Source organism: Megascapheus bottae, chromosome 10 (assembly GCF_031878675.1).
Source record: "Megascapheus bottae isolate mThoBot1 chromosome 10, mThoBot2.hap1, whole genome shotgun sequence".
Lineage (NCBI taxonomy): Eukaryota > Metazoa > Chordata > Mammalia > Rodentia > Geomyidae > Megascapheus > Megascapheus bottae.
The window spans coordinates 44,182,932-44,471,289 of record NC_143518.1 but is presented as its reverse complement, the minus strand read 5'-3'; the positions used below and the strand labels follow the sequence as shown (position 1 = coordinate 44,471,289).

At 38.9% G+C, this 288,358-nt stretch overlaps 2 long non-coding RNA genes and 1 pseudogene across 2 annotated transcripts; 2 read left to right on the top strand and 1 right to left on the bottom strand.

Annotated features, from left to right (window-relative positions):
* Nucleotides 1-92,511: 92,511 nt before the first annotated feature.
* LOC150058370 (uncharacterized) lies at nucleotides 92,512-114,471 on the bottom strand. Its single transcript, XR_016536801.1, has 3 exons — nucleotides 114,030-114,471; nucleotides 108,917-109,080; nucleotides 92,512-93,034 (listed from the first exon to the last, which is right to left on the bottom strand). It is a non-coding gene; the product is annotated as an uncharacterized LOC150058370 (long non-coding RNA).
* Nucleotides 114,472-114,629: 158 nt separating this feature from the next.
* Nucleotides 114,630-274,030, top strand: LOC150058368 (uncharacterized). Its single transcript, XR_016536800.1, has 5 exons — nucleotides 114,630-114,706; nucleotides 116,418-116,562; nucleotides 119,950-120,038; nucleotides 255,537-255,554; nucleotides 273,549-274,030. It is a non-coding gene; the product is annotated as an uncharacterized LOC150058368 (long non-coding RNA).
* On the top strand, nucleotides 207,437-208,629 carry LOC150058369 (embigin pseudogene; annotated as a pseudogene).
* Nucleotides 274,031-288,358: the final 14,328 nt, after the last annotated feature.

Below are 288,358 nucleotides of genomic sequence, written 5' to 3'. Positions count from 1 at the left end.
GAGGGGAAATATCTACTGTGATTGCTGTATTTCCATCTGTCTTCAGACTTGCTTGTGTTTCTCTGAAGTTCTGTAGTAGCTTCCAGCTTGGTTTGTTCAGCATCCTCCTGCCCCTACTTCTGATCCCCACATCCCGGCTTTGTTCTCTGGTCAAATCATTTATTTTATCAGGTGTTTTATTTCCATAGAGATTTTGCCAAATGTCTTATCTCTTGCTTCTGGCTTGGATTCTGAAGAAGCTTTGCACAGTGAAAACTCCTTATGTGGACCTGGTTTCCTCTTTCTTTCTTTCTTTCTTTCTTTCTTTCTTTCTTTCTTTCTATCTATCTATTTTTCTTTTCTCCATTATCTTGTTTCCCCCGCTCCTCTCTGGCTCTGGTCCAAAACTTTCTTTCACCTCTGTCATTTACCTGCAGAATATACTTAGACTTCCTCTTCCTAGAATGTCTTTGCTCTCCTGGGGTATCTATCACCGACAGCCCCTAGTCTCTTCCTCTTCCTATAAACCATCTCTGGCTCACAAATATAACAAGAAGTACCTTTTTAATAAGCTAGATGGGCTTGTATTGTCAGGAAGTAGTATTTAATAGCGACAGATGCCATGGGATGTGTAGGATCGCTCATACCTACGTGTAATACGATATGCAGACATTTCCTTGTGCCTGTCACATCTTAATGTCTAGGTGTTAGTAGTATTGCATACTGGTTTGTGGTGGGATGTGACTTTGGAAGGTTTATACAGAAATTCATTGCAACATTTAGAGACTGTGAGGCTTAAACTCCTTTGGGGTCTAGTCACAGGATATTTTAAGCTCATCTCTAAAAATAAGGAGATGAATATGACTTTAACATTAGAGGCAGGAAAAAAAGGAATGCTTGCTCCACTATGATGACCGAGTAGAGTGAAGAAGGATTATCACCTCATTTTTTGGAATATTTGGCTAAAAGTTTGATGCCTATTTATAAATATTTTTCTTTTCTCATGAAAAAGTACTCTATTTTCATTAAAAAAAAGACTATCAGTCACGCTCTATTTCATTAAAAATGTGTGTGTGTGTGTGTGTGTGTGTGTGTGTGTGTGTGTGTGTGTGTGTATACCTGCCAGGTGCTAGTGGCCCATGCCTGTAATCCTATTGAGGTGAATGAAATCAAAGGAATATAGTTTAAAGTCACCTCAGGTAGAAAAGTCCATGAGACTCTTACCTCCAATAAACTATTAAAAAGAAAAAAATAGCTACAAGTGGAGCTATGGCTCCAATGACAGAATGCTAGTCTTGAGCAAGAAAAGATTAGGGGCAAAACAAAAAATCAGGGACAGCACCCAGGCCCTGAGTTCAAGCCTCAGAACCAGCACACATTAAAAAAAAGTATCAGCTATCTTGAATTCTATATAAAATTATTAGAGAGAGACATTTTCCTCTGTAGTATTTATGTGGTACAACTTACTTTTATGTTTAAGTTTGCTCTTTTATTCAGTGATCAGATTTATGTTTATAGTTTCTTACATCTTTACTACTATTTATTTTGTTATTGCTTTTGAGAAAAGACCTCATTATGTAGCTCAGGCTGGTTTTGAACTCATGATCATCCGGATAGCTTTACTCTCCTGAATGCTGGAATTACAGTATGTACAACATAGTCTGGTTCTCTTGATTGGTTCTTTTGAACCCTTTTCTTGCCATCCGTTTAAGACAACCATGTTGGAATCTTAAAGCCCTGATAAAAAAACAAACAATGCAAACAATGAGCAATAGATATAATTAAATGTACTATTGGATACCATACTATAGATATTGGCTACTGTCATGATTTTCATAAGTAAGCAAATATCCTCTCTCCCTCCCCCCCACTCTCTCTGGACATCATGGGGCTTGAACTCTGAGCTCTCTGAGCTCTTCAGCTCAAGGCTACTACCCTACCCCATGAGCTATGGTGCCACTAAGTAAGCAAATTTCATAAGTATATTCCATGTATTGTTAATGAACTATTTTTGAATAGTGTGAGAGGTAACAGGAAGTAATGATAACATGCTTTAATACCTTCATGAAAAAATGAGTTTAGATCTTCCTCAAAAATAACACCAAAACCAGACCACAGATGAAGCATTCTAGTTTGACAGCTTCTCATGGGCAGTTCCCTCATATTGCAATGCTGATTCGAGATCTGTATTGTGAGCTGTCCACTGGCTCCATGTAGTAAAGCTATTTTCTTTCCCTGACATAGGGAAACCCTGTGTTAACCTTATGATAGTACTGAGGATCACTTTGATATGCATGTATCTGATGTATGTTGGTCTTGTGCTCAAGACATGGGCACAGTCCCTGGGATACCTATGCCTGATTAGCTCTAAACCACTTCAATCACGCCTTCACTTCTAACATTTTTTTTGATAGTTAATAGGAGATAAGAGTTTCTCAAACTTTCCTGCATGTGCTGGCTTTGAACTTCAAGCTGCAGATCTCAGCCTCCTGAATAACCAGGATTACAGGCATGAGCCATCAATGTGCAGCCACTTAAGGGCCACTTTTTAAAAAAGAGAATTGTAAAGAGGATATTTTTAGAAGCTCTTTTTGGATTTATGTGAAGTGTGGTTAGTATATATTGTAGTAAAATATGAAAATTAATAACATTTCTCACTTTTTAGCTACATTCATGATGAAACTAAGAGCAATTTCTCAGTCAATCCTATCTGTAGCAACTTTTCAAATATTATTCTTGTTTTCACCCTTGCTAATCCACTAACAACATTTTCACAGAACAGTTTCTTCTCACATCTTCATATAACAGCGATCTCTAGAAGGAGATATTGGCTCAGTTCACATATATTTGGACAAGATCAAAAAGAATTTTAAGACACTTCTGAAAACAAATCAATGTATTCTTTTCTACCCTTATTGTATAATTCAAGTATAAGCAAATATTGCTTGTCATCATTTTATTTAGAAATAAAAAAAATTAAGATGTACAGATGGAAAAAATTACACAAGGCAGCTTAAAAATATTGCATTATCTGTGAGTATAGTGTTTTTGGCTAAAAGGCATAAGGCATCTTAAAGCTGGTTTATGAGGTACACTAAAGAATTATGAGAAAGCTGGAATTACCAAGCTGATTCCAAAGTTTAAAGCCTCACACAGTGGAATGTAGCTCGCATATCAAACCAGCCCTGACTGCTGAAAAGCATCAGGCACGGACACTCAATCACCTGGCAGAGTGATCTCAGGAGATCTTTTCCGGCTCCCCACAAGTGCTCCTTGCTTTTCAGCAGTGGGCCGTGTGCATGAAATTAACAACATGCTACAATGGCCTCTTATATCATAAATGGAATTGGTTAAAGTGATATTCCTTCCCACACTTTTGCAGCTTTCCGGTGAGAATTACTACTGGACTCTGCTTATTTGCACAGAAGGTGTGAGTGTAAAGGCATGAGCAAACAGGCCAGCAATATATTATCTGCCTTATATATTAGCATGCTTGGCTTACTCATGGGCTATGACTGGTTTTAGAAACCCATTTCACTAAATACTAAATCTTCACCAAAACATCCTTGGGAATGTTAATAGTGTTCTAAGCAACTATCTCTGCTGGATTTTTCAGGCTCTGTTTCTCATTTTTCATCTAGTTGTTTGAGCACAATGTAGGTTCAATGTAATTACCTCCTTCTGTAAGGACTTCTATTTATTTATTTATTTATTTATTTATTTATTCATTTTTTTAATCTCAGAGGTACTGGAGTTTGAACTTGTTAGACATGTACTCTACCACTTGATTCATACCTCTAGCTCCTCTGAGGACTTTTAGTTCTAATTTCTCTGACAGGCCAAATAGATCTGAGGTATTTCTAAGTACTTTATTTGTTTACTTATTAATTAATTAATAATTCATATAAAAGACTTTTTAATACCTTTAGTGGGGTGAAGGAGTTTCAATTCAACATTTTAATTTATGAGGAGAAGCAACTCGGTCAATGCAGCTCCTTCCATTGTTTTTTTTTTTTTGCCAGTCCTGGTGCTTGAACTCAGGGCCTGGGTACTGTCCTTGAGCTTTCTCAAGGCTAGAGCTCTATCACTTGAGCCACAGCTCCCCTTTCAGCTTTTTCAGTGTATGTGATACTGAGGAACCAAATTCAGGGCTTCATGCAGCTAGGCAAACACTCTGCTACTACTGGGCCACACTCCTGGCCCTCCATTGTTTCTTTTTCTTTTTTTTTCTTTTTTTTTTTTTGCCAGTCCTGGGCTTGAGCTCAGGGCCTGAGCACTGTCCTTGGACTTTCTCAAGGCTAGAGCTCTACTACTTGAGCCTCAGCACCACTTCCAGCTTTTTATTCTATGTATGTGGTACTGAGGAATCGAACCCAGGTCTTCATACATGCTAGGCAAGCACTTTAACCACTAGGCCAAACACCCGGCCCCAACCATTGTTTATTTTTGAGATAGAGTTTCACTGTGTGGTCTAGACGTTCTTCCTCCAAGTATCTCAGTCTTCCCTCAAATTCCTCATTCTGCCATAGCTTTCCTATGCTTGAGTTTCTGGTGTATGCTCCCCCGCCTGGTTCTGAATATATGCCTACAATCATAGACACATGAAAAGGAGGAGGCGGACCCAGATCAACTTCTATTTGAAGATCCATTTTTCTGAGACAGTGAGAATAATGATAAACACTGATTACTTCTTAATGGCACTATGGTAACTCAATTAATCCTCAAAAAAACCTTACAAACAAGGTATTACTTTTAATTCCATTTTAACATGAAGAAATTGAGATAAATATGAAAAATACATGTTCAAGAACACACATAGTCGGGCCGGGAGTTTGGCCTAGTGGTTAAAGTGCTTGCCTAGCATGCATGAAGACCCGGGTTCGATTCCTCGGTACCACATACATAGAAAAAAGCCGGAAGTGGTGCTGAGGCTCAAGTGGTAGAGCTCTAGCCTTGAGAAAGTCCAAGGACAGTGCTCAGGCCCTGTGCCCAAGCCCAGGACTGGCAAAAAAAAAAAAAAGAACACACATAGTTAATAACAGATATGTATTGGTTTTCGGTTCAATGTCAGAATTTGTCCCTTGACTTCCAAATATCTCAAATGATCTTCTCTAGGTTATGCCCAAGAATGGCCAATTTATGGATCATTTTTTAAATCATATCTGAACATAGATCTGATGAGAACGTAGCCTGATCTCCTGTATGTTCTAGGTGTTCACATCTGAAGCTATTCTAGAGAGGCAAGGTCATTCATACCAAGAAGATTTGTATTTGTTTTTATTCATTTAAAAAAATATAGCTTGGGTTTCCCACATATACTAGATGAAAAAACAGAAAGCTTGAATGAATTACAGAGAGTTTCTTGACAATATAATTGTAGCACAAGAACCACACAGCAATACATATATGAAAAAATAATTGGATTATTATCTGAAGTCCCAGTTCAACTGGGCATCCTACAATTTTTTTTTCTAGTGACTTTAAGTAAATTGAGCTTCAAGTATGAATTACATCATAAAAATCATTTATCTCTCTCAAAGTTAGTCAGGTAGAGAGAGAAATCCCAAGAAAATGAAGCACAAGGCAACATGCATTAGGTTTGTTGGTTTGGAAATGAAATGATGGTCGAATTTGGGTTAAACAGATCAGACACAGTATCTTCATCGATCACAGCTCTACTCCATGTGGTCTTGAAGGCCCCAGTGAGCACTGGGTGTGTGTATAGTGAACAGGTTATTATCCTAGGATAACTGCACAGCCCTAGAAACCCATCACTTGGGCAAAAATAAAATCCGTAAATGTTATTTTAATGATGTGAGCCCCACATTGCCAATGGTTGTCTTTGCTGGATCCTTTAGAACAAAGTAATCAACCTTGACACTACCCAGCTTGGGACATATAACTCATGTCACGGTCAATTATCTCTTGGTGGATGACAGCACAGAGAGAGCCATTGTTCACATAATGATTGTGGGGCTTTCATGGCCCAAGTAAGAGCCAGGGATTCTTGAAGACCTCAACCTATGATTTAAGAACCAAGAATCATTCTTGTTTGCACATCAGCACTGCACACTGTGTGACATATTTATAGTCACACAGAATGCCGACTACCTACCTGCTCTGTCCTTGATAGGTAACAAACGATGTTCTCATGGAATTTACAATCTAGAGAAGGTTTTCAATTAACAAGAGAGAGAACACTTGCTACTGAAACTGTGGGGCCGTGGAGGCTTGGACGATTTACTGGCTATTTTGTTTCTCAAATGAGAAAACTGAGGCCCGAGGACAGGTTTCATCATGGAAGTCAGAAGCTGGAGGCATAGCAACCCACTTCAACATCTGGTCTTTGAGCAAGTCACAAACCTCATGGTCTCCATTATCTGTAAAGTGGAGATGGTACTGTAGTCTAGATCTCCAGGCAAAAAGGCAATGATGGTTGAGAGACCGAAAAGCATAGTGTAATTGTGAAATATTGAAGAAGCATACTTAAAATTCTATGCAGTCATGAGCAATGTTTGAACCAGGTAGCCTGGTTTACTCAGGCTCTGCTGCTTACCCTGTAACTTATTGACAACTTTCTTTTTTTCAGTTTCCTCATCATAGTCATGTGACCCTTAAATGACTAACACATCTGATTGTAATAAATGCTCAGTGACTGTTACTTAAAATTAATATCTTTTGTGACATCTGGATCTAGGGAAAGGGGAGAGTGCATGTTGATTTTTTTTTTTTAGGCTGTTAACACAAATCACCCACCTAATAGTCGTGCTTGCATCTCATTATGGAGATCTTAAAACTCTAGCAAGAAGAGACATAGATTCCACTTTCAGTTTCTTAAATCAACTTTAGGTCAAGGAAATTTTCTTTCAATAATGGTCTTTTATCAAAAATGATTAAACGGCTCTCCCAGCCCCCAACTATCAGTGAAGGAAAATGGGGGAGAAATGGAAAACTGATTTATTCATTCTTAGTCAATAAAATAAGCATGCAGTAGCTGGATTGTAAATAGCCCTGCAAAGTAAGATTTACAAGACATAATATTGGAAGACAGATTTATCCTAGTTGAAAGTGCATTGCCATCGAAGTTAGTTCCAGTGGAATTTATAAGGCAAAGCCCTTGAGTAAGAAATACTGAGAGGCCTTGGGGAGTCAGACTTGTGATGTTTGCTAAGCAGAACTCAGATTTGCATTTTCCAGGCCACTCAAAAAGTATTTTCTGAAAATATTGCAGGAAAAGGAGAAAAACAACCCAAGACAGGGGCATCAGCTTTGTTTAAAACTTCCTTTTGTTGGGTTTATAAATCAAAATTATATGTCCAGTGAGGAAATGGGAAGTAAAACTGTTTCCAAAAGAAAAAAGAAAAGAAAGCAAGTGATTCATCTTGACCAAAATAATTGGAACAGCAGAAAGCCCGTGTGCTTCTTGTGCTTTTTTTTGTTTTTTTTTTTTTTTTTGCTGTCAGTAGCAGATTCCATGATGGGGATGAGCTATTTGGCTTGATATATCTTTACATTATTTGGTGACATAAGAGCTGAACTCTCCTCTACTTTCAGGATTTGGCTTTCTCTTCAGATGGGGCTTGATTCCAAGCCAAGCAGCAGCAAGGAAGAAAGATGGGAAGAAGGAAGCAAGAGAAGGGGAAGAAAGAGGGGAAGAAGGAAGGAAGGAAAGAAAGGAGAGGAGAAGAAAGAGAGGGAAAGGAATAAGAGGGAAAAGTGACCTTTATCTGGAGACACCAAGCACATTTTTAAGTCCCCCATCACAATGCTGAGAATTTGGTTCACCTGTAGGGAGCCAACCACAACTGGAAACACAGCCGGAAGTGAACAAATCTCAAACAAGTTGTGTAATGTGAGATTGTTGATGGCTCTGAAATGTCCCAACTTTGAATGGTGCCACCTGCCACAGGCTTGTACATTTTCTGGGTGTCTAAGCAGAAAATCAGCAAGAGCCTAGAGAATATGATTTCACAGTTTCTCAGTATTTCCTTCTAGGAGGCCCAAGAACATTTGAAACTACCCACTCTTACTATTATACACTGTAGGAGGAATTAGATGACACAACAGCCGGCAATACAATGAATGAAGATGGAAACTAGGGAGAGTTCCCCCTTCCTCACCCACTCGAGAAATTGAGGAAGGCTTCGTGGGGGAAGTGGCTTTGAAGCTCAGCCCTGGCATATGATAAAGTGTCAGGGGAAAGTGATTAGCAGGAGTATTTGAATAAAGAACATTACAGAGGGAAGACTCTGTAGGTATGTGTGTTTGTAAAAGGGTGGATCTGATAAATGCGATGGGGGTATCAATTTCCTTTTGATTGAAATAAATGAAGATTAAAAGTTCCCAGTCCCTACTGGTCAATAAGAAGAATGGGTACTCACTCATTGTTAAATCCATAGTTGCTTTAAAACATACAAATGTGGTCCTCCTAGGATGGAAAGGAAGTATAGAGATTGTTTAATTTAACTCATTAGTAAAGTGTCACAGGCAGGCAAAGTGGCTGGTGGAAAGCTAGTAAGCAGAAGGCCTGAGACAAGAGCCTCAAACTCCCACTTTCAACGTCATGGCTGAATGACTATATTACAGATAACCTGGTAAATTCAGAAAAGGAACCGTTTGTATTCTTGTGACCGTTAGCAAGAAAACTGCAAAACAACCCTCAGACTAAGATCCAGCCATCCGGGGCTGGGAGTTTGGCCTAGTGGTAGAGTGCTTGCCTAGCATGCACGAAGACCCAGGTTTGATTCCTTGGTACCACATACATAGCAAACAAAGCCAGAAATGGTGCTGTGGCTCAAGTGGTAGAGTCTTAGCCTTGAGAAAATCCAGGGACAGTGCTCAAGCCCTGAACCCAAGCCCAGGACTGGCAAAGAAAAAAAAAAAAAAAAAAAAAAAAGATCCAGCCATCCAGCCAAGCCCCTTCAAGGTTTGGCAAATACTGGGATTAGAATTTTAACAGTAAAATCTACCTTTTGATTTATACAGTGCAAATTTGAATCCTTGGGGTCCATCTTCAGGACAGAAAGGTGATGAAGTTTTGTTAATTGGTAAGCTTTTGTTTATTAACTAGCCTCTGTTAATTTACAGTATTTTTGTTTACAGTCAGCCAAGATCCAATGAGATGTATGTAGCCTTGTTAAGAACTGTCTGGTTAGATATGTTCACAGATGTGTTTCTATGCTACAGTAGAAAATACACTAGCATGTGATCTCCCTGGGGCCGGGAACAATGTATCTATCTCCGTATCCCCTGTAGCCAGTCTAGAGTACAGCATTGTGGCACTCCATTAAAGTTGCTACATGGATGAAAATGACCTTACATGGTTTTATTCTGAGCTACAAAACCATGGCTGTTCCATAATTTGCATTATTAAAATGACAGCCATCAAAATCCCAACATGAGTGTTGCTATGGCATGTGACACAATTTCCTGCAACAAGCCTTGTGGTAGAGGCGTCCCCTCAGCTGGGTTAAGAGCCCCATATTGCAATATAGATTAGATAATATCCTTGTTGTTGTTGTTGTTGAAAGAGCTGGTTTAATCAAGAGGAACTTCCCCTTTCCAGATCCAGGAACAAACAAGTCAGAGCTTCGCCTTCTAATTTATCAGCCAGTAGATTACGACAGCAAAGGTCTATGTGTGGCCAGGGATTTTTCCAGAGTCAGGGGCATCCTGGGACTGGGGGGGGGGGTAGTCACAGCAGATCTGATATGTGACTCATGGTGTGAGTAAATTACTGGTGAACAGGAAAAAGTCAAGTAGGGAAAAGCTGTATTTTGTAAAAAAAAAAAAATCGAAAATTTTAAAGCTCTCCTTTGTGTCTTTAGAACTTTGAACTTAGCTTTGAAGGATTGAACTCAGTTTTGAAGAGAAGATGTGTTCATTTGTATAATTAAGAAACAAAGGCTAACTAAGGAAGTGGGAAATAAAAAGCAATTTGGAAAAAGTACAGACAATTCAAAAAACTAAAGCAGAAGCAGCAAAGGACATCTGATTTTCACACAGTCCACAGATTTTTCCATAAGAAATGTATTTCTATAGTCTAATATGCTGGCAGAAAAAATAGCATATATCTTTTGGTTAGTTATTCTTCCATTGTGCAACTTAGACATTGCTATTTAGAATTATTGTTAAGTACATTATGGTTAAATACACTAATCACCCAACTTGACACTTAGGTATTAAGTAGAATAAGCACCAAATTGAAGTATACTTTTAAGATATCACAAATTTGCACACTACACAAAAATATATAATTAAAGAAGAACTTTTACTTAAAATAAGAAAAGAATAGATGGACTATGAGGTTATTTTCCTTCCAAAAATAAAGATAAGATTTGCAAATAAGATTTGGAATATCAGTGTAAAAGGAAGCAAAATATACTTATTTCTTACCTGCTTTTCCTCTTCCAAGCTGGCATTTGGAGTTCCTGTTTTCTTGGTAGAGAATTTATGGTTTCTTTCTTTTCTATGACACTCAAGCAAGGTGTCAAACCTATATGGCAAAGTCCAGGATTTCTGGTGCATTCTGAGAGAGTCTACTCCCAGTGGGTGAAAATGAGAATAAGTGATACAAAAGCCATCAATCCCCCAATTTGAAGCAAATGGCCCAAGACTTACCTACGAGGTCTAGACTTCTGACCTCACACCTAAATGCAAGATTGAACTAGTCTAACTGTTCAAGACATTTGAAGTCAAAGGGGAAAAGGATAGGGAGGATCTAGGCTTTTTTTTTTTTTATCTTGGAATTAGATAGAGATCACATGGGGCCTTTTAGAAGAATAGGAGTTTGAATTATTTCCTGGTTTTCCAGTGAAGCTTAGGGAGGTTCTGCAGAGGTCAGTGAACAAGATGGCGGATGGCAGGCAAACTGCCTTATAGGAAAGAGATTGATGATGGAGCCTCCTGGGCAGATTTCATAGTCCTGGGCTGATTTGAATCACAGAATGATGGGAAGCCACAGAATGGAGGAGAATGAGATCAGAGAGAAGGTATTTGGCAAGTTGAAACAAGGGTTCTGATATTCAGAGATCCTGACGGTCCCAGTGTTTTGGTCATAGCACTAATTTGAGAACATTCCACTTATTCTTTGATCTTTTTCCTGTTTTTATCCAATATAGGCATTCTTGTATGAGTTTTTTTGTATGTATTTCCTATGTTAAAGCACACTCTCTTTGAATATTCACTATATTTTACATTTTTTACTCATTTATTTTCCTTGCTCTGGCTCTCCCTGGAGTCAAGCTTACTCAGTTTATCTACAGTTTGGATTATGAGCAACTATCCATCCCTCTTAGATTAGACATGTCTCATCGGACATCACTCCATCATACACTTTCCTCTGGTGAGAATGAGCACTCTGAAAAGTGACCCAGTTTTCCCAGGAAAGGAGGACACAGGGGACGCCTGTGACTGTGATGTATGATGATATTTCTGAAGAAAGTCAAAAACCATTTAGAAACCAGGTTTTGATGAATTGCAGGAAATGGAGGATTTGTAGCCATTCCAGGGTTCCCAGGGACTGATGGTCACCGGATGACAATAAGAATTTTAACTAGGATGTTGTCGAACCAAGACCAAGAGCCTAGGCACAAGGGTTCTATTTGGGACTCCTGTTATGAATAGCATTTGTTCCTGGGAGAGGTATTGAAAATTGTTTTACAATTTACCTGGCACTCATTTCTTCTTGAAGCTAGGAATCAATAGAAGGTTGGAGTGGGGAGCTTGCTGCCAATACTCTGCCACAAAGGCAGAGATAGAAAATCCTTATTCGTCCTTCCTGCTCGTTGTCTCCGATATTGTAGAATTATGACTGAAGACCCAGAGCTGCCAGGAAAATGGCCAACTTTTCTTCTGTTACTAATAGGCCCTCATCCTTTAGTAGCCTTTGCTTTTAGGTCAGAATAAACCTTGCAATGCTGGGCATTCTGACCACCTTTAATTAGTGAGAAGTAAATACATAAGTTGCAAGTATAAGAGTACAGATGGGCTGGTTGGCAGCATTATCCCATTATAGATTTTGATATTTTGATGTCATCAGAACAGTTCTCAGTTAAGCAAAGAGTTTCAGGGAGAAATGGTATCTAGGAGCTGGGCACAGTGCTCATGCCTATCTACTAGGGTGGCTGAGATCTGATGATCGCAGTTCAAAGCCAGCCTGGGCACTAAAGAACGTGAGACTCGTATCTCCAGTTAACCATTAGAAAACTGGAAGTGGCACTGTGGCTCAGGGGTAGGGCGGTAGCCTTGAGCTGAAGAGCTCAGGAACAGCACCCAGGCCCAGAGTTCAAGCTCCATGACCAAAAGGTAGCTAGGAGCTCACATCTGGAATTCTACTCTGGAGGCGGAGATGTGAGGATCATGGTTCAAAATAAGCACAGACAGAACTGTCTGTGAGGTTCTGATCTCCAATCAGCCACCAAATATCTGGAAACTGAGCTGTGGCTCAAGTGGTAGATCACCAAACTTTAATAAAAACTCTAAGGAAAAGAGTCCTGCCCTTACTTGGGTGAAAAGCTGAGAGAGAGAGAGAGAGAGAGAGAGAGAGAGAGAGAGAGAGAGAGAGAGAGAGAGAGAGAGAGAGAGAGAGAGACAGAGACAGAGACAGAGAGAGAGACACAGAGAGAGACACAGAGAGAGACACAGAGAGAGAGAGACAGAGAGACAGAGAGAGACAGAGACAGAGACAGAGACAGAGAGACAGAGAGACAGAGAGACAGAAAGAGACAGAGAGAGACAGAGACAGAGAGAGACAGAGAGACAGAGAGTGAGAGACAGAGACAGAGACAGACACAGAGAGAGAAACAGAGAGTGAGAGACAGACAGAGACAGACACACAGAGAGAGAGAGGGACAGAGAGAGAGACAGAGAGAGACAGAGAGAGTCCTAATCCTGAGTTCAAGCCCCAGTACCAGCACAAAAGCAAAAACCAAAACATAGGAACAATTGTAACTGAAAATGACAAAGAGATTGTTATCTCTTTCTTTTGAACTTTTAAATCATCCAGTACTTGAAGCTCATGTCATTTTTTGAGCATGAGTGACTTTTTACCATCCCATTTGTGAGTTCTTTTCTGTCAATTCCAGTACTGAACACTTAGTACATACTCTATGTACCTGCTCACCACTGATAACTTTCTTTTGAGTGATACACCATCAAGATAAGATTTTGCAATAACAAAACTAAGTCTTCTTCTCCCAATACAGTTATTAAATCATTAGCATTGCAAGATCTATCTACCTATCTATCTATCTATCCATCTATCCTCTTCTACAAAAACCCATGGTGTTATAATAAGGCCAGCTATTTAGGAAGTGGTGACAATGTGCAATCTTCAAAAAGGGGAAGCCCTGAAGGTGCTGTGGTAATAATGCAGTTACTTAAAGAACATTTAAAAAACTACAAATATCTCTGTGGTTTTTTATTTGGTTCCATACTACAGTCACTCTGAGAAATTTCTCAAACCTTGGCTAATCACTTTAAAAATGTAAGACTTAGCAAATGATTAGACTTCCTTAAATGCTTTGGTTCTTTCAAGTCCATACTTATTTTGTATTTGATAAAGGTAAGCAATTGGATGCCAAGAAGATATGATTAGAAAAATCAAGAGACATTTTGAAGAGGGGCAGGAAAAAATAATGGCCTTAACTCTGAAGTTTCAGAAAAGTTCAATTATTCCAACAGATAATGACATACATGTGATGAAAATATGAGAGCTGTTCTCACGTCTCAGCCTCCTGGAAGGCCAGACATTAGACCCCAAAAGTAGTCACATTTTATTGGTTTATGTTAATGGAGAAGAGTCACGTTCTGAGAGGGACTGCAGAGCTAATGTGCTGAATCACATGAAAGGAAACAGCTAAAAGTGTGTGTGTGTGTGTGTGTGTGTGTGTGTGCGCGCGCGCTTTAACTTAATTTGGCATGACACCTGCACTTCTCAGAATCATTTCATTTAGCTAATTAGTGACATAGAGTAGAAATTTTTTTTTGCAGTATGATCCCGCTTTTATGAAAGCCTAGAAAGAGTAGAAATTTTGTTTGAATCTTCTTTCTCTAACATGTGATGTGTGGTAGATCTATGGATTCTGCTAATTTTTTCTAGAAGCCAGAGTAAGGCCCATTAGTTGGGAGGAACTTTGATATGCATCACAATTATCTGAGCTCTGAAATTGACCTGCACAGGAATGCCCCAAAGATTTGTATAGCCCTGTTGAAGGCCAGCAGGAAGTTCTTATCAATGCTTCTGTGAATGATAGTCACTTTGCTTTCGGGGAGGGGATGGTTCTGGGACTTGAACTCAGGGCCATGGTACTCTTAGCCTCACCCAGGTTAGTGCTTTTTACCTCTTGAGCAACAGCTCCAACTTTTTGGTAGTGAACTGGAAGTAGGAGTTTCCTGGGCTTTTTTGCTGGGGCTGGCTACAACCAAGATCCTCGGATGTCAGCTTCCTCAGTAGCTAGAATTATAGGCATGAAGAACCAGAGGCCAGCTAGTCCCTTTTTTTTTTTTTTGCCAGATCTGGGACTTGAACTCAGGGCCTGGGCATTGTTCTTGGGCTTTTTCAAGGCTAAAGCTCTACTGCTTGAGCCACAGCACCATTTCTGTTTTTTGTTTTTTTTCTATGTAAGGGGTACCCATGTCCTCATGCATGCTAGGCCAGCACTCTACCACTAGGCTAAACTCCCAGCCCCCCAGCTAGTCTTCTTGTATAACTAATTAGCTTATAAGTTTCTTATAAGGTGAGAGACACACCATATACCCTGCCTCCCCGCAAAGTTAGGCCATTTCTTTAAAAAAAAAATGTATCTTTCTCTGCACTCAGCATGGTGCACAGTGTTCAAGATGAGCTTGATGAATCAAAGGAAGACAGTTCAGATCTGAAGTTCTGCCAATTCTGTAGTCATGAAATTCCTTTTTAAAAGGGTGGAGCTGGGCTGGGAGTTTGGCCTAGTGGTAGAGTACTTGCCTAGCATTCACAAAGGCCTGGGTTCGATTCCTAGGTACCACATACAGAGAAAAAAGCCAGAAGTGCTGCTGAGGCTCAAGTGGTAGAGCTCTAGCCTTGAGAAAATTCAAGGACAGTGCTCAGGCCCTGAGCTCAAGCCCAGGACTGGCAAAAAAAAAAATGGTGAAGATGTGGGTGAACTCGAGAGGACTTTTTGTTCTTGTCCATAGTCAAGCATTTGCCCTTTCCTTTCCTTTCCTTTCCTTTCCTTTCCTTTCCTTTCCTTTCCTTTCCTTTCTTTTCCTTTCTTTTCCTTTCCTTCTTTCTCCTCTTTCCCATCTTTCCCCTCTTCCCCCTCTCATTTTTTTTTTGTTTTCTTTTGCCAGTCTTTGGGGCTTGAATGGGGCTTGAATTCAGGGCCTGTGCAGTGTTCACTCTCCCTGAGCCTCTCTGTGCTCAAGGCTAGTGCTCTACCATAGGAAACACAGCGCTACTTCTGGCTTTTTCTGAGTGACTTATAGGAGCTAAGAGTCTCAGACTTTTCTGCCTTTCCTGGCTACGAACCATGGTCCTCAGATCTCACCCTCCTGAGTTCCTAGGATTATATATAGGCATGAGCCACTGGTGACTGACCAGGCTAGCCAAGGGAATCCTCCTGCCACCCACTGTAGGCAGTTAGCATTGCTTGGTTGAGGGTAGTTGCTCTGTGGCTGGTAAAGCAGAACATCAAAATCAAAGTGGTCAAGATAATCTAGAGCTCTGAGCTCGATGACCTATAATATCACTTATAGTGACATGTTCAGCTTTGCAACATGAATTCATGTCTGTATAACTCAGTCTAGTAGTGGTTGTAGTTAGCATGTTTCAATAACTACTATGTGCCATAGTTCAAAGGTGGGCATACTGTATTACTTTTCCCTGTAAAGTGCTTCAGGGTAGGAAGGCCATAGCTCACTTATTTTACAAGCAGGAACTGACTCTCAAAAAGAATGAATCATTAATTAAAAGTCCTATAGCTAGAAAGTAATGGAGGTGAGAATTGAACTGTTTCCAGCTCCAAAGCCGATGTCCACATTCTCTCTAAGAGAATCAAGGAACCCAATAAAAAACACAATATTCAGTTTAAAATAAATCTACATATGACATGTACCATTTCTGTACTTATTTTTAAATTAAAAATGGTATTGTAAAGGTGATGTACAGATGGGTTACAGTGACATAAGTCAGGTAAGAGTACATTTCTTTTTGAACAGTGTCACTCCCTCCACTTCTTTCACCCAGTTTCCCCCCTCTGTCTGCCTCCCCTGCAGTTGTGTGGCTCATTTCCAACATCATATCTAGTGAGTTTCACCCTCCTCCCCCATTTCTGTACTTTCCCTTCCCCTCCCCAAATCAGATAGACTTTTATACAAGACAAAGGGTACAGCAAGAAGTTTTCTTTTTTAACTTGTACTGTTGGAGATTCCCTCTCTCTCTCTTTTTCTTTCTGTTTGTCTTTCATTTATTCTCTTTGGCTACTATTTTTGAATCCTGTACTATTTCTTTAACATGTTAAACTTTTAAAGAATTATTCTGAATGTGCTTCTTCTCTGTCACAAGTCCTATTATAAACAGAATTTTGAACTTCATTAACAACTGTGTCTTCTGATACCTTGCTATCATAGTTTATTTTTACAGCAATCCTATGTAGTAGAGAGACCAACATAATTCACATTCGATATACAACTGGTAAAAATGAAGTCCGGAAAAGGAAGTAATTTGCCCAAGATTCTCCTGAGGGGCAGTGACAGATCTTATAAGTTCTTTTGGACCTTTTGCCCATGACTGTTTCCTAAGCAGCAAGGAATGTGGCCATGTACCTCAAGAGCTTATTGTGTCTGTTGGAGGTCATCATGTAACAAAGAAGCCAGTGGAGAACCACTGAGATAAATCTCACACCCTCATTTCCCTGTCCTTCACTCTGTATATGACTGAAATGTGATTCCCAGGCTTTTTCCCTCCTCGAGGAGAGGATTCACAGAACCGCTCTGCATGAATATGGAAATAATGTCGATTGAGGATATGCAGTTTACATACTCTCATCACTTCTCCTCATGGTTGGGATAACATCATTGAAATAAGAAGAAACTTCCATTTGGGCCGCAATGGAAACCAATTCCAGGATCACTTTCACAATGTGTCTAAGTAGACCATTTGCATACCTAACTGCCAAGTCCGCCTAACTAGAGCATGCTACCCTTTCTTCCTCCTTCCATTTCTACTGCACTTTAAATGGCATACAGGCATGACTTGGGCTTAACAGTGGGTGGCAGGAACTGAGAAGTTTAATCCCAGACCTGCTACTCATTTCCTAGATGGCTTTTGGTCCATCCATTAATCTCTTTCTATCTCCATTTCCTTCTCTGGAGGAGATAGGGGAAAGAATGGAATGTTTTATACATTAACATATTTGTGATTCTAATGGGCTTCATTTTCTAAAAATGCTCTCTGATAGAAGGTAAGTCAAAAGAAATTCATATTCATGAGATCAATCAATTTTTGGTGTGCCATAATTAGAAACCACAACTAAGATGGACTAAAGGAATGAGAGGTTTTCTGTGCAAAGAATGCATTATAATTTGAAGTGGTCAAAAATGTATCATCTAATAATAACCACAGAGGTATCTTAAAGTAAGGGTTAGGGGATTTTTCTAGTGTCAGGAATAATAAAATGAAAATCTCATACTTTCTCAAGAGGAATATTTTCAATAGTCATGGTAGATATTAAGCTAAAATGCCCTCATTAGGACTTTTAGCTGGAAACACTTAATTTTTTATATCATACAACACTTTGGTTATGAATTTTACAAATATTTTTACTGCATCAGCATGACTTATATGAGACCAGAGAGGACAAAATAATCTCCAAGATGTCATTCTGGATGAAGTGTATTGCATATTCTCTAAGAAATGTCCTTGCCTATTTTGTCTCTATAAATTCTTCATCCTCTTAGGAAGAGATGAGAAAGCTCCAAGGAGAACTCAAATCATGTGTGCAATGACCCCATGCAAGATGGACTCAAAATGTGCTTTGGTTGTAAAAATTGCAGTCTAGTCTTAGTTAAAAATATTTTAATAATTTAAATGTGTTGACTTTTCTTTGTTCCTTAGCATTTTCCTTATTCAGAGACTTTTGATATTAGAACTGCAAAAGTAAACAAATCATCAAACTAGTTCATAAAAAAATCCTCAACTCCATAGAATTCTCTTTCCAAAGTAAATTATTTCATCTGCCTTTTCAATGAATAGCTAGTCAACACAGTCAAAGTATGAGTTTATATAAGAATATAGAAACTTAAGCCGGGCTCGGTGGCTCACACCTGTAATCCAAGATACTCAGGAGGCTGAAATCTAAGATCAAGGTTCAAAGCCAGCCCAGGCACAAAATAACCTGAAACTCTTATCTCCAATTAATCCCTAGAAAACAGGAAATGAGGCTTGGCTCAAGGGTAGAGTGGTAGCCTTGAGCTGAAGAGCTCAGGAACAGTGCCCAGGCAGACTACAAGTCCCATGACCCACAAAAAAAAAAAAAGAAAAGAAAAAAAAAGAATTTATGTGAGCTCTGCTTTGAAGACCTTATAGAATTCAGCTGTGAATCCATCTGGCCCTGGGCTTTTCTTAGGTGGAAGGTCTCTTATTGCCATTTCTATTTCAGTGCTTGAAATAGGCCTGTTGAGTTGGGTTAGTTCTTCTTGGTTCAGTGTGGGTATGTTAATATTGGCTAGGAATTCATCCATTTCATCTAGATTCTCAAATTTGTTGGCGTAAAGGTTTGAGAAGTATTCCCTCATGATATTCTGGATCTTGGTAATTTCTGTCGATTTTGTTTATTTCGATATGCTCTCTTCTTTTTTTGGTAAGATTTGCTAAGGGCTTGTCAATTTTGTTAATTCTTTCAAAGAACCAACTCCTTGTTTTGTTGATTCTTTCTATAGTTTTTTTGGATTCCAAATCATTTAATTCTGTTTTGATTTTAATAATTTGCTTCCTTCTAGTGGGATTAGGGTTCGTTTGTTGCTCTTTTTCCAGGAGCTTCAGGTGACACATTAACTTGTTGGTTTGCGATTTTTTCAACTTAGTGTTGTAGGCACTCAGAGCTATAAATTTTCCTCTGAGTACTGCCTTTGCTGTGTCCCAAAGGAGCTGGTATTTTGTGTGCTCCTTATTGTTAAATTTCATCAACTGTTGGATTTCTGTTCTGATCTCTTCGATGACCCATTGGTGATTCAACAATGTGTTGTTCAGTCTCCATGAGTTACAGGGTTTTCTTTGGTAGAGATGTGTGTTCAGTTCCAATTTGATGCCTTTGTGGTCTGAGAGCCTGCAGGGATTCCACCTCACTCCAGTTAGAATGGCCAGGATCAGGAAAACTAATAACGACAGATGCTGCAGGGGATGTGGCCAGGAGGGATCACTACTACACTGTTGGTGGGAGTGCAAACTCATTCAACCACTATGGAAAGCAGTATGGCAGTGCCTCAAAAGGCTAAACATAGAGCTCCCTTATGACCCAGAAATTCCACTACTTGGCATTTACCCAACCATCCAGAAACTAGGGCATACTAAATCCACTAGCACAACAATGTTCATTGCAGTGTTATTCACCATAGCAAAGATATGGAACCAACCTAGATGTCCCTCAGTTGATGAATGAATCAACAAGATGTGGTATTTGTACACAATGGAATTCTATGCTGCTGTCAGAAAAAACGACATTGCCCCATTTGTTAGGAAATGGAAAGACTTAGAAAAAATCATATTAAGTGAAGTAAGCCAGATTCAAAGGAACTTAGGCTCAAATCTCCTTGCAGAGATTTGCAATAGAGCAAAACCTAGATACATAAGGCCATACAGTATGAAGCTAACTGAAAGGACCTCTAGGATATTGAAACAAAAGCCATAATGAATGATTGTTGTCCTTAATGTACTGTTATCTCTCATCTCTTTTGCTGTCCCTTGGTTATCTCATATTGTTACAGTATCTCATTTTGTTATTTGATATATTGATATATTTGTATTTGGTTATTTGAAACAGGATAGGGAAGAGGGGAAAACCAAGATGGGGGGGGGAAGGGGAGAGTAATGGGTACCAAGACATGTGAAAGGGTATCAATATATGTGAATTAATGCACCTTCTATCTGGCAAATATCATGTAACCCTTTTATTAATTACAATAAAAAATATTAAAAAAGAATATATGTACTTGACATGGAATTATATAACTACTTACTACTACTACCAATAGCAATAGTAGTAGTAATCATAATAGAATATATAATTTAATGCAGGGAAAGCCTTGAGCAGATTAGTTGATCTTAAACTAGCCATTTTCAGTGTCCAGATTATTCCTTCAAAACTCTCCTATTGGAAAAAATCTGACCCTTGCATCATGGTAACTACACAGTGAATAAAATGTGGGAAGTATAGAAGCCTTTTTGAAATTTACTTTTGGCATTTCCTCATCCTCTCCATCTAGAAATCATTTATCACTGATGTCAAGGGTTTCAAGTATGACATTAACATAATGTTATGTACAATACACCACAAAATTGTTGATGAAATTAAGCATATTGTGGGAGCCATACCATCTAAATTCAAGAGGCAAATTTCTGGTGTAATTTCCCAATTTACAAACCATTTGTGCTCATGTAGTCTAAGTTATTTATACCTACTTTCTTGTTGAGAATTACTTTTAAAAAATGCTTGGTTAACTTTTACATTTGATACATATGTGAAAACAGAACTTAAGGGAATAGGGGGTGGGGGGCAATGGAAGGAGTATTTATGAAGATTCATAGTACCCAGAAACTGACATGTTGAATTGTAACATCTTTGTACAACTGCCTAACTATAATAAAAATTAAAGGAATAAGTTTCACATTTGAAAGTAAACCCAAAGTCTTTGTAGTGTTGCAAGAAAAAAAAAGAAAGGAGATTCCAGATAAATTCTTGGATTACTGTCAGTTTTAAAGTGTTTGCTCATGCAGTGTACTTAGATTTTGAGTCTTCAGTAATTTAGGGATATTCAGCCCTTTTTTCATATATTTTTATTGTAATTAATAGAAGGGTTACATTATATTCACCAGATAGAAGGTACATTACTTCACAAATATTGATACCCTTTCTTATGTCATGGACCCCATTTCACTTCCCCCTCCCCCACTCATCTTGATTTCCCCCCTTCCCTATCCTATTTCAAATAACCAATTAAGCATATATAAAATATATCAGATAACAAGGTGAAATATTGTAACAATATGAGATAATCAAGGGACAGCAAAAGAGATGAGAGATAACATAGTACATTAAGGACAACAATCACTCATTATATGGCTTTTGTTTCTATATCCTGGAGGTCCTTACATTTAACGTCATACTATGTGGCCTTATGTATCTAGATTTTGTTCTATTGTGAATCTCTGGTAGGAAGGCCCAGGTTTCTACTGATTATGACAAATGAGGGAAACCATTGAGCCTAAGTTCCTTTGAGTCTGGCTTACTTCACTTAATATGATTTTTTTCTAAGTCTTTCAATTTCCTTACAAATGGGGCGATATTGTTCTTTCTGACAGCAGCATAGAGTTCCATTGTGTATGAATACCACATCTTGTTGATCCACTCATCAACTGAGAGACATCTGGGTTAGTTCCATATCTTTGCTATGGTAAATAGTGCTGCAATGAACATTGTTGTGCTAGTGGATTTAGTATGCCCTTGTTTCTGGACAATTGGGTAGATGCCAAGTAGTGGAATTGCTGGGTCATAGGGGAGTTCTATGTTTAGCCTTTTGAGGAACTGCCATACTGCTTTCCATAGTGGTTGAATGAGTTTACACTCCCACCAACAGTGTAGTAGTGATCCCTCCTGGCTACATCCCCTCCAGCATCTGTTGTTACTAGATTTCTTGATCATGGCCATTCTGACTGGAGTGAGGTGGAATCTTGGAGTTGTTTTGAATTGCATTTCTTTTATGGCCAGAGATGTCAAGCATTTTTCATGTGTCTATAGGCCATTCTTTTTTGTTCTTCAGAGAAGACTCTCTTTAAGTCTTTGGCCCATCTTTTAATGGGATAGTTGTTTCTTTGGAGATTAGTTTTGGAGTGATTCAATCTTTTGAGCTGTTGATATAGTTTAGATATGAGGCCTTTGTCTGTTTTATCATTAGTGAAGATGTCCCACTCTGTAGGCTTTCTAGTTAGTTTATTCAGCCCTTTTTTTAATGAACGCCTTGCACACACTTTCACCCAATCTTCAGGCTGTTCCTTCAATCTGTTCATTCCTTCATTGGTCAGAAACTTTTTAGTCTCAGGAGAAGAGAAGGAAAGGAGGAGAAATAACCATAGAACAGTGTCTTTGAAGATGGGTGCTGATGGCTCATGCCTGTTATCCTAGCTACTCAGGAGGCTGAGATTTGAGGATCGTGGTTCAAAGCCAGCCCAGGTAGGAAGGTCCATGAGATGTGGCTAATCTCCAATTAACCACAAAGAAAAACCAGAGCTGTGGTTCAATTGGCAAAGTGCTAGCCTAGCTCAGAGACAGTATCCAAGTCCAAAATTCAAGCCCCAGGACTGACACAAAGCAAAAGCAAAAACAAATATAAAAACACTACTCTTGAGATGGCTACTGACTGGTATGGATTTACATCTTGAATATATGTAATATGGGTGATCCCTAAAACTTTTCAAGCTTTAATTTGAACTAACTCACACCTAGAAGCATGTGAAGTGCCTGTCAGAAGTAAAAACAATGGTTGTTGGGTAGAGATGGTAATTCGTTCCAGGTTATAGGTTAGTTTTCAAGGGAAATGAGCAGTATGCACTCAGAAATTAGTGGACACCAAAGAAACAAGGCAATATGATTAAGAACTGGCAGAAATAACCATCAACCCTACTAATAGATCATCAGAGGTATCAGATTTTGGAATTGTCAGGCCTAGGTGATCAAACAAGTTTAAAACAATAAAAGGCATTTTAATATCGACAGGAAATAGGAAACCCACAGTGAGTAACAGAAAGTACAGTATTTTTTCTTTCAATTCTTAGCAATTTGTCCCCAATTCTAATCATCAATGTCTTTGTAAGCCTTAAAGATTCAGGTCATAGTACTTATGTCCTTTATTCTATCTACAAAATCATTCCCTCAGGAAGTTAATACTAATGGTTGTACACATCGTTTCACCTACCCTACTTCAAACAAAGTGAGCTTAGTTGGTGATTTCTGGAACATGGAGAGCAGTGATATATATAATAACTACAGTTTTGTTTTACACCATCAAGTACCTATTTTTTCACATTATAGACATTGGAGTCTTTTGTATGGATAAGAAAGTCACATGATGAAGTCTTTGCAAATCTTACTTGGAGTTAGAAGGACTAAAGTTCAGTTCTCCATTCCTGTCATTTTGAATAGTTTAATTCCCTGTAAGTATTAACTATCTCTCCTCAGATTTTGTTTTCAAATATTTCTATCAGTAAATGTTATCTAAGCATGTATGTTCATATATGCTTATAAGTAACACGAAGTATGCGTATTTGAGTATATGTAGGAGTGGTATATGAGTGTGTGTGCCCAAGTGTGTACATTAATGGGTGTTTGTGCACAGGTGTGTCTGGTATAGGTATGTCTGTATCCTTTAAATATCTGAAATGAGAATTAGTGCTTTGGGTCATAAATCTGGACTTCCTTCTTTTCTGACTAACTTCTGACAACCGCTAGTAACAGTTCCCCCTAAACACTCCCACACAGTGGAAGAATAGGAATGTGGACAATTGGAGTCAATTGGATTCAGTTCAGCCTTATGACAAATTTGCTCCCTTTATTGAAAAACTTTCTCAAAGTGAATGTGAGCCAAAAGCCTAGGACTGTGAAAAGAGCTGTTTACAGGGTTTTCTGATACAGTGATCTCCTGATTCCAAATATTTCTGTGACCACAAGGTAATCAGTTCAAGAACTTGCAGGGTGCTCTTAAGACCGGGCTTTAAAGATAATCTTATATGTACATGCTTATGTTATGTCTGTGGTATGATCTATGTGGCATAGTATGTGTATACTTTTGTGGTATGATGCAGGTATGGTGTTATGTATAAGCATGTACTGAATGTATATGTATTACAATGATGTATGTATTTTTATATATTTTTATTGTAATTAATAGAAAGGTTACATTATATTCACCAGATAGGAGGTGCATTACTTCCCATACATTGATACCCTTTCTCATGATATGGTCCCCATTCCCCCCCCCCGCTCATCTTTGTTGTATGTATTTTTATATGTGGCATATATCAGTGTGTATGAAACAGTGTATACATGCATGTATTTGTATTTATGTAGTATGATAATGTATGTGTTGCATGTGTGTAGATGACGTGTGCTTATACAGTAATATGCATATGATATGGCTTGTGTATGTGTGCTTGTATATAATGTTGGTGTGTGTATATGGCATTGGTGTAGTAATTATTCTTTCACCTTTAGTTTGAATTAGAAAGTAATGCCTTTGGCTCCAGAATAGCCCAGACCTTCTTACTGTATCAGTTATTTTTCCATTTCAATAGACTTCAGTCAACATGAGAAATAAAGCAATGGATTCAATTCTGTCATTGTAAGATCATGACAAATAATTTGTAGTCTGGGGAAGTTGCTCAGGAAGAAGAGCATCTACCTAGAAAGCACAAGGTCCCTCATTGAACGTCCATAATTGCTAGAGGGAGAGAAGGAGGAAGACAAAGAGGAAGAGAAAGAGGACTAGGATGATGAGAAGGAGAAAGAAGGGGAGGAGAAGCAATTTGTAAGTATAGAAAGTGATTAAGCATGGGAATAAGGAGTAATTTTTATGGCAGCTATAATTTTAAAAATAATTCTTTTTGAGGGATAGTTTGGATCTGCTTCAACAAAGAGAGTCTTTGTGCAAAGCTGCATTTTCTCAACAATGCTGTAAGTCTGGCATTCAGCAAACTTCTAGCCCAGTTCAATAAATATTTCCCGAATGAATGAAGACTTTGGAGCAATGTGGCAAAGGTCATGGAGTTAATCTTGAGCAAGTTACTCAAACTCCTTATGTCTCAGATTTCTTCTTATGTATCAAGTGGGAGTGAGTATAATGCCCACCTTTTTTTTTTTTAGCTATGAGAATTAAAGTGATAAGTACAGGTAAGAGTTACTATGATGTCCAGTGCATGAAAATACAGTGTAAACAAAACTATTGGTGGCAATTGCATTCAATCAATAAAAGTAGGAGGCACAGATAGTGAGAATGCTGTTTTTTCAGAGTACTCATCTAATTATGTTTTGGGGTAAATGATTATGTTGGCTTGGATATCATCTGTTCCAGACTCCATCTCATCTGGAGGAGAATCTCTTTACATAGGGGAAGTATAAACAGTTCTGTCCAGGGTACTAACAGCTTGCATCTAGTTAAACCACACAGTATTGGGCATGAGTTTCCTGGAAAGGCCTTAAGTTGGCAGGAAAGCCTTTTCTCTGGTTGTGTTCCAACTTCCCTTAATGCTAGTAACCCCCTGAGCCGAGCTCCCCAGTAATCTGAGGGAAGAAAATGGTTTTCATCTGCCTGGAAAGGGTATGTGTGACCTGAACAAATCAATCTTGTAGCCGTTACATTCTCTGATGCGGGAGTGATTATTCATCTCTCTTCCTAGCTGAAGGTCAAGGAGCTGAGAATAGCAGGCGCTGAGCAAATGGGGTCAATATACGAACCAAGTGGAGCTGGCTGGGGGGGGCGGAAGGGAAGTGCAGCCCAGGGTGGAGGAACACCGCCCTTCTCTCAGCATCACATTGGCCTCTAGTGGCTCACAAGCAGCTGACAGACGGCTCAATCATTTCCTCAGGGCCAGCAGGCTCCCGGCACCAGCTGGCTTTGACATTAGAGCTGGGCCCTGACTGACAGAGGCCTTGTCCTTGGCTGTGCCCTGGAGGCCAGCGAGAGTCTATCCAAACTCCTCCTTGAGTCTGTTGATTTACTGTCCCTCTTGGCTGGTTGTTGATCCATTTTTCCTCTTCGTTTGCTCACAGGGCACCCCAGAAACCATCTTCTAGTAATATATTTGGTTTATGATTTCCTCAGGAGCTAAGGAAGAAAAACAACCTCGACGTGCACCTGTTAGATTTTAATGTGCAAAGGGCCCTTTAGCCAGGAAGGCACAGAAACAAAGACTATGCAGGCCCAGAGCCATATGGAGCTCGCATTATTCTACCAGGATTCCAGCAGAAGCTCAATTAGGTCCCTTTGAGATAAATGGGTTATTTTATTTACAGCTCTGTTTGGACCCTGCCTGTCTGTATGTCTGATGCTGACCAATATACATTACAGAGGAGGACTATAAATGGCAACCAGGAGGAGACAGCGAGGGCCTGCTGTGGCTGTGCAGGGGGCCTGTTGCACTGTGGCTGAGGTTCAAGGCCAAGGGCGGCCCTGTTGATTACTGACTTCCTCACAGACACCAGGTTGGGTCATAATCCCCCTTCCCCCTACTCCTGCACAATACTTAAGAGATATTCAGAGGATCTTGAAGGAAGACCTCTCCTCTTCCTTCTCCTCCCCCTCCTCCTCATCCCCCTCCTCCCCCTCCTCCTCCTCCTTCTCTTCCTCCTCCTTTTCCTTTTCTTCCTCCTCTTCCTCCTCCTTCTTCTCACCCTCTCATTGTGTGTGTGTGTGTGTGTGTGTGTGTGTGTGTGTGTGTGTGTGTGTGTGTGTAGGGGGGGTTGTACTCTGCTTGAGCTTAGGGCTGCAGCTCTTGCATAGCTTTTTCACTCAATCTGATGCTTTACTACTTGAGCCACATCTCCACTCGATCTCTTTAAATTTAAATGGCTAATTGAAAGGAAGTAAGAGAAATCGTGTCCTGGGAAAAGAGTACTAGAGTAAAAATGTTTTCTTTTCAGGTGAAGGAATGTACAGGAAGGGTAATCTGATGTGGGATTTCTGGATTTAACATCTACATGAATGATTCCCATCCTCAGGATGGTTACAACAGCACCACTGGCAAGTAGGTTAAGAATTCAAATTTTGGGATCTTGCCCCAGACCAATGGAACTAGAAACTCTGAGGATGAAGCCAAGTAATCTTTTGTTTCCATGTGATCCCGTTGCATGCTGGAGTTGAACACACCCGCTCAACAGCATTTTTGTAAGTCATCTATTTAAGTTTGACTATGGAGAAAGCATCCATTAGGGAAAAAGTATCAGACTTATTATAGAAGAAAACAGTAAGCATAGCTGTAACTGGTGTGAAGTATTTTTTAAGCAATCCAACAGCAAAAGCACAAACTATGTAAAATTCCCTCTGACTGCTTTGATTCTAACAAATGAAAGCTGGTATTTTCCCTGCTGATGAAGAACAGTATATCAGCAATGTGTTTATTTTCTCCATAGATTTATGGAACTCGAAAAGGCACACTTTTATTAATAGTCGTTGGTGGTACAAGGAAATATTCTACTACTGTGACATTTCCACATGAAGTAATCCCAGTATAGCCCTCAACCTGGCTACCTCCCCCACTTTCCATTATCCCACCCTCTTCTTAAAAATGAGCAGAATGGGAGGGAAATAGGGACAAAAACATGAGAAGGGGTATCAATGTGTGAGCAGTAATGCACCTATTACCTGACAAATGTAACTGTAACCCCTCTACACATTATCCCAACAATAGAAAAAATGAGCAGATGTCCTTGTTCTATTTATAGACATGCAAACAAACTAGCCACACACACACATACACACACACACACACACACACACACACACACACCATGCATCTTCTTCATTAACCTTCCTCTCTTTCTCTGGGACCCACCTATCCCTAATAGAACCAGTTTTACTGTCAAAAAGGCACCCTTTGGACATGAACCCCATTTGCCATATTTCTCAAATGGGATGGTGAAGGCCAGTGAGGTTTAATAGTGAGGTAATTGAAGGAGGCGGTTCCGCTGGTCTCAGCGGTGCAGACAGTAAGTGAAGACACTGGTGTTTCACCTCACAAGATGTCATGCAAGCCACAGCTTAAATTATTATATAAGCTCATGTCCCTACCTAACAATGAATATAGCAACCACTTAGAACAAAATAATCCCTGTATAACCTTAGGTGTGCCTTTGTTCCCTTATTCACAAAAGGGGAAACTGGAAAGACCATCTGTAGGATAACTCCTAGCCTAATTATCTGATTCATCCTAGAATTCCCCAAGTCAGGTACACGGAGTTAAAATGATCTCTTAAGAGAGATGAGCCTCTTTGCCCATCAGAGAATGCAAAAAATCATTTCTCTAATGTGAAGCATTTTAGACCCTCTTGAGTTTTATAAATATTTATAACAATTAGATTCAAAAAGTCTTGGTTATCTGGGTCCTATTTTTTTGTATTGTTTGATTTTTGCAATGTTAGAGATCAAAACCAGCGCTTTGCATATCTTAGGTAGCAATAGAGCTATATCCTTAGCCCCTGGTCATCTTACAGCTTGCCAGTAGTGGTTGTCACACAGCATATACTAAAGAAGGATGTGCTTACCAAAGTTGCTTTGATCCCCAGTCACTCTAATTTGACACAATGGAAGAGTGAGGTTGAGGAGGAGGTATGTTTTCTTTCTTCCCCAGGTGAGGGGGAAGGGCTTGTGAGCACCCTGCTGAGCTCTTCCCTTCAGGTGTCCCCTCAGTGGCCTGCAGGTGCTAATCAACACACCTGCAAAGTCTTGTCAGCACACATGCCAACAACTTTTAATAATGTGCAGCTGAGGTGGTGCTAGGCCCTGGGAGAATGCTTCCCCATTCACATCTGGGAGGCATCTCAACCCTTATGCCAGATCTGAAGGACTCACCCTCAGGAAACTGCCAGGTACTAAATGTGCAATCTTAGCAGGCTCTGGTCTTTGCTCAAGTTTAGAATTGACTCCTTAAACCTTGAGCTCCACGATCCAGGCTTCCTTCTTGGATTCATTCCATGCAAGGTTGCTAGGGATGGCTCACAGAACATTCACCATCGTGTATAACTGAGAGAGGGACACCAAAAATTCACTAGAGATGCTGACTGGAAAGCTTAAAGGAAACATTGCCCTTATGATGGGCAAAAGGCAAAAATACAAAGAGTAGAAAAGAGGGACATCTGGTATATTGTAGATACATTTGTTTATTTAAAATGGGGAAGGAAAGGGGAAAACAAGATGATTGGGAATGTGTGGGGGGAGGGAAAGGGGGACAAAAACATGAGAAGGGGAGATGAAGATTCAAGAAGTAATGTACCCATTACCTGACAAATGTAATTGTAACCCCTCTATACATTATCCCGACAATACAATGCAATAAAAAAGAGGGGAAGAGGACCAGAAGAGAGAGAGAAACAGAGAGAGACAGAGACAGAAACAGAGAGCATGCAAGCAAGTTATGGTTAGTGAGCAAATGGAGGTGGAAAATTTGTAGATCCTTTTTTGGGTTCAGAAGTAAACATTGTTTGTTTGTTTTTGAATATATTGTTTCAGGGTGTCCTTGCATGATATTTGTGGTTATAAGGAGGTGTGTGTGTGTGTGTGTGTGTGTGTGTGTGTGTGTGTGTGTGTGTGTTTTCGGGAAAGGTCAGATCTCTTGATGCATCATTTTTACCAGAATGATGTGTGCTAGGGCTTGCCTAGCAAAATGCTGCCGATTGTGTAATTAAGAACAATAGAAGCTTATTGTCTCACAACTCTGACTTTAGGAGTCTAAGACTAAGGAGTCATCAGGACGGAGTCTTGCTGTCAGGAAGGACAATGTGTTTCTCTTCTCTTCCCTAGCTTCTGAGGTGTGCTAACAATTTTGCACACCAATCTTGGTGTATAGCAATGTCATGCTTCTATGGGCCCTTCTCCTTTGGTGTGAATCTATTTCTGCATCCAGATTTTCCTCCTCCTTTCTGGAGGTAGGCCCAGCCTAATGACCTACGTTAATGTTACTCATCACTGCTAAGACGAATGCAGGCATCCAGATACATTTGTGGTCTAGGTACCGGAGGTTCTGAGAGACCCAGATCAACCCATAGCATCACCAGTTCATAACATCATTGGGAAAGGAAGCGATAAACAACTGCCTTACATCAGTCTGGGTTGCTGTTGGGGGGAAAGGCATTTTGCATGTGCTTGGAGGTTATTTGGATATCTTTTTGGAGGACTATTCAGATAATTTGCTCATTTCAAAATCAAATTCCTTTTTTAAAGTGAGCTCTCTGAAACTTGCTTGTTTTGATGACTGCTTTGCACACATTTTCACCCATTCTTTAGGTTGTTCATTAATTTCGTTATTGTGCACAAACTTTTTAGGCTGACTGGAGCACTTTAAAAACCACAAAGTTAATTTTTTAAAAAATAACTTGATTAAAATATATGCATACATAACATTTTTTTACACCTCTAAGAAATGAACCAAAAGAAAGGAACAGAGGGAGAGGATAATGCCAAAGTGGGAAGAAAAGAATGCTGGTGTGCATACCTTTGAGTTTTATCAGAACTGAGATATTGGATTGGAATTAGCCATATTAGTGAGCTCCATCCAACCTGCCATCTTGGTATGTGTCCTAAGGTGGCAGAGATTCATGGTACACATATACAGAGGAAATCCTGATACAGAGTTTCCAAATTCCTGAGCTGTGTGGTGGGAGGAACTATTAGGTAATTTATACTTTAGATATAGGACATTAATCTCAGTTTAGCAGCAGGCTTAGTGAAATCGCCATCTTTTTATAAAGTGGAATTTAATTTATAGTTTTCTTAGCAGGGGATTAAAGGAATGATAGGCAATCATCAAATCATGTGTCTAGAAAGGATTATTAACAAAATGTGGTCCATCTCCTAGATAGATAGTTATTCGCTTGATTATAATTTAGTCTTTCACTTGGGAGGGTGATTACAGAATGAATAGCATGTCTTTGTGGTGTTGGGTAAATAGGAGAAAGAGCAAGGAAAAGAAATGGAGGAAGGGAACAGAAAGTATAGAGTGAAGAGCCGACAGACAGTTTTCATGATATTAATCATCCCACAAAAAGCAAAGCCCAGAGCTAGAAGTTACAGATCACTATGCAATCTGAATTTTAAATGAAGCTCTGGAACAACACATAAAAGACTTTAGTTGAAATCAGATTTCTAATCTTCTACTAAGGCATGAGCTTAAATCAAAGAAGCCATCAACCAATCAATTAAAAAAGATAGATTCTTTCTTTAATGTGTTGGACTAAGCTTGCACCACCACTATAAGAAACACATCCCCAAATCCTATGCTTGTAGTATGTCTACTGGGGGAACATTTCCAAGAAATCTAGTAGAGTACATTTTAAACAATTACAGAGAGAAATTATGAAGCTGAACCTCTGAGTTCTTTACAGAAAGGCTCACCATATATCATAAGGGTAGGAGACAGACAGGAGTGACGAGGCAAAGGACTCTCACTACCAAGTGACACTTGGCTTCAGTGGAGCGGAAGGTAAGTTGGTCATGGGGGAAGAAGAGAGCATGCTTGAGACAGATGTGCATCATCTGTCCATGTTGTGTAGAGTTGACACTGACATAAGAAGTCTGAATGCCTGAAGACACATAGCACTGAACCCAACCTCCCCACTTCAATTTCAGTACTTTCCTTGTCACCAGCTACTTTCACCTGGCAGGGATTTTTGCTCGCAGGAGAGGCATTTCTGCACCTGCTGCAGATAGTTTGCTGCCAGGTTGCTAGAAGGAAGGAAATTAGGGACCATGACTTTGCCCATTGTGCATTTTGTTTCCTTTTGCTTTATGGAGATACTGGGGTTTACACATAGATCTTCAGGCTCACTTGGTATGTTGCCTTGGAAGGAACTCTACCACTTGAGTTAGGCATCAAACCCTCCTTTTTGCTGCTTGTTTTACAAATGGGCTTCTCTGTCCAAGCTGCCCATGAATTATGATTCTTTGGTTCTCAGCTCTCCTGAGTAGCTAGGATGATAGGCGTGAGCCAACATCCACTACCTGGCTTGTTGTTAGCATAGAATCACATTAACTTCCTTAATTTGGCTTCAGACCTCTGAGTGGCTGGGGTTACTGTGTATCATCATGTCATGCCCTGAGTAGCAGTTTCAAAGGGTTTATTTATGTTTTCCTTTATAATGTCCTACTTCACACTTCGGCACACTATTCCCAGAAGGGCGTCTTTTCCTTTCTGCTTGTCTGTTCACTGAGAAATGAAGAGATGATCTCCTAGTAGCCTTTTGCTCCAAACAACTATAAGATGAACTTTCTCCTTTAGTTCACTGCATTCCATTAGGGAGGGAATAAAACAATATATTCATTCTGAGGATTTGAGCTTATATCCTTACTGTAGCTAGTTAATGGATCTATTTATAGGTATTGCTCTGTATCTACTACTGGGCTTGAAGGCATCAAGGTAGGAAGCTGGGAAGAAAGTCAGAAAGGACAAGAACAAAATAGAGTCTGCAAGAACTATTTAAATGTGTACCATTCCTAGCTGGGCACTGGTGGCTCATGCTACTGAGGTGGCTGAGATCTGAGGATCATGGTTTGAAGTCAGCCTGAGAAGGACATTCCATGAGACTTTTCCCTTTGATCAATTACCAAAATAGCCCAAAGTGATACTGTGGTTCAAATGGTAGAGTGCTAGATTTGAGCAAAACAAGCTCAAGACCATGTCTAGGCCCTGAGAACACACACACACACACACACACACACACACACACACACACCACCACCACCACCACCACTCTTTTGATAACCACTCCCAAGCCTCTGACTAGGAGAAGTTTAAGACTTTATCATGGAATTAAACTCTCATCTGCCTCAGGATCTGGAAAAGTACATGATGGAAGTTGGAGCAGCTCTAAAAGTTGAAGCAGTGGCCGGGAGTTTAGCCTAGTGGTAGAGTGCTGGCCTAGCATGCATGTGGACCTGGGTTCAATTGCTCAGTACAGCATACATAGAAAAAAACTCCAGAAATGGTGCTGTGGCTGAAGTGGTAGAGCTCTAGCATTGAGAAAGCCCAAGAACAGTGCCTAGGCCCTGAGTTCAAGACTCAGGACTGGCAAAAAAATGTTGGAGCAGCTTGAGGATGAGCTCTTTGTGGGCCCAAGATGGGGAAACTAAAGAGTGAAATCTCACTGGAACTATAGGAGCTGAATGACAAGGTGAGACAATAGGTCAGTGACAATGTACCCAAGCTAGTTCTAGGGTCCAAGAGCCTGGAACCCTTCACTGACCTGGCAAGAAGAAAAGGTAATCTTGTTTGCTTGTCTTCTGTCTTCCAGAATGCATGTGAAATGGCCCCAGTGGCCCAGGGTAATTCAGAATTGCACAGAGCTTCTAGAAACAATAGTTTCATTGTAGTTAAATGGTCCTGGCAAGAACCCTTGGTGCATGTCATGGCAGGCTGTGGTCCTATGCAAGCATCTTCATCTTTGTGATGAGAATATGTCACAGAGGAGATGGTGACCTGGGTCGATGCTGGTCAGGAAGGCTGTGCTGGTCAGAGTGGACACACTTCCAGGGAAGGGCTGAGAGTTCCTGGCTGTGAGTATGGAACCACTGACCTGTTTTGGCTGAGCTGATAATTGATCATTAATAAGTGATATTTTATTTTAATTCAAATTGAATTCTTTTTCTAATTGCTCAGGTTACTGTTGCATAGTCTTGTGAACAAGCCGAGTTTCATTTTTTTAAGTGGGTCTACTCATTCCCTTTTCCTATTTTCTGTTGAAATTTTCTTTTGAGTATTGATTTTTTTATCGTGTGTGTGTATGTGTGTGTGTGTGGCTGAGGACAGAGCACAGGCACAGGAACCTAAACATGCTAAGGAAGCGTCACCACTAAGCTACATCTCCTTTCCCATCAGATCTTTGTGTATTTGGGGTATCTATCAAATATTGCTTTAAATATTAAAATATACTTTCCTCATTGCCATATTATATATGTATATATATCCATATACATCTCTATCTCCAGCTGTATATATACCTATCTATATATACACAAACATACATACTCACATATATATGAAAAGAAAGATGGAGTGAGAAGACAAGAGAGAGGTTTTGAATACAATGGTTTTATTTTGATAGGCACCTATGTCTCTATAACATATATACATGTATACACAAGAAGTACATAAATACTAAAGTCATAATATGATTTCATGTGTATGTATATATTTGTATAAACTCTGGGTACATTAATGCATATATAAACATATTTTCTTCATGAAAGACTATATACATTCTTTCAACCTCAGTGGACCATTTATATATGGAAATACCCTTAGCCAAAAACAAAAACAGAAGAAGAATTTTCATAAATTCAAGAAGAAGCAATCACATAAAAGATATCTGACCCTATTTTCCCACACAAATTTCCCTAAATTTAGAAATAGCTTTTAATATATTTATGAGTAAAGAGGAAGTGAAAATGGAAACTAAAGTATTTAGAACTTATGGAAAACATGGACTTTCTAATATCTAGGGAACTGAAGCCAAAATGATTCCTGGGGAAAATTTGCCCTCTGAAAGTATTATTGAGGGGAAAATAGAAGATGGCCTAGACATTCATCTTAGAAATTTAGCAAAAGCAACCAAATACTCCTCCTCCTCCACCTACTACTACTAACAGAAACAATAATAAATGAAACAAGTAATAGTAAAACAAACACAGCCTAATATGAAGAAGAATAAGCAAATAATGAAGATAAGAGCATAAATATGACGGGAAAAGTAAAGTATAATAGATCAACAATCCAGAAACTGAGTCTCTGCAAAGAAATTAAAAAAAATAATCTGTAGCAAGTACGGAAAACAAAAGAAAAAAGTACAAAATGGGGATTTAAAAACAAATTAAAACATGTGTAGCTCTATCTCCAAGAGAAATAAAAACCTGAGACATTTGCTGAGAATAAAACAAAGCACACCGACAAACTGAAAGGATTAAATTCAAATTGAAGAGGAAGTTTTCAGGAAACTGCACAAGACCAGAAATGTTCTAAGGAGGGGCATAAAACCCATAATCATGAAGATGCCTCTCATGATAATAAACATGACTAGTGCTGCCTCTAGTGATGAGCTGATAGTAAAGATGAGTATAAGTATATTAGCTTTGTTTTTTTGAAGGGCACTATGTTTTGTATTACTTTTATAACTAAAAGCTAATTTTAGAAAAGACTGACAGTGGCAGTACCTGAATCTCAAGCATCTTAAGCTCAGGACAGATAATTTCATTTCTTATTCAAGCCCAGTTACTGAAACAGGGTAGCTCTCAAGAAAGTTTAGCCAAGTATATGAAGAAGTAAGTGGGTTCGTGGATTAATGGGTAGATAGTGGAGTGGGTGTATGGGTGGGGAGTGCTGAAATGAAGTTCTTTCTTGGGCAAGGTAGAGGAAGAATTTATCCCCCCTCTACTCCACCCACCCTCGGCCTGATAACCTTCTCTGGCTACTCCTCTGAGGATAGTGATGAGTAATCAGTCTGCTAGGACTCTCATACTGACAGGCCATAAACTAGATAAATGAATAATGCACATTCATTTTTTTATAATTCTCAAGTCCAGAGGTTCAAGGTGAAGGCAGGGTTGGTTTCTGGTAAAGGCTCTCTTCCTAGCTTACAGTTGACCTCTTCTCTCTGTATCTTCATATGATCTCTCCTCTAAGTGCTTTCCAAGAGACAGTTCTGGTACCACCCCTGATGCCAGACCTTTAGCCAGAATTAAGCCTGGCAGACCTTAAAAGTAAGGTAGAAGTTCTGACCCATGAGGAGAGAGGTTGTACTTGAAAAGAATGACTAATTGTGAAAAATCTCTGAGAAATCTGGGGGGACATGTGGGGATCAATAGTAAGCATGAGTCCTTAATGTGATAGGACAAGTCCTTACAGAAAAAGATGGAGATGTCAGATCCACTCCCTTCTAGTATCCCCTTCCCTGCTCTCTCTTTTCTTCCTCTTTTTCTCTTCCCTCTCCTCCTCCTTTTCTCTTCTCTCCCTTCTTCTCCTTCTCTCCTCCCCTTTCCTCTTCTCTTTTTCTCTTTCTTTCTTCATCAATTGTGGGGCTTGAACTCTGGGCCTTGGTGCTGTCCCTGGCTGATTCAGCTCAAGGATAGCACTCTACCACTTTCAGCCACAGAGCCACTTCTGTTTTTCTGGTGGGTAACTGTAGATAAGAGTCTCATGGACTTTGGTGCCTCTGCTGGCTCTGAAGTGCAATTCTCAGATCTCAGCCTCCTAAGTAGGTAGGCTTATAAGTGTGAACCATTGGCATTCACTTACATCTATTGTCTTTTCTCTTGTTACTGAGGAACTGAACCTAGGATGTGGATGTTGCACCCCCTGAGCCACATCCCAGCCCCCAAAAGTTTTTTGTTTTTGGTTGTGGGGCTTGAGTACTAAGCCTAAGAGCTGTCCCTGAGCTCTTCAGCTCAAACATAGCGCTCTACCACTATGAGGCATAGAGCCACTTTCAGTTTTCTGGTGGTTAATTGGAGGTAAGAGTTTCACAGACTTCATGCCTGGACTGGCATTGAACTGCAGTCCTCTGATCTCAGCCTGCTGAGAAGCTAGGGTCACAGGGGTGAGCACTGGTGCCTGGTCCCAAAAGGATTTAAACCACATTTTTCTTTTCAGGTTTTGTCTGCTTTATTTCTCTGCATCAAATAATAAGGCAAAACAGATACCGGATACTCATAAACATCAAGGAGTGTCTTTCATTCTGAAAAGAGACCAAAAATGATGTCTCTCCATGAAAATGCCTAACATTTAGCTCATTACATCGGTAATGTTCACTTTTATTAAAAGAAAATTTTGGTGTGATCAAATCACACATGCATAATGCTGCAGTGAACCTTGTTGTGCTAGTAAGATTGCTATGTGAGCGATTCAATTTTTTCAGCTGTTGATATATTTTAAATATGAGGCTTTGTCTGTTGTATGGTTAGTGAAGATCTTCTCCCACTCTGTGAGCTTTCTAGTCAGCTTGCTAGCTATGTCCTTTGCCATACAGAAACTCTACAGTTGTACAACTATCTTTTATTTGTTGTGTTTCTGGGCATTTATTAAGAAAGTTTCGACCTATGCCAAGGAGACCTAGTGTATCTCTTATTCCTTCTTGTAAAGTTTTCAGGGTATCTGTTTTTACCTCCAGGTCTTTGATCCAATTGGAATTAATCCTGGTGCAGAGTGACACAGAAGGACACAACTTTAGTTTTCTGTAGGTGCTTAACCAGTTCTGCCAGCACCACTTGTTGAAGAGGCTGTCTTTCTTCCATTCTATTTTTTTGATTCCCTTATCAAAGATTAGGTGGCCATAGGTCTGCGGGTTGATTTCTGGGTCTTCAGTTCTATTCCATTGGTCCTCAGGCCTATTCTTGTGTCAATACCAAGCTGTTTTGGTTACTATAGCTCTGTAATAGAGTTTAAAGTTTGGTATTGAAATTCCCCCAGTGCTGTTCTTTCTGCTAAGAATTGTTTTTGCTATATGGGGTCTTTTTTCTTCCATATGAAATTTTGAATTGCTTCTTCTATTTCCTTAAAGAATGACACTGGGATTTTGATGGGTATTGCATTGAATTTGTAGATAGCCCTTGGCAAGATTGTCATTTTCACGATGTTGATTCTTCCAATCCAGGAGCATGGGAGGTTTTTCCATTTCCTCAGTTCTGCTTTAATTTCCTTTTTCAGGGTTTTAAAGTTTTCATCAAAAAGGTCCTCTATAGTCTTAGTTAAGTTAATTCCTAAGTACCTTATTTTCTTTGAGGCTATTACAAGTTGCTTTCCTGATTGCTGCCTCGCTCTTCTCGTTGTTGGCATACAGGAAAGCAGTTAATTTTTGAGGATTAATTTTATATCCTGCTAACTTATCAAAGTTTCAGATCAGATCAAGCAACTTGGGAGTGGAGTCTATAGGGTTCTTTGAATACAGAATCATGTCATCTGCAAAGAGGGAGAGTTTCACTTCCTCTTTCCCTATTTGGATCCCCTTTATGCTTGCTTCTTGCCTTATTGCTCTGGCTAGGAATTCTAATACTATTTTAAAGAGGAGTGGAGAGAGTGGGCATCCTTGTCTCGTTCCTGATTTTAGAGGAAATGGCTTTAGCTTTTTGCCGTTAAGTATAATACTAGCTGTGGGTTTCTCATACACAGCCTTTATTTTATTTTTTTGACATTCATTTTTTTATTGTAATTAGTAAAAGGGTTACATGATATTTGCCAGATAGAAGGTGCATTAATTCACATACATTGATCCCCTTTCACATGTCTTGGTACCCATTTCCCTCTCCCCCCACACCTCCCACCCGTCTTGGTTTTCCCCCCTTCCCTATCAAATTTCAAATATCCAAATACAAATAAATTCAATATATCAGATAACAAAGTGAGATACTATAACAATATGAGATAACCAAGGGACAGCAAAGGAGATGAGAGACAACATACTACATTAAGGACAACAATCATTCATTATATGGCTTTTGTTTCAATATCCTGGAGGTCCTTTCAATTAGCTTCACATTATATGGCCTTATGTATCAAGATTTTGCTCTATTGCAGATCTCTGCTAGTAGAGCCCAAGGTTTCTACTGATTATGACGAATGAGGGAAACCATTGAGCCTAAGTTCCTTTGAGTCTGGCTTACTTCCCTTAATATGATTTTTTCTAAGTCTTTCCATTTCCTAACAAGCGGGGCGATGTCATTCTTTCCTGACAGCAGCATAGAATTCCATTGTGTACAAATACCACAACTTGTTGATCCACTCATCAACTGAGGGACATCTAGGTTGGTTCCATATCTTTGCTGTGATGAATAGTGCTGCAATGAACATTGTTGTGCTAGTGGATTTAGTATGTCCTTGTTTCTGGATGGTTGGGTAAATGCCAAGTAGTGGAATTGCTGGGTCATAGGGGAGTTCTATGTTTACACACAGCCTTTATTATATTGAGGAATGTTCCATGGATTCCTAGTTTCCCCAGAGCTTTTAGTATAAAGGGGTGTTGGATCTTGTCAAATGCCTTTTCTGCATTTTTGTCCTTGCTCCTGTTGATGTGATGAATTATATTAATTGATTTGTTTGTGTTGAACCAACTTTGCATCCCTGTCATGAATCCTGTTTGATCCTACTGTATAACTTTTTTTGATGAGTTGTTGAAGATGGTTGGCCAGTATTTTGTTAAGGTTTTCATCAATGTTCATCAAATAAATGTGTCTATAGTTCTCTTTCTTTAATTAGTCCCTGTCTAGTTCTGGGATGAGGATTATGGTGGCTTCATAGAATGAGGTTGGCAAAGAGCCTTCACTTTCAGTTTCATTGAAGAGCCTAGTATGAGCAAACCCCAGTACTCTTCCCTCAATTTTGTTGTTGTTGTTGACTGTTCCCTGCTCCCCCCCACACCAGACAGTTATATGCTATCTTGACATGGAAGAACGTGAAGCTCACTTATTGGGAAGTGTACTTTCTTTACGAGCAAGAAGGGTACATAGTGTTGGATTCCTGAGGCCTCTATATGGCTACCTCAGATTTGAGCAAGGCAGCATGCCTCAACTTTTACAATCTTACCCACCAGCATAGATAGATAGACAGGAGCAGGAATACAGAAATGTCCATTCTGCAAGTTTCCTCCTCTGAGGAGGCAGAATCAGAAAGCCCCAGATGGCTCACACTTTGGGCCACATCAAGGTCATACATTCAACTTGAGCATGTGTCTGCTATATGATCTTCATCTAATGTGCTAAAGTGGGGAGGACAGGGTGGTTTGAATGCACAGGTGTCTTCCCACAAGCATTGGGGGTATACCCTCGTGCACCAGACAGTCACTGTGCATTCATCCAAACAGTTTTTGAGAGACTACAAAGGTAATGCCTTAATTTTTGCCACCTAGTAATTCCACCCTATTGAATAATAAAACCTCAGTCCCTGACAATTCTGGGGCAGTTGGGCAGGCTGGTATCCAAACTGCCTGTCCTGTGTTTCTCTTCAGGGGCATATTGTCACTTATAATAATAATAATAATAATAATAATAATAATAATAAATTTTGCCAGCTCTGGGCTTGAGCTTAGCACCTGAGGACTGCCCTTGGACTTTCTCAAGGGTAGAGCCTACCACTTGAGCCTCAGCACCATTTTTGGCTTTTTCTATGTATGTGGTACCAAGGACTCAAACCCAGGTCTTTGTGCATGCTAGGCAAGCACTCTACCACTATGCCAAACTCCCGGCCCCTATATTTTTAAAAAGCGCTTCTTTCTTTTCACAATATAAGTCTCTTCTCCCCTGTACTTCCTTTTGCCTGTTTACTCTCCTTTTCCCAATGGCTGGGGCAAGCTTCTATTTTAGACGGTACTCAAAGGCTCAAGATTTCTACCCACAGACTACTGAAATCAGTAACATGTCCAACTTTAAGCTCCAGCAACACTAGACCATTGCTTAATCGTGTCCTTCCTGATAAATCTCTACCATGCACATACATTTTTCTGCAAGAAGGTTATTCGTCCTGGAGGAATTTATAGATCTCTCCCTTTCAGAAGGTTTTGTAATGATCATAAGGCTTTGTAATGAAGGTTTTATATTCATATATAATTCTTTCTGTGGGATAGAATTTGAGATAGAATTTGTATTCCCCTTAATTCAGTCTTTTCCCAGATCAAGACAAATCTGAATCACTTCGAGATTTGTTAAAGTGTTAACAAATTCTGTAGATCTGCATTGGGTCCAGTGACTGCATTTCTAAGAAGCTTCTAGGCATGCAACTTCCTTGTCTCCTGCCTGGTTCACATCCCACAACTTCAGTCCAGAGTTATCTTCCTACTCTTTTGTCTTCTAAGGACCCAGACTAGCACGGTAGACTATGCTTATGCAGATGGGAGCTATGGACTATTATGTTGCAGAGGATCTCAGTACTGGCTTACTGTATAGCCCTATGAGGAGGTTTTAAACAATTCTATTGCCTAGGTCCTACCCTCAGGGATTCTAATTTAATTAGTTTGGAACAGAGCCTGGGTATTAGTATGCTTTAAAGCTTGATGTGTCCCTTGGATTGTGAACTACTGACTGAGATTTCTTTTAACTCTTCGAAAACTGAGCTTTTTCTTAGTATTCCTGGGCCTATTATAGGACCTGGTGTACTGGAACCTACTTAATATAAGTTGGTCAAATAAATTAACTCCTTTGTCTTGGCTCAGGTTCAATTATTTCTAAGATACTTCCAATCTTCAGGGTGGGCAGACTTTTTTTTAAAGGAAGGTGGTGCTGGAAATGACACATTTATGAGGTGACAAAGTCAACGGCGAGAGGTGGTGCTGAATTAGGAAGTGAGCCAATGCTAGTGACATCGGAAGGCTCAGAGTGGGTGGTAGAAGGATTCCATTAAAGATGTCAGCTTCCTTAAATATCACGGAAAAGAAGTTTTGCCTAGTATATTTTAAGGGACTCTCTTTTCACAAATATTTGGCAATAGCAGATTTGAATTAAACAGTTGCGTGTTTGGGTTGTTTTATTTTTTAATGTATTTCAAAACAATCAACTGTAGATATGAGCTGAGCACCATCCAATGAAGTCTATAGTCTAGGCATTTCAACAAAGAGAATAATTGGGTTATTTCTACTGCTTGGAGAAAAATTTGATTGTAAACACTGCTTACTTTTTTCAGGTAGAAAAGTTAGTCTCTAAGAATGACTTCCTAATGAATGAAGAAAGGAACAATGGCCTAACAAGTCCCTTGGTAACTGGATAAGAGCATAGCAGCGGAAGAAATAGTTGTTCTTGATTTGGATGGCTACAGAGAACATCCAGAGATAGGACTGTCCAGGGGCTGCAGGCAGATGGGTGTTGAGTCAGAGCAAATATTTCGTATGAGCCTATTGTTAAATTTCCAGGAATTCAGTGTGCCAGTTTTAAACATAGCCATTACTAGACATTTAAGGATCAAACCGTAAGATTAACGGTATTATATTTAAAGCAAACTAATAAATACCTAAAACTCATTGCTTTATTATCATTGTTATTATTTTATCACATTTTGCTATTTTATAAGCTAGGGAGATGGCTTAGAATATAAGTTTGCTCTAGTAAATGCTATGGCCTGTCTTGCTTTCCACTCTGGGCTCAGTCAGATCACAGTGGACATAGCAGAATTTACATGACAAAAACGGATGCAATCACTGTGTGCCAGTGGCCCATGCCTGTAATGTTAGCTACTCAGGAGGCTGAGATCTGAGGATCAAGGTTTGAATACAGCTTGGGCAGTAAGTCCCCGTAAAACTCATTTTCGATTAGCCACCAGAAAACCAGAGATGGAGCTGTGGCCTCAAATGGTAGAGTGCTACCCTTTAGCAAAAGAGCTCAGAGTCTGCCCAGGCCCTGAATTCAAGCCCCATAATTACCCAAGAAAAATGGCTGTATAAATTACTTATGGTTTCACTGATTGTCTAGTATTAGAGAGATAAAGGAAAAGTATCAATAATGTATATTAAATACATTTAACGAATGCATATAAAATGTATGGGGTTTGGTAGTGTAGCTAAGTGGTAGAGCAGTTATCTAGCATGTGCAAAGCTCTAAGTTTAGATCTCAGCACTGTTACATGGTGAATGGCACAAAAATGTTGATATAATCCTTATTCAGGATCTGAAAGTTATGTGTGGATCCTAGATTAGCCTATTTGACCTGATCCAAGTGAAGACTGAGAGAGTAATGACTTACTGACTTATCTAAGAAATCTTTGAACCAAATGCATTTCAGAATTTAGCATTTGGGGAACTTCAAGTGCCAACATTAAGCACTTACAATCTAGTGCACTAAACCCTGGATGAGGTTTTGTGCAGCTCACCAGACTTGTTTATCCAGATGGACTTCAGGTATCATTCTGATAACCACCTAAAAATAGAATCTATACAATGCATGTTTCTACACCTAATCAAGTAGTTTGATGTGCACATGCTATGCTCCAAGCCTTTTGCTCTTGTATGTTTGGGAGCTGAGTGAGGCCCAACAATGCTTAAGACATATATTCCAGGGTTTCTGGCCTGTTAAGAATGTGGCAAGTTCAGAGAACTGATAGACTATGTGAAGGAATTTGCCTCTTCTCTTTCCTTTTCACATGCCAGAGAGTTCAAGGAGTTGGAGACTCATTTTACATTGGGAGAGAATAATTGCTTCTTGATTCCCTTTTCTTTCTTTTTTGAACCAGAGACTCATTATGCAGCCTGGACTAATGTAATACCCACAATTCCCCAATCCTACTTTTTCAGTGCTGGCATTATAGATATATACCAACATTCCTAGCTTTTTACTGATTGGTTTTTGTTCTGTTTGATTTTTAAAAATTTTTTATTGTCAGGGTCATGTATAATGAATGTATATATTCAATTACATTTGCCAGGTAGTAGGTGCATTACTTCCTACACATTGATACCCCTTCTCGTGTTTTTGTCCCCAATTTCCTTCCCCACCCCCTCCCAATCATCTTGTTTCCCCCTCTTCCCTTTCCTTGTTCTAATAAGCAAATAAACGTATATACAATATACTAGGTAACAAAGTCAGATACAGTAACAATATGAGATTAACCAAAGGGCAAAAGAAAGAGAAGAGGGGTTTGGATGCCATCTCTTAACCTTTTCACTTAAAGCTCATACTCATCATTTAAGCCATGCCTCTACTTCTGGCTTTTTGGTGATTAATTGGAGATAGAGTCTCACAGACTTTTGTCTGCACAGACTGACTTCGAATCTTTTTTTGTTTTTGCAAAAGAGATATATTTTATTCATTTTCATCCCATTCCAGTAACGTGTATAAGTTGCTAGACATTTGAGACTAGATGTTGACATGGCCAAATACTCTCCAAGATGGAGGATTGTGAATCATTTTTTTTTATTGTGATTAGTAGAAGGGTTACCTTATATTCACTAGATAGAAGGTGCATAACTTCACAAATATTGATACCCTTTCTCATGACATGGTCCCCATTTTCCTCCCACCCTTCCCCCAATTTTCTTGATTTCCCCCTTCCCTATCCAATTTCAAATAACCAATTGAGCACATATAAAATATATCAGATAAAACAACATGAGGGGTGGGGTTGAGGGGAGGGAAATGGGAACCAAGACATGAGAAAAGGTATCAATGTATGTGAATTAATGCACCTTCTATCTGGCTAATATAATGTAACCCTTCTATTAATTACAATAAAAATATATGAAAAAAATAGGGGCCGGGAGTTTGGCCTAGTGGTTAAAGTGCTTGCCTAGCATGCATGAAGACCCGGGTTTGATTTCTCGGTACCACATATAGAAAAAAGCCAGAAGTGGTGCTGAGGCTCAAGTGGTAGAGCTCTAGCCTTGAGAAAGTCCAAGGACAGTGCTCAGGCCCTGAGCTCAAGCCTAGGACTGGCAATATATATGAAAAAATAACAAGAAAAAATATATATCAGAAAATAAGGTGGAAAATTGTAACAATATGAGATAACCAAGGGATGGCAAAAGAGATGAGAGATAACATAGTACCTTAAGGACAACAATCACTCATTATATGGCTTTTGTTTCCTTATCCTAGAGTTCCTTTCCTTTAGTGTCGTACTATTTGGCCTAATGTCTCTAGATTTTGTTCTATTGTAAATCTCTGCTAGGAGAGCCCAAAGTTTCTACTGATTATGACAAATGAGGGAGACTATCGGGCCTATGTTCCTTTGAGACTGGCTTACTTCACTTAATATGATCATTTCTGAGTCTTTCCATTTGCTTACAAATGGGGCGATGTTGTTCTTTCTGACAGCAGCATAGAATTCCATTGTGTATAAATACCACATCTTGTTGATCCACTCATCAACTGAGGGACATCTGGATTGGTTCCATATCTTTGCTATGGTAAATAGTGCTGCAATGAACATCATTGTGCTAGTGGATTTAGTATGCCCTTGTTTCTGGATGATTGGGTAAAAGCCAAGTAGTGAAATTGCTGGGTCATAGGGGAGCTCTATGTTTAGTCTTTTGAGGAACTGCCATACTGCTTTCCATAGTGGTTGAATGAGTTTGCACTCCCACCAACAGTGTAGTAGTGATCCCTCCTGGCCACCTCCCCTCCAGCATCTGTTGTTATTAGTTTTCTTGATCCTGGCCATTCTAACTGGAGTGAGGTGGAATCTTAGAGTTGTTTTGATTTGCATTTCTTTAATGGCTAGAGATATCGAGCATTTCTTCATGTGTCTATAGGCCATTCTTATTTCTTCTTCAGAGAAGACTCTCTTTAAGTCTTTGGCCCACCTTTTAATGGGATGGTTGTTGTGAATCTTGACCCTCGGATTTCAGCCTCCTGAATCACTAGGATAACCAATATGAGCCACCAGTGCCTGGCTTATTTCCTTATTTTTTAAAATATGAATAATGATTCAGCAATAGTTCAAGATTTTAGAGCCAGGACTGTGAAGACATTATAGATAATGCTTATAAAGTATCTGGCATAGTATTTGGTATAAGAAGCAGTGACAATTATTATGTTAATAATGGGATCCGTTCACTCAGAGTTTTTGGTTTGTTTATTTTCAGTGCATACTTAGATCTTGCCAATCAAAGCTGTTGAATGGAATAAATGGAAAAATTCACAATGCTGTCATTTTCAACCATGACAGAAGGCCTAATCACAGTGAAATTTTGGTGATTGGCCTCATCACAAAATGTGCTACATTTCTCCTTATATTTTATTAAATTGTACTTAAGGAGTATGGTTAGTGTTCCTTAAAAGCTAGAATTAATTCTGATCTTGACATAATTTATTTTTGCCATGATAGCATGTAATTTTTTAAAAATCCCATTTTGGATGATTTGGATTTCAGTGTTTCAGAAGTGATAATGTACTGACCGTGGTGTCACATGCCTGTAAGTAGTTGGGTGGTTGAGATAGGTGAACCCTAAGTTCAAAGACAGGCTGACTTACATAGCAAGACCTTAATGAAACAAACAAACAAAAAACATAAACATCCATTTACTATGAAAGAAGAGTCTTTTTTTAAGGAAGATTAGGACACTGTGATGTTCTTGTCATCTTTGAAGGCTTTAAGACTTTTAGCCAGGGAGAAGAGGGCTTAGCTTTGATCCCTACAAAGCGTCCTCTTGGTTTATCTGCCTCATCCCCATTATTCTCTTTGACAATCTTCTTAGCAGCAGCAAACAGTGGAAGTGTGAGAAAGAATGGCAAGTATTAGACTAAACACTCAGAAAATTGGCTGTACAATGTGGTAACCAATTAGCTGAACAAGTCACTTAAAAGTTTTATCAGTTTTCTCGGTTACAAAAATGTCAGGGTTGGACTCTTGACACATCAGACTTTTATTGAACATCTATTATGTAAACCTCTATTATTAGATGCTAGCCAAAGTGCCATCGAATTCAGTTCTGCATGTTCACATATAACAGAGTATGATTCTGAACTAGGATATGGGAAAATGAAGGTCTTCCTTTTGCATTTGTCTCTGTGATTAATTTGCTATTAACAGCCATGCCCTTTACCTCATCCCCTGTGTTTTACCTACAAGTAGAGGAGATGGGCTGGCTTTTATTTTCCCAGTTGCAAATAATTCATTTAATAACCAACTGATTTACTTTCAAGGATCTTTGAGGAAGTCACTTTGGCTCCTAGGTTATAACAATGTATTTAGAAAGAATCCCTGAGGATTTCTCAGATACCCTCTTGATTTTAGAATGGAATTTTAGCTTGCCACTTGTCTTTGGGGTTGGTCCAAGTTGTTTGTCTCCTGGTAGAACTGGAAAAATCTTTATAGAAGTCAATTCTAACTTCAGAAAAATAGAGCTCATAGAATCTAGATAATCTATAATTTTTATCTGGCCAATATCCTAAGATCTTAATTTCAAAGCTGCTTGCCCCATGCATTGACTCTAAACTCAAAGTTTGGAGTCGATGATAGGAAACATTCTGAATATTATTTTTTCTTAAAACCTTAACATTTTCTACTCAAAAACAGATGCTCTACTGCTTGAACCACACCTACACTTCTGGCTTTGTGGTGGTTAATTGAAGATAAAGAGTCTTACGGACTTTTTCTGCCAGAGCTGATTTCAAATCTTCATCCTTAGATCTCAGACTCCTTAGCAGCTGGGATTATAAGCATGGGCGATGATGCCTATATAAGTTCTGAGATTTTTGTATGCCAAGTGTTGTTAAATATGATCCCATTATTAGGAAGGGGATTGCTATATAGATGTATTTATACTACAGAAAAGTTAGCTATTGCCAGGTGCTGGTGGCTTATGCCTGTTGTCCTAACTACTCAGGAGGTTGAGATCTGAGGGTCACAGTTCAAAACCAGCCTGGGCAGGCTTATCTCCCATTAACCACCAGAAAACCAGAAGTGGCACTTTGGCTCAAGTGGTAGAGCACTAGCCTTGAGTTGAAGAGCTTGGGACAGCAACTAGGCCCAGAGTTCAAGCCCCATGACCAACCAAAAACAAGTTATTTTGACTAGAGTCACTTTTTTGTATGTACATATATCATGCACACACATGTATTATGTGTATATCTGCATATATTTTAAATTAATATATAGAAACATATCAACAAAGTCAACAAAACTAAGGGAGATTGGTGAATATTAGATCTTTATTTTCAAACTATTCAGGATTAATATATAGTGGAGAAAACTGGATCGCATTTAGATTTTAGTGGTATCTTTTAAAGTGAAAAATGAAGTTTGGGAAATAGAGATATCTTCATTTTTATTTCAGCCTTTTAGAAAGAGTTTAAGTGCCTATAAAAACACAGCTGGGTTTTGCCTATTGGTAATCATTTTGACAGATGTAGACAGGGAAGCTTTTGTATCTTTGTGTTCTGAGTTCCTAACAAAGGATTACTATGCCGAAATTCACATAACCACATTATACCACTGACACCAGTGAACACCGACAATTGCAATTAATTATCTATAGTTTCTCAGAAATCTGGACTATTATCACCTAGAACCCAAGTTCTAGTTTCCCGTCTTAATATTGAGTCAGAATTATAGTAGCTATGAGGTACTTCCTAATGCTAGTGCAGGATCATTGCTTTACCTGAGTTGTCTAACCCCTAAAAGATCAAACAAGAGCTGAATTACTAATGATTCCTTTTACAGACTTGGGGCTAAGGCTCAGAGAGGAAAGTGCAGAACTGAGCTGAGAGCCATGCCTGTCATTATAAACCCGGGGCTGTTTATGCCAACTTACCAAAACAACTATAAAAGGTGGATACCTCAAATGGTATTGATTCAGTTTACAGCAGTAGTGGTAAAGGGAAGATAAAATATACAATATCTAAGTTCATGGTGTGACAATAACATCATGAGCAGTAGTAGCTAACTTTAAATTACTCTGATTGTTAACATAATACATAATGTGTTCTAACACATGGTATGATTATATATTCTGTGAATCCACTTTGGGTTATAACAGAGAAGCTAAATGTGCCACTGGTGGTACATTCTTGTAATTTCAGCACTCAGAAAGCTGAGGCAGGACAATGGTAAGTTTGAGGTTAGCACGGGATACATAACAAAACCCTGTGTGCATAAGTCAAAACAAAGAATTCAAAAGCACAAAAGTATTTCAAACAATTTGCATCCAGATAATACTTGACCCATGGGTCAAGAGTGAGCACTGGAGGAAGCATGTTTGGTCAGCTTACTTTTACCTGTATAACCTTGAGGAAGTTATGTCTTCACTGAAGCCTAATTATCTCACATTTAAGGCACAAAAACTAATCAAATCCATCTCATTCCACTTTGACAAAGGACGCACTAGTAGTAATGCATGGGAAGTGTTTAATGAGGTTCATGGCTAAGCATGGTCTCAAAAGGTCATATTTGTTATAACTGTCATGGCTTAAGTTAGCTGGCTACAGAACTGGAACTCAGAAGGACATCTGTGCCACCCAGGGTCATTGGAGAAGAGAAAATCCTTGTGCAACTTGCTTCTCTCCTTCTCTCCTCCTCTTAAAGTATCTTCATTTTCTGAGGAGAAGCAAATTTCACTTCCTCTGTAACTACTGCCCCCTGCTGGCTGGGGAAAGAAAGAAAATGGCAGAGGTGAAATTCAAGAGGCTTTCCTTTCTTGTACTTTTCTCTGCCAGGTCTTTGGGTTCCTTTAAATATTAAAGACAAATAACTCCAGCCTCTTATTAAAAAAGAGATGTGAGAGCCATGAATACGATCATTGCCTCCTTATTACTGTAAAATTTTATGGTTATGTAGAAGTAAATGTTTTTTTTTTTTTTTTAAAAAAAACCCCACTTCATGATGAAATTTCTCTGGATAAATAATTAGTTATGCCTTTTTCTTTTCTTGAGTTTTCAACATAGACAGCTGGTTTATGCATCTTCAGCATTCAGGGCTTTTTCTGAGTCGCATTATATAATCTCAAGTGCAGTCACCAAATGAAATAAGAAATTTCTTGTTTGGCACACAGAGCTTGCATATCGAGTTCATAAACTTTAAGACTTCTCCCAAGTCCAAAATCAGAGACAACCTGCTCCAAGTCAGTTTCCCATTTGCACTTAATTAGGGAGTGTGCTTTGGAGGTCAGTGCAAACCAGTGGAGTATGTTTTCATAATAACTTTCCTCACAATAAAATTATTTGGGAGGCAGCGGTCCAACTTTTTTTCTGGAATGAGGGCAAGAAAAATGGGGACATGGAGTGAAGTTATTGGATACCTTATCTGGAACAGCCCCAAAAAGTTGTCTGGGATCCAAAGAACACACAGTACCTTCTAGATTAAGGGAATAGTGCCAAGTGTGCTTTTATAGTTGCAACCATTTTCTTAACTGAGCAATTTTGCTTCATTGCTAACAACTCAATGAAGTGGTTTTAAGGATTCCAAGCATTGGACAACAAAAGCGTCCTCAAAATTGTAATCATAGCGTCCTTGTGGAAAAGAGGCCATGTGTGCTCCAGTTAAGACACGCACGATTATGTGGATTGGAGAAACTGGTTGGGAGTTAAGACAGGTGGCCAGACTTTGCTTACCAGAGGCTTCTGTATCCTTGGCTTTCTTGAAAATAGACAAAGGAACTGTATACCTAGGGCTCATGCCTATCATCCCAGCTACTCAGGAAGCTCGGATCCTTGGGGATCTCAGTTTGAAGCTAGCCCAGGTAGGAAAAGTCCATGAGACTCTTATCTCCAATTAACATGAACAAACCCCAAAGGAGAGATATGGCTCAAGTGGCACAACACCATCTTTTTTATTGTAATTAATAAAAGGGTTACATGATATTTGCCAGATAGAAGGTACATTAATTCACATATATTGATACCCTTTCACATGTCTTGGTCCCCATTACCCTCCCTTCCATCCCCCCCCCCCGTCTTGGTTTTCCCCCCTTCCCTATCCAATTTCAAATAACCAAATACAAATAAATCCAATATATCAGATAACAAAGTGAGATACTGTAGCAACACCATCTTTTAGTGAAAAAGGTAAGGGACAGAGCTCATGCCTTGAGTTCAAGTCTTAGTACTGGCACGCATATGCACACACTCATGACAGTGAACTCCAGACATGTAAATCTTCATATGACATCATTACAGATGAGAGAGGGCTAGTGTGAACCTTGCTCTGAAGCCTTCTAGATAACAGAGAGAGACCTTTGAAGTCACAACTCAGTGAAAATAAAATCAGAGATAGGAAATATCCTTACTAGACGAGGCTATCGAATTGAGATAGGTTGAATTCTTTGCTGCTATTTAATTCCTTTTCTAAAATACTAGCTAATAGGGCTGGGAGTTTGGCCTAGTAGTAGAGTACTTGCCTTGCATGCACAAACCTGAGATTGATTCCTCAGTACCACATACACAGAAAAAGCCAGAAGTGGTGATTTGGCTCAAGTGGTAGAGCTCTAGCCTTGAGAAAGCCCAAGGCCATGCTTAGGCTCTGAATGCAAGCCCTGGACTGGCCCCTATTTCCATCTGGTTTTCATAATTCCTCATACTATGCAAGACCGTGGTCACCATCCACAAAGTCCAGACTGTGATTAATTTGGTCTTCTACGAATGTGGCCTCGTGGCTGTCATGCTTGTGGATGGCACGGTCAAGTGCACTTTTGGAGCCTTTTGGTTTTTATATATACACACACACGTGCACACACACATACACATACTTGCGGTAATATTAGTTTATACCATGTACCTTCAGAGATAAACTGTTTAGAGATAAAATCCTGAAGCTTCTGAACTGAACTTCCCTTAGATTCAGTTTTAATGCTAGGTTTCTGCACAAAACAATCACTAGGGGATAACTGAACAATGTGCCATGACAAGTGGAAACGTTACTTTTCTTTAGCCTCTTAATTTGGTAGTGATGATGATAGGGAATTTGTCATACTGTTTCCAGTGTTCAGAGATCACTTATATGCTGGCTTTTGCAAGCATATAAATCACTTTTAAGGTCAGCTCAGCTGGCATTTTGCTTTCCATTTCTTCTTGGCAGTACTAAATAGGGTTTGAACTCAGGATCAGGCACTTGCTGGGCAGGCACTTTACCACCCTGAGTCATGTCACCAGCCTTTTTGGAATCAGTTATTTTTGAGATGGGGTCCTGCTTTTGCTTCAGTCAGCCTGGGCTGAGACCTTCCTGTTTGTGCTTCCTCACAGTGCTGGGATGATATATGTGTGTTGTTGCATCCCACCATTGGTTGAGATGAAGTCATGTGATTTTGTTTGTTTGTTTGTTTTTGGTCTGACTGGTCCTGAATTATGACCCTATAATCTCTGCCATCTAAGTAGCTAAATGGTTATTAGTTAAAATTAAATTCAATATTAAACAACAATAGAAGTTTCTTGATTTTGTATTTTGATTTTTGGGAAGATTTAACACTTCAGGCTTTTCTTCTGAATAATGTCTTATGGGATAGGTGGCTGCTACGTTGTCTCCAAGGATCCCTCCTGTACCACAGCCACCACCCACACTGGAGATTCCATTGTATAAAGCTGTCCCTTGATAATCATGGTAATTAGTTCTAAGTCAATATCCCTCCCCAATACCAAAACTTAGGCTCTTCAAGTCCCTGGTATAAAATAGCATAGTATTTACAAGTGGCCTCTACACCCTCCTGAATACTTTGACTATATTATGTTTAGTACCTAAGACAATGTAAATACTATGTAAATACTCTACAGTAGTTTTAGGGGACAATGGCAAGAGGAAAGTCGATATATCTTTATTACAGGTGCATTTTACTTTTGGGTTCACTGTTGGTTGTGCCTGAGATGATGGAGCCTGCAGATACAGAGGACCAACTAGAATTCTCTCCTCTCCAGGATGGCTTAATTTAGTAATTTTATGAATAAAAGGTTGCCCAGATGATGGAATGGCCCTACTAAAATTACAACATGTGATCTTAGTTTCCACTCAGAGTGCCCCATGTAAGCTCTGTGTTTCATTTGCCAATGCACTTGTGATGCTTGCCACCAGCCAGATCACGAATGTGGAAGCAAATTCTCTCCAGGGAAGCTTTGTGACGAATGTGGCCCCAGTAGCTTTTTGAGAGATGTGGTGTCAGAAGGCAGCTAGCTGAGACATGCCAAGATTTCCAATTTATAGAAATGGTGAGATAGTATGTGATATTTGAAACATTTACATTTTGGGGTCACTTGTCCTGCAGCAACCACTGATACATATTTCTACCTCTACTGATTAAATACTGCACAATAACAATTTCTAAATATAGCTGGTGCTCAACAACACTGAAACATATTCTTTGGCAAGCTTCTGTTCACACAAGGAAGGAATACTGGGGCTATTGTGATTAGAAAATTAATAAATATACTGTTTCTAGATAATAATAGTCTCCATTATATGTGAGATTTGGGTCATCCCCCAAATTGTTCAATGAAAGGAAAGACCACTAAACAATAGATGGAAGGAAAACTATGTGAGGTACTTTTTCATTGATTTCTGATGACTTTTCCAAATCTATATTTTTCCCGGAGCATTTGTGAAATTCTGTTATTCAAAAGATAGGTCAACTGACCTTTCTTTGATCATTTTGGTTATAGTAAGTTTCTGCAAGAAGAGAAGTTTTACTTGAGACATTTTCTCTTTGTCTCTTGGACAAATGTATCCAAGTACTCACAGCTTACTTAAATAGTTGTGAATAAGAGTAAGTGAGGGGAGTTCATTCCAAAACATTTTTTTTTCTTTAGAAAATATAACAATAAATGTCTCAGGGTCACAGGGATGCAGTTGGTCAGAGCTGAGAGCTCACAAAGACCGTGGCAGCCACATTCAAACAGTATTGTTTGTCCTCCCCTTCCTTTCCTCAGAGGTGCACAATACTTTTTCCCTTCCCGCCCTTGTAGCTCTCTTTCTAAAATTGTTTTGGACCTTTGGGGGCCTTCTATATTAAGACTGAGGGAAGCTGGAAGTGCTATTTGTTCTTTCTTCTGAGCATTTTTCCTGTGCTTCACTGGAGAGGCAGCAGCTTCCCAGAAAGCTTTGCATTCTCCTCCCAAACCTGCCCCTCCCACATTCAGCAAATGGCCTTCTTAAATCCAGCTGCCTCCTGCATCTTCTCTCTCCTCATACCTCTACCTGCCACAATTTGCAAAAAGAAATAGAGAAAAAGGAAGGGAAACCCAAACAACAGCATACCATTGATTGGAATTTCACTTGCCCTCAACAATTAGGCAGTGTCATCCACCTTTTGATGAATTCTGTTAGGTAATTTTATGTTCCTGGAAAATTTGGGGGTTGTAGAATATTCTTGCCTAGGAATATCTGAAATGCCAGACAAGCATACTTCTTACAAAGTCAAGAGAGAAAATGTTGTGTGTCACGTGTATTAAAATTTGAATGAAAGCAATGAATCTGACAGGTAAGAATGCTTAGGCACCCCCATATTGCCAGAACCTATTTTTCTGTGTGCAAAGTAAAAAAAATCAAAGATGTTTTTCTTATTCTAGTTTCCTCAGGAATTATGCTATTCCTATCATTTTCTCCAGTGGTAACCTTTTGCTAATCTTTATGGCAAGCTATCATTATGGATGATTTATTTGGTGTTTTTTTCAATTGCATTAATAATCTTCTTGGTTTTAGTCTAATATTGAGGAGAATTTGGTTTATTTGATCTAAGCTTAATTTTTCTATTCTCTGTATTCTTCTGATCTCCTTCCTTGAAAAAAAAATCACCATTTTTATCATGGGGCTTGAACTCAGGGACTAGACTCTGTGCCCGAGATTTTTGTGCATTTGGTTAGTTTCATTTGTTTGCTTTTTCTCAAGGCTAGTGCTACACCACTTTGGTGGTTAATTGAAGAGTCTCATGGATTTTTCCTGCCCAGGCTGGCTTTGAACTGTGATTCTTGTATCTCAGTCTCCTGAGTAGCTAGAATTACATGTGTGAGCCACTAGCACCTGGTTGAAAATAATTTTTGATGTCTATCCCTTTTAATTAAAACATTATCTTTAAGTAGTTATACAAAGGTTCAACATGTCAATTTATGAGCACAATACGTCCTGATCAGTGTTACCCTTTTCACCATTTAATGCCTATCTTGTTCCTCTCAAGATCTCTTTACTCTTGAGACAAGTCTTCTATCAATTATCTTTATTCAAGTATCATTATAAATGAAAATGCTAGGCATAACTAGAATTACATCTCTCTAAGCCCTATACTCTCTCCGGTGTCAACAAACAAACTTTCCTTCAGTTAAGGGTGCAGAATTTAAAACCACACAATCTGAAGATAAGAGGAAAGTGTTTACACAGTGACAAGAAGATAAGAAGATAAGTGGACCCAGAGACTCATTAGTCTAATTCTCTTACTTCCTCCTTCCCTTCTGGACCACCCAAATAAAATGTTGGCATTCACTGTGAGCAGTGCTCTAAGATTTCTCTGCAGGAGCAGTTGCACATTGGCAAGTAGTTCCTAGAAACTTCCAGTCCTCCGGTAGATCTCCCTCTTTCCTCTCCTGTACAGGAAGAAGCAGACCTTCTACCAGACATTTTACGATTGCCTGACACATAATGTGCACTGAAACAAAACATTATTAACAGATGACTTATAAAATTGTCCTTGTGGTACTGTAATGGGAAACAACTGCTATTTAAAAACTGAGCCAAAGATGAAACTGCGATTCCATAATTTTATATATATATATATATATATATATAGTTTGTTCAATATGATATGCTTGGTACTAATTATCATCTGCCAATTATGCTTTTTTAATTCTACTTGAGTTCTGGGACACTGATTGAATCTGGGAGGATCCCTGGGCCTCTATTTCTCCATGTGTAAGAATATGAAGGCTGATAAGCCATTCTCTTCTGTTTCTCATAGCTGTTTGTGTTCTGCTTTTGTAAGTCCTATTCTGATTTGGACATGGGTGGTATGGGTGATGCAACTCCACAGATGAGCCCCAAACCACAAGTCAGCCAATAGGCTCAATCTTCTCCTCTTAAAACACTCCAACGACAATATCTCAAGAGAAACCCAATAGACTGTATGAGCTCAGTTTTTGTTTCCTGCCCCGCCTGGCCTCACAGAGGTTTTATGAACAATAAAATGACTAAGGAAGTAGGAGGAAGGAGGCAGGTGGGAGGAAGAGGAAGAGAAGGAGGAGGAGAAACAGACACAAAGGGCTTAGTCCATTCATAAGCTAAGCAATTAGTCCAGAGTCCTTAGTAGACTGTCCTTCTCCTTACTTGTACAAACTTTATCTCATGCAACTGTAATCAGAAATTCTGGGTTTCTTGTATAGAGCGGCTGTTGGAAAGCTCCATAGCTGACATCCTCTGTATTGCAAGGATAAAAGCACTCACAGATGGACATAGGAGCTGCCCTTTTGGTCAGATGTCTATGAATGCCAATGAGTCCAACAGAGACTTGCTTCCTCTTCACCCCTGCTACTCTGACCGTAATGTGTGCACACATCTGTGTAAAAATTGGGCAGAGTGCTCAAGGAGGAACTATCACAACTATGGCCAAGAAGTCCTTTTCATTTCTTCATTGTGAAGTGACTGACTCTTCCATGAACTGAATGGCTTAGTCCAACTAAATTCAGTCAACATTCATTTGTTTATCCCCTGTCTAGTTGACTCACTGAATGTGAGACTAAAACTTCATTGGCATCTATAGAAATCTTCTATATTCACATCTAACCTTCAGGATGAACAACACTAAAACTCTCCCTGACTGAAAAAAATAGTAAAAATAAACTACAATTTGGGGGACGGGGCTGTGGGGGAGGGAAAGCAAGGGGAAAAATGAGGGAGGGGGTAACAATGTCCGGGAAGAAATATACTCATTACTTTATATATTCAATTGTAACCCCTCTGTATATCACCTTGACAATAAAACTCAATAAAAGCAAAATAAGCCAGAGCTGAGCCACTCAGGAAGCTGAGATCTGAGGATTATGATTCAAAGCCAGCCTGGGCACTAAAGACCGTGAGATTCTTATCTCCGATTAACTACTAGAAAACCAGAAGTGGCACTGTGGCCCAAAGGGTAGGGCAGTAGCCTTGAGCTAAAGAGCTCAGGGACAGCACCCAGGCCCAGAGTTCAAGCCTCATGACTGACAAAAAATAAATAAATCAAAAATTAAAAAGCCAGCTTAAACAAATATATATTATATAAAAATATAAACATATATAGATAAATATAAGTATACTTTTAGAAATATATCTGTAAATATAAATATATAAAAATATTTAAATACAAATATATTAAATATATTAGAATACATGTAATTATACATATTGCTTCTTGGAATTATCTTGGTCTTTTGTTAAAAAAGTTTTTATTGTAATGGTGATATCAGAGGGGCTATAGGAAGTTATTCATATATCATGACTACTGCCATCTCATTTTTCTGTTTCGGCCAGTCCTGGGATTTGAACTCAGGGCCTGGGCTTTTGTTCAAGCACTCTACTACTTGAGCCACAGAACCACATCTGACCTTTTCTGTTTATATGGTACTGAGGAATCTAACTTAGAGTTTCCTGCATACTAGGCAAGTACTTTACTACTACGCCACATTCCCAGCCCTACCATCTCATTTTATTTTATTTATCATTTTATTTTATTTTATTTGGCAAGGTCTTACTATATAGCCCCGACTGGCCACAAACACACAATCCTCGTACTTCAGCTTCCAGAGTGCTGGGATCACAGACAAAGGATGCCATGCCTAACTAGCTACTTTCATCTTAAGGAATGTTTACTAAATGTTCTTCTGGCATATCCATAATTTAAAAACGTGTTTCTCAGGGCTGGGAGTTTGGTCTAGTACTAGAGTTCTTGCCTGGTATGCACGAAAACATAGGTTCGATTCCTCAGTACCACATACATTGAAAAAGCCAGAAGTGGTGTTGTGGCTCAAGTGGCAGAGTGCTAGCTTTGAGGAAAAAGCCCAAGGACAGTGCTTAGGCCCTGAGTTCAAGCCCTAGGACACACACACACACACACACACACACACACACACACACACACACACACAAAGTCTTAAAAATGTGTTTCTCATGCCTGTGGGGCCTAAAACTTAGTCTCAAGGATCTATCAGCACCATCAAACAAAATGTCTCAAAATTTAAAATATAGTTGATTGAAAAAACGTAATGTAATCATTTCAGATAGTGGAGATGGTTCAAAGAACATGGAGTGAACATGTTCAGTTACCAGGGGTGAGAAAGGGGGATTGGCAGAGCTTGGAGATAGTTCAGGCTCACACTCTAGAGTGGTTACCCATCCAATCTATGAAGGCCTCATTGTCATAGAAGTCTCATTAGAACCCCAACTTACTCCTTTAATCCCACTAAAGCTTGCCGACCATCAATTATTCCTTTATGATTTTTAAAAATCACTCTATGATACCAGTTCTTAGTTTCAGAAATTAAATGGCGATTCTGGATTCTGCCCCTGCCTACTTCACAGACCCATTGCAAAAGTCAAGAAGGTTACAGCTAGTGATAAACTTCAGAAAATTAACATTATACCACAAGTGCAAAATAGTGGCGTATATTGGTGCAAAACTCTCTTAGTTCAGTAATTAATTAAAGGATATGTAAAGTATCATTTTATGCTCAGGAGCTTATGATTTACTTTATTTGAAATTAGAAACAGTCAAACTTTGGCCTAGCATCTCTCTGTCCTTAGCCCTTTAATAAGCTAACATGATAGCAGAATTTTAAATAAGACAAAGTGATAGTGGCCCAGATGCAAGTGTGTGTGTGTGTGTGTGTGTGTGTGTGTGTGTGTGTGTGTGTGCGCGCGTGTGTGGTGTCTGGTTGTATGCATTTCAGAAAATGCACATGTACCTTTCACCCAGCTACTCCCTGGGTTTGTACAATAATAATAAAAAAAAAAGACTAATGACTCATTACCCAAACAAGTTCTAGGAAAAAAATTACAGTGACTTCCTCACTGTTTCCCCTTCATGCCTGCTTATGTGAGTAAAAACACCATGCTAAATGGAGTCTTTTAGGACCCCAGGAGACCAATTAATGCCACGTGACTTCCTCCCTGCCTTCCATGAAAATAACTATATTATAATGGTCTGTGATATTAATATCAGCTTTGGAAAAGTCAAGCAGTGGCTCCATAGGGAAGGAATTGACCTGAGCGGGAACTGTGGAATGTGCAGTATTTGACCAGACTTGAAGCCACATCTTTTTATAAGCTACATTGCCTAGTTAATCCAAGTGGGGGGCATTGAGTGGGGTAGAGGGTTAATTAGGGTTAAAAGGCCACCAGAGTAGTCTATCTCTGATCTCACAACTCCAAGAAAATAAAATGTGGTTATTGAGGGAAATTTTGGAAATTAAAGTTCTCAGAAATGAAACCATTTCCAAAGCATTCTTAAAAATTTTTTTCCTTCCTGAATTTTTGCAGATTTCTGCCTACCACAGAGGCAGGATGTTCTTTGACAGCTTCTGTTTGTATTGGAGTCTATAGACCTGGGTTGAGTAGTAGTGGCTACACATCCCAAATATTTTGGTAGCTTGATGGGGTTTTCCAGTGGCACTGGAATGGAGGGCAGAACCAAATGGCATGTGAGCCACGAAGTCAGTCACCTCAGTCCGGAACACCTTCCTATGTAATTATGAGGAACCCAGACCCCTTTAGCGCCTCCACCCTCGCCCATCCCAGTCCAACTTTATGAAGGATTCCTAAAATATTCACTCTTTTCCCCTGTGGCTCATCTAATTCTCTTCTTCGGCATAGGAAATGGGCCAACCAAAATTTTTTGGGGCCCTAAATTGCTACAGTACATTAACTTTACTCAAGGGTGGTACACACACACACACACACACACACACACACACACACACACACACGCTACAAGTAATCTCCTAGGAACAGATGTTTAGTGCTGTACTGATTATTTAGGTGGGATTGTTTAAGGAGATGTCTAAGGAGATGATCTAAATCTAATTTCTGGACAGTGGCTTACCATTTGGCCAGAGAGTCATAGATTTGGAAGGAATAATATTGAAGAAGTGGTCATGGTGAAGTTACGGGAAAAGGCTGCATCAACATCTTAGAGTGAGCTTGCGTCTGTAAGTGCCCAGCTGCATGCTCATGTGGAGAGAGCGTTGGATAATGAGATGTCAATATGACTTGTTCTGGTTGTGTCCTCAGAGGCTGCTTCCTGGTTGATGGACTCAGTCATGGAGACAGGAATAAGGGCTGCACACAATGTTCTCAATGCCAAGAAATTTCTTTCATCATAGCAATCCAGCTAGTGCTTCGTAGCAATGAAATCCAAGCAGCAGGATGGCACAGTACCCAGGCGGTTAGTCAACTGGCAGCAGTTATCACATAGGAACTTTTCATGATAGAAGGTACAGAAATTTCTGCCCACTGCAACAAGAACTTATTTTATTTAGTTTTGCTTTTCTAGCTAACACTTTCCTCAGCAGAATATAGATTCTTCAACATCATAAAGGACCTTTTGCATTCCTTCGTTTTATAATCATTACATCATAAAGGACCTTTTGCATTCCTTCGTTTTATAATCATTATGATAGTTTTCATGTCTCTTGAAATAAAATTTGAAGTGATTCATACAAGTCAGTAAACTTTTGGAATAATTTTAAGAAAGGGACCTGTAATAATTTTAAGGGACCTCCAATAAAAGTTAAAATTGTCAGTGAAGTAGCATATACCTGTAATACGAGCACTTAGGAAGACAAAGGAGGACTGGGAGTTTGAAGCCATTTGGGGCTACTCTCTGTACTAGGCTCTCTAGATTGCTTCTGACTATAGAATTTACTTTTCACAGAAGAAAATAAGTCACGGGCTTAACCATGTGTTTCTTTATTCAGATACACTGACCTGATAGACACAATAGCCCACTGGAGGTTCAGACATACAAAAGCAACTGGAGGAAGGCCTATAGTTTGAGGAATGTGTTAGTGGTATTATCATTCCTACTCTTCAGTTTTTCAACTTCAAGATGAGATGTAACAAAGAGTGGATGATAGAGAAAGAACATGGGCAGAAACTGGATAGAGTTTGAACAACATGTGGATTTTCTCCATTTGGAGAAAGGGTGAGTTTGTTTTAGGTTGTAAAAGATAAATTGTCTGTTGTTTTGCAAAACAGGACTATTTTTGGAATGGAAAATTTGAGTGGAATGTTTATGAGTGTATAAGGGTGTCAGATAGAATACACCTGCATACTAAAAAATCTGAATATTCTCTTTTTTTGTTTCAGAGGAATCTATGATAAGTGAGAGGACAGGACTATTTTTCATTAGGAAAATAAAGAAGTGTTTGGGGTTTTTTTTTGCCTCCCTGTTTCCCGAATTCAGTATATTCAAGTGGCCTATACATGGTAAGTCATATTCAGGACCACCCAGGACTTTGAAAACCCACATGAAAGTTCAAAGGGTAGCTATTTATGATGATCCAGACAGTAGCAGAAGAAAAGTAGATACAGTCATTAGAGTTGAGTCCTACAGAGAGGTCAGCTAGTATCCAGTATAGATGTGGTGACTCTTACAGTAAAAGCACTTGTCTAGAACTGGTAACATTTTCCACAGATGAATTCTATTATATAGGAATCTCAGGTGTGTTCATGGCTGTTCAACCTTTTCCCCATTCATTTTGTCCAGCTTTCCTGTTGACTTGCCATCCATCTAATAAGCACCTTTCTTGCTGAAGGTGGCCAGAGTCGAATCCTTTCATTTCTGCATTGTCATGATGGCACACAGAGCCATTCATCCCACTCAAATTCCCTTACCTCACGGCTTTCTCATGAGATTGGCATACCCCATGGGCCACTTTGAAGTTGGTACTTGTCTTCCTTTAACACTTTTCTCCCTAAAGGCTTGCCAGTCCTCTGACTTTCCTTGTAATGACTGCCTCTGCTTCCTCTTAAAGCACAAAACAAGCCTTTCTTCTGAAAACACGACACATTTTTTTTTCTTTAGGATGTGTTTAGGAGACAATGAGAGGAAATCATTACCCTGAAGCAAGCAGTATTGTCCTTGGAGTTAAACCCAGCTGTTGTGTGGGGGTTGATTAGATGGACTTTGACTGGCTCGACCCAAGTTGAACTCTTTGCCTACCTGACTTAATGGTATGCTAACTTGTCTTCTATTTTCATAGTACTAAGTCATTTCCTTGATCTAATGATTAACCTAGTGTTGAACTTTCTTTAAATATGACCCCTTGGTGTTCTTTATTCTTTCACTTAGTTTCTTGAATATCCCATATCAATAGCTCTGCTAAAATAAAATACTTTATTATTATCCCAGAAAATATTCTACTTTTCTCCCTTCCACACAGTTCCTGCTACCTGGAACAGCGATTTCAATTTGTATCATAATGGATTAATTGTATTTACTTTAGAACATCATTTAAATATATTCACATGATATTTGTTCTCCTGTGGCTAGCTTCTCTACTCATATTATAATCTCACTTTATTTTTTTATTTTTTAAATTTTATTGTTGGGGTAATTTATGGAGGTAAACCTCATTTTATAATACAATTAATTTAGCCTTACATTATCAAGTTCTTTTAAGAAAACCATATGAAGAAAAGATGGGTTATTTGTAACTGATTTTCTTTTTATTGTTGTTCTTTGCTTTGTCTGTGGGTTCTGGTTTCTATCTGGTATCACTTACATCATAGTCTGAAAAACTGATATTTATTTGTAATCAATAAGTTCTCTACAAAGTTGATTATTTGAACATGTTTTTATTTCATTATGTTGGTATTAGGGTTTCAGTGCAAAGCTCCAAGATTGTTTGGCTAGTGATTTGCCACTTGAGCCATGTCCGCAGACATGCTTTTTACTGGTTATTAGGGGGAGAGAGAGAGAGAGAGAGAGAGAGAGAGAGAGAGAGAGAGAGAGAGAGAGAGAGAGAGAGGGAGGGAGGGAGGGAGGGAGGGAGGGAGGGAGGGAGGGAGGGAGAGAGAGAGAGAGAGAGAGAGAAAGAGAGAGAGAGATTCATAGACTTTTCTGGCTAGGCTGGCTTCAAACTGCAGTCCTCTGATCTCAGCCCCCTGAGTAGCTAGGATTATACATGTGACCAATCAAGTTCATTCTCTCCTTTTTGTGGAATATTTTAATTTATTCTAATAAATTAGATGGCTGTAGCTTTGTGGACTTATCTCTCATTGGTTTTCCTGTCTGTTCTTGTGCCATTACCATCCTATTTTTTGTTACTATCTCTCTCCAGTTTGAAGTATAGCATTATTATACTGTGAGTATGCATCTTTTTATTTGCTCAGGATCATTTGCTCTCCTGAATCTTTTTTAATGTTTTCATGTACATTTTAGGACTGATGTTGCTATTTTTGTGAAAAACATCACTGGGGAGAGAAACAAGTTGATAGGTTAAAAACATTCACCACTCTTGGGAGAAGATCTTCACCAACCAAACAACAGACAAAGGCCTCATATCTAAAATATATCAACAACTCAAAAAATTGAATCACTCCAAAACTAACCTCCAAAGTAACAACCATCCCATTAAAAAATGGGCCAAAGACTTAAAGAGAGTCTTCTCTGAAGAAGAAGCAAAAATGGCCTATAGACACATGAAGAAATGCTCAACATCTCTGGTCATAAAAGAAATGCAAATCAAAACAACTCTAAGATTCCACCTCACTCCAGCTAGAATGGCCAAGATCAGGAAAACGAATGACAACAGATGCTGGAGGGGATGTGGCCAGGAGGGATCACTACTACACTGTTGGTGGGAGTGCAAACTCGTTCAACTACTATGGAAAGCAGTGTGGCAGTGCCTCAAAAGGCTAAACATAGAACTCCCCTATGACCCAGCAATTCCACTACTTGGCATTTACCCAACCACCCAGAAACAAGGACATACTAAACCCACTAGCACAACAATGTTCATTGCAGCACTATTCACCATAGCAAAGATATGGAACCAACCTAGATGTCCCTCAGTTGATGAGTGGATCAACAAGTTGTGGTATTTGTACACAATGGAATTCTATGCTGCTGTCAGAAAGAATGACATCGCCCCATTTGTTAGGAAATGGAAAGACTTAGAAAAAATCATATTAAGTGAAGTAAGCCAGACTCAAAGGAACTTAGGCTCAATGGTTTCCCTCATTCGTCATAATCAGTAGAAACCTTGGGCTCTACTAGCAGAGATTTGCAATAGAGCAAACTCTTGATACATAAGGACATATAATGTGAAGCTAATTGAAAGGACCTCCAGGATAGTGAAACAAAAGCCATATAATGAATGATTGTTGTCCTTAATGTACTATGTTGTCTCTCATCTCCTTTGCTGTCCCTTGGTTATCTCATATTGGTATAGTATCTCACTTTGTTATCTGATATATTGAACTTATTTGTATTTGGATATTTGAAATTTGATAGGGAAGGGGGGAAAACCAAGACGGGTGGGAGGTGTGTGGGGGGGAGGGAAACGGGTACCAAGACATGTGAAAGGGTATCAATGTATGTGAATTAATGCACCTTCTATCTGGCAAATATCATGTAACACTTTTACTAATTACAATAAAAAAAAGAAAACAAAAAAAAAAACTATATTCCAAAAAGAGAAAGGGAGGGAAGAGCTTTGAGATCTACAATAGAGACAGGAGGACCACATAAGAGCAAAGAGAATCATAGATATCAGAGAAGGAAAAGTACAATGCTCCCAAATTTACAGGGCGTATCTTAGGAAAAGAAAGGAAACTGAAATCCTAACCACATGGTAATGCAAAGGGCCTTGGTGAGGGAGAGGGAAAAGCATACATTAGCAGTCAAAAACTAATTTGCAGAAAGAGGACAGGGGTCTTGCAGCTCAAAATGTAGAGAAGCATGTTACCTACTGGTTCTGAGCTGTCTTTCCTCTCCCAAACCTGAGCACACTGCTCTACCTTCAGAGGGTATCCTGCCCCACCCTCATCCCTTGTATTACTCAATTCTTAAATTTATATAGATTCAGTCATTGTTAAGTTCTCAGATTGTCCCTTAGGAATTAAAGTTCCTTTACTTTATTGGGGAGGCAGTTAAGGCTTCCAGTTGCTTCTTAGTCCATTAAAATATTTGATTTATTTTTGACCTTTTTATTGCAGTTAGCTCTACCATATCTGAGAGGACGTAAAAGTGAAACTTAATCCAACAGATGTACAAATAATGGCATTAAATACAAATATGAAAAAAATATTACCACTCTTCCAAGACCTCACAACTCAGTAACTGAATCTAATAAAAAAATATTAGCTGAAATACTATGGATAAATGATTAGAAAGCCTATTGTGAAAAATCAGTAACCTCAGACAGAGTTCATATAGATGGTTAATAAAGTAACAAAATTAATTCAAGATCCAAAGAAGAAAGTCAGCAACATGGATAAAGGTAGGCATTATGAAAGACTAAGTAGAAATGCTAAAAATGAAAAGCTCAGTATATTAACTATTCAGTATTGTGAAGAATATGACCAGCAGACAAGATCAAGCAGAACAAGGAATGCCAGAGATGGAGGAAAAGAATGAAGAAGCACCACACTCAGATAATAGCAAGAAACAACACAAAACAACACCTCTATGACTGCAATATATACAACCTCTGAGACACAATCAAAAGACCAAACTTAAGAATTCACAGGGTAGAAGGAGGAGCTGGAATACAAACTAAGCACAGGAATTCCACTTCATGAAATCATCACAGAAAATTTCTGAAAGTTAAGTAATGAATGAATCACCTTTGCTCCTCCCCGGTATACAGGGAGCAAAAATGACAACCAACAAGTCTAGAAAGTAAACTTCAAGAGGTGAATTGTAAATACATGAGCACTGGGAAACAATCAAGTATGTTTCTCTCAACAAAGCAGCAAAATCAGAATTTGAGCACTGATGCGAAAAAATAATAAGTAACCCTAGTAGAACCATGGGAAATAATTAACACCTCTCAGTCATCATCTTTAACATAAATGGATGGAAGTCTCCAGCTAAAAGACATATATTAGATCAAAAGGCACATTTAGACTAAAAGTGGAAGAATAGAACAATATACTCAGTACATAGAACCCTAAAGCAAGCAAGAAGAGCTATTCTTAGGACAGATTTTTATGAAAAAAAATCAGTGCTAAGAGATGAAGTTTATTACAGGTTAATAAAGAGAACAATCAAGACAATATGGTTCTAGGGGCTGGAGTGTGACCTAGTGGTAGAGTGCTTGCCTAGCATGCACAAACTCCTGGGTTTGATTTCTTGGTACCACATACACAAAAAATCGCTAGAAATGGAGCGATGGCTCAAGTGGCAGAGTCTTGAGCAAAATGTGTTCAGGGACGGTGCCCTGGCCCTGAGTTCATGCCCCAGGACTGGAAAAAAAAGAAGGAGGAGGAGGAAGAAGAGGAGGAGGTAGGGTTCTAAATATAAATACAATATTTGCTAGTGTCCCAAGTTCATAAAACAAATACTTCTGACCACACATACAGGAACATATAGATCCAGACACAATAACAGTGGGATGTCTCAACACTTGACAAAACATGGAGACAACCAAAAATATCAACAAATGTTTCCTAGTTAAATAAACTTTGATGAAATCTCCAGAACAGACATCTATAAAATACTTCATTTTATAACATATGATTAAACATTCATCCTGGAAGCAGACAAAACTTTCCCCCAAATAGATAATATCATAGGTATAAAGCAATGTCTCTCAAAAACCCTATTTATGTAGGTCATAATAGAGTAAAATTAGAAATCAATAATAAGGAAGAATATTAAAACATATAGAGATTGAATGACACATTTTGAATGATAACTGAGTCACTGAAAAAATTAGGAAAGTGGTTAGGACATTGCCAGATTCAAATAAACATGAAAGTGTTACTTTCCAGAATCTAAGGAAACAACAGTCAATGCCAAGAGGAAAGAAAGCAGCCATGAGTGCCTATATCAAAAAATTAGAAGGGTCTCAAACAAATAACCTAAGCATGTTCCTAGAAACAAAGCCCGTAGGAAAACAACATTAAGTCAGTCCCCAAAGTAACTCAAGAAATCCATTGCTTGAACTTGTACTTAGAAATGATTGGGAGGATCAGCTCAAGGAGCTTGGGAGTAGAGTCTATAGGGTTCTTTAAATACAGAATCATGTCATCTGCAAAGAGGGATAGTTTCACTTCTTCTTTCCCTATTTGAATCCCCTTTATGCTTGCTTCTTGCCTTATTGCTCTGGCTAGGAATTCTAATATATGTTAAAGAGGAGTGGAGAGAGTGGGTATCCTTGTCTCATTCCTGATTTTAGAGGGAATGGCTTTAGCTTTTCGCCATTAAGTATAATGGTAGCTGTGGGTTTGTCATACACAGCCTTTATTATACTGAGGAATGTTCCATGGATTCCTAGTTTCTCCAGAGCTTTTAACATAAAGGGGTGTTGGATCTTGTCAAATGCCTTTTCTGCATCTATTGGACAATTATGTGATTTTTGTCCTTGCTCCTGTTGATGTGTTGAATTATATTAATTGATTTGCATATGTTGAACCAGCTTTGCATTCCTGTGATGAATCCTGTGTGATCATAGTGTATGATTTTTTTGATGAGTCGTTGAAGACAGTTGGCCAGTATTTTGTTGAGTTTTTTTTTAAATCAATATTCATCAAAGACATGGGTCTATAGTTCTCTTTCTTTGATGAATCTCTGGTTTGGGGATGAGGGTTATACTGGCTTTGTAGAATAAAATTAACCCTCAAAAATCAACTGCCTTCCTCTATGCCAACAGTGAGAGGAATGAGGCAACAATCAAGAAAGCAACTCCTTTTGCAATAGCCTCAAAGAAAATAAAGTACCTAGGAATCAACTAAGAATGTAAAGGACCTTTTTGATGAAAACTTTAAAACCCTGAAAAAGGAAATTAAAGCAGAACTGAGGAAATGGAAAAACCTCCCATGCTCCTGGATTGGAAGAATCAACATCGTGAACATGGCTATCTTGCCAAAGGCTATCTACAAATTCAACGCAATATCCATCAATATCCCAATGTCATTCTTTAAAGAAATAGAAAAGGCAATCCAAAATTTCATATGGAATAATAAAAGACCCTGTATAGCAAAAACACTTCTTAGCAGAAAGAACAGCACAGGAGGAATTTCAATACCAAACTTTAAGCTCTACTATAGAGCTATAGTGATCAAAAACAGCTTGGTGTTGGCACAAGAACAGGCCTGAAGACCAATTGAATAGAACTGAGGACCCAGATATTAAACCACAGACCTATGGTTTGATAAGAGACATAGTTAGCAAATTAACTAGTTAGCAAATCTTTGATAAGAGACATAGTTAGCAAATTAACTAGAAAGCCTACAGAGTGGGAGAAGATCTTCACTAACCATACAATGAACAAAGGCCTCATGTCTAAAAATATATCAACAGTTCAAAAACTTGAATCACTTCAAAACTAATCTCCAAAGAATCAACCATCCCATTAAAAGATGAGCCAAAGACTTAAAGAGAGTCTTCTCTGAAGACATAAAAAAGGCCCATAGACACATGAAGAAATGCACGACATCTCTGGTCATAAAAGAAATGCAAATCAAAACAACTCTAAGATTCCACCTCACTCCAGTTAGAATGGCCAGGATCAAGAAATCTAGTAACAACAGATACTGGAGGGGATGTGGCCAGGAGTGATCACTACTACACTGTTGGTGGGAGTGCAAACTCGTTCAACTACTATGGAAAGCAGTATGGCAGTCCTCAAAAGACTAAACATAGAACTCCCCTATGACATAGCAGTTCCACTACTTGGCATCTACCCAATTGTCCAGAAACAAGGACATACTAAATCCACTAGCACAATGATGTTCATTGCAGCACTATTTACAATAGCAAAGATATGGAACCAACCCAGATGTCCCTCAGTTGATGAGTGGATCAACAAGATGTGGTATTAATACACAATGGAATTCTATGCTGCTGTCAGAAAGAACGACATCGCCCCATTTGTAAGGAAAAGGAAAGACTTAGAAAAAATCATATTAAGTGAAGTAAGCCAGACTCAAAGGAACATAGGCCCAATAGTCTCCCTCATTTGTCATAATCAGTAGAAACCTTGGGCTCTCCTAGTAGAGATTTACAATAGAACAACATCTTGATACATAAGGCCATATAGTATGACGCTAAATGCAAGGACCTCCAGGATATAGAAACAAAAGTGATTGTTGTCCTTAATGTACTGTGTTATCTCTCATCTCTTTTGCTATCTTTTGGTTATATATTGTTACAATGTTTCACCTTGTTATCTGATATATTTTATATACGTTTAATTGGTTATTTGAAATAGGGGGGAATCAAGATGAGCGCGAGGAGGGGAGGAGGGAAATGACATGAGAAAGAGTATCAATATTTGTGAAGTAATGTACTTTCTATCTGGTGAATATAATGTAACCCTTCTATTAATTACAATAAAAATATGTGAAAAAAATAAAATTTAAATATCAATAAAAAAACAAAACAAAAAAAAGAAAAGAAATGATTGGGAGGAGATGAGGATGATTCTAATAAAAGTTCACTCACAAGGAGGTATAAAACCCAGACAATAAATCTGTGTTTAGGCAAAAAAGAAACTGCTAATCTAGGGGCAGAACTAGAGTGTAAGGCAGTGTGCCCCACAGACCGACTGTGTGAGACCCATGGGGAGACATGGAGAAATAAACCTACCAAGATTCCTGAGTACAGTGTCTATGGGAAACAGTAGAGAGGTGTTTTTGTGATTGGAAATTGACAAGGGATATAGCCTCACATATGAACACACATAGCTGCTTGCAGAAAAAGCTCAGGGCTGAGCTGTGTGATTTTCTGAGGGTGTTGATTTTAAGTACATATGACCCCATAAGGATGAACTTCCATAAGGCTGGGACTCCACAGACGTTAATGTTTGGTGGCGATGTGATGATGATGGTGATAGTGGAGTGTGTAGGGGAGAGGGAAGGGGAAGGTTATGATAGTATAAGAGAGAAAAGTGTGAAGCCTAGGACAGGAACCAGAGAGGCTACTGGGAATGCCATACCTGGGAGCGTTAGAGGGCTGATATTGGTGCCGCTGGGTGAAGCCCTTCCTAGCCACTAGAGCCCAGGTTCTGCAGAGTCCTATCTTGAATGGAAGACAACATCTCCTTCTGTTCCCACATGTGCCTGATAATACTCATCTCTTGCCATTTGCACAAAAGCCCAGGGTTTCCCCCTAGACTCTGCAGTCTTTGATTTGCTGGGTTGGCAGAAGGCAGAGCTCTCCCTATCAGACAGCACAGTGGTCGATGGAGCCTCTGGGCTGCCTCTCTCTCCATCCTGCTCAACCCTCCGTGGATGTTGGAGTCTCCCCTTGGGAAACAGACTGCACCCAGCTAGCATCGGAGTGGAGGGGAAAGTTGCTTGCGGGTACCCCCTCTAGACCCCCACATTTTCCCCTGAGTGTAGTGAAGCCCATGGGGAAGATCCCGGCAGGGCGGCTTTGATGATTTCTTCAGACACACAGAGCAGACTGACAAATGGACTTTCAAGGGAAAGGTCAGTATGGAGAAGGGAGAGGGAGGAACATCTGGATTCCCCATCAGAATGCCTGCAGAGGCTCCTTACGTGGGAGGGACTGTCATTGGGATTTGCTTGGCAGTGGTTTCAGACTCTGAATTGGGATTGGAGAAAATAAAAATTCCTTGTGTCTATCTGTTTGTGTGCGTGGTCCGCATCCGCGACCTGGCCAGGGCGTTTGGAGAGAAGCTTGGCTTTTTGGCAAAAGCAAGGGTGTTTTCTGCTAACTCAGTTCTGCCCTGGAGCTGACCTCCGGTCCCAGGCTGAGAGCATCCTAAGAAGAGCTGGCCCAGCCTCGAGTAACTATGGATTAAAGGATGCTGTGGACAGACTTTAATCACCAATTTATTCTTTAACCTTGGCAAACTGTCTTGGAGAACCTTGTGTCCAGGCACCTGCATGGTGGAAATATTCTTGGTTTTCCCATGCCTGTTCTTTATGTTAGGTGGTCACAGGAGCAGTTGTTCCATTTCTAGTTTACTACATATTTCCATACCTGGAGATGTAGTAAAGAAATCATGGGATATTCATCAGGATGTCCTGAGGACTGAGGGTCCCAGCACCTCAAAATGTGCTGCTATAGACTGAGGTTTTAGTCAGTCTTCATGTTCACCTTTCCCCAAATGAGTTTACTTACTTTCCAGCTGTGAGCTTCCTGACTTTATTAAGCAGGTAGATGATAAAACATTGCAATTGCACTATCCATGATGGCTTGTTCGTTTACTGGCCTCTGGAGCAGGCAGATCTGCAGGAGGTCTTAAAACCATTTGTAGATTTATAATTTAGATAGAAGGCCCTTGTCTGATGTATAGCTTGTTTAAAAAAAATCTCCCAGTCTGTGGGTTTTCTATGTATCTTGTTAGCTATGTCCTTTACTGTTGCAGAAGCTCTACAGTTCGATGCAAACCCATTTATCCAGTGTGTCACTGATTTGTTGTGATTCTGGACCTTAGGAAGTTTTGATGGGTCCCTAGAAGGGCATAGTGTTTCCCCTACCCCTTCCTGTAATATTTTCATGGTATCTGGCCTTACATTGAGGTCTTTCATCCATTTAGGATTGATTCTGCCGCAGGGTGGTATATGAGAATATAGCTTCAGTTTTCTACACATGAATAGGCAGTTTTGCCATCACCGTTTGTTGAAGAGCATGTCTTTCTTACAACCTGTGTTTTGGGCTCCTTTACCAAGCATTAGGTGGCTATCTGTTTATGGGCTTATTTCTGGGTCTTCAATTCTGTTCCATGGAACGGAAAGGAAGTTCAGAGCTCAGAGGACATTGAGAGGAAAGAAGAAACATTTTCTAAGTCAAAATTGCCATGAATTCCCATCAGAACTGGTTTGGAGACAAGGAGACCCATCTCCCTGTGTTGAAGTGTGCACTGCTAAAGATGAAATCCCACTTCTCTAATTTACTTCCTGTGCACCTTTGGACACACTATTTAATCTCTCCTTCGCTGACTTCTCTCTTCTGCAAGGATGACAACAGTAAACGCCTGTGACGTGTTCAGAACACTAGGCACTCATGGTTCGAAGCTAGTGTCATTCATTTCTTTGGGATAATTCATCAACCTTTCATCATCTGCCTCCTCACATTCTCTGTGAGGAAAGCAGGGAAAGTGGGATTATGGACATCCTTCAATATAGGTGAGAAATTTAGGATAAATGCTTTCTTTAGGTTTCAGCCTTTAGGGTTGTGGTTCTTACCTCTATTTTTGTCTTATATTTCTCCTATTCACATTTAGCACTGTCTGGGTAAAGGGGTGTCTATCTAATATGAATCTAATATACCTAAGTGTCTAATGTTTGTACGTAGTACAGTTTTGCTCTTAGTAAATTTGTAAACTCTTCTTGCTACAACTGCTGAAGTTCTGTGTTCCAACTCCTCAGATATGTCGTTAATTGTTTTATAGTATTATCTTGTTCATCTCATAACATCATCCATTAACACTGTTCACTAAGAATGGCATTTTTATTTTTCCTACTTTATGGTGGAGAAATTAATATGAGAGATTGACCTAGGTTCACTTGGCTAGTTCATCGGCACCAGATGCCTGACTCAAAAGCTCATATTTCTTGACTTTAAAATGAAGAAGAGATAAATACGTGTATTAAATTAACACTTGAAACATGAGCAAACAATCAAAAAGTGTTTTGCTATATTGCTCAGGGTGATTTCAAACTTGTGACCCTTATGCCTCAGGCTCCTTAGAGCTGGGATCTTAGGCATGGAGCACACACACCTGGCTCTAGGTCCTCTCAATAGTTACAGGAATTGAATTTCACAGTGGTTTAAGAAGTTTTTTGAAGGTTTCTTTTGTTTTTTTTTTTAAGTTTCTTATCTCCTTACTACTCTCTGGCTTTAAATTTTTTCCCCTTTGTATCTTCTCCCAAGAATAAAATTTTCTACTTGGACACAAGCAATGGCTTCAGGGTTTCCTTCCTCCCTAGTATCCATATTTGGATTAAATTCCTGCTCTCTTTGTCCTCCTGGCAAGGAAAACAGCAATCGAAATACTGGGCTGTTGCCACAACTCTGAGAAGCAGAAACATCGGTCATTGTACTTGCCCCATAGCCTAACACATCAAGGCCTATTTTTAGCACTTGTAGGGCAAGGAAATAATTAAACATTGGCTGGCCTATTAGCTAAGTTATAGGACTGGGTTCCATGAAGGCTCATACAGAGTTTAAAATATTTATTTTATTTGCTTGGCTATCACTTGATTTATTTTGGACCCAGTCAATAAAGAATGAAGCATACAAGACCTGTTAGCATCTTCAGTTTACCAGAGAGACAGGTGATCTTTATTTCTAAATCTGTTTTACAGGGGCCTTTGAAAAGTAATCTGTCTTTGGGATATATTTAGGCATTATTTTTAAAAATGAAAAACCAAATGAAACAAGATCTCTGCCTCTACAAGTCCTTGTCAGAACAACAGGGTGTTATGACTCCATGATTTATTATTATGTTTTGGTCATATCAGCAGTGCCTACTGGTAAACACTAATATTAATTTTCATGCAGGGTTTGTGCAACTACTTGAGAGTCACTCACTCACATATTTAAAAGGAAAAAAAATCATTGGAAATCTTATTGCTAAGTAGGGCCGTACAACAGCCAACAGCATACCAATGACAATGTTTTAATAATTCAGTCCTGTCATTAATATGTGCTAAGCACCTGTGAAACACAAACTTCAACTCTAAATCTAACTAAATCCGGCCATTCATTACTCCAGTTTCCAACACTTTATGTTAAAAATTCATATTTTTAGTAGGTGCCTGGATGATATTTTCAATCGACCATATCAAGAATGTAGAGAACTTTAGTTTCTGTTTGTAGTTCAGAGTGGTTTGTGAAATGCCAGTGAGTGTCGGTGACTGTTGCTTATGGTCCTAGAGCTACTCAGGAAATTGAGACCTGGAATATCACAATTTGAAGCCAGCCTAGACAAAAATGACATTAAATCCATCTCCAATATAACCAGAAAAAAGCCTGACTGGAGGGATGGCCCAAGAGGTAGAGTGCCAGATAAGCAAGCAAAATAAGCAAGCGTGAGATACTCAGTTTAAAACCTTAGTATGACTGAGGGAAAACTGGACAAACATTTGGAAATGTATGTAATATATAATGAACATTATAGTAAATGGACAGCCAAATTTATGTGAAACACTTTTATCCTAAAAAACCTTGAAAAATAATAACAAAAGCCATTACAAAGAAATAGTAAATGCCATAGTTTGGATTTTGAGTAATCTCCAACCACCTGTGTGCTAAATTCTTGGTTGACAGCCTGTGGTACAGCTGGGAGGTAGTGAAAGCTATAAGAGGTAAGGCAAGGGGGAAAGGGTTGTCCTTGAAAGCATACTGGGACCCCAGTTTCTCTCCCCCTTCTTGCCTCCTTCCTTCTGTCTCCCTCTCTCCCTTTTTGTCTCTGTCTCTCTCTCTGTCTCTGTCTCCGTGTCTCTGTTTCTGTGTCTCTGTGTCTCTGTCTCTTTGTCTCTCTCTCTGTCTCTCTCTGTCTCTCTGTGTCTCTGTCTCTGTCTCTCTGTCTCTGTCTCCGTGTCTCTGTTTCTGTGTCTCTGTCTCTTTGTCTCTGTCTCTGTCTCTGTCTCTGTCTCTCTCTCTCTCTTTCTCTCTCTCATTCTCTCTCTGCTTTGTGGCCACTATGAAATGAATAGATTTCCTCTACCACGCCCTCCTACTGTGATGTGTTATATTATGAGAAGCCCAAAGAAACAAAATCAAGAACTGATATTTCTGAAAATGTATGCCAAATGAATGTTTTTCCTTGAGTAAGTTAGTTACCTCAGATGTTTTGTCCTGGTCACAGAAGCTGACTAATCTAGTAAGCAGATTACTTGGGTCATCTTGGAGACAATTAGATCACTTAGAAGGCTTTTACAAAATCATATAGTAAGCAGCCCCCAAATGATCACAAACCTAAGAGAGTTGCCTGTTCAGTTTATCACGCCATCACTTTAGCACTCACACCTGTCTGTCTGGCTATCTCCACATCTCTCTATCATCTATGTGTCTATCTCATATATTTATTCATCATCGCCCTAGCTATTGATCCACAGCAGATGGAGGGAGACAGATGGTGCTCGCCGTGCTGCGCACACAACAGAGCTTACACTATTGATTCTCACAAGGTAGAAGAGAGTCAAGTATTTTGCCTGGTACATTCCATAGAAACAGAAGCAAATGTTCAGGGAGGAAGCATCCAGTACTGTTGGTTTTGTTGAGTTGTAGCTAGATGGAGCTGATCTGAGAAGCCTTCGTAGGCATTGGTCTGCAATTGGATTCTATTACTATTTCTCTGTGCTGACCACTTCTAGCACACACAGAGAAAATATTTTGTAATGTAGTTGTTGAGCTAGTGACTGATAAAAGAAAATGACGATTGGAGAAGACAAGTAGTTGAGGGAATAGGTGATTATTTGGTAGAAAATATTAGGAGGTCATTGTAGAGAATGTTCACATTTCCCTATACAGAAATCTGCTCAGTGAGATTTTCCAGTGAGAATTTTTTGCCTTTGTTTTAGTTTTTCACAGCTGGACTCCAAGTAAGCTATGTTAAAAAAAATGTGGGGTGTGGAGAGGAAAGAGAAGAGAAGAAAAGAGAAGAGAAGAGACGGAGAGAGAGAGAGAGAGAGAGAGAAGAGAGAGAGAGAGAGAGAGAGAGAGAGAGAGAGAGAGAGAGAGAGAGAGAGAGAGAGAAAGGGATAGAAGGGAAAGGGAGAGAAGAAAGCAAGAAAAAAAAAAGACAGACCAAGTAGTTGTACAAGTACAGAACTCTCAGAGCACAGAAGCTGCAGAGGCAAATAGATTAATTAAAGGTTTTAGGCCTCATCATGAAGGCCTTGAACTTTGTGTGAGCATTGTAGCCAAAGCAGTTTCCAAAGGGTGGGGCCAAACAACTTTTTCACCTCAATATTAAGGAACATCAACTCCTACAGTTCACAGCTGCTACAGAGCCTGGATGCATTTCAGGGAAGAATGACTCATTTTAGAATCCCTGCAGGCAGAGATTCATGTTCATAAGAGCAATCATTTGATGTAATTTATCTGATTTTTAAATACCACAAAGACCTTTATTAGAGGTAAGGTACAAGTTTAGCTTACATCAAGAAAGTCTCAATGTAGCTAAATTTTACCTATCCACAATTGTAATGGTGTGTCATTAACTTGCCCAGAGAAATTTATGGATGGGTTTGGCAGACATTATGGTATGTTGCCTTTGTGTTGTCATAACAGCTTTATCTATCTAATCATATTTGGCTTATTCTATTGCTGAAATGATTTTTTGTATTGCCTGCATTACTCAAAACGAAGGGAAGGAGGCCTAGAAGACATTAAATTGCCATTAAAACTTAATGAAGAATAACCATTAGTACATAGCTTCAGAGCGCTTTAAAATTTGTCTCATTTTATTTTTACATGACCACGTAGAGCAGACATGAGCATTAAACTATGATAGGAGGGAATCCTATTCTTGTACAATTCCAAGGAGCTTCCCCTAAATTCAAAAGTGAATGTTTTAAGAAAAGTCAGTGCATTTGCTATACAAATATACCTCAAAGACAAAAAATATATATAAAAACAAAAACCATCCAACCAACCAAACCCAAAACCCTGTTTTCCACCTTCCAACTTTACCAACCCTTCATTCTTAAATTAATGAATTACACTGACTCTAGTTCTTCATCCTTCTATATGTGTCCTTTGCAGGGTGACTTTTTATCTCTCAAGAGCTGGAGACTGTCTCACCACTGATTGTTTCTGAGCTTGAGCAGGAAACTAGCTAAGGCACCTACTCGCCCCCTCCCCTGCTCCAGGAGGAACCCCCAAATGTTAGGAGTGCAGCAAAGAGGAAAGAAGGAAGGAAGGAGACAAGAGAGGGAAGGCAAACTAAGCACCAATCATACTTTGGAAAACATCCTTCCAGTATGTGCATGGGTAAGCTTGTATAAGAGGTAGGAAATTCTCTATCTACTTTATTTTTAAATCTGTTGGAAGCAACTTTCCTAATTAGAGACTGTAATTCAACATTAGTCTTTTTAATAGATGCAAAACAGCCTACTGCAAATACATATATTTAATCAGTTCTTTATTCGGGTAAATTGCGTATGACTACAATATTTGGTCACATTTTATAGTCATAGTCTTGGGCAATGTGATTTTGCAGCCCCTGCCATGAAATACTGGAATCTCCTTTCTCTATCTTTGGAACCCGGACAGACCTGTGACTTAATTTAATGGAAAGATTGGAATAGAAATGGTATCATGCAAGACCTGGCCTTATGCCCCAAAGATCTTGCCTGTTTCCTTTTATTCTCTTGAAATTCTGCCAGAGTGCCCTGTGAACAACTCCACCTGTCAGCAGCTGCAGACATGAGTGATCCCAGCCCACACAAGAACCATCTCTCTGAACACAGCTCCAATGGTAAAAGCACGCATACTCACTAGGTAAATAAATGGCATTGTCAAAGCCACCAACGTGTGATGCCATATATTTTAGAGCAAATTGATAATTGACCTAACTGCTGATGAAATTTGAGATTGTGTCTAATTTTTTTATTATTGTCAAAACAATGCCTTGATGGAAACATTGTGTAAGTCTTCACAAACTAGTTAGATTATTTTCTTTCTAGAGTGAGAATGGTAGATCAAAAGATAGGTTCAACTTCTAGGATTACATGCAGAGCTAAATGTCTCCCTGACAAATTAGAATTAAGTAATAATGATTTAATCTATCATAAATAATAGCATCCACCATGGTTAGTGGTGGAGTAGTGGAGGAATGGTGGACTGCATTGCACAAAGAGTAGCCAGGGATGCTATGCAGAGCTTATCTGAATTGAATGAAAGGTTGAATCTTGTTATAATGTAAGAAAAAATAGCGCATCCAATAAAAAGAAAATGACAAAAGATTAAGACAAGAAGATACATGGGATATTGGCTAACATGGGTGCAGATGAGCAAAGGAGACACAGAAAATAGGCTATAATAGAAAAGGATGAGATTGTGTAGGCTATTGAAGGCTTTTTGCAATATTTCATATTTTACTGAGTGTGATGGTATGTGTGAAGAAAGATCTCACATCATCATCATCATCATCCTCATCACAATTCTCATCATCCTTAATAACATTAGCAACAACAGGCACAGCATCTTCCAAACCGCTAATACCAATTCAGTGTTTGAGAAGATGTTGTTCTAAGCATGTGCCATGTGTGAATTCACTTAATCTTTCCATTATAAGAGATAGGTGCTATAATCATCTTGATTTTACAAATGAAATAACCCTGGCACAGAAAGATGAGATGGATTGCTCCAGTTTACACAGAAGTTTAGAGACAGAGCGAAGATTCAAATCCAGTCTCTAAATCTTGGAATGTTGTGCTCCAAGTGATAAAATAAGAAATGATTACTGCAGTACAAAAGCAGAGTTGCAATTCAGGCAAGAAACAAGAGTTTTTGAACCCTTTGGGAGCTGTACAGATTACGATTATCAGTATTTTTAACATTGTAATAAGTTTAGGTTTTGTGTGTTGTCACAATGAAAAAGGATTTGAAAGATTAGCTGGTATCTTTTTTTTGGTTGAAATCTAATTTATTAACAAATTATAATGCATAGCAGTTCATTACACTACATGCTTTTTTGATATTTTATTGTAATTAATAAAAGGGATACATGATATTTGCCAGATAGAAGGTGCATTAATTCACATACATTGATACCCTTTCACATGTCTTGGTCCCCATTCCCTCCTCCCTACCCCCCCATCTTGTTTTTGCTGCTTCCCTATCCGATTTCAAATAACCAAATACAATTAAATCTGATATATCAGATAACAAAGTAAGATACTGTAACAATATGAGATAACCAAGGGACAGCAAAAGAGATGGGAGATAACATAGTACATTAAGGACAACAATCACTCATTATATGGTTTATGTTTCTATACCCTAGAGGTCCTTTCATTTAGCATCATACTATATGGCCTTATGTATCAAGGTTCTGTTCTATTGCAAATCTCTGCTAGGAAAGCCCAAGGTTTATACTGGTTATTACAAATGAGTGAAACCATTGAGCCTATGTTCCTTTGAGTCTGGCTAACTTCACTTAATATGATTTTTTTCTAAGTCTTTCCATTTCCTTACAAATGGGGCGATGTGTTCTTTCTTACAGCAGCATAGAATTCCATAGTGTACAAATACCACATCTTGTTGATCCACTCATCAACTGAGGGACATCTGGGTTGGTTCCATATCTTTGCTATGGTAAATAGTGCTGCAATGAACATCATTGTGCTAGAGGATTTAGTATGTCTTGGTTTCTGGACAATTGGGTAAATGCCTAGTAGTGGAATTGCTGGGTCACAGGAGAGCCCTATGTTTAGTCTTTTGAGGAACTGCCATACTGCTTTCCATAGTGGTTGAACGAGTTTACACTCCCACCAACAGTGTAGTAGTGATCCCTCCTGGCTACCTCCCCTCCAGCATCTGTTGTTATTCGTTTTCCTGATCCTGGCCATTCTAACTGGAGTGAGGTGGAATCTTAGAGTTGTTTTGATTTGCATTTCTTTTATGACCAGAGATGTTGAGCATTTCTTCATGTGTCTATAGGCCATTTTTGTTTCTTCTTCAGAGAAGACTCTCTTTAAGTCTTTGGCCCATTTTTTAATGGGATGGTTGTCTCTTTGGAGATTAGTTTTGGAGTGATTCAATTTTTTTGAGCTGATGATATATTTTAGATATGAGGCCTTTGTCCATTGATTGGTTGGTGAAGATCTTCTCCCACTCTGTAGGCTTCCTATTTAATTTACTAGCTATGTCCTTTGCCATACAAAAGCTCTGCAGTTTAATGCAGTCCCACTTATCCAGCCTTTCTGATTTGTTGTGATTTTTGGTCCTTATTAAGAAAGTTTCGACCTGTGCTAAGGAGGCCTAGTGTATCTCCTAGTCCTTCTTGTAAAGTTTTCAGTGTGTTAGCTTTTACCTCGAGGTCTTTTATCCATTTGGAGTTAATTCTAGTGCAGGGTGACAAAGAAGGATCCAACTTTAGTTTTCTGCAGGTGCTTAACCAGTTCTGCCAGCACAACTGGTTGAAGAGGCTGTCTTTCTTCCATTCTATTTTTTTGGCTCCCTTGTCAAAGATTAGGTGGCCATAGGTCTGTGGTTTAATATCTGGGTCCTCAGTTCTACTCCATTGGTCTTCAGGCCTGTTCTTGTGCCAGTACCAAGCTGTTTTGATGATTATAGCTCTGTAATAGTCTAAAGTTTGGTATTGAATTCCTCCTGTGCTGTTCTTTCTGCTAAGAAGTGTTTTTGCTATACGGGGTCTTTTATTATTACATATGAAATTTTGGATTGCCTCTTCTATTTCTTTAAAGAATGACATTGGGATATTGATGGGTATTGCGTTGAATTTGTAGATAGCCCTTGGCAAGATTGTCATTTTCACGATGTTGATTCTTCCAATCCAGGAGCATGGGAGGTTTTTCCATTTCCTCAATTCTGTTTTAATTTCCTTTTTCAGGGTTTTAAAGTGTCATCAAAAAGATCCTTAGTTAAGGTAATTCCTAGGTACTTTATTTCCTTTGAGTCTATTGCAAAAGGAGTTGCTTTCCTGATTGTTACCTCATTCCTCTAACTGTTGGCATAGAGGAAGGCAGTTGATTTTTGAGGGTTAATTTTATAGCCTGCTACCCTTCCAAAGTTTTGAATCAGCTCAAGGAGCTTGGGAATAGAGTCTATAGGATTCTTTAAATACAGAATCATGTCATCTGCAAAGAGGGATAGTTTTACTTCCTCTTTTCCTATTTGGATCCCCTTTATGCTTGCTTCTTGCCTTATTGCACTGGCTAGGAATTCTAATACTATATTAAAGAGGAGTGGAGAGAGTGGCATCCTTGTCTCGTTCCTGATTTTAGGGGGAATGGCTTTAGATTTTCTCCATTAAGTATAATACTAGCTGTGGGTTTGTCATACACAGGCTTTATTATATTGAGGAATGTTCCATGGATTCCTAGTTTCTCTAGAGCTTTTAACATAAAGGGGTGTTGGATCTTGTCAAATGCCTTTTCTGCATCTATTGAGACAATCATGTGATTTTTGTCCTTGCTCCTGTTGATGTGTTGAATTATATTAATTGATTTGCGTATGTTGAACCAGCTTTGCCTCCCTGTGATGAATCCTGTTTGATCATAGTGTATAATTTTTTTGATGAGTTGTTGTAGACGGTTGGCCAATATTTTGTTGAGAAGTTTTGCATCGATGTTCATCAAAGAAATAGGTCTATAGTTCTCTTTCTTTGATGAATCTCTGTCGGGTTTGCGGATGAGAGGTATACTGGCTTCATAGAATGAGTTTCGTAAGGAACCTTCATTTTCAATTTCGTTGAAGAGCTTGAGGAGTATTGGTGTGAGCTCTGCTTTGAAGACCTTATAGAATTCAGCTGTGAATCCATCTGGCCCTGGGTTTTTCTTAGGTGGAAGGTCTCTTATTGCCATTTCTATTTCAGTGCTTGAAATAGGCCTGTTTAGTTGGGTTAGTTCTTCTTGGTTCAGTGTGGGTATGTTAATATTGGCTAGGAATTCATCCATTTCATCTAGATTCTCAAATTTATTGGCGTAAAGGTTTGAGAAGTATTCCCTCATGACACTCTGGATCTTGGTAATTTCTGTCGTGATATTACCATTTTCGTCTGTGATTTTGTTTATTTCGGTATGCTCCCTTCTTTTTTTGGTAAGATTTGCTAAGGGTTTGTCAATTTTGTTAATTCTTTCAAAGAACCAACTCCTTGTTTTATTGATTCTGTCTATAGTTTTTTTGGATTCCAAATCATTTAATTCTGCTTTGATTTTAATAATTTGCTTCCTTCTAGTGGGATTAGGGTTGGTTTGTTGCTCTTTTTCCAGGAGCTTCAGGTGACACATTAACTTGTTGGTTTGAGATTTTTCCAATTTGTTGTTGTAGGCACTCAGAGCTATAAATTTTCCTCTGTCCCAAAGGAGCTGGTATTTTGTGTGCTCCTTATTGTTAAATTTCATCAACTGTTGGATTTCTGTTCTGATCTCTTCGATGACCCATTGGTGATTCAACAATGTGTTGTTCAATCTCCATGAGTTGGAGATGTGTGTTCAGTTTCAATTTGATGCCCTTGTGGTCTGAGAGCATGCAGGGAATTATTTCAGTGTTTCTGAATCTGTCCAGGTTTGTTTTATGGCCTAAGATGTGGTCTATTTTGGAAAATGTTCCATGTGCTGCTCAAAAAACATATATTGTGTTACTGCTGGGTGGAATATTCTGCAGATGTCTGTTAGATCTAGTTGGTCTATATAGTTGTTCAATTCTAAGGTTTCTCTGTTGAGTTTTTTCCTTTTTGATCTGTCCATAGGTGAGAGTGGTGTGTTAAAGTCACCAACAATCACTGTGATTTGATGTATGTATGGTTTCAGCGAAAGTAAAGTTTGCTTGATGAAGTTCGGAGCTCCGGGATTAGGTGTGTAGATATTTAGGATAGTTATGTCCTCCTGGAGGAAAGATTCCTTTAGTAGTATATAGTAACCTTCTTTGTTTTTTTCTCAATAATTTTAGTTTGAAGTCTATTTTATCTGATATGAGGATGGCAACTACAGCCTGTTTATGGGGACTGTTAGCTTGATAGAGTTTATTCCAACCTCTCACTTTCAAAAGATGATTGTTTTTTAAAAGATGTGTCTCTTGAAGACAGCAGAACGATGGATCTTGCTTTTTGATCCAACTAGACAGTCTATGCCGTTTAATTGGAGAGTTAATCCATTGATATTGAGAGTTAGGATTGAGAGATATTTATTAGTTCCTACCCTTTTCAAAAGCTTTCATTAGGGTCTGTGTCTTGACAGCTCTTGTGGTACTTTGATGGTGTGATGTTTAGGTGACATTTCTTTCTCTGTATTGCATTTATGTTGGTTTTCTATGTGTAGAACATCTTTGAGAATATTTTGTAATGTTGGTTTGGTTGTTACATAATGTTGCAGCTTTTCCCTGGAATGGAATGTTTTCATTGTTCCCTCAGTTATGAATGAGAGCTTAGCTGGATACAGTATTCTTGGTTGGTAGTTATTTGACTTAAGGGCGTTACATATATGCTTCACTCTCTTCTTACTTGCATGGTCTCTGCTGAGAAATCTGGGGTTATTCTGATTGGGTTGCCTTTATAGGTGATTGATCCCTTTTCCCTGACTGCCTTTAGGATCCTTTCTTTGGTCTCTGTTGATCTAGTTCGGATTATAATGTGGCGGTGGGATGTTCTTTTCTGGTCAGGTCTGTTTGGGGTTCTAAAAGCTTCTTGTATCTGGATGGGCCTGCCCTTCTGGATATTGGTAAATTCTCTGAGATGATTCCCTGAAGTATATTTCCAATACCATTGACCTCTTTCTCCAGACCCTCCTCAATACCAATTAGCCTTAAATTAGGCTTCCTAATTGTATCTTGGACCTCCTGAAGCGCTCTTTCATATTTCCTAGATTTGGATTGACTCATTTTCTGTTCTTTCTCTATACTAACTAAATTATCTTCAGCCCCAGAAATTCTCTCTTCTGCATTGTCTAACCTGCTATCAAAGCTATTTACTTTATTCATCTCCTTTGCTTCTAATTGCTCATTTTTGATGCCTTGCATCTCTTGTTTTAGATCATGTATGGATTTCTTTAGCTCCTTGATTTCCATTTGAGTGGTTAGCTCAGTAGCTTTATTCTCTTTGGACATTTCCTGGAGTTCGATCACCTTTTTGTTTTTTGGATTCTATGAATTCATCCATTTTTCTTTGAAAAATCTTTATTATAGCCTCCTTTATGGCTTCTCCTTTTTCACATATTGCCTTGTTTATGGTTTCCTCTTGTTTAGCTATGGCTTCCTCCCTTATCTCTTTCTTTATATTTTCACATTTTTCATTAATGATGTTTATCAATTGCATTTGTATAGCACTTGGAAGACTCTCCTCTAGGTTTGCCAGTGACTGTTCCATTGTCTGTTTATATTGGGTGGGGGATGTTATTCCTTGATTTGACATTTTTCTTGATTTTCTTGTTCTGCCCATTTGAAAATGGGAGTAAGATTAATACTAAACAAGATTATAATTTTTCAGATATAACTAACCTAGCCCTCTTTAGCTGGCAGACACTAGATGTTCACAATTTTTGATTGGTGTTATCACTCTCTCTTTCTTTTTGTGCACTTACAGACCAGTCTAATACAACCACTGATAACCGATTTATGACCAAAACAATAAGCCTCTCAATCTAATCTCTATTGTATTTAAGTCCCTCTGAGCCTAGTGTATAATTGAACACCTATATATACAGTATTGCTCAACAACCATCAAGTGTAGATCCATGCATTAGAAGGGTTGAAAGATGATCAGAGGACCAGAGATAGAAAAGTAGTATGAGAGAAAACAGGGAAGGTGTGAGAGGAATAACGTAGGAGTGTAAGATTATGAAACTTCTCAGAGGTACTCACAAATTGCTGGATTCTCGGGTTCCGTGAAGCTGGCAGGTCAGTGCACAGCTGGGTGTCGGCTCTGGGCTCGCGCAGGCTCTATGAGGCTCTGTCTGCAGCCGGCTGGTTGCGGCGCCAAGAAGCCCTGTGTGCTGAGATTCAGAAGAGCTGCTTTGTCTCCACGGCTGCTCCGAGCGGCTGGAACCGGTCCCCGCTGTCTTCTTTGTGCCAGATTTCTGCCTTTTTCCTCTGTGACTGAGGTCTCTGTATCGCTAAAGCTTACCTAGGATCGATTTGAGGTGTGTACTGTCCCCTACGTTGCCAAAACTGGTATCTTGGTGAGAGCTCAGACTCAAACTGAACCACCGCCATCTTCCCTATACTACCTAGCTGGTATCTTTTAGCTTTTATTTTTTTCTTAAGAATTCCAGGAGCCTAGGACTGGGGAAAAAAAAAAAAAGAATTCCAGGAGAGGAATGCACTTGTATTCCCAGCACTTGGATTTAAAGTTGAAACAGGAGGACCTCAAGTTGCAGGCTAGTTTGGAGTAAACAGACAGACCCTGTATAAAAAAATGAAAATTAATAAATAAATTGAGAGTTAATCTTACTGGTAAAAATCATGTCTCACTGTCATTTTCATTTATTTAGTCATAGAATCAATGTCATTCTTAATCTTACTGGTTATTTCAAGTTGTTTTTTGTTTGTACTTATTCATCAAACATTTTTTCCTTTTACTGATTTATGAAGACTTTCAATATTACGTATGTTAATTTAAAACTTATTCACCAAAATATCATTTTCAAATATAAACATAAAATATTTTATGTATTTCTGTTTGTCATTGTCATTTTGTGTTTTTTTGTACCACGACATTTCTTTTTTAAAATTGTATTTTATTGTCGGGATAATGTATAGAGAGATTATATTACATTTGTGTGGTAACGGGTACATTACTTCTCAGACCTTGAAACCCCTTCTCATGTTCTTGTCCCCCTTTCCCTCCCTCCACTCCCTCCCAATCAACTTGCTTTCCCCCTTCCCTTCCCTATTTCAAATAAGCAAATAAATGTATATTCTTGTTTTCATGTAACAAAATTTTAGAATCTTCCTGACACATTTAGAAACTATTTTCTATCATGAAATTGTAATGTATTCACTCATTTTTCTAGTGATTTTATATCTGGGTATTGCTTTTTTCATTTCAGTCTTTTTAAAATTTACATTGGAATCATGAGAACTAAGGGCAGTATTTCAATTTACATGATTAATTATTAATATATCATTCCAACTTAATATTAGGCCTAGAACTCTTGGGGGAAGGGGAGCAGGTGGATAAAGAGGAAGTCCTGGGGCTTGAACTCAGGGCTTGGGTGTTGTCCCTGAGAAATTTTGCCTAAGGCTAGTGCTTTTCTGTTTGAGCCACAGCTTCTCTTCCGGTCTTTTTGGTGACTCACAAAATAAGAGGCTCATGGACTTTCTTTCCCAGGCTGATGTGAACTGCGTTCCTCAGATCTCAGTCTCCTGAGTAGTTAGGGTAACAGTCACAGGTATTCAGCTTAACAATTTTTTCCCCCACTAATTTGAAATCCCTAACTTTCATATATGAAAAACTGGCATCTAATATTACAGGTTGGGCATCCCTAATTCAAAACTTGAAAATCTGAAATACCTCAAAACCTGGGACATAATACCTTGAGAGGAAAATTCTACACTGGCACAGACACTCTAAAAATCCTGAGTGCCATTATCTTCAGGGTGGAGTATAAGTACATCTGAAATACAGAAGAATTATCTGTTTAGAATTGTACCTCATCAATAAAATACTAACATAAAAAAAAGAATTGTACCTCATCCTCAATCTCTCACCTTGTCTATGTGCAGCCATCTCTTTCTAGACATTTCACGTAAAGGATATTTGGACTGTATTAATTTTTTTCCTGTATGTGTGTATAGGTATGATAGATCAGTTTCAATAGGACAAATTTTCTCTAAAATTGAATTAAAATGGCAGCTGATTTTCAACTAGTAATACGTATTGCCATTATTGCAACTACTGTTGTATTATATTTAAAGGAATTTCTTTATTCTTGTCTTTTCTCCTCCCCAATCTTCTCTGCTCCCATTAGACAATTAAAAACAACAACAACAACAACAACAAAAACCTTTAGAATGGGAGAGTTTTCAGTACTTTCTCTTACACTTTCTTCCTTTATTTCTTCTGTTTTACCTGCTCCCTGGAGCTGGGAAATTGTTATTAATCAGCTTCAAATCTTCCTTCCCAAAGGGAGTGTCTGTGTATGAGAAACCTCAGGTTGGCTCTCGACATCTGTAACCTTCTCACCCAAGGCTGAGCCTGTCTCTTAGAGAGTCACTGGGCATTTTTTTCCGATCAAAAACTTACTTTATGCTAACTCACTTCTGTTTTACAACAGCATTTCCGAGTTTATGGATTTCATGCTCGAACTGCTTGTTCCAATTGCATCTAATATTTCATCAAATATGGTAAAGAAACTGGGGAAGGAACTGCCGCTCCTCTGAGTCTTCTTAAGCAGTCATTGCCAGACTGCTAGAACATGCTTTTCTTTTTCTTTTCTTTCTTTTTTTTCAGTCCTTCTGAATTGTGCTGTTTCTGAGGCCAAATTCTCCAGGGAGCCATTCTGACTATTTAAAGTCTCCCAACTTTATGCTTCAATACAAAAGGCCTAAGGGTGAGGATTTTAAATGGATGAAGTGGAGAAATTTTCACTTCCTTAAGCAAACACATAGCATTTCCTTCCATGTGTCAGAAATGAAAACAAAAAATACAAACTAATTTGTCATGAAATTTTTCCCTTTTATAATTCCCTCTCTGGTACTTTTTCAACCTAACAAGTCATATTTTCTCTTCTTTTGTGTCAGGTTTATAGCTTTGCTGGTCACAGTTTCAATAACTGTGATGGATGATCTTCTGTTCTATATATCATGTACAAGTGTTCAGCTTAAAAGTATCTTTGTGTTCGCAGCTTGCTTTCTGTCACCTCTTCCATCCCTTCTCCCCACCGCCTATGCACATGGCGTTATGTTATATGTGTGGAGAGCTTTGGGGAAAGCTCATATTTAGGAACATTAAGAAAGCAGAGGAGGATGGTGGCTTATTTGGGCTGAGCATGACCTCACTATGAAATGAGGCAAATTGTCATATTTATGACTCATGGTAAGTCAATAATATATTGGCATTCACATGTGGAAACGCATTTACTCCCCCACATGTGGCGTCGTCTTAGATTTTTCTCTCAAGTAGTTTTCACCTAAGCATGAACCTTTCTCTTTTGTCTTTATCTCTTCCTCTCTTTTATATCCTTGTGTTCTTCTCTGCCCATTTTGTATACCTCCCTTTATTCTCTATTCTTTCATTCTCTCCCCTGCCATTACTCCCACCTTCCCTTTCTTATTGTTTCTACCTCTTTACTTTCCAACCCTCTTCCCCTCTTCCTTCTCTCTTTCACATTCTTCTTCATTCTCTCCCTCCTCTTTCTTCCCTCCTTTCCTCTTTCTTCCCTCCTTCCCCCTCTCCCTCCTTTTTTCTATCTTTTGCAATTTCTTCCTTCCCTCCCTTCTTTTATCCCTCTCTCTCTCCCTCTCTTCTTCCCTCCATCCCTCTCTCCCCTTTCTTCCTTCCCTCCTTTCTTCCCTTCTTCCCTCCCTCCCTTCTTTCCTTTTCTTTCTTTCTTTCTTTCTTCTTTCTTTCTTTCTTTCTTTCTTTCTTTCTTTCTTTGTTGCTTGCTTTTCTTCACCATTTCCCTTGTTTTTCTTTTATGAGCCCCAAGTAAACTTTGTAGGATTTATAGCATTTTTGTAGATCTTGAAAGTCATTTGTTTAGATAACTTAAATCATTATTCCATTTACCCCTCGTTTTCTGTGAGCTCTCTGTTGATCTGTGCTGTACACATACAGACATATATTGAAAAATAATTATATGACTGGATAAATGCTGTTCACAACTATCATCTGAAAATCTGATCCTATTGGGTCCTTTGGAATAGAGATGGGCCTAATTTGTTTTTCCTTATTATACTAGCTCTGGGTAAATTACAACAGGAATGAAGAAAGTCCTATGGGTTTGAGTTCTGTGAATATTGAGAAGGAAAAATAATCAATAATCACAGCAAGTTGCTGATAGTCAAAATTCATAGGAAAATCTTACTGTGAAAGTCTTCACTATTTCCACATTTTGTCAGTTCTTTCTTCCTGTCCCTTTGGCTATAAAACTCCCATTATCCTGACGTGTAATTTTTAAAATAACAGCTCCAGGTGGCAAACTAAATTTAGGCAGTGAAGGTATATAGAAAATCTAGATCTCCCTTTCTCTCCAGTGTGTTCTGGAAGTTCCTTTCTAGTCCAGTCTAGTCTAATCTTTCTAGTCTGTGCAAATTTGTAGACATGCTAGCCATCCTTCCAGTTTTTCTTCTCCTTCTTGTATCTAAGTATCAATTTGGATTCCACACAGCCTTACCTGTGGTTGATTATTTTCTCCTACATGTCCACCCATAGACACTGTTCTCTTATCAGGAGAAAACACAGCTGGGAAAGGCTTCAGAAACACAGGCAATGGCCTTGACTCATTCTGTTCTTCTCAGTTATTTTTTTCAACACACTTGGAATAGTTGGCAGGGGTTGTTGATGGGAACTGATGTCCTAAAGAGAAGTAACCACACATACTTGTGTAATCTGCAGTTACACGATTGCTTTTTCTACAGGACTCAGATAAGTTTGCTTTTTTTTTTTTCTTCCTTATACACGGGAGGGAGAAGCTGTGAAAGCACAGAAGTGGATACCAAGACTGAGTAATGGTTATCACCTGGGATGTGCACTTTCTGGCCTCTTGTAGACATAACTGATGCTTCTCACCTCTTTCTCACCTCTCTTATTTGGAAGGGTTGAGCCTCTCTGAGGTCACTGGCTATAACCACATTTGAGGTATCATTTAAAAATACTGATTTTATAGGAAGGGATAACAATGTTCAAGAAGTAATGCACTCACTACTTGATGAATGTAACTGTAACCCCTCTGTGCATCACCCTGACAATAAAAGAAAAATACTGGTTTATTTTCTAAGAGAGTCGGGTCAGATTTTCTTGTTAGCACATATTCAATGATCCAGGGCAAAGCATGGAAGCATTTCCCCTCCGTCTTTGTGGAGCTTTCTCTGCAAAATTCTATAGAGTTGTTTAAGTTTCTATTACCTATACATTTACTACGATTGAAGTTAACTTGCTCGACATGAGTAATTCTAGGCACAGACTTAATTCAAGGGTTTTTATTTATGCATTTCCTCTCATATAAAAATTCATACCCCTGAAGGGTGAAACATATAAATAAACCTTAGTAAGATCATCAAAATATTACATTGTCCCTCCTCCCCCGCTTCAACCTATACAAGTTCATTCTATGTTCTTCACAGAATTTTGTTTCATTGTAATAAGCTGTTTTATGGTTTAAAATCATTTGTTGAGAACCTTATCATTCTTTGGTAACAATACACTTTGTTTGTTTTTTGTGTAGATACTGTGACTTGAACTTAGGGCCTGGGCACTGTCCCTATCTTTTTCACTCAAGGCTGACACTCTACTACTTGAGCCAAAGCTCCTCTTCCTGGCTGGGATTCAAACCACAATCTTCAGACCTCAGCCTAACAGTTAAAAATTTTCAAGTTTTACTTTACTGTGACATTGAAGACTAATGCTGAACACTGTGTTTTTCAAGGCTTTCATCAATACAAGAAGGGAACCCTTTGAAAGAGGTATGTGGTGGGGAAAGTGGATGGGTTGTACCTCAAGACAACTCACCATCATAAAGTGCAGCATGAAAAGTATGTCTTCCAATAGGAATAGGCTCAACCCCATGCATTGTCTATCAAGTATGGAAATTGAAGGACAGAATGTATATCGTAGCAAATCCAGTACTTCTTTTTTTTTATTGTAAATCTAGTACTTCTTAGTGTCCCTCCAGGGGTGAACACTGAACAGCTTGGAGGGCACTGAGACTTACCTGTGTCCCTGCTGCTTAGCTAATATTTGTACATGCTAATATGATGGAACAGTGGAAGATTTCATACTTTCATGACACAATTTCTTAAATAATCCCTTCCATGGTTGATGGATTGTATACCTCTGTGCAAGCCCCACTTCATTCATTCTTTTATTTATAAACACTTTATCTTAGATAATGCGTGATGAACATTGAACCTTTGCAAGGCAAAGATAAAGACCATGGAAAATTAAGAGCTTGTATTTTGTAGAAATGGGGAGTCTTGTATGCAGCTAACTATAACATAAATGAAATTATACATGTGATATGCCATTAGTTAAGGGTTGAAGATGAATGAAAGGAAGAATATAAGCAAAATCATCCCTATTGCTAGAATTACAACACAAAGGACATGTCTGGTGATTTTCTTATTTGAAACGTTGTCCTTTGCTTAAGGATTTGTTTTGATTCACATGATCTACTTACGTTTATGAGTATTTATATAAAATGAATGGACCTATTTCCCACCTTTGGAGTTCATTGAATAGTTCATTTTTTCTTTTGAGAATGTGTATATAGCATCACACACAACCTGTCAGCTCCATATTTATAAGGGGAATATTTTCAGATCAATCTTTCCTCACTGACTTGAGAACACATTTACTTTTATTTCGTGAACTACACTTCAACCAAAACATTTTTAAAAAAAATGTCTGATGCTGAGTCAGCATACAAGTCTACATTTTATACCTGTCAGGCTCCATGTAGATTTTTATAAGGTGAACAATGGTTGTATTTAAGTACTGATGCAGTAATCTTGAAGTCTTCTGGCAGTATCGTTTGGAAACTGAATCCATAAATTTTATTAGTATTAAATGTTTCTAATGGGAGTTGACAAATAGTTGAATGGGATAGCTTTTTCTCTGTACTTGGCAAAGAGAGGGGGAAGAAAAAGTCCCTTATTACACAAGAAATGCATTAATGTTCAAGCTCATTCATCTCAATTTTGCACAAATATAATTTAAGATCTTTTACAACTGTTGGTGAAATTACAGTGTGCTGCAGGGAAGTTACAAAATTTTTATGGGCCTCATAAAATTGTCATTATATTACCATGATGGGGTGCTGAGACAACATAGATATTTGTAATAACCATACTCCGTGCCAAACTCAAAAAGGAGACAGTAAGTTTGACTGGACACAAATGCTGAACAGGATTCACATGCAAGTTTTTTTGATGAAGAAAATGTCCCCATTGTGTTTGGTATGAGTTGAAATTAGATGCGCATTTAGGTATTGGCCCAAACGCAGCAGATACATGTTATCAAGCACATCCTATAAATTAAGCAGTTGTTGAAATAATTGCATAGTATCCTCAGATCATTTTCAAAACAGTTTCCAGCTGAATATTTCCTTTTTTTTCACTCAGTTTTGGCTGTAGAACTCTGCCTGATGGCTTTTCTCTGCCCTCAATTTTAGTGTATTATGCTATTTCCTAATTGTTTGTGGTCAATCTTAAACTTTTTGAACAGAAAACAGAAAAAGAGAAGGAATAATAAGTTTACCCATTTTGAAGCCTGAGGTAAAAATAAATAGCCTTTCTTTGAATAATTATTTTTAGGCAAGTCAGAAAAAAAAGAATGCCCTATGAAGATAACAAAAGATTGAAATCTTGAAGCAATGAAGTATTTGTGTGTGTGTGTGTGTGTGTGTGTTTGTGTAAATATTCTTTATTCATGTAAAAGATGAAATCACGGAATCTTCCCATAGAAATTACACATTACATGGATTAATTCATGAGCTAGACTCATCTGGAATTCACTTGTCAATGAAAAAACTCATAAAGACAAGCTAATACCACAGCAATATGGAGGTCTCTAGTGTGTTCTAGGTCATGTCCTTCACTTTCCTCTGAGATCAGATGAGATCTGGGTCCAGTCTGTTCAGGGTGGTATGACTGTAGATTGCAGTTTACGTTCAGAATTCCCTGCAATCCTAGGAGATAGGCTACACTGTTGCTCTCCCTTGAGTGTTTTATCCATCGGTCTATATAAGTCCTGAAAACCATGAAGCATCTTTATACGTCAGCTTCTCCATACATTCCAGAAGTTCATTCACACTGGGCTGTAGAGCAGCTACTAGGTTAACTGATCTACTAGCATTTTCCTTTTCCTTCCTTCCTTCCTTCTTTCCTTCCTTCTTCCCTCCCTCCCTCTCTTCCTTCCTTCCTTCCTTCCTTCCTTCCTTCCTTCCTTCCTTCCTTCCTTCCTTCCTTCCTCCTTCCTTCCTTCCCTCCCTCCTTCCTTTCCTTCTCTCTCTCTTTCTTTTTCTTTCTCTTTTTCTGTTTCTCCTCTCTTTCTCTCTTTCTTTCACCATCTGAGAAGTAGTCACCCCATGTCTTTTCAACAGAACATTTCATTGCAATACTGCCCAAACCAAAGTATCAGAGGTTAGAACTCCAAATGAGTCACAGGCACACTTTGATCAAAAGTAGATTTATTTTGTGCCATGCGAGTTTTTAGTTGATAGCTCATTTTCATGTTCCTTTCAATCTGGGAAAGCATAATTTCATTTTAAGGAAAAAGAAAACAATCGATTTCATAAAAAAATTTATGAACAGGTTTCCGAGGGCTTTTTGGGCAAGAAATGACTGTCAGAAAATGACTTTGTGGAGAGTTAAGTGTAAAAAGTTCAGAAACATGCCGATTAAATTTCCTTGGAAATACTCTGGGAATTCCAAAATTAATGGGGAAAAATACTTGGGCAATGTGCATTTCAGACTTTATGGTTTTCTTTTTTTCTGTTTCCACTCCGTTGATTTTATTTTCCTCTACAAAAAAAAAAAATGCTTTCTAGGCTGACCTCATTCATCTACTGTGGTCAGGGTGCTGTCAGCCCACGTTGTCATTAATCCTGTTGCATTATGGGTGGTCACACCTGGTGTCAGATATTTGGTCTCTCTTACAGAGCTAGCTTTCCTTTCTGCTATTTGTCTTTCAATAGACGGAAGGTATAAAGTACAAATACAACTCACAGTCTGCGCACAGCTCTTAAGATTTGTGAGAGTGTACCATCTTGATCCTGGAGAGATAAATGTGTGAGGTTTCTAGCTGAGATGAGATAAATCTTGTGTGTTTTTACTCAGAATATACCAGTGTGGCTATGGATGTCCTAAGGGGATCCATAAATTAAGATTTGAAGATTCTTAGAAGGTCCCTCTACTTCATTCCCAGGCCTCAGATACGTCTTAATAGAAAGGGTGACAAAAAACGATAGATTCTTAACTGTTTCTTTAAATAAACTTCTATCAACAGGCTTTAGAAATATCTTCGTATATCTATCTACCCCTCTGTTGAAGGAATTTTGTAGGAATTTAAGATTATTTTCTTTGTTTTCCCCTGTTCTTGGAAGAAGTGGGTTCTGGGACACTGCATTCACACTGTGCCTTCTTCCTGTTCTGGACTGCCCTGGCTTTGTCTCTGGTAATTTGGCACACATGTCAGTTACATGGTTTTTTTAAAAAGCAGTCTACTTCATTCATTGAAAGCAAAATCAGTCTCTCTCTCTTTTTAAGGTAGCTGCCTACTAGAGCATAATATTTTTTTTGCCAGTCTTGGGGCAAACTCAGGGCCTGGGCACTGACCTCAGACTTTGTCAAGGCCAGTGCTCTACCACTTGAGCCACAGCACCACTTCCTGTTTTTTCTATGTATGTGGTACCAAGGAATTGAACCCAGGGCTTCGTGCATGCTAGGTAAGCACTCTACCACTAGGCCACACTTCTGGCCAGAGCTTAGCATTTAATTGGAGTTGTAGGAGATATGTACATGGCTGAGTGAGGACATCTGGTAAGCCCCACCTCAAACAGCTCAAGTGATAGACAATATTGATTAAAACAAGAACTGTTGCAGAACCTAACATAAAACATGCAATAACTACCAAACCCCTTGTCCTTGGAGAAATGGTGGAACTTTAAGAACAGGGAGAGCCTGGGATATTCTCACACAGCAACACTCCCAACCCACCATTCCACTCCTCCCATCTCCCAGCTCTGACTGCACAGATGTCATGACAAGGACAGGATGAAGGTGTATTGTTATGTTGAAGAAACACTATGGGGATTTTTTCTAAGTCTTTCCATTTCCTAACAAATGGGGCGATGTCTTTTTTTCTGACAGCAGCATAGAATTCCATTGTGTACAAATACCACAACTTGTTGATCCACTCATCAACTGAGGGACATCTGGGTTGGTTCCATATCTTTGCTATGGTGAATAATGTTGCAATGAACATTGTTGTGGTAGTGGATTTAGTATGCCCTAGTTTCTGGATGGTTGGGTAAATGCCAAGTAGTGGAATAGCTGGGTCATAGGGGAGCTCTATGTTTAGTCTTTTGAGGCACTGCCACACTGCTTTCCATAGTTGTTGAACGAGTTTGCACTCCCACCAACAGTGTAGTAGTGATCCCTCCTGGCCACATCCCCTCCAGCATCTGTTGTTATTCGTTTTCCTGATCCTGGCCATTCTAACTGGAGTGAGGTGGAATCTTAGAGTTGTTTTGATTTGCATTTCTTTTATGACCAGAGATGTTGAGCATTTCTTCATGTGTCTATAGGCCATTTTTGTTTCTTCTTCAGAGAAGACTCTCTTTAAGTCTTTGGCCCATTTTTTAATGGGATGGTTGTATCTTTGGAGATTAGTTTTGGAGTGATTCAATTTTTTGAGCTGTTGATATATTTTAGATATGAGGCCTTTGTCCATTGTTTGGTTGGTGAAGATCTTCTCCCACTCTGTAGGCTTGCTATTTAATTACTAGCTATGTCCTTTGCCATACAAAAGCTCTGCAGTTTAATGCAGTCCCACTTATCCAGCCTTTCTCTGATTTGTTGTGTTTCTTGACCCTTATTAAGAAAGTTTCGACCTGTGCCAAGGAGGCCTAGTGTATCTCCTATTCCTTCTTGTAAAGTTTTCAGTGTGTTAGCTTTTACCTCCAAGTCTTTGATCCATTTGGAGTTAATTCTAGTGCAGGGTGACAAAGAAGGATCCAACTTTAGTTTTCTGCAGGTGCTTAACCAGTTCTGTCAGCACAACTTGTTGAAGAGGCTGTCTTTCTTCCATTCTATTTTTTTGGCTCCCTTGTCAAAGATTAGGTGGCCATAGGTGGGTCCTCAGTTCTATTCCTTTGGTCTTCAGGCCTGTTCTTATGCCAGTACCAAGCTGTTTTGATAATTAGAGCTCTGTAATAGAGCCTAAAGTTTGATATTGAAATTCCTCCTGTGCTGTTTTTTCTGCTAAGAAGTGGTTTTGCTATTTGGTGTCTTTTATTATTCCATATGAAATTTTGAATTGTCTCTTCTATTTCTTTAAAGAATACCATTGGGATATTGATGGGTATTGCGTTGAATTTGTAGATAGCCCTTGGCAAGACTGTCATTTTCACGATGTTGATTCTTCCAATCCAGGAACATGGGAGGTTTTTCCATTTCCTTAGTTCTGCTTTAATTTCGTTTTTTAGGGTTTTAAAGTTTTCATCAAAAAGGAATCATATTAAGTGAAGTAAGCCAGACTCAAAGGAACTTAGGCTCAATGGTTTCCCTCATTTGTCATAATCAGTAGAAACCTTGGGCTCTACTAGCAGAGATCTGCAATAGAGCAAAACCTTGATACATAAGGCCATATAGTATGAAGCTAATGGAAAGGACCTCCAGGATATTGAAACAAAAGCCATATAATGAATGATTGTTGTCCTTAATGTACTATGTTATCTCTCATCTCTTTTGCTGTCCCTTGGGTATCTCATATTGTTACAGTTATCTGATATATTTGTTATCTGATATATTGGATTTATTTGTATTTGGTTATTTGAAATTAGATAGGGAAGGGGGGAAAACCAAGATGGGGAGGGGTGGGGGGGCGGGTAATGGGGACCAAGACATGTGAAAGGGTATCAATGTATGTGAATTAATGCACCCTCTATCTGGCAAATATCCTGTAACCCTTTTATTAATTACAATAAAAAAAGAAACACTATGGGGAGCTAGCAGGATGAACCATGCTCACACTTGGCATAGCAAAAATGATGGCATAGGGACTATAATTGTCCTAGTCAGAAGTAGCCATCAGCATGCACAGCAATTTGTATGACATTGGGCTATGTTTAGTAGTGCCCAGTACATGTTATGTATGTAATATATAATATAATATGTAATATTATATGTAATGTGTAATATATAATATAAATGTATGTATTATATTATAACATATATGGTCATTATAGTATAAGCAAGAAGAAAATGAATAGGATGTCATTAAAACTTACATGTTTCAGCACAATGACTTTAATATTTGTCTATGAAGTTCATTGTGACAAATTATTATGCACACAGTACTCATGAAAGCAGTCATAAATAAAAAAGAAATACAATAAAAATCAACAGAGCAATGAAAAGAGCATGCTAATTTTTTCTTAAAAATATAAAAGAGGGACAGAGAAACAAAAATATTAGAAGCATATGGAAAACAGAACAAAATGATACATGCGAATCTAACTGTATCAATAATTGCATTGGATGTGAAAAGTCCAACATCTCAACCAAAAAGGCAGATATTGTGAAAATGGGTCTAAAACAAGATTTAAGAAAATAATGGTTGCACAAAGAACATTTTAGATTCAAAGACAGCATTTTAGGTTGAAAATAAAGGCTGAAAAATGATAGATCATCAAAAGTAGCCATTAAACTCCTGGAATAGTCACAGTGAGACCAAAAAGATTGAATGTATTTCTTTTTTCCCCCCAGGCACAAAATCTTTAATTTTTTATTTCAATTAATAGAAGGGTTACATTATATTTGCCAGATAGAAGGTACATTACTTAACAATCATTGCTACCCCTTCTCATGTTTTTGTCCCCATTTCCCTCCCCCAACCCTTCCCCTCAGCTTGTTTTCTCCCTTCCCTATCCTATTTCAAATAAATAAACATATATACAATATATCAGATAACAAGGTAAGATACAGTAACAATATGAGATAACCAAGAGACAACAAAAGAAATGAGAAATAACATAGTATATTAAGAACAACAATCATACCTTATATGGCTCTTGTTTCTATATCTTGGAGGTCTTTTCATTTAGCTTCATCCTATATTGAATGCATTTCTTTATGTGTATTTTGAGACAGATTCTCACTATTTTCCCAGAATAATCTTAAAGTTATGGGATCAAGTGATTTTCCTGTGTAGATGAACTATAGTCATGCACCACTATGGCTATATTTAAATAAGATATATCGATTATACTCACTTAAATAATATATATGGAGTTCAAGCCCCAGGACTGGTTAAAAAATCGATCACTAAAGTAAAATTTTAATGGGTGAATTTGATACATAGCATATAAATATATATTTTTAAAAGTGTTGAAATGTATATAATCCATTTATTGTTTATCACAGAAGATTATTGAGTTATTGGCCTTATTGAGTTATAATTAGCAAGGGTACATGTAGAAATTTGAAGAGCTCAACACTATCTGCTTTTGAAGTTTCAGAAACAAATGAATCATGTAATAGCTACTATATCCCAAATGTCTGCTTTTATGAAACTTGCCTTCCACTGTATAGAACTGTGGGAAAATAAAAAACAAGTATATAAAACATAAGTGTATATACATTTTACAGTTTAAGTACTCTATTAGTATAGATAAGAGATGCTGAGAACTCATCCAACTTAACCACAACAACAAACAAAACCAAAAATTTGGGCAGAGGACTAAAATAGACTTTTTTTGAAAGAAAATATATATGATTAACATTTATATTTCCTTAGGGGAATACAAAGACATACCACCTCGTACCCTTAAGAGGAGCTACTATTAAAACAATTTTTTTCAGAGAAATAGTGTTGGTGTGGATGTGGCCTATTTAGAACATTTTGGGCACTGTTTTTAGAAATGTAAAATGGACAGAGCCACTGTGGAGACACATATGATGATTTTCCAAAAGATTACACAATACGCATCAGCTCTAGAAGTTGGAATTCTGAGTATAACATTAAAGGAAATGAAACTAAGGGCTTGGAAAGGTGTGTGTGCACTTATATTCATAGCAGTGCCACTCATAAGAGTTAAGTCATGCAGGCTTTGAACAAATGATTAACTCAACAAAAATAGTGTATATAGATTCAGCGGAACATTGTCCAGCATTTACAAGGAAGGAATTTCTAACATATGCCGCAGTATGGATGAACTAGGGCATATGTAAAATGAAATAGGCTAGACGCCATGGATATACACTGTAGGATACCACTTATGTGAATTTCTTTGGATAGTCAGAATAAAAGAAATGGTGAGGAGAACGATGGTTGCCAGGGGCTAGGGGAAAGGGAAGGGAGACTTTGCATCTTGTGTAACAAATCTTAGCGGTTCTATTTCACAAGATGCAAATGGTTTTGGAGAGCCAGTCATAATAGTGATGGATGTGACTTTTGACTGCATTCTGTGCATTTAATATAATGTATTTCAAAGTGGTGGGGCCGGGAGTTTGGCCTAGTGGTAGAGTGGTTGCCTTAGCTGCACAAAGACCGGATTTGATTCCTCAGTACCACATACATAGAAAAAGCCAAAAGTGTGCTGTGCTTACGTGGTAGAGCTTGAGAAAGCCCAAGGACAGTGCTCAGGCCCTGGAAGCCCTCATATATATATATATATATATATATATATATATATATATATATATATATATATATAGTGATTGAGGAGAGAAAACAGAAGGTGAGCCATGCAGATGTTTGGGGAACAAGCATTCCAGGCAGAGGAAACAGAATCAAAGATTGGGTTGGCTTTTGTGAGGACCTGCAAGGAGGCCAATGTGGGTAGAACAAAGTGAGTGAGCAAACATATAGGAGGTGAGATCACTGGAGGGATTGGGACAAGATCATCTGAAATGTTGAAATATATGGTAAGCCTGTACAGTTTACTCTGAGTGGGCTAAGAAACCAGATGGCAGAGAAGGGATATTTATCATGGTCTTATGGTTTATTCCAGTAGAGGATCGACTAGGCGCTACAAAATTGGGAGCAAGGAACAAACACACGGCTACTGAAATCACTCAGAAGGAAGCGGCCAGAAGCTTAAATCCAGGGCATGGCTAAGTACATGACAGAAGTCCTGTGACACTGTGACATTCAAGGCAAATAGGACTTGCTGATGGATTGGATATAAGGTATAGGAGAAAAAGAGAAGTCAAGATGACACCAAGAATAGATTATGAAGCATACACATCTGAGGAATAACATCTTAGCATAAAACTGAAAGTATCTCATGAAATTAGTCAGGTCCTGGTAGAGAAGAAGAGCAGAATACTATGCTTTCTTCACACTGAATTTAGGTCAGATTCTACATAACTAGTTGTGTGTGTGTGTGTGTGTGTGTGTGTGTGTGTGTGTCCCTGCTGTCAACAACACAATTACAAAGGATTCTACCATGTTACCCAGAAAACAGTGAAGTGTGTCCCCAAGGTTTTAACCATGCCCTGTGCTATATTCTAGACCTCAAGAAATTGACTGCTGCTGGTGGGGGTGGGGGGAAGGGAAGGTGGTTGTTGGGGGGGGGGGGGTAGGGAGGTATCTTTCAAGCTCCTTCTCCACCAGATGGCAGCACTGAAGCTTAGAGGCCCCCCCAGCACAGTCTCCTTGCTGAAAGAATATAAATGAGAAGCTTTGGGCTTCTTCTGAGCCAGACCTCTAGTCTCCCTTCTATCTTTCCCCTACCCCTGCTGAAGGCACCTCCTTCCAATATTTAGCCTTCTGGACTATAATAGAAGCTTTTAACGTTATAATCCCTTGTCACATTACTCATTTTCCTCCTCTAGGCCCAGGAAACCATTTCCTGGAAGCTTCTTCTTAAATTAAAAAAAAAAAAAAGAATTAAAAAAAATTGTGTTCATTAGTTTTCATAAATACATTCTCTTGGAAACCACATGGTTTTATAAATTTCATAGCACATGACCAGTGGGCTTAATGAATATTAGTCACTGGAAGCCATTCTTGTTTATTCAGCTTCTCTTTCCTCTCCTCCCTTCCCTTATGCCAGACCTTGCTTTGTGGAATGATAATAATACACAGAGTGCTAACTGGCCGCAGAAGGCTTAAAAACAAGGAGTAAAGGATCTTTCTGAGATCACACCTGTTTTAAGATTTGTTATCCTTAAAAGGAAAAGCTGTAGGGATTCACTGGGCTCCCGCCCTGTAGCTCCCAGTGGGCCTTGCTATTAAACCACAGGGGGGAGCCCAGCCTTCAGAGCACTTAGAAGTACTTATGTCAAATCCATCCCATTCTTCCGGCCTCCTTTCCCCAACCCAGCCACCATTCCCAGGGGCTGGAGCACATTACAAAGCATTCAGTTCATATGAATGGGCACAAACAGACTTTTTCACCATTTCGTTCTATGTCTACATTTGCAGGCACATCCTGTAGACAGCTTGAAACAGCCTTAATTTCAATTTACTGTCTCCCCAAGGACCTTGCCATTCTGCTGAAAATGGGAAACTCAATGGTGGTTTCTTCTCCTGACCTCTCACCCCAGCCTCCATCTGCCTTCCTCCTCTTTCAAGGAAAAGAGCTGTGCTGGGAGAACATTTTGCTCAAGATGAATAGAATGATGTTTTGATGTTTCTAACAGTGCATATGATCTTTTATTTTAAAAAAAATAATGAACAAGTTATACCAGATTACTATATTTGGAAAGTGTTCCAAGTCTGAATGCAAAGCTCAGGGTCTCCTTACAATAGGACGATACATGAAAACAGGAAATATTAGTTTTACATTGTCAATATTTTTTGTTCTGCTGGGACTATTTAACTCTTCATGAGGACAGATTGATTGAAAATATGAACAAAATAGAACTAATATTCTATTGAAGCCACATGTACCTAGCCTTTTGCTTTCCCAGTAATCAGTTATTTGCCTCATTATTGTACTCAATTCTCTTGCCACACGCTGTGCATCTTCTTCACTTAGAGATGAATAGAAGTACCCACTGTACTTCCTTTAGGTAGAAAAGTGTAATAGATTCTGAGGTTTTAAGATCTTTTGGTTTCCTTTTTAATTTTTTGAGGCTACATTGAATGCAACGTAGTCAACAACCCACCAGTGTTAGTCCTGAGCTTTTGACTGAACTGACTTTGAGAACTGCATGTGGAAAAAAATGGGGTCACAGACCAGCATCTATCTGCTAGATGGTGGAACACTTGGGTTCAAGTGTTTCTTTTGTTGCTTTGCAATCACCCTGGAGGAATAGATTGAGGGGAGGGTTTCAGTAACTGTATATAGCATTACGATGCTTTTCCTATTTCTCGGCAGTTGACTCTAGAGGTAGTAGATGACAAATATCAGGGACATAGGTGCTAGCATACTCACTAACATTTGTAGATTGTTTAACTCTGTGCTGCTTCACTTGCAAATGCAAATAATAAAAGTTGTTTCTATTTATCTCAGAAAGAAGTCTTAGAACACTTGGACTTGGTCTTTGGTGTATAGTGAAGTGTTGCTCCAATATCCAAAGTGAAGGTTAATAATAATAAAAGGAATTATATTATTTGTAGCCTTTTCAGTGTAGCTTCATAGTAAAATGCAGTCGAGAATTGTCTTTGTCTGACATGCATCAGTTCCTGTACTTTTGACTAGTGTTTCTTTCGATGAATGTATTAGAAGTGTTAATCTCTTTGCCAGCTGAAGGGTATTTTATGAATGAATAAAGCATTCATATGAAAAAGAAAAGAGACATTGAACAACCAAATTGGGGAAGGTAACTTAAATGAATCCTTCTGAAAATTCTGATTTTTATTTTATTTTACTTTTTTGTTTGTGCTGGTACTGGGGATTGAACTCAGGGCCTCGAGATCTTAGTTGGCCTTTTCTGATCAAGGCACATACTCTGCCAGTTGGGTCATACCTCTTTTCCATTTTTCTGGAAATTCTGTCTGGAAAAGCTTTACTCACATTTTCTTTTTCGCTCTCTTGAGAAAAGTAACTTTCAAATATCAGAACAAGCTTTTCCCTTAGTGTCTTAAGACTTTTGACAGTTGGTGCCATATGGAAAAGAGCATTTCTGGCCCCATCATTCCAGTCCTTATATAGGAAAAAAAAAACCCTTAAAATCCTTAATGACTGAAAATAAAAAACCCCACTTTATTTGTGACATGAATAAGAAACACAGTGCTGATAGATTCATCCTACATTTTTAAGAGAAAGATCATCTTCCCCTGAAGATACATATCTCTGATAGCTACCTCTACATCTAGCCATGTAACAGAGTCATTGACTCACTGAAATGTTGTGAGCCTCAGCAGCCATCGTCTGTCTCATTAGCCATGCAAAAGTCTGTTCCCAGGAAGAAATATGAACTGCTTCCAAAATGAACTACCATCTTATGGGAAATCACTGCAGAAGTTTGCTCACCTCCTGTCTTCTTATGAAATGTCTCCCTCAGCAAGGGGTATAAGAGACTGAATTTACTTGCCTATGTGTTTGGGTCCTCAGTGAATGAATTACAAACCAAGTTTGTGACACGAATAAGAAACACAGGCAGCCTTAGAACTGGGTTATGTTTAGAGGGTTAATTCCACCATCCTCACGTCCTCTGGTAACCACCACAGGCCTACTGCCTGCAAGGAGCAGGGAAGTTTGTGAGACTCTTATCTCCAATAAACTACTGCAAAGCCAGAAATGGAGCTGTGGCTCAAATGGTGGAGTGTTAAAAAGAAGCCCCAAGTTTAAGCTCAAAGACTGGCACAAAACAAAACAACAGAAAAGTGTGGCTCCATCAAGTTCATTCATCATCTGACTACAGAACTCTATGTTTTCGTGTGACTGGCCCGGGTAAGATGGGCACCAAGTCTCCCTGACCAGCCTTACTTTTTCCCTGCCTTCTACTTGTCTGAAAGATTTCTTTTCTTTGTGAATCAAAAGCCCAATCATCATATAACCACACCTGTGACATCATGATTTCTCTGAGACACAATTTAGGAAGGAGATTGACTTGGAGGAGTGAGTGGGGAATGGGGGTCAGAGCCCTCACCCTATGGTAATAGGTTTTGACTTCAGCTAGAGGATGGGTGCACAGGTATCTGTAAAGCATAATGGCTTACATCATTTGAGATGCCCCAATTATTTCATGAAAGATGTGTTACTTGAATCCCTGATATATCAGTCACCTCATTTCTAGGAAATGTCTGTTGACATGTGTTTGTGAATGTTTAATATTGTCAGAGAATGCCTGTCACATATTTTGTAAAGAGCTCAATGTATCATAAACAGTCTGTAAATGTCAGTGATTCTCTTCCACGCTTTCTACTTTTTGAAATCCCTAGAGTGGTGTTTTGGGGAGTTTTGTGGTGTGAGTTTTATAAATTAAGATTTAATTGTATCTTGCCTGATTCCATGATGTTTGTCAAATTTTCTTTTTTTTTCTTTTCCTTGTCAGTACACCCTGTGTGTTATTCCTCCTCTTCTCCATGGCACCCTACCTCAGGGTGGAGGGTAACTAAAAAGGCTAAGAACTACCTGCAGGTTGATCGATGGGAATGGTCTTTTCAAGGATTAAGTACATAAGGCCCCATGTTTTTTCACTCATCTGTGTCTGAATATCTGCACCAGAAACCTGTGCATGTCTGTTCCTTTCCTCCTGTGGTATGATCTATGAGCAGCCACCTTGGGCTCAAAGTTGAAATATATGAACCAGCAGAGGACACGCTTGTTCATGGGTTTTCCAGCACCACCCCCCTCCCTGCACTTCCTCTTTCCATTCACTATTGGACTGCCTGCTAATAATTCACACACACACACACACACACACACACACACACACACACACACCCCTTTCTCAAAACTGTTTCTGAAGGTTATAATCACCAGTATCATGTATTGAGGAAAATCTGAGTTAACCAATTGCTCCACAGCCAAGCTCTAATTATGGTAATCACCTGGCTCTGAGCAAGACAACTTCAGAGGCTACTTAAAGCCACCATATGTACTGTAGAATCTAGAGAAGAGCCAAAAATCTCAGCAAGAGCTAGTTGCACATCATCCATTTATCAGGCAGTAACCCAGCTCCCAAGCTGTGCCTGCCTCTGTGGAGGAATACTGACTCAAACAAAAAAAGGATGGGAGTGGAATCACTACACTGGACTCAACTTTGAATGCCTGCTTGCAGCCACTCAAACAGCATCACATTTGCCTTGTGAGTTCTGAAGATTCTAGAGGCCACATCCTCCTGCAGAGCTCAGGCCTTCTAATCCTGGAATCAATTCATCTATTCTCAAGGATCTGTCAAGTACAACTAGCATTTCTGGGTTTGGTGTTTGAGCAGAGGAGGGAAAAACAGCAGAAGAGAAAGGCAAGGATCAGAACAATGAAAATAAGTCATGGTATGAAGAACCCACACTTCAGTGTGCGTAGTCAAGTTTCTCCAGAATTGTGAACTCTACCAGCAGAAAGGTAAGATATAAAAAGACCCAAATCAGTCATCATGTCAACTCTTTTGTAGCAAGTCTACTACAGACAGGTGGTTTGAACTGAGAAATGAAATACGAGAAACATTTGAGAGGGAAGGTGTAGGTAGGTGTCGATGGATGGTATAAATCCTAAAGCTTCGTAGGCTCCAGTTTCCTTCATCTCCACCTTACTCTTCATTTTCTAAATTGCTTCCTAACAAACCACAGGGAAAATACAGGCTGCTGGTCCTGCCAGCACCACTAAGACCTCCTGTCCTGAGGAATTCCATGTGGTCCAGGCTGACTTCTGTCAATTACTCCAGATGCTAAACTAATTGGCTTGATGCTAAGATGAAAGAATCTATGTCTGTACAGGAAAAAAACCCCTACGGTGACCATAGCCATTAAACCTCAATTAGGAGATAGACAGAGAAGGTGTAGATGAGTCTGGGTTAATTATCCAGTTTTGCCTGACAGCTCAGTTCCTGGGGCCTGGGCCAGAGCAGGTGATTTGGAAATCTGATCTCCCAGACAGCTGCAGATGGTGTAAAGGATTGCACTCTGCTCTTGACCTCCCTCCACTGGCAGCTTTCTGCAGTGGGAAACACATCCACCTGCTCAGTGGTGGCCAACCACACAGAGGGCCATCCAGCAGAGACACGGATAGACTCAAGTTCTGGACACCTTAGTGAGGATGGAGGTGGAATGAGGTGGCATCCCTCGTTTCATCTGTTCTTCGGGTGACTTAGAAACTAACCAAAGCTCGCAGGCCTCATCCTGGGGGCTTGGAGAGACTGAGCAATAAGATAGCCAAGGCAGTTTTCTGGAGGCTCCCTGAGGCTAACATCTTTGCTTCTACCCACATGGTGCCATTAACGGTATAAGAAATACAGTTTCAACCATTCAGATTCAAGTGTGCAGGTTTCTACTGCAAAGCCTTGGATATTTGGGGATAAGATCTTTAAAAGCATAACTAACTTAAAATGTGGCTCTTAGGGTGGGCCTCTAATCCAAAATATGATTATCTTCATGATAAGAGAGAATTAGGACTCGGGGTTACTGGAGACTGGGGTACTGAGTTTCACCCATGGAAGAGCAGCAGGAGGGTTGGTCTCCAGGGAACCTCTCTCTCTGCCAAAACCTTGCTCCCAGACTTTCAACTTCTAGAAACAAGAATGCTTCCATCTAAATCATTTGGTCGGTAATATTTGTTATGGCAGCTCTAGGAAACTAATACATCCCGAGGAAACAACTATTTGTCATATATTTACTAGGTTCTAGACATTGTTTAAATACTAAGACTTGGGTCCCTATTCTTCTAAAAGCTTAGATTATGTGTCATGGGGAGTGGGGCAGAGAGAGAGGATATACTGATAAGATAAATAGTTTTACCCATTGATTTTGTCCTTAAGTTTTCAGATCAGGTCTCAGTCTCTGAAGTCCTGGGATCATTGGCATGATGAAAACATTTAACTTTAGAGCATTTAGAAGGGGTTGTGAAAAAGACACAGAAAGATCAGGTGGAGCTGGTTTTGACAACAGTGTTAAGGAGAAAGGCTTAAAGCTGAGAACTGAAAACAAGAAGACACTAGTTCTGTGAAGATCTAAGGAGAAGGAGATGCAAAAGTTCTGAGGTGGAAACAAACTGATGACTGAGGAGCAGAAAGCATGATGACATGATTGAGGGAAATGTGTGGAGATGGGTTTATGTGCACCCAAGGGAGGATGATGTCTACAGATAGCCCCACTCTCCTCAGATGTGGCAAGGAGAATGAAATGTTCTGAGTTAAAGGATGGAATGTGTGGAGTTGGTAGGTGGAACAACGTACCAGGGAGGAATGTAAACTGCAGGAACATGGTTGGCCTAGGGCAATACTTTTTTTTGTCAGTTCTGGAGCTTGAACTCAGAACCTGGGCCTTGTCCTTGGGCTTTCTCAAGAATAGCACTCTACCACTTGAGTCATAGCACCACTTCCAGGTTTTTCTGTGTATGTGGTATGGGGGAATCGAACACAGGGCTTCATGCATGCTAGGCAAGCACCCTACCATAGGGTACACTCCTGGCCCCATGGGCAATACTTTTTTACCCTGATCAGAGTCAATACCTCTTTCAATGGCAAGCATTTTATAAGGTCAATTTACTATTCTGAATCATTAATAATTTTATGGTTTACATGAACATGACCATTAAAAAATCCACAGAATGGCCTAATTATAAAGACAAGGAAACGCTTATAAATAAATAAATGTCATAAAATAATTGCTACTCAGAAATATGCATTGGAGATGTTAGAAAAGGAAATTAAATGATGTTCTCAGCTGTGGACAGACAGAATCTCCATGTATGCAACTTAACAGTTTTGCCCATCAAAAGTCATTTTTTATCAGGTGTCAGTGGCTCATTCCTGTGATTCTAGCTGATTGGAAGGCTGAGATCCAGAGCCTTGTTATGTGAAGCCAACACAGTGGGGAAAAAGTACATAAGACTCCACCCCTAAAAATAGCTAGCACAAAACCAGTATGGAAGTATAGCTCAGTTGATAGTGTTCCAGCCAAAAAAATCAGACAGCCTGAGGAAAGAGTGTAAGAGTTCAACTCTAGAATCAGCACAAAACAAAAAAGCTATTTTTATGTCTAGTTTAAGAAGTTTTCTTTCATCTTCCCTACTTGATGTGGCAATGTTCTGTACCTTTGGGCTGGTTGTCAAATTCAGGGAAATTTCTATCAAGCTTCTTTCTACTTTGATTTTAAGATATTCTGGCATGGCAGGTTTTTCTGCCATGTGCAATGACGAAACATCAATATTCTTTGAATTGTCAACAGTTAACCGTTGTTAACCCACTATCTATCTCCTCCTTTTCAATCCAGGAATTATAGTACCATATCCCTCTGGCGAACTGCTGGCCCTTTACTCTGCCTCCTAGTGTCAGCTGACAAGGTGCCAGATTGCTGTGGAAATTTTCTGAACGTTTTCTGGAATTAGCTACCTAACAGTAGTCTAATTTCTTTTTATGTTGACACACATTTGTGTCTACTTCTAGATACTGTACAATAATTCAGAACATATAGAGGAATATAGTTAACAAATCAAGGCAACTAGCGTTCCCATAGCATTAAACAGTGAGCATTTCTACATGGTGGTAAACAGAGAATTGGTTTAGTTATTCTGAATTATACACTCTGAATTATAGACTCTAGGCACCCTACTGGGCTGCAGAACACAAGAACTAATTTTGTCTAACTTTATCTTGGTATCCATTACCCAACCTCTTTTCATTACCCTTCTCCTTCCCAGTCTCCAGTCTCTACTACTCTCATCATCCTTTATGAGCTTCACTTTTTTCTTTTAGCCCCTCCCATATGAGAGAGAACAAGCAGTATTTGTCTTTCTGTGTCTGGATTATTTCACTTAACAAGAACTCTTTCAAAATAACTGTAACTTAACGATACATGGATGTATCTGCAAATCACATAAGTGTATCTTGCTTTACCCAACTCTTGCCTCCACCTCCCTCAGCTAGAATCACAAAGGTGCCTGTGGCCCAACAGGAGGGGAAGTAATGCCAGATACCAAGAATGGAAATAGAGGGTGGCCCTAGCTAACTGAAATTTGACTTTTGCACAAGAAACCATACAACCCTGGAAACACTTTGCCAGGACCTCTCAATACTGCCACAAAGAGGCCTGGAGGTTATATTTCATTTGTTTGTGCTCAGGTACAATATCTTCATACTCTACTCAATATCAAGTCCCAACTCTGAACACATAATTGGAAAGAAACAACAGAATTCAGAGCTCTGTGTTTCCCCCTGGATGGCCTGTTGCACACTGCTGGAGAAACAATGTACTACAATGCATCGTGCTTCCCTACAAATTAGGCATTTAGCATGTCAGCTACCTCTGAATAGTGATGCTAAAATCAGCTTCCTCTCAGTTTCCCTAAATAGCCAGTGTCAACATTCTTCTTGGTCTTTAACCTTTATCCTAGGCCTCTATCTCTGTCACTCATTATAATGTCTCTTACAAACTACTACAGCTGTCTGTATTGTAAGTATATCCATAAGCAGTACTCACAACCTGTGCAGTATATATTTCAAGTACCTGTACTTATCCTTCCCCTGTAATGGTAAAGGGTGTGGCCTTTATGACCCATCTTCTCTCTCCTGTGCTCTGAATTCCATCCCATTAATTGTCCCTGGGTCCTGAAACCTTCACCTTGATCCTTCAGTTATCTTCTTCCATAATCCCACGCAACCAGCTATGGCCCCCACTATCAGGAAGATCAAATCTCTGTATCTATAAGATAAAATCATTGCTGGGTCCCACATCCTCTTCTCCCTACTTTTCTGTACATCTTCCCTTCATGGCCAGAATTCCTCTAAGAATGATCTGCCTGCCCTTTCTTCATTTCCCAAGCAGCATTTCACACTGCACCAACAGCCATTTGAATAACTAACACAGAAACTCCACTCACCAAGACTGCTAATTGTTAGGAGATCTTTGAGCTTCCAGATTCAAGGACCACCCCTTTGCCTGGCTGTCTTCATGTGCCTAGGCATGGGCACTTACTTTGGAAGAATCATTCTTGGTTTGTACAAGAACAGCCTCTATTATTCTGGAAATTATTTTTTGAGTATTCTGTCGAAATACAAATAAATTTTAAAAGATCAAATAAAATTTAAGAAGTATGTTAATGGTTCTCTTAGCACTTAACATAGATACATAATGAATCTTACTGGTACTTTAGTAATTCTCTTTGAATAAGACAAGGACCTGAAATGCCTTACCTCTAAGCAGTACTTTCAAATTAATAATTTATATGCAAGTTTTGATCCTTTGCTTTGATTGCTTTTAAACGTATACATAGATGTTAATGTTCTATGTTTACCCATATAATAATCCATTTTTTGTGCTCTGTTCCTTATAGCTTATGTGTATGAAGCCACATCTCTTATTTTAAAATATATACTTCAGAATTTTCTTCAGGAGACACCAGTTAATAGAAGTATATATATTGTCCTCATTTTTGAACTTTAATTTTCTGAGTAAACGAACTTGGAATTGCCTGCCTTCCTTCCTCCCTTCCTTCCTTCCTTCCTTCCTTCCTTCCTTCCTTCCTTCCTTCCTTCCTTCTTTCCTTCCTTCCTTCCCTCCTTTCTTCTTTCTGTTCTCTCTTTTTCTTTCTTCCTCTCTCCTTCCTTCCTTCTTTTGCCTTCCCTTCCTTCCCTTCCTCTCCCCTGTCCTCCCCTCCTTCTTCCCCTCCCTTCCTTCTTTTTCCTTTTCCTTCCCTCCCCGTTCGTCACCTTCCCTTCCCTTTTGTCACCTTCCCTTCCTTTCCCTTCTCTCTTTCTTTCTTTTTTTTCCCCCTTCCTGTCCCCTTTCTTTCTGCTTGTGATGCTGGGAATTGAACAGTCTTGTTCATACTGGGCAAGTACTATAACTACTGATGCATCTCCATCCCTTTATGTTTTGTGTTAGACATTTCACTTTATCAGCTTCTGTGTGGTGGACCCTGTATGGGCCATTTTAATAAAAACTCATGGCCTCTGTGGCTTAACAGGTTTCTCTTGCAAAGTAGGTTCTCGCACCAGTGTGCCTCTCTCTACCTTCCTTAGGATTTTTCTTGAGGATTCCTTGCTTCTTCTAGCCATTCCTTACTTTCTGCTGCCATTTGAAAAGAGATGTTTTTAAATTTTACCTGGCACTTGTTAAAAAGTATTTGTTAAATGGAAACTCCATTGTGCAACTACTTGAAGATAATTGTTTAAAAAGGAATCACTCAGAGTGTCTAATTATACTCCAAGATATGGACATGAGGGTGTGTGTGTGTGTGTGTGTGTGTGTGTGTAGTTGTATATGATGTGAAGTTATTTTTTTCTTTTGTTTTTCCCCCTACAGCGTATCCCCGGTTGTCAATGTATTTGATTTTGGCACCCTGTGTATTTTATATATGTTTATCTGAATTAGGGAAGGGGAGTAACAAAATTCACAAAGGTGAACAGCGATACAAGACAAATGTTGGAAAGGAACTTTACAATTAACAGGGGGAAATAGGAGGGGAAGGAAAATGGGAGAAAAATGAGGGAGGGGGCAACAATGTCAGACATGAAACGTACTTACTACCTTACATATGCAACTGCAACCCATCCGTACATCATCTTAACAATAAAATTAAATTAAAAGAATTTAATGTATATTCTACAAAGTTAAGGTTAGTGAAGGAATGGGGTAGGGAGTGAAAGGATGGATGAGATGTTGAAAGGGATAACATTTAAAAAGATGTACTATATTAATATAGTTGTTGTGCCAAATGGCAACTTCTTTGTACAACTACTTAGAATAATTTAAAAATACTAAAATAGTTTTTAAAAAGAGAAAAAAGATAAAAATTCAAGTTTCTCCTAGTTTCCCTGATATTCTTTTCTCCTTTGGCTTCAGACCTCACTAAGTTTCCTTTTCCTTCTGACCATCTTCCTATCCTTCCCCATTGGATACTATTTTTCCATTTATCATCTAAAGGACAGCGTCTTTTGAAGTTCCATCTGTTATTCTCTTCTGATATGCTTGGAGACACAACTTACCTCTGATTTCTGCTAATAACCAATACATACAACAATGTCTTCCAGTTGTGAATTGTCAGTGTTTGAAGTCTTGGATCTGTGTACTTATATTCTTCATTGGGCTGTAGCTCACAGTCAATGTGTCTGAAGTTGACTTAATCACCCTCCTCCCACCTTTCTTCTCTTTTGGTTTTGGAAAATGACACTAGCACTCACCATGCTCACCAAGATAGAAATATGGGGACTATATTTCTTCCCTCCTCCACCTCCTCTATGCCATCCATCACTATCCCTCTGAAACTTCCCAAGCAGACTCCTTACCATTACAACTCCTACTATCTAGTTAATTGAAATCATCATCATTTCTCTCCTGGATTGATGTAATAGCCTCCTTAATGTCTGCCATCAATTCACAGTCTCATCAGAGTCTCCTCTAACCTACCCCTGCTTCTCTACCTAGAGTTTATCAATGGCTCCCTATAGTATTTGAGATAAAATTCACATTTCAAATCCATGTTCTAGTCTCTGTTTAGCCAGACTGAAGTCAAATTGCAGTATTTGCAATTTCTAAGCATGTCTTGCTTCCCTTCAGTTTTGTGAATCTGTACAGTTTCCTTTGCTTAGAATTTTCTTTTCTTCATTGCCTGGCTCATAATTTTCACTTTACACATAACAAGATTCATGTTACTTTTTTTGCCCAGAAATCATATATCTTCTACTCTATTGTGCAGCTTCCTCTGCACTTTGATTTATTAATTCAAGAAACATATATTAACTCTATTCTATATACCTATTTATCCATCTATCTAACTACTAGAAAATTATTATCTATCAATTATTTATTAAATATGTACTATCGTGCATCAGTCTACCTACCTACCTTATAGGGACTACAGCACTATACTGGACATCAACAAGTATTACAGAACAAGGAAGAACTCTTATTATGTTGTAGTTTAATAGCTGCTCCCATAAAACAGAATGTAGTGAAGGTGAAGCTGAACCAAGTTATGTATGGTCCGAAGGACTTTCTGAGGGACCTTGTAGATAAGTTAATGTAATTGCTCCTTTTCTGGTTCCCTCCCTGCTCCAACTAGATAATCATTTGTGTATATATATACATATGTGTGTGTGTAAGAAATCAGCATGTTCAGTCACAAAATTGTCTTGATTTATATATTTTTGCAGTTAAAGTTGGAATTGGCCTCTGTTATTGCTATAGAAGTTATCATGCTTTCCTATGTTCCAGCAGGGCTTGTCCAACCCTGGGAAAGTAATTATTTTGAACTTAGCAGGACCTAGCAAAGCCCAGAATCAAAGGGAAAAAAAAGAAGAGCATGTTCTGTACTATATTTTTAGAATGAAATATTTTTTCATTCTTATTTTACTCTACAAGGTCCTGTGGAAGTTTATACAAATATATATTGTTCAATGAGTTAAAATATATTGTCAAGGGAATGAAATTAGGCAGGGTGGGGGGAAAGAAAAAGAATCTAATAAATCTGGGATAACATTAGTACATGGAAATATAAAGAAAAGACACACATTTTCTTCTAAGCTTCTTAACAGCCAAAACAAAGAAGGATCATGATTCGTCACAGTTCTCTGTAAGAAAAATAAAACAACTTGCTCAGAAAAGAGCACAGGTTTTTGAAAGCTGACTCCCAAGGAATTTAGCCCATGAATGTAGAAACTGCCATGTGAGGTGGCAGACAATGTTCTAAACATGATCCCTTCAATAGCTAGAATCACAGACATAATGAGTCTGCCTCATAAAATCCTTTGTTGTGGGTGGTTGGCATCAGGCCAAACAATAAGTCAGTAAAAGCTGTTCAACAAGAAGTAGAACTTTTTTCAGAGAAGCAAAGAAAATTCCAGGATTTTAGATTCAAACAGCTGAAGACTGGATCCTGGCGAGTGTGATGTATGCATGCATGATGTGTGAATTCACTCCTATTATTTCTGCTTCTTTAGCGTAATCATCTAAATACTGTATTGGTAATATTCATCCTTTAGTTCTACAGTTCAGGTAAAAAAACCTAATGTACTATGTTATTTCTCATCTCTTTTGTTGTCCCTTGGTTATCTCATATTGTTATAGTATCTTACCTTGTTATCTGTTACATTGTGTGTGTGTGTGTGTGTGTGTGTGTGTGTGTGTGTGTGTGTGTTTGTTTATTTGAAATAGGATAGGGAAGGGGAAAAACAAGATGAGAGGAGGGGGTGAGGGAGGAAAATGGGGACAAAAACATGAAAAGGGGTATCAAGGTTTGTGAAGAAATGCACCTTCTATCTGGTGAATATAATGTAACCCTTCCATTAATTACAATAAAAGAGTCAATATCCATTAAGTTCTCATACTATGTCTGGTACTCTGTTGATAGCTATGTAGTTTGTCCACTATAATCTTTGCAAATCCATTACATGGGCTCTGTTGCTATTTTCATTTATGAACTAGGAAACTGGGATAAGCTGAGATACAAAAGTCAGGCCGCCTTTTGTTGTTTGTGTGCTTCAAGCTTATGCTATGATGGCACCAACTTAGAGACAAGTTTTGATAAAAGCTCTTCCTCAGAGTCAGTAGCTCATGCCTATAATCCTAGCTACTTAAGAGGCTGAGATGCCGTTCAGATCCAGCCTGGGCAGGAAAGTCTGTAAGACTCTTCTCTCTACTTAAACACCAAAAAACATGTCAGAAGTGGAACTGTGGCTTGAAGTGATAGGCGGCCTGGAGAGGGGAAAAAGCTCAATTTCGGGACCACCACAAAATAAATTATTTCTCATAGCAGATTTTTGTTAGCAAGTTCCTATTAGTGTGATCTTGTGATAGCCCAGAAAATCGATTTCTTTCTATGAGCCATTAAGGTGAGATCCTTTTGCTTCCCTGTTGGTAGTTCCGTCAAATTCCTCTACTAAAAGTCAAGAAGTCAGATAGGACAAATACCCTTTGGAATCTTAAGACCAGAAAAATGAATCCTGTGTCCTGCTTCCTCTCTGAGGCAAGCGTGGTCCTGGCCAGCCACTCACCTCATTTATTCAGTTGACAGGCAGCTGCTGGCTAATTGGCTGGCTGCATGGCTTCTTTGCCTGGCTTTCGTAGCACATGCAGACTGGCAGGAGGCCTTAAACAAAGATCACCCAGTATGTCTTCTGCCTCTCCACACTCTTAAGTAATAGAAAGCTAATGTTCTGAGGGACAGAGGAGTTGAACATCTAAATAGTTAATGGTTAGAAGATAGGTGCGCTGTCTCAAGGGTGGCTTGTGTTTCCTATTAAATGGGTTGAAAAGATGAAGGGCAATCTCTTGAGCAGTAGTTTAAACAGAATGGCATATGGCTGCTATATGGAGGACTGAATCCTGGTTATAAATCATAGTAACAACAGCCTGAAACTGAGCTATCACAGCCTCTTAAATCTCCACAATGTGGCCTGGGTAAGCCATTAGAAGAAGTCCACCTTCTCAGATAGAGAAATTCCATGCCCTCGTGCACAAGGCACCCCTCCTCATAATCCATTCTGTTGTCTCATCCAGACATTTTGTTCTGGCATTTTCCTCCAAGCTCCATGACCTCATCAAGGGTTAAAGAGGATTCCACATCCCACACTCCATTAGAAAAAACTAAAAGAATAGCAGAGAGAGGCACTATGGATGTATGTCCACAGTCTGTCTGTCTGGGGCCACATCCTGTCTCCGTCTTTTCTAGGTGCGTAACCTTGGGCAAAGCATTTACTCTTGTCTGTTCCATGATCACCCTCAGCTCCGAGTCCATTATCTGTGAAACATGAATTTAAAGTTCCAACTTCAGAGCAGGGATTTTGAGAATAATATAATCAAGAGTAGAGCAATTAACATTTTTAAAGAACATGTCTGATAAAGATGCCTTTCATCATCATGATGATTCATGTCCTGTTTGTGCTGGAGAGATCCTCATATACTCCTACGTGTTGAGACTCCACAGGGCTGTGGAGTAAAGTCTGAGTTCATTTTAGAAAGCTAAAGTATTATAAAGAGTGACAAAGGAAACTCAGTTCTACTCAGGATAAGATATTTAAATCACCATGCTCTCTCGAAAAATGAGGGGGGAAGGATTTTTCACTTGATTTCTCCTTTTTCTACTCCTTATCACCTTAAAATCAGCCTGTGAGTTAGTAGATTCTTGTCTTCCTTGCCCTGTAAAGGTTCAAGAATGCAGACTTTTATAGACAGATAAAGTTTAGTAGCATCTATCTCTGCTAATTACTTACTCATAAATCCAAATGGTCAGTGAAAAGTTATTTGTGAACTAATCAATACCATAGAAGGACATGGCAGAAACATAAATACATTGGGGCAAGAAATACCACACATCAAAGAAAAGAACTTACAATTGTCTTCAGTAAATTTGGCCAAGTGTCAGAAGTCTATTTCAGCCCAAACAAGAACACAAAAGATCAGTTAAGGAATAATCAGGAATTAGAAAATTCATATGTTAATGGTCTGGTTACTAGTTCCTAGAAACAAAATGAAAGGAGCCAAGTAATCTAATGGACACCCGTGAAGAACACTGACTTGGCAGGTGGACTAGTGGAGATTTACAAGTAATGCGAGGCAAATGATTGCAAGTCATTTGAAGAAGCACAATACAAAATAAAATTATGACTATACAGCACCTTGGAGTTAAAACTGTTAATTATTTCAATTAAACTTTCATAATAAGAGAATTGGAAGCATGTCGGCAATAATGTAGGTGTTTAGGAGGAATGGATAGGAAACGCTTAATAATTACCCCATGTGTTTGGAAATAGGTTGGAATAAAACTGACGAAAATTTACATCTGCTTATGAGAGGAATAAACACTGAAGATGTAACACTCAAATCATTTGGGAGAAAGCAAGGCAAATAAAATAAAATCACCTATCAGAGCCTGGTGCGGTAGCTCATACCTGTAATCCTAGCTACTCAGGAGGCTGAGATCTGAAGATCAAGGTTCAAAGCCAGTCCAGGGACATAGGGACCTGAGACTCTTATCTCCAATTAATCTCTAGAAAACGGGAAGTGGGGCTTGGCTCAAGGGTAGGGCAGTAGCCTTGAGCTGAAGAGCTCAGGGACAGTGCCCAGGCCGAATTCAAGCCCTATGACTGCTCCCCCCACCTAAAAAAAATCCCCTGTTAGAGATGCAGCATATTCTGGAAGTTCTGAGCAGAGCCTCTAGAGATAGACTGCTATCATCTGAGCCCTGGTTTCTAATTTTGCCCTTGGACAAGGAACTAAGCCTTGGTGTGACCCACAAATAAGGCATGTTTAATGTTAGGTAAAATAAAGATCCCAAAGAAGCTGGATAGTGCTTGGTACTTTAAAAATTATTTGTAAATGTCAGGTATGACTGGTAGGAATAGTAATAATCATTGTTTTGTTTTCTTCCTATTTATTTTTAGGAGAGGATGGTAAGGATAGAGTTTCACTATTGTTGCCCACGCTGGCTTCAAAGTCCTCAGCTCAAGTGATTCTCCTGTCTCAAATGTCGGAACTACAGGCCTGAACCATGTCCTGCAGTAGTAGAAACAACTTTAAATGATAGTGGTAAGTATAGAACTGTCAGCAATTATAGTAAACGTGAATAAGTTAAATGTCTGTTGAAACAGTATTAAAGTAATGAAATTTGCAGAAACCAAGTATGTGCTACTTAATGGACATCTCTCTGGAGGAAGTGAGCCTGTCACATGACCTATCAGCCTACTGATGGGGAAACCTGTGTCATGAACTGTTCTCTGTATACAGCACAGCCATCCAACCTAGGCCAGCAGTAAGAGAAAGTGATCACAGCACAATAAGACAGCAAGGAGTAATCCAGGTCCACACTGATGGTGATTTACCTTAATATTAATGATTAAATGGTCATAGCTCAGGACATACATCTAAAAGTTGAACTAACAATGTGGGTTAAATATATATAACTTGTTAAACAGGAACCAGAAAAAAAGGATCTTTTTTCCTCCTAATAGCTATAGAATACATTTTATGATTTAGTCTAGTCTGGTTTTAGCTACAGGGGAGACTAATAAACTCTGTGAATGCAAGTGACTCAGGGATAATTTCTAGTTACAATATGATTAAATTAGAAATTAAATATAGTAATTATTGTACCTATTTACAAATTTCAAAAGTTTTCCAAATTAAATACTTTTCTAAATAAAATAAAGTTTATTTTTAAGGTTAAAGAATAAATTATATTAGGACTACAAACAAATATATGAGAATGGAATTACCACCTATAAAATATTTGACAGTACTCAAATGTATATCAGTATTTCAAAGACTTTGTATTAATATGTTGTTTTATAGAAAATCAGAAAGTAGACATAAGTAATGAAGTGTTTAATTAAAATATATAAAATTTAAAGCAATAAAGGTATGAGCAATAAATGGAGATAGTTAATGACAAAAGCAGAAAATAATGATATGTATCACGTAAATGAATAAGAAGTAATGAAACATTCAATTAGACTTTCAATTAGACTCTCTTAAAGAGAGTCCGTGATGTAGATTAATATTTAACTATTTAAAGCTAAAGAAATTCTATAAATGATATTACAAATCAACAAATGGAAAACAATATCACATACACAAAGATTTTTCAGTTAGAGAAAATGTTTATTACTTTTGTATCGTTACATTGAGAATATAGATGAAATTAATGACTTCCTAAAAACAATGTGAAGTATGAAATCTGATTCTAAGTGTGTAAGACCTATGATGCTAGGAGAGAAAATGAAACGGTGGTTAATGACATATTGCTTCTATATAGAAAACTTCAGGGTGATTTCCTGGAAAGTTCTTATCAAAAGTCAAGAAACATATAAGTTTTGTTACTTTTTTTCAAAGAAATAGAAATATATGGAATGCTTTCCAGTTTATTTAAAAAGATTACCTTAATCTTTACACTAAAACTGAATGGAAACAGTATAGAAAAAATGCACCTGGGAAAGAAAGTTCATCCCTGCAATTCTTGCTACTCAAGAGGCTGAGACTTGCGAAGATTGCAGTGATTCAGGGCCAACACAGGAAAAAAAAATGTGAGACTCATTCTCAGCCAATAGCTGGGTACAGTGGTACAAGCCTGTTATCTCAGTTAAGTCAGACTGAAATCAGGAGGATTTCAGTTCCAAACCAGCCTAGGTAAGAGGTGGGGTGGGAAAAAAAAACAACCACATATGACTGCATCTCATGGAAGAAGCTGAGTGTTATAGCATGTGCGGTCAGACCATATACAGAAAAAAGAATAAAGGAGATTCACAGGCCAATTGTAGGCCTGAGTAAAAAATATGAGACTCTGGCTCAAAATAAGCAGTGCAAAAAAAGGCTCGATGCCTGGCTCAGCAGTAGAGCATTTGCCTAGCAAGCACAAGGTCCTGAGTTCAAACCCAGTAGACCAAAAAAAAAAAAAAAAAAAGAAAGCTGTAGATCAATGTAACTCAGTGCCATAGATAGAAAAAAAAACCTAAATAAGAATATGTAAATAAATTTCAGCAGCATGCAAAAAAGAGAAAATTACATCATTATCATTTAAGAATGAGACAGAACAGAAAATTTTTGACCAGTGTTTAATTTTGAGATTGAAAGAGAAAAGAAAAAAAAGAAAACTACGCATTTATTAGAAATCCCAATGTCTGCCTAATCAATATTCCTAATAAGAATTGAAAGATATTACCTTTTGTTTGATAAATGTTAGGTACCAGGAAACTACTGCAAACATCAGACTAAACGAAAAACCTTACGTTTCATTACTCATGGAACATTTTAGTTGTTGGCAATAAAAGGGAAACAGTGCTGGAGAGATCATCAAAGTGACATCTATCAAGAGACAACTTAGAGAAAACCATTGAACATTTTCATATACTGTGCCTATTTCAAGTACAACTTTCAGATGAGGCTTGTGCAATGTTTTTTAACCAAAGTAATTCCCTGATTTGTGACATTGTTTAAAAAATATTCCTTTCTAGCCAACTGCTGGTGTGATCCTAGCTACTCGGGAGAATGAGATTTGAGGATTGTGCTTTGAAGAAGCCAGCTGGGGCATGACTAAGACTGTGGAACTCTTATCTCACTTAACCACTAAAACAACTGGAAATATAGCTGTGGCTCAAATAAAAAAAGCAGTAAAGCATTAGCTTTAAGAAAAAAAATAGCTCAGGGACAGCACCCAGGCCCTGAGTTGAATCCCCAGGACAGGCATGCATGCACGCGCATGCACACACACACACACACACACACACACACACACACACACTTCCATCCAAGGAAAGAAAACTATTCTTAGGCAATGCACAACCTCTTTTTTGCATAACTGCAATTTTTTTCTAGACACATTTTTATAGAGCATAGCTCATATCACAGGAATGACATCAAACGAAAAATAAAATAACAAATAGTTGGCTTGAAGTGTGTGTTTTCTTTCAGGAAATGATTCAAACATATTGCAATAGTTTGGATATGAAATGGCCTCGGAAGGCCTGTATGTTAAAGACCTGGTCCCCGTGGTGGTGCGAGGCAGAGGTGGTGGAGCCTTGTTAAGAGCTGGCACCTACTGGAAAGTATTTAGGTCAGGAAGGTCATGCCTACAAAGAAGACTGTAGGATCTCCCCACTCCTCCTCTCTACTTCCTCCTTCCCTCTCCTCCCCACTTCTTCCCTCTTCTCCCCCTTTCTTTTCCTCTCTCCCCCTTCCCTGTCCTTCATGTCCCTCCTCCTGCCCGCTTCTCTCCTTTTCCTGTCTCCCTCCTCCCCTTCCCCTTCCCATTCCTCCTCTTCCTCCTCCACCTCCTCTTGCTCCTCCTTCTCTTCCTCTTCCTCCTCCTCCTCCCCTTCCCTCTCCTCTTCCATCCCTGTCCATCTCCTCTTTTGTTTCCCACAGGCAGATGATTTTGCTGTGTGCTCCATACTCTTGCTCAGATGTGTTGTTTTCCTACAGGCCCAAGGCAATTGAGCAACTGAGCAGGCCCAACTGATTATGGATCGGAACTTGAGGAGTCTGTGAGTCAAAACAACCCTTTTCTCTTTGTAAGTTGTTTTAAGTATTTTGTTTCGGTGGTGAAAGATGACATGCATACCCATCATTGTTATAGGTTTTTATGTGCAAACCCACACTAAGTATGAAGTCCAGAGGAGAAATCCCTCACACTGCATATAAAAACAAGTCAAAAATCTCTTTCATATCTAAATTTTATTTTATTTTTAAATTATATTGAAGTGGTTTTACAGAAGGCTTTCGATTCAACATGTCAGTTTATGAGTATAATGCATCTTGATCAACGTGACCTCTCCCACTCTTCTTTCTCATCTCACCCATCCCCTGCATTTTCCTAGGCACGCCAAAATCTCGAAGGGAAAGTTTAGGAACCAGCATCATTGTTCAGAATTCTAAGATTTTTCTTTGAACCTATAATTGAAGGAAAATTAAACCGCATCTACTTGCCCAAGTCATAGAGTTATCTGAACCTATAATTGAAGGAAAATTAAATCACATCTACTTGCCCCAGTCATAGAGTTATCTGATACTCTATAAAACATGGCTTCTTTAGTCTGAGATCAAGGGACTTTTGGTGGGTAGTGGGTCATTATACAAGATGTCTCTGCTTGACAAACTTTGTGCTTTCCCTGAGGTTTTTGTGTTTATCCTCAATACACTGTGTCAATTGTCATTGTCAAAAATAGCTAAAATAGCTATATAATATGCAGAACAAGCAGAAACAATATTCATGAATATTGGTAGGTGCCTTGTACATTCTAGATATCATTATTGCTCATTTGGAGAGTCTGCAGATCACTTACCATGTCTGATTACTGGGGAGGAATCAATTTTTACTTTACAATTATCTGTACCATTTATAGTTACTTTTGTGGTTTCCCTTTGTGGTTATTTTCATTTAAATATTTCTTTTCTGATAGTCATTGAATCTATTAAACATAATCCTTGAACATCTGACTTTTTTCATTATCTATTTATCATGATGAGTCATATAGGTACTCCTTCATTTAATTCATTTATTTTAGCATTCTCAATACCTATATATGGATACTTCTACGTATATCCCCATGTTGTTTAGCTTTTCCTGTACAGTTTGTATTTTCTTCTTGTGCAGTGTTTGGGTCAGATCCAAGTCCTTCCATGGACTAAGGGTGGTCTGGGGCTACAGTCTGCTCTTTTCATATTGCCTTCATGACAATTGCTTTGAATATCAACATTCAAATTTTAAATTAATTAAATCAAATTCAACATTCAAATTAAATTAATCCTTCAGCACTATACATTCTAGCATTTATTCTGTTTCTTGAGATCTGTTTTATATATATATGTTTCATATATATATATTATATATATATATTTGCCAGTCATAGGGCTTGAACTCAGGACCTGAGCTCTGTCCTTGGGCTTTCTCAAGGCTAGAGCTCTACCACTTGAGCCACAGCACCACTTCTGCCTTTTTCTATATATGTGGTACCAAGGAATCGAACCCAGGTCTTCGTACATGCTAGGGAAGCACTCTATCAGTAGGCCAAACTCCTGGCCCCATCAGTGATATTTTTTGAATTTAGTATTCCTTTTTGGTTTTGACTGCTTATTCCTGGTTTATAGTACTAATATATTACTTTATTTCTTGGAGAATTTTATTTTGTGGTATTTTTAAATTATAATTAATAGAAAGGTTACATTAATTTCACCAGATAGAAGGTGCATTACTTCACAAAATTGATAACCCTTTCTCATGTCTTGGTCCCCATTTCCCTTCCCCCACCTCCGCCCCTCATCTTGTTTCCCCTCCTTCCCTATCCTATTTCAAATAAACATATATACAATATATCAGATAACAAGGTAAGATACTGTAACAATATGAGATAATCAAGGGACAGCAAAAGAGATGAGAAATAACACAGCACATTAAGGACAACAATCACTCATTATATAATGAGCTTTTGTTTCTATATCCTAGAGATCCTTTCATTTAACATCATACTACATGGCCTTGTGTATCTAGGTTTTATTCTATTGTAAACCTCTGCTAGTAGAGCCCAAGGTTTCTACTGATTATGACGAATGAGGGAAACCATTGAGCCTATGTTCCTTTGAGTCTGGCTTACTTCACTTAATATGATTTTTCCTAAGTCTTTCCATTTCCTTACAAATGGGGTGATGTCATTCTTTCTGATGGCAGCATAGAATTTCATTGTATATAAATAACACATCTTGTTGATTCTTGGAGAATTTTTACCAAGCTTTTTTTCCATATATTTTTTATTGTAATTAATAGAAGGGTTGCATGATATTTGCCAGATAGAAGGTGCATTAATTCACATACATTGATACCCTTTCACATGTCTTGGTCCCCATTTCCCTTCCCCCCACCCCCACTCCTCATCTTGTTTTCCCCCCTTCCCTATCCAATTTCAAATAACCAAATACAAATATATCTGATATATCAGGTAACAAAGTGAGATACTGTAACAATATGAGATAACCAAGGGACAGCAAAAGAGATGAGAGATAACATAGTACCTTAAGGACAACAATCATTCATTATATGGCTTATGTTTCTGTGGGTCCATCTCAATTATTCTCTTTTAGGAGTTACTAATGTTTGATCCTTTTTTAAAAAATAGAGAATACATTCTTCAGATAAATATATCCATCAACCAGCTTGTATTTCCTGGAATTTGCCAGTAGCAAGCTTCATGGTGAGCCAAGGGCTAAGGTCCTGGTGGCTTCTTTTTGAGAATAAAAGAGAGAGAGGTTGGTACCAGTTTAGAGAGCATTAGGCACTGTCAATCCATTATCAGCTACTTCCATTTGCTTCCATTCCAGGAAGGAAACCCTCTGTGTTGGGAGTTTTCTTACAGTATTCACCCAGAGACTAAATAATTAACCAAGATTAGGTGCCAGAATGTACAATAGTCAAGCATCACCTGGTTTACATCAGCTTCTCCCACACCTGGGCTTTATTCTCTTCTGATACTCTTGGACAAGAAGCCAAGACTGACACTGGCAATTTTGGGGACACAAGGCATCCCATGATATTCCTGGGCAAGAGAACTTATGAGCTTCTCCCACCTGGCATCTGCAGCTCTCTGCTAGAGTTCTGGTCACCAGCTCTGCACATTCCTACACACTATTTGCAAATAGATGTTGTTTCTCCATAGAAACTTCCTGTTTGGCTTCAGTTTTCTAAGAGCCAGGCTTCCTTTTGACATGTGTAGCTTTTCTAATTGAGGAGACAGATAAGAATGCATTCTTATTTATTATCTTAACAGTGATTTCTAAACATCTACTACCTTTTGATAATTGTTCTTGTATTCTGCCTCGATCCTTCATTTTTGTTCCATGATTATATGTGTGTATATACATATATAATATATATATGTTTTTTTAAAAGATAGAGTCATACTATATAATTGAAGGTAGCCTGGAACATGAAATAATCCTTTCACCTTCCAAATGCTGAGATTATAGCCCTGCACCACCCCCCACAAAGAATTGCTTGTTTTTTCATTGTAGTTATATATATATATATATATATATATATATAAAACATAAAACTTAACATTTTCCACTTTAAGCTAGAATTTTGTGTCATTAGATGCATTTTCATTGTTATATAGTATTTCTATCAACTCATGTCATATTTATATTGAGAAGTCTTCCTAACTTTCTTAAATTTTTTGTCAGTTGTTAGGCTTGAACTCATGGCTGGTGCACTTTTTCTAAGCTCTTTTGCTCAAGGCTAGAGCTTACCACTTTGACCCACAGTGCTACTCTCAGGTTTTGAGTTGTTAATTGGAAATGAGAGTCTCATAGGGACTTTTCTTTCTCAGCATTCTTTGAACTGTAATACTCAGATCTCAGTCTCCTGGGTACCTAGGATTACAGGTATGAGCCACTGGAACCTGGCTCAGTTTTCTTAATCTTTAAAAAAATGGGGTGGAGGTTTAATTTTATACCTTGAACTATACTTCCAGCTCTAAAATAGCTTTAATTAGCATAACTCTGTGTTAAACTCCTAAGATTCATATAAAGCATTCTGAACTTATTTAAAGGATGCACTGTCTTCTAGGCCACCCCCAATAATCAACTGAATTATTTCTTAACATATCTTTTTATTTTTGTCTGAATTATCTCATCTACTATTGTTCTATTTGTTTGTATTGGGGTTTTTCTTTCATGGTGATCATTTTCTTCACTGGTTTTTTTTTAAAAAAACAAAAACAAAAACTTACTTTGTTTTTGCCAGTCCTGGGGCTTGAACTTGGGGTCTAAGCAGTATCCTTGGGCTTTCTCAAGGCTAAAGCTGTACATTTTGAGCCACAACACCACTTCTTCTATGTGGTACAGAGGAATCAAACCCAGGTCTTTATGCACGCTAGGCAAGCACTCTACAGCTAGGCCAAACTCCCAGCACCAAATACTTTTTTTAAAGTTTTTTTCATTGTACGTTAAAATGGAGAACTGAAATAATAACTACAATAGCCACAGGTTTAAAGATAAGAAAAGGGAGAGAGCATGTAAAGGAATTGGTTCAAAGTTGAACAGGATGTTAATAAGAAAATATTGTATATAATCCCAAATAAATCAGTAATTGCATTAAATATAAATGAAAAACATTCAAATAAAAAGAGAAAGACTTTAGCTGAGGAAAAAACAGCTATGCTTCATTGGCCAATTATGCATCTTGAATACAAGTGTAGAAATTAGAAAAATTAAAGAATATATGAAATTCAAAGAGTATCAAATTCAGAGTTGAAGATAAACAAATCTTTGGAACTTCATGGCATTTCTGTGAGTGAATGACACTGATGTTACTTAGTTCTGTAAATACCAATGCTTGTCAAAGAGAACCATAATTCCTGGAGAAATTTTAATCTCCATTTCCTCTCTTTACCAGTCTCAGGTATGTAAGGATTTTGTTGGCTTTAATCAACACTCATGTCTAGTATTTTCTTTACAAAAGTATATTTGCTTTCTTTTTTTAAATTTTTTTATTGTAATTAATAAAAGGGTTACATGATATTTGTCAGATAGAAGGTGCATTAATTCATATACATTGATACCCTTTCACATGTCTTGGTCCCCATTACCCTTCCCCCACCCCCCCTCTTGGTTTTCCCCCCTTCCCTGTCCAATTTCAAGTAACCAAATACAAATGTATCCAATATATCAGATAACAAAGTGAGATGTTGTGACAATATGAGATAACCAAGGAACAGCAAAAGAGATGAGAGATAACATAGCACATTAAGGACAGCAATCATTCATTATATGGCTTTTGTTTCAATATCCTAGAGGTCCATTTAATTAGCTTCATACTATATGGCCTTATGTATCAAGGTTTTGCTCTATTGCAAAACTCTGCTAGTAGAGCCCAAGGTTTCTACTGATTATGACGAATGAGGGAAACCATTGAGCCTAAGTTCCTTTGAGTGTGGCTTACTTCACTTAATATGATTTTTTCTAAGTCTTTCCATTTCCTAACAAATGGGGCGATGTTGTTTTTTCTTTTTTTATATATATTTTTATTGTAATTTAGTAAAAGGGTTACATGATATTTGTCCGATAGAAGGTGCATTAATTCACATACATTGATACCCTTTCACATGTCTTGTTCCCCAGAAGTAAGCTCCCAGGAGTAAAACTGTTAAGAGACAGCTAGGTAGCCTTCCTACAATTATTTGCTACTGTGGTAAACAGAGGTTGTATAGCAATCCCAGCTTACCACTTATGTTCAATGAACCTTTTACCCAGATATACACATACATTGCTCTCCGAAACCAGATATCCAAAAGTAATTGTCATTGCGGAGTAATGTAGATAGATTTAAGTGGCTTCTAGGGAGCATTTTAATTTGACTTGAAGCAATGACAGAATTCTATGAAAACAGAGAGCCCAAACAATCTAAAACCAAACAAGAAACAAACAAACAAGAAGCCTAACACAAGGGCCAGACAGTTAAGAATGATGCAGGATAAGTGTCTGGGGCAGCTTACCAGAAGTGAAATCGCTTTCTTAGGACTGGATTTTTCCAGAAGGCTATCATTCTACCACTTGAGCCAGAGCTCCACTTACAGACTTTTGCTGGCTAATTAAGAAATCTCATGGACGTGCCTTCCTGGAATGGCTTCTAACTGCGATCCTCAGATGACAGCCTCCTGAGTAGCTAGGATGACAGGCCTGAGCCACAGGCTTTGCAATGGTCGTCTGGGATAAGCAGTATTTCTAGGATTCCCATTTTACAGATAAGTAGTTCAAGGTAGCTTCCTTTTATCATGTGGCTGTCAGAATCAGAACATAAATACCGTTTTTTTCATGTGCTCCCGAGATATCTGTACATTCTCTTCGTGGGAGAACACCACCTACTTTATCAGTAAGTATGTAAGCACAAAATTAGTAAATGTTTGCCAACTCATTTTGTCATATTATTTAGAATGATGAACAACAAACTAGAGTATAAGATTACCTTGTAAAAATATTTGCTTGGATAAGAGCTAGTGGGGATGGGACTTCACCTCCCACCTGTAAAAAGAGAGAGAACTCAAAGGAAGAAAGGAAAGGGGACAGTGCAGTAGGGAAGGATTCATCCAAGCGAGAACTATTTTAGGATTCTTACTTTACTTTTCCTTTGAGTTTTATTCCAATATGGTTATTAAAAAACTAACCTCAGGCTACAGATTTTCAAGTAGGCAAACAGCCGTTCTTTTCTGACCCAGTCCTCTTCCACATAACTCAATTTGCCCCCCACACAGAGCACTGAAGTTAAATTTCTTGGAGCAAAACCATAAATATGTTCTGGTCTCTCCCATGAGGTTTGTTTACTGGGTTACTACTGGTTTTATCTTATCAGTTCTGCTGAGCAAGAGAGTCTGAGCAGTCTTCCTGAAGTTTGTCTCTCAGCAGGCAATTCTCTGTTCCATGCTACCTCATTAATGTCAGAAATCCTGAAGTGAGGAGTTTGCCAAACTACAGCTTTAAAAATATGAAAGGGCAGAGAGAGAGAAAAGAGAGTGAGAGCCCCTAGTTTCCAGCATATATGCTATATTTTCATCTTAGCCTTCTGATATATGTCATAAGTGGAGGTGTGATATCATCCAAATAGACATAGGTGCAAGTGTAATCCATAGTTTCAAGGAAAACAAAAGACACTGAAAAAGATGCAAAGACACCCTTGGCTATTGTGGCTAAAAGTTACCCCAAAGATAGGTAATGTAGACCCAGGCTGGCTACCTTATCCAGATCTACTTGGAATTGAGATTATCCTTCAGGACTGTGTGTGTGTGTGTGTGTGTGTGTGTGTGTGTGTGTGTGTGTGTTGAGGTGGGGAATATTGATGAAAGGGCAAGATAGGGAGAGGGAAGAAAGAAAGAAAGGATGGAGGCTTCTGTTTTCAGTGCAGTGATTTTTGTACTGTAAAGGTGACCTCTGAAAAGGAGGCAAAAGACAACTTTGTCATGGAGAAGTAGTGAGAGTCCAAGCAAACATGGAGGCACCCAATGTGGAAGATAAGCAATGACCATAACTCTGACTGGATTGCCAATGGTGAGATGAATTCTGTGTGAATTCAAAGCTGACGGAGCTTGCATCACCACTGGAATATCAGCACCCTACTGGGTAGCTCTTATGATGCATCTGGTATTGTTTTAAGATATAAACACATGTCAAACTGAGTAACGGATTCATTCCCAATGCTTTTCTGGTGGCTGCTATTATTCTCCCATTATAGAGATGAGAAAACTGAGGTTAAATAATTTGCACAGACACGCAGCTGGTGGTTGGAGTCAAATCTTCTGACTCAGGAGCATGTGGATCTACCACTCTATTTTACCTCCCTCTCATGGCTAAACAAAGATGTCTACACTGATCTATCGACCTGTGTACCTATCTTTGTACCTGTCTCTTTTTATCTGTAGCTGCCATAAGCTTTCATTCATTCATTCATTCGTTCATTCTTGCATGTCACTTTAAATACTGAATACTAATGAATAATAAATTCAGCCAAGGGGAAATAGTTAGATAAATTAATTGATAATCAAACATTTTAAAGAAATGAAGATTCATGCTTTAAAGAATTTTAAATCATAAAAATGTCTTTAGAAATAACTATAAAATGGCACAGTGCGAACACTATTTACCAGCAGACATTTTTGTGCCTCCCTCTCAGTATGTTTTCCCATCAAAAAGCAAAACCTTGGAAATAAGTGAGCCAACATATTTACAAGTATTATTTTCAGGTAGCAAAATCAGGGGTAACTTTTAGTTTATAGTTTTACATACTTAAATTTTTTTACAAAATGATCTGGTCCTTTTGTTTGTAAGAAAGGAAACGATTTCTCCATGTAGGGAAACAATATGATTGAATCTGATTCCTTCTGTCTCATTAAGTTCATTATTCCATCTGGAGACGTGCTGTTCCCTAAACTGCTCCTCTTCTTCATGGCATGAGGGTAGTTCTGCTTCTACCTCCATTCCTGCAACCCAACTCTCCTCTTTCCGGTCTATGTTCTAGAAACACTTGCCTCAGCCCATGGAAGGGATTCAGGTAATGAGCTCTTCGATGTACAGACTTCTTTACAGTGAGCTTAATCCCCCCGTATATTAATATATTTTAAAGCTTTGGTTCTCTGTATCTGGCAGTTGTTCACAAGGCACAGGCCACATCTGGGAGTTGAAAAATTCAGGAAGATTTAATTGAGGATTTAACACAACTAGCTAGGAAAGAAAAGGCATATGAAAGTTTTTAATAGTAGAAGTGTCCATACACATGTGTGTATTTATAAATGGATGGATCAATGAAAATAAATCTCTGCCCCTTTTGCACACTGAGTATCAAATAGTCATAAATGAAAGCTGTTCCAGCCTGCTAGGGTTCCCTGCTAAGCAAGAGACCATCCACTTCTCAGCCCCATTGCCTATCCCAGCTTTATAAAGACTAATAAGAGTTTGGGTTTGGCTCAGTGGTAGAATACTTTCCTGGGAGGCATGAGTTCCTCAGTACTGAAAAAGAAAAGAAAAAGAGCCCGAGGGAAGATTGTTTAACTCCCATTGCTTCTTACAGAATTTTCCTCCTTTTAGCATTTAAATGTTTAATTTTCTTTTCTTTTCTTTTTTTTGGTTGGTTGTGGGTCTTGAACTCAGGACCTGGACGTTGTCCCTGAGCTCTTCAGCTCAAGGCTACTGCCCTACCCATTGAGCCACAGCACCACTTCCTAATTTAATTTTAATTTAAAGGAGATGGACAGAGGAGTTACAGTTACATAAGTAAGATAAGAAGTACATTTCTTGTCAAACATTGTTACCCTCCCCTTGTTTTTCTATCACTCCTCTCCCCCCAGGCTCCACTTCCTCCACTGCGCACTGAGTTGTAAAGTTCATTTCCAACTTATTGTCTTGTGAGTATCGATACTGCCTTGGTTCACCTTCTGTCCTCTGTCTCACCATTTTGTTCTTCCCCTTCCCTTTCTCATACCAGATAAATGTATCTACAAGACACAGGGTACTGAAAATCAAGAACAGCGGCAACAGGGAATAAAGTAAAGAAAAAATGAAAGAAAAAAAGAAAGAACTTCACACAGTACACTAAAAACAAAAATGGCAAAACCCCTCTTCTTTCCATATCTTGGAGTTCATTTTTATTAGCATCATTTTATATGGTCCTATGGGCATAGCTATTGAGCTATCTTGGTCCTTTGCTAGGGCTATCCTAGACCTACACAAATTGTCTTTTCAGTTTTGGATAACCTGAATATTTCCTTCTGTGATTCAAGCAGGCTTTTCCTCTTTCCATTTAGTCATAGAAGTAGCCTCCTCCTCAAAGGCTGCCCTTTGAATTTTCCCAGGGGAACTAATACGTTTAATAATAGAACTGTCTCATGAATCATTTAATGATAAATACCAATATTTAAACCTGTGGGATGAAAGAGGACCAGACGATTCTAGAATTTCCGAAGTTGGTTGGTATGAATCTAATCATTCTGCAAATGACAAGGGAAGTTCAGGTGTTGAAGAGGAATCAGTTCGAGAGAGGTGTTAGATTGACACTGAATTCCCTAGCTTCAAACTATTCTTACCAGAGTTTAAACCTGTGTATCTGGGTCCTGGACCAAACAGAATCATTTTCTAGGATAGAAAAAAAAAATTCTAAAAAATCAGTCCTAGAAAGACTGGATCCAGCCTCCAGAGCTGTTTCCTGTTCACTGCTGTTGGACTAGACCCGGGGCCAGCAAACTCCGCCCATGAACTCAAGTCTACAGTGCAGGCGTAAATCATGGATTTCTCGCCACGAATTAAGAATTACTGCCAAATCGTGTGCTTTTTCTATTAATAGAGCTTTATACATGCTGCAGGTGCAGCCGGAGTGCTCCTTTGAAGTAATGCTTAATCGTCCCCTTTCCAAACCCTCATAATCCATCTCTCATAAAAAAAAAAAACCCGGGGATTATTGATTGAAGGGGCCTTGGGGATCCCTAAAGGCGCTGCACCTCAGTTGCCCACCTGCCCTGGAGGTGGGGCTGCAGGCTGAGCAGGGCAATGCGCTCCAGGTGCGGTGGGCGGGGCCTGGCAGGCCTGGGGCGGGGCCTGCTCCTCCAGAAAAGGATACAGCAAAGCCTGGGAGAAGAAAGAGCAGGCAGTCTGTTGAGCTTAAATCCTCTCTCTGAACGACCGAGAAAGGTTCCATTTCCCTTTCAGGCTTACACGGTATTCTTTGGAGTTAGAGTATGAGCTATTTTATCTTTAGTTCATGCTTATAATCAGTTACAATCAAATACTTAACATGATGTTGATGAACTAAATAACATGTAATTTGTTTAATTAATCTGTACTATGATGATCTGCCATGCCTCCTCTTCAGGCACTGCCCTTATCTTACAGTGTAGTCTAGTAACTATTCTGTATTATTTCTCATCGGGCCAGACGGGGACTTCAAATATCTTCACACCCTGCGCACAGGGCGTTTCTTCTCTCTGTTTCATAAGCCTTTGAATCCAGTAAAGGTCTGGCTCGGTGTCCTCTTCCCTGTGAAGCCTTCCCCGGTTCCTAGGCTGCCTTACTTTCCTTTCTATTTCCACAAGATAAAATGTAAGATTGTGAGTCACAGACAAAAGTCATGAAAATCACCTGAAATATAGAACATGGTAATGAGAATTCTGTGGCCATAGGTGTGGAAACCTTGGATAATGAAAACAGAATTGTGGACCCCACAATATTTTGGTACTACGCTATGCTTAAATACTTCCTAAAGCCATTTATGGAGTGATTGAAATACTCTTGGTCCTGAACTAAGGTTTCCAAGTTGGAAGTTTAAGTTGTGCCTCAAATACACAACCTAAAACAGGTCACTCAAACATTCTATCCTCTTTGCTCCTAAATGAGATGGATGTATTAATACTCCATCTAGAGCCAAGTATTGGAAGCAAAGGAGGAAAAGTAAGAGGGGGAAGCTGTACAGATATGGACAAAGGCATTCATTATCCATTTTGTATGCTAGGGCCTTCAGGGCACAGAGCAATTCCACCTCCTGAAGGCACTGCATGAAACCCCAGGGGTTTATCAACATGATATGGACAACAAAAATTATGATGTAAATTAGGTCAGCCAGCAGGATGCAGAAAGTCCTGTTCTTTTTCACTCTTCTGGACATTTGCCCGAGTGTTTACATGGAGACCAGAATGAATTAAGAGGACCATTAAATATCCTCGAGGTGTGATTGACTCATACTATTTCATGTAGAACACATGAAATAGGCACAGATATCCATACCTTCTAGGAAGAACTTTCCAAATAGGTTTGAATGATCCATTAGGAATGATTTCTGTGGGACCCAGAATCAGGCAAACACCTGTAACTGAGCTCTGAACCTGCGTTCTGAACATTGCTCTTGTGTTTAGATTGCTTTGTGCCTTGATAACTGTGGTCAGGAATGAGCAATAGCCTGTCAGCCTGAGTATGAAGGTCCATAAATCCATCCTTGTTTTCGGCAGCTTTTGCATTGCGCCGTAGTGCTAAAAATCACAAAATTAATCAGCAAGTAGAAAGACACCCTGGGATGTGAGTAGATGAAAGAAGATGTAAATAGAAAGGAATGCATTTGGACAGGGATCTATTTATCATTGCACCTTAAGTGTTTTTGTGGTCTATAAAAATATGGAGATGTGTAATAGAGTCAAATGTGGAGGACAATGATGCTTTTATTCTGACAAGAAAATAAACTCATATTAACATTATTTGGCAACATTTTTGCCTGTCTTTCCCACATGGAATGGTGTTGGTAGGATGAAGTAATATGCAATGAGAAGTAAAACCCCAATTGGTTTGCAAAAAGAAACATCAAGTCTTTTCCATGAATTCAGGTGCCCCTTAATGTACAATAGAGTGAGAATCTGGATGTAGCCTACATAGTTTATTAGCCCAGCCTGTGCTTGCACCCAGAGAGATGTTTGAGAACACGGTATCCATGACAGGGATACTGCAGGGTGGAAAACCACAGCCTAGCAAGTTTCTGTGATCATGCCCAAAACAATGTCTCCTAAATTTGAGAAGCTACTCCTCTAGTGTGCAACAAGGGAAGAGAAGTAATATGTAGAACTACCTGTGGATTTCAAACTGAAAACTCTAATGTTAGGTGTAGTCACATCGCACCCACTTCTCAATGATTCCCATGTACTTTTTAAAAGATTCATTTGCTGAGCATAGCATTGTACATGTCCTTGAAATATATTATTGATCTGAAGTTTGTAATATAATTTTATTTGTTCATGTTTGTAAACATATTACATGCATGACGGAAGTTCCTGTTGAAACAAGAAATTCATGTGTAATTAATTATAAATTGTGCTCATAGCTTGGCTTATAAATAAGGATAGATTATTATTGTTGAATGTATTAGTATTTACTTCTTTGGGATTTGCAGGTTTCCTTTAATGTGAGGAAAGTCTCCCTGGGCCACTTTGGCTCCTGGATCACAGTAAGAATGAGGTGCCTGCCTCTCTTATCAATGAAATACTGAATCAGAATATGCATTTCAAATTTCCTGAGATGTACTAGAATCTGTAAGCATTTGTCCCACTGGAAGCCAGGCTAGGAAATTGACAATGGCAGTTTCCATGAACCCATGTTTTCTGGAAACAATAGATTCCCATAGAATTTCTACCACCTCAGACTTGTAAATCTTTCCTATAGGAATGGATACAGGAAAGGCTGAGCTCTATTGTCCCAGGAAGACAAATAAAGGGGAAATCAAATAAATGTTTGCTATCTTCATGTACCACTACATTGTGATTGTCCCTATATGTGTGTGTTTTCTTCTCTGAACTGCTTGTAGAGATCCATTTCTTGTCCCTAGGTTCCCTTGAAAGGTGAGCAGCTAGAAGTACTCACTGAACTTCCTGACTGCATCCGGGAGAGCTTGAAGTCTTTCCTATAACACACTAATTAAGGGCCTTTCAGGGATCCTCATGGGAGCTGAGCTGTTTCCTAGCCACATTTAGGGCTATCCCGAGGGAGGCGGGATGCCTACGAGCTGCATGCTGCAAGTCCTCCAACAATGATGGCCAACTCCTGGGGGAAATATCAAATGAATCTGTTAATGAGGCAAACACCAGGAAAAAGTGGGGAAGACAAGAGGCTGAGTGAACTAGAAGGAACCGGAGGACTTTTCATCTGATTCGCAAATGAGTCTGACTGTGGAGATCTCTTGTGTCACTTGGAAATATTTTCAAACTAAATCTTTTAACTATACTGGACAATCACCGATAAACCCAGGGCTTTGGAGTTGACACTTTAAAAAAAAGTATTTGAAAGTCAATTTGAAATTCATACTTTTCTATGTAATTAGGAATGCATATATATATATATATATGTTGTAATGTTATTTAAGTATCTCAAATTGAGAATGAAGTTAACTGGGGGAAAATTCCCAAGAGATTTACTTGTTAAGACTCATCATTTTACAAGGGAAGTTAAGTGAAATGTGAAATGGCAGATTCATACAAATAAGTTCTGCTTAGAAAAGAAGTTATCCAGCTGTGTACAGTGGCACATGCCTGTGGTCACAGTGTCTTAGGAAGCAAAGACAGGAAAATTGAGATCCAAAGCAAGCCAGAGCAAAAACAGTTAGCAAGACTTTATCTCAAAAAGCAAGCTGGATTTGATGGCACATGCCCGATGTCCTGTCCACTTAAAAGGCAAAGCCAAGAGGATTGTGGTCAGAGGCCATCTCTGGGCAAAAGTAGAAGATCCCATCTGAAAAATAAACTAGAAGTAAGGGGCAGGGATCACATGGTAGAGTGATTGCCTGGTGAGCTCAAGGCCCTAAATCAAAACCTCAGAACTTCTGTTTCCTGGATTGTAAGAGTAATAAAATATCTTTACCTTCCTTCCAAGGTGTGAATGAAGAATATGCAATTCTGTTTGAATTGCATAGTGTCCATAGATGTTTTCACTGATGTAGCTTCCATTCAAAATCAAGATAGAGTATATTTTGGTCAAATTCCCTCCTTTCCTTTTTCTCGTTTTTTTGGGGGGGGTCATAGGCTTGCACTCTGGGCCTGGGCACTGTCCCTGAGCTCTTCAGCCCAAGGCTACTACCCTACCCCTGGGCCTGGACATTGTCTCTGAGCTTTTCAGCTCAAAACTACTGCCCTACCCCTTGAGCTACAGTGCCACTTCCAATTTTCTAGTGACTAAATGGAGATAAGAGTCTCGTGTTCTTTAGTGCTCGGGCTGGTATTAAACCACGATCCTCAGATCTCAGCCTCCTGAGTAGCTAGGATTACAGGCATGAGCCATGGCACCTGGCTGTTCACAATGTTTTAAGGTGAAATTTTACTGTATATATCCATACTTTAGTGATTTCCAAAGTGTACTCCAGTCTCCACAATGCTCTCAGGTCATCCTTGATGCCAGATTAGTTTTCCAATCAATTTAAATGCTACATAACTTATTTTCATCAGTTAACCGTAATGTTTTCCCAAGGCTACTTGAAGTTGGATGATATAACGGATTCCATGCGGAAGCAAATGTGAGAATCTACGTATCTTTTTATCATGCCAGGCACTGAAGAGATTCTCCAAGCGTGAAACAAAATCAATTCCCTCACTGAATGTGTTTGTTATGACTAATATACTTTGTTCATTAAGTCATTTCACATACTTTAACATTCAGTAAGATTTTCATGGTTAGTGCTAGATGAGTAGATGATGAGGGCAAATAGTCCAGTTCCTTGGTTTTGATTTGTCGTTGGGCAAATTAAAAATCAATAGTTCAAATATATTTGTGAGCCCCAGTCATTTTTATGGTAGGAAAGTGGCTTTAGAACAAAATGTCTGTATGAACTAGTATAGTAGTTCATTCTTTACTAATGAAGAAGAAATAGCTTTTCATTTTCTCCAGTACAGTTCGTTTCTATGTTGTCTTGTTGCATTTTGTGCTCTGGGTGGTTATAAATGAAGATGCTATGGACATCATTATGTATATCCTTTCTGTGCTATTAGATAAATAATTGAGCATAGTTGCTGTGTCCTAGGGTAGCTGTGTTTTTAACTTAATGAGGAAGCTGCCATGTTATTTTTCAGAGTGCTTATATCAGTCCAGTTTCTTACCTTTGGTACCATCCATCTCCCTCGTCTTAGCCATTCTTATGGGCCTGTGGTAGCTCCTTTGGGATTTGACTTGCCTTTCCCTGATAACTAAAAAAGGACAAGTAACATTCTCATATACTACTTGGCCTTTGATGCATCTTTTGTGAAATGTCAGTCTGTTGAGACTTCCTTCTAGATTCTATTGTCCTTTGTTGTTGTCTTCTTCTTTTGTTTTCTGGTCAGAAATATGCATTGCAAATATTCTCTCCATGTCTCTGGTTAGCCTTTCCATTTTAATATTGCCTTTTTGATTAGCAGAAGACTTTGATGGCAATAAAGTTGTATTGCTCAATGTTCTCATGTGCTAATTGCTTAGTGTGCCTTGTCTCAACATTCATTAATGAATGTGTTGAAGAAATTCTGATGTTCTTCTTTGCTAGATTTAACTTTTATGTGCAGATCTATGATGTATCTCAAATTAAATTTTCCATTTGGTGTGCCAATTTCCATTTGTGGAAAAAAGTATTCATCCTAGCGTAATCTTGAGGAAACCTTGCCTTACTAAAGCAAGAAATGCATCCAAAGGCTTCCCAGAGGCTTGAGGATCCTTCTCTGATGGATCTCCTCTTACACCATACTCTACCACAAACTGTGATTCATTTTGTGATCTTTCAAGCTAGTTTCTATTTCTGAGACTTCCAGGTCTTTTTCTCCCTCTGCCATTATCTTACTTATCCATCACACTCCTAGCTCAGATGCTTTTTCATGAAGCCCCACTTAAAAAAAAACTATCCTATTTTGTTCAGAATTCTTCCTTTTCATATGTGGTTATTGATCCTCTAGTGGTCCTTATCTCTTTCACTATAAAAATCACACAGAGGGGCTAGTATAGCAAACTCACAGAGGTAGATACTTAATATATGATTTGAATTGAATTTTATTCCAGGTTAAGGATTAGAAAAGGTCATTTTTAAAAAATTGGAACTTGCCTCTCTGCCCTACCTTATCTGAGAAAATGTACTTCTTAATGTCTATTAAATAATCCACAGCAAACTCCTAAGAAAATTATATTCTGGAAAAGGATACTCCTTTCTAATAGGAAAACCCACAAGTAGTTTCTACCTTAAATACTTATATTAGTTAAAGTAAATGAAGGATTTTTTCTCATGTTGGAAAGAACTTACATATTTATCTAGTTATTTCTCAGTAGGGCAAAGAAATAAAATTTGATTCCCATTTTAAAAGCATTTTCATAGCCAGGCTCAGTGGCTCACACCTGTAATCCTAGCTAATCAAGAGGCTGAGATCTGAGTATTGCTGTTCAAAGTGGTAGCCTTGAGCTGGACAATGCCCAGGCCCAGAGTTCAAGCCCATGATGGACAAAAAAAAAGCATTTTCATGTAATACTACTAGCAAATTGCCCAAACAAAAATGTGCGAAACAAAACAAACCCCAAACATTATTCATTTATTATATGAACTGTAAGGCAACCTCATTTGCTACTCATACTTCCAGAATTTAGAAGACAAGCAATGCCATCCTTTGGGACTCATTTCTACCCAATAATATTGTCAATCAACACAGAATTTTGAGGAAGAGTCTTAGGTTTATTTTCTTCCAGTTGCTTCCTTACTTCTCAGGGGATAACCCCTGCTTTGTCATTTATATAAAATAAGCATCCTTTAGATAAATAAGTATCTGATATGAGGGTCTATTTACCAAGAGCCTTTTTGCTCTTGAAAGATACAGATTCCACATTTCCTTATTAGCCACACACCCCATGATAGCTTTATGCCTTCTGTCATCATTCCACCCTCAACATGCATCATAGAACCTTGGCAAGAAGGACAGGAATGGAGATACTGGCCTATGCCTGATCCAATTTTGGCATGCAGCATGGCTTCTTTGGGCTCCACCATTGCTGTATATCTATTTTCTTCATCTCTCAGGCTCAGTGGAATAGGATTGAAGGGCTTGTTCCTGCTGCATAGGACAGAGCCCCCACCCCAGGGATACATTTCTTTTATTGCCCGAGTGATCGGAAGATCATAGCTCCCTTTGGCTTCTCAGCTTTCTTCTTCATATTTTTTAATGAATGACTGTTCATCTTTTCAAAGCATTCTTCCCATCTGTTCTCAGACAAGGTGTCCAACTAAATTGCATTCTGTGACATGTGCTAGCTGAAAGCTAATAAAAGAATAACCAGATAAGTAGTAAGTGGGTTTTTAATCAGAGGACTATATTGAACTAGAGATAGTAAAATCCCATGTAAGTACCTACAGATGCTAAAAATCTATAAAGCTATATCCTGGGTCAGAATGGCCTTACTTTGTTAATATGTTCACTATTGTTTTGGCTATACCTTTATTATTGAACTTAATAAACTATCAGTTTTATTATGTATAGTACATAACTCCTGGAGTTTTATTATAGTTTCTGTAATCCTAGCAGAGGGGAGATGAAGAGATCATATCATGTGTGAATACTTAGAAACAGAAAAGAATTAAAAGACATGGTTCCTGAAAAACATTTATTTTTACTGTAATTTCATTCTGGAAAACAGTTGGAGAACCCATCCTTGAAAATAACTTTTCAGCTCCCAATTCCTTACATTGGTGTCACTTATAATATAGATTTTTAAAAATGATTTTTGAAACATCTAAGTAGCTGCCTTGTACAATTTTGATTTCAAGAGGATCCATGTGGAATGTTGGTGGTTTATAAGGAAATGTGACACCTTTGCGCCATGCTAAACTAGTGACCAAAACACTGGCTGAAAATATTAGGCAGGGAAGAAAATAGCTCTGAGGACCTCTGGGATCTTAATGTGTTTTCCAGACTTTCCTATACTCAATGGTGCATTTAAGCTGTGATTTTGGCACTTAAGTTCCAATATGGTTTAGAAAAAGTGTCTTCCTCGCAGTTTGCTTGGTATTTCTCTTGAGACTACTCAGTTAAACACTGGGTTAACTTGAGTTGAAATCTAATTTGACTAGACACTAGCTGGAGAAATTATCAACTTATCACCAGTCTGTTGTCAGGGGAGGTTTTCTTTTGGGTTAATTCTACTATGAGAATCACCAACAAAGAATAATCTGTGTTATCCAAGTCCATTTTCTGAGATTAACATCATATACATTAATCCAACACTTGGAAGGAAAATCTATATAGCATTTACTTCTCTCTATTTGCATAGACTAAATGTTTTGTTTAATCAGAATAAATGTTTTTAAGTTATTTATTTTTTCAGGTCAAGATAAGAGGAAATTGTGGCAGGGGGCGGGGGGGCAGTGTCTGGCTTTTAGACCTAGCCTCATTATTTAAGTTCAAACTTTTCAAGAGAAGGCTCTTGACTCATATTCTAGCTCCAGGTAACTAGACAGCTGTATAGAAAGAAGGAAACTCATTTGATGTGCCTAGAATAAGACAGAACACAAGAGAATGGCAGGGGGACTGAAGAGAGAAGGTGCAGTAGGACATGTGTTTTGAGTTGCTTCTTTTTTTGTTGACCAAGGGCTTTTCATCTGTTTTACATTTATTTTTATCCTTTCTTTATTGTCAATTTGATGATGTCTTGATCAGATCTCTCAAAATCAATATCAAGTTGGCCATAAAACGATCTTTTCTGGTCAGACACAGGTTCTGTTCATTGAGATTTTTTGTGTGCCTGTTCAGTACAACCCTACTCGGAGACCATGAAACCTCCAGAACTCCAGGCTGACAAATAGGGGAACTTCTGGGCTCTGATTTTTGTTTTTGTTTTTCTGGCTACTCATGTCATCTAGGCCTATTTAGGGGGTCTAGATCCTTGTCTAGTGTTCGTTCTGTCTTCCCATAGTACCTATCCACTGCATGGCATGGCTCTTCAATATATTTTGACTGAAAAAAAAACAGCTATTTTAGGAATGGAAGCCTGTCAAGTTTCATTTTTTTTTTTTTTTTTTTTGCCAGAGCACTGTCCTTGGACTTTCTCAAGGCTAGCACTCTACCACTTGAGCTTCAGCACCACTTCCGGCTTTCTTTTCCTATGTATGTGGTACCGAGGAATGGAATCCCGGTCTTCGTGCATGCTAGGCAAGCACTCTACCACTAGGCCAAACTCCCGGCCCAAGTTTCATTTTTTTAATTGTTATTTTTTAAGTAAAGAAGGACCTGGAGTCCAAAGCCAGAGTGAATTTGGCCACATACCCTACTCTACCAGGAATCCCACTCTTCTAACCTCTGACCCCTTCTTCTGAAATATGGCCATAAAATAATGGATCTGTAAACTGCTCTGAGCAATTATGGCACTCCTGGAGTGAAAGTGGGCTGTCATTAGCCAAGCTTATGGACACCAGCTTGCTGCAGTTGGCTCTCTGCCAGGGTGGGAGACTGCCTTCCACCCAGAGGACACAGGTTCAATGGGATAATTAGGCGGGGTTTTGTGCAAGTTTGTTGATATAAATGTGCTACAGATTAGCCTTTTCCCCTCTCTGTGCTGAGCAAGGATCAGACAGAACAGGTGGAAAGCTAATGGGGGAATGTGAAATTAATACTTTGTTTCCTGGTCCCGCCTTTGTTGTTTTTGTCAAGAGGATTTCTTCAGAATCTTCAAACACATTACAAGCACCTTTTTTCCCTCCCACCCTTTTTTTATTTAGTTTTGTCTAAAACCTCTGGCCCAAAGGAGTCTTAGTCATCCCAGTTTTCAAAAAAAGTTTCCCTACTTCTGTGGGAAGTGCTCTAGGAATAAACATCTGGAAAATGGAACAATGAAGAACAATATGAAATAAAACACTTGCTTTAAAACTAGCTATTAAACCCCTACCACAGCTCCATCTCAGACTCCAAATGTCAGCTCAGTCTTAATCTGATTAATTTGTTCGTGCTGGAGACTTAAACCAGGCCAAAAATGTTCCAATCATTCATGTTTCTCTAATGATAATGCTCCTTGCCTAGTGTCTTTACATATGTCCTACTGGTATTAAAGACCTCAGAAACTTACTTTCAGACGCCAGTTATCAGTCTAAAGAAAGGACAAAAGGACACTCAGTTGGTGCTATTATAATGGGAACAATTTCTTTTCCTGAACTGGGTGTATAGCTCAGTGGTACAGAATTTGCCTTCATGCAGTTATTCTAGGTACTCAGTACCACAAATACCACCAAAAATTCTTCTCCTAATTCTTACACTGGATAAAAATGTTTCAAAAATAATTTTAGAGGATCTAGAGACTCAGAATTTCTTCCTCTGTGGAAGTGAGATCCTCAGTAGTGAAATTTGTTTGTTGGAGTGCCTGTGTGCAAGATTGTGTGTGTGTGTGTGTGTGTGTGTGTGTGTGTGTGTGTGTGTGAAACCTATCCAATCTCCTCCTTTCCTGAATTCTTTTTGTATGCTAGGTGTAATCATTTTCCTCCATCTTTAACCTTTGCTGCCACATGATTGTCTACTTAACATTGCCTTTATTGTACATTGCACAATTTTGTCTCTCTGTGCTGTGTTATCATCACTGTGAAGTAAGTTGATACACTTAAAAACCATGGGCTTGATTGCATATCCATGCCTTTATTCTTCCATGGAAACATTATAGCAAAACAAAACAACAGCTCAAATGGATCAGAGTAATTTCATAGAATAACTTTTATATGTGAGTAACTTTGGTGGAGTTGAACAAACTAATTAAGGATTTCTCTCAAACAAATGCCTGATGAAGGGAAAGCTACATCCAAAATAATAGAATAATTATAGAATGTTCTATATATTCTACAGAATATATTCTATGCAATATTCTATAACAAAATAGTTGCTGATTTGGTGCAGTGGGTACAACTTTATGTTCTTCTCTCAGAAGAGAAGGGAACTAGTGGTAATCATACACAATGGTTTGGCTTATATATATGGCCACATGATTTGGTTTCTGAGTCCCTGGATGGCGAGGATGGCTGAGAAGGTGGCCCAGTTAGGCCATCAGGCTGGGAACGGCGAGAAGCAGTAGTAAGTGCAGGTATATGAGAGCAACAAGGATCTGGGGTGCCATAGTGCAGATTATGGGCAGAGAAAAGTGAGAGAACATCTAAGACTCTAAGAAGGAGCAAGTGTGAGACTCCTGGGCATTAAGGCATTTAAAAGCAGCTGTATATAGAGTGAAATGGGGTGGAGTGGGCATAATTTGGGCAAAAGAGGATATAATTGCAGAAAAGAAAGTGAAGCCTGATTAAACAGTGAAGATCTCCTGCACAGACTTGGTCTATAAGACTGGGAAGAGTGTATTCCCTTTCTCCCTTTCTCCCTTCCTCCCTTCCTTCCTCTCTCCTTTCCCTTCTTCCCTCCCACCCTTTCTCCCTTCTTCCCTTCCTTGCTTCCTTTTTTCTTTCCTTTCTTCTCTTTTTTCTTTATAGGGTTTCACTACATTTACTAATGTGGATTAGGCTAATATTGTTCCTTAATCCTCCTATTTTATCAAATACTGGGATTACAGTGTATACCACCATACCTTGTGATGGTGACTGTTTTTCCCCCAAATGTCAACATTCCATCATAAGATTACAAGGCATGCAAAGAAACAAAAAAAGAAAAGAAAATAACTTCCAAAAGCTGACACCTTACCAAAACCACAATTCTCTAATTTAGAAAAATCAGACAAGATATTAGTATAAAGATAATAATACTATGATCTTAAATATGGTCAATGAGCTAAAGATGAGATCAAGCAGACCATTAAAGGAAAGCAAGAGGCCGGGAGTTTGGCCTAGTGGTTAAAGTGCTTGCCTAGCATGCACAAAGACCCGGGTTCGATTCCTTGGTACCACATACATACAAAAAAGCTGGAAGTGGTGCTGAGGCTCAAGTGGTAGAGCTCTAGCCTTGAGAAAGTCCAAGGACAGTGATCAGGCCCTGAGCTGAAGCCCAGGACTGGCAAAAAAAAAAACAACCACACACACACACACACACACACACACACACACACACACACAAAAGGAAACCAAGAAAAGATGCATGAATAAAATTAGAATATTAGCAAAGTGATAGAAATTATGTAAAACAAGCAAAGAGGGATTCTGAGCTGGAAAATAGTTGAATTTTTGTAACAGAAAGCTCTATCTCCAGCAGAACTATTCTTGAAAAATGAAGGAAGGCTGGAAGTTTGGCCTAGTGGTAGAGTGTTTGCCTTGCATGAACCAAGACCTGGGTTCAATTCTTCAGTACCACATGTATAGAAAAAAGCTGAGGCTCAAGTGGTAGAGCTCTAGCCTTGAGAAAGTCCAAGGACAGTGTTCAGGCCCTGAGCTCAAGCCCAAGACTGGCAAAAAAATGAAGGAGAAATTACCCATTCTTTAGAAAAGCTGAAGGAGTTTATGACCACTTGGTTGTTCATGTAAAAGTATAAAACCTTGGATAGTGAATATACAGATAAATACTTGTTTAAAAAAAATCTGTGTTATCTACTACATTGTTGGTGGGAGTGCAAACTCATTCAATCACTATGGAAAGCAATATGGGGGTTCCTCAAAAGACTAAACATAGAGCTCTCCTATAACCTAGCAATTCCACTACTTGGCATTTACCTACTTGTCCAGAAACAAGGATATACTAAATCCACTAGCACAACGATGCTCATTGCAGCATAGCAAAGATATGGAACCAACCCAGATATCCCTCAGTTGATGAGTGGATCAACAAGATGTAGTATTTATACACAATGGAATTCTATGCTGCAGTCAGAAAGAATGACATTGCCCCATTTGTAAGGAAATGAAAAGACTTAGGAAAAATCATATTAAGTGACGTAAGCCAGACTCAAAGGAGCATAGGCTCAATGGTTTCCCTCATTTGTCATAATCAGTAGAAACCTTGGATTCTCCTAGCAGAGATTTACAATAGAGCAAAACCTAGATACATAAGGCCATATAGTATGAAGCTAACTGAAAGGACCTCCAGGTTATAGAAACAAAAGCTGTATAATGAGTGATTGTTGTACTATGTTATCTCTCATCTCTTTTGCTTTCCCTTGGTTATCTCATGTGGTTACAGTATTTTACCTTGTTATCTGGTATATTGTATATATATCTATTTGTAATAGGAAAGGGAAGGGAGGAAAACAAGATGAGGGGCGGGGATGGGGGAGGGAAATGGGGACCAAGACATGAGAAAAGGTATAAATGTTTGTGAAGTAATGTATCTTTTATCTGGTGAATATAATGTATCCCTTCTATTACTTACAATAAAAATATATATGAAAAAAATCTGTGTTAGTAAAATTTTGGTTGGAAACTAAATTTTTATTTTGATATGGGGATTTAGGAGACAGAATCATTATTATAAATGTATGTTAATCAGTGCATAATTTATAAAAAATTAATCTTTAGCATCTCTGATGTAACTTGAAACACACACACACACACACACACACACACACACACACACACACTAGTGAAATGAATCTCAATCACATAGCACCAAGTGACAAATACAGATTGCTTCTCCTTGCAGGAGGGACACAGGATAGTCAACTACATAAAGACAGAGTAGGATTGTAGATGTCAACATTTGAGGTCAGAGCAATTAGAGTTGTCTTTAGTGAGCATGGCATTTCAATTTGAAAAGGTGGAAGAGCTCGGTTCTGAGAGAGAAGGTTCTAGAGATTGGCTGCACAACAATGTGAAGGTATCTAAAATGACTGAAAAGTACACTCAAAATGATTAAGGTGCTAAAATATACATTAGATGTATCCTGTTACAATTTATAAGATTTTAAAAATGAGATTTGGAAGTCGATAACCTAGTGTTGAAGTTTCTTACCAACCAAGCAATGATAGACAAATAGTCTTTTACTCTGACTTTTTCCTCCAGAATTGAATAGAAATGAAGAAAAAGGAGCAAGTGGGCAAAAATCACTTAGGCTATGACAAACATGAGTACTGTCTAGATGCCAAGTCCATTGTCTGAAACTCCTTCAAGGCACGCAGCAAACTGTAGTCTTAGTTTACTTGTTCATAGAAAGGAAGGTTTGAGAACGATCTTCCTGAGGTGAAAGAGTGAGAGCTTTCTCATCCCTCCACCCCCGGATATATTTTAAAATGCTACAAAATCTTATGTCTTAAAATTTTAAACTGGAGCAGGTTGGTCCACAGGTGTGGACCCAAAAGGGATGCATGGAGATGGATCATTTCCCATTCTCTGAACACATTTAATGGGCTGTCCCATGGACGGCTTTGTGGTCAGTGTTGCCTTTCTCATTATCCCTTCACTCGTCCTAAGGACAGCACAGCACCCAGATGCTGTGTTTCATGGAGATCCTTCATGTCCAAAGACAAAGGTGGCATTGGACATGCCTTCCTCAGACTGGTGAGTCCTCCTCAGGCAGCATCCAGCACAGGACTCCGGACTGAGAAATTTTGTCCCATTTATTTCCTTCTTGCAAACCAGTATTTGCCCTATCAGAGACCACCAGCCCAAAGTGTTGCAGCCATGGCTTTAGGCAGACAGGCAGCGGAGAGTAGCTTTTCAGGGATGGTTTAGGTTCCAAGATTCTTGTTTATGTGGGTCTATTTGGAAGAACAGGCCCTTAAAATAGAAGTCCAGGCTTATCATGTGAAAGCCTTTTCCTGCTGACTTACAAGCAACAAACTTTTCGGTTTAGGTTTATTTATTTATTTTTCTTCTCTTTGAGATAAAGTATATTCCAAGAGGATGCTGATGTCAAGTATTTGGACAAACGGCTAAAACTTGAGAGCCGACTCTCCAGAGATGGGGGAGGTTTTCAGTAGTACTTTGCCAGGTGAATGAGCTGCAAGTCTATAGTACTTATTTTAAAAAAGGAGAAGTAATAAGTGAAAAATGTAGAGGAGGAGGAGGAGAAAGAGGAGGAGGAGAAGGAGGAGGAGGAGGAGGAGGAGGAGGAGGAGGAGGAGGAGGAGGAGAGGAGGAGGGAAGGGAATTGGAGGAGAGGGAACCAAAGGGTAAGGAATGAAAAATAAAAGGGAAGGGAGGAAATGAGAGGAGAGAAGAGGAAAAGGTATTTTCATCTCATGGGGTCATGGAGGTTTGGAGCGCTTTGTTATCATGCTGAGCCTCTGAAATGCCTTGGACACCTCTTTTTCCCTGGAAAGTGATACCTCTGGCTAGTTGGGCCATTGTCCCAGAGGAATTTAACCACACATGAGGCTGGTAGCTTCTCATCTAAATTCTTCCATCTCTCTATGTCAACAGTGCTCCATTCCCACTCGGAAGGGAGGAGAAGCAGCAAGTCAATTCCTGCAAAGCTCCATTTTTGAAGAGACTGGAGTGTCCCTAATCAACATGATGACAGCAGGAGCTAAATTAGGTCCTGAGTCCTGAGCAGGGGGCTGGTGACTGACTGGGAAACAGCTGCTGGGTAAACGCTCTCCCTTGACTTCTTCTCAGGAGCAGCTCCCTTTATGGTGCTGAGTAGCTGTATAAAGAGATTTTCATTACAATGTGTCAATTTAGGAGTACAATGCATCTTCATCAGTGTCACCCCTTCCATAAATGCCCTCACCCCCACTATCTATTTCTATTGTCCTATTGCTTAAGTGATTCAGACTATCATTAAGAAGAGCCTATTGAGCAGCACAGCACAGAGCTTCTCTGGAAACCAGTGTGTGTGTGTGTGTGTGTGTGTGTGTGTGTGTGTGTGTGTGTGTGTGTGCCAAACCCACAGGCTTTTATGGAAATCACCAGTGTCTACTGGACAGTGATGAATGAGTGGAGTTTAGAATCCAGACTTAATTTGGGGTGCCAGTGGTTTGGTGCCAAGAGAATATCACAGTTCAAACTGCTGAAGAAAAAGAGTCCTTCTTGAATGGGTGTGGGGAGCCTGAAAAAGCTAAGATCAGATAATCAAAGCTGCCACTTATGGGGCCAGGAGTGTGGCCTAGGGGTAGAGTGCTTGCCCAGCATGCACAAAGCCCTGGGTTTGATTCCTCGGTTTCCACATACATAGGAAAAGCCAGAAGTGGTGCTGTGGCTCAAGTGCATTAGTCTTGAGAGAACAGTGCTCAGGTCCTAAGTTCAAGCCAGGACTGCCAAAAAAAAAAAAGCTGTCACTTGTTTGTGGTGGATGGAGATTACAGTAGACAGCAAAAGAGATAAAATATATATTTAAAAAATGCAAGATTCCAATTTAGACACAGCCCCGCCCCTTTCTGGCTGGACTCACAGTTCTCCCAGCTTGAAGAAGGAGATAAATCCATCAGTGGCCTAAGGGTTAGGACTTTGGAAAAACAACAACAATAAAAACCAACAAGCTATAAACCCCATGGTCCACAAGTGCCCCCAGGGGACCTGCCTGCTCCATTCCCTTCATCTGCTAAGGCCTGGGAAGTCAGCAGCGCCCAGTGTGGGACTCCAGGCGGCTCCATTGCTTGGCAAAATCTAGAATGGGTTGCTCAGGACAAGATATTCAGAGACATGATGTTAGACTCATGTTTCATGGGCTGAGACCTAAAGGATGTATAAGGAGCAATTATTCCATCATCTAGGAAGTATGAACTGGGTGATTTAATTGTCCTTTCTAGAGCAGCTTCTGAAATGATCAGAGAAAAGCTAGGAGGGAAGCATGGAGGCTTGATTAATCATGAGGACAAATTGTTTTATTCTCTTGAGCCGTAAACAGTTGAGCATCCTTTCGAGATTGGAAAGTCACCGATTAGTTTTCTTTCTTATTTACTCATTGTGAATTTTTTTATTTTTGGTCCCTTCAAGACAATGCGTTCTTCGTCTTTCTCTTCTGGATGTGTGGATGCATCAGAAGATCTGATGCCTAACACAGTCAAAGCTAGGGAATTGGGGTCCACATCAGACTGCTGGGGTCACCCAGACAATGTGACCATCCTTCACATGGGGTCATTTGACTTACAAAATAAGTTCCCAAATTAGTTCATTCACATTATACCAAAGGAAATGCTTTTAATTTTGAATGAATGTTTTTCATTTTCAAAGCAAAATTCGTTCTCACAAATGACAGTTATTCCAGAGCTCTGGGCTTCAGTCTCTTTGATGCAAGGCAATAATGCTAAATCTGAGCATCTTGACTGACATTTGCCAAAGATTAAAAACTATCCTTTGGTTTGTGATTATGTGTCTCCTCAAGCAAGCCTTCTTACATCTAGAGACTGTTTAGTCTTTTCTCAAACTCTGGATTACATTTCAAACAAGTGCTAGGCTTTAGATTAATACCAAAGCCCCGAAACCACAGTGGCTAATGACTTCCCCAGCTGCCTTTCGTCCTCTTTAATTCTGACCTCTTTTTAGGAATAACTGCCACCTAATATCTCGTTCTCAAACACTGGGTCAACAGAAAGTCATTTGGCTGATTTTTCCATCAACGAGCTTGGGAATTGGGGGCTGGCACAGACTGGTTATATCCATTTCATTCTTTGGCTTTTCTGGGCTAGTGCCTTTATATTTCTCCAATGAATACTAGATTCCTCTGATGGCCGTGTAATGGTGGAGCCATTCCAACCTTATCCTGGTAAGGAAACGCCCTGCTTCCTTGCCCTTTCCTCCCCCTACCCCCAAACATAAATACACAGACCATGGGCTGATAACATCTCGGTTATAGATTCAGGCTCAGAATATGTAAATATTTGTGTTTCCATTCTCATTCATCACTCTTTTGCCTTTTGCAAGATTATGACATGTATACAACTTTGGTCAGTATTTAAGCATTCATGCAACCCCTTAGGCCTGCTAATTTAGAGGTCAAAGCTTTTATTTCTTAGGCTTGGCTAAAACTTGGGGCAGAGAGTGGCTCTGTGGTTGTCTGGGACAACCACAGTCCATGTGACCTAGTCATAAGTATTCCGTGGAAATAGATCCAAGCAAGGGATGTTCCCTCCAGAGGCATGGGTCCCAATGAATGCTGTCCTGTTGGCATCACTACCTTTTGCTCCTCTTGAGTAGTGGATGGCTGCTGCCAGCAAGGTGTCACGAAGAGAAATGGGTCATGGTACACTCCACATAAATGTAACTTGAGCTTCCCACTTTTACTTTTTGTTGTTGTTTGTTCGTTTATTTTGAGATTGGGTCTCTATGTGATCCAGACCAGGCTGGTCTCCAAGTTTCTTCCTCAGCCTGTCAAGTGCTGGGATCACAGATATGCACCAACACACCCTTGTTCACTCTGTTACCTTTTCATTTTATTTTATTTTTGGTGCTGGTTCTGAGGCTTAAACTTAGGGCCTTTCATTCTTACTTAGCTTTTTTACTCAAGGCTGCTGCTCTATCTTTTGAGCCATTTTCCACGTCTGAGACATAGAGTGTCCAGGACCTGGCTTTGAATTGTGATCCACAGAGCTAAGCTTCCTGAATGGCTAGGATTCCAGACACGAGGCAGTGAAGGCAGACTCATGCTGCTAATTTTTTTTAATTTTTGTTTATGCTGTGTATTATTGGTCAAGAGTCATTGGTAAATGAGATTGTTGGTGAAATGGTAGAGTATTTAAGAACATGAACTTTAAATTTGGAAATTTTTTCAATCAAATTTTGTATCTGGCTACTTATTAGTCTTATGATTGAAAATCTCTTCTGGGAACCTCATTTCTCCCATCTATAAGGTATTAAGTGATTATATCTACTTTATGGAAGTCATGCAACAATTCAAAGGGATATGTAAAACGGAAGTGTGATGTCTGGCATGAATTAGGAAGGGAATGTATTTTTAATAAGTTGCGATGTGAACATGCATAAATCTATTTTTAATAATGCCAACGTAGTTATATAAATGTGTTAAATTTGAGACCAATAAATGGAATCATCAGATTGTTGTAGCCTATGTGATAATGCATTTTTTTCTTTCTTTCTGGCTGAGGCTAAGGATATTAGAAATACAATGACAGCATGAACCGCATACAGTCTTTTATTTTTGGTCTCATGTTCATGATCCTACCTAGGTTGTCTGAACTTTCTTTCACAGACTTATCTTCTGGCGTCTTGTGTTCAGAGCGCTGAAATGGAAGTCATTGGATTTTTAAATTCAATAGTATATGGTCAAGTATCAGACTTTATTCTCTCTCTAATTGTAGGGTTAGTATTTTGTTTAATGAGGAGAACAGTTTGTAAGTAGAGAAATTATAGAGGACAAAAGAAACCTTAGAAAAATACCAAACTGAACTAATGTTGATTATTTGAGTACATAGCTGTACAGATGTTATGAAATCATTATGGGAACAGAACCTACCATTGAGTGCTTACAGGATTTTTCCTGTAGAATACTGGTGGAAACTTTGAATCAATTGGAATCAATTTTGAATCAAGTAGGCAATAAGAAAAGAAATATTCCTTTGATACATTCTTTCTGAAGCAAGAGGTCAAAGAGGCAATCCATTCATTCATCATTTTCCTTTTTTTCATGTTATTTTTTGGGGCATGAGGGAAGGAAGTCTGAATATTTTAAGGTGTGTGTGTGTGTGTGTGTGTGTGTGTGTGTGTGTGTGTGTCCACATTCCCAATGGAGAAGCAATCCTCCATGATGATTTAGAGCTTCTTACAAGCACATTTGCAATTGACCTACTCTTCTACTCCCCATCTTCCATCATGCTCTCACTTTGCAAATTCCGCATGTTGTAAGTGATACCTGGCTCCGACTGCTTCTCTGCACATGTGAATTTATTAGAGGCAAACTGAGATGAAATTGTTCAGTGCATTTCCATCGGTGGCAACTTCATCACATCCATTCTCTCTCTGCGTTGGTGGTGCATCCAGTCTTCTTGGAATGGATGAAAGATAAGGCTGGCTGGAGCCAGGCGTGACAACTTCAGGTGCTTGCTTGGAATTTGGCCCCAGCCCTGGCTGCATAGGTCACTCCTCATACTTGGTACTCAATCTTTCATGACCACACAGAGACCTTGTCTTCTGGTAGCTTCATGGTAGTATCTGTGTGTGGAGGGGTTTAAAGAGGCGTGGCTCATTGAATTCTGCCACTGGTCTGTAGCTGTGTTATAATCACTGAAGCTCTGCTTTTCCCTCTATTGATGTAAATTCATGCCTAATTCTCATTTCATATTCTTTCTAGCTTTTTCATACAAAAAAAGAACCCTCATCCTATAGATGTCATGATTGAGTGTAGGCATTGGTTAGGAAATAGTTTAAAAGGCATAAAAGTACAGGAAAGGGTTCCTTATTGTTCAGTTGTGCCATGGTAAAAGAAATATGAGAGTGTGGTTAATGGGATGAAGACAAGATGCTATATATGTCAGTAGGCTGAACTATCATATGCCTACGATTAATATTTTCCTAAGAGTGTGGGATACGAAGACAAAAAGTAAAAACACTATCTGTAAGTACTTCTTTATCCGGTATATTGCTATGTTCTGTTTCTACCAGCTGTGAGGAAGGCTTGCACTAGGTGTGTAGGTCAATGTTCCTCTTATTTGTGGGATTATTTGATGAAGGAACACATGGTGTTGATTATGTTCACGTGAACTGGCTGTGAAGCAGAATAGTAATGCTGATTTCTTATTCATAGTGCCTGTTGCTGCCAGAGATGAGAACCAAATCACCTGGCCAAGTCTGCTTTTCTTGACCTGTAAAATGGTGATTATGGTCATTTCCTCAGTGGAGAAAGGACTAGCATCTCAAAATGCAACCATGACATAGTGGAAGTACTTGGGAGATGTTGGCTATAGTTAAATTTATGACATTTATTAAACTGTGTACCCTTGCTCAAATCACTTATTCTCCCTAATCTTTAATTTCCTTAGCTCTTAAATTGGGATAATAACATCTGCTTCATAGGATTGTTATGAGTCTAGAATAAGATAAAGTGTATGAAAGTGCTTTGCAAGCTTTTAACACACATCTGAGCTTCAATCAGCTTTTGCTAAGAACTCTGAGGAGAGAGGAAGAGTTGGCAAACAGCACACTATCTACTCTCAAGGAAACCGAAGTATGGTAGAGGACAGAAATGTAAATAAATTGTTGTAATGGCTATAACTCCACAAGGACATTGTATTTGATAGTGGTGAGCACAGAGATGATAGAATTATAAAGAGAAATTTCTGATGTGAAAATGAAATCTGAGTTAAATATTGTAGGCAGATGTAGATATGGGGGTTTCAAGGAGGGTTTTTCTTTCCAGTGGAGGGCATTCTGTATATTACCATTTCCAATATTAATTCTTATCCTGAATACAGATCACTTGGTCATTTTCATAACGAAGGAATGCATTAAGATTTAAACATCTTTCTTTGAATCTTTTGACAGACTTTTAGGAGTATTAAAAACATAAGCCCACATATATGAAAACTTGTTTAACAGATTCTTTTTGAACTGCATTGTAATTAGGATGCTACAATTAATAGCATCTTGTAAATAATGCCAATAATATAGAAAGAGCAGGTATCAGTCAATGTTAACATTAATCATAATTAACAGATATATAATATATATCTACATTTCTGCATATTCTAATGTGGTGATAGAATTAGTGGTTCCATATTGATCACCTGAGGTAAACAGAGAGGACTTGTTGAGTGAGCCAGTGCAAAAGATTGTCTTGGTTATACTCTCCCCACCCTCTTTCCCATTCAGAAAGTCCCAGGGCAACCAGTATTGATTGCATAGCTTAAGTTTCTTAACCCAGCACATACCGGGTGTAATAATGAAGCAGGGTCCACCTTAACTGAGCACACAATGAAAGTGTAAACTTCCATGGTCAGCCTTGTTAAGACATAAGCAAACTTAGGTTAAGCCCAACCTTAGCTGACTGTATAGGTTTGAAAGACTCCATTTAATGTCATAAACAGTAGAAACCTTGGGCTCTACTAACAGAGATCTGCAATAGAGCAAAACCTTGATACATAAGGCCATATAGTATGAAGCTAATTGAAAGGACCTCCAGGATATTGAAACAAAAGCCATATAACGAATGATTGTTGTCCTTAATGTACTATGTTTTCTCTCATCTCCTTTGCTGTCCCTTGGGTATCTCACATTGTTACAGTATCTCACTTTGTTATCTGATATATTGAATTTATTTGTATTTGGTTATTTGAAATTTGATAGGGAAGGGGGGAAAAACCAAGACGGGTGGGGGGGTAGGGTGGAGGGTAATGGGTACCAAGACGTGTGAAAGGGTATCAATGTATGTGAATTAATGCACCTTCTATCTGGCAAATATCATGTAACCCTTTATTAATTACAATAAAAATATAAATAAAAAAAAGAAAGACTCCATTTAGAATCTAGTCTATTGAGAAACAATAGGACAGTTGTCCATAGTGTAGCTGTGGTGAAGTTGTCAGAACCAACTCACCCAAACACTTAGATTTCCTAATCCACAATGGCAGGGAAGATGCTGTAAGTCCATCTCAAGGAGAGATTTGGACTGATTGGAAATTTAGTAAGTGATCCTGAATGATAAAAAGAAGTCTATTCGTTTTTCATTCCCTATTATGATGGTGAATGATAAAAAGAAGTCTATACGTTTTGCATTCCCTATTATAAGTCATATCAGGAATTTGTGTCTTTATAAAATTTTGGATTAACAAATTTTTGATTTTGGATTAACAAATCCAAAATCTTCAAGTGTGATTCAGCAAATATTTATTTTCTGACTTGTTTAGCTTTTCTTCTTGAGCCCCAGATAATTCACCATTAATGTTAAGAAAGCTTTCAAAATGCCAGCAAACCCAAAGTCCCACTCTATATGCTACATCTTCTGTTTAGGGTCTCACCAGATGCACATCAAGGAGTCACCAAGACCCAGATTACCTTGGAAACAGCTCAGAGTCTATGTCCAAGTATGTGACCTTTAGGCATCAGCCTAAAGAAGATATCCTATGGAGACAGTAGAAGTAGAGAAAAAACGAAGACCGTTGTTCGTCTTGAAACAGTCCAACATTAAGCATGTGAGGAGAAAAGGGGGACAGAAAAGGAATTTGAGACTGATGGCTGAGGTCGAGTGAATCAATAAAGGGAGGAAATCTTGGCTTTAAAACTTCTTGAAACTGCCTATACTAACCCTCAAACTCTTGATTTCAACTATACACGATGACCTTAGAACAGAAAGGAGCTGAAAAGGGAGTGAGACAGACCTCTGGGGATTATTTGGAGTCCCCAAAGTTTCTGGGAATGACAAATTGGGGTTAAAACACCATCTTTGGATGATTTAAGTATAAATCAACAGGAACATGTGGATTATATTTCCTTCCGATTGCAAATGAGTTTGACAAGTAAACACTAAAAGGTGGTTGGGCGATGGGGCTTTACTGGGACTTTATTAAATCCAAAGTATGGAAACAGTGGTTAGCGAATCAGCAAGTTAAGCACATGGCCTAAATAGCCATGAGAAATTGAGGTCTCTGTCTTTTTTCTCTCTGTCCTCTGTTGTCTGTCCTGTCCTGGTTTTCCTCCCCCAGCTTCTATCTCTGGGGTCAGGCAACATCTGGCAACTCTTAGACATCTTGAAAGCACATTTTACAGCTGTCTACAAGCAACAGCCAGTCTCCTCTTTTGCTCATGGAATTCCACCAATGAGATCCAAATTAAGAGGAGGGGAAAAAATCAGTAGCAGGTGTCACAGCTCCTCAGGGAGTGTTGTTTATTATGGCTGTCCTCTGAAGAAATATTAGGATGCATGCTACAATGGATAATATATTACTTCATATAATTTTGCATTATGGACCTTCTCCTTATTTATCTTTCTGGCCTTTATACTTTTGTTTTGGTCCTTGACTTACACTTGGCTAGGTACGTTTGAGACTGAAGAATTAAAAGCTGCTTTCTATTTATTGTTAAGCATGGCTGAGGAACACCCTCATAACTAGTTGAAACACTGCCTGTTGACAGACATTATATAATGGTTTTGCAGGCAAGAGTGAACTGTGGGCAAGGTAATTTGCTTTGTATCAAGGGTTTTCCAAGGAGCCCTAACAGGGTTTGGGATGAGAAAGTGGACTGAAGCAGAAACCAGAGCCCAAACTCAGAGGATAGCCATGTAATTATGATTTTTTTATGGAAAGGTGGAGGCTCATTATGGGACTGTTTAGACAGCTACAAGCTACAGAAACTTAGTTTTTTACATTCCTAGGGGCTACAATTCAAAATGGAGATCTCTGACTTATTGGCATTAGTGTTCATAACTAGAAAGTTTCCTCTTATAACTGCCTTTTATGCATATCAAAGATTCTAGTAAATTGTATTTTCATTTTTATTGGGTTCTAGGAACTTTTAGGTATCTTTTCTTATCTCCTCAATAACTTACTCATAATTCAGAAATGTCATTTGACCTCCATGAGTTTGAATATTTTCAGTAGTTTCTTTTGCTATTAACCTCTAAAATTGTTCAATAATGGTTTGACAGGATACAAGAAGTTATTTTCATTTTCTTACATTTACTGAGACTTGCACTATGATGTAGAATACATTGTATTTTAGAGATTATCTATGGGTTGCTGAGAAGGATATGCATTGTACATACATTAGATGAACTCTTCTCTAGATCTGTTAGGTCCAGTTTATCTACAGCATCATTTAAATATGAGTTCTTTTCTTTTCCTTTGCCAGTCCAGGGGCTTGAACTCAGAACCTGGGCACTGTCTTTGTACTCCCTCAAGGTTAGTGCTCTACTACTTGAGTCATAGTACCACTTCTCGCTTTTTCTGTTCATGTGGTACTGAGAAATTAGTCCAGGGCTTTGTGCATGCTAGGCAAGTACTCTGCCACTAGGCCACTCATGTTAGGCAAGTACTCTGCCACTAGACTATGTTCCTGGCCCTAAATCTGAGATTTCTTTTTTTGGTCATGGGACTTAAACTCTGGGCCTGGGCGCTGTCCCTAAGCATTCAGCTCAAAGCTAGTGCTCTACCACTTGAACCCCAATGCCACTTCCAATTTTCTGGTGGTTAATTGGAGATAAGAATCTCACTGGCCTTTGTGCCCAGTCTGGCTTTGAACTACAATCCTCAGATCTCAGCCTCCTGAGTAGCTAAGATTACAAGCATGAGCCACTGGCACACAGCTTAAATCTGAAATTTCTTTGGGGAGATTTTTCTTTCCTGGATGACCTAATATGTATTGGTGAGAATGGGTTATTGAAATTTCTATGTATAACTGTTTGGGTCTATGTGTATTTTATGTCTGATAGACTTTAAAAGAACACTTTTGGTTTTGTTTGGGTACACTAACATTTGGTGAATAAATGTTAAGTAGAATTGTGATGTTCTCACTCTCAATGGAGTACTTTTTTATTAATATGAACTTATCTTTATCTCTTCTGAATAATTTTTGTTTGAAATTTATCAGATTTGTGTATATTCGTTATTGCCTGCTTTCAGGGTCCACTTACTTTTGCCTATCCTAGGGCTTGAACTCAGGGCCTGGGCACTGTCCTTGAGCTTTCTCAAGGCTAGCACTCTACCCTTGAGCCACAGTACCACTTGAAGATTTTTCTGAATATGTGGTACCAAGGAATCAAACCCAGAGCTTTGTGCATGCTAGGCAAGCTCTTTCCTACTAGGCAACATCCTTGGCTCCCGGGGTCCATTTACTTTAAAGACCATTTTCTAGCCTTTCACCCTAGTACAAAAATAGTTTATGTGTCAGATAGATATACTTCTTTTAGAGAATTAATGGACTGGTTTTGCCTCTTGATCCAATTTGCCTTTCTATGTCTTTTGTTCAAAAAAAAATTAAATGCAGTGGTATGGAGTGTTAACTTTAAAAAATAGATACTAGTTTCTGTTATTTAAAAACACACTTAAAATTTGCCCTGGTTCTTCTATGGTTATCTTTTCATCTGATGGGGCTTTTCTCTTCTGTGTGGAGGTGGCATAAGCTATCAAAAGTAAACCGAAAATCAGGCACATAATCTCTCTTTTTGATGGCAAGAGTGTCCACTGGGCTCTATCAGAAAAGTGGGTCCACTCATTCTGTCTCATTTTCCACACTGAGACTTCCAAATGAACAGCACAGCTAGTGGCTGAAATAGCATTCTGTCTCTCTTAAAGCCCTCATTTTACTCAGTGCAGCCTGCATTTAATATGCCTTGGCAGTACCCCAATGCAGTAGGTAAAATATAGAGAAGTCTCTTGCACTGTTGTTCTCTCCTGCACTTTTGTGTTGGAGGGTCTGTGGGTAGGTAGACATTACCAAATGATTTGAGGCCATCACTCATGTGTAAATTTACTTTGCTTCTGGACTTCCAGTAACACACTCCCACACAGTTGTACTAGAAAACACTCTCAGGGATAAAAGCACAGTAAATTATGAAGAAGTTCCAGCTAAGTACTATTTGTTTTCAGACCCAGGGATTTTGTTTTGTTTTGTTTTGCTTTGGCCATGTTGTAGTCTAAATTAGCTACAGTCTCCTAGAGATAGATGTGGGGAAATCTCCTCTGCCTCTGAATCTCTTTCCTGAACCTGTGTAGTCATATCCACTGGATTGGCATAAGCATGACTCCAGCAATGATATAAATCATAGAAAAGTTGGATAGAAAGCTGGGCATGGTGGCTGATGCCTTTAATCCTAGCTACTCAAGAAGTTGAGATCTGAGGATCATAGTCCAAATCCAACCCGGGCACTAAAGAACATAAGACTCTTATCTCTAAACTCTAGAAAATGGGAAGTGGGGCTGTGGTTGAAGGGGTATGGAAGTAGCCTTGAGCTGAAGAGGTCAGGGACAGCACCAAGTCCCAGGGGTAGATCAGTAGCCTTGAGCTGAAGAGCTCAGAACAGTGCCCAGGCCCAGGGGTAGAGCAGTAGCTTTGAGCTAAAGAGCTCAGGGGCAGAGCCTAGGCCAAGAGTTCAAGCCCCATGAAACAAACAACAACAATAAAAAGTTTGATAGATCTTGACCCCTGTTCCAATGAGGGAAGATTCAGTCCTGCTACTCCATCCCATTCACTCACTGAAGAAGCAGGAGTGTGGCTCTTTAACTAATTTGATGGATTTATCTTGTGAAGCTATGCTTCAGGTGTTTTATTTTCTTTTCCTTTTTTTAGGTTGGGCTACAGTGACTACTATGGTAGCTCCTTATTATGCCTATAATGCTCTAGGTAAAGTAAAGTACACACCGATCTGTTAGTAATTCTACCAGACAGATATCTGTTCCTAATTCTAACATTTCCTGAAGCCAGGATTGCTGTTCTCCATGTAATTACACTATTTTCCAGTGTTTGGTGTGAAGGATTTTGCCACAAGGGAGTGGAAAAGAAAAGGAGTGGGGTGGGGGGGAAGGAAATGGGGACCAAGACATAAGAAAAGGTATTGATGTATGTGAATTAATGCACCTTCTATCTGGCAAATATAATGTAACCCTTCTATTAATTACAATAAAAATATATTAAAAAAAGAAAAGGAAAACCAAAACCAAAAATAAACAACAAAAAGAACAAGAAAAAGAAGGAAGGTAGGAAGGAAAAAAGAAAGAAAGGAAGGAAGGAAGGAAGGAAAGAAGGAAGGAAGGAAGGAAGGAAGGAAGGAAGGAAGGAAGGAACTTTCTCCCCACTGTTATAGAAGACTTTCCTACTCTGGACTCCATCTGACTGAGTCAAGTTTTTCTCTTCCTTCTTCTTTTCAGAAGTTGAAGATTCAGTCACATTAATTTCCATTTATCTCTATCTACTTATACTTCTGATGTTGTCACCTAAGCTGGCCTTCTGTTAAGCCTGCGGTTGATCTGAGGAGATATAGGAAGATGGAAGGGATTATGAAGCTTCAACAGAAGCTGGGCATATGTCTGTTACCCCAGGTATAAAAGGTAGCCTAAAATTGGTTCATATCTGGGCAGTAAATAAGACCCTACCTTAAAGAAAACCAGCAGCAAAAGGGGCTAGTGGCAAGCATTAGAGTATTTGCCTATCAAGTCTTGGTGTTACCTGACAATGAAGGAGAGTGCTTTGTTTACATGTCTCCAGTGCTGGGCCCCTGAACAGTTTGCTTCTATCTTCCTACCACTTCGAGTTCTAGTATGCTTTAACTGTTGAATCATTTTCAAGGATCGTGATTGCACTAAGTGAAGAGGAAAAGAGAAATAAGACTGTAGCATCTATCTGAACCAGATGTCCCAAACTAATAGAATAGACTGAGTGCCTAAAAATAAATCATTTAAACTGTTTTCTTTAGAATAATAGAGGTTTACTAGAGCATATAAGTTCCCAAATTATTTGTTAGGGATAGCTCATAGTAAATGGGCTAAGGTATCGGTAGCTGAGAAACATACAACCCCCATGAATATATGTATAAGTAGGCATGTACTTGCACTTAAGATACACAGTGGGCTCTCAATAAATATTTATTGAATAATTAAAATAATAATTTTAATAATAATTAAATACCAATTTCTTCTGGTAACTCAAGTGGTTTATGTAAAGATTATATGGGTTGGAGTGAAGATCATGCATGTATTTATTTGTTTGTTTGTTTATTTATGTTGTCAATTAGCCTGATTAGTTATTTCTTGCTTTAGGAAATGGGAATATGTAATTAGCACAGTGAGATCATATCTGTGTCCCAATAACCAGAAAGTTCTTGTAAAGAAAATGGAAAAAAGTCCCCAGAGATACTCAGACTTGAGGCAGAAGGCATGAATTAGTACTTGCGGTTTAAAGAGTTGATCCAGTTCAAAACTGAGCCAAACTGTAACATTCATTACCTGACACATCAGGGAGGACTGGGTCAGAAATGTAAATATCCATCTTCCCTTATCCAGTGGGACTCTGATTGTTCCAGCTATGCACAAAGACAAATGTAGTAGCATTAGTGGAGAAAAGAGTGACCCTTTGGGCTTGAACATCAGACTTCCCTACCGAACTTTAGGGGGAAGACAAGAATGATCCATGGCTCGTGCCAGGCTTACATGCTTCTGAATAACTGCTCTGCCTTCAAACTTTCCGGTGTGGGGAGGGGAGGTCACTATGTTAGGTTCGTATACTGACATGCATTTCTTCTACCATACGAACAGGCAAGTCTCTTCTCGCCCTAAATGGACACCTCTGATGGTCATCCTATGAGTCTAATCTATGCTATCCCCACCCCAGAGACAGCTAAGTCACTCGGATACCCCTACATCAGTCCTATAGACCTTCTTTGGGTTCTTGACAGCAGACTGCTGACAGAGATGCAGTCTCACTGAATTCCATTGCTGATGAGCTCCAGCACGAAGAATTAGAGGGGACTGGCACAGGCCTCAGACTGCAGACTTCAAACACCAACAGCAGATGAGGCCTGGTGTTGGTTAAGGGCCATTTGCAATTGCAACTCTTTGTCTCAGCTGTACTTTTGATGTTTCACATTACCCGTTCTGCCCTGCCTCCCTTGCACATGCCCTGGAGATGGATTGTGCAGGCGAGACTGTCTGTAGTGCCTCAGTGGGAGATGGAGGCCTGCCTCACATTGTACACGTGGTGTTTTTGTGTGTGAAGAGGCTCTTCTCACAGGCCAGACATCAGGCTGCTTTTCGGCTATGGAAAAATACAAGGATGAGCCCTTAGCACTTCTCATACTTGTGTTGTTTTAACCAATAGTATATTTGATGCATCTGCAATCTCTGTGTGGTGAATAAAGGATCTTGTGTAGAGGTGGGGCCCTTACAAGTATCTAACTGATGATGAGGGCCAATCTTGCAATATATCTCTATGGAAAACCACAGGAAATTCCACATTCTGGATTAGCCACTCCTGAATAGCCAGGGGAAGTAGCTGCTTACAGATTTCCCCCTAGAAGGTACCTGAACTGACCCAGCAAGCTGTCCACAGGAAGAATTTGAAATAGTCAAAAGCATTTGAATCACACAGCCTATTCCCTTCCCTAACACTTAACCATTTTGGTTTGTTTTGGGTTTAGTTTCAGCTTTAAGAGTTGTTACTGAACATTGAGGTCTCCAAGAAGAGATGCCTTTGGGGGAATTAATTCTTAAGAAAGGGCATTCTCAAGTTGTGTTTGGGTTGGGGAGGATATCTACAGGATTAATATGGTTCGTTTTCCCTGAAAAAAATCACTATTTCTCAAAAATATATTATTCCATTTTGAGATTTTTTTTGTTTGGAGAAACAAGATGAGTTTTTGAAGTCATAAGAAAGCTTTCCTTCATTTATGATTATAAAACAGAAAAGTTCAGAGACTTTCAGACCTGAGTTTTGGCAGTTTAGCCTATCTCTAAAGGCTAAACACCAGTCACTGCAGCCTGTCATGGAGGTTAGAAGGAAAACATGGAAGGCAGGTCCTTGCCTGTGTCTACTGAGAGAGAACTGGCCCTAAAATTGGATCTCTTAGGTGGCTGAAGAGACACAAGTTAGAAAAGGGGACCTCTCAGAAGACAGAATGCTGCTTCAGTTAGGTATTAGAGAAATTATGGGGAAGAGCTCATTTAAAGTTTATGACCTAGATATTGGGTGTGTAGAGATGTGGTCCAGAACCCCAATCAATGGCTTTCTATCAACTCCTTTGTCCACAGAATCATCAGGACTCAGTCCTGAAGCCAATTTTCTTTTAAATCTGCTTCCACATAGAGAATCTAGGTATTAAACATGAATTGTGTTATTGTAGAATACATAGGATATATAGTATATATTTTGTGTATATATAGTACATATACATATCTAGTATATATACATTTAATTAATTTATTTATTTATTGTCAGTCATGACACTTGAACTCAAGGCCTGGGTACTGTCCTCAAGATCTTTTTGATCAAGACTAGCACTCTATTGCTTTGTGACACAGTACCACTGGTGTTTAATTGGAGTTAAGAGTCTAATGGGGACTGTCATATCCTGCCTAGTCTGGCCTTGAATCATGAGCCTCTGATCTCAGCCTCCTGAGTAGCTAAGATTACAGATGTGAGCCACCAGCACACAACTTGTACAGTGTATGTTTGAGGGTACCTTGTATTGTCATTTTTCACCTTAGAGGTAAACTGTGAAGTAAAGTTGTTTTAGCAGTGAGAAAATAGAGAAGAAAAGGATTGAGATTGCTGCTCAAGATGACATAACTAATGGAATAGCTGAACATACACTACCATTCCTGTTTCATTGTACTTCTCACTTGGCCTTTATTTCCTATTCTGCACAGTCATCAACTAGAAAATGCAAAATAATGCATATAATGTGTGGCTTAATATACCTTTAAGTTACTAAGGAGGCAAATATGAGTTTGTAGTAAGAATGCAGCAAAGAGTTTAGAAATGCTGATTGCTTCTTATTTGGTATCTTAAACTTGCCTAGCTTTAAGCTTAAATTTGCATCCATGTCTAAGGCATAAGCAAAACCAGGGAGTCTTTGAAATGTCCTGGGTTGTCACAGAAATACATTTTGTACTTCATAAATATATTGAGACATATATATATATATATATATTATTTATTTATTTATTTATTTATTTTTGCCACACATGCTGTGGACTCAGGGCCTGGGCATGTCCCTTAGTTCTTGTTCACTCAAAGCTGGCTACCACTTGAGCCATACTTTCTCTTCCAGATTTGTCATGATTAATTGGAGTTGTATGGACCTTTCTGCCTAGGCTGGCTTTGAACCATACTCCTTAGATCTCAGGCTCCTTGAATAGATGGGCGAACAGTACCTAGCCAATCGTGAAGTTTCTTTTTTATTTTTAATAAAAAAAACTTGCAAATCGAGGGAAAATCTAGGTTTCTTTCCAGCAAAATCTCTGCTTGGTTGCTTTTGTTTTCACACTTTAGCTGAACCAAAGGAGAAGAGCCTACTAATATCTTTGGAAGGTACCCAAAAGTGTCTTCTATGCATTTTATTCTGCAGTCTGAATGACTATATATTCGAAGGATGCTCTGAAAGGCAAGCTTCACATCATGTGGTTTCAGTGCAGGAGAGTATCCTCCCTTCCTCCTCTGTGCCAGTAGCCACGGTTGGGAATTGAATGTCCCATGGCAACTGAATCCAGGTCCCAGCTTCAATGTAAGGCCCTGGTGCCAACCAATAACTCTCCCCTGTGACAAAAGCAACACGACTGAGGACCAGAAAGCAAACAAACTATGGAAAAGGATCAGAGCGCAACTCTGCTGATTTCTAATCTGCCCCTGCTTCACTGATTCTATGGCCCTCAGGGATTTAAAGCAACGTGAACAGACCCATCACCTAAGCCCAAGAAATGTGCTGGTCTCCATGGCAATTTCTGAGGATTAACCTCTGAAGGAAGAAATATTCCTTCACGAGAAATAATCATTAGAGGTAGAAGGGGATCCATGATTTTGAACACTGGTATGACACTCATTAAAGATTCTTGTCTTTTTCCTCTTTATGTAAATCTGGGACAATCTGTTTTTCTTTACCTTTCTAAATCTGAGGCTGTATGATAATTTTTTCATTAGGCTCCTCTTAACCAAGGAAACCTTCTCTGCCTCATTAACATCGTAAACCTTTTTTTCCCCCCACTTAACATGCGGTTATTTGAAAAACAAATCTTGAAATTTGGCCATTAGGCCCATTGCCTGTGTTTGCAGAGACACTCTCTGGGGTACTCTGCAGGTGGCAAAGCCTAGCAGCTGCAGCAGTTCCACACTGATGAATTTAGGGAATGGGCTTCAGATCCAAGATGACCAGTGAGATACACATTACGACTCAAGCCAAAGCTTACGTTAAAAATTAAAAGGCCTTTATAGATGGCTTTTGTTTCCCCCCTGACTCTTCTAAATCAGAAAGACGGCTTGCAGAAGCCCATGTATCAGGTGTATCTTGTGTAACCTGGGTCCTTGAGAAACCAGAGTACCAACACATATTTGCCCCAGTGAGGATGGAAATGAGGAGGGTGGGTGACTACGAGCTGCTGTGGCGATCAGAGTCCTGCAAAAGAAATCATATATGACTTTTCCAAGTAGACTTCAGTGTCACCTGCACGTGGAATCCTTCGTTACTTATACTTCATTTGGGTAGCAGGTCTGAGAAAAGAAACAGCCCACAAAGCAATAGAGGACTGATTGTCGTTAAAAGTAGAACAAATAAAAATACGAGCAAACAGTTGTGAGTTGATGAGAAAAGATATGGTAATGAAATTAAAGGTGTAGTCTCATTATAAATACTGATTTGTAGGCACTTCATTATAAGTAGGAACTCTGATTTGTGCCAATTATAGAGAGCTATAATTACAGGACCTCTGTAGACAGGTGCTCTTTCTCTGTATTCTAATCATCTTGCTGATTAAAGAAACATCACAAGCAACTAAAACCATTTTATTTTGAGGAGGAGAAGCAAGGAACTCATCTCTTTTATGTCAAACATTTTAATCCTTTAAAATAACCTTACTGAAAAAAAAAAGAGAGAGAGGGAGAGAAAGAGAAGAAAAACCTACTGAGAATTAACCCCATGAATTCATCATGAGGCCTGGAAAACAAAAACCCAAATTTAATGTTCTAATATTATCCTTCCAAAATTCTTTACAGCACGTTATAAACCAACATCCATCAGGGTAGAACATGTGGGGCTGGTGCTAGCCAAGCGTGTAGTGCATCTGGAACATTCTCCGTGCAGCAGCCGTGGCTCTAAAGATCAGCAGGGGCAGCATGCTCCTTTCAACAGCACATCTCTTGGAGACCCTATGCAAGGTCTTTGAAGATTTGCATGTTTACTAGCAGCAGTAAAACAGAAAAGTGGAAATTTGAAAGAAGCTGTAGATGGCTAAACTCCCAGGAATAAGTAAATCTGGATCCTGAGCATAAATTTCCTAAGAAAAGGACTTTGAAGTGTCTTTCAATCTGTGAAATTCTAGTAACGGTCTAAATTTGCTCCTCCACATCTGGTGGAGATAATTGCAACAAGTGGCATGGATGTATCCGATTCTGCATTTCTTCATTCATTAATTCAAGGTAGGTTTAGTGAAAGTCTTCTAGCCACAACACCAGTCTCAACACTTCAAGGAATGAAATGTTGCGTAATCCAATTCTCTGGTTCTTAAAAAGTCTAGGGTCCAGAGTTTGACCTAGTGGTAGCGTGCTTGCCTAAGCATGCACGAAGGCCGGGGTTCAATTCCTTAGTACCACATACATAGAAAAAAAAGCCAGAAATGGTGCTGAGGCTCAAGTGGTAGAGCTCTAGCCTTGAGAAAAAGAACCCAAGGACAGTGATCAGGCCCTGAGACCAAGCCTAGGACAGACAAAAAACAAACAAACAAAAAAAAACCATTACACCAATTTAAATATTTAGGGGCCGGGAGTTTGGCCTAGTGGTAGAGTGCTTGCCTAGCATGCACAAAAACCGGGTTTGATTCCTAGGTACCACGTACATAGAAAAAAGCCGGGAGTGGTGCTGAGGCTCAAGTGGTAGAGCTCTAGCCTTGAGAAAGTCCAAGGACAGTGCTCAGGCCCTGAGCTCAAGCCCAGGACTGGCAAAAAAAAAAAATCTTTCTTTCATTTGGGAGAGGTGGATCCGTAAATACCTAATGGCAATGTGTGATACAATTAGCATAAATGCATCAGATTCAGAGGTGAAAAGGTATCATATTTGGGGCATTGATGCTGCAGGAAGATTCAGCAAAGAGTTTGTAATGCAGCTGAGGAATATGATGACATACCATAGCTACATAGGCCAAAATTAGTAAGAGTGCTCCAGACAAAAGCATATGAGAGGATGGGTATGAAGAAATGCAAAGCTGGTGTAAGAACAGTGAGAAATTCCATTTGGTCAAGTTCTATAATGTCAGACACATACATACACACACACACACACACACACACACACACACACATATATATATATATATATATATATATAATGAATGGTACTGTATGTAGGAAAACAGGAAGTGAAGGTGATTTGATCTTCATACTAGAGAAGACATCGACTAGGCAAGAGTGTTTAGCCTGTCAGCACTGTGCAAAAATCATGTATAAATCTATGTTCAAGTGGGCAGAAGATGGTAAACTTCCATATCACAAAGGGCTTCTTACTCCATGGTTGTTTCTACCCTGTTACTTCATTGACCTGGAACAAGGTTCAGTCAACCACTTAGGTACCCAGCTTTGCTACCCTTTTCTATAACTGTCTTGTTGTTGTTTATGGCCATTGCATGTGCTAGACAATTACTATACCCCTGGGCTATATCCCCAACCCAGAACTTCCTTTTATGAAAGATGCTTTAGCTATCCCAAGTCAGATTTCTCTTTGTCCTCATTTGTTTATGTCTCTCAAGTGGCCATCATGAAACTTGACATATTTATCATGATTCAGATGTTAATGACATATTTTTGGGAAGTATCCACATCACCAGACCTAATCACAAATACTCACTCCCTTCCACCATGTTTACAAAGCTGAGAATCTTGTAGTGAGTTCTTGGATCACACAGGAAATTGTTCCCACATTGTTCCAAAATTCCAAAGTTCAGTTGTTGTGAAGTCTGTATTCTTTGCTTGATCTTGTCATTTTTTAATTTATTGGCTTATTAATTAAATGACTACTTAATGAGAATTGAATACAAGGAACTAAATTTCTACCCTCAGGAGTATTATAGATCATTTAGAAAGATATGCAGGAAAATAATTGTATGAACAAAAGAGCACTGACTTTCAGAGTCCACTTGCCAAAGATCTCTTGTGCTGCCAGGGTAAGCATTTCAGACATCTGCCACTCCTCCCGCTTCCTTTTCCAGTCATTCTCACTGGATCTCTCTTGATGAAATCTGCCTACTCTAAATGACTGTAAGAGGCCAGATTAGAGTTCCACCTTTCATACTTCTGCACACACTATTGAGTAGTATGTCAACTGAATCCAAAACTTGAGGCAACATGCAATGACTTTACTGTATCCTGTGCATACTCTCTGATTATTAACCATTGGGGGGAAAGGCCAAGTCAGATTTTTAGGTGATAATTTTTATTGACCCCAATCAATGACTTATGTAAGGGAGTCATTTTATCAAATTCATTTCTATATCACAGTGTTTTTTTTTCAAATTATAACTGCTCCTCTACTATCCTCTTTCCTCCACTGATGATTGGAATTTGAATTTACACAAACACAAAATGAACATATATAAATTAAATTTCTCTCCTTGGTCAATGAGAGAATGAAGAAAGTGTTAAATTTTTTCAGAGACATATGTCAAGGTAATCAGAGAAGTGAAATGAATGCATGTCATAGATGCAAGAAAATTTTATATTTACTGCAACCCCATAGGACAAGACAAATTATTTCTATGAGCAATAACAATATGCATTTATAGTAGCTTCCTATAATTTACAAAGTTGAAAATATCTCGTACATGATTAGGTATACAGACATGGTAGAATCAAATGAACTGGAGATCCATAGTACACATCCAATTTTCCGCTTGAGAAATTCACACTAACCTTTTAGCTACATTCAAAAGCCATTCCCAATTCACATAGTCATACTTTTCTTCTGTGATAAGAGAATAACCCTGTGGCTAAGTTGCATTTGGAAATGGGCCTTTCCCTGGGTTATACAATTTATGTACATTCTAATAGAAATACCATGAGTCTCAACCTTGAGAAAAGACTGTTAAGCATGAGATTTACTAGATACAAACACATAACATTCAGAGAATAATTTGTGTTGCTCACTTATAAAATAATTCCAATCATAGAAGCCAGATAAATAGGTTCTTTTAAGCATAGAAATAGCAGAGTTTAAAAAGCATTATTGAGTTAGGGAGTATAGAAACTAAATAAGAACTAGAAGACGCATTCCAGGGAAGAATAAATAAAGTAAAACAGAGAGACTCAAGTACTATATTGTTCACTGTAGCGGGACAATATTGAGAACAATTTGTTCACATGTGGTGAGCGGGAAAAGAATCAAGAGAACTGCATTAGCAAAGAGGAATAATTGACTGTGGTCACATATAACAAACAGATTTCTGAGTCGGACATGTAATAAGCTAAATATGGAATCTATTATTACGTAATTATATTTTTATTATACAACAAGCCCTGCAAAATGCTGCTACAGAGCATATATAAAGGGATTACATGTAGATAATAATAAACACCTACAACTCTGTGGCATTCATATACTAATTTTATTAAGAAGTCTAGATGTACATATTATTATTTCTACTCTATGGTAGATGGACTGAAGTTCAGTGAGCTAATGGTAGAAGAGACAGCATGTAGCTAAGTGCTGCTGATTTTCTTCAAACCACAGAAGAGGCTTCTGTGTCTCAAAGCAGTCCTTCTGTTACTTTTGCTCTAGGAAGACTCCAGATAGAATTCTGTGTGGAACCAGAGGCCAGGAATGGCCTACCCCTGGGACAAAATGCAAGAACACAAGACGTACAAATGAAGTAAAAACACAAACAAGCAAACAAAATCTACCGCCATGTCCCTCCCTAGGGACAAGGTAGCCTCAGTGGCCGTCTCCTTTGCGTAATATATCTATGAATGCCTAGGGTCTACTGCAGAGAGCTAATCATTTACAACCTTAAAAGAACATTTCCAGTGTTCTCAAATGGTAATTGTGGTTACCAAGGAAGGCTAAGGGCAACAGGTGGTGAGCGTTATTTAACAGAAAATGTGTATTGTACCAAGTCTTGACATAAATTTAGTAACCATTAGGAGATCTATATAACTCATTCTGTGGTATGAATTGGTAATGTGAAACTACTATTTACAAACACTTCAGAAAGAAATTTTGATTGGTTTAGCAATTCATTCTGAAGGCACACCTGCTATTCTATGCAACTCTAATCAAATGCAAAGAAGATCCTAAAGATTTGACAAGTAATATTTTGAAATATGACATTGGCCTTCAAGTCTGATTTATTATGAGAAAATGATATCCGTATGGGAGAGATATATTCATTTTCCTACACATGCCTAAAATGAACATCTAAGGCAATTAGAAAGGACAAAGTCCAGAAGCATCAGGAGGTTAAATATCCAAGTAGTTGGGGATTCCTTCAATTTTCTTTTGACTTCTTTTGTTTAATTTTTCTCCAACTTAGATCTCTGGGCTTTTCCAAATCTCTCCATTCTTTCCATCTGTATATCAACACTGACATTCAATTTAGTTCCACTCCTTAAATCAGTTTACTGCCATGTGGGACTAGAGTTCTCTCCCAAATATGCTCGATGAAAATCACCAGCTCTCCAGAAAGCACTATAGATAAATTCTGTAAAACCTTTACCCTATTTCTAACCTTCAGGGTCATGGGGCAGGAGTGGAGATTCTTTTTTTTCCTTGGAAATTTAAAAATATGCCTTCTGTCATTTCTCCTACTTGTCAAGATTTTTAAAACATCGAGGTTTTATCTTAAAGTGTATGATCATGAAATGGAGACATAGAAAAGTTAACTTAAATGTTTGTGGTTTAATTTTCACTAGGCTGGAAGTTAAAATATGTCTTATTAACTCACCATGACGCATAATGCTCATTCCTACTGACGACTTTTTCTAATAGCCCTCAACCAAAAGTCTCCTTTACTGGGCCAGATGATCAGGGTTAACAGTTGTCCTTCCAAGATGGAGATGTCAGGCTGATTAAACTCAGAAACTACTAGGTGGAAACTTTATTTTTATGTGAGTTTGGTTATTTGTGGTGATGTGGGATGGGTCAAAAGTCAAAAGATCTTTTCAAGCCTGGCTGTTTCTTTTTCCTCTAATATTTCCTCCTCTCTTAATGACTGATTATGGTTCTGGCATTTTGCCTTGTGAATTTTCTGAGAGCTTGACAGGGCTCAAAGCAGTGGTAACTATTTTGTTTCATTTTCCTAAACTACTTCATGAGGACAGTGAATGGTTTTAATTTGACTCATCCAAATGTTATTATTTCCCAGGAGATGATACTTTTTTCCTCATTGCCTTATTTGGCAAAAATCCTTAAATTTGCCCTTAGCTAATTCAGAGAACAAGCAAAAGAGATTTTGTAAGGTATTCTTAATATCAAAGTTGATATTAAATTGTGTAGTTATTAAATTCACTTATCTTGCTGCCAAGGGAAAAAAATAAATAAAGATGCTTGCTTCAATGAAGGCAGCTCTGTCTCCCTAGACTTTTCTAAATCTTGCCTGGATCTGTGGGGCATTCGCACATTAAAGAGAATCTTCAACAGTGACTCCAGGCCTCCATTTCTGATGCCATTCTCACCCTCCTGCCTAATTTTAATTCTTTGGGATTCAGACAAGAAGTACATTTAGGAAAGGACTGATGGGTGGAAAAAGAACTAAAGACAACTTGGTGAGATGAGTCAAACCTTCTCCAGAAACAATTTGGGGACAAAAAGCTAAGTATATCCAGGTACTTATTTTTCTGGTTTTCGATAAAATTTGACTTTGGTCAAGAGCAGCACTAATTTTTAGGAAAAAAATTCAAGTGAGGCAAGTTACAAGCCTAATGACCACCATTTGGCAAAATGGCACCAACTGGGGCCTTGACGTGGAAGCACTAATCTGTGTCTTTCTGTCTCACTGACTGTTTGTCGCTCTTTTTCCCTGTAGATAAATTGGTCATAGAAATGCTAACATGTAGCTTTTATTGTAGACTACTATTTCCTCATCTATGCCTAAAGATAGGTTAAGGTAATCCACTGCCTTTGCAGTAAGCAAAGGGGCAATCTAATTATCAGGTGACTGAAAAGAGTCCCAATGTTACTAATGTGTCCAACTCAGGCACTTTATAATCCACCAAGAACCTTGTTGCTTTGTTTTTTCTCTCTTACTTCATCTTAACAGTGATTTCTTGTGATGGGCAAAGTTGGTGCTCGTATTACCAAGGCCAGGTCTAGCTCAGTCCTTGATGCCCACATAGTTAGTACTTTATAACTATTTCTAGAATTTAAGTTGTTGAATCCACATTTTTCATGGGAGGAAACTGTTTAACGATTTCTCCAAACTCAGCCATACCTTCAGAGACTGACCTATTCTATGCGCTGCATCCACTGGCCTTGTCCCTGACACCTGTGAAAATACTGGTCTCCAATAGATGCCAACGTGACTCCCACAGCTGTCCTTGGTGACGCTGTACATCAAGAACTTGGACAAGATGGAGAATAAGCTCTAGTGTCATTAGCTATGTAACTAAAGGCAAGGAAGGAGGGAATTGGAAAGAGTAGTAAGAAGAAAGATGATTAAGGCTTGGGTGTGGATCGGAATAATATTTAAAATAAATATAGTAAGAAGTTATACTGTAATCAGTAAATAGCATTATAATTAGATTTTTCCCCTGCTTGCTTCCTTTAACATGCAATAGAGGGAAATGGGGAAAAAAATCAAGGACTCAATCAAACAGATGGTTCTCTAGTTATTATTTTCCTCTGCTGTTGTTTACAAGAAGAGATTCCTTCAACAAAACATGACTCATAGATTCCAGCGAAACCAGGAATTCTGTATGGGAAAGAGAGAGGAAAATAGCGGGAAGAGAACTCAGATCATAAGCTTTTATTATGCACATTATTATGGCTCATTAATTAACCCAACCACTATCCTGGTGACGTTCTGGGCTCACTTCACAGGAAAAAATCAGTCTGGATTGCCAAGTTAAATAGACAATTGCAGGAAGATCAAATTATGCCTACATTGCATTCTGTTGAGGCACTACGCCAAATTCATGTCAAATTCACAAGACTAGAATATCCTTAGTGCAAACAACACTGAAGAATCAACGTCACGAGGCATTTGACGTCGACACAGAGGATGTATTGGTCTTGCCTGAGTTTCCTTTCTCAGAATCACATAATAGAACAAGAAAGAAGGCTCTATGAGCATCGCTGCTATACACCAGCTGGAGAGGGCTCAGTGCTCCAGGGAAATATACCCTACCTCAGCAGCACCATCCCTTTTCCTGGTGGCAGCTGCCATAAGCCTTCAGAAACAGCTTAAACATTTCAGGAAACAGTGCACTCTCTTAGTGTTGGTTTTCCATGTTGGAAATAATGATTCTGATCCATGACTTTGAATGAAATGCATCCACCAAAGAATGGCAAAAACAAAAAGACACAAACAACAAAAAAATGGCACTGTCAAATATTCGAGACTCAAATGTGGAATGGCTTGATATTCCATCATCAGAAGCAACAGTGCCGGATATGGAATAAGTTCAGTCACCACTATCACCACTATATCTTTTTTTTTGCCAGTCCTGGGCTTGGGCTCAGGGCTTGAGCACTGTCCTTGGACTTTCTCAGGGCTAGCACTCTACCACTTGAGCCTCAGCACCACTTCCGGCTTTTTGCTATGTATGTGGTACCGAGGAATCGAACCCGGGTCTTTGTGCATGCTAGGCAAGCACTTTACCACTAGGCCAAACTCCCGGCCCCACCACTATATCTGTAAGTAAACGGATATTCACTGCAAATTCATCATTCAGAGAGGGGAGTATGATGAAAAGTCTTATGTACTGGGGTTTGGAAGCCTAGATGTGACTTGGTAAAAAAAAAAAAAAAATGTCTTCATGATTCCCCTTCTAAGGCTGTCCCTTTTCCATAAACAAGTGTCAAATGTACTTTTATCTCCATGTCACTTCCCTTTTAAGTGGGAGTCTTCATCTTTCAAGAATTGGACTCTATTTGCTCCTACCTGATTGCTGGGGCTTGAACTCAGAACGTGGGCACCGTTCTTGAGCTTTCTCAAGGCTAGCACTCTACCTCTTGAGCCACAACACCACTTTCGAAATTTTCTGTGTTATCTAGTACTGAGGAATCGAACCCCGGGCTTCATTAATGCTAAGCAAGCACCCTACCATTAGACCACACTTGAAGACTGCAGAGCCCAAAGTTGAAAAGGACTATCAACTTCCACAACCTGTCTCTGGAAAGCCAGCTGGCACAGATGCTCCATTCCCAGGAGACCACTGTGTTGTGGAGAATAACAACTAGTTAAAGGAAAGAGCACATGGGCCAGAACCAAAAAAGCCAGGAAAGAGTGAGAATGCCTATACATCTGGCTCTTGTCTCATGTAGCTCTACCTGCTTAAGCAATCCTTAGGCCCTAGACATTGCAGAGCAGTAAGGATCCATCCCCACCAAACTCTGAAACCTTTTGTTATGGTGGTCTTTACTGGGTGTGAACTTGAGCTTGCTAGTCAGGTGCTCTACCAATAAATGAGTCAATGAACTCTGGGCTTGGGCATTGTCCCCAAGTTCTTCAGTACAAGGCTACTGCCCTACCCCTTGGACAGTGACCCATGAGAAGTGATGAATTTCAAAATGAAATGACTAGTATGAAATTTTAATTTGCTTGGTATTTTAACATATGAATGTTTTCTTCATTCCTTGTCCTTCCCATCATAAAACTAACATATTCAGACCTAAAGCATAACCAACAGTGAAAAAAGAAATATAGGCACATTGGATTTTATAAAATTAGAAAGTTTTAAGCCAAGTGTGGTTTTATAATCCCAGAATTTAAGATACATAGACAGAGGATGGACAAGGGAAGTTCTGAACTTGCATGGAAATAAGTGAAACTGGAAATATGTGGTATATATATATATATACATATGTGTGGGGGGGGGTGAGTGAAGATAGGAGAGATGGTGGAGACTAATGAAAATGATGAAAGAAAGGGTCAAGACGTATTTTAGTCACAGACTAACAAAGTGAAGCCCTGTGCACAACTACTTAAGGACAATAAAAAAATGAAAATAGAATAAATAAATAAATAAATAAAGCAAAGACAAAAACAAAATCCTGAGTCTGAGGCCAGCCCAGAATATAAAGGAGACCAACACCAAGCAGACCAAAGGAAAACATGATCACAAATATTGCAAACCAGAGAAAAGCATCAATTAAATGAAAAAGTAGCATGAAGACTAAAAGTACTCATAAATCATGTGTCTAATGAAAGGTTAGTAGTCAGAAAATACTAAAATAGTTCAACAACAACCATCAAAATCTAATTTAAAAATGGCCAAATGATTTGAGTCGACATGTCTCCAAAGTTGTACACATGATCAGGAAGCATGTGGAAAGACATTCAACATTAGCATAATTAGACAAATGCCCCATCAAAGTGTCCATTGTGACACCAGTATCAGAGAGATGATGGCTATGGTTTCTGGAGCAAGGGTTCTTATGAGCTCTCATGCTATGGGATCTTCATCCTTTCCACTCTGTGCATAATTCCTGCAAACACCAGTTTCTTCCCTCCTGTAATTCTGCAATCAGATTAGGATTGACATTCTGTGACAGGATTAGGGCATGTCTAAGTGAACTACTGCTGTATAATTTAAATACTTGACTGCATTATTGGAACCTGCATTCTAACAATGACAATCAACCCATGTAACTTTTTATAGCACATCTGTAGGCACATCTTCATCTCTTCCTTTCCTTCTTTTCCTAATACTTGGCTTTGCCTAATACTTCCTTTTCCTAAAACTTGTCCCAATATTATCATTCTAAAAAGTTCCAGACTACTGTACTTCTTTCTAAATTCCAGATTTGAGTGTATGAGTTCAATAGAAAACTGGCAGGTATGACTTTCAGTTAGCAACAAAATCTCTTTGATATGATATCTAATATCAATCAATATCATCTTAATATTTTATAGTTGGAAGAGTTACAGAATAGGGAGGAAGGTGGGGAAAAAGTATGAAAAACACCAGGATTCTTTTTTCTTTGAAAGTAAGGCATGCTTCACTTGAATACCATCAATTCCACTTTCCTTAAGTGAGTCTTAAATTCCTTTCCTTCCCAATACATGAGTAACTGCAAAGCTTTCCTAAAATGTATTTCCTTGGAAAGAGAATAACTCCGGTCGTTTTGCTTCGCATGTGAGAATTGTACCTGTATGGTATTTTTTCATCTGTGTACCTGCACACTCAAGAGCTGTGGACACACTGACGGTGGAGCCACTCTCAGCATTCCCAAACTGAAAGTCCACGCAACTGTGACACCCAGGATAATGGAGCAGCCACCTCTCGGCTCATATTTGCTTTAAGATTTAAATTTCTGGATGTCTCCATTCTGGTTAAAAATCTCCATTTCTCCTTGAAAAGACATGAGAGTCAGTTAGAGACTGATGGCAGAAGTTAAGAGCTGGCTCTGGAATCACACTAAATCCTGTCCTCATCACTTTCTCGTTGTGTGACCACGGAGACCACACTTTTCCTCCCAACTCTTATGTTTCCTTTCATCTCCCTTCCACTGGTATATCCCTCCATGTAGAGGAAATTTGTGATGCATTAAGCAAATGAACACAGATCTTTCCCTCCCAGGAGCCACACACTTTGCAAAGTGTCTTTGCATACTGCTCTGTTCTGGGGTGGCCTTGGCTTTGTGTTTGCTTCAGACCAGGAGATGTAAGCTATTTAGACAGAGACTTGAAAAACACTTTGCCACAGGGCCTGTTCTCTGTTGCAGCTCTTGAGAGTGCACTGAATGCAATGAGAAAGAAGGCATCTCAAATAAATGTGAGTTGGTGACTGCAAATATCATCTTAAGTTGCCAAGAGTGCAACTCTGTCTTAAGTACAATTTAGAGGAGAAGGACAAAATATACCTAAATATTTCTTCTGCAGACTTGATATATTGTACCAAAATTAATCCATTCTAGACAATTTTCCCAATTGACTTTGGGTTCCCCAGTTATGAATTCTGACAAATGAAATGTCAGATTTTGGTATGGCTGAACAAAATGAAATCTCCATTTAATCCACTTAACATAATTCAAGTAACTTTATGTCATTTCTTCTAAACCTTTTCATGTCTATATGTGTTTCTGAATGCAGAGTTTCTCATATAAAATACCATATAGCATCATAGTATCCATGTATACAAAAGCACCTCATTGTAACATTCATACTTTTGGCAGGAGGATATATAAACATTATCAAATATAAATGGTCTTATCACACACACAAGATCCATTCATTTTATTACATTTTATAAAATCGATAGTTGGCACGTATTTCTTAATGTATTCAACTTTAAGTGTGAACAAGAACCAAGTCCCATAAGGAGACTTGCAACCTAAGTCCTGGCCTTCTGAGAGCTAGCATGCTATTCCGGCTAGGATAACAACACTGGTATTTGGCCATTGTGTATAGTTTATTACTACCTATTAATATTTTATGCTTGGTACATGGATGTATACACTTATAAACACTGCAACTAAAGGTCTTGTGCAGCTCTAAAGTTGTATCTGTCTTGACTCCTCTTCAAAAGTAACCTCTTGTATTCACTAATGGAAACACTACTGAATATCAGAGAAGACGATTAAACTATTACATGTTTTTCATCCTAGAGCACGACGCCTCTCTGTTTTGCAGTATAATGCTATATCTCAGGTCACACAGGTAGCTCTTTAGCATCACCAGTAGTACCACAAGCAATATGAATGTGCCTGGCCTTTCCACTGGCAGAAACATAGTCCTGGCCTGCTTCCATAAATGGCATGTCAACAATCACCTTTGTTTTATTTGCCTTTGTCTGCGTGGTTAATATTTCCTGGCCCATCTTAGGAGGATTGCATCTTGATGCACAGGCTTCCTTGTTCTGTTGATAGCCTTTGCAATTTGTTATAAATGGTAGGTTGTTAAATAAGCATGCCTTTTCATTATGACTGGCCTGGGAACAGTGGATACATGCAATCCTAAGCACACCCCTAACTCTTTCCTAAGTCAGATTCCTCTTAGTGGAACTCTATTATGTTAGGCCTTTGTTGTGTTTCCTGCTTTGGGCCAATAATGGGGCTTTAGTGATCCTTGCTTGTTTTGAAGAAGGATGACAGATTTCCTGCAGCTCTTTCTACAAGCAGACAGCTGTACACACATCACAATAATAAACCAAATGTCTTCTGGCACTCAGGGAGAAGCCTAACCATTTACTATCCTTTGATTTCTTGCTCTAGGAAATTTCTACTGATATAATTTATGAAATCAGAGACATTTCTCATCTAAAGTTCTTGCCCCTGGCATCATCCATAGTCATTCTTTGCTCTCCGCCTTTGTAGTTAATTAACTATTGGGCATTATTCACTGGAGTGTTGAATATTTGCTCTAAACTAACCATTTAGAGTTTGCAGATATTATTACAAAATGAGAAGCATGCTAGAGGATGTATACTTTATTTTTTTGACATAGTACTATGACACAACTCTCATGGATACAAGCAAAAATCATAGATGACATTTGCAAATAAACACTGGATTAATTATGATAGTATGGGCATTGTGAAACAAACTCTTCTTCAAATGCTTTACTTTGACAAGAATGACATTATATCCCTCTAATTTTTTTATTTTCTACCATAATTACATATAAAGTATATTATCTTTTTTTCCCATTTTTGTTCAATAAGCTAAATCATGGCCACAGAAATTTAACACTACACAAGAACCTGGCATATCTTTATGGGTTAATATAAGGCATATAATTTTGTCACCAATAACTTAGTGAAGAAATCAATAATTCTGCTCCTCAAAAGCCATCCAAATCATGGAAATCTCTGCCCTAAATTACTAAGTTGTCCCAATTATTACCTTGCAGCTTGTTTTAATGATTGCTTTCTTAATTTTTCTTTTTACAAGTGAACATCTCTAATAACTTCATAATCTGGCCTACTGAAAGAAAATTGATATGGCTTTTTAAATACTCTCATTATCAATTCATAATTTAACCTGTTGAAGGATAAAAGGTGTTAGACCTGGGTAGTTCCCATAGTCTGAATTTTGCTGATTGCTGATACAAAGCTTAGTTCTACTACAACTAAATTTTAAGAGACAAATCCCAACTAGATTCCATTTAATAACCCCCCTCCCTGATAGTATATCTTTACCAGAGGGGAAATATGATATATGCATGGCTTTATTTTGGGATATAGGACCAGCATGGATGTTTCATGACTTAATGCCTTCATACCTGGGGAAAAGTAATTTCTAGAAGTAGCTCATTTCTAATTCTATCATTAATTTTGATTAGGTAGAAAGCTTTCTTACCAAAATCTTTCCTGCACCTTCAGTCGGGCCACTTACTAGGAGGCAATATTTATTCTGCCACTGACTATTTCTTCTTTGTATATATAGATCTCCCTGGAAGAAAGGTGAGTTGGTTTTGAGAATTCACAGTAGCCGCTGGACTCCTTCAGCTGCAGTCCTCACATGAGGAAATGACTCTCCTAGTTCTAATCTGAAACTGGCCTGTGCCGTTCTTTTTCATTGCCCTAGCCCAGTTTGGATTTTGTGGTGTCTAGTATTTTACCACTGCAATTTCTGTGGCTCCATGTAGTTTATCCTTGTTCCCTTGTAGTTTGAACCCCAAGGTCTTGGGTTATTAGGCAAAAGCTTTACCACTGAGCTGGTCCCTGGTCCTTATAAATTACAATTGATATTACTAAAAGTACAATTTCCTGATTCTGCTGGTTTCTGTCCATCTTTACTACCACTTCCATATCCACTGGAATCCATATTATTGGGTTCTATTGGCCAGCCTGGTTAAATACTATCCCAGATCACATCACATCCGCTTATTGCCCCCTCATTGTATTAGTAACCAGTAATTGTGCCAAGGTCATGACTGTACACATGTACCTTGATCACACACCCTCTCCATCACCTCTCTCGTGTCTCCTCTCCCCCTCTCCAAACCAATCTCACCATACTTCCTACCTTCCTTCTCACAATGTACCTAAAGTTCATTGAGTACATTCACTTTTCCTTCACCCTCGCCCCCAAGTTTACAAGTAATACCCACAGCCTGCACAGGATTTGTTTTACATTCTTATCATCCATTTTAGGATGTCTCTTGTCCCTTCTTCACATTTGTCTAGAATAACTTCAGAACATTATCCTGCCTGCCTTTTGTTTTAGTAGCACTGATCATACCAGCTCCTTACCAAGGCCTCTCTATAGGCTTACCAGTGCTTAGAGGGTTAGGATGAAACAGATTTAACTGAGAGCTCTAGGCCCCGTCCAACTTGGAGATTGACTTACATGACTGTCTCCAGAACCCATCCCTGTTTCACAACATCAGGCTACTTCATCACAAGGACTTGAGTATGCAATGTCTCATTCTTAAAACGTGATTCCTCTCCTTTTTCTCTAGCTGAACTTCTAATGACCCTTTAGATCTCACTTTAAACATTGGCTTCTTCACAAATTCTTCCCTAACTTTTGAAGATTTTGAGATTTAATGGAGCACCAAAATATCTTTACTTCAAGTTTATTTGTAACACTACAGAGTTACTGTTTCTTTCCTGCTAGCCTTTTTGTCATTTAAGGGCATAAAACAAGTTATTATTGCTTATTATGTTCTCCAGCATAATTCCTGGGACATAATACATAGAGAATGTGGTTAAATAAATGGATGGATGTTTTCAAAGCAGTTGTAAGCCTATGACTTGCCTTGTGAACTAGCCTAAGCCATTGGCTTTACACAGAAATTAAGTTGAATGTATATATATATATATAAACATATTTATATGTAAATTTTTATATATATGTATTTATTTAACATTACTTTAATTCCATTCCTTCTCAGTGGAGGTAAAGGTAGTGGCTTCTTTTCAACTTTCCTATCAGATTATACTGAAATCAAGTCTCAACACACACACACACACACACACACACATGCACACACACGCATGCATACACGCATGCATGCATGCACGCATGCATGCATGGACACATGTACGCACCATCACATTGCTCTGTCAATGTGATACAAAGCTTTACAGCTCTCTGTGCTTCTCTCTTCTCTAAGAAAATTGGTTGAAATTTATAACTGAAACAAAGGTGAGAGCACTGTAGACTAGGATGAATCCATATGTGTGTCACTGAGGGAGCATGTATCCCAAATTGTAACAATTGGACTGGGTAGAATTCCAGAGTTCTCTGCAAGCACAGAGTAACTTTGACAACACCTTCAGAGCCTAAGAGTTTTATGTCTCAACTTATACCTTTATCCTGGATCCTCGTTTTTAAACAGTTCAGAATGCTGTGATCCAAGAGTGCAATAAATAGTAAGGCAGTATGTGCGATCACTGAGGAATAAAGAAAATGAATAGAAAGGAACTTCCCTCATTTTCAAAAAATTCAAAGTCATTGTTTCCTAGCTATATAATAGTAGCACAAAACAATTCAGATAATTTTGATTTATTATGTACATTCCCCAGGCACCTGAAGGCTGAGGTTCCTCTTGTCTACAATGAGTCATTCTAACTTGTGTGTGCAATGCAGGGAGGAAAACAACCAGCCCATATCTCCCTCTCGCACGAGTGATAAAGTGACACACAGTTAATCAAAATGAAAGGCACTGAAGCATTTTGAAGGTCAACCTCCACTAAGATTGTTGAAGAATGCCCATTTTAAATACCAGAAAAACAAATTTCAGGGAAAGAACATAATAACCACTGAGATTAGATCAGTGGTTTGAAAGGGGAGCAATCTGTCCTCTTAGGGGATGTTTGATAATGTCGCAGGACGTTTTTGTTTGTTATTAAGAGGTGAATTGTTACTGGCATCTGATAGGTAAACTAGAGACATGCTAGCTTGCCATTTTTTTATTGCCTGAGTCCAGTCCTTATGTCCAGCACAGAACTCTCCAACCCAAAAGTCAATAGTGTTGCTCTTCAGAACAGGGACCAGTATATCTATAAACAACCTTGTAAAGGTGCAAGTGACTGATCAAGTCACCAGGTAGGTGGACACTGAGTCAAGACTGGGATCTTCTTACTCCATTATAAATTCTTATTTATCCAATATTTTATGTAGCTGCAGTTCCTCAAGGATACAGGGTAAAGACACATGGCAGATGGCTTTTCAGTGCTGTCAAGCTTTAAAGAAAGCAAAGAGGGTCGGGAGTTTGGCCTAATGGTAGAGTGCTTGCCTAACATGCACGAAGACCCGGGTTCCATTCCTTGGTACCACATACATAGAAAAAAGCCAGAAATGGTGCTGAGGCTCAAGTGGTAGAGCTCTAGCCTTGAGAAAGTCCAAGGACAGTGCTCAGGCCCTGAGCTCAAGCCCAAGACTGGCAAAAAAAAGCAAAGATTGCAAGTGGGATGGTCATAATTTTGCAGTAGACCGGTATTATGTTTACACTTTTTCATTGTCTTTCTTGTCCTCTTTCCTCACTCTCCCATAAGAGCTTCCCATCCCAACTAATATATGACCTTCCATATATTTCTGTTTTTCCATAGATATAGATACAGTATATATTATAATTAGATATCTTTATATTATATGTATATACTATATATGCATAGACTATACAATGCATGTGTGTATAATATATATGGATATATAATACATGTAATAATATGATACATGTCTATGTAAATCCTTTCATCTGTAAGTTTCATATTACACTTAATTTTTTACAACTTTCTTTGCTTATTCAAAAATGTGTTATAAGAAATTTCTCCAAGCAACTCTTATACCCTGTCTCTTCTCAGTAATATTTATCTGCTATGATATATTCAATCATCTATTGATAAAAATCAGAAAAAACTTTATAATGTGGTGAAATATGCTGAAACAATATTTTTGGAAATACTACCATGTTCATACACTTTTATTTTGATTGAATTGAGCTTTATAAGTAGAATTGAATTGTTGAGGATTTCAAGATTCTTGGTAAATCCAGAAGAAAGATTTAGCTAAAACCAGAAACCCCAAGTTTATGGAAGAAAAGATATATTAAATTAATTTTTAATTAAATCAAATATAAATTATATTAGTTATAATGTATATGGAAGAGTATAAAAGTGCCAGTAATGGTTTGCTGAATACTGCTAGAAGACATGTACAAAAAACATATTCACATAAACTCCTGATGAAAATGTGAATTGTTGGGAATCAGCTAGCTTCATTGTTTTGAGGTTACATCAGGTCACCTCTTTCAACAAAAAGAGGTTCCTTTAGTAGTTTACAATGCTAATTAATAGAGTGACAAAATGAGAGCTATGCATGATATTCAAGTAGTTTGCATGCCTTCTCGTTGCAGTGGAAAGTTCTATTGTAACATTTGAGTCATGCTTTGGCAGCTCTCTGTCTTTCCTGAAATGTTGGGTAATTAAGCTGAAGTCTGCCTTAGGGACATTATGGCTTGAAGATAGGCCCTTCCACAAGCTACAATTCAAACTGAATTCTAGGCCTACCAGTATTCAATATCTTATCCCTGTCTTATCACTTTCCTTGTGAGGAACTTATAATTACTAGGAAGAGAGACTTATTTGGGCTCATGTTGGGGGAAGGGGGGTTCTAGCCCATGATTAAGTGGCTTCATTGTTCTGAGCCCTTGGTCCAGGCAGCATATCACAGCAGGAGTATGTGTCATAGAACTCTTATCATCCAGGAAATGAAGAGAAAGAAGAGACACTCTCACAATTCTCTGGAAGTCCTTCAAAGGCCCATCCCCCAAAGCCAGAAGACCTTGCACCAGGCTCCACCTCTCAAAGGTCAATAGCAGCACACTGGGGATCAAACATTTAAAATCTGCGCTGTGGGAGACACTCCATTGCATATGAGGAGAACATGCCTGGAGATTTAATTTATGGGCAAATTGAATTCACAAACTACATGTGAGACCCACCTGTTAGTTCCTCACTGTATTTTGTCCCCAAGCTGACACCCTATGCTTCAAAAGAAAATAATAATAATATCAGAAGAAAAAAAAGCTCAAGTTTTGGAGACTGGAATGTATATATATATATATATTGTGCTTCTGGATTGTCACTAGTTGTCAACTTGAATGAGGAAGAGTGAGAATAGACATCACTCTTTGTCCATAACATAATAAAAGTATTATTAAAGCAGCTTCCAAATGCAAATCTAAGCCATATAATCTCATAAGTATACACATTGTTTTGCGGGTAATGTTTTAGAACATCTAATGTGCAAATTATCACTATGCATGTGTAGGGAAATACAATGACAAGTCTCAGGTCACACTTTGTATGGTTTGATTAAGTGTTCCCAAAGGAGTGTGCATTGAAGGCTTGGTGTATTAGATGACTCTATTGGGAGTTACTAAAACCTTTGGGGGTGGAGTCTAATGGGAGGTCCTAAGGTCATTGGATGTGTGCCCTTGATGTGATTCTGGAACCCTAACCCCCTAGTATCTTCTCTAGCTGATAAAGTAAGCACAATCATTTGCATTAAGACAATGGTTGAAGGGGTGATGTTGACTAGGATATATTGTACTCATAATTTGGGATGTCTAATACAACTACTTAAAGATATTTAAAAAGGAAATAAGTTTTGAGCAATACACACACTAACCAAAGGACTTCAGCAAGGCAAGACTGCCTTGGAAATCCTGAGATGAGTGATCTAAACGCACACAACTTCCATAAAAAAACAGCAGAAGATGTGTTTCCTACACGTTATAGTGGGATCTGGCCCTCAGCCTTCGTGTCAGCTCTTGTAATCAGAGACTAAGGCAGCAAAGTGCCACCTGTCCTGGAGTAGGAGCAGGGCTTTCCTTCTCCTTGCACGCCATAGTTATCCAGGCTCTGTCAGTTTTGCTTCGAATCATACTTCTAATGAAGATGCCAAAGTAAGACTTTATGAGTCTCAGAGAGCCGTAAACATTTTGGCAAAGGATCCAGATTTTGATGACTTTAGACTCAGAAGAGTGTGTTGACAGATTATGTTCAGCCAAGAATAAACCTTCTCTCGTGCAGCAGAGTCACAGACTCTGGAAGTACAATCATTAATGATGGGAAACCCCAGTAATAAGTTCCACATTTCACAAGTGGTGCTTTATACCAGCCTTGGCTCTCCATCAGGTTGGCCATGATCTGTCATCTCTTCAGTGATGGTAGGCACAGCTGAAGCCCTGCAGGCTGCTTGAGGCACCAGGTGTACACCTAAGGAAACCACACTGGTGTCTCTTGACTTTCATGAAGCAATGATAGACTTCGATTCTTTGCAATCACAAGTTGAAGTAGAATTTACGTATGGCCAGGGAGAATATTCACATGCATCATTATGAAACTCAGGTTGCTAAAAACCCATAGTTTAGGTGAAAATGAGAGCTGGTAGAAGAAATTGAATGAACAAGAAAAAAGCAATTCATTCTTAAGCTCACGAAAGCTAATCAGGTTTCAGAATGCCAACCTGCAAAAATTATATTTATACAACAAGTAAGTTACAAATAAATTAAGGATGTTTCACTGTAAAGCCAAATTTAAAGATACTTAGAACAAATGACTATAAAGTACTATCTTTATGGCTTCAGGAAAATGAAGGCCGTTTTAAGATTAAACATACACACACACACATACACACACATAAAAACCATAAAGATGAATATTGACAAATTTGAATATGTTGAAATTGAAAACATCTGTCTATCAAAATATTTCAGGAAGAAATGGGTGAAGTTAAGCCAGAAATATGAAGAAGATATGTGCAACACATGTAACTAGCAACGCCGTGGTATCAAGGAAATGGAAATAAATTCCAGAAGTCAATTAGAAACATACAAGTATCAATTGTAAAACAAAACAAATTACAAACAGGCTTTGTACAGATGAGAGAATAGAGATGTCCTGTGGGTGTATGTCACAGGCTGTGATTCTCTCAGAACAGTCTCTCCCTTCTGCTTGCAGCAGAATTGTCTGGAGAATTTTGGGAATGGTGCCTGGGTAGGTAGGGCATCCTAAGACTATAGCCTAAAGAAACAGATATAACTACTTCAAGTGTGTTCATTAACCTCGCATAAAACAGGAGGGGGCACAGGGAGAGGTTACCAGATAGTGGTGTATAGAAAAATTCAATGTTCTTAATAATATTTTATTGTTTGCCCTGAAGCAACATTCATCTAATGTCATTACTATTTTCTAAATGCACACACACACACACACACACACACTCTTTAGTATCATAAAAATTAGAAATACCAGGTTTGCCATTTCCTATTTTCCCTACCAAATCTAATTTGTTAGAGTACAAGTGCTTGTCGTCCAGGAGTCTCTTACATTAGTAGTTTTGTTTTCTAAAATTTCAAACTACTCATGTCCAATTATGATCTGAAGAAATAAAATAGAAGGTATTAGGAATTAAAACTATTCACAGATTTTATTCTGAGTAACCGGTGCAATCCTGAGCTGTCTTGCTTTGTCCTTGAGTAAGATTGACCATTACAGTGTAGTGAGAATGAGCTCAGGTAATCACATTTTCATTTAATAATGGGTATAAACCACAGACATTATGTGTTGTTAACTTGGATATTACAGAGACTCTGTAAAGTGCTTCCTTTAAGTCAAAAGTGAAAATTGTGGCCTTCCTAAGGAGAGAAAAATGACCCTTGCTGAGATTACCAAGGATAAAGAAGCTTTACATTTATTCCTGTTCATGCGCCAAACTTCAGTGATTTATGGTCACAGTAAATGACAGTAAGATATAAATGACATTACAGTTGTGTGAGTGAATAGGAAAAAACATCATGGTATATAGAGTTGACTACTATTCTTTTCTTACAGCATGCAAATGTCTCCCTGCAGAAAGGAAGGAGACAACTATAATCTCTGATTAACCTTGTATTATCCATGGTAGCCATTGTATTTCCACACTGTAATTTTTATCGAGTCTTTTTTTTATAGTCGAGCTGTTTATTTTATCATATTTATCACCTGTAAATAGCTGTACAAAGGAGTTACCATTTAACAAAGCAGTTTATGAATACAATATATCTTAATTAATGGCACTCTTGAACATTCTCATCCATCTGTCCCCTTCCTGACACTTCCCTCATCTTCTTAAGTTTTTTTTTCTTAATCGTCATTGCTAAAAACCAGCTCTTTGTTCCATTGCTTTTTAAAATCTTCTTTCTTAATTGGCCATGGGACTTGAACTCCATGCCTGCGCTCTGTCCCTGAGCTCTTTCACTCAAGGCTATCATTCTAACAGCTTCCAGCCACAGCTCCACTTGTGGTTTTTCTGGTGGTTCATTGGAGATGAAAAGCTCACTGACTTTCCTGCCCAGGCTGGCTTTAAACATTAATCTTCAGATCTCAGCCTCTGGAGTAGCTGGAATTACAGAGTGAGTCACCAGCACCCAACTATTCTGTATGGGGTGTGTGTGTGTGTGTGTGTGTGTGTGTGTGTGTGTGTGTGTGTGTGTGTGTGTTCCCTCCCTTCTCTGTGCAGATTCTTCATTACAGAAATTTGCTGATTCCTTCTTTTGCTTTTATCAGGAGCTGCTAATCTCTTGCTCCCTCTGCTGTCTGTCTACTGTACGATGGGTGCTGTGGAAGAGCCCCACTTTAGTCCAGTGGCCCTCAGGTCTCCAAAGTGTGCTGGCCATGATATCACCCAGCCTTCTCATAGACACCAATCCCCACCTCTGAAGACCAGCACATTGGACTCATGCTCTATGCTTTTCCTTTTTGCCTGCCAGTTTGTCAGTTGCATCAGTGCTTTCCTCACTACCACAGGCACTGTGGAACCGAGCCTGCTGCTCAGCTCTTTTTTCTTCTCAGCACCTCCATGAGCCTGGATTTTAGCAATGCACCAAGATGGTTTTCCCAAAGGAGAGAATAATTGACATGACTGTGGTTTGTGTAAGGTCAGGGTGTCCTTCAAGGCTTCCTTAGTTGAGATTTAATCTTCATTGAGAGGGATTCAGAAGGTGTAATTTAATTTAATGTAGTGTTTAGAGGTAGAAACTTGGAGAAGTGATTAGGATTAGATAATATCGAATTGGATCCTGGTGGATTGATAAGGAAAGGGAGAGAGGACAGAGAGGTAAACACACACTCTTTCCCTTGTGTCTCTCGCCTTTTGATGCTCGGCAGTGGCTTAAGGCCTGCCTGTAAGATCATTGTCCTCATTTGAGAGCTCCATGATTGCCTGGCACATAGAGTCATTTCACCGAGTTCTGGCCATACATGGTATTCTTCCAAGTATTATCAAACAAGTGTTTCTAGGAGAAGAAAGAGCGTGCAGGATACCATATTTGGCTGTGTTGCTAATGTGCTTTTGACAGTATGATGGAAACATAGGAGGGGATGTTAGTGACACCAAGTTCTTGAGAAGGGTGTCAGTCCCAAGCAGAGCAATGCATCTTCTTGAGGGCATTTGACCTTTGAACTTGCATTGAGCAGGAAGTCTGTGATATATTTAACCCAAGAATTGGTTTTGTTTTGCTTAAATTGTTTGCGATGAATGCTCATCATGTACAACTTGAAGGATTCCCTGTGACAAAGTTGTGGCGAAACATTTTTTTTTTTTTTTGCCAGTCCTGGGGCTTGAACTCAGGGCCTGGGCACTGCCCCTGAGCATCTTCTAGGACTTTACTTCTTGAGACACAGTGACATTTCTAGCTTTTTTTGTTTATATAGTGCTGAGGAATTGAACCCAGGGCTTTGTGCATGCTAGGCAAGCACTCTACCTCTATGCCACCTTCCCTGCCCATGGTGGTGCAATTTTTGAGAGTACAAAGCATTTTCTCCATGTGTGTTACCTAAGTTCTTCATTCCTTTTCATGGCATGAAGTACTGTCATATGCTAGACTCACTTCAGCCATATTGTTCTATGGTTGGTTCATCCCCAAATACATAATTACATGTTCCATGCTCTTCTCCTAATTTTCTCCTTTATTTTCCCACAATGCCTCCCACCATCTCATGGCTATTTAAAGAACAAACTTAAATGCCCCTTTTATGTGGCAGTCACAGTGAATTCTGTAAGCTGCTGGGGTTGTACTCACATCATTAAAACTCAATCATTGGAGATTTTTTTTGGTGAATGGAGGAATCCATTTGCTCTCCTATTAAATAGGGAGCTGTTGATAGTAAGAGCCATGTCTGTTCATTACATGCCTATTATTGGATACTGGCTGACATTTGATAAACAATCATGGAATGAAGGCATGAATAACTTTCTTAAGTGGAAAATGGCATGATGAATGTGAACATTTATAGCCAGCAGATTAGTCAGACCTCAGCAAGTAAATGAAAGTGTATGGAGAACTCTTCTTACCCTGAATTTAGCTTATACTGACCTTCCAGGGGCCATTTCTTAGGCAAGCTTCTTATTTTTAGAGTTGGCCCTGCTGTGTTCCTTTTCAAATTATAGTGCTTGAATAATATTTGATATCCTCAAAAAATACAAATTTTCTCCACTCTTGTGTCTTGCTGTGTGGGAAAAAAAGAAAGCATTTATTTCGCTTTTTGACTATTGCTAGAACACACAATGTTTCAGAGAAAACGGAGAGGTGGGTTCTCTCCATTTTATTCTAGCTTGGGTTATTCTAAGCATTTAGACATTTTATCTCCACTTTTTGCAGTGTTTCTCTTTTCCTGTGTCCATTTATCACTGTGGATGCCATGCTTGGAGAGAAAGAAGCTTCATTTGCAGAATGTGTTTTATGTTAATTCTTCCACTCCACAACAGTTTGGAAGCAGATGTAGCAACTTGAGTGCAACAATAAAAGTAAAAATAATTATATCCAGACAACATGAGCCAAGTCAAAATTTTACAAAGCGAATTTCTATTTTCCTCCTCATAGGATGGGTCTCATAATCTTTGTTTCTCTGCTTGGATCCATTAGCTTAATGAAATAATATCAGAGAAATGATTTGCATGATGATTTTATGCTAATATCCGTGCCTCTCTGTTCTACTTAGACCATAATAAGGCAGTGGATTTCAGTCACAAAATAACCCCTTTAGACATAACAACTGTATATGGAAAGCATGTTACATGACTGATAAAACAGGAATTTGTTCTATACCACAAATACCACCAACATAACATAGTCATAGTTTATTCAAAAGGATCCAGAAGTGTGTTTAGGAATTGGCTTGTAGAGTTTTTTTCACTGGTTCAATAGGTTTTTGAGAAGGTAGATGTGTTCTTCATTACTCTATCCACAGCATGATGTTCATAGAACAGAAATCGGTCCATTTGATACAGAAATATGCCAATCTGAATTACTAGGGAGGTATAGATCTGGAAGGTCACAGTTCAAAGCCAGCTGGATCAGAGAACTTTCATCTCCAACTACGCAGTAAAACGCTGGGCTAGAGATGTAATAGTTAGAATGTCAGTCAGGAAATGAGGAAGCTCATTGAGTGTGAGAACTGAGTTCAACCTGTAGTCCTTGAAAACAGAAGAAAAATTAACATTAGCAATTAAAAGGGAAATGTACAGCCTTACCAGGATGTATAGTCAATATGCCTATCTCCTCTATCTCCTATTCCTTTCCGGCTTCCCCCTCCCACCTCAAAAAGTGTGGGGAATAGTATCATTGTTTCTAAGAAGTATGAACTTGGTACCTGCTGACTATTGTTAGTCATGTTTATATATAATTAACTTTAAAATATTACAAGGGATATCTAGAGTTTTCAAGAGTTCCTATTTGGGGGTAGAAAAAGAAAGAAAAGTGATAACTCTCAAATGGATAAATATGTGATGTAATTAGGAAAACAAAAAAAAAAAAAACAAAAAGAAGAGGAATGCTATAAAGAGATATCCCTGGTGAAGTTCTTTGTAGATCACAGAAGCAGTATTTCCCAGGATCTATTCAGACATATACAGTATGCTTTCTACATGTAAATCTAAATTTTATTTTCCAAATCCTGCTCAACACTGAATATTATTATTAAAACCAAATATTATTTTCCAACTTCTTGTTGCATCTTTGAATTCTACCTTGGCCAAAAATTCAAAATAAAACCAACCTAAGGGAGAAATATATGTACCAGATGTGATGGCTGATAAGATTTGGGAAGAGGGTAGGTTTCATTTTGCTGGGTTTATTTTTTTCTCCAGTATTTCCCAATCCATTATTCCATTTTGGGACTAATGATATTCTAGTGATAGAAGATTGGCACAAGCTCAAACTAATTACCCATAAACAAAAAAATTTTAACTATTTACCTTAACTTTGAGACTTCCCTTTATGTTAGCCCTTTTATAGGGGTTTGTACCTACCTTCAGCAAACACTTTGATTCTGGACACAAACCAGTCCATAGAGCATCTTCTAAGCAGGCCTGCTGTGTGAAGATGGACACCTGGTGGTTGATTTGTTGTACTGCAGTCTGTTTTTTTTCTTCTTCATATGTCTTGCTTGGGTTTGGGCTTTTCCCCATTTGCTGGCTGCTTTCTGGGTACAGACTGCAGTTGTCTGTGGATATAACACAGCTGTACAACTGTCTCAAGTTCAAGTCGAGAGATTTCCATAACAGTTACATCAGCTCCATGAAAGCTCCAGGTCATAAGTTCTCTAAATTATTTAGAAAGCTGACCAATATAGCATGCTAACAATTTTTAAAAGTTATTAAAATCATTTGACCAAGAAACTGAACAGGAGCCTCAGTGTTTGGGGAGTATGGTTTAATCTCCACCTAAAAAAATGTCTGTACTTTTTCTGTCAAGAAAATACGCCTCTGTTTCCTCCAGGGAAGAAAAAAGAAGTGGCAATTCCTTTGACACTGCAAAAACAAGCAGTTGAAGTGTCTAAATATGACCCTGCCCCAACCCTTCTGCAGAACTAAGTGGGTTTTCCCAGCTTGAGTGCTACAAAGAAGGAGGAAAATTGTGTTACTGAAAGAGATGCAAAAGCAAGCCCCCACTTCTCTGTCTGTCCAGCTGTCTCTTTCTTACTCTGTCCTTCTCTGTGTGTCTCTGCCTCTTTCTGTCTCTCCCCTTCACTAGCTTCTAGCTCCTCATTTGTTCTCTTTAATTTTAAGTGTGGAGATAAGCTCCTGGAAGCTGATAGTAAAGAGTCCCTGAACTTTCTCTGGCTGCACTTGGCTTCAGACAAGGGAGTGAAATCATATCTTGGGTCTCTACTAATTACTGTAGCAGTAACTGAAGAGAAAAGCTGTGCACTAGAGGGACACATGGGTCTTCCAGTCACATCAAAGGCTCTGCTAAAGTGGTATGCTGTAGAGATGGAGGTGCTCTGATTTCTCATGCTACCCTAGAAGAGGGCATTGCTTAATCTAATGGGCTAAATTCCTCATGGTGCTGTCATAGCCAAAATGACAAAGCTATGGTGGTAAATTCCTTTTGAACTAACCTGTATTGGGTTTCTGCTATGTGCCAGGCACTGTGCCCAGATGCCCTCCAGCCCTGTCCCATAGTCTCAATCTTCATGCTTTGACTTATGGCTGTCCCTGATGGTCATTCAGTGTCCAGCCCTGGCAAGAGGAGGACTGAATCTAAGCTATGTCCCTTCTGTGTGTAACTCACACATGTACTCAAGCACACAACACCATGGCATGAGAAAAAAAATGTAAACCCTTTTATTTCTTAGAGTTCATTTTGATAAATATCATTTTAGATGATCCTATGCACACAACTATTGAGCCCTTGTGATCCTCTCCTAAGAATATTCTCCTTTGTTTTTTGAGATTTCAGTGGTGAAAAATAGACCATCATTTTGTATGTGCATGGCCAAACAGACATTCACAGATACAAAAGCTCCTCCTGTAACATCTTAGAAACTTGGACCTAGTACCCTCTTTGTTTAGCAAAAGTTTATATGGTCATTCAATTGTAAAACTTTTACAAGAAAACTTAGCAAAGCATCATGAGCCAGGTTAGGCAGTGAGTGAGAAATGATTTCCAAAGCAGAATCCATTAAACAAAAACCAGAAATTTATAGAACTTACAACCTATTATTCTGCTAAATCACGGTCAAGATAATAAAATGGCAAAGTCATAGATAAGGAGAAAATATTTTCAGCCCACATTTCCAACAGAGAACAATTTTGGGCCAAAGACTTGTGAGGGTATTACAGCATAAAAAAGGCACAAAATAAGAAAGATGTTTGATAGTTCATACTACCTAGGTATTGCACATTCAAACCCCAATGAGACTTAACTATACACATACTGAACCATGCAAGCAAGATACAAAAGTCTTGATGAGCTGGAGTGGTAACAGTGGCAGAGTATGAGGGCTCACACTCTATCTTCAGCACCATTAAAAAATGAATGTGGGACTGGGAGTTTGGCCTAGTGGTAGAGTGCTTGCCTAGCATGCACAATGACCTAGGTTCGATTACTCTGTACCAATTACACAGAAAAACTGGAAGTGGTGCTATGGCTCAAGTGGTAGAGCACTAGCCTTGATGAAAGCCCAAGGACAGTGATCAAGCCCTGATTTCAGTCCCCATGATTGGCAAAAAAATGAATGTGGAAAAAATAAAAATAAAATATATAAAAAATGAATGTGGGAACTCACCCACATTGGAAAACTTTAGCCACTTTGGAAAACACTTTTGTCAGTTTCTTCATAAAATGAAACACATACTAGATGAATGGTTCTACTTCTCAGAAATGGAAAGGTATGAAGACGTACATTCTCGGCAAACTGAATACAGGGATGCTTGGAGTAGCTTTATGTTTTCTCCAAAAGAGAAATGAGTCGTGTCATTCCGTAATAATTTAATCACCAGAGACACGATACAAGACACAATACTCAGGGATAAAGATGGACAAGGTGGATCCATCATAGATTCAGTGCTGAGGGAAAGAAGCAAAGTGATCTAGAACACAACACAGCTGCTGGGGACTGCATGAAGGAAGTTGTGTCTGTAAAGAGGGGATACGGCTTCAAACTGAGATCTGCAGATCTCAGCCTCCTGAGTAGCTAAGACTACAGGTATGAGTCACTGGTACCCTGTTCCATTTGTTTACATACACAGTTCCTTGTCAACTTCATTTTATTTGACCCATGGCATCACCTTCAACTAGCATTTCTTATACAAAGTAGCTGGGAGGCTCGGGAGGCTTTGGGGGACTTGGATGACCCGAGGGGAAGATCTGACCCTTTGGGGGACTTGGATGACCCGAGGGGAAGATCTGACCCTCAGGGATCACATCTGGGCAGGGGAATGAGAAAGACAGGTCATGAGATTGAAATAATTCACATCACAGAAATTGAAAGCAAATGGAACGACAATCAGTAATGACCATCAGCACAAAGAATATCAATTAAATAGATGAGAAAGGAATCCTGGCTTGTGATTTTACTGTTTTATAAAAGCCAAATCTATTTCTTGAGTCATCTCAAAGCTTCTGTTACTTTGACCAAGAAAATACTTGACCAAGGAGATAATGTCTGTTGGAATGTAAGCTTGAGACATGGCCTGTGTCTAATCTGTCTTAGACACTCCAATAATTAGTACTGTGACACAAAGGCCCCTCCGCCCCGAAGACTTGTCTATCAGGTCAATGAATGAAAGATGACACTTCAGCAGGTTAACAATCATTACAGGCCTCTACAGCCTGACCTTTGTTGTTGTTGTTGTTGTCTTAAGTATACATATTCATTAGTAGAGCCATTTTGAACCAAAGCATGCGGGTTTTCAGTGATATGCACTAGTCATACTAGTCATACTAGTGCCACACTCATCAGGTGGCACTTCTGAGGGGAAAGTCCCTGAAAGTGAGTCACAGTGATTCATCATGTCCTATGACTTTGGTCTTTGAAACTAAAGCCTATAGCCTGCTGTCTCAATGTCTACAGGAAATAAATACCAAGAATGTGCGTGCAGATCTCCACAGGGACTTCTAATCCTGCTACAAAAAGTGCTGGGCAGTTATTCCGTGTGGGTATTTGCAGTGCCATGGAAACAAAGTTCGTGTTTTCCACAGGAACGTGATCTAAATCCAGAATCCTAAGCTGGGTATAAATATCCCAGATGATATGAACGCAGCTTCCTAAAACTAAGCCTTATCTCAATTTCCTCATCTGTGTGGTAAACTCATCCCCCAAAGCCTGGTGTGAATTCACAGTGATTAAGGTCTAGGCTTTTAAGAATTCTTTTTTTTTTAAATTGATGTTTTTATTCTCATCAGGGCAAAAGTGAAGTTCAAAGGCAGAGTTCCACCAGGGTTCAGCTTCTGCGATCAGTCAGACTGTTCCTGTTTAGAAGGGAATTTTCTAAAGTAAGTGCTAAGTATTTTAGGCAAAGAAATCCAGCTGTGAAAATACAGTGAACATTTGTACAGTTGTTTTATATGTGGATTTATTTTTACTTGCACTTACTTCAGTGTGGTTCTTTGGAGAGCAGTCCCTCCTCCCCTGACTCCTTCCCCTTTGCTTACTCTTGCTGCTCCTCAGGGTCTTTTGAGAAATGACAGTCTGTTGCTCTAATCCTTACAGGTCACAATGTTCTGCAACTTGGCACACCCTTGACTAATTAGCATTAATAAGTGATGTTGGGAGAAAGAAGCCTGGAGAGAAAGCAGCAGACTTCTTTTTGCTAACTTGGAATTGACCCAACTAACTAAAATTTCCAGTGGACTTCATAGACGCCTTTCTCTATGCGTTCCTGTTGCCTAAACATGCATTTCTGACATATGGGGGCTTGGATGCCCCAGGAGGAACAAAGCTCTGTGTGCTTTTAGTTCTACAAAACATGGAACTTGGTCTGCTTAATAAGCTTTGTCTAAAATATCAACAGTGTATACACCACGATGTCTAGGATAAGACATCTTTTCTGTCTCTTACCACCTTAAGATGGTATTAGCTGAGATCTAGCAACAAATTTATCTAATTACTCATTACTTACTGACTACCTACTACAGGCAAGGTTTAGGGCTAAGTGCTGGTAGTAGAACCTTCTAGAATAAACAGGATATTAATAGGCAGAGAAGTAAAACAGGAAAGGACTGAGAAGCTAAACATCAAAGGAAGAACCTGGAGGTAGGAGAGCAAAAGGCAAACTAGAAGGTTGTAGGCCCCAGGCAAAAGAACTATCATGTCATTAGAGTACAATATTTGGATACACATGTTCATAACACCTCTTGTCATCACAGCCAAAACACAGGAGAAGCAGTCTAAGTCTTCCACTGACAGCCAAATGGATAAAGAAATTGTGGTATGTACATAAATAAAATATTACTCAATCTCAAAAAAAAGGAGAATTCTGTAATAAACTATGGCATGAACTTGAAGATGCTATGCCAAGTGAAATAAATCAGTGGCAAAACAACAAATGCCATATAATTGTACTTACAATCATAGAGTAGAGGAAATAATAGAGGCGAAATGAAAACTGGGGGCTTCCAGGAGGTAGCAGAGACTGAAAAATCGTGGTCCATGGAAAACACAAAGAGCTGGTTTTGTGGTTCAAGTGGTAGACTTGGCATGCATGAGATTGAGTTCAAACTTCCACAGCATTTTCCTCAAACCCTCCTCAGTAATGGAACATAAAGTAATTTCACTTTTTCATCCTTGATCATTCTTCAGTTATTTTTTTACCACCCATTAGGTTAAACACTATATGTTTATAAAACATGAATGAGTTGTATGGTCCTTCCATCCATTAGTATACATGATTTCATACATGCCAACCTAAAAGGTAACCTTAGATTCTAGAAGCTCTTTGCCTCCAAGAGAGACCATCCAGCTTCCCATGGTCCGCATCAACCATGAGAAAGGGGGCAGGAATAATCCCTTTGGAACCAAATCACCTTAGAGCCTTTCAAATGTTTATTTTGACATTGAAGCACATGTTTTTAGGAGATTACTCTAAATGTCTACAAAAGGGGCCATCATTACATAGACCCATGTGTTTAAAAAATTGTATGGCAATTTAAATCAGGCTTTTAAAGATTAAAGACATGAAAAATGTTCACAGGGTATTGTATGGACCATACTAGGTTAAAAATGATACATAAACACAACAGTTATGCATTGAAGTAAAAAACTGTAAGGTCATGCACTAATTTGTTATCATATATATATACATACATATATGTATGTATATATATATATTTCTTCTTCTCTTCCTCTTCCTTCTCCTTCTGCTTCTGCTTTTTTTCCCTGCTTCTCCTCCTCCTCCTTTTTTTTATTCTTCGCTCAATTGTAAATACTTTGTTAGTAAGGATCTTATTATGTTGGTATTAATATCCCCAAGAATAAGTCCTGGTCTGATACATAAAAATTACTTTAAAAATACTTCAAGATAAGAATATACAGAGTAAATGAATACTTTATAACCCAGAAGATAAAATACACAGTATGATCAAAAAAATCAATTAAAAAGTTAAATTAAGTATTCAGTTAAATAACTGCGAAGAAGAACTTTAATTTGGACATTTTATCCAAGCAGAACCCCAAACATTGCCACTTAAATGGAGTAATGAGTTTGTCACTTCATCCCAGTCCTAGCACATGCTGGTAATAAGTTTTAACTCTTATTCCTCAGGCAACTCAGCTCTGGTGTCACTCTATGTATCTCTTCTATGGCTCAGCCTAGCATCCTGCACGCTGAGACCCAAATGATTATTCCTGTGTGGATGGTTTTTTCATTAGAAAAAAAAAGATATACCCTTAGATGCAGTTTTTTTAAATAAAATATTATAGTCATTGGAAGCAGTGTTCATTCAAGGCTTAAAACAGGAACCATAAAAGTTTTTAATTATTGTACATTATTTTCTCTCTAGAAGGCCCTGAGCTCATAAAAAGGGTCTACCACTGTAGTTGGCACATCAAAGAAAGCCTCTATGAACTCCCAAGTATAATATAAACCTGTTCTGGACACATAAAATTCTTGGCTCCCAAGAAGACTCTCAGAGAAGAGTAAGTAGTGTATTTGCTTCCAACACAGTTATTCTGTACAGAACTCTAAAGTCCCAAGTCAGTTTTAAAAGAACAAGTCTAAAGGAAGTTGTTATGACTCACTTTTTTTTCAATTAAAGACCAATTTTTGTTCATTTGATAGCTGACAGGAGTGCTGTAGTAGCATCTTACTGGTAGTGAATAATCCAGAAATCCAGAAATAGTACTTTATAAAAGTCTTCCAGAAGATGTTGCCAGAGCAGGATGGAAAGCCAAAGAGTTAAAAACTGAATTTCCCACAAGAAAAGAGATGCCAAACTGCTCCAGAGGAGAGACCTGGGTCACAAAACTTAATACCTGAGAAAAGGTGTTAAGGTCTGGGCACGTAGACTCCTAAAGTAAAATGGATCAGGGCAAGAGTAACGAGTTTTACTCATTCTGACAGTGACAGACTGAAAAGCATGAACTCTTCAACAGAATCCCAGCTCCATCCCTTACAAAATGTGTGAAGGAAGAGATGAGTGGAATAAATGTTCATTCCGTCAGTGGGCATCAGTGTTCATCCAGCCAGACCATGACACCTACACAAGGACAGGGCAAAAGCAAACAGCAAGAAACAGAACAAACAATGCTGGTGATGATTTGTTGTTGTTGTTTAGAGATTCTTTCCCTCAAAAAAGCCCTTTAGATTAATATTGAAAATGCTTCAGCAACTGATGTTTCAAAGGAACAATAGAATGGAGAAAAAATAGAATTAGAACACAATATTAATGTACCATGTGTGACAAAAAATGTGAGAAGGAAATTATCCAAAGTCCACCCCAAATGTTAAGAAAAAAAAATAACTGAAGGTTGAACATCTTGGTGGTTTAGCTTCTTGGTAACTTTTCAGTTTTTTTTTTAACATTTGGGGAGGACTTTGGATAATTTCCTTCTCACATTAATCCTAAATGACAAGTTCTGAGGTTAACTTGCAAATAAATAATGTCTATACAATTTCTTATCATACACATCCTCCTTTCCAAGAGCTTAAAAAGCTCCTGATTTTTTTTGTCACACATGGAAGCAATGAGAAATAGTTATTTTCAAAGCTTTTGTCTCCAGTCCCTTCATCTATATCATCTTAAAATCTGTTGAGGATTCCCAAAAGCAATCTTTTGTAAAAGCATATCTAAAGATAGAGATCACATTAGAAATTAAAAGAGTGGCCGGGAGTTTGGCCTAGTGGTAGAGTGCTTCCCTAGCAAGCATGAAGACTTGGGTTTGATTCCTCAGTACCACATACATAGAAATAAGCCAGAAATGGATTTCATGAGGAAATCCATTAAGTATTCATGGTGGTGAATATAAGTTTCCCAAAATTTGGGTTTTCTTTTGAAAGCACAGGTTGTATAATTGGTAGAACAAATGCTGTCCGTTGATTTCTCTGAAATAGAGTCCTCATTTCATTCTTTTTTTTGAGAATTGTTTTGCCAAATACTCACGTGTGGCTCTTTGAAACCATCATACACCATCCAAGTATGAAGCAGAGGTGCTTCATAGTTGATGTCTGTCTTATCACATAGACTAGTAAAGACTCATGCTTAAAGGTCAGCGGGTGAAACAATGTAATTTTGAACTATTTTCTCAAGAGCCTTTCCTCCAATCAGTTTCAGATGGTGAAGAATGTAAAGGCTACTGGTCCAATATATGATAGCTTCACTCATACCAAAGGCCAGCAAGTGTGCCAATATTGTTTTTGCATGGTCAGGGCACATGTATACACAGTGGGAAAGACAACATTTTAAAATCATACTTGAGGAAGCATGGCATATACTTTGTGTATATTTGTATCGACATTCTCCCATCTGAGGCGTGCATGAGCTGGGAGTTACACATTGTTGGCTGCTGTCGATGAGTATAAAGTTCTCAGAGCACTTTGCTTGTTTTGTACATGGATAGAACAGCGTTAAATGCCCAGGGAAAGACATGTGAGTATTGGAAGTTGGAATCAAAGAGAAAGTTCTCTGAAACAGAAAAGTCCACAGAGAAATAGATGGGTACCGACATAGTCTGTGTACCCCAGAGACAAGTGGGGCTAGGTGGGGTGATTTCTTGGCTACAGCTACCACAAGCAAGAACAGTTCCATTCTCTTTCTTACACTGAGTTTTCCTGTAATAGGTTGCTTGAAGAAAGGGTTTTACTGCTAAGGATAAATAATGAGTTAGAATGTTGACTCTGGTAATCTCTAAACTCCCTTCTAACCCTATCATTTTCCGTTTATGTTATTAATTAAAATCTTAATGTGATGTTTAAATTATCCAACCAAAAGTAAATACTAGGTCATGATAAAGAAAACTATTTGGCTAAGTAGATGACAATGTGTTTCAGGATGATTAGTAGACCTTGATAAATTGTAGCACATGAGTTCTTTCATTGGTCTTCAGCTCTTCTTTCTATCAACTAGTGTTCTGCATTCTATTTGCAGCTTAGCAAGGTAGTATGGTTTCGAAAAGTCACCACTTCGACCTCCTCACCCATCAGATGAGAAACCTTTTAGAAGATTGCTTTGGATTCTAATGACCTTTCCATGGAAATCATGTTTATGAGGAGATGGTCACACTTTTCACTGAGTTTAGAAGTTCTGCTCTCAGAAATTTCAGGCCAAGTCATCTGGGATTCATTTCCCAAACATTACATTCATGTATCTGGACTAAAGTGAGCCAATACTAAGCTGACTCTAATATACATAAGAACGATATATTTCTCCCCAGGCAAAATGGACTAAAGTATTCCTCCGCAGAGGTTCTCCTTAGGTCTGTCTGATGCTTTGTCTTGTGGGTGACAGACCCTAACTGAAAGTAGCATAAGCATGACAGGCCACAAGCTAGGTGCTACAATCCAGCTACTTAGTGGCCTGAGATCTGAAGATCGTGTCCCAAAGCCAGCTGGTCAGGAAAGTCTGTGAGACTTTTATCTCCAATAAACTACCAAGAATCTGAAAGTAGAGTGTATCTCAAGTGGTAGTATGCTAGCTTTGGGGAAAAAAAAAGTTCAGGAATAGCACTCAGGCCCCAGGACAAGTACAAAAATAAATAAATAAATAGATAAATAAATAAAGGGCCAGGAGCATGGCCTAGTGGTAGAGTGCTCACCTAGCATGCATGAAGCCCTAGGTTCAATTCCTCAGCCCCACATATCCAGCAAAGGCCAGAAATGTTGCTATGGCCCAAGTGGTAGAGTGCTAGCCTTGAGAAAGTCATTGTGGAATATGGTAAGGAGATCAGCTCAGCCAAACAAGGGTTTGGGTGACATAAGAATTTCTTCTTCTGAGAACTCGCTATGTAATGACACCACAGCAGATAACTCAATGAGTTTTCTTATTTAGGCACTGCATCTAATGTTCATTTTACCAACTGGGACAATAATATAGACCCATTGTAGAATTTCAGCAGGAAAAGAATGGTCATTTAGGGCTGTGCTCCTGGAAGATTGTGTCCTGTTAAGATGGTGCTTAATAGGAACTACAGAGAGGCAAACCATTCTCCATTGTCAAGGCCATTGCTTCGTCCATCCACAGATGACATGTAAAATCATAATGGAGAAGTGGCAATGGAGGTGATCTCTGGATTGTAGAGGTTCCATGGAGGATTAAAAAACAAAATGAAAGGACCTGTAGGACATAGAAACAAAAGCCATATAATGAATGATTGTTGTCCTTAATGTACTATGTTATCCCTCATCTCTTTTGCTGTCCGTTGGTTATCTCATATTGTTACAGTATCTCACTTTGTTACCTGATATATCAGATATATTTGTATTTGGTCATTTGAAATTGGATAGGGAAGGGGGGAAAACAAGATGAGGGATGGGGGGGATGGAAATGGGGACCAAGACATGTGAAAGGGTATCAATGTATGTGAATTAATGCACCTTCTATCTGGCAAATATCATGTAACCCTTCTATTAATTACAATAAAAATATATGAAAAAACAAAAACAAAACAAAAAAACAGCATGGCTGAGATGTCAGACATGACGCTGCTGAAGGAACTGGTGGTATTGCTGTCACTCTCCCTTCAAGGTGAATAGAAGAATGAATAGGAAGGCTGGATGCTAGGATTGATTTGGTTGATACTGGCTTGGCAGAAAGTCTAGACACAGACCTTAAGGAAATGGGAAGCTGAAAGCTGAGAGCCAAAAACGTGTGGAAGAGAGATGTATAATAATCAGAGCTATAACAAATATCCAAGAGAATTAACTTACGGGGGTGTAGTTCAGTGGTTATGATCTGGTTTACTCAAGATCAAGTTGAATTGAAAGAGAGAGGAAATGACAGACCAACAGACAGACAGACTGACGGACGGTTGGACGGATGGACAGACGGATGGGCAGACAGACAGGGAGACTGTGAAACAGGGAGACAGAGTCAGAGTATTGAAGATTTCAGTGCTGGGTTAGGTGACTTCGGCCTCTGATGAAGGATGACCAGGATGTTTAGACACATCCAAAGTGTTCAGACTACAAGCAGAAAGTGAAAATAACAATAAGAGACTGGAATCCCCTAATCCCCTTTGAGGGTACATACCTGATTACTTAAGGCGAGTGCCTAGCCTCTAGCATAGATGACACCCATACAAACCATAGCAAGATGTAATGAGAATTGATAATAGACCAGTAGCTGCATCTCATAAAATTGGCCACTGCATATGGTTATGTCACACAGACATAGGAACAATCAAACTTCCAAATTCTGAAGTTCTAGGACTTAAAATTCATGTCATATAAATCTTCAGCTCCAAAGTATGTTCAGTGATTTGAAATAAGTTAGGACACTCTTCAATATATCACTCATTTTTCTCTTGGGAGAGCCTTTCATGTCTGAGCAATTGTGTGTGTGTATGTGTGTGTGTGTGTGTGTGTGTGTGTGTGTGTGTTGTTGTGTAATTGTGTATGGGGCTGTTCGTGTTGGCTTTCAGTTGTATCTGTGATTGTACATGTACATGTGCCTGCGTTCACACAGATCTATTGTACCACTTTACAGCCTGAGCCTTCATCTCTGTGCATTCCAAAGTGTTAAAAGATAAAGGCAGACGATGTAACTGCTTCTCTTGCAGTTGGTAAAAGGCCATTCGTGAAATCATTTAACCAAGTCTGGCCACCCAGGGCAGTTGAGTTGTGACGACGGTCGGTCTTCTACTACGGAGTCCCTAGGGAGTAGCTTACAAATAAAATTCATTTTTCAGGGCAAATACTCCCACCGTCTATATTTCTTCCCCCTAAATGAAAATAGGATAAAAGCAACTTTTGTGACATGTCCTTTAAAGTTAGAGAGTTGGTAGCACGTTTTTTTTTTAATTTCCAAGTCCCCAAAGTAAACAATTTTCTTTCAAATCAAAAGCATAAATCATAATTGTGCTTTCTTTCCAAGGTTTCTGCCTTTTGTCAAATTAACAGCTCTGGAAAGAAGCACATATTTTACTCGACCTGCAGTTGGACCTAACATTTCTTTCCCAAACTGTTCTCAGACAGTTTAACCATGGAGGAGGGAGGACACACTTTCAAAATCTACTGTGTGTGGCCCGGATCCCATTCAGGGCCGCAAGCTGTTTAATGGCTCTGCCTCACCGGGGGCTGGCTTTTGGCTAATGAATTCTGAGCTCCAAGTTTTCCCTCCTTCTAATGAGTGCTAATAAAATGCCTTTAACTCCACTAATGCAACAAAAACTCCGCATTATTTCATTACATGTACTTAATAAGAACCTTGTTTGATATCAAATTGCAGTCTTCTCAGCCAAAGTATTATTCTGGGGAAGTGGGGCTGTGAAAAGGGAGTATCAGGTGCCATAATTTGGACATTCCTACTTAATATGGCCGACAGTATTAGATGGTTACTTAATTCATTTCACCCAGCTAGTCTGAGCCTTCTGCCAACTGTTGTGCAGAATTTACTGCAATGCTAGGCAACCAGGCCCACCACACAGGCTAGAAATACAGTATCACCTTTCCTGGGACCAAGCTCTTAGCAGTTGCTTGGGGTGAGGCCACAAGCTATGAAGCAGATACTGTTACAAACAGGAAGAAGTTTTGGACATGCCTCATTGTACAAAAGAAGTTACAAGTTTATATTAATAAAAATATTTTTTCCTAATGGTTTATGATCTGACTTCAGAGGCACTTTATCTTGACTTCAGATTTGTCTTTAATGAGCTATGATAGCTATGTTCTTACTTCTCTTTGCTATGAACTGATTTGCCTCACTTTCCCAAGTACCTGCCAGTTACAAATTATTACTGTAATCTTTTCCATGGAAGGAAAATCATCCTCTTGTAATAAGAACAACCGTTTTGGAATTAAACTTTTATTTATGTTGAATTTTTCTACAATGATACACATCTGTTGTCTTGTTGCCTGGAAAGGAGAGGTAATGAGGTTGTTTTTTTTTTTCCTTCTTTTGAGTTTTCCTATCAAACATTTGGGAGATATTTTAGGTCCTCTCATTACCAGAGAAAGAAATGCCATTTGGAGACACTTTCATTTTCATTGTTCCTTAAAGTATAGAATTTTATTTTCTTCAAAGACCTGTTTATTAAACTAGTATATACAATGCCTTTTAAAAAACTGACATCTGTGGGTATATGAAAGGAAATCGTGGTGGGGTAGCAGTAAAGAGCCTTCTTACAACTATTCCATAAAAACCAATTGTGGCATCATACAATATAAAAAGACTATGTGATCTGTCTGAGGAAATGCAAATAACACGAATGGCAGTTGTTCCATGAGACCATCTAGAAAACAGGCTACTTGTTAAGAAAATGGCTAATAGTTACGGGATACTACTGAAGACTTACTTTGAAGAGTATTGGGATAGTCGAATTTCTCATAAGTTGCCTGAGTTAAAAATTGGATCCTTTTGAACCAGAAACATAGCTGAGGCTCTCTCTTAACCCTTATGTATGGAGAAGAGATTCCAGATTCCTCTAAGCCAAGGGCAATACACATAATTACTGTTTACTAACCCCATTCTATCCTAGTGACTCCAAAGAAGAAATGGATCTTTCTACCTAAACTGGAGATATAACTTTGATCCATGATGAATGTGAATAATACTAACAGAACATTTTTATAACTTGTAGAATTTATTGAAATTTATTTCCTTCTTCTAATAAGTTATTTTCTGGTTAGAAAATAAAATAAAATTATAAAATGGAATGTATGATTTCTGATGGTGGCATGGCATGGGCTGATATCAAAAGAGCTGACATGCTATCTTTTTGTGTGGTAGACAATATTATATGAAAATACAAGTATTTTCATGTGCTACGTGACCCATTTCTCTCTAGTTTTTGTAGCTCTATAGTTTTAAGTCATATAGTTATTTATGCTAAATAATACATCAACTATTCCCAGCTAAATTTATGTTCAATGCATCAATAAAAAGAAGCATTAAGGGGCCAGGAGTTTGGCCTAGTGATAGAGTGCTTGCCTAGCATGCAAGAAGACCTGGGTTTGAGTCCTCAGTACCACATACATAGAAAAAAGCTGGAAGTGGTGCTGTGGCTCTAGTGATAGAGCATTAGCCTTGAGAAAGCCCAAGGACAGTGTTCAGGCCCTGAGTTCAAGCCCCAGGACTGGCAAAAAAAAATTTTTTTAAAGAAGCATTAAAGTAGCTTTGTGGTCAGGTTACATTCGTTCTTATGCTAATGAAAGAATGAACCCTGAGAAAGCAATCAGGTATGGTAATTTTTCTTCAATAAACAAAACCTTCCAAAACTTAGGACACTCTTTTAGAAAGCTGATCCTCTTAAATCTTCAGAAATTCTAGCTTGGCCAAACTAAGTCATTTCCAGAAATGGCTGGGATTAAATGGTTTAGAAGTAGGTATTTCTCTCCCTAAGATATAGTACTAGTTGACTCATTAACTGTGAGGAGCTTAAATTTCTTCAGGGAAGAGGCTAAAAAAGGAAGAGGTTTATTTTATCTCCACTAGGCAGTCCAAGGCTTTTCTAGCCCTGTGATCTGCTAATTAAATGCCATGCTTGCTGGAGCAGCATGGCCTAGGATTTTTCTCTCTCTCCTTCCCTCCCTTCCCTGTCCCTTCCTCCTCTCTCCATTCATACCTAAAGAATTCTACCTTGGAGCTATACCTTCAGAAACCTTCATATATTTGTGAATCAAATGTCCTTTAGATCTAAGCCTTAATCAACCTACTTTTTGAAACATTGTCATGCTTTCCTAAGTTTCTTAATATGACTGGGAACAGTTTCCTTTACACATGTGAGTTTGAATATAGAGAGATATGAGTGTTTTTTTAATGTTTTTGAAAGCATATATTAGTTTTACTGGTAGATTTTATTGTGATATTTCTGCATATGCTTACAAAGTATCTGATTAGACTTGTGAATTAATAGGTTCTATTTGTTGACAACGGTGGACAGGGGAAAGGGTAGAAAAGGTGCATAGATTGGAGAGGCAATTTGCTTTGGAGTCATCTAATTTTTCCTTGACCCTGAAAGATTGCTTCCCATATAACTATGGGGTTGACCTTTTAAGACTAGGGGTACCTTATCAATCGCTATCTCTGAGGTAGGAAATTACCTGTGCTTGTTTTTTTTTTCCAGTGCTCAGGACCTGAGCACTGTCCTTGGACTTTCTCAAGGCTAGAGCTCTATCACTTAAGCCTCAGCCACACTTCTGGCTTTTTTTCTCCTAGGTATGTGGTACCAAGGAATCGAACCTGGGTCTTCATGCATGGCAGGCAAGCACTCTACTGCTAGGCCAAACTCCCGGCCCACCTGTGCTCTTTTATTCTAACCATTGAGGAAGACTAAGGTTTGGTTGATCATTTACCATCTAAGAGCAACAGACTTTTTAGTATAGATCAGCTGAGATGGGAGAGATGTTTATCTAGAAGAGAATTCAGTGCTAAAGATCACACTCCCATCTTTCTACTAACAAGTCATTGTTACACTGGGGGTTATATCCACTTAACTGGATGCTGACACTCTTATTGTTTTGTATAAAACATGGCAATGATCGATTTGACAATGTTTTCATTTCTTTTTGTACTCTTTAAGTAGTTGTACATATGTGCTCTGATTCAACAGGTCAGTTTACAAGTATGATGTATCTTAATCAGTGGCACCCCTGCCAAATCTTTTTCTGAAGACTTTTTTAAGAACTCTAAACTAGGCTATCAGCATTCATTATCCTAATGAGAACTCAGCATAGGTACAGTGCTAACCGTTGTTTGCTTATTTCACCAGAGGTACAGTCCCCAGCCACTTCCCTGCTTACCCCTCCTTCCCACCCAACTCCTGGAGCAATCTGTGTACCAGGCCTTGCTCAGGCTTCCCAAAGGATGCATCCTAGAGCAATCCTAAGCCCTCTGCCTCTGAATTTTGAACATGTAAGAACCTCTTTTATATGCTTCGTGCATTTTATTTAAAACAATAACCTTCACCAGAATTAGCAATTTACTATATGTTAACCTTACATGGTGGGGTGAAAGAATGAGTTTTTGCTTGGCAAAGGGCTTTGCATTTTAGAATCTATATTCCTTCATTTTCTATCTCTTTGACCCATCTACTGACATCACTTCTCTAAATTATTTTCATCATGTTTCAAAAAAAGAAGATATGTGAGAGTTAAATGGCAGTTCAGTGTTTTCACATAATTAAGAGTTCCATAAATGTCAGGTTGTACAATTATTATTATGCCATCTTGTTAAGTAAATGTTTCTTCAGTTATTCAATAACTTTCATGAGCATTTTAGCCTAAGTAGGATATTAATACCCAGAGTGCTAGCTTACAATTAGGAGATTGTCTCACTTCAGCACCTAATATAATGGCCTGTCATTAATAGGCAGTTTCTCATTTCATTTGCTAATCACATTTCAGTGTTCAGAATAACAGTAAGGTCTTAGGAGCAAAATCATACTTTACTCTTTAAGTAATTGCAATCATATGCAACTTTGCTTATTGCTGTAAATTCTGAGAATGGTATTGCTATATGATTTTGAGGCTTGTGCAGTGTTTTCACATGCACCTAGATAATATAGCCTATTCTACACTCGATAGAAATAAACAGTATGGCCTATTGCTCCTGGGGCCATAGTGATCAAAGCAACAGAAGAGGAAATCAAGCAGAAGAGAAAATGAAACAAGAAATGTGGTAAATAAGAGATCTCTGTGGCTGACTGTTACAACAGAATATTCATAAACAATGTAACAGTTTTTTCAAATTGTCATTATGAAATATTATATAGTGTATATAATTGTACAGGTACTACTGTCTGGTGGCTGGTAGAGCAGTAGATATTTATGGCAGCATCACAAACCCATAAGTAATGTGTTACCTACCCCACAATGTGCTGAGAGCCATAACTGCACTAGAAAATTGGAATTTTTCCTTCTTTTTATTAAATAATTTTTATTGTGATTAATAGAAGGGTTACATTATATTCATCAGATAGAAAGTGCATAACTTCACAAACATTGATAACCTTTCTCATGACATGGTCCCCATTTCCTTCCCACCCTCCTCCCGCTTATCTTGATTTCCCCCTTTCCCTATCCAAGAAAATTGGATTTTTTTACTGCATTTTAACCTCACAACATGTCTGCTGTCATATTTGCATCTATCATTAACTGGTATATCATTATTCAGTGTATGACTATACTACTACACTATATAGTAGCCAAATTTTATTTGGGTGTACGAAACATCCAATCCTATTTTTAATGTTATCACCAGCCCTTATAGAGCCCCACAAGACTGAGAAACTTGAAAGGGAAATCTGATGAGTTTGGATAGACACAGTTGAATATGGAGTAAGAATGTCAGTTCATAGGGGACCAAGGGCATACTAAATCCACTAGCACAACGATGTTCATTGCAGCACTATTTACAATAGCAAAGATATGGAACCAACCCAGATGTCCCTCAGTTGATGAGTGGATCAACAAGATGTGGTATTTATACACAATGGAATTCTATGCTGCTGTCAGAAAGAACGACCGCCCCATTTGTAAGGAAAAGGAAAGACTTAGAAAAAATCATATTAAGTGAAGTAAGCCAGACTCAAAGGAACATAGGCCCAATAGTCTCCCTCATTTGTCATAATCAGTAGAAATCTTGGGCTCTCCTAGCAGAGATTTACAATAGAACGAAATCTAGAGACATTAGGCCAAATAGTATGACACTAAATGTAAGAACCTTCAGGATAAAGAAACAAAAGCCATATAATGAGTGACTGTTGTCCTTAATGTACTATGTTATCTGTCATCTTTTTTGCCATCCCTTGGTTATCTCATATTGTTACAATATTTCACCTTGTTATTTGATATATTGTATATGTGCTTAATTGGTTATTTGAAATTTGATAGGGAAGGGGGAAATCAAGATGGGGAGGGGATGGGGACCATGTCATGAGAAAGGGTATCAATGTTTGTGAAGTTATACACCTTCTATCTGGTGAATATAATGTAACCCTTCTATTAATCACAATAAAAAATTATTAAAAAAAAGAATGTCAGGCTCCGGGTTACCAGTCAGTACCTGGGTGACTCCAGACGTCGACCAGGGAGACCGCAGGGGAGCCGCCACCTCCATCCCGACAACAGGAGACCTGCTGGCGCCATGCATGCGCTCATGGGCCTCCCTCCAGGGCCCCGGAACGACCCCAGCGCAGCCCCGCGGGCTCTTCCTCCTGGCGGTGGCGCGCCCCAGCTTGGGGGACCCCGCAGATTCAGCGTTCAGAAGTCTACCTGTTCGGAATGAAATGATGGCGAAGTCCACTAATCTTCCCTTGGAGATTCATAATATATCACGGACAGAACATGCTAGTAGTCCAGTAGAAAAGAATATCGCTTTGGAAAAGGCGTCTGATGTGGAACTCACATGCCAGCTCTCCACATCTGGGGATGGGAATGCAGGGAATGGGACTTGGGAGAAAGGTGATGAACTACTTCAGAACAATTACGTCGTCCACACAACGGGAAACACTGTGTACACCAAGTACACGTTCACCATCATTAACAGCAAGCAAATGGGAGACTAGTCTTGCTTCTTTGGAGAGGAAAAGGAACAAAGAGGGACATTTAGAATCAAAGTCCCTCAACTTCATGGGAAGAACAAGCCACTGATCACTTACGTGGGAGATTCCACTGTCTTGATGTGTAAATGTGAGGGCTGTGACTCGTTAAACTGGACGTGGTACAGAAAGAATGCGAGCACACGGGTTCCTATTGATACACACCTGGGAAATAAACAGGTCATCAAGGGAACGCATGCCAATGAGACCACGCTGAGGATAGAGCAGCTACTGGGGGATGACAAGGGCATCTACTACTGCCCTGCAGAGTTCCAGCTTGGCGAGAGCGAGGACCATGTGGAGCTGGTCGTGTTGAGCTTCCTGGTTTCCCTTAAGCCTTTCTTGCCATCGTTGCTGAAGTGTTTGTTTTAGTGACCATTATCCTTCTTTGTGAACTATACACGAAGAAAAAGAAGCAGGGCCCAGATGATGGGAAAGAATTTGAACAGACTGAACAGCTGAAATCGGATGATAGCAATGGTACAGAAAATAAAGCCTCCAGGCTCAGAAAAGCTGAATCTGTAGACCAAAGAATGGAGAAAGTCTGATCAGCTTTCTGGGGAAGATGTATCTCAGCTTCGTTTATCTTTGCTTTCGAAAGCAATGGAGTTTTTATTTTTGGTTTTTGAAGACAAAAAGCTTATTCCACATGCATCACAGAAGTTTCATAAACATGTGCTGGCTCTGATGGGAAGATTCATTTTGTAATTTATTTTACATTGAAGCAAGCTCTTGGTCTCCATTGTGTTATGAGATGCAACCGGGGCTCATTAGTGATCCTCTGTGGTCCTGAACACTTGTGTCTTCCTGGGAGTGGATGCTTTGTGCTTTTGTTAATGGTGGCGACTTTACTGGAAGACAGACTTTCAACCTGTAAATAAAAGGGAAGATGTGGGAATAAAACCTGTGTTTACCCATAGCGTTGTCCCTACAAAACAAATCACTACAAGTTTATTCTATGCTTTTCCACTGCTTTTCCCACCAAGCCAAAGTGCTCCTTAGTGTTAACGTAGAATGATCGTGTGTGTGTGTGTGTGTGTGTGTGTGTGTGTGTGTGTGTGTGTGTGTGATTTGCAAAGTCCCACTTGGGATTTCTTCATATCCATGTGGTGTTGAACGAAGCATTGCATCCTGGAATGCTTCAGTGGTTCCTGGCTTCCTGGTGTATTTGCTTGGATATCTAGTTGGGGAAATCTGTGGCCAGTTAGACCATATAAAAATGCTTTGTTAGTGCTTTTTAATAATAATTCTTTTTGACTGAAATCCAGAAATACCAATGTATTTCTTTTATTTTGTTCAAAATGCCTTACATTTATCTTCACAAATGAGATGATTCGTTTCTATCGCATATAAAATGGAAATGTTCTAGTATGTAGTTATTACCAAATCAAATAAACTCTGAAAGGACAAAAAAAATGTCAGTTCATCTGTTCACTTGACAAATACTTCTCAATCTGTGATATTCCAGTTTGAAACTTACAACGTTTACCATATTCCAAGTCCTAAATTTACAAAAATAACCAAGATTGGTGCCTGTAGAAGTAACTAACAATAACAACAAAACATGGTAAAGTATCTTCAGAGTTATACATGCAATAAAGAAAATAAAGCAGGGTAAAACTTCAGAGATTGTTTAGGGGTAGTGGGAAGACTGGTAGATGTTGGTCACTGACAATGTGTGGGAAGGAATTCTGTGCCACGACTGGACTTTGCATGACTTAATTGCATTATTAAAGTACTCAATTAAAGAAACTTTATTTCAAAAAGGGACTCTGGAAGGATAGATGCAAATGATACCACAGTAATTTTGCTATAAAAGAGGAATGAGATCAAGGGAAAGCCAAAGTAAATAAGAAGGAATGATGTAAAAAAAAATGAAGGGTGTAAACTCACTACTGGATATCTCTTTGTCCTCATGCCAGACCCAGGATCATAGCGTCACTAGGTGTGGAGTTTTCTTAAAGTATCATCTCCTCAGTGCCATAGCTGCTTTCCTAAGAGAAGACTGCACTTCTGTCATTTCACACATTTCCCAGTGTTCACTCAAGGTTCCATAAATATTAGCTAAGTTGAACATAGCTTATTGTACTTTATTTGAAAATATGTTTAGAGGGCAAAGAACTACTGATCTTTTTCAAATGACAAAGGTTAATTAATAATGGGCCCAGTAGCTATGTGACCTCCAGTTAATCACTTTCTCAGGACCGGAGGTCTTCTCTTCCATGAAATGCAGATGACCAGCACTCCCTGGGCTGTCCTTGTGTCTGAATGAGAGAAGGTGTGAGAGACTCACATATAACCTGTTGTGCCCTGGATCTGTCTGTATTCTGTCACAGGGTTAGAGGACAGCAGGGTGGATAAGAAACAGATGAAGAGATCCAAACACAAAGGACAGGCCAAGAGAACTCAATGTGCTCACCATTTCCTCCCTCAGGAACAGGTGGAGCAGGTGTGGGACATGAGGATAGGAGCGGGAACTATCCAGTTTATTGTTTTCATCTCAGAGGGAATAAACCAACAGGAGGTTTATCATTTTAAGGAGCCTTCTTTCAGTCAGAAAAGTCAAAGCTACTGAGTGCTGAGAGGGAGTTGAAAAATTACCTGGGAAGAAGGGTCCAGAATGAGTTGTGAGTCCTGCTTCAGATCACGGGACAGGATGAAGTTCCCAAAAAAGAATCCTCCACTCTGGAGACTGAGATTGAGGAGGATGGAAAGCTGAGGGCAGTGGGGGAGAAGCTGTGTGAGTCCTTTCCCTGCTTGTCCTTCTTGTAGCCTCATGGTAGCTTGGGGAATGTAGGATGGAGCTCCAGGAGGTGAGGGAATACCTCTCTCTGTGGACATTGCTCTGCAGTCTGAAATGAGGAAGAGGAAATGGAAACTATATAAGAGAACTGGGAATTTGCTGTCCTCAAGGGTGAGAATAGAAGACCGTGTAACCCAGGTCAAGGTCTGTCTTCTACAGAATTAAAGAATATGTTGCCCCTCAAGTTGTTCTAATCACAGAAATCCTGTCCCTTGTGATATCTCTAGGAAAATCTCAAATTAAGTACCTTGAAGAGTGGGGTTACACAGGAATGCATTGGCTTAGAGGAGGTGGCTCATTGTGATATTCTTACCATCTGATAAAAAAGAAAGATACTGAGCCTTACAAACAAAAACAAAATTGAACAGTCACATGACAATATCCTAGTACTGCTGAAGTACCTACTTCAGTTCTTGTTCAAAGTCCTCTTGAACTGTGTGACGATGGAGAAATCACTTAAACTCTCTGAGTCTCAGTTCTTTGTGTAGACAGTAGGAAGTATTTTTATTTATCACAGAATTAATTTGCGGCTAGAAAAATGTATTCAAGATTATAAAACACAATGGATCTATAGGAAATTATTGCTATCAACAATGTTATCATTATTATACTCAAAATTGAAGAAACATTTTTTGGATTTTATGAAATTGCAATACAACCCATTTTGGCTATTTCTATATGAAGTAATTGCCATTTTCCTCAAATCTTTGTATTTATTGCCTTCCAAGAGCTCAGCTGTGCTGGACAGCTCAACTACTTTATGCCCTAGTGACTAAGCTAAATAGAAATCTTTAACCCTATTCCTAGTCTTCAGTCGAACCCTCTAGTTCTAGTTGTGCCTTCTAGAATACAACTACACTTTCCAAATGGTAGCCTTGATATATCATTTCATACATCCCTCATCTTGCTGGAGGATCTTTTTTCTCCAACTGAATAGCCCAAACATATTCAAACGTTTCAATTGACATAGCTTTTGAGTTTCTTTGCCATCATAATTGTTGGTGAGCTATAAATATTGCTATCCTTTCTGTTTCTTTCTCAAGCTGATTATAAAAAGTATCAAATGACTAATGTGTTTATTAAAAAGCATCTTGACTTTGCACCATCCAGATTTAATATCTTTTCTTCAAGTCTCATCTTGCCGTTTAGTATACGTGAACAGTCTTTTCTTTGCCTTTTTGTCTGTCTTACTGTAAAATCTACTCATTCATTGCAGTCTTCTCTGAGTATTTTTTATCCAGGTCTGATGATCTCTCTCATTCGTAAATTCTTTACCTACTCAGAAAAGTGAGTGCTCTTGGGAAATGAGAAAAGAAGATAGTAGAAATGATAACAAAATCGTTAGAGACTTCTAGAAAAATGGAACAGATTCCGTCTGTTTTGGCTGAAGAATGAAAGTGAGATGAGTTGTGATCATTTTCTAGAGGAGGATCCAGATGCTGGCTTCTGTTGTGAAAAGGTACAGGATTTCAATGAGGTTTACTCCTGACTCTACAGCTTCCTGGCTCAGCAGGCTTCATTATCTTTTTTTCAACTCTTCCCAGCATCATCATCCCCTGTAGAAAATGATTTTGCTAATACAAGCCTCACAGGATTCTTCACAGAGCTGTACAAGATGAGACATTAGCTCACTGGCTACTGCTCAGGAATTCAAGTATCCAGGCCCATAATTTTAAATGCCAACATCTGTTCATTATATCTTATATATGAATGTACCCATAATAAATGATTCATACCTATAAAATGTTTAGGTTAGAGAAAAACTATTTATTACCATGATTTGTCATTTATGACTAATACTTTCTCATATCATTGGGTGTTAATTTCCATTACTAATTGAGGTGAAAGCCCACACAATTGTATGCTTTGTCTTTCTCATGTGATCATGAATTGAACTTCCCTGTTTCAATTTGATGTTTCTCTTACCATCTTCGTCACACTTAGATATGGAGTTGTCCCTTTTCAGTTAAAAAATAATATATTTTACATATACTTATAACTATTTGTAAATGCTTTACATATGTATATATATAAAGTAATTTGATTCTATATTCTGCTTAATCATACCCTTAAACAAGCACCAATAAAAGATGCAATAGTGACTCTACTCATAAGTCTAATAATTTTTAACTTAAAGAGGTAAAGGAAGCATGAAGAAACATGATTCTAAGTAGATTCTGGGTGGAATCATTGAAAGATAAAGCAAGGAAATCAATCTTCATGAAAAGATGAAGTCTTAGCTGTTCTAAACTGTCACTGAATGTGTCCCCCTTAAGGGAAGGACTATATATAATAATTGGTGGCATACTTCCCTATATCCAGCAGGATAGTTGGTAAGCAACATAAAATATGTGCCTAAGAGACAGAACTGCAGGAGGATGCAGGAGCTTGTGACGAGCACCCAGCTTTTCTTCTGCTTTCTATGACTCTTCAGACAGAAGTAAGTTTAAATAAAGTGGATTAGAAGTTACAGTGCTCAAAAGAATGTTTAGAAGCTGGGCACAGTGGCTCACACCTGTAATCCTAGCTACTCAGGAGGCTCAGATCTGAGGACTGAGATTCAAAGCCAGCCCAGGCACTAAAATATCCGTGAGGCTCTTTCCCTCAATTAACCACCAGAAAATCTGAAGTGGCACTGGTTCAAGGGGTAGTGCGGTAGCCTTGAACTGAAGAGCTCAGGGACAGAGCCCAGGCCAAGAATTCAAGCCCTACCACCGACAAAAAAAAAAGAATGTTTAGGACAGTGATTCACCCCTTTCACCCCTCTTTGTTTACAATTGATAAATATTACTGTAGATTTTTTTCATAATGGGCATCGCTACTTAACTGAACAGAACACTAAATCTGCTGCTGAATAAGTAAATATCTTGCATTTCTTCATGTAAAATTACAGTGTTTTATAAAGCAAGGGCTCTGCTTCTTCACGGACATCTTTCTAATAGCTGTGTAGCTTTGTTATTTGGATGGGTATGTGGGTGCTCAGGATATGTAGAAAATTGATTTAATGCAGAAGTGGCTTGCTAGGTTGATAAATAAACATGAGAATAGAGCTGCTTATAGACTAGTTTCTTGACCAGGCTGGTAAAAGTATTTGCAAGGTGATGGTAACTTAAATCTTTTTTTTTTGCCAGTCCTAGGGCTTGAACTCAAAGCCTGAACACTGTCCTTGAGCTTTCTCAAGGCTAGACCTGCGCCACTTGAAGCCACAACACCACTTCTAGCTTTATTCCATGTATGTGGTACTGAGGACTCAAACCCTGGTCTTTGTGCATCCTAGGCAAGAACTCTACCATTAGGCCAAAATCACAGCCAAACTTAAGTCTTCTTGCTCTGGTGATCTAAGGGGAAAACTCTTAACATTGATCAGATAGGAAGTGGAAACAGGCTGGCAGTAGAGAAGTCCACACCATTCTAGTTGGTTGAGAAGTGGAGCACAAGCAAGTCTCAGAGAGATGGAGTAAAGAAGAGGAATGAATACACTTCTGAGGCAGGCCTATTTTGGTACTGAAGAGTTTATGCTGTCATAGAGAATGAAAATTATGAACTTTGTGATGCTAGGGAAAAAAAAACACGACTTACATTTGTGGGAAGGCTAACTGAGGAAGCAAACTTGGTAGCATCTAGTCAGTTTCTAGACTAGTACAGGGGTTGAGGAGGGGGTGGCAGGGGAGGGCTGCTCAACAAGACTCTAAATGAATTTAGAACCACAGCACCAGTGAGACCCAGTGATATAACTTTCCTTTAAAAAGTTCTGAAAGGGCTGGCTAGGAGCAAATGGCTCAAGCCTATAACCCTAGCTACTCAGGAGGCTGAGATCTGAGGATGTTTGTTCAAAGCCAGCCCAGGCATAAAAGTCCTCATGAGACACTTATTTCCAATCAATGGCTCAAAAACTAAAAGCGGGAGGGGCAGCCCCACCTGCCACAGAAACCAGCATAGACCAGGCCAGCAAGCAGCAGAAGCCAGACGCAGGAACCAGCACAGACCAAGCCAGCAAGCAGCGGACCCCAGACGCAAGCACAGGCAATGGCTGCGATCCGAGGGGAGTGAATGATTCTCCAACACTGCGGAGCAGTTCACAGCCAAATGCAGAGGAGTGAGTAGCCCAGCGGGTAGTCCAGCGGGTCCCCAAACCCATAGGGAAAGCAGAGCTGGTGGCGAGCTAGAGAACTTAACTCAGACCCCTCCACCCCGCCCAAGAAAGACCAGCAAGTGCAGGGGGGCAAGGAATTTAGAATCCTGTCCCTTCCCTTAACAGCCCCCTCCCCCAGGCCATTGACTGGAGACTGACAGGTGGGCAGACGCTAAGACTCAGCACCCCACCAAAGGGGGGCAGAGGTGACCCTGCTCCCACCCTCCCAACAGGTTCCTCTCCCAGGCCACTGGATCTGGAGAGTGGGGTCCACTGAGACCCTGCGTTCCAACAGTGGGTGGGGTGAGCTGGAGTCTAGGAGCCAGCATCTGTCCCCCTTAAATCTTGAGCCGAGCACCCTCCAGCTGGGAATCCACAGCAAGACAGCACCAAGGGGCCCCCCACAGTCATAGACTCTTGGCCAAAGCGGTGGAAACACATCAGGGAACTGAAGGGCCAACCAGCAGCCAAGCTAGCCTTCTGAGAACTAGAAAGGTGTGGCTCCACCCTTGGAGCCCACATCCTCGGCTGGGCCCTGCCCCTGGGAACAGAGCGGACACCAGCTGGTCCAGCTGAGAGCCCTTGCAATCCCCCAAACTCCAGTCCCTTGGCCGGGGGACCGCCGCTGGAAACAGCACAGAAAAACCAACCATCCGCCCAGTGCACTGAGACTAAAGAGCACAGATGAATCCCATGGCCCACTGTGAGGCCACTGGTTGGGCTGAGAGCTAGTCATGCAGCAGCACACAGCCTCTGGGAACAGGCCAAATACCTGCAAAAACTGCAAACTCTGACCTAGTCAGAAGCAGAATCAATTTGGCCGAGAACCACAGGTTTACACAGATTCCCAGAACCACTGGTCCCAATCCAAGTAAAGACCGTCACCTACCGACCACAGAACAAACTACAACAACAGTTCTCGGATGCCTAGGAGAGCACAAAGACGAATTATGACATACATAAATAATCAAAGTTCCACACAAATCCCAAAAGGAAACAAGAGCAAAGGGACTAGAGAGATGTCACCATCCCAAGAAATGACACCTGAAGAGACACGAAATATGTCTCAAATCAAGGAGATGATTTTGGAAATGACTAACGAAATCAAGGCTGAATTCCAAAAATATAAGCAAGAAATTTCCAAGGAACTCTTCGAATTCAAAAGAGAATTCAAGAAAAGTTTAATACCCTCTCAGCAGACATGATCAGCTCAGTGTCCACACTTCAAGCAAAAAATGGAGGCATTAAGCAGCAGATTGACTGAGATGGAGAATAGAACATCAGGAATGGAAGATAAAACACAAGAGCTGGAACAGAGAATCACCACCTTGGAAAGATTAGTCAGAATCCACCAGTGAGAACTCCAAGACCTGGCAGATGCAGCCAAGAAGTCTAATCTTTGTATAATAGGGATTGATGAGGGCGCAGAATTTCAGGACAAAGGAATGCAACCCTTATTCACCAAAATCATAGCAGAGAACTTCCCTAACCTCAAAAGGGAAAATACTCACATTATTGAAGGTTTCAGGACTCCAAACAGGCAAGATCCTAGAAGGAACTCATCTAGACATATCATAGTAAAGACACTAGACCTGAATACCAACGAATTGATCTTAAATGCTGCAAAAACAAAGAAAGAGCTATACTACAATAGGAAAAAAATTCAAATTACAGCAGATCTCTCCATGCAATCCCTAAATGCAAGAAAAGCTTGTAAAAACATCATTGATGTCCTGAAGACCAACAACTGCCAACCCAGACTGATACATCCAGCAAAACTAGCATTTACATTTGAGGGAGAAACAAGAGTATTTCACTCCAAAGAGAAGCTTTATGAATATGTGCACACTAAACCAGCATTACAAAAAATATTAATTAATCGAGAACAAATTGTAGAACATTAAGAACCCCCATCAAGAAGCAAATATCTATAATTCACTAAACACAAAAGGGGAAAAAAAGCGAGAGAAAGAAACTTAGAAGTAAAAATAAATAATGACAATGGACACTGACCACTTCTCCATAATTTCCCTAAATGTGAACGGGCTGAACAATCCAATCAAAAGACAAAGAGCAGCAGACTGGATTAAGAAACACCACTCAACCATATGTTGCCTCCAAGAGACACACCTCACTGCCAAAGATAGAAACAAATTCCAAATGAAAGGATAGAAACAAATTTTCCACTCCAATGGATCACGCAAAAAAGCAGGAGTAGCAATCTTAATCTCCAACAAAATTAACTTCTCAGTAAAATCAGTACGTAAAGATAGAGATGGCCATTACATATTAGTAAAGGGTACAATCCATACCCATAATATTACAGTTATAAACATTTACTCCCCCAACACGGGAGCACCAAATTTGTCAAACAAACTCTCTTAGAATTACAGAACAAGATATACTCAAACACAATCATAGTGGGAGACCTCAATACACCACTCTCAACAAATGACGGGTCAACTCAACAAAAGTTAAGCAAAGACACCATCAATTTGAACGACACCATAGTAGCCCAGCTGGGCTTAACAGATATACATAGAGTCTTCCACCCAACGGCAAAACTTTTTACATTTTTCTCAGCAGCACATGAAACACACTCCAAAAAAGATCATATAATAGTTCATACAGAAAGCTTAAGCAGATACAAGAGGACTGATATAATCCCATGCATTCTATCAGACCACAGTGGAATCAGAATAATTCTAAATAATGCAGTCAGAGTAAAAAAACATTCAACCACTTAGAAGCTGAACAACACACTTCTGAATAACAGATCAGATCAGATCAGATCAGATCAGAAATGAAATTAAAAACTTCCTTGAATGTAATGGCAATCAAGAAACATCACAAAGCAACTTATGGGACACAGCAAAGGCAGTTTTAAGAGGCAAATTTATCGCACTAGGAATGCATATTAAAAAGACAGAAGAAGAGCATGTAAATAACCTTAAAAAAATGAAACACCTAGAGGAGCAAGAAAAAGTTAATTCTAAAGGACACTAGAGAATGGAAAGACATCCCATGCTCATGACTAGGGAGAACCAACATAGTGGAAATGGCTATACTGCCAAAATTGATATACAAATTCAATGCAATCCCCATCAAAATCCCAAAGACATTCTTTACTGTAATAGAAGATATAATCCAAAGATTCATATGGAACAAGAAAAGATCTAGAATACCCAAAACAATTCTAGGCAAAAAGAGCAATGCTGGTGGTATTACAATACCAGACTTCAAACTCTACTATAGAGCCATAATAACAAAAACCGCTTGGTTTTGGCACAAAAACAGACCAGAAGATCAATGGAACAAAATAGAAGACCCAGAAATAGAATCACATACCTATAGGCAATTTGTATTTGACAAAGAAACCAAAGATATACAGTGGAACAAACAGTCTATTCAATTATTGGTGCTGGCAAAACTGGGCAGCCAAATGCAGAAAACTAAAAATTGACCCTAGCCTTTCGCCATGCACAAGCATTAACTCAAAGTGGATCAAAGACCTCAACCTCAGACCAGAAACCATGAAACTGCTACATGATAAAGTAGGAGGGGCCGGGAGTTTGGCTTAGTAGTAGAGTGCTGGCCTAGCATGCACAAAGACCCTGGTTCGATTCCTCGGTACTACATACACAGAAAAAGCCGGAAGTGGTGCTGAGGCTCAAGTGGTAGAGCTCTAGCCTTGAGAAAGCCCAAGGACAGTGCTCAGGCCCTGAGCTCCAGCCCAGGACTGGCAAAAAAAAAAAATTAGGAGAGACACTGAAACTCATAGGCACAGGCAAAAGATTCCTGAACAGAATCCCAGGGTCACAACAGATTGGAGAGAGACTCAATAAATGGGACTACTTAAAAATAAAAAGTTTCTGTACAGATAAAAACATAGTCGCAAAAGTAGAGAGCCAACCAATTGGGAAAAGATATTTACCAATAATACATCTGATATCCAGTATCTACAGGGAACTCAAAAAAATAATCCCCCCCAAACCCAACAAACCATTCACTAAATGGGCAAGGGAACTAAAGAGAGACTTATCAGAAGAAGAGATTAAAATGGCAGAAAAGCATATGAGAAAATGTTCATCATCTATGGTCATAAAGGAAATGCAAATAAAAACAACCCTAAGATACCACCTTACCCCAACAAGAATGGCCAAGATTTTGAACTCAGACAATGACAGTTGCTGGCGGGGTTGTGGAGAAAAAGGAACCCTACTACACTGCTGGTGGGATGTAAACTAGTTCAGCCACTCTGGAAAGCAGTGTGGAGGTTTCTTAAAGAACTGAAAATAGACCTTCCTTACGATCCCACCATACTACTTCTGGGCATCTACCCTGAACATCATAACCCAAGATATGATAAGGACACCTGCTCAGCTATGTTCATCTCTGTACTATTCACAATAGCCAGGCAATGGAAACAATCCAGATGCCCTACTGCAGATGAATGGGTACAGAAAATATATACAATGGAATTCTACACAGCCAACAGACAAGATAAAATAATGGCGTTTGCACGAAATGGATGAATCTAGAGCAAATCGTGTTGAGTGAGACAAGTCAAGACCAAAGGAACAAAAGGCACATGGTATCCTTAATATGTGGCTATTAAATCCAAAGAGTATAAGAGCGAGGACTCAATATTTGCATACCTAATGCTATGGACATGGTAATAGAAATATAAACATAACTATAGAGACGTAAAAACCTATGACTCTAGACATAATGTTTTATTTCATAAATTAATATGTTTCTATAACATACAAACCCTTAGCCTAATTTGGATTAAGTTCTAAATACTAAGTCCCAGTGATTGTAAATAGATATTCCCTTCTTGAACACTTGTTTGTTAAACTTGTCATTGGAAATATGATATAAAAATCAATGTTAATAAATTCTTTGATAAAAAATGTACTGAAACCTAGAAACATATTCTAATGATGTCTGAAAAGAATTTATGCTACCAAGTAAAAAGGCAAAGAAAAAAAAACTAGAAGCGGGGGGGATGGCTCAAAGTGATACAGCAGTAAAAACCCTAGCCTTGAGCAAAAAAAAAAGTACTTAGGGACTGTGTTCAAGGTTTGAGTTCAAGCCCCATGACTGACAACTAAATATATACATACATACATTCATCCATACATACATTCATACAATATATACATTCATATATACTCACATACATACATCCATAAATGTTCTGAAGGGGAAATGAAATGTTGAATAGTAAGTGATGACACTAATTTGAATAGACAGTTGTTGTAACTACATGCATGTACTTACATACATAAATATGATGTTGTATTTTGAATAATACATTTCAAAATTCTGTGAAAAATTCATATGTAGCACTTAACAAATCAAGCACCAGATGAAAACCCAGGGTTTAGTGCATTCAAAATTGTAAAAAAATGATATTAATCTATTTTCTTCAAAGAGCTGTCTGACTCTAGCTTATAAGACATCCTGAAAGAAATTAAAATGAATGCATTTGAATTTTTGTTTGTGCATTTCTACATTGAGCTGAACAGTAATTATGGCTTACTGCACTGTATGTTTTGCCTTAGGGCTTTCTAAAGCTCCATATCCCTCTTAATAGTTGCTTAATTGTTTATTTACATAAACTTATCTGGTAAATATGGTGGATGCTCAGGACCACTGACTCCCAAAGCCTTTGGGATGCTTTACAAAGAACACAATTCAGACATCATACATTTTCATATATATATATATATGGAATATGTACTTATATGAATATGTGTATGTGTACATATCATATACATTTTTTCAATGTTCCTTTTACAAGTTCACATGCCACCAGTTGGACAAAGTTAACTGCCTGAGATTTTTCTATTACTCTGAAGATTATATCATCTAGCCTAATGCAGTCATTTCACAGTGTGAGAAATTCAATTCTGCTGTGTGCCTGTACACATGGTTCATTTGGTCCTGGTAGGAAATCTTAGGGCTGGTTATAATTTACTCCAGAGATGTAATAGTTTCTTTTTCTTTGGCTTGTTGGGACTATAATATATTGTATCCTGATATTTTTGCATATCTTTGCAACATTTGTAAATGCTAGTATTCTTAGAGATGAAAAAAGTGATATTTCAGAGTGGAAAATTCTTCCTTTCCCTTTTTCTAAGTTGTTCCAAGCTCTGCTTCCTCATCTTCCCGCTTTCTTGGGCCATTCCATCAGACTCCTCCGTTATATGACCCCTGGGAGGGTGGAGCCAAAGAAAGACTTTCCTTTGCTCAGCTAGCAGTCATTCCTGCAGGGATTCCAACTCATCTGCATGGACCATCACTTCTTGCTCATGCTCGGGAGGCAAAGACTGGAATTGCACAGAAGAGGGTGCTCTTGTGTAAAGCTGCATTCACGCTCGCGTGCCTTCAATCCCTGGAGAAGTTTCTTTTTCCTTGCTAAGCTCATGTTTCAGTCCTCTCCGTATTTGGTCAATGTCACCTATCTGACAGTCGATGTATCCTGCAGGTAACTCACTGGCATGGAGGCTGCAAAAGCATCAGCTTTGCTTTGTTCTGAGTTGACACAGACAACTTATTTTTTTTTTAATCAACATCTTCCCCTTCTTCTCATCTGCCAGATCTCTTTAAGTGAAAACAATCAGAGGAAGAACAAAAATAATATCCCCCCACTGTTTACATTTTGAAAATTGCTTTTTACCAGGGGGGAATTACTTATCTGTCTCATTTGTCACACATATGTTTAGTATTTAACCTTTGGATGATGTGACAGAAAGAACTCAAGCCTTTTATTACCTGGTTCCTGCTACATTTTCTGCAAATCCCATGCTAACTGTCTTCTTTCTAGAGTCCTTCTTTAAGCCTATACTTTTGCTTGAAGTGATTTTCCCCCTATGCCTATGTATTTATATTTCTGTGGAGAAAGAAAAACAATGGTATGTTTGATTTTTTGTATTTTAAAAACATTTTATGGTTGGGGTGATGTACAGAGGGGTTACAGGTACATTCATCAGGTAGTGGGTACATTACTTCTTGAATGTTGTTTGCCCCTTCCCATGTTTTTCTCCCACTTTCCTTCCCCTACCCCTTCCCACTTGTCTTGTTTTTACCCTTACCTTCCCATTTGCAAATATACAATAATATGTTTGAGTAGAAAGATAAATGTGTGCTGATATTGCTATAGGTACCTATCTATCTATCTATCTATCTATCTATCTATCTATCTATCTATCTATCTGTCTATGAACTATGTGTACGTATATACATACACTCACCTCTATACTTATTTTGTGGTTATAAAAGCTAAATAATCCCATGTAACCGGCAAACTGGAGACTGCAGGAGAACTGATAGCTGAATTCTAATATAAGCATTAGAGTGTAGACTAATTTAAAAACTGATTTCAAGGAGAGAGAGAGAAATCTAGTAACAGTCATTATATTCTGTCAGGCTAATCTTGGGTTGGATGAGGTTTTGCTTAGTTTATCATTTCAAATGTTAATCTCATCCATAAAATGCACACACACACACACACACACACACACACACACACACACACACTTTAACCAACTGCTTGGGCATCTCAAAGCCCAATTATGTCAATATAAGTTAGCTATGAAAGCCCCCATGTAAATTGGCCTGCCAGAATCGCTGCTACGTCCTCCTGTTGATCTTCTCTTTGGTGTTTATCACTTGTTCATGCTATTTTTTCTCCATTGTGTCTTCTTCCTCCATGTGAGCTCCATGAAAGCAGAGATAGATTACCTATTATATGTATTCCTCTGTCCCTTGTGCTCAGGAGATTGACAGACTCCAAGTATTCATGTGTATTTTTGAATAAAGTACATTATACATTAAAAACTAGATGTTTTGGGGGGAGGACATGTTGAGGTTCGAAGCCAGTGCCTTACACTTATGAGGCAAGCACAGTAACCATAGAGCTATACTCTCAGCTCTGAGGGGAATTAATAGACTGCTATGGGTATGTGGAGGAGGAAAGTCAGGCTACTGGGACAATTGAAGCAGGCAGATTCTTATTTGTAGCTGCCAATTTGTACTTGATTTAACTGGAACTGGGAAATCAATGTAAGCTAGAAGTTTTGAAATAGGAGCATCTGTTCAAGCAGAGCAAGCCTGGTACGGAAGAATCAGTTACAGTAATTTTGAGGCAAGGAGATGAAATAGCAACAGAGATGTGAAATGTAACTGACTCCTCTTCTGATCAGACAGGACTGGAGGCTTATATTGTTAATAGGCTGCACCAATTGGAGGCCTGGGTAAGAGTAACTGGTGAGTCTGACGATGGGTAGAGAGGAATTATTGTACGATCTTCATCCAGCAGGAGAAAGCCTCAGGAAGCAAGAACAAAGCTGATCTCACAAGGTCATGGGATGAGATGTGTAAGGTAGGCCCAGAAGGGTGGTCTGAAGAGGGAGTCCTTTATGGGGAGTGGTCATGGTTGCAAGGGAGACATTAGAGAGGAAAAGGCCAATTTAATGGGCATTTCTGAAATAGAATTCATTCATTTGCTATGAGACGAGAAAATTGAACATTGAAAATGAAGGAAGTCAAAGATCGGTTCTATGAGGTTTGGAAGGGAAGACCAGAGAGATAATGGTTTCGGAGGATACATTTGAAAAGACCTGTCTCCTCCAGGCAGAATAGTTCCCTTGGCCTCTGTACCTGAGCATCCTGCGATCAGGATTAATGTTGCTAATGTTCCTCCACTGCAACCATTCAGCAGGTCTGCGGAACAATGCTCAAGCCCTTCAACACAGAACAACTCCCTCCAGGCAGCAGAGAACCATACCATCTTCATCCTCATTCGTGTCACCGTCACTCCCCTTCTTACTGAACACTTGTTATTTACTATACTGTAATAATAACCATCATGTAAGGAGTCTGACCTATATCCTGGGATTTTTTTTGGGGGGGAGAGGTCTTTTTGTCCCCAAATTCAGTTTGACCCCATCCATATCAAAGTGATATTACTACAGCATCATGCACTTGCTGTAGAGGAAAGAATGAGGAACAGCAGAAGTAGTGAGTTGCTGACTTGCGCAGAGAAATCAAACTCAGTGGAAACAGCTCATGTGTTTTAGCACCTTGATTTCATTTGGCACATCATGATTTTTTTCCCTTTTCCAGGAGCAAATTGCATTGCCCAATGTGTGAGGAAGAGGTTGCATCAATTTCCCCTCCAATTATCTAGCCCATGAGAGCTAGAGCTGCTTTATACTACCATTTCTGAGCCAGGATATGGAGAGAGAACCATTTCTAGAGCTCTCTTGCCTTGCTATGCTCAAAAGGCAGATGCAGAGAAACAGAAGACATATTTGAGCCTGTAAATAGTAGCAAGGAATACTTACCAAACACATACAATGTGAAGGACCTCTCCCCCCCCCCCCCAGTCAAGGACCTTGTTACACCATGTTATCAATATGGTGTGAGGACAGAATGGTTTGCTCAAGGGCACATAGAAAAGGAAGGAACCAGGATTCATATCTGAGCTTGAATCTTAGTAAATTTCCCAAATATGTGTTAAAATAATAATGTACCTTACTAACATTTTATTTTTTTTCTAACTTCTTCAGAGTTCAGTGCAGGATCCCACAGTCTCTTTTATCTAAGCTTTTATTTCCAAGAGCAGGTTTTACAAACTTTTCTCCATCCGACTGCCTTCCACTCTTCACTGCCTACAAGTTAGCCCTTTCTTCCAAAATATCTGTCAAACTGCTCGTATTATTAGGTGCCTATAACACCTTGGTAAAAACAGTTCATTTACATCCAAGAATCTATAATTGCAACACTTTATTAATATCTGAGTATCTCCAGACAATATAAATCTGGATTCCTAAGGGTTTTCCTGGCACTACCTACAATGCCTGTATCTGGAATTTATTTTTAGTGTTGCCACATAGAAACTAAAAAGAAGATTGCCTCTTAAGATCATAACTCTGCACAAATTTCTCTCCACATTTAATCATAGCTGCAAACTCTCTTCCTTCATGTGGAACAGTACTGTGAGACTGTTCCATAAGGAGTAAACCATCTTTTTGTTTATGGGAATCAACTACTCCCCTGAAAGCTTTTCATTCATTCCACTAGTGACAATGTCTCATCAACTGACCAGAGTTTGTCAGTTACTTAATGAACTTAAATCTTGAACACTGATCTAAGAATAGCATTTCTGTCTCTTTGCTCACCTCACATTAGGCTCTTCCTTTGTATGGATTTGATATATATGAGGTGAAAGATTGGAATACTAATAACAAGATAGGGTTTTATGAATGGGAAGCAGAAACCTCTTATTTTCCTATGAATTTTCTTTTGCATGTGCACATTTAAGTTGTCTTAGAGGAAGAGAAAAGTTAGAGGCAGCTCTTATCTCCCAGCCACTTTTAGACTAGCTAGCAAAAGAGCTGTAAGATTTGAGTCATAGGACATACATTATATGTATCTAAGCCTTAATTTATAAAGATGAGTGATAGCATGGAGTAGATAATGCCATAGAAAGAATTTATTATTTACAGTTCTGAGAGAAATGGGCAAGCCATATACTTCAAAACCATATGGGGAAGAAGCAGGTTTGATCAAGAGGCAGAAACACAAGTGAATGGAAGATGATGAACAGGTTGGAATAATTATAGCAGGCTTTAGGCATAAGAACTGAGCCTAGTTGTTTGGTACCTGGCACTACCTGGGTACATTTGAGATGGAAAATATTGGGTTGGTGTATGAGAGTCTGACAAAGTAGGCAGTCAGAGGGAAAGATTCTAGATTATTTGGATAATCTGGAATATGACTTCCATGCTTGCATTAAAGATTGATCACAGGTGATATATATGATATAGTGATATATCTAAATATATCTGTATATATGCATATGTATATACATGTGTATGTTTACGTGTATGTGATACATATGTGTTGATACATAAATATGCATATATGCCATTAGTTTGGATCCTGATTAATGGATGTCAAATAGACAAATGCATAACCTAAGATAACACAAATAAAACCCCACTTTAGAAAAATCTAGAGTGCAGTTATTCTCCTTTCCAGCCATTTCTCATCTTCTCTCATTACCACAGGTCCACATAAGAATGGATGATTCATTTTTGAAGGTTGGTGTATCTTAGTATTTAAGTCAAATTGTGGTGGGACAAGTGTATGCCTCTAGTGGCTGTGTCTTTATCATGATTGCACAATTTTGTTCCACTATCCTACCACAGAGCTGGGCTTTCCTGAGCTCTTCAGCTCAAGGCTACTGCCCTACCCCTTGAGCAACAGCCCCACTTCCCATTTTCTAGTGGCTAATTGGAAATAAGAGTCTCATGTTCTTTTAGTACCTGGGCTGGCTTTGAACCACAGTCCTCAGATCTCAGCCTCCTGAGTAGCTAGGATCATAGGCATGAGCCACCACGCCTGGCTCTCCTGTGCTTTGACAGGGACTTGGCTTCAGTAGTCACCAAAAAAAATAGACCATGGACCTCCAAATATCAGCCTCCTGAGTAGCTAAGAATATAGGTAGGGGCTACTGGTGCTCAACTAATATTGAATTTTCACCATATATATATGCAACTCAAGAAAGAAGCTAGTAGTGGGTAGAAATGACAGAGTTGGCACCTAGACACTGGAGTTGGTGAAATGGCTTCTATCAATGTTGCAGAGCAATGAAGCAACAATGTCTCCATGATTCCAGGTTCAAAGATTGACATTTTGAGCTCTGGATGGATATTTAACCTCCATGCGTGCATTCTTGTTAGCTGGGAAATGGAAGCATAGATATCCAGTCTTCATTCTACAGTCTTTCTCAAGCTACATGTTAATACAAACATACATACATGCATACACACATACATAAATACTCCTGAAAATGTGACCAATGGCAATTACAGAACAAAATGATAATGACAGAAACATGTAAAATCAAAAGTCCTTTTTATGTCACACTAGAAAAGTATTGACTAAAAAATTCTGTAAAATTAAGTCTGAGCCATTTGCACAGACAGAGGTAAATGAATGAAGACACTATTTGTCTTTCAAGTGAAGAGAACACATATAATTCGTGAATGGTATCTGAGCATAAGTGATTATGCTTTCTCCTTTAAAGAGAGTTGCTTAGCATCTCTTAGCAATTGAGGAAAGAGTAATTTTGCTATGTGTTGAATGGAAGGTGCAGTCGCAAAATCACAAGGTCAGACACTATCTATGTCACCTGGCCAGACATATCTCTGGTTCAGTTCACGATCTAAGTAAAAGAAAGTCTCCAAGGAGTGGGAATCACTCTCCAAATAGAAACCCTGGGAATGTAGGAGTTAACCATTCTTCATCCCCCCACCTCCCAATTCTACCCTATCTGACTTCAGTGATTTGCTAATGTAGACTGTCTTTAATTCAACATCTAAAGTGGAAAATGGAAAACCCAGACACTGTATTTCTATTTCACCATTTTCTCAAGTCATATGCTAACATAGACCTTAAACTATGGCAATTATGGAAATGATAAGTAGGAAAACATGTAAAATTAAAACAAAGAGAGCCAATTTCCTGTGCTGCATTGAGAAAACTTTGTCTCAAGAGATATATTTCTGATTTTGAACACTAGCTATTCAATGGCACTCCCTGCTTCTTCTAGCCTACATAATTTCCAGTAATTAGAGCATTATGGAGTTACTAAGAAAGGTTGCCAGCCAGCAGTAAACACCAATAATAAACATCTCATGCAAGCTGATGCTCAGGAAGGAAAATGAGAAATAGCTACACAATAGTTAATGGGTGGGAGCCAGGGGTAGGAGATCTAGTGGGTAGTGTTCTTGACCCTGACACTAGACTCATTATTTTATTTAGGGACAGCTTTGAGGTGGAATGACACTGTGAAGTCCCAGGAGGGAAAAATGTATGTCTAGGTAACTACATTTGTCTAGCTATTTCTATCTATTCCTGAGACTTGTCAATTGTGCGAGGACTTTATTCAATGATATGAATGACTGTCAGGCAGAAGTGGAATCAATCATGTTCTCTGTGATGAAGCCATAGACATAGTAAACAACAGATGGAAGCTAGAGGAAGGCTATAAATTTGTAGACTTTACTAGTCATTAGAAACTCCTGGGGATATATGAGTTTCCTCAAGAGAGGAACGTGGGAGAGAATGAGGGGAAGGATGATATTATCCAAAAATGTACCCTTTACCTGACTTCTGTAACTGTAATCCATTTGTACACCACCTTTAAAGTAACCATAAATTTTTTTAAAAAAAGCTATATGACTGAAAAAATAAAGGTGAACATGTACACGTGTATATGTAATGTATATGTAATATATGCACATGTATGCCTACATATGTGTGTGTCTGCATATGTATACATTTATATATGCCAAATGGATAAAACAGTTTACCTTGTCATTGTACTCAGAAATTATAATATATAAATGCTGAGCATGTAAGTGGTGACTATGGTTATTCTGGTAGCTCTGAGATTCTGTTCTTTCTGCACCAAGATGAGTAAAATAGATAGTCTTTCCTAAGCAAGTGAAGAAAGCAGGAAGGAGTGTTCCCCCTAGATCTCCTATCCCTGGCTCCTACCCATGAGTCTTTGGGTAGCAATTTCTCATTGGTTCTGCCCAGAGCATCAGCTTGTGTGAGATGTTTACCACTGGTGTTTACTGCTGGCTGGCACGCGTTCTTGGTAACTCCATAATGCTCTAAAAAAATAGCTTTACCATCCTATTTCTGAATTATCTGCAATTGTTTCTAGGAGAAACTTTCAGCAAAAAGTACATTTGCCTTCTTCATATCCATTTTATTAGTAGGCTTTCTGGAACAGTAGGTTCTTTGAAACATATTCAAAAGTATTTAGTACAATAAATATATAAACAAATGATTATTTTTCTTGAGCAAAACAATATCTCTTCTTTCCTGTTCCTATTCTCAAATCATGTTTTTATTTGAACCTGGGTATTTTGCTAATGTGTTCTTTAATTTGAAAACTAATGCATTGTATCTACATTTTATTTAAAATAGTCTATTTACTGAGATATTTTCTGATTTTAGACATTGGCTACTTAACCATTCTCCCGCTTCTTCCATTCTAAATGATTTACAATACCTCTGCAATTTCTGAATGCAGTGTTGTGTTTGTTTATAGCACTGGCTCAGTGAGCAAGGATGAGAAATTGAGTTATTTATTTGATGACTCAGGCCTTGAGCACTAAATTGGAATTTGCCTCTGTACTGCGAGAGAGTAGAGAAAAGAAATCTAATAGACTAAATGAGAATATTGTGTGTATGTTTCTGTATCTCTGTTGGGAACAGTATACGTGAAGTGATTATGACTCAGGAGGAAGAAAACTGGCCATGGATTAAAAATGAAAACTGAGGAAGCAGCCAATTAATGATCTCATCCAATTGTTTAATGTTGACCAATGAATATATATATATATGTATATATATTTGGACCTACAGATTTTCAGTCAGAAATGTTCAATTCTTCTTGGCACAGTGACTTAACCATGACCAAGCCTTGGCTGGCATCTCTCGCTAGGCATTGTATAAGGTGTGCTGTTTTTCCCTGTGTGAACACTATGTGGCTTGGGGAAGGCATGAGATATTGAAATGGAAAAGGTTAAGACATCTCCATCTTTGGGAGAATAATTAGAAACCATATATGCTCTGGAAATTTGGTTGATGAGCAAGAGGTGGCTCTGTGAATATTCTAAACTTTATCATTCCAGTCTGGGGAACACTTAGAATATCTGGGAAGGGAGAAATCAATTCTCTTCCTTGTTCACCTGTCTGTTTTTTTAAATATATTTTGCATTGTTATTGTGAAAGTGATATATAGTGATATACAGTCGCATAAGTCAAGTAATAAGTGCATTTCATTTTAAACAGTATCACCTCTTCCTTCATTTTCTCCCAGTATTTTCCTCCCAATCCTCCTTTCCCACACCTTGTATCTAGTGAGTATCTATTGAGTATCACTGCTGCATTTGTTCACCGTTTGTTCCACATTTCTGTGTTCCCCTTTTCCTTCCCCAAGACAGATAAACTTACCTACGTACAAGATAAAAGGCACAGATACCAAAAACAGTGACAAAGGAGAAAACAAAAAACAAAAAAGCAAAACAAAACAAAAAAACTTCTTCTTTCCATTTTGTAGAGTTCATTTCAATCGACATCATTTTGTATGATTATATTAAAGCAGATTTAAAGACATGGAAAAAATCTTCCATGCTCCTGAATTGGAAGGATTAACATCATGAAAATGGCAATACTGCCCAAATCTATCTACAAATGCAATGCAATGCCCATCAAAATCTCAACATTGTTCAATGATATAGAGAAACAGTCCAAAAATTCATATAGAATAATAAAAGACCCTGAATAGCAAAAAAAATTCCTTATCAGGAAGAACAGTATTGGAGGAATAGCAGTACCAAACATCAAACTCTTTTACAAAGCCATAATGATAAAAACAGATTGGTAGTGGCACAAGAGTAGCATTGAGGACCAAAGGAATAGAAGATCTGGAAATAAACCCATAGAACAATAGCTACCTAATATTTGATAAAGGAACTGTTCACCTTTCTTACATGTAAGAAATCCATGCAGAGGCCTTTCTGAGATTCATCACACTTGTTTTTTGTCTTATTTACTGTTCATTATTCATTTTTACTTTGCCAGTACTGGGGCTTGAACTCAGAGCCTAGGTGCTGTCATTGAGCTTCATTTTGCTCAAGGCTAGCACTCTATCACTTGAGCCACAATGCCACTTCTGGTTTTTTCTGAATAGTTCATTAGAGATAAGAGTCATCCCTTATGACTCATGCTGGCTTTGAACCACAATCCCCAGATCTCAGCCTCCTGAGTAGCTAGGATTACAGGCGTGAGCCACTGTGCCCAGCATCACACTTGATCTTGAGTGGCAATGGTGTATTTTTTTTTTTTTGGTGAACTTGGAAAAATCTCAGATTCTTCTTCTAAGCTACAAATAAAATAAACCAACCAAACAAAGCAAATATCTGTGCATCTTAAAGACTCACGGCCATATCCTTTGCTTCTCTACCTAGTGAAGCTCCATGCCTTCCAGTCAATCCAACTGAGTTAAAATGACTTGCAGAAGCCGGGCACCAGTGGCTCATGTAATCCTAGTTACTCAGGAGGTAGAAACCTGAAGATCATGGTTCAAAGCCAGCATGGGCATGAAAGTCTGTGAGACTCTTATCTCCAGTTAACCACCAGGAAACTGGAAGTGGTGCTGTGGCTCAAGAGGAAGGGTGGTAGTTCAGGGACAGCACCCAGGAGCAGAGTTCAAGACCCATGACTGACCCCCCCCAAAAAAAGAAAAAAAAGAGTTGCAGATTCCTCCTTGAGTTTTTACACAAGGTATTCATGCTCTGTCGGCTGTTATAGTAAATTAGATACCATAACAAAATACAAAACATTGAATTGAATATTTGTTTTCCCTTCCCATACTTACTTTCCTGACTCTTATATCATATATCTTATGCGCCTGATCATTGCTTTAAAAATACAATATTGGATCCAGAAGCCAATATTGTGTGATTCTAACTACTCAGGAGGCTGGGATTTGAGGGTCATAGTTCAAAGCCAGCCAGATCAAGAAAGTCCCTCGACTCCTACCTAAATTGCCAAAAGTGGGGCTGTGGTATAAGTGGTAGACCGCTAACCTTGAAAAACCCCCCACAAACTAACAACATTCATGCCCCTAGCATAAGTCCCACACCAGCAAACGAAAGAGCAAAAGCAGAGGCAATTATCATTGAGCCACAGATTCCCAGAAATAATAAAGCTATAATAATTATTCCTGAGTCTACATTTAAATAAGAGTAAAGAACTAGATGCAGAGATAGGTCTACTAAAGCATGGAAGATTTCAACAGATTCCTGGATGATCACATTCAATGAATAGCTATTATATCTTTGCCTTTAATAAAAGAGAAAATTTGAGTGCATAGCAAAGATATGGAACCAACCCAGATGCTCCTCAGTAGATGATTGGATCAAGAAAGTGTGGTAGTTTTACACAATGGAATTTTATGCTGCCATCAGAAAGAATGACATTGCCCCATTTGTAAGGAAATGGAAAGACTTGGAAAAATCATATTAAGTGAAGTAAGCCAGACTCAAAGGAACATAGGCTTAATGGTTTCCCTCATTTGTAATAGTAAGTACAATCTAGGACTCTCCTAGCAGAGGATTACAATAGCTAAAAACCTACGTACATAAAGTCATAGAGGACGAGACTAAATGAAAGGATCTCTGGGATATGGAAACAAAAGCTTTATCTTGTGTGATTGTTGTTCTTAATGTACTATGCTATTTATCTTCTCCTCTGTTGCCCTTTGGTTAATCTCATATTGTTACTGTATCTGATTTTGTTACTTGATATATTGTATATATCTATTTGTTTATTTGATATAGGAAAGGGAAGAGGAAAACAAGATGATTGGGAGAAGGTGGGGGAAAGGAAATGGGGACAAAAGCAAGAGAAAGTATATCAATGTGTGAGAAGTAATGGTTTGAACCTATCATCTGGCAAATGTAACTGTAACCCCTCTATACATTACCCTAACAATAAAAAGTAAAATTTTAAAAAAAGAGTAAAGAACTAGAAACTAAAATTCTCTTTCCAAAGTCTGCCATAAATCTTTTACTCTGCAAATTACACCAGCACCCACCAAACCACACATTTGGAATTCTGCAAGATGTATGCTACTGAGCCCCCACCCCACGCCTCTCTAACTGTTGCACATACCACCATCTATCTGCCCTGTGTGCAGCGACAGAATGATCCCAATGTGGACTCCACCTCCTAAAATGCAGCACACAGGACAAAGCACTGCAGTGAGATGCTGTGGTCCAAAACCACTTCTGCACTTGCTCCATGCAGCCAGAAACCTGGAGTCCCTGCCAGGGCAGGTTTCTAGAGAGTCGATCAAGCTCAGTGGCATGTCTCAGGAGGATGACTGCAGAGCTTGGAGTGTGGCAAAGACCAAATGGGTCGTATGCTACTGGCTAGCTGGAAGGAGGTGGAAGAGGAGGCTGTGCTTTCCGCACATGTTCAGACACTGGGCTCAGATCCTGAGCCCTGTATTGAATGAGCGTGCTCAAAGATTAGCCCTGCAAGTTGTGCCCTTCACAGAGGACAAGGGGTGCTAGCTAACAAAAGGGGAAGGGAGAGGAGCTCAGCCAGCCCCATAGTCTAGCTCGCAAGTGAATTTGATCCTGGGCTGTGTCAGTAATGGAAACTGTCATAACCTTTCCATTTCTCAAGTAAGGACCCAGCCAGTCTCTCTTATACAACCCAGCTGCCTTCACACCTCCACTCCAATTGTCTCCTTTCCTTCTCAGGCACAAGGAACAGTCAATTTAGACATGTTTACTATGTACTGTTTGTTTGCTGAAAACATTGCTAAGCCCTTGCAGTTGGGGGGCGGGGTGGGAAGGGTGGGGCTATGAAAGGGGTGATGTGTTCATAACCTGCTCTGTTGAATGGTAACTCCTTGGTAAAACTACTTAAAGACGCTGAAAATGCAGTTTTTTCCCGTTAAGTTCTGTGACATCGAAAATAGAGCAGGAGTTTGGCCTAGTGGTAGAGTGCTTGCCTAGCATGCACAAAGACCGGGGTTCTATTCCTCAGTACCACATACACAGAAAAAAAGCTGGAAGCGGTGCTGTGGCTCAAGTGGTAGAGTGCTAACTTTGAGAAAGCCCAAGGATAGTGCTCAGGCCCTGAGTTCAAGCCAGGACTGGCCAAAAAAAAAAAAAAAAAGAATAGACTGATCTCCCTATCTCCATATCATTAGGGTTTTACTATTTGTTTTCTGATGGGGAAGGGGATGAGCTTTCCTGAATATTTCACAATCCTTTTTAGGACCACATGATAGACTTTGTTTCCTGAATGTCCCCCACAAGTTCTGTGTTACAGGTTTATTCACCATTTGTGTTGGGAGGTTGTAGAACCTTTAAGAGTTGAGGCCTCGTGGACAGTCTTGGGTCATGGGGTGGTTCTTCCTGGAGTGAGATATTGGAACTTTGGTCCCTTTATCTTTCTCTCTTCCCTTTCTTGTTCTTGAGGTGAATGGTTCTGGTCTTGCTAATGTGTACCCCAAAAGGCCCAAAGCAATGGACACAAGAGCAACATCCAAAACTTTTCCCAATTGATTATGGGAAATATAAGTTGCTTATGTCAAATATTCATCATAGTAATGGAAAACAAAGTAACATACTATGTGTTAGAAAAATATAAGGTGGAGAGAGAGAATGTTCTAGAACTGATGGATCCTTTGCCTATCCGCATGCACAGAATATAGTGAAATTTCAATCATGCTATTCATTCATGACAATGAATAAATGAGAGGTGAACAAATGAGATGGAAAAACAATTTCAATTAAACGCTCACATTAGAAGAATAGTTGGTCAATTGATTTCTTGAAGGGGAAAGAGTTGAATTTCCAATGTCTCTCTCTCCCTCCCTCCTTCCCTCCCTCCCTCCCTCCCTCCTTCCCTCCCTCCCTCCCTCCCTCCCTCCTTCCCTCCCTCCCTCCCTCCCTCTCTCTGTCTCTGTCTCTGTCTCTCTCTCTCTCTCTCTCTCTCTCTCTCTCTCTCTCTCTCTCTCTCTCTCTCTCTCTCTCTCTCTCTCTCTCTCTGTTCCCATCTTTCTGCTGAGGTCTAGGGTTCTATTCTCCCTCTGGACCACCAAAAGTCCAGCCAACCTCGCAAAGGTGACATCTTCAATATGTAACTCACCATCTTTCATCTCAAGCATTCCTCCCTGTTTCTATTGCCACAGACTGAATAGCCTCGCAGGAATTTCATCCCTTCTTCATCCTTGTCCCCATCACCTGCTCCATTGCAAGCCTGACAGGTCCAGTAGTTAAACATTTCTCACTTTCACCCACCTCCCTGTTTCTCTTGTCTTCAGGCTGATTCAGCCCCTCATTATCTCTTAGTTAGATCTGGCTGTCTCCTGATAGATCGTCCTGCAGCTCATTTCTTCTGCCTCCAGCACATCTCATCCACTGTTGCCAGATAAATCTTCCCCAAGCAGGACCTAGATGATGTTGCTTCCCTGCTCAGATGTCTTTTAAAACTCCCTCTAGCTTTCAGAATAAAGAACACTCTCTAGCCTGGCCTACAGGCCCTGGTAGTCTGGAATCACTGCTTCCAGTCTTGTTCTTTTGGACACTTTATTCCTCTCTGTTTTATTGTAGTGCGTCTGTGCTTACCTCGTCTTGACTTAATGATGGCTCATCAACTGTGAGCTGTTAACTCTTATCATGTGATCTTCATAAGTTCTGAACTACTCATCCTGAAAGGGAATCTAACCTATTTAAAACTCTCATAATAGTTTATCTCCTGGTGCTAATTTTCCACTCACCCCTTACTGCGGTCTTCCTTCCTTCCTTCCTTCCTTCCTTCCTTCCTTCCTTCTTTCCTTCCTTCCTTCCTTCCTTCCTTCCTTCCTTCCTTCCTTCCTTCCTTCCTTTTATCCTTCCTTCCTTCCCACCTTCCTCCCTTCCTTCCTTCTCTCCCCCTTCTCTACCTCACTCCCTTGATCCTTCCTTCCTTCCTTCCTTCCTTTCCCCCTCCCTCCCTCCCTCCCTCCCTCCCTCCCTCCCTCTTTCCTGTTAGAGGAAGAAAATGCCTTGGTGGAAAAAAGCAACTACTCAGTGGATAGCTGTTAATTCAAATAAGCTTGCTGGGTTTTTTTTGTTTGTTTCATTTATTTTACTGCTCTTTATTGATGGTGAAAAAGATGTCATACATTGCACCTTTTCTGTGGTATAACACAACTCTTTTCCTGCAAAAATCAATTAGCGAGTTGGTCTCTGAAGTCCAGGACTCAAATATGCTTTGCTTTTTTAACATTCAAGAGGAATCTCCATCATCTCATTGCCTGTTTCCCTATACTTATTCCCGAGAAAAACAGATTCTATATAGGCTACTAACCAGTCACTCTTCCTAGAGCATCTTCTCATCAATGTCTCTTTCTTCTGTCTGGCTCTATCTATAGATGGAGTGTGAAGGAGAAGTCATACTTACCATTCCAAAAGTTCATGCTGGTGTGATTTGGGCAGTCATTACTTCAAAGACTCTACATGCTTCATCGTCACCCAACACTTCTGAGAACATAACACAGGTCGCAGCTTTCCCTAAGCCATGTTTTCAAGGTTGGCTTTGATCCTTCCGGCAGGCATCGGGTAACACTTCTAATCTGTTTTGTAACAGGAAAAATGCAAGAATATTTTCAATCTTCTTCAAAGCCAGAAAGTTGCATCATCTTCTGGTCATTAAAGGTTTGCTTTCTTTGCAGTGTTCTGTGTTACTTCCTGCAAAGACAGATGGTCCTTACATAAACCGCAATGCAATTGTGGCTCAGTTGCCATCTCCAAACCTTTTGCAAATGTTATTGCAGTGCATATCAGTACTGCGGAGATATTCAGGAAATGGACTAAATATAGGTCTGAGGTCTGTGGAAAAGTCATTCTTTTGCTTAGAGTTTCATGATTAAAAAATGGTTAGCCTTTGGTATAACACACTTTCCTCAGTTAAATATATACTGGCATATTTTAATTTTATTTCATATTGAATCAGCTTTCCAGTACGCCTATATTATGTAGTCATGTGCTTATCTAATACTTTTTCCTAGGCTTCCAAAATAGCAACATATACAGAACTATTTTTTGTTTCAATGTTAGTGTAAACTCCTTATACTTCTTCTTTTCGACAAAACTAAGATCAAAATAATATACAAATAATTTCTGATTTGTGACGGCTTAATTTAGATTATCTTGGCTTTATTATAGAAAAGCAATATGTACTCAATAGAAACTGTGTCTTGAATTTCAAATTTCTATTTTTTCCTAGTCCAGTAATAGATAGTCCTGTTCTCTCTCGAGACTCTGGGACCACTGTAGCCAGCCACATGACCAGTGAGAGAACACAACCAATACTCAGGTGTGCTGTGTTGCTTAGCTAGGAAGTGTAATAGGTTAAGGTCATGGGGCTTGAACTCTGGGCCTTGGCACTGTTCCTGAGCTCTTCAGCTCACGACTACCACCCTACCCTTTACACCACAGCGCCACTTCTGGTTTTCTGGTGATTAATTGGAGCTAAGAGTCTCACAGACTTTTTAGTGCCCAGGCTGGCTTTGAACTGTGATCCTCAGATCTCAGCCTCCTGAGTAGCTAGGTTTACAAGTGTGAGTCACCACACCTGGCCTTAATGTACTTTTAACTTAAAGATATCTCGATATTTAGGCTTAAAGAGATGTAACCCTATGATGATCAGAGGATTATCTGCATGAAAAGAATAATTTAAACCTGTATTTTATATGGTGCATAATATAGCAAACCACAATAACTGGTATCTAGCTTTCTTTTAGTGTGCCTTCTCTGTGGCACAATACATAATAATACTGCATAATAATGTATAATCTTAATAACATTACTTTTCAGATTGCTAAAATTCATATTTTCCCTTTACATACTGTCTTGAAAGCACTCTAAAATTTTTTGCATTTCTAGGGCAGCAAGAAAATTATTTTAAAAGCAGATGTACTACGATGGGCCGCAAGTGACACACTCCGTTAACCAACTGTTATTTAGGTTTTAACCTAGTCACAAAATAAGCAGTACATAACCTATGACCTAGAATTTGTGTCAATGTGGCAAGTATGGTTAATTTGAGAGCAATTCAGTAGATTTGTGGTGATAGACCATAAAAATTTCACAGAGCTATCGTGACACGATAGACTTGATAACTCCTAAATGAAGACATTGAAGATAAGTTTGAGGAGAGGGACACATTTGGGGAACGTGAAATATAGTCCCAGTGTTGGGCATAACTTGAGCAAGGGGTAAATGATGGTTGATTGAAGAGCCTCGTGTGCTCCAGCACAAGTGTGTAGAGGAAATGTCAATGGTATCATCATCACACATTTCTTTCTCTCCTTCCTAAAAGAGCTTCTACCCTCCCATCCTCCAGAGCCCGAAGTACAACCGGAGTCCCCCCCACCCCCACCCAGCCACTGGAGATTGGCTCCCTGCCACATGGAGACCTACCTCTCATCTTCCATTATTATATCCTAAGATCTATTAGGATATGTTAGTAACCTTGAAATTGCTTTCCCATTCCTTGTTAAACTTGATTATTTCCATTGGCCAAGGGGTCTGTGTTTGTCCTTCTTGAAGCTGTTCTTCCCAGAGTATCTGTACTTTAGTTCATATTGCTTAAAATGATGATTTCTTTCAGGACCAGGATGATAGTACCCATGAGAAAACAAGAAAGTTAGTGCTTCTCAATAGCCTGGAAATTACTTTGTACATTCTTGAAACCTCCAGATGAGCAAGGTTGGGATCAATAAATACGACAGAGGGAGAGTCTGTTGGCTTCCACAAATGTTGATCCACCATCATTAGAGTTTCTATGCAAAAGCTGATGTTCCTGCAGTTCATTGCTATTAGTAAACAAATCCTGGATTTCACGTGCTAATGTTGTAATCAATGCATCCTATTATTTCAGTCAATAGAATTGCCTGGAGACCTTAATAATCCTGAATGTCTGTCACCTTGATAAAGTACCTTGGTTATTCTCCATGAACACTCATGCTATGCTTGGACTGGGGAAGAGATTATATTCCTTCTTAGCATCCATATCCTTTGTCAAACTACCAGGTAGTTTCTCTCCTTAAAACAAGGAAGAACAGCTGGGCACGGTGGCTCACAACTGTACTCCTAGCTATTCAGGAGGCTGAGATCTGAGGATCGCAGTTCAAAACCAGCCAGGCACTAAAGACTATGAGACTCTTATCCCAATTAGCCACTAAAAAAGCAGAAGTGTTACTGTGGCTCTGGGGGTATCGCAGTAGCCTTGAGCTGAAAAGTTCAGGGGCAGCGCCCAGGCTCAGAGTTCAGGCCCCATGACTGACCAAAAAAAAAAAAAAAAGACAAGGAAGAACAACCCCTCTACCAATCATGCTTGGCCAATAGGAAGTAGACAGGCAGTTTTGAGTATAGGCTCAAATAGAGTGTTCACTTAAGTATTCTTCTTATGTTTCTATCAATTACCATAAGCAAAAGAATGCCACAGCCAGCAACAGTCTAAGTAGGACATATATGGAAGTCCTAAACTCAAGTTGAATCCAGCTCAACAGAGATCTTTCAACAATTTCCCCATCTGAAATGCCATACAAGTGCATAAGTAAAAAGTAAAGAATAATGTTTAGGGGCATTTGATTTGCAGTATTGCTGTGACAATAGCTGATGGATACAGTGTGAGCTTATTTTATAGACAGTATAGAAATTCTTCATACAGAGTATAGAAATTCTTCATAACAAACCCTATTAATAGTAAGATGACGGTCACAGAGAGGGAATGTGGTTTTCTAGAAGGAAATAAAGTCCAGTATGCAGAATTACTTTTCTATTAGAAATATTCTTATGCATATAGAAATCATCTACTATGCATAAGCTTTATTATATTTACACATTAAATATAGCCTCCTCATCCCAAAATTGTTGGTAGACTGCCATGTAAAAATCATTTGAGGGCCAGGAGTTTGGCCTAGTGGTTAAAGTGCTTGCCTAGCATGCACGAAGACCCGGGATCGATTCCTTGGTACCACATACATAGAAAAAACAAAAGCTGGAAATGGTGCTGAGGCTAAAGTGGTAGAGCTCTAGCCTTGAGAAAGTCCAAGGACAGTGCTCAGGCCCTGAGCTCAAGCCCAGGGCTGGCAAAAAAAAAAAATCATTTGAAAAGGCTTAAATGGTATGTTACAAACCAGTGGTTATTATCATGAATCACTGTTATCATCTCATCATTATTGTTATTATTTTGTTGGTCATGGGACTTGAACTCTGGGCCTGGGTGCTGTCCCTAAGCTCTTCAGTTCAAGGATACCACCCTACCCCTTGAGCCACCGTACCACTTCCAGTTTTCTAGTGGTTAATTGGAGCTAAGAGTCTCACGGACTTTTTAGTGCCCAGGCTGGCTTTGAACCATGATCCTCAGGTCTCAGCCTCCTGAGTAGCCAGAATTTCAGGCATGAGCTACTGTGCACAGCCATTACAATCATTTTATAGTGCATATTACATATTACATTGATTTTATGAATGATGAGATCAGTCTTGTAATATTCAAGGTATGATGTTAAATTCTGATAATTTTGTGATAACATGAAACACAAGTGACAATGCCTGGATCTGTACTGTTCCTTATTTTCTTATTTGTGCATTTGTATTTCCATTTAGTACTGCTTCTTTCAAGTTCAGTTAATGCTACATGTGAAAAGATGTCGACAGCCTGATAAAAGGATGAGTTCACTAAAATGAGAAAGTCTAGCTTAATCCTTTCCTGCAAGGTGCCATCAACATTTCTACACAGGACAATGTGATTATATTTCAAGGACTCAAGTTTAGTTCCGAAGCAGATGTGGATATTTCAGGCAAGCTGCCCCTCATTATCATTAGGTTCAGAATGAGAATTGCCCAGATGCCTTCTTGGCTTTGGAGCCCACAATCTTTATCTGTGATCTTCCAGAAGCATCTTGGACCCTGGATCCCATGGGGATCTCTGAAGAGGGAGCTAGTAGGAGCTCAGAGGCAAAGCACTGGGTGCTGGAGCAAACCTTGTTAATTTTATTCTATAGTTGTTAGGAAGGTGTTTTATTCATTTATCCTACAAAATTCTTATTGAGGCACTAAACTTTGGGAACGTTTGTGCTAGGCTCTGAGAGAACTCTTGTCCTGAGTCACTTGTGATAGTTCTATTTCACTTATGAAATATAAAATCCTCTCCTTGCAGAGGAGAGAGAAGACTCTAATTTGAATATTTTCATAGAGAAATCTGACCCTGGCCTTTTCTAGTCTTCCAGTGACATTAAAGGGTTCATTTGTGTGTTTTATTTCACTGGCTGTCACAAGTCCAGAGAAATTTAGGCTAAAGAGAGAGAAGTAGCCATAGGTTTGTAATTCTAACACTCTATAAACTAAAACAGGAGGATTGCTATCTTAAGACAAATCTAAGCTATAAAACAAATAGGAGAGAGAAAAGGTAGTTAAAGAGACAGACAGACTCTCATTTTGTATAGGCAGATATATATAGGCATTCAGAGCAGTATTTGTAGGTTATTCTAATACCTTCTCTTACCTTCTCTAGTCCTGGCCTGTGGTTGTGACTGGAGACTTAAATAAACCATAAAACCTCATTGGAAAAGTCTGCAATGTGTGGAAGAAGGCAGCAAAGCATTGAGATGAATGGATTTGGGAGCTGTCTGAGGAGGGACAGATCACACCTAATATTTATGGGTCCATTAAACTTGCATGTGCTCTGGACCTATGAATCTAGAGAAGTGTCACCCAGCCATCAACCCGGCACTCTCCACTGGAATTTATCAAAGTCATGCTTCCTTCCAAATGCGAATAATGGGACAGAGCCAGACACTTCATCCTAAATGGTATCTTCATAACTCTCCTTGCTTCTTGAATAAAAAGGTTCATTTCATCTTCATAGATGGATAGGTGCTTTTCATTCTCACCTTCCTTCCTCCTTTTCCTCTTTCCTTCCCCCCCCACATCTTCCTTTCTTCCTCTTTTAAGATAAAAGTCTTGCATTTACTCATTGCCTAAGCAACTCTTACAGATTTAACATCTCGGAGACCACAGGATTCCAACATAAACATACAGGCCAGTGGCTTTTGCCTACTAGAGTGTGACTAAATCCAACAGAGGCAGCACCTTTCACAAAAACAGAAGGAAACACTATTTGGGGAAGAGTACAGTTTGTGTGAAGGTTAATCAGTTAGTGTCTTGCTGACCTTGATTGAATACTTACTAATCTCTCTGAACCCAGCCATCCTCATTTTCCTCATCCACAGTATGGGTTCATGAATGTCTATTCTGATTATTCATTTTTGAAAAGAAGGCCAATATTTGGTTCTGATCTCATTGGAGGCTAGCAGTTTGGTGAGGAGGTAAGATAGCACACGTGTCTTATAAACCAGGTAAGGACAAAGAAGGAAAAGAGAAGTGAGTGCTAGAATCAGGAAGCAGGAAGTCCTGACTTATTCTAAAGGTGGGATGGGGTGGGGAAGGAAGGAGAGAGTTTACCTGAGGAAATGCTATTTGATCAGAGGTAGGAAGGATACATAGGTGATTTTCTTTCTTTTTCCTTTTCTTTTATTGTCAGGATACTATATAGAGGGGTTACAGTTACATTCATCAGGTAGTAGGCACATTACTTCTCACATATTGATACCCCCTCTCATGTTTTGGTCCCCATCTTCCTCCCTTCACCCCCTCCCAATCATCTTGTTTTCTTCCCTTCCCTATTTCAAATAAACAAATAGATGTATATACAATACACCAGGTAACAAAGTCAGATACAGTAACAATATGAGATTAACCATAAAGACAAAAAAAGAGAAGAGAAATACCATAGTACATTAAGAACAACAATCAGACAAGACTTTCTGTAATCAGTTACATCACAATGGTATGTTTGGAAGATTGCAGGGAGCAGCATGTGTGAAAAGGGAGGAAGAACAAAGGAGTGTTGAATGACATTGGAAAAATAAAAATAAAGATGGCCTTTTCCAGCCAAGAGTTTTGCCTAGTGGTAGAGTGCTTGCCTAGCATGCACAAAAACTTGGGTTCAATTCCTCAATACCACATACATAGGAAAGGCCAGAAGTGGGGCTGTGGCACAAGTGGTAGAGCCTAGCCTCGAGAAAGCCCAAGGACAGTGATCAGGCCCTGAGTTCAAGCCCCAGGACCGGCACAAAGAATGGCCTTTTCCAAGGGCCATTAGTACCATATGGAGACCTTATAAGTCCCCAGCCACTTAAATATACATACTTTATTTAAGCAGACTGTTTAATATCTCTGGTATTAATTCTTGAGACATGAGGGTGCTTGAGGCTTTGATAATAATCACAGTGTGGAAAAATCCTGTTTCTTCTCCACCTGGCCTCCCAAGGGTACCATATGGATATGAAATCTATGTCGATGTTGTTTTTCCTGTCTGCAACCCATTAACCAAAGTTTAAAACACCAATCACAATCTTCCAGCTCACTTTGCTCAGATACAACCTTGGAACTGAAGGTGGTCTTTACCCTCTACTTTTGAAAATACTAGATTCTGAGCCCAGTCTCACCAGCCCTTTTTCTGTAACTCCCTGACCTTCTGAATTATTATAAATTAGTCTACATAGATGGTGAGCATTGGTCTTGATAGGTAAAATTGAGCTCATCTTGGCTCAGAGTCATAATAGAGTTACAAGATAAAATTTTCTCGGAATTACCTAAGAATTATATATTTCTTTTTGTCTGTCTGGTTCTGGAATCTATTCCAAAAGATTATATCTGCATTTTGAGCACTTAAAGGAACATGTTTTTCTTTTCTGCAAAGGTCTAAGCAAATTTAGTCTTTATAAGTCACATATAGTCACTGATATATTCCTTGTTTTTTTTTTTTTTGGTTCCGACTCTCTCTGTAAATTCTTTTTTTAAAATTTGTTGTCAAGGTGATGTACAGAGGGGTTACAGTTACATAAATCAGGTAATGAGTACATTTCTTTTTGAACAGTGCCATTCCCTGCCCCCTAATTTTCTCCCAGTCTGTAAAGACTTTCTAAGTCATCTGTACAGAATCTGGCCACAACCTGGGTTTGTCCCAAAAGTTCTCGCTTTCCATCATATAATCTAGAATAAAGCTAGGCCAGAGACAACCTCACAGGATGAGCCTCTTCTCTTGAGCATTTGTGACTGTCAAAGAGAAGCAGTTGGCCCATTAGGTTTATTTATTGCCCAACATATGTGAGAAAATGAGGTCTTCTCTCAGATTTTGCTTATGCTCTACCTGCAAGTAATAAGTTACCCTGCCAAAATTTCATGAATGAGGAGCAGATTCATAAAACTCCTCTTTTTTCATTCATAAAACTCCTTTCTTGGAGAAAAAAAAATGATGGCTTACTATTTATAGCAATAGTAGAGGCCAGTGTTTAAGCTTCTTGAGGGAATCCCTACAGGGTGACAGAAAGAGAAATGATGATGAATATACATGCAGTATGATGCTTACAGAAAAGGAGCCCTGAGATCAGAGGACAGAATCTTCCATGACATATAATAGCGTGCTTGTCCTTTATTTCAGAGGGAGACATTGCCTCCATCATACTAAAATGGAACACAAATTGGCACCTTGCTCAAGATACTCTCACTGTCTTCCCAGACTTTACTAAGATTTTGGAAAACATAGTCCAGGAAAAAGGTAGTTCAAGCCTCATTTGTGTGCCATGTAGATACACAAGAGATAGATGGAAATTGTCTTTACATATTCACAGTCCATCAATTTGGGAAGAAAACATCAAATAAGTCATTTCTGGTGGAAATTACTATTTCCAACTGTCCTATATTTATTTGTCATTTCATGATAACTAAATGTTTTGATTAATGAGATTGGTCTTTAAGAACAAAAGAAAGTAATAAAGAAGAAAATGTTACCTATAGCCATATTTCTGCATTGATAATGCTTAGTTTTCATTTTAAGTCATCTTCTTTGATATTGGCTCAACAGTTCAGGTGCTCCAAGTTTCTTAGCCCCCATTCAAAATCAAACAACAAAAAATAAAGTAACAAAAAGATAAAGTAACATTCTGTGTAAACTTCAAGAAACAAGTCCATAATATCAAAATAATGGACAATGATACAAAATGAAATCAATTTCGTCAGCATTACTACAAGTTTTTGGTGTGCCAGTCCTGGGCTTTAAGCTCAGAGCCTTGGTGCTATCCCTGAGCTTTGCTGCTCAGGGCTAATGCTCAACCACTTGAGATGCAGATTTACTCTTGGCTTTTGAGTGCTTAGTTGAAGATACAAGTTTCAGATACGTTCCCACCTTGTCGGGAGCAAGAGTGGACTCAAACTGTACTTTGATTTGCATCAGATAATTGCTTGATTGTCTTATTGTTTTTTGGCCTTCTCCTGTTCAATTGATCTGAGATTTACCATATGAATGTAACCCCCAACAGTTCCCTGATTAACCATCTGGATGTAACACCTGGCAGTGCCCTGGTCTCAAGAAGGGATATAAACTTTGAGTTGAGAATAAATGGGGGCTGCAGTTTTTGCCTGGGCTGCAGACCTCCTGGACCCGATGTGTTTGTCTCTCTTCTAATTTTTCCAGTCCCTGCCCCCTATTTCAGGAACCCCAATTTGCTGCCGGTAGGCCCCGGCATCTGGCGCCCGAAAAAAAAAAAAAAAAAAAAAAGGAGAGCAGCGTGCTTTTGCCTTAGTAAAGTGGAAGGATCCCCTAACTGGTGCTTGGCATGGACCCGATCCTGTTCTAACCTGGGGTCGAGGGCATGTATGTATTTTTTCACAAGGAGAAAATGACGCCCGCTGGCTGCCTGAACCCTGCGTTCGGATCGTGGAGAGTGACAGTGGCCATCCAAGCAGCGACTCACTGGGCCTACACCCCCAACCCTCCAGTGGTGCATCCTGCGACGTGGGAAGGACCTGAGTTATTTGTGTATGTCAATTGGGACTGCTACTGATCCACTTGTTCCACACATTCATATGAGCTGTGTTTCTCCTCCTTTTACTATTATGTAGGGACCTTTTAACATATTCATTGACTCTACACAATTTAATATGTGACATTATTTTGTCTTTACCATCCCTCTTCTTAATAACCTTTTTTGTAAAAGATGCCCAGGTGAAAAGCAAAGGCCTTCAGAGGTAAGTAGAAGTCGGCCGACCCCCTGTATGTCTGTGTTTTATTTTATTTTATTTTATTTTTGTTTGTTTGTTTGAAAAGGTGCACTGTGGGCCTAAAACAGAGGCCTGGGTGGTCAAGGGACGCCTTGACCCCCCCTCCCCTTCTGAGGCATACCTGAGAGTCCCACCAGCAAGACATGTCTAAATGTAAAAATAACTGTTTGGTGAAAACATTCATTTGAGCTCATGATTTTTATGTTAAGTGTATCTGATTGAGTCCAAATTTCTTGTTATATGTCAATGTCTGATTCTGTTTAAAAGTCTCTGCTTCTCTGTCTTGTTCGTGTTACTTAGTTTTCCTTGGGTATTTTGTTTTATTTTGTTTTGTCCAGTTTTGTCTTTAAAATTGGTACCAGTTCTAAATATGGATCCTTATGGTTTTTCTGCGTGTACACAAGCACATCCTCGTTATCTTTTTGAATATTTCTGGGAAGTAAAAAGTTTTTCGCTCCACTCGGGCCTGGTATGGCCCCTCCCAATTGGCTGCAGCTGAGGTGAGCAGAGGCCAGACAAAGCAGCTGCAGTCTTCGTCTAGTTTCCTTTTTCCTACAACCTGCTGAAGTGACAGTCTAGAGACAGTTGGTGGCAGGACACAAACTTCAGTCTTTAATTTTAGCTAGTCGCTTTGTTAAAAAGGGCTTTGTTTTAAAACTTGGTTGTCACCCACAAGAACAAGATTAGCAAAAACCCTTCATGATACTAAAATTTTCCGGAAAATGAACGGCCGATATTAATTTTGCGCACTTTAAGATCTTTGAGTATGAATGTGTGTGCGAATGGGTGTGAGTGAACATGTTCAAGGTTAAATTGTCAGCATGCTGTATAAAACAATGGTTGAGCTCATTTGAAACACAAAGGGAATTGGGTAAATCTAAGTCTGAACTTCAAAAAATTAGTAGGTTTGAATGTTTCCTATATCTCAAAGGTTTATTGCATTGTCTTAAAGAAAAGCTGGTGAATATTTTTCTACATCCTGAAATCTGCATTTTATTGCAAGGCATACAGCTGTTTACATTATAAACATTGTATCCTGTTCAGCACAGAGGTGTTAGGGAATTTGGGATTTATTACTTTAAGTTAAAGTTTGGAAACATGTATTAGAGATCTCAATGTAAAATTGTTCATTAACGTCAGAAACTTTGCCTGTCTGTCTTTTCTTGCAAACTGACACTAGAAATCTGATGGTAAAATGTGGATAATGTGATTAGTATTTTAAAGGAATGTTTAAAGGTTTATCTCCATGCAATTGGGTGTATTTTAAAAAAGGGAAGGAAACTAAGTCCAGACTTAGGCTTTTGGTGCACTGATGTCTATAGTTCTTGCATTAGAGAAAAACTGTTATTTGAGTTTAAACTGTTGTTGGAGTTTTAGACAGTAATCTAAACAGCATAAGAGCCCCTTTTTTCTAAAAGGCAAGAGGAGTGCCTTGGGCCCTAGGGGGCCTGAGGGCAGAAGGAGTTCTTTGTGCCCTTAAAGGTTTTTCAATTGCAAATAAAGGCTAAGGTGTTAATTGTTTAAGCCAGTATCAGTAAAAGTTATTAAGAACATTGGAAATGGGTTTCTAAACAATATTTGAAAGTGAAGTTGTCTTAAATGTTTAAAGAAAGAGAAAAAAGGAAAATTAGGACTACCAAAATGATTGCTTAATTGCTATTTAGCCTGCACTTATAAAGTCTCCTTACAGCAATTTCCAGCTGGCCCATGGAGAAGGACAGCAATCCTTATTCAGATGTAACTTTGGCTCTTACCAAGTTCCAGGTAAGATCATGCTTAGAGACTATTTCTGAGTTGACCACCTTGTTGCTTCTAATTGGAGTAACTTGGCCTTTTGTAGGACTCATTGATCTGAAAGCTGCAGTTTCCAGCCAGCCCGGGCAAAGCAAGGTCCCTGTGAGACTGTGGTGTCTAATCTGCCAGCAGAATGCTGAGGCAGAGTTGCTTTGGAGCTCAAAGTGGCAGAGTGCTAGCCTTGAGCTGGAGAGCTGAGGGACAGTACCCAGACCCCGAGTTCAAGTCCAGAAACCAAGCAAGTGAAATGCCCATGGGATGTTTATCCCTGTGTGGAGAGACACTACTGGGACAATGAAGTATCCAGATGCAGAAAGCCTCTGCGTGGATGGCAGAGATGGTGTCAGATCCTAGAGTCACTCGTGCTTGGCCATTCAATATTAATCAGAGCCGGGAGGTCATAGAATCGTTTGTAAGCATGCCTTACTAGTGCCCGTGCCTTTCATAACTGGGCAGGAACTTGTCAATCTTCTGTGATAGTGGGTAGTTTAAAGCCCTAATTGAGCGAAATTTTTATTTATTTATTTATTTATTTATTTATTTATTTATTTTTGACACCAGCCACAAATTCAGGAAAAGTTTGTGGATCTGAGGCTTGTGTCTCTATTAATCTGTTTAGATCTGACAACTGAAGCATTGCTAAGGTTGCAGAAATTTAGTTCCCCAGACAATCAAGAAAAGGCCTTTGCAAATGGGTGCTATGTAAACTACACTATTGTAGCCAAAGATGGTTTGTGCAGTTGTTAAATGTTAAATATGATCTCCAGTTTGGAGCAAATTATTATTCCTGATATCTAATCCTTGCAATCCCTGATAAAACAGGCTAGGCTTCTTAAGGTCCCTGGTCAAGCACAGAGACAACGCCCTTGAGTCAGCTTGAAGAAGTCACAGAAGCTGAATCTCCGCCCATCAATCCCCTTTAGATGAAGGGACCAGTCATTTTTGGAAAGTGAGACAGGATAATTAGAGATATTAGAGATAGTGGAAAGAATAGAAATTGCACTTGTGTTTCTTTTAAAATAAAAATGGGGGATATGTCGGGAGCAAGAGTGGAATCAAACTGTACTTTGATTTGCATCAGATAATTGCTTGATTGTCTTATTGTTTTTTGGCCTTCTCCTGTTCAATTGATCTGAGATTTACCATATGAATGTAACCCCCAACAGTTCCCTGATTAACCATCTGGATGTAACACCTGGCAGTGCCCTGGTCTCAAGAAGGGATATAAACTTTGAGTTGAGAATAAATGGGGGCTGCAGTTTTTGCCTGGGCTGCAGACCTCCTGGACCCGATGTGTTTGTCTCTCTTCTAATTTTTCCAGTCCCTGCCCCCTATTTCAGGAACCCCAATTTGCTGCCGGTAGGCCCCGGCATCTGGGCAGGCTATAAAATGTGATCCTTATATTTCAGCCTCCTGAGTAACTATGGCTACATGTATGAGTCAAAACATCTAGCTACTACAAGTTTTTATTACTTCGAAACATGTAATAACTATTTAGTATAAAAGAACATGGCAAGTAGAATTTTTTAAACTAGAACCTGTGTCATAGATTACCACTTCATTTTGTGGAGTAATTGGTATGACCACAACAATAAAACGAAAGAGTCAATGCTCCATTTTGTTTGGCAGATAGACATTTGAATCAGCTAACTTTATACCTGGTTTCAGAACAAGGAAGTTAATTTATCTCTTCTTCACAAAGTTATTGGAAGGATGATTTAAGGTAATAATTGTAAAGTGTTTGGGACTCTGGTGCATAAGAACTACTGAAAATTTTAGAATATCTAATTACATGCTTCAGGAATTACAATATAAAGTCAGATTGAAAAGCAAGAAATAAAATGATTGTAGATCAAATTTCTCCTAAATGTCAATGTGAAGAGAGTCCAGATGATGCATTTCAGAAAAAGTTGCACAAACTTGTCATAGAGAGCTACGTGAGAGCAGACTTGCTCAATGTGATCAGGCTGGAGTCTGGGGTTTGCACACTTCATGGGGTTCATTCTACTGCTGGCTTATCTTACACTTGAGATACATCTCTCCAGGTTCTGGTAATGAGCTAGTGGTGTTTGTAAAACTAAAACGCCAATGTATATCTATCTCTATATATCTATATCCTATCTATCTATCTATTTACCTATCTATCCTAATACCTGATGGCTTTGAAATACACCACACACACACACACACATCTATTTAGCAAGGCTTTGAAATTGCCTTTCAATCTGGCTTTTTATCTGCTTGCCTTGAACATCTTAAATGCCTTTCTAGCTGATATTTAAATAAATAAATAACACTAGTATACCTGGAAATCATCCCATCCTTGATCAATTTTCTTAAGGGAAAGAGTTTTGTTGGGGAAGCAGAAACAGCACAGGCTCTGCTAGAGAGCTATTGTGCCTGTGTCTTGGCATACTTCCATATCTAGCGTTGTCCAAGAAAGCAATCTACAATACTGAAGAGGTGCAGGGTTTGTAGAAAATGCTCAAGTAGTTATGATCCACACATTCTTAACCACTTATAATGTAGTTAAGGTACTGAAGAAATAAATACCTCATGTTGTTTAACTCTCCTTCACTTAAATATAAATGGCTACCAGTGAGGATGGCTGACCAACACTTCACTGCAGTTTTAGGCATAGCATTTGACAATTTCCATCCAATGACATTATTCTAAATGAGGGGCTATGGGCGGGTTGATTCTAGCCTGCCAGTTACTTCTATGTGCCAAGCCCCATTGATTTGAAAGGGCTTGACTGGATTGTCATGTCTTTAATAGTCAGAAGCTCTCATAGCCTGTGCAATTAAAAGGGGGTAGATTGCTAAAGATTTATTTCCTCTGATTCCAGCATTTTCCATTTACCATTAGCTGCTGTCTTAAGAATTACTTATACAAATGTTTTCAAACCCCAGAGCTAGAATTGCTGATTTAGCAGCCACACTGTAGTGACATGGAGACTTTCATGCCACCCCCATATTTAAAAGAAGCAGACTAAGGGAAGCAGAATTCATTTTCATATCTGATTTCATGTCCCTCTCCCAAATCCTTCTCAGGTCTCTGCAGCATTGCTTGAAAAGAACCACAGTTCTAACAGGCATCTCTGACTTCATGCACTAGTGAACTGAAGCATGGGAAAATTAAGTGGAAGCTATAAGGCACTGACATTGACGTTTCTTGTCTTCCACATGAGTGCTCTCATTAATCTTTACATGCCTCTAAATGCCAGCAGGGCTAGCCTATGTGCTTACAACACACAGGTTATCTAAATCTTATCAGGATTGTCTATAGAATCATTCTCTTATTTCCTTACCACATTGCAGGTTCCTGAAAAGCCGGAGCTGCACCTTTCATTCCTGGGCTAGCCTGGAACACCTGGTAGAATGTAGGTCAGTGTGCCATCATTATCTGTGAATGGGGCTGTAAATCACCTTACCAAATGGTCACTGAATGCCCAGTAGCACACTAGTGCCTTGGGGGAAAAATAAGTATTTTAACAAGTTTCTTCCCTTAGGAAGCTTCAAGGCTAGCTGGAGAAGCAGAACAACACAGGAAAATAACAGGGAAATAACAGGCCACTTGTATTGGAAGAATTTAATGAACTTACTAAGAATATGAAGGATCATCTTGTGATTAAAACTGGAGTTGATTTAGGGTATTTTTGATTTTGAAGATTGAGAAATATTGCTAACTTGGAAATCATAACAGTAACCTTAAGGCAGGACTAGGAATTTCAGTGACTTAAGGAAACTTGAGCATGAGGCTGAGTGGAGGAGCTGAGATTGGAACAGAGCAAGGGTATGCCAAGGATAGGACACTGGTGCCATGATCTCCAAGGCAGAGGGCCCTCCCTCTGGGGGATAATGGTGTCTCCTTGAACTCAGGCCCACTGGTCACCAGCTCAGGTAGATGGGGTCAGATTATGAGGCTGCTCTTCTGTGGAGACCTCTCTCCCCACTGTCCACCTCCAAGGCCTGGGGTCCTCCTTCGATAATATTTCCAACTACTTTTGTTTTAACCAGGTGTCAGTAGCTGCACATCTGTAATACTCAATACTCAGGGGGCTGAAATCTGAAGATCTGGAGATGGTAGTTTGAAGTCAACCAGCAAAGAACAACCATGGGATTCGTTGTTTTTGTTTTTGTCAGTCGTAGAACTTGAACTCTGGGCGTGGACACTGTCCCTGAGCTCTTCAGCTCAAGTCTACTGCTCTACCACATTGAGCCACAGTGCCACTTCCGGTTTTCTGGTGATTAATTGAAGATTAGAGTCTCTTGGACTTTTGTGCCAGCCCGGGCTGGCTTTGAACTGAGATCCTCAGATCTCAGCCTCCTGAATAGCTAGCATTACAGGTGTGAGCCACTGGTGCCTGCTCCTTGGGACTCATCTACAATTAACTGCCAAAATGCTGGAAGTAGAGCTGTGGCTCAAGCGGTAGCACCCTCACCGTTAGCACCGAAGCTCAGTGATAGTGCCAGTGCCAGGTCCTGAGTTCAAGCCTCAGGATAAAAACAAAAACAGTATTTTGCAATCTCTTGCTACTGACCTTCTGGCATGCACAAGTTAGTCAAGTTGAATGCTGAAGAGAAGTTAGAAGTTCCCCCACATGTACAGCATCCTTTCGGCTGATTCTAAGTTTGAGATCAGCAGTGTGAATAATATTTTGACTAGTGGTCTGAGAGACACAACATGTGAGATTATGATCGTCTCAATTCTTAAAGCAAAATACATTGTGTGTGTGTGTGTGTGTGTGTGTGTGTGTGTGTGTGTGTGTGTGTGAGTGTGTAAGGGAATGGGCCACAGAAGCACTACCTAGGTCTTCATTACAATTTCCCCAAGCCCTTCCAAGCTTCTCTGGCTAAGCTTATATGACTTAATTACTTTGCAGAAAGTTGATCATTAAATGCAAAGTAGCCAAGGCTGCTAGTGAGTTGGTGTCCTATGCTACCATCTCACCTTGTCTTCACTTCTTGAGTCAAAACTCCAACCTGATTCCCCTCTCACTCCATCTGTCTCTCAAGCCTGTGATATCCTAAGTCATTTTAGCTTTTGGATCCCCATACTTCTCCTTGGTGGTTCCATTCACATCCATGACTTTAACCTCCATTCCTATGTGCAGTGGAGCTGAGGTCCACATGCTTCTCTGACAATCATACTTCCGGCAATGGCAGATCTGCCACCCAGCTAGCTGCCTGATGCACAGATCCACTGGGTATCCCCAATGCACCTCAATGTGTCTAAAAATGAAATATTCTCCTTTACATTCTACATCTCCTTACCTTTGTTCTCAATAAAAAAAAAACATTTGAATTGGGATTGCAATAAGGACAAGTTTTTATTTTATATAAACTACAAGTTAAGCACTGTTCCAAGATGAAATGTCATATTCTTGAAATAATTAGTACTATCACAGTTTTTCAGTCAGTCGTGGTACATGAACTCAGGGCCTGGGCGCTGTCTCTGAGCTTTTTCACTCAAGGCTAGCACTCTACCACTTTGAGCCCTAGTACCACTTCCAGTTTTCCAGTGGTCTAATTAGAGATGAGGTCTCACGGGGAGCCTGGCGCCGGTGGCTTACGCCTGTAATCCTAGCTACTCAGGAGGCTAAGATCTGAGGATCAAGGTTCAAAGCCAGCCCAGGCACAAAAGTCTGTGAGCCTCTTTTCTCCAATTAATCACTAGAAAACCAGAAGTGGTGCTGTGGCTAGCTTTGACCTGTGGCTAGCCTGGAGCTGAAGAGCTTAGGGACAGTGCCCAGTCCCAGAGACCAAGCCCCATGACTCACAGAAAACACAACAAAAGCAAAAACAAAGGGTTTTCATGGGGACTTTTCGGTTAAGGCTGGCTTGGAATCTTATTCCTCAGATCTCAGCCTCCTGAATAGCTAGCTAGGATCCCCAAACCTGTCACCACTTTCTATTTCTTTAGATGCTTATTTGTCACATGAAAATGGAGTCTGATAGTCTTATTGCAGTTTTAAAGGCGAAGTATTTTTTTCGAATCAAGGTTAATAGAAACACAGCCATATATTCGATTCTCCTCGAGAACCAAATATCAATCATGAATTCTTCCAGTCTGTGTTTGTTAGTGTCTAAGCCTGTGGGCACTAACATCTAAATGAGGAAACTGAAGCCTTGAAAAATACTTGGTATTACTGGATAAATATGAATAATAACAATTTGGGCATAGACTATGATCCTTTATGGGGCTTCTATCCTTAGATACCAACTCTGTTCACTAGTTTGGCATGAAAGCCGACTTTTAAATGATTGGAAAAGTGATGAATCAGGAATAGATGGCAATGTATTATCAGCAATATTTTTCTATTTTGTGGGTGGTGGTGAGAAGAGCTATTTCTCAATTTTGTGGCAGACTTTCCCCCATTCATTTGGTGTATGGCTTCATCAGTATGCAATATCGAAGAGCAAGAGAAGGAAAATAGCCATAAAAAATAAAATAAAATCTAAATCTAAAGTAAAGCCTGTTCAATCAGCTGCAGTTGACATTAATTTCAATAAATATCCAATTAAATTTTCTGACAGGCAGCTTATGAATCTTGGAGAGAAATGGATCACTTCAAAGAATCTGGAACCTTTGGGGGTTTGTTGAGTAATACAATCTTTCAATATGCTCATGTTTAAAATTAGTTTTAATTTACTGGATATACCCTGAGTAATTTGGAGAGTCAATGGGATTTGGTTTACAGGTTGCCTTTCCCTCCAAGGGGTTGATAAATGTAAAAAGAGTTGATTAAAATAAACATTAATTATATATACATATCTATATATACCCAGAGATGCATATATATCCTTTATATGTATTGAAATAGCTATTAACCATGTAATATGATGTAAATATAATATATAATTAATACAAAAAGAGATAAACTTCATGCCTTAGAACTCCACTCATACGACCCTTGTATTTAATGATCAGGAGTTCTTCTGATTTAGTTTGGTGCTTAGAGATAGATGTTACCTCCTTCCCACCCGTGCAACCAAAAGAGAGACTACGCAAAACCAGAGGAAATTTTACTGTTTTGCAACTTTTGTACTAAATCCATTATTTGGGAGAAAATAGCCTTTTTCTATTTTAGTAAACAGTTGGTAGGTAAGCTGTGAAACTAGATGGAGAGAATGAACAACTCCATTGCTGGATTTGACTAACTCTCTAAAGCATCTCCTAGAACTCAGGGCATCATTTCACTTACATCTGCTTTCATATTGTAAGTGATTTTCGTGATATGGAATAGCTGGAGGGAAGAGCTGCACAGCTGAGGGCAAGTGGAAGAGGGTGGATGTCCTCTTGGCCTCTCTGGAGAGATGGCCCATCCTGAAGCTATTCAGGAGCCTCCAATGACCAGTCTTCTTATTAACATGCAAAGGACACTCAATATTCTGGACTTTCCGAGAGTTTGGGAAAATGTGTGTCAAGGGACAGACACTATATGTGTGTGTGTGTGTGTGTGTGTGTGTGTGTGTGTGTGTATAACTGTATCACAATATCACATAAACTGAGGCCAGAAAAATAGCACCCCTCAATTATTGCTCTGATATGATTCTGTGGCTCCTTGTTGTTGCCAAATTAACAGAGATGTCTATCATTTATGAAGGATAATCTCTAATTTTTTGTGTTTTCTTTAAATTCTATCAGAAGATATGTACTGAGTGCATGCACATCCTTTTTTTTTTACTTTTATTTTTTTTATTGTCAGGGTAATGTATAGAGGGGTTACAGTTACATTCACCAAGTAGTAGGTGCATTACTTCTCACACATTGAACAAAGCTCACTAACTATAATCTGAATCACAAGTTTGCAGTTTTATGTAAAATATAAAGCAAAAATGATAAATAACTAAAATGAAATTTTAGGGATGTGATTGTAAAGCCATGAGACTAATTTAACTCTAATGGGTGGTCATGAAACTATTTTCAGTAACAAAATAATAATTGTTTTGTAATGTTGCATATTACTTCAGATATTTACATAATTTTTCTTTTTTCTTTCTCTTACAGGAAAATATACATGCAAGAGTAAGTGCTTTTTTGAATTAACATTTTGTAATTGTACATGTTTGTAGGATATAATCTGGTGTTTTTTATAGTATAATTATAATTTACTTTACTGTTATTATAGAGGTGATCTACAGAGGAATTACAATTACAAGAGTCAAGTACTGAGTACATTTCCTTTCATACAGTGTTTTCTGTTCCCTTATTATCTCCCAGTCTCTTCTCTCTCCCTCCTGTAGTTTATATCAAGGAATATAAAATTTACAAAATAGAAATTATGTCAGTTTAAGCCACGATTATCTGTTATTAATGTTTGGCTACAGGATAACCACAAGGAAGGACAAAATTCCAGAAGCAAAATAGAAGACTCAGATACCGTGTAAGACTCAGTCAAACTGAGAGATTCATTTTGAGGACAGAGTTGGGTACCCATTTCACTGTCTTTGATTTCAGAATTGCAGAAGTGAGGTGTCTTTTTGTCCTTTTACATATAGGACACCTAGCTTCTCTGAAATGGAGCTTTGGGGTAGGAAGAGAGGGAGGTGGCTACGTCATTATAAAAGCCTGTGCTCCTTGCAGTGTGTCAAGTACCAGAGCTTCATAGTTGGTTGTGAAAGCCATGTGTCACAGTTCAGCTTGGGTTCTACTTGCTGAAGTTTACATCTTTCTAATCAAGTGGTAAAACAGAGACAGAGATTCAGAGGCGGAAAGGAAATATCTTGGCGGCAGTCAGCATGCACAGATTCATCCATACAGAATATTGAAACCGTGCTTTGTATTGAAACAATTGCCTAGAAAACGGCCCTAACTCCTGCAGCAATCCCATGCACATCCTTTTAAACAGAGTCTTGAGCACCTAAAGATAAAAAGTGGCTCTGTAAAATTGGCTTGCTTTGAGTTCTAGACATATGCATGACATTTCTCCACATCAATTAATATAAATTTGGAGCCTAATAACACTTCAGTTCCACAGCACCACTATACCAAGAGTTCATTCAGTTTTAATTATTTTAATGTGGCTACATTGACTTTCTCACATCATTATAAAAATGATTATAAAACAAGATAAACCACCCCCCAGTGAAGAAAAACTATTGTTTTTCTCCTCTTCCTGTTTTATTCCTGGACACCTTGTGGGGAACTGGGATGCAATGTTTGAGTAAAAAGGAACAACTGTGTGTAAGGCCCAGTTTGGCAGATATTTTTCTAGTTGATGAAATACTATCCAGTTCATCACAGCTGTCTCAGGGACTGTAGGGAAACCATATTTCCCAGACTCCTTTGCATGAATGAAATAAGAGTGCTTTTTGGAGATCACATCTTTATATTCTCCCATGCCCTCTATCTTCTTTTGATCCATTCTTTCTGCAGTTGGCAACTTGCACAGCTGTGTTGTCTTCCAAGGGACATAAATTCTTTACAACTCTGTGGAGTAGTCTCAACAACTACCCTTGATGGGGATTCTTTTCTGTACACATGTTTTGAAACAAAAGCCGGGGTTTCCCCCTAAGAACTGCTGGTCCTGCATATGTTTCTTAGAATTTCTCTCAATAGGACAGAATTTGAATAAATAAGACCCTCTGCTGAGTAAATATCCTGCACTGATAGCTTCCTTTATTCTATTTTCTGTAACAATTGTGTGCATCTTACAGTGCTCTCCAGGTTAAGGACAATTCATTCACACAGTATAAGTGGAAAATGAAAAGAATTTTCCATATGCTTATTTTTCACGTAACCATATTAAGAATTTTACAAATATTATTTCATTTAATACTCATAACCACTCTATAATAAATAAGCTCAGAGAGATGACTGATTTTTTAAGTTATTTAATGTACATGAGGTTATTAAGTAATTGAGAAAAAGTTCAACCTCATGTTAAACTGACTCAAAATATCATGCTTTTTTTTGCCAGCCCTAGGACTTGAACTCAGGGCCTGAGTACTGACCTTGGGCGTTCTCAAGGCTAGCGCTCTACATTTGAGCCATAGCACCACTTCTGGTTTTTCTACGTATGTGTTACTGAGGAATCGAACCTGGGTCTTAGTGCATGGTAGGCAAGCACTCTACCACTAGGCCAAACTTTCCACCCAATCCCATGCTTTTATTCTCCATGCTCTCCTGTCTTTAAATACCCTAGCTATAGTAAGCATTATATAAATTTAAATGTCACTGTTAGCACCAGTAATTGATTCATTTACACATACGTTGCAACATTTAACACAATTGAAAACTTCCAAATAAAGCACAGCCATGCAGATCCCATTCCCCAATCTCAATTACAGTTTGGAAACACAAGCTTTCTGGTTCACTTCTATTTTCACACCACAGGCACTACAGAAGACCCTAAAAAACGTGGAAAGTTCTCCCGATCTGTCAGCAGCCAGCACACAACTCTACAATTATGGGCACCTGTGAGCTGTTGTCTAGTTCATTTCAATTCAGACACTGTCTACCAAAAGTCAGATCCCATTGGTTGACTGAATGTTCAGCCCTGATGCCTCTTCTCCCCACACTTCAGATGCATTCATATTGTTTTACTTGTGTTTCTGGCAATAAATCAAGGGTCCCACACACCCCCTTAGGTTTAATTTATTTGCTTGAGTAGATGACAGAACTCGGGAGAGCAAGAAGCTGTTGCAAAGGATAAACACAAAGAAGTATAGAGCAAGATATGAGAGAAGTAGTCAAGAGAAGACACACCTTCTCTCACTATGTCACACTCCAGGAACCTGCTGTTGTTCAACGGACCCTTTCTGAGCCCTGTCCTTTTTCTGGGCCATTCGTTGCATTGGTATGCTTGCTAAGTGACAAGATGGGAAGCTCAGCAAATCCCATCTGTGGAGATTTTTCTTGGCCTTTCTATATGACATTCCTACTTTCAGGTGTGAACGGGACCTTGGAATGTAGGGGAGCGGGGTGTCTCATGATCTACAGACAAGGTAGATTGGAGGATTTCTAGGCAATGGGAGGTAGAGAGTCAAACCCATAAATATTTCCAGATAGCACTGCCCCTGTCATGGACGTAAGATGCCTGAAGGTCATGTCAGGAAAGTTCACAGTGTTCTGTGACTCATACAACCTCATAAAGTCCAGGCTGAATGCTCGGAGTGTAGGGTAGGTACGAGTTTTGCAAGTAGCATCTTCTACAAGAATCATTTTACTCATATCCATGAGACATGGAGTAAAAAAAACAGTGTGGATTTTGACATTCCAGGGATAGAAAGAGATGGGTTCTCCATAACATTTATACTTTTGACACATGAAGAATTCAAGAACTCATAGTAAGCTTAGATTTGTTAAAGGTTTGAATGTTGATCTTCCCTAACTGGTACTATGTGATAGAACACATTACTGTGATGCTGGAGTAAATTGGTGAGTTCTAGTTCCCAAATAGCCACATGAGCACAAAGGCCAATCCTCTACCACGCTCAGAGCTGCTAAGCTATGCTGTTGCCTAGGTCAGCTATATGAAATGCATTTTGATTGATAGCCACTTCAATTTACACTGGGGTGTCATGATGTCACCCCATTAAACTGAGTATAAGAATCATAATATGTTGAAATCTGTAGACTATTTCTAAAAAGTTGTGCTGGCGAGGATATTGACAATGACACAGAAACAACCGAGTCACTTGAAAAGTTAGTTAAAACAAGAGAAGCAATGAAACATTTATCTTGACTTTCCTCTGTGAAACATGAAACTCGATAGCTAAACAGAAGATGATAAGAAGTGTTTTTTTAAATAAAATATTCTGTGAATATTGAATTAGACATCCACAAAACACAATGAATCAGAGAGCGTATCATCATGTTGTTACCCTCAATGAATTTGGCATCCGTGGTTAATAACATTGAAAGCAAAAGCCAGTTGCAGTCTGCTCTCTGATGAGTAACTACAACATCAGCATCTACAATAGTGCTGATTGGATTGAACTAGAGACCAGTAGAGCTGTAAATCTAGCTCCCCATTTACAGGGTCAACAGAGATCAGAGAAATACGTTGAACTACATGACATGTATGCAATCTGGAAATCCTAGACATAGAGGAATGCTAGAATTGGAACATCTCATTTTTCATCAAATAATCATAAGAACATAGTGGCTTAGAAGGGAAAACTTTGGATTAAAAGAGTGCATGCCACCAGTCCATGGCAGCCTATTCCACAATAGCCAAGCAGGATCAGGCTGTATCCTCTGATGGAAGAATGAGCAATGTTTATGTAATAGCTGTAAAGGAGTAGAGAATATTCATACATGCTACAAGATGTATGAACTTTAAAGCCATTATATACTTGAAAATAAAACATGCCAGCCGGGCATGGTGGCTCACACCTGTAATCCTTGCTACTCGGGAGGCTGAGATCTGAGGATCGTGATTCAAAGCCAGTCCCAGCACTAAAGACCGTGAGAGTCTTATCTCCCATTAACCATTAAAAAACTGGAAGTGTTGCTGTGACTCCAGGGGTAGGGTGGTAGTCTTGAGCTGAAGAGCTCAGGGATAGCACCCAGGCCCAGAGTTCAAGCCCCATGACTGACAAAAATAAACAAATAAATATAAGTAAAATAAAACATGCCAGGCACAGTAGCTCACAGCTATAATCCTAGCTACTTGTAAGTCTGCAATCTATGGATCATGGTTCAAAGCCAGCCCAGGAAGGGCAGTTTTTCGGAATCTTATCTCAAATTAACCACTAAAAAGTTGAAAGTGGGGCTTTGACTCAAGGGTAGAGGGATAGCCCTGAACAAAATGTTCAGAGGCAGTGACCAGGTCCCGAGTTCAAGCTCAGGTCTAACACAAACCAACAAAAATAAATAAGGTTGTCAAAAGAGGAAAATTAGTACATAATCCCTCCATGTAAGGTTTCTAGAGCAGTGCAATTCACAAAGACATAAAGTACAAATGTTGGCTGTTGAAGGTGGTGAAGAAGAATTGAGAATGAGGAGCTATTGTTCAATGAGTACAAATTTCAGTTTTGCAAGATCAGAGGAGTGGAAGGCTGGGTACAAGCAATGTGAATGTACTTACTGACATTGAAATATCCTCTTTCAAATGATAAATTTTGAGCCGAGAGCATGGCTTAGTGGTAAGAGGGCTTGTTTAGCATCCACAAAGCCCTGGATTCAATTCCTCAAATCTAGAAAAAGCCAGAAGTGGTGCTGTGGTTCAAGTGGTAGAGCTCTAGCCTTAAGAATGCCCAATGACAGTGCCTAGGCCCTGAGTTCAAGACCCAGGATTGGCAAAAAAGGCGTATTTTGTTACGTTCATTTTAGTATAATTTTTTTCAAAGCATATATAGTCTCTTAATGATCAACCGTAAAGAAGGTGATTGTAGTGAGCACAGAAGGATTCTGTCAGAGATGAACAGCAGAGACAACCTCCAGTGATGAGGAGTCTCACGAACATGATGAGGGAAGCAGGGACTGCTTTGTCTGTTAACACAGTCAGGGGATACAAGGGTCTCCACTTTAAAATAACTTGCTATATTACATATTTGTTGTAGTTTTCTATATGAAGGTGATATTCTAAACTAATATAAAATTCATGATATGACTGCACATCTGTTCAGCGGCTCGGAATCTAATGAAATATTTCAGTATGATTTGATGGTATCACAGCTACTGATTCTCATTGCTAAGACATTTATCTTATTCTTAGCCTTCCACTCAAACTTCCTTTCGTTTATTCATTCAACCTGTGGAGGTGTTGTAGCGATCAAGGATAAAGAAGGCACACAGACAGGCAGTTAGTGATTTTCCGTTCTTCTAGTCCTGTCAAGATCCTCTCTCCCTGCGTTCTCTGACCTGTGCTCTGATGGTGGGAGTAGTCCCTGTGGATTGAATTTTCCAGCTCTTTAATCCTCTGATTTCCTGTACAATTTTTACCAATGAGAACAATTGTTCTGTCTGACTCTAAAACCTGTATTTTAAATACAATATTTCTTTTCGGTCTGTATTCCAAAGAATAAGGACTGAAAACCAGAACAGGTTATTCATGTGTTTAGTAACTTTTGCCACACAGTCAACAGGTGAGTCTAGATTACATGGTTCTCTTGGGAATTCAATTAGCACCAAAAGAGCAAACCCCAAATTCCAGTGTTTCTTGTGTGCCTGTTGGATAACACTTGCTGATAGCCCTTATGCCTGTGGATGCAAGAGCCCATGGCCCACAGAGACTTAGCAGTAGAGAAGCCAACTTGTGTATCTGGTTAGAGGACCCACCATATACACCCAGAGACCTGGAATGGAGTAGAACACAACTGATAACCTCATTTTCATGCAGATGAGGGGAAGAGCAGAAGTGAAGAGGACAGCCCTCTGGACTTGTAGCCTGGAAAATCTCTAATGATCCACACTGGTTCCCTGCAGGCCAAACCTTGAACTGTGATGGTTTGAAGGATTTGGATGAGAAGGGTCAGGGGAAGGCCAGCGAGAGAAATGTGAACAGGTCATACTGTGAAGCTGCCATAGTCAAGGTGAATTCAGTTCATATGGGTCCAGCTGTGAGGATAAGCAGAGAAAGCCTTAAACCCAAGCCCAGAAACTTGGACCAAGCCAAAAACAAAAACAAAACAAAACAAAAACAAAAACAAAAAAAACCTCTAAAACTGAAGATTGGGCTTACCTCATTTATGTGACTCCAAGCAGAAACTGAGAAGACTGTGTTAGATAAGAAAGTACAGCCAAGCCTGGTGACAATGGCTCATGCCTATAATCTTAACTACTCAGGAGGCTGAGATCCGAGGATCATGGTTTGGTTTGAAGCCAGCCCAGGTAAAAAAAAAAGTCTGTGAGATTCTCATCTCCAGCTTTTTCCAGTGGTGCTGTTGCTCAAGTGGTAGAGCACTAGCCAAGCACAATAAGGCTCAAGGATAGAGCCCAGTCACTAAGTTCAAGCCCCAAGACCAGGGAATATTTATGATTTTTACATCTGTGGATGCAACTAGTCACAGAGTGGAAATATTTTTTCAAATCTGTAGTGATTCCATTTTTCTTGTTATTCTCTAAATCATACTGCAGAACAACTATTTACAGAGTATTTACACTATATTTACTATTATAAGTATTCTAAAGAAGTCTTACGTCCACTGTATTTACTGTTATAAGTACTCTAAAGAAGTCTTATTTCTGAAGGGGAATATGTACAGGCTATAGAAAAACTGTACGCCATTTTAAGGCTTGGGAAAGTAGTGTATAATTTTACATAAAGGACTTAAACATTTGATAATTTGGGTATGTGGAGGGAGTCCTTACACCAGTCCCTTGAGAATAGAGAGGGATGCATTTTTGTGAATGTAAGGTTGTATATGAATGATTTAAATCATGAAATCACACTTGAAAATAAGCTTGTAAATAATTAAAGAAAACACATAGTACTCTGAAAGTGAAGTCACATTTACAAATTAATATTTCTTCATGTTAGATCTTACAAAGTATTGTTCAGTAAATCCTATAATACAATTCCATTTTATATCTTTGAAAGTAATTGACACACTTAACATTTTCTCTCTTTGTGTGGGGACTTTTTCTTTCCTCTATAAAAGCCTAATTGAGAATCTTATACATCTTTCCAAGCATACATCTTACCAATGTATGCATTCTTCCTTCCTATTTACTGAGGTTAAAATGAGTAAAGAACACTAAGGAATTACATGAAATACCAAGACTCTGATCATTGGCAGAGACTCTTGGAATAATATGTGTCCTCCAACTGAAGCAAATTGAACTTTGACATATGAAACTACGTTATAACTAACTGGTGAAATATGTCCAATAATCTAGTAAGTTGATGTTTACGCTGGCAGGGAGCATTCCAGGCAAAGCAGAAATTAACAAGAGCCTAAATATTCAGCTTGCACATGTTGACTCAAAAAAAGAGCAGTCACCAATAAAACAACAGACAGCAGACATTGTTACCTGGTATTGCTGGATTGTTTTGTTGAATACAGAAACCAGCCACATTCAGTTTATTTATAACTCAAGTTACTAAGCCAGGTAAAGGGATGCTTCCCTGGGAAGGTCAAAAACTCCATTGCAAGCACATCAAATCCCAGTGATGGAAAGGCCATAGATGTTTAGTAAGCTTCCTATCATTCACGATCAAGAAACAGCTTCCTAGGCCAACAGAAAAACTATCCTAAAAGATCTGGTATTCAGAAATCACCAACAAGCCACCAAGTTCCCATTAAGCAAGAGAAAATTTTCTCATCAATAGGACGGAAAGTGAAAAAGAATCAGAAAGCCTGGAGAAGAGAGGTGTCCTGTTCAATGTGCTGATCTGTGTTCCTTGCTAAAATGAATCTGAGCTTTCTTTTCTGATGCTGGTGTTTTACAGACCGTATTTCCAAAGAAATAAGGAGAGCAGAAGAGCCAAAGAAATAAGACGTCTATCCATTTATTCTTCCAGCCCTAAACAATAACATGTCTCCTCTGAAGGAAAACAAACACTCACTGATAGATAAGAAACATTGTTTACAGGGCTTTTGATAACCAGTAGATTTGAATTCTAATTCTATTTCTAATGCTAAGCCTGAGTTGAAATAAACATTCCACTTATCTCTTCCTTATTAAAATATTAGTCATATGCTCCAGAAAATGAAGCAAAAAGAAAAAATAACATGAAAAGAAATGGCTGTCAAAGTAGGTTCTTTAATGTCTTATAATACTGATTTCCCCCTTAACCACAGCAGAAGAAACCTAGAAAAATATAACATAAAAAGTGGATATATACAAGACACTATATTTTGGATTTTAAATATGTGAGATAAAGGCAACTTCTGAATGGAATTTTAGTGGATACCTGAAATTTATTCTCATTTTGCATGGATAATGACTATTACTTCTTTGTCTGGAGTTATTGGCCAAATTATATGTTTGATTGCCATGGAATTGGCTACGTGAGGGCAGACTTTTGAATATTCTAGAAAATTTTCAATAAGAGCACTTTTATTGTGTGGGGACACTTGGCTTTAAGTGGACATTTCTATAAAATAAAGCTCCAAGTTAGAAAATAATTATCATGAAAGTCTATTTCATTCTGGAAAAAAGTTGACAGTTTTCATATCAGTCTGAAGGAATCTTATATTTCCATTCACTTCACGGATGCAATAATTCAATTGCATCTTAAATTGTGATCTCTCCCAATTTAATTGAATTTTGACGCTTAGGTCAGTGGTTGGCGCAGAAAGACAACTTCTGGAAAGGCCGTATTATTTTAAAATTGATTTCCCTCTTTACTCATGAGAGGCGGGCAAGTAAGTCCATCTTGAATGAACTACTAAGTGAATTTCAATTGGATTTTATCCTAGTACATTCATACAGGTCCAATAATCTTGGCAAGGTTGCTACATGCAAGCAGGTTGACACTCATGAACCTAAATGCAGGCAAATGAAGTGTTATAAATTACAGGAGTGTTAAATTGTAAGTTACAGATATAATCTATCTTTAGTCTGATATATTTTTTTTTCCTGAGCAGTGGTAGACAACATGAACTTGAGAAGCAGTAGTCTGAACCTGAACATTGCTAGAAAAACAGAATGCTAGTGAAGCTGCGTGAGAAGCCAGAGAAGCTAGTCCAATCCGCTACTTATGACAGTGGACACCCACCGAAAGACCCTCTGAAGGCTGCGCAGATAGAGAATTCGGGAAGCTGATGGCCCATCTGGATGCCCTGATTCCTAACTCTAGGTATTCTCTGAACAGATTTCAGAAAGAGTTCTAATTGAAAGGTGTTGAATAGTGAAATCCTTTATTCTAATCATATATGGAGACTGACATACTAGCATTCAAATTCAGAAGAAACTATTACCTTTGCTTAGTGTGGCATCTGCACATCTTTGGGTGACCTGCTGGGTGAAAACAAAACAAAACAAAACAAAACACCTGACAAAAACCATCTCCCATTGGGAATTCTCCCAGATCATTATCTTTACTGTTCTGGCATTCATATTTCCAGCAGTATCTGATCAGACCAGGATAACCCAGATACCTATGGCTTCGCCAGCGTGCCTGTCAATGCAGTGAGGTTGTCCAGGTCAAGAGCATAGGCCAGTGCCTCCTGGCAGGTGATGCTTACATAAACATCCTACCAGCCATCCAAGCGGAAACAATGATCCCAGCTCTGCTGAGAGAAGGGAACATGCCAGGGGCATGTGGCTGGGATACAAATGTACACATGCTCTCTGGCCTGGTGGAAATCTTTTCCCTTTTCCAGTAAAATGATTTTTTTTTACATTATCAGAGAAAACAGGAGAAAGGCTCCTTATGCCATATATAGCATGCCCTAAAATACAAAATTCTTCTGTCATTTCTGGTGGTTTGATGGGGTGGGTTTTCTTTACTTTTTTATAGTTGTTTATGCTTTACTCTCATTTCAAGTGGCAAGTATTTTATTCAATTTTCTCAGTAGAGCAAGAACAGACTGATTGGCCCTCTGGGTATCTGAGATTGAAAGGTTACCCATCCACTGTCCAAACATATCCACTCGGGTATAGAAAGCTCACATAGTCTGTGGCCTGGAAAGCTTTCTCACGTGGTACCTTTTAGCCAGACTGAACTAAATGCTTTCCTCTGGGGGCTGAGAGGTAAGTGGCTGACTCCTAAGGCCGTCCAGCAAGGCTAGGACTTGCTCTTGGAGTCTTCAACAAAAAAGAAAGAGAAGATAGAAGAAAATTAATAAATACCTCGGGAGGGATGCAAAAAATTGGGGAGATGGTAGAAAGAAAGTATTACTTTTCTTTCTTTGAGCAACTAGACCCGAAGAAAGCTTTGATACAGGCATCAGATTAATATTAAATATGTTTGTTATCTCTAGAAGCACAGTTGAATGAATTCATGAATTAGTCAGCAAGATTCAGAGGGGGAGGCCTAATTAACTCACCAAACTTGGCGATATTAGAATAAAAAGTTGCCTGATGGAAGGATTTTCAGTCTTCAAATGAATCCTTAAGACAATGAAACCTCCCCAATTATGTTTGCTTTTTATAGAAACTTCTAAAACAAGTTGCAAAGTTTCCAGTTTTATAATTCAATATATTAAAAATAATTACTTGCATTTGGGATATTTTTTTGCCCAATTTGGGGCTTGAACCAGAGAATGGGCACTGTCCCTGAGCTCTGTTGCTCAAAACTAGCACGCTAGCACTTGAGCCACAGCTCCACTCCAAGCTTTTTAATGACTAATTGAAATAAGAGTCTCATGCACTTTCCTGTGGGGCTGGATTTGAACTGTGAACCTCAAATCTCAGCCTCCTGAGAAGCTAGGGTTACAGCCAGTGAGTCACCAGTGCTTGGCATTTGGGAGAATTTTGACCTCCAATCATCTCATAATGGCCAAAACGTGGGACCATGTCCTATAACAGCTTAGTCCTTTTCAAGTCACATTTCCCCTAGTATTTAATCTTGTAATGTCTTAATACTACTTTATATCATGTTCTCTGACTATTTCTGCTTTAACCATTCAGTGCTTCATAGGTCATCTGGAGAAATCAAAGTTCCTGCTCGTTCAGTATAATTTCCTTTGCCTTTTTATTGGTTCAGCCTTTGTTTTTGTCCATACCAATTGGAAACTGAGTTCCCTGGAGCTGAAGATGTTCACTGAACAGGACTGGTACCTCATACATTTCTAACAGGTCCCATATTAAGCAGTGCTTGAATTTGACTCTTTTTTTTTTTTTGCCAGTCCTGGGCTTGAGCTCAGGGCCTGAGCACTGTCCTTGGACTTTCTCAAGGCTAGAGCTCTACTACTTGAGCCTCAGCACCACTTCCGTTTTTTTTTCCTGTGTATGTGGTACTGAGGAATCGAACCCAGGTCTTCAGGCATGCTAGGCAAGCACTCTACCACTAGGCCAAACTCCCAGCCCTGAATTTGACTTTTTATCTAAGGAAAAACAATTAATGCTATCTAAATGCTAACAAAAAAAAAACTTAACTCACCGATTCTTCTTAGAACACCTATTGAGATTAGATCATTTTTTTCCCACATAAACATGAAATAAAGATAGAAAAAGATCTCTTGTAATGGGATAATAAATAGTAAATTTTATTTTTTTCAAATGTAACTTCTAACAATAGTTTTGCTCATGGATACTAAATGCAAAAGTTTGTAACATTCTAGCACAAAAGAAAAAGCAGTCAGCCCCATTCTTTCCCAATGACAAGATAGCTCAGAAAATGGAAATATCACTTTCTTGAGTTTTCCTTTTTTCCTAGTAATAAGTAAGAAAACCATAGACTAATAAGATAAGGAATCAATTGACAGTCTAGTCAAATTGCTCTTACCTCCTTCATATATATTCCATCAAACTATTCTATCTGAGAAACAAGAAGAGGAAAAAAATCACGCTGATGAGTAGAGTGATTATACTACACTATTAGATGCTGTTCTGAGTGGTCTTAAAAAAAATCTTAACCAAGTTATTGGATGGCCCAGTTTGCAAAACTTTCCAAGTAATTCTGGTAGTCGCACATTTCAGGCTTTGGCCAGAGAAGCTCGGGGACATAACATGAGAATGGATTTGAAGCCTCAGCATTCAGGAGCTTCATTGTAATTTTGCTCCTAGACACAGAATGGGTGGTAGAGAAAACTGAGTGTCATACCTTTGTGGCTTTCGACTGGGTTCTTAACTATGCATAAAATTCATCCAAAGAGAACAAGAGAAAAATATTTTCACTAGAGAAATCAATATGAACTCGTGCAAAGAAAGGTAAGAGCAATTGAGATGGATTTTAAGTACAAGATACGTTCAGAACAAAGTTTACAAAGAGCTTAGAAAGAAAGGGTTCTTTGAAAGACACATTTAAAGTCTAAATAAGAAAGAGACACTTGTAGCTTCTTTCTTGGGAAAGATGAACCAACATTAAAATGCATATATATATATATATATGTATATATTTAACCCAAATGTACTAAAAATTCTGCTAAATTCCATGGAGAAGAGCTCTTTTTAGCATGTTATAGGATTCGAGATTACTTTAAGAATCTAAGTCAACTACAGACAAAAAATGGTGAGTGGGGAGAATAAAGGAGAAGCTAATTGGGAGATGAAGGAAGAGAAGGATAAGAACATAGTAAATACAGGCTGGGAGTTTGGCCTAGTGGTTAAAGTGCTTGCCTAGCATGCACGAAGACCCGGGTTCGATTCCATGGTACCACACACATACAAAAAAGCTGGAAGTGGTGCTGAGGCTCAAGTGGCAGAGCTCTAGCCTTGAGAAAGTCCAAGGACAGTGCTCAGGCCCTGAGCTCAAGCCCAAGACTGGCAAAAAAAAAAAAAAAAAAGAACATAGTAAATACAAAAAAATGCACATAAAAAAGTCAATAGCCCTCTTTAAAGGAGGACCATTGTGGCTCTTAAAAAGTCACCAGCTTGGTCAGGAGTTTGGCCTAGTGGTTAAAGTGCTTGCCTAAGCACGAAGACCCGGTTCGATTCCTTGGTACCACATATATAGAAAAAGCCAGAGTGGTGCTGAGGCTCAAGTGGTAGAGCTCTAGCCTTGAGAAAGTCCAAGGACAGTGCTTAGACCCTGAGCTCAAGCCCAGGACTGGCAAAAAAAAAAAAGTCACCAACTTTTAAACTTGAAATATTATACTTCTTACACACACTTGTTTTCTCTAATAAGAAAATGACTTTTCAGATTCATATAAGTAGGCAGAAAGGATGTTGTTAAAGGGGTAAAACTAATTGGAGAACATTGTAGATATGTATAGAAATATAACAATGACATTGCCCCCAGAACAAATAATATAAGCCAATCAAAAATAGAATGAATAGGACAGATATTTACTAGGTGATTATGTCTATTTATTGCAACAAATTTCATCAAAGAAATCTTAGGGAATTAAACTGTTGAGCCACAATTTTTTTCCAAGAAAACATGGACAATACCACATCTGTTAGAACAATGATCATATAATATTCCCAAGGGAGAAATGTTAATGATACTAACACTTTAGAATCGATTATATGTGCTTAGAAATGGAGAAATGTTCACTGGTAACTAGAACAGGATTAGTAGACGTGTGACAAAACAAATGAATCATTTGTTATGACAGGCTATCACCACATTGGTAAGTCAAGGAAGCAATTATGCACCTATAACTTGGCAAATAACTCAGATAATTTGGGGCACTGGATAGAGCAATGCAATCTCACAATAATACACGAAAGCTTAATGATTGAACCCAAAGAAGTCTACTTTGTTTCTTGCTTGTTATCAGCCAGTAAAAATTGATTTCTTCACCATAACTACTCAGAAATCTGTATTATTAGTGTCCAGTTCAACATTACATCGAAGACTATGATAAATTCATAAATAACATGTCATTGAGATTGGCAAATTAATTGCACTGTGCTATGGGTGTACCTAATACTATGATGAAAACAATCAAAGTGTAAAATAGACTTGTTAGAAACTTTTTTTCATATATTTTTATTGTAATTAATAGAAGGGTTGCATGATATCTGCAGATAGATGGTGCATTAATTCCCATACATTGATACCCTTTCACATATCTTGGTCCCCATTTCCCTCCCCCAAACCCCTACCCCTCATGTTGTTTTCCCCCCTTCCCTATCTAATTTCAAATAACCAAATACAAATATATCTGATATATCAGGTAACAAAATGAGATACTGTAACAATACGAGATTTTATTTTATTTTATTTTATTTTTGGCTAGTGGAATGAGGACATTCAGATTGTGACCTAATGTGGACTAAGTCACACATTCAAGACTACACCATGAATCCTGTATTTCAGTGGCATATTAAAGATCAAACCAAACCTAAAGAGAAATATAGAATGGCAACGAATCTCAAAGTAATTCAACACAAGGAATGACTAAAAAAAACCTGCTCAACATGGAGAAGTAATTTAGGAAGTTCATGCTGTTTAAATTATTCAGAAGAATAAAAAAGAAAATTATACATGTTCTCTGTGGTTTTTGAGGAAAGAACAGGGACAATTGAATATACATTGCAGGAAAATATTGACTTAACTTGCAGGAGAACTTTCTGCTACTAATTTCAGGATTCTAACTCAAGAAGGAAAGGAAATAATCTGAATGTCTTGAAATCCATAAATTGAGTTAAATGCACACTATGATAGATGAAGGTAGAGAAAAAATGTGAGTTGAGAGATGGTGGTCAGGATTCTTGACCTTCCATTTTCTTCCTAATTCAAAATAATATTGATTCTATAATGTCTGCAATTTGTAGACTCACTTCCATAATTCTGTGTCAGTCCAGATACACTTCACTTTTCCATAGTAATGTACAAGTGGCTAGAAGGAAAAAAAAATGTTTGTTACTCACACTACTCATATATCTTTATTACCAGAAGGATTGAAGGATCCTGACTATCTGGGCTTGTGTAGTTGGTCAAGACAGGATGCCGTAAATGGGGCACTGATTCAGAAACTTCCTTGCCAAGAACTAGTCTGAAGGCTCACTTAACCACAGTGTACATTCTGTATACTCAGAGGTGGAAAACCAATTTCAGTGTCCTAGCCAATGTCCATCTGAAATCATCTGAAATCAAAGTACTTTCTAGGCCTCACAAAATAAAATCCCAGACAAACAGTACTCCTTCCTCTTCTGAACTTTTCTCAGTAGCCCCAAGGGATTCCCTCACCTTTCTGTTTCCATCAAACAAGGAGAAGAATCTATCCATCTCAAAACTGTTATCTCACGACAGTAACTCAATAAGTGCAATTAGAAAACATGTAGCTTTGAATGAAATGTGTGTTGTTATTTTTTTCATTTTTCTTCTTTTAGTTTATCCCCTGTTGTCACTGTTTTTTATTTTTGGTACCCTGTTGTCACGTGTGTGTGTATGTGTGTGTGTGTGTGTGTGTGTGTGTGTGTGTGTGTGTGTGTGTATACATAATTGATGATTTGGAGAAGGAAAAGGGAACAACCAAATATTTGGTGAGACAAAGGCCAAAGGGCAAACCAATGCAACAGCAATACTCACACTATGTTGGAAACGAACTTTACAATTTGGGGGCGGGGTATAGGAGAAGAACAGGGGAAATGTACAACTGCAACCCCTCTGTACATCACCTTCACAATAAAATTAAATTACAAAAGCAAAAAGAAACTTTTTTTGTCAGTCGTGGGGTTTGAACCCTGTCCCTGAGTTCTTCAGCTCAAGGCTGCCGCTCTACCCATTGTGTCACAGCTCCACGTCCAGTTTTCCAGTGGTTAATTGAGATAAGAGTCTACCAACTTTAGTGGCTGGGTTGGCTTTGAACAGTGATCCTTAGATCTCAGTCTCCTGAGTAGCTAGGATTACAGGCATGAGCCGCTGAGCCCAGCTAAAAAGAAACACTTTGATAACCACAGAGATGGAAAGGATAGTGAATATTCTCATATTCTGAGTCTAAGAGAAATAACCATGCAGCTGACAGCTTCCTGTGCATTGAATGTGCTTTAGGAATCTATTTTTGAATGTAGGAATTACGTCTTATCTCATAGTTTTAGCTTTTGTGGATAAATATGGCTAGCCAGCTCCAGGGAACAGGCTAACAAAAACATGAGACCCACAGGACTCTCCGAGGACACCTGAGCTGGTGCTGGGATCAGAATAGCTGGCTAGTCATGGTCTGCTGGCTATCCTCATATTATTTGCACACTGTTCCTCTTTTGCCTTGGCTTTGCGTTCTCTCTGATCCTGTTTCAATCACTCCATCATGTCTTGACACAGATAATGGCATGCTTAATAGCTGAAGAGACTTTCTTGCCAGTGGCCTTTTCAAAAATAGTTTCAGTTCACCAATGACCTGGCCTGATCCCCAAAGGAGGTCATATGAAGGAGGATGGACACAGGTTCCAGAGAGTTTGGACCAAAGACAGCCCAGGTGTTCCAGGAAGCTACCTGTGCATATGGTGACACCCAGAAATGTGGCTCTATGTCTATGAGGGCCTATGACAGAGGAAATTCCCTTCATAAGGACGTCACTGAGAATTAGAAGGTGAAATGGGCCATTTGGAGGTACAGATCAGGGACCAGAGGAGAGTGCACACTGATGCAGAAGCTCTCTTTACCATCCACTGTGAAGTAGCAGCAGCCACAGGAGAGCTGTGGCTGGGTTCTGGTGAGGATAGGCATATGTAGACAGATGCTCACATGTCACAGGTGTAGCAATCATTTATCAAACCAGTCTGAAAAGATCTACCAAAGACCTATGAAGTGATCAGTTGAAATGTCTTTCCTTGGGCTGGGAATGTGGCTTAGTAGTAGAGTGCTTGCCTAGCATGCTTGAAGCCCTAGATTCGATTCTACAGTACCATATACATAAAACAGGCCAGAAGTGGCAATGTAGCTCAAGTGGTAGAGTGCTAACCTTGAGCAAAAGAAGCTCAAGGACACTGCCCAGTCCCTGAGTTCAAGCCCCAGGACTATCACAACAATAACAGCAAAAGTTTTTCCTTAAAAGCTCACTGTGGAGACAAGACATAAAAACATGTAGCCAAATAAAATCATGAGGCAGTGTAGAATAGCCTGGAAAATAGTAGAATTCAGACGAGATGACTTTTCAAAAGTAGTTCTGAATTATTAAGTAAGCTTTAATGGATAATTTATATTGTAACTCTTTCTGAAAATCTGTCTCTTTCACACTATTCCAACTTCTTCCACTCTAATATTTAAGCAGTTTTCTTCTCAGTTAGGGAGATAGCTTTCTCTTCCAAACAAATCAGTATAATAAATGTTCTCTGGTGCACAGTTTCACATCTGTTAGTCTCAGCTACTCAGAAGGCTGAGATAAAAGGATCATTTAAGCTGTGAATTTCTAAGTTAATCTAGGTAACATGGCAAGATCTGTTTCCAAAAATACCTAGCAGAGTCTTTCAGTGAGAAACAGCCACCTACTCCTATATGAAATTAAGACATGCACAAAACATTTCAAATATTTTATGTTGATAGTCTCAAAATTTGTAACTGATCATTCCATGTTAGATTGAAGTTGAGTACCTGGTTGATATTTATTTTCATGCACTTTTTTTTAACAGTGTGGAGTTTTCTTAAAGAACTGAAAATTGACCTTCCCTATGATCTCGCCATACCACTTCTGGGCATCTACCCTGAACATCATAACCCAAGATATGATAAGGACACCTGCTCAGCTATGTTCATCTCTGCACTATTCACAATAGCCAGGCAATGGAAACAATCCAGATGCCCTACTGCAGATACAGAAAAAGGATACAGAAATGGATACAGAATGCATACAGAAAATGTGGAATATATATACAGTGGAATTCTACATAGCCAACAGACAAGATAAAATAATGGCATTTGCAGGGAAGTAGATGAATGTAGAGCAAATCATATTGAGACAAGTCAAGACCAAAGGAACAAAAGGCATATGGTATCCTTAATATGTGGCTATTAGATCCAAACAGTACAAGAGAGAAGACTCAATATTTGCATACCCAATGCTATGGACATGGTATTGAAAATATAAACATAAATACATAGACATAAAAACCTATGACTCTATAGACATAATGTTTTATTAAATTAATATGTATCTATGATATACAAACCCTTAACCTAATTTTGGTTATGTTCTAAAAACTTAGTCCCAGTGATTGTATACAGAGATACCCTTCTTGAACACTTGTTTGTTAAACACGTCATTTGAAATATGATGTAAAAAATCAATGTTAATAAATTATTTAAATAAAAAAGCAGTGCTGAGAATCATAATAGCATGTCAGTTCTGAACTGGATTGACAAGGAACCTGACTTGCTGTGTGTGCAAGGGAAGGGGTAATATTAGTTGATACATCCTATAGGACCTGCACACACTCTAAGCTAAGATGCTGACAGCATACTCACACCGGTCAGGTAATGAGTACCTTTCTTTTTGAACCATTTTGCCCATTCTCTTACTCTCTTCCCACCCATAAGTAGTATAGTTTATTTTCTACATAGTGTCTACTGCTACATTCTATTCTTCCATGAAAAAGAATCATGCTGTTCCATTCAAAAGAAAATGGAAAGACTTGGAAAAACATGTCAAGCAAAGTAAGTCAAACCCAAGGAAACATAGGTTGCATGGTTCCCCTCATTTGTGGTAACTAAAATGTGCTTATAAATCTACACATAAATACAATGGATGGTTAAAAAGTTACACTGGAACATGATTAATTTTACAGGTCTCTAGACATTCACACAGTGAGATCAAAAGAAGATATTCAGAAGAGAGGATCACAAAGGCTCAATAGCTATATACATATGGTTATATTAAAAGATACTTGGCAAAGGAACTCCAAGATATGGAAACAAGAAATTTTTGTTGTTGTTGTCTTTTCTGTTAATTAGTTTGTCTTAGGGAGGATAAGGCTGGGCACAGAAAAAGTGACGCAAAGGGTGAACAAACACTGCATGTATTATTGTGACCAACTCAATTAGCTGTTTTTTTTTTTTTCAAAGAACTTCACACAGTTGTCAGCATGGACAGCAGTGATGCCATATGGAGCCAGTGGTGTTGCTGTGGAGTATTCAAAGGTGAATCTCTTATTGTAAGTTACCCACAAGGCTGGACGTGAGACCCTTTCTTTCCTCGCCCTATTTTTAGGGGACTCATGTGACGCCCAGCTCTTGCACCTGTCAACAGCAGGCTCAACAGCTTCTGGCCAGGGTGTGCTGCTACTGTACTCATGGCCATGTGATGAGGCCTGAGCTGGCCTGTGTGAATGTCTCTATAGCCTGTGGCCTTCACACAAGGACACTTGAGTTTCTCTTTCTCTCTTGCAGGCCTTTGGCTAACATTCAAACAATGATATCTCAAGGATGTGACTGCAATTGTTTTCTGTGGGGTTGTTTTTTTTTTTTAGGAAAGAAAGTCTTTTCTTCTGCTGACTTTTTCAAGAGCCAAAGCAAAACAATATGCATGTGTATGCACACATAATTATATACATATCCATAGGTACTTTCATTCGAAAGATATAAGATGATGTAGTAAACTTAATATTTACAACCCAGTGGGGCTTGGGAGGAGAAGGTCAGGCTAAACAAGAGTATTTATATTTTACTCTGTAAATTTAGGAACTATTTAAAATTTTTAACAACTACAATGCTTTTTTATTGCCACTAATGGAACTTTTAAGTTTCTTGGCAACTAAGCTGTTATATAGTATTAATTACACAAGAGGAAGAAAAAGAGAAAGTCAGGAAGGAAAACTTATAGACCTGGGGGCCGGGGAGAGTATAAATTGTCAAGATCCAGGTTCACATATTCTGAGCAAATGGAGCGGCTCTAACTACATGAGGTTAGTTCAAAAAGCCATTATAAAATTAGTTTTCGTACTATATCCTACAGACTGTCAGTTGAAGAAAAATTGGATTATGTATAAGAATACAAAAAGAAAATTAGTATCACCAGTAGCCTAACCTCTAGAGAAAAAAAATGATGTTAACACTGCAGTGAACTTTCTCCCCACTGGCTCCTGCCCCTCCCTTCTCTCCTTTTCTCCCTCGCTCTTACATTGTCTTTTTTTCCTTTCTCTCTTTTTGTTTTGCCAGTTCTAGGTCTTGAATTCAGGGCCTAGGTACTGTACTTGAGCCACAGTACCACTTCTGGCTTTTTCTGAGTATGTGGTACCAGAGGAATCAAATCCTAGACTTCGTTCATGCTTGGCAAACCCTGTACCACTAGGCCACAGTCCAGGGCCCTAATTCCTACATTTTATAGTCAATGAGACAGGGTATCACAGAGAAGACTGAATAAGTGGAGACCACTCTAACAGAGGAAGAATAAAATATTTACTGACAGCCCTGAACTATTCCTTTATTTCAGCCTGAAATGCAGAGAACTTGTTTGGATCTTGAATATTGGTGCTGTTTTGATCTTTGAAGCTTGGTTACAGAAACAGCCTCTCTGACCTTCAAATGCCTCTACTATAAGGTGGAGATATTCTCTTTATCCTGACCTCCTTGTTACATTAAGAGACACAAATGTACATGTAAATGAAGCATACTCTGAAAGTTCCTGCCTGGAACCCAGCAGAACCTTGTTTAGACATGTTTGTTCTTTAGCTCACAAAAGCCAATGCAACCAAAAAGGTCATTGAAATTCAGCCCTGGCTTTTGTATCAATAGGATTTTCTACCATTTTCTCACTATATATGTAGCATCTTTTAGTTATCATATATGTATTTTATGGCAAAATCAGTATATGTATGTGGTGTCTCAACCACAATTTGTTTCCCTGACAAAATATATTTTCTTGGCTTAGAAAGAGGACTGTAGATAGCCGTGTCTATAATTCTAGGCCATCTCTTGACAATGTTACCAAGGAAAAAGGAGAATTGGAGCTTAGGGATCAATGTTATTTCAAGAGAATCAGTCATGTAGACACTTCACAAGACAATGTGTTCACAACTGGAACCATCGTGACATCCCGAACCATGAACAATAACATTTATCTCACAACTCTCATCTATTGTAGGACAATTATATTCCCAATGGGCTTAATCACATTTAATTCTCAGCCTCTGCTTATGGGCATGATTGTATTTAATTCTCAATCTACTCTACAACACAGAGGAATTCCCTTGGTTTGATTTTATTTCTTTGCTTATTTTGCACACAGGGGACTGAAACCAGGGCTTTGTACACAGTAAGCACACATTAAGTTTTACTCCTTAGCTCCTGTTTTATCTACTCTATGGAGGAAACTAGGTCCAGAGAACTTAAAGAACTTACTCAAGATTATGCGAATGACTTTAGTCAAGATCATGCAAAATTAGTCTAAGACAGAGGCCAAAGTTTATCTCTGCTAGGGCAACTTCATAGCCTATGCTCTCAGCAGATGTGAGTAGATAGGCAGAAAGGTAAACTAGGTTCCATTTGCTACTTGGCATTGCCAAGAAATTGTGATAATACTTTTTAGAGAGAATGCAGATGGGCCCTTTGTGAGGTTGACCAAAAGCAGACAAGACACTGTCTTATTACGGTTGCTTGACAGATGAGCAGTTTCCCATCCACCTGTTACAGGCCATCCCAGAGAGCCCTCCCTACATGGCCTGCCCTTGGAGAAATCTGTTTTTCTGGGTGGGCATGGAAACATTGTCCCTAGGGAAGGTTACTTAAGGTTCTATGAACCTTCAGGATTTAAGGATTTGGTGTTTATGTCTGGGAAGGGGATTTTTAATACTCCCTTCTCTCCTGAAGAGCCCACTTCTCGGCTAGATCCATTTTTCTGAGTCATTTCTCAATTAGAACCAATCACCCATATGATGCTCTGCTTCAGAAATGTGTTAGCTGAAGTTAGCCTCTCCACATATTTTTCTTTCTGTTTTTCTATATTGCTTGTAATGTTTGTGCAGCTGCTCAAAAACTAAATATGCAATCAATGTGATGCAATCATGTTCCTTCCTTATCAGGGAAGGAAGAAAATGCCAACCTTGAATTTCATGCAATTTTCAAGAGCTCCATGATACAAAATGATGAGTTCACTTAATTGATGTGATTTTAATTGGAATCACAAGGGAAATTGGAATGCACATGGTGTTCAGTTATTTGTGTTTTTAATAGCACTGTTTGCCTGAGATTGGGCCATTATCTGCCTCTGATTTTCCAGATGCTGAAGAGTTCTGAAATCTGATGAAAACTAAATGCTGTGTTATACTATGTTTTTTTTTGGTCTGGCTCTTTCTGTTGTGCTTTTTCTTAGGTAACTTGCATTGTATTGGCTGCAAATTGAAAATAGGCTCCAGTTACACACACACACACACACACACACACACACACACACACACATTTGTTCATATCCCAGCAATTATTAGCACATAATTTCATATTCATTTTTAACTGGTGAAGTTTACTCACTGGCTTATTTAAACTTATATTCAACCAATCCATTAAATATTAACTGAGGCTAAAGCATCATCTTTACTATGTGATAAATAAGGAGATGGGCAAAAGAACTAGATTAAATCATGGCTCCAACCTCACTATAACTAGGAAGAGGAAAAAGTTAACCACATGTAGGTTCAGAGATACAAATATGTTAGGTTGATGAGGAAAAAAAATCAAAGATATTCCTGGACTAGTGATGCCTGAAACATCCAGGCTGAATTTTACTGGAGCATCAAGAAATGATTGAGTTAGTCAAGATTGGAGAGATTTAACTCCTTTTAATTTATCTTGCCTAAATTAATCAACCCGAATAGTTTTCAAACATCGCTGGTCTTCTTCCTTTAATTTCATATTGGAAGACTTATTTTGAACAAGAAGAAATCAGGCCACCACAACTACTGGAAAGCTTGATCTGACATTTTCAAATACCCATGTCACACATTTCTTTTGAAAAGAAAATTTTAGACTTTTGAAACTTTTCAATACAGCTTAGATTTTGACTTTCCAACGATATTGAAATTAACCAGGCCTGTTTAATCCTCTTATTTTAGATCTCCTGCTGACTACCTTCATAAGATAGAAGACACTGTTTTACTCTTCCTCCTTTCCTCTACTTCCTCTTCTCCCTCCTCTTCCTCCTCCTTCTTTTTGCAATCATTCCAGCTAAAGGGATTCTGCTACTTTTGAAGACTGTTCGCCTCTAGGGAATAAAATCAGTGAATCCCACAATTTCCTCTTCTCTGGGGTTCTCATGTGGCATCAGAGGATGAAGAAGATGTCCTTGAAAGGTCTCTCCAAACTCCAGAAGACGTTGCTAGCAATTTCTAAGGATGTCTGTTTTCTATACTTGGGGCTCTGATCATAATGGATTTGAAACTTTCAAATTTTCATCTGTATCCTTATTAAATGTTTGTCTTTCTTATAGCTAGACACGGAGGAAAAAATATAACAATTAGATAAAATTTTGAAATACGTGATACTTTTCAGTAGTATTACAGTCCAGTCTTTGCAGAGACTTTTCACATGTAAATAATCTTGCACAACATAGATAACCAAATTCCATTTAACACTTGACACATCTGAGGTTTTGACCAGGAAATGACACATCCAAAGACATAGGACTGAAGCAGGAGCTGCAATATTTCCTGGTGCCCCATTGTATGGTCTCTCCATCATCAACCCACATCCTTCGTGATAGCTGAATTTACTTAGTGGGTCACATGTATGTAGTAATCATCTCATAAATATGAGGACCTCTTATTAAAGAGGTTCTCTCCCATTATTAACATCATGTACTTCCTCCTTTCTCATCTTTACCATGTGCTGCTTGCCTGAAAGGAACTGAAACTAAAAGTCATCAAGCAACCTTTCTGTTAATGAATTGCTTTCAGAATGCAGTAAGCCATTCTCTTCCCTCTGTTCTGGGTTGAGAGCTTGTAGGTTGGCTGGTTTCATGTCTTATTAGGATCTCGCATCCAAGATCATGATCAGACATAGATTTAAATGGGAGTAACCCAAATGTTCACCAAGGAAAGGCTAAACAAATGTGACATATGCCTACAGACGATATTAAATTTGGTCATATGAAGAAAGTAATGTTACATGCCATAACTATAATGAACCTTGACCTTGTTGTGCTAAAAGAAGAAGGCAGTCATAAAACACCACATGTTGTACGATTCTAGTCAATGGAAATATCTGCAGCAGAGAAATCTATATATTCACAAGGTAGATTAGCAATTGCTTAGAGATAGGAAAGCAGGGAGACATACAATAGCCGGAAAATATGGGGCTGGAATTTGGCATTGTGGAAATGGTCTAAAAAATGGTAGTGGAGATGATTATACAACTTCATGAATAAACTAAAAGCCACTGAAGTGTGTGCTTTAAGTGGGTGAATTATATAATATGTGAGTTATTCCTCAATAAAGTTATTTTCAAAGAAGTAGACTTGCAAGAATGCAGCCTTCTTCCTTTTATTCTTCATTACAGTGAAAGGCACTTTGTCCAATGCTCCTGGACATTTTAAACACCCTCTGCTTTCACTTCCCCATTGCCCAAGGGCTGAACAATGGTAGTAGAGCTTACTCACTGGAAACCACACAAGGCCACTGTATTTTTCTAAAATACACAGCTCTTTCCCTTGAACTCCTGGATCATTCAATTAAAAATCTCAACACTACTTAGCTTTATGTTGCAGGTATCTCTTGTCAGTGTTGTGTTATTCAAACATGAACTCAGCACTAGCTGGGACACTACTAACTTCTCTTTCAATCCCTGGCACCCATAATTGCATTATAGTAAGTATGTTCTCTAGTAAAGCGGAAAGAAGGGAGATTGAATTCCTAAAGCTGTGCAGCATGGTAACACAGACCATGGTGTATGACTCTGCATCAGAGTCACACTGGAAATGCCCTTGAACTGCATAAAGTTGAATGATGACTTAGAGGAGGCTTGAATTGGCCCAAATTTGTGGGAAACAAACAACATATCAGAATGTCTGAATTTATCTGTATATACCACTGAATCTTAGTTAATAATGGTTATGAGATCATTATCTTATTAATTACCTTATTTTTGGACTACATTAATCAATCACTGTGTGTACTTCCCCCTTCGTTTATGTTAGCTGTAAACTCAAGTTCAGCTTGCTCCTTTCCTCATCTTACATAGTATAGACTGCCAAGGAATGTATTACTGAATGAAGACTTATTCCCTAAATCAAATCCCTAAAGGACACCATTGAGTGAATAGTCTTGGGAATTTATTCTGTGAGGCAAGTTTCAATCGTGAATCTAAGTTAATGCTGTTGTACTGTTAAAAACCTGCTTCATTCCTCAAACACTCAAATCCAGTTTCCTCCTGTATAAATTTGATACTGATACAAAAGACTTTTGTATCTTCAAGAAAATGAAGTCACTACATCCACAATTTTCATGGTATCACAGGCCAGGAACAGTGACTCTGGGACTCCTGGTTTTCAGGCACGTTGGCCTTCCCTACACTGGCTGCCAAACTGTTGTATGTGTGAGACAGTCAAGCCACTCAGCACTATCTGAAGTAACATTCACTTTGACTAATGCCAAAAATAAATCATTATCACTATTAAGCACTCATTAAATGTCTCCTAACTTATGATGTTAGAGAGTAGGCTGATAGTAAGAGATCTGGCTGCTATGAGTTTGTATACCCTGTTGGGCAGAGCAACTAAAATACAAATTGGAGCCCAGGGTGATGGTTCATACCTGTAATCCCAGCACTGGAGAGCCTGAGGCTGGAAGATTTGACTTTCCTTGCCAGTCTGGGCTGCAAAGAAATACTCTGCTTTAAAAAGCCCAAAATATGCAAACAAAAACTGACTGGAAATTGGATGTTACCTACATAGGGATATGTTTAGCAAGAGTTGAATTACTCACCTTGTCATCAAGGAAATTTTTTTTAGGAAACACAAAACCAAGGCTCTGATTAAGCATGTAGACTTGAAGGTGGGATTGGGTTTGAAGCAGTGTTATTGGGAAACTTGATCCAATAGAGAGTGAGTGAAACAGGCTCAAGTCCAAGAATTATGACTGTTATTTCCAGTGCTTCCAACAACACAGCAAGACTGGCTTCACTGTGCCTGGGACAGGGCCAAACTCAAGGCAATCTGAGGCCACCCTGGGTATCCTTACATGGCCTCATGCATGGGCAAAATCGGGTTTCCTGTAAGCAGTGCATCTGAATATTGTGCATATCTCCCAAACACCTGAATCAAAGAGAGGTGAAATGCTATGGGGTTACAGGTAGAAAAGGAAGGTACAGAGTTACCTTGAATCCTTTTAAATCCAGATAGATCTAGTCCCATTTACTCATTTGCTTGATTCAACAAGTAGTTATTGAGCACTTGCTTGTACCAGGCCCTATTCTAAATGCCTAAAAGCACAGTGAGACATACAACACTCTTCAGCAAAGAAGGAGGCATGAAATTTGTATGCACAAACCTATATAAACTACACTTGCCTAGTTTGCAGATGCCCATGGAATTGCCCTCTGATTAGATCTTTGTCTTTGAGGGGGAAGGGAGGCCAGGAAAATTCATACGAGAAAGAAAAAATATTCCAGAGGGCCAGGTGAGTGGTCTAGTGGTAAAGTGCTTGCTTAGCATGCTTTAAGCCCTGAATTGGATTCTTTGGTATCACATACACCAAAAAAGCCAGAAGTGGTGCTGTGGCTCAAGTGGTAGAGTGCTAGTCCTGAGAAAACCCAACAACAGTGCCCAGGCCCTGAGTTCAAGCCCAAGGACTAGCAAAAAAATCTTATTCCAACATAGAACAAAGCCTTTATCCCAAATAATGGACTCTTCATTATATGAACAAGTATAAAAAGAGGTAATGATCTGAGTCATTCTATTGGGGTTTGAACAGTGGTTCTCACATGCACTAGCTACATGCTAGAAGGTAAGATGTTTTATTTATCTACATCTTACTTTCCTTATTTGTACAGTGAGAATAATAGCTATTCACAGAGTCACTCAAAAGTTATACGAAATTCTACATGTAAAGTGCCTGGCATATTGTGTGTTGATTTCCTTTTGTGTTCAGTATTAATTTAAGTACATTGGCCTTAGGATGTGCCCAAGCTTTCTAGCCTTATACTTCTGGCTCTATTTTACCTTCCTTGATTAGAAGACATATTCTAGGTATTGTTCTGTATCCTATAGTGTTCTTGTCAATGATTGTACATACAGGATGACAGGTTTGGCCCACAAGTGCCCAGAATAATTGGTATTTTTTGACAGTAATGAAATTAAGTTGTCAATAAATGGCAAAAGGCTATTGGATGGAACTGAAATCTTTTATAGGTATTTCATAACACAATAAAAATAATGCACAAGCTTATAGGAAAGAAGAAAAATGTAAAGAAAAATATGTCTGATCCTCTCAAGAGATGTAGAAAAAGTATTCAACAAAATCTAATATATTTTATTAAAAATTAAAAAGGATCCAGGCTTGGTATTGCAATGGTGATGAGGTGTCTATTTTCTAGGCTATTAGGTGGATACGGCCAATAGCTCAGATAACCTTTGAGGAGTGATACTCAACAGGGTTCAGCCTGCAGGGAATGTTCCTGAGCTGCTTAGTTACTTTCCCCCATTCAGTGGGCATGCTGACGGTCTCTCTGAAGTCATGCCAGGGAAAGTGAGAGATACTAGAGCTCGTCACCTTCTGCCATCTCTACTTCAGGGCCTACCCCTATCACTGGGAAGATGATAACTGTCTTCTGTTCTCTAACCCTCATGTGAATCCACCTGCCACTGGCTGTGAAAATAGATAAGGAGAGCCTGGACCTAGCCAGGCTCCAAGAACCTCATCTGGATATCACTGCACTCGTTTGGATCTTAGAAATATGTGGGAAGATTAATTTTAGGAATCTTTATTAAGTATATTATCATAAAAATAAAAGAATTAAAGAAGGCCATTACTGATTTTCTTTTACCTTTGTTTTTCATTTTAAATCATTCATACTGTAATCATTTACTATGTTAAAACCATTTCTAGCCACACTTATTCTAAAAGCTTGAAAAATAAAGATTAATCTGCTGACCAAAAAAAGAAAAAAGAAATATGTGGGAACTGAAGCTCACATTACGTCTTTGTATCAAAAGATGACCCGTATACTGATCTTCCATCTCTTCTCTTATAATGGGAGATGGCTGAAATAAATAAAACATTAAAAAAAATTCAGGGCTGGGAGTGTGGCCTAGTTGATTGATTGCTTGTCTAGAAGGCCCAATGCCCTAGATTCAATTCCTCAGTACCACATACACAAAAAAAGCTGGTATTGTGACTCAAATGGTAGAGCATTAGCCTTGAGAAAGTCCAAGGATAGTGTTCAGTATTGGCAAAAAAAATTTGAAAAAACTTCTGATTCCTGAGAATTATGACATAAAAGTGGGCTACTGGAGCATGGCCTAGTGATAGAGTGCTTGTCTAGCATGAACAAAGCCCTGGGTTCAATTCCACGGTACCACATACACACACAAAAGCCAGAAATGGTGCTGTGGCTCAAGTGGTAGAATGCTAGCCTTGAGAAGGCTCAAGGACAGTGCCCAGGCCCTGAGTTCAAGTCCCATGACTGGTAAAAAATGAGCTAGAGCATTATACTTCATGGTGATCAAATGCTTTTAAAATAAGGATGTTTGCTCACACCATGTCAATTCAGTATTGTAATGGAGAGTCTGGCCACTTGTGTATGTAAGTGAAGGAAAAATCTTAGGAATGCACATTCCTTTCTTCAAAGTGTTCTGATGGTCTTAATTTATTGTATTTTAACCATGACAAGTGGTCTCAAGCTACAATGATGATTACGAAAGCTACAGTTTGGAGGAGTCCGTGTTTGTAATTACTGAACCTGGTTGACGGAGATTCATTTTATCAGTATGAACTCTGGTAGAGTTTAAATTTTTCAATACTAAAAATTTATAAAGAAAAGAGATAATCATATCTTTAAATTGCATTTCTTTTTTATTGTAATGTAGAGAGTGGTTACAGTTATATTTGCCAGATAGTAGGTGCATTGCTTCTCACACATTGATACCCCTTCTTATGTTTTTGTTCCCTACCCCCTCCCAATCATTTTGTTACTCCCCCCTTCCCTTTCCTATTTCAAATAAACAAATAAACATATATACAATATGCCAGGTCACAAAGTCAGATACTGTAACAATAAGAACTCAGGGCCACAATTTCTAAATATCTTCCAAGACAGTCTAGTAGGAAAGTAAGCAACGAAGTATAAGCAGAGCATTTGAACACACCCTCCACTAGAGAACAATCACAAATGGAAAATAAACACACAAAAAGGTGTCCATCATTAGGCATTGGGAAAAGGCAAACTAAAATCACAGGAGCTATTGCTTCATCCTGTTGAACTATCTAACACTGATGAAGATCTACAGGAGATGAATATCTCATATATTGCTCAAGGATATGCGAATTAGTATGATTATTATTGTGTGTGTGTGTGTGTGTGTGTGTGTGTGTGTGTGTGTGTCTAGAGGTTAATTGGAGATAAGAGTCTCAGGTTCTTTTGTGCTTGGATTGGCTTTGAACTTTGATCCTCAGATCTCAGCCTACTGAATAGCTAGGATTACAGGTATGAGCCACAGTGCCCAGCTTAGTATTGTTATTTTAAAAGCAGTATATTAAAAAATAAAGCATACTTTAAAAGCAGTATGTTAAAGAATAAAGCATATAAAAACCATATGATACCCATGTCTCATTTGCCTCAAAGATAGATAGATCCTTTTAGGACTTGTACTCAAATAGTTGTAGTAGTTTCATTAAAAGAACCCCAAGATAAAAAAAATTCAAATGATAGTGATTGATGTATTCATTATCTTGATTATTCGTCATAATCAGTAGAAACCTTGGGCTCTACTAGAAGAGATCTGCAATAGAGCAAAATCTTGATACATAAGGCCATATAGTATGAAGCTAATTGAAAGGACCTCCAGGATATTGAAACAAAAGCCATATAACAAATGATTGTTGTCCTTAATGTACTATGTTGTCTCTCATCTCCTTTGCTGTCCCTTGGTTATCTCATATTGTTATAGTACCTCACTTTGTTATCTGATATATTGAATTTATTTGTATTTGGTTATTTGAAATTTGATAGGGAAGGGGGGAAAACCAAGACGGGTGGGGGGTGTGGGAGGGGAGGGAAATGGGTACCAAGACATGTGAAAGGGTATCAATGTACGTGAATTAATGCACCTTTTATCTGGCAAATATCATGTAACCCTTTTACTAATTACAATAAAAAAATTCAAATGATAGTGATTGATGTATTCATTATCTTGATTATGGTATTTGTTTCATAATTACACGTATATCTTAGGATATACGTATTTAAATATATAATTTAGAGATATTTTATTTAAACAAGAGCAATAAGACCATTATTCCTGTACGTCATCCATGTGACATGCTGGGTTTGGGAACTTCTGAATTAAGCTTCTCTTGAATCAACATGTCCTTAATGATTACCTCTTAGGCTACTATTCAAATTATATCAAATTTTGTGCTTTATATTGCAGAAATATAGCTACATTCTCAAGACTTGAAATGTAAAACAACATATTTATTCACTTACCTAAGTCAAGCCCTTTATTGAGTGTTGGGTATTGAAAGACAACTAAGAAATAGACTTTGTGCTTCATAATTGATTAGTTAAAATATAGTAAAGATAATAGAACTCATGATAGGAATGCTTTAACGTACCCTAAAAGATTAGAGAAGGCTTCCCAACGTGGGGAGATCCATAGTTGGTATTTCTAGAATCAGCCAGACAACCATTGGTGAGATTAGAAAGACAGGGCATGCAAAGGATACAATGTCTAAAGGATCTGACCCGTGGGAAAGAATGAAATGTAGAGATGAAGTATGATGGACAGTGAACGAATGGCACTCCAGAGAAAGTGATAGGCAAAAGGGGTCTGATCATTAAAACCAGTGCCATATAAAGGAGTTGGTATCCATTACCAAGAGTGGTAGAATGAGTAATGCAACTGCTACCTGGTGAATGTAACTATAACCCCGCTATACATTACCCCAATAATATTTTTTTAAAAGAGTGGTGGAATGCCACAGGAAAGCCTCATGAAGAATGAAATGTGGGATGTGGAAGGAAACATCCTGTGGTAGGTAGTATTACATTGAAGGTAAGTGCTCCAAACTTATGGGATTCATCTTCATAAAGTCAGAAACTGTCTTTCTTTGCATTTTCTTTGTCCTAAGCAGGGACAATCTGAACTGTCTGAACAACCACAAAACACTAATAAGTACAAGCAGGAATTCATGAGCTCATACTGATGATAAATAGATAAATGATGGTAGACACAGAGTAAACCAGTGAGTAAATGAGGAGTCAACAGAAAGGCAGGCCACGGCCTTCAAAAGACTGCTGAAGACTAACTGGCTGATATAGACAATGGAGTTGGAGAATTATCTTTTTAGCAACTATCATAGCAAAGATCGATTAATGTAGAATGCATTGATGGATGTCAAATGTGGAAAAAGTAGGAATGGAGAGAGAACAACTGCATGGGTCTTAAAGCTTCTCTTCCTAGACTCCATTCTAATTGCAAGGAAGAAAAATAGTCATGTATAGCCCAGAAATGAGCTCTCATTGCCAGTTAGAAGCAGACAAAGCTCAGAGCCTGGATCTGCACATGGAGGACATGACAGAGAAACTCAAAGGAGGACTGTTCTATTAGACAAATTCAAAAGCAATTCAGACATCATGGTACACACCTATAAACCCAGCACCTAAGAGACTGAAATAGGAGCATCATGAGTTCTAGGTCAATTTTGGCTGCATAATAGGACCCTGTCTGAGAAATAAACAATCAAAATGAAAACAATGAAAGTCTTTTTTAAAAAATTGACTTTCAGGGCTGGGAGTTTGGCCTAGTGGTAGAGTGCTTGCCTAGCCTGCACAATGACCCGGATGCGATTCCTCAGTACCACATACATAGAAAAATCCCGGAAGTGGTGTTGTGGCTCAAGTGATAGAGCTCCAGCCTTGAGAAAGTCCAAGGACAGACTGGCAAAATAAATAAATAAATAAATAAATAAATAAATAAAATGTGCATAGCTAAAAAGTGAATAAAAGAATTAAAAAATAGGGCCAGGAGTTCTGCCTAGTGGTTAAAGTGCTTGCCTAGGATGCACGAAGACCAGGGTTCGATTCCTTGGTACCACATACATACAAAAAAGCTGGAAGTGGTGCTGAGGCTCAAGTGGTAGAGCTCTAGCTTTGAGAAAATCCAAGGACAGTGCTCAGGCCCTGAGCTCAAGCCCAGGACTGGCAAAAAAAAAAAAAAAAGAATTAAAAAAATAAAACTAAATGCTTTAGCAAAAATAATTGACTTTCCAAATAAAGTATTTGAAAGAATTTGACAAACTAA